This window comes from Miniopterus natalensis, chromosome 1, assembly GCF_054644295.1.
Source record: "Miniopterus natalensis isolate mMinNat1 chromosome 1, mMinNat1.hap1, whole genome shotgun sequence".
Classification (NCBI taxonomy): Eukaryota; Metazoa; Chordata; class Mammalia; order Chiroptera; family Miniopteridae; genus Miniopterus; species Miniopterus natalensis.
In genome coordinates, this window is record NC_142081.1 from 59497143 (window position 1) to 59783086 (window position 285944).

The following is a 285944-nucleotide window of genomic DNA, read 5'->3' on the forward strand; positions in this document are numbered from 1 at the left end:
TCACCTACTCAAATCCCCAAGTGCCCATCAATGTGGTCTCCACCCACCAACCTCCCAGCTTTCCTTCTCAGTGCTTGAGCCAAACTAAGCAGCCTGCTGGTCCCCAAACAAAACAAGATCCGTAATCTCCACTGCCCAGCTTTTGCTTACTATGATTTTGTTATGCCTGGAAAATCCATACCCATCTGCTTAACTTATTTTTATTTTATTGATTTTTTTTTTTTTTTTTAGAGAGAGGAACATCTGTGTGAGAAACATTGATCGGTTGCCTGCTGCATGTGCCCCAACTGGGGACTGAACCTGAAACCTGGGTATGTCCCCTGACCAGGAATCGAACCCATCTTTTGGTGCACAGGGTGATGCTCCAACCAACTGAGCCACGCTAGCCAGGGCCTGCTCATCTTATTTTATACCTCCTCTGTGAAGCCTCAACCTCCTTCTTTTTATTTATTAATTTATTGGGGTGACATTGGTTAATAAACTTCTATAGGTTTCAGGTGTACAATAATACAATACATCCTCTGTATGTTGTATTGTGTGTTTACCATCCCAAGTCAAGTCAACCCCCTTCTTAATCTCCATGGCTTCACCAGCCTCTGCTTCCTTCAACAGCCATTTGCCAAATACCTCATATCCACAAGCATGGGGGATGCTGAGATAAATAAGACCCCATCCCTGCCTTGAGGAGCCTCGCCCACGTAAGGGCAGAATATACTAATCTGCCATGTCTGCTCGGCAGAGCTGTGTGAGCATGGCAGGATGGAGGGCAGCGATGAATTCTACCTGGGGAAACAGGGAAGCCTTTTTGAGGGGGATGACAGGGTAAGTAGGAGCTTTCCACGGACAAAAAGGCATTTGAGGCAGAGGCAACTGCCTGTGCAAAGGAAGGGAGGCATGAGATTCTGAGAAAGGAGTCATTTGGGTGGGGATGGACAGAGGACAGCTGGGAAGCCACAGGGATAAGGAACAATTTGGGAACCAAATTGTGTTGCAGTATTTGCATCTGTTCTGCTTGTGCTACAGAGTGTAACTCCAGGAGAGCAAGGGCGGCATCTCAGTTTTCATTGCTTCACGCCCGACACCTGCTTGGGACTGTGTCCTCTGCTCAAACCCTTGCAGCTAAGAGAACAGCCAGCATCCAGTAGCGGTGAGAGCGCCCCCTAGTGGCCCCTGCGCGCTCCCTACCGCCAGCAGCCTTGGCTGACCCAGGAGTGCCCTCCCTCCACCCCAGCGGTTCTTCACTAGGATGGAGCTTTGCCTGGCAGGGTCTCACTTCGTCTCTATCCTTCCCTAAGAGGAGGATGTTCCCTTTGGTCCAACAAACACTTACTAAGCACTTACTTTGTGTCGATCATCATTCATCACCTCAGCCCTGGAAATGCTTTTAGAGAACCAAGGGATGATGGGAGTTGACGAATGCTGTTGGGACCAGAACAGGGAGCAAGACTGGAGCACTGAAGCATGGATGAGTAGCTGACAAATTAGGAAGCAAATACGCAGGCCCCACGAAATGGGAAGAGCCAAAACAAGGTAACAAGCTCAACCCCCTGCCATCTACTCAACATTTAGCAAACCACTACATTTACTAAGGGCATGGAGCATGCCGAGACCCAGAGATGACTAAGACACCATCTGTGTCTCCAGCTCAACCCAATGGAAAGGAAAAGGGGGTGCTCTGTGCTCAGGGTCCTGTTAGCAGACACAGGGGTATGAAGCAGGGAGTGTCATCCAGTTGGGTAGAACTTAAGTTTAGGCTTAAAGATGAGAAACGGGGAGGTGTCTAGGATGAGTACAATAGGCACAAAAACATAGAGGCATGAAAGTTACCCATCAAAAGGCCCATCCTGGGGTGTTGGGACCCTCTGTTTCTTGATCTGGGTGTTTGTCTTCTGGGTGTGTGCAGTTATGGAAATTAGCCCCCAAGCTCTCACGTTGCCATTTTATTTTTCTGTAGAGCACTTAGCACAATCTAAGTCTTTTGTAAGACTAGACTGGAGCCATAGTTAGGGCTTACATCCAGTCTCCCTGTACTAGCTCGAAGACTTTGAGAACTTTGTCATCAGTTTCCTCATCTGTAAAATGGAGATTATAGTACCTTCATCACAGGGTTGTGTCCCGAGACATGTCAAGCATTTACACAGTGCTTTGTATGTGCTTATCTTGACAAGACCAAATTTCTAATGATTGGCAGTACTTAGTACATAGGAGCTCAATAATTTGTTGAATAAATGAAGAAATGAATTAAAACATGATTTTTATTTTATTTTTTGGCACCAAGATGTGGCTCAAACAAAGGGAGGGATGTGGGTGGGAATGGAGTACCTCAACCAAAGGCTCCTGGGTAAGAGTTCAGAGTCTGGGAAGCAGCAACACTCCTGTAAAGCCAAGGGTTCTGTAGGTGGGGAGACAGTGGTGACCTAGGCCAGATGGGACCTGTGTCCCTAGCCCCAACACCAAAGGGAATGAAGATAAGCAACAGGGCTCGAGTTAGTGTGCCCGCCTCCCTCTCTTCAACTACACAGGCTTGTTGCCTGGATCAAAGCACAAGAAATACTTCACAGAAGCATGGTAGCTTCTGTTGGGCCCCCTACTCCCATGGCCCTCTCACCCTCCCCTCTGGTGGTCAAACTTGGCACTTCTCTCCACCCTCAGGGGCTGGGGCAGTTTCGGGAAGGGTGGGAAAACCTGCTAAACAGGGTGGCCAAAGCCTGAACCGGTTGGACTAGGCGGTCACATCTCCCCCCAGCAGCCCTTGTCCCTCTCCTGGCCCACAGAGCAGAGAGAAGCCCCATAGAACAAACCATTTTATTACACTGTGGGTGGACTGGAGCCTGTGGGAAGTGGGGGAGTTCTGGGGGTGTGGTGCCGGAGAGCCCAGGGGAGTGCAGGGAGCTTGGGGCAGCTCTGGTTCCATGTGCTAGGTCAGGCCAAATTGGGGCTCATTCTTGAGGGAAGGGGAGAGGCAGCAGAGGCCAGATAACCACTTTCCACTCCTCTCATCCACTCCCATGACATTAAATAAACAAAAAGCAACTCTGTACAGCATAAAATACATAGGGAGGTCCTTAACCCCGCTCTGAACTGTGCAGAGTGGGAAGGGTAGCTCTGCAGGACAGGGTTGGGGCCTCCAGCTTCTGTCGCTGCCCAGGCCCCTTCCCAATGCCACGGTGTGGGGCAGGCAGCTTTGAACAGGAAACAGACCTCCACCTTCCTCTGAAATCCAAGGTAAGCAGGTCCATCATATTCCTGACTCAAAGGCTGTCTCTCCTTTCAGGCACTGGAGCTTTCTCAGGAACAAGTGTCCTGAGCTTAGCTGAAAGGGGCTAGAGACCTGGCCTCTGAGGCAGAGAGGCCTGAGAAACGGGAGGAAGGGTCTGGTCCCAAAGTCTTTCCCGGCCCAGGCCTCCTTCTTGGCAAGGAGGAAGAGGGGCCAGGTGAAAGCTGGTGAGAGCTCGTGAGAGCCCGTGAGAGCCCGTGAGTGCCCATGAAAGCCCATGAGAGCCCATGAGAGCCTGTGAGAGTCCCAGGCTGAAGAGCCAAGGCAGCCCCAGGCTCAGAGGGGTCGGGTGGTATGGTTATAGACCAGGTGCTCCGTGTCCTCGGTGGTGGAGACTGTGGAGCTGGCGGGGGTAGGGGGTGGGGGGTGGCCGTGGCGGTATCCGTGGAAGCCCTTTCTCTGGTTCTTGAAGAAGCAGTACCCCAGGATGGATACCACCACCACGATGCAGATGGTCAGGAGCACTGCAACAGCCACCTCCGCGGAGCCTGGGGGAAGAAAGGGCAGAATGAGGAGCTCCTGGGGCCTGCTCAGTTCTGATGCCCACAGTCCATTCTGTATGGAAAGGACCAAGTCAAATGGATGCCAGATGTGGAAGGACCTCCAGCACATGAACAGCTAAACGGCTCCATTGGGAGCTCAGTGGGACAGATTCTGATGGGCTTCGGTCCTCAGCTCTAGGTTGCTCTACTTACAGGTAGCTCGGAGAAAGGCCCGCGACTGACGGCCTTTACTGTGCATCCATGCACTTTACTGTGCTTCCCTCCCCTGCCATGGTAGGTATCACTAGCTTGTGACACTCTGTCCCTCTAGCCAACCTCAGGATCCTTCTCCACACAGGTTTAGGCAGTCACAACCAACTATGGAGTTGATTCTTGAGTTGATACTATTCATTGGTAACAGGGCAGACCAGGGCTTACCTATGTTGGGAATGGGGCTTTCCCGTCGCAGACCAAACACATCTTTCTCTACAAAATGATGGGGGAGAGACAAGTCAATATTAAGGGCTGACACTCAATTGCTCCCCAGTGCCTCAGACTCCCCATTGTCATCTTCTCTCACCCCCATTTCAGGGGCTCTGAGGACTCAGTGTAACCAGCCCAGGCTTTGGGACAGAGCAGAATGCTCCAGCTAAGCCTTTCCCCTCCCCATCTTCCAACCCCCACTGCCCTGCTCACTGGAGATGCCACGACAGGACTCAAGACACTGCTGCTCCTCCTCAAAGTTGTTCTTGTTGCCATAACAACCGCCATAGGTAAAGCGGGCGCAGTGTTCCCTGAAGGGGTTGTAGTACCAGCGTGGGATGCTCTCCTTACAGAGGCCCGTGTCTGGTAGGTCCACACAGTGTCCTGGGGGTGAGGAGAAGGCAGAGGGATAAGCAAGGCCACTAGCTACCAAGCTCCGCAAGGTTGCTGCCTGCCACCTCCCAACCTTTGTCACATTGTGGTTCAGTGAGGGCCTCAGGGGCCCCAGAAACATCTGGCCCATTTGCAGTGCTGCCAGAAGCAAGAAAGACAAGTCCTGGAGAGTAATCTTAGGCACAGAAGTGACTACCCTGCCTCACATAACAATTTCTTTTTCAATCTTCTTTCAGCTGTTGTGATTGTGTCAAGGTCTCGGTTTTCGCTCTAGCACTGGTGGTCTACCTTTTACCAGAAACGGCTCAGGGTCTAAGACTTGGCAGGCACCCATGTCCAGCTAAAATTCATTAACGTTGTATTATTCTACTGTACTTATTTTAATAGTCAATCTCAAGTTGTGGCATGTAATAGTGACTTTCCATTTACGGTAGTGATGTGAAATTTCCTTTTAATACATTAAGTTAAAAGAGTAATTGATTAATAAAAAACATTAATTAAATTCCATCTCAGTGATTTGTGGGCACGGCTACATTTCTGAAGGTGTTAAGAGGCTGACTATGCTTGGGATACACAGTCAAAGAAGAGAACTGGGAGCCTACCCTGGCTCTTTCTGCCCACAGCCTGGTAGACACAGCAAGCCCTTTCAGCACAGTGACAGGATGAGTGAGGATGACAGTGCCAGCGCCTGCCCTCACCCAGAGGACCTGGGGGCATCTCACCTTTGTCACTGGGGAAATGGAAGTTCTGCAGCTCCTCGAAGCCACTGGCATCTGCAAAGATGAAAGATTAGAGGCCCAACAGCAGTCTCCCAGGGGTGCAGGTGAATGGTCAGGACGTCCCCCTCTGCTGCCCACCACCCCTCCATGTCCCAGGCCTCACATTTTTCACAGGTGGCCTCGTCGGAGGCGTCGGGGCAGTCGGGAGTGCCATCACACTCCAAAAAGCTGTCGATGCAGCAGCCATCGCTGCAGTGGAACTCGGTGGGGTGACAGGTGCCAGAGCACACTGGGTGGGGGGAAATGGGGTAGAGGGTGAGGTCATACTCCAGCAGAGGCCAGCAAGTACCATGGTTCCATCATCTACCTGGCCCTCTCTACCCCAACAGAGCATCATGACATATCCCCTATTTCCCCACCTGTCCCCCATGAACTCGTCTACACATGAACTGGGCAGATCCTGATAGGAGGATGCTAGGCTGCAAGGGATGGGGTGCTTGTGGACCGTCCACATACTATGAAGGCAGGAATGGTATGGGGAAAAGCAGCTTGGTAAAGGGCATGCACATAACATAGGCTGAAGATCTCGCAGGGGTGAGAGGAATAGGGAAAGGAGCAAAGCCTACCTGGATGGTGCCTTTCCTTGGAGGGACCTGGGAAAGAGAAAAGAAAAAAGTGAGAGGAGACAGGGCCAGGCCCCAGCATGGATGAGCTGATGGGGGACCTGGGAATGTGGGGCTCTCATGCCCACCACCCTGACTGCTGAAGAGAGACCACCCACCTTGAGGGAAAGTCGTCTGAGCCCCAAGGATGCCGTGCAAAGGCCCACCTTGTACACCGCGGCAGGCTAGCTTGCACTCTTCCTCCCGAAGGTAATTGTTCTTGTTGCCCAAGCAACCGCCATAAACGAAACTCTTGCAGATCTGTTCTGTGGGGTCATAGTACCAGCGGGGGAAAGAACCACGGCAGCGGCCCACCTTTTTGGTTACAAGGCAATATTCTGTGGGGAAGAAAGCTTGTGAGGGGCATCTACGGGGCCAATCAACAGAGGGGGGTGACTCCAGATGCCGCCTCCCCCCCTTCACCTTCTGTCTGCTTGGCGGAGAGAACGGTGACTGTGATGTTGGCCGTGCTCTCTGGCTCGTCTGAGCTGGCCAAAGTCAGCTGGAATAGGTAGGTGCCTTCCTTGAGTCCCCATAGTTCCACCTGGTCCAGATCTTTCCTCTACACACAGGAGTGGCCATTAGGCTGGGACCCCCTGATGCCCTTGGGCTACTCCAGGTCCTCCCAGCCATGCAACCCCCCAGGGAGAACAAAGGGACTTGCTATTAAATGTATCCTCAGCTTCTATCCACCTTGGCCTATAGGCCCAGAAAGAAAGGAGGTACAGGAGAGCTGAGGTGGAATCAGGGAGCCAGACCAGTGTCTCACCTCTACCCTGATGTCCGGGTCACCCTGCAGCAGATGCCAATCTGTGTTCTCCATATCCTTCAGTACCACAGGTTCCTGGGGCTGTACCTTCAAGTCTATGCCTGCCCAGATCTTGGGGAGCCGAGACCCTAGGGGAAGGTGAGGTAAGGTCAACTCTCACTGAATGGACCATCTAGATCTCTCCTGGGGTGGGGAGCTATATGGGCCACACCTAGACCAACCTAGGACTCAGCAGCCAGCATGGGGCACAGGTGGGAACCCACAGCTAAACGATTTTCTTGCTCTATTTACATAATGTCTTTAGTGTATTAATGACATTTTTATGTTGTAAGACTCACTTTCTGAAACCAATTACTGTATAGCATGTGCCATCTGATTCCACTTAGGGAAAAAAAATGTTTTTAGGGGAGGCTTATTCCTATCTTCTATAGTAAGTAGGTCTTGTGCTAACTGCTTAAAAAAGTTAAGGCAACAATAATGTCCTGGCCAGTTTGGCTCTATGGTTAGAGCGTTGGCCTGTGGACTGAAGGGTCCCAGGTTCGGTTCCGGCCAAGGGCACGTATCTCAGTTACTGGCTCAATCCCCGGTGGGGGCACTTGCGGGAGGCAACCAATTGATGTGTCTCTCTCACATCGATGTTTCTCTCCCTCCCTTCCACTCTCTTTGAAAAGCAATAGAAAAAATATCCTCAGGTGAGAATTAAAAAAAAAAAAAAGTTAAAGTAACAATATTTTTGAAAAGCAAATAAGTAAATGTGGAATTAACACCTATCACTGCCTGTTCTCTGCTGCTGACAGAGACCAAAGCACAGAGTCCCCAGGCAGCAACATGGCAAGTCTTGGTGTTCCAGGGTGAGTGGCCACAGGAAGAGGGTGCCTTTGCCACCTCAGATAGACCCTGCCTCCAGTTATGAGAGGGTCTAAGGGAACCACACTCTCCCTCAACCTGACAGTGCCTGTGTCTGAGGCTTCTCTCAGTTTCTGGCTAGGGGTTGGAGAGAGAAACAAAGCATAAAGCAGGATTCCCACCTGTAGTGGGTTGAATGGTGGCCCCCCCAAATACATGTCCATGTCTAACCTCCAGAATTCATGAATGTGAATTTATTTGGAAAAAGGATCTTTGCAGAAGTAATCAAGTTAAGCATTCCCACATGAGATCATCCTGGATTAGCTGGGTAGATGCTAAAGCCAGTGACAAATGTCTTTACAGGAGATTTTTAAAAAAATTATTTTTACTGATTTCAGAGAGAGGAAAGGAGAGGGAGAGAAAGAGAGAAACATCAATGATGAGAGAGTCATTGATCGGCTGCCTCCTACACGCCCCCTACTGGGGATCGAGACGCAACCCGGGTATGTGCCCTGACCAGGAATCGAACCATGACCTCCTGGTTCATGGGTTGATGCTCAGCCACTGAGCATCACACCAGCTGGGCATGACAAGTGTCTTTATAAAAGACAGGATAGAAGAACATAGAGTGAAGGAAGAAAAGGCTTTGTGAAGACAGAGGCAGAGATTGGAGTTATGCAGCCACAAGCTGAAGAAGCCCTGGAGCCACCAGAAACTGGATGAGGCAAAGATGGATCCCTTTTCTAGGGTTGTCAAAGGCAGCGGAGCCCTGCCAACACCTTGGTTTTGGACTTCCGGCCTCCAGAACTGTGAGACAATAAATAAATTTCTGTGGTTTTAAGTCACTCAGTTTGTAATACTTGATTACAGCAGCTACAGGAAATAAGTACTGTCTTTGAGGGGATTAGAGTCCAGTTAGGCAGATGAGACCCAACAACATGAAGCAACATGGGAGAAAAGACCCCAAGAAGATGAAGCAATATGCATGTATGTGTACGGGGTAAGGAAGTGGATGGCATCAGAGAAGGGAGAGGCTCTGAAAGACTAGAAGAATAAGGGAAGATTTTTTTTAGAGGAGAAAGGATTTTTTGATTCTTTTATTTTTGTTTTTATTTGTTTGGTTATGGGGAAGAATGTGCTGTGTTGTTGATGACAACAGAAAACATGAGGTGCCAAAGCAGAGAGTTGAGGATTTGCAAGGCTGGCATGGTAACATTAAAGAGACAAGCTGGCCTGGACAGACCTCAAAGGGCCCTGAATGCTAGGCCAGGGCACGTGGACACAGGAGGAGTGACATTCAAATGTTTAACAACTGGTGGTACAGGTAGGGGACACCAGCTGTGAGAAGCGGTACAGAGTCCTAGAAGCCCTGGCTGCAGCAGATATTGACCTCCTAGATGCAGGATAGAGGTCCAGGAGTGCTAAGGCAGGGCGGAGGGCCTGGGGAGCAGGAGCTCTCTGGTTTACCATCTGTTTGGAATTATTCCTATGAAACAAGGAGGCTGGTGAGTGGACTGGTACAGTGGGTCAAGGCAGATGCAACAAGAGTGATCTGAATTAAGGGGCAGCTACGGGAATGGAATGGAGGATGTCAGCAACAATGCTGGGCAGACACTTCAGGCTTCTGTGTCTGACAGGTTGGGAACTGAGGAGGAAGAGGCAGGGCACAGGCAGAAGTAAAACCAGATCCAGAGTAACTGTGCAGGTTCAGTGACAGAGAATTTAAATTTGAGGGAAGTAAGACCATCCAGAGGGGAGGTACACAGTGGGAGCTCCAGAGAGGCCACGGTTGGAAACAGATCTGGAGTCATAATTAACAAAGCTGCCACTTGCTGGATCTATACTCAGCACCACGCTGGGTACTTGACCTGCATTATTCACAACAGGGGTAGGCAAATGAGGCCCACAGACCAAATCCAGCCTACCGCCTAGTATATTTTCAAATGGTTGAAAAAAATCAGAATAATAATCTTTTGTGACATGTGATAGTACATCAAATTCAAATGTGTCCGAACCAGCCTTGCCTATTGGGTTACATATTGCAGACGGCTGCTTTCACCTCACAACAGCAGAACTGAGTAGTTGCGACAGAGATGGTATGGTCCACAAAGCCTAAAGTATTTACTGTTTGAAACTTTATAGAAAGTTTGCTCACCCTGATCTGTATCACCTACTTTCCTAAACACCCTGCCACAACTGCATTCTTATCCCTCCTTCCAGAGGAGAAAACTGGCACCAGAGAGGTTAAATGACTTGCCCAGGGTCACTCAGTTTCTATAGGGCAGAGCTGGGATTTGAACTCTGCTCTGTCTGACTCCATAGCTCATTCTCTCTCCAAAATACCATGCTGCCGGCCACCTACTTGCTTAGAAGTGTAATTTGATTGCTTTTATAATCTTGGGGGTTTTGTTTTTAGTTTAGGTAATACATGCACAGGACGTGAATTCAAAGAGTACAAAAGTGAGAAGTTCCCTCTTCTCCTTAACCCCCAGGCATCTCTTTCCAGGGGCACCTACTCTTCCTAGTTTATGTATGTGCATGTGTGTATGACTATCAATAGTATTGAGTTCATAAGCATGCAACATAGCGTTTCTTTTCTTTTTCATTGCACAGTACTTGTTGCATAAACACTCCATAATTTACAACTTATTTAACCATTCCACCAGTCTCCTCTTGATTTAGTTTTCCCTCCCTCCCTCCTTCCTTCTCTAACAACAACTAAACCATGCTGCCTTGGAGTTTATTATTATTATGAAAATATCACCACAGTATCCAATGATAGGGTGTGTTGGCAGACATCGTGATCTTCCCCATTCTTTGCTATTATAAGCAATGCTACAGCGAACAACTTGCTGGGAAGCTGTGTTACACATGCATAAGCATAGCCACAAAATGAATTCCTACAAGTGGAATTGTGATGAAGGTAATATGCAGGCTACCCAGTTGCTTAGAAGTGTAATTTGATTGCTTTTATATTCTTGGGGGTTTTGTTTTTAGTTTAGGTAATATATGTACATGACGTAAATTCAAAAAGTACAAAAGGGTAGTGAGAAATTCCCTCTTCTCCTTAACACCCAGGGTCCTCTTTCCAGAGGCATCTACTCTTACTAGTCTCCACCCATGTTTTGATAGATATTGCCAAACTGCCCTTCACAGAGGCTCTACAGAGGGCATGTCCAATGTAAGAGGGAGTTCAAAGGAAGAAGAGAAGGTAAAGAAATAAGAGCAGCTGGCTGGGGGCTGAGTCACGAGGATTCCTCTTTGATGAGGCAGAGAAAGCAGATACAATGGAGGACTCACAGAGGGTGGTCACAGACAGATGAGAAAACCAGGACACACAGTGACAGCAAAGGGATAGGAGGGGAGAGCTTCCACAGAGAAACATGTCACATGATGCAGAGCCTACAAGAGTGTGAAAAGGAAATCTGGGTTCCAGGGGTTGAGGGGAAATAAAACCAGGAGAGCAGGAAAGTGTTTGTTTGGAACTGCCCCCCAGCCCGGGAGCTTGGCTGGAGATCAGAAGACCAACAGGGGCTAGCCCCAAGGCGACCTCTGAGAGACAAAGCAAAGGGGGCAGTGACTGGGAGGACCCTGTTCCTCCCTCCTTGCATTTTTCAGAAAGTAATCAGCTATCTGAAAGAGGAAAGAAGACAGACTACTTGGCAGTCTACCTAGCAGACAGACAGGCTAGCCCCACCAGCACCCAAGGTGGAAAAGGCAGGCAGAGTGATGTGTCAGACTTCGGGCCCAGTCAGCAATGTCCACCCCCACACAGCTGGTTGTCTCTAAGCCTCAGTGCCCAGGAGCAAGGGGCAGATGACCTGTCCTACCACGCCCTCCTTCCCACCCCCAAGAGAGCAAAGGGCCAGAGTGGTAATAACGCCAGCCTCTCCTCCAGCTGCCAGCCTCAGGACATCTCTAGGCAAACACAGACTCCACGTCCTAAGCCACTCCAACAGAAAGGGGGAGAAAGCAGAAGAGGAAGGAGCAGGGTTCTCAGGAGGCCACAGGAATCTGGACTGGACTGGCCTGGCCACAGGCAGGGAAAGGGGAACAAACAAACACACTCTGAGGAGCATTTCTCTACCTAATAAAGGAATCAAAGGCTTAGAAGCACCTACCCACCTTGCCTGACATAATGACTTTATCTTGCTCTTACCTACCTCCAACCTCTCTAGCTGGACTCAGCTGAGAATGGGTTCCTTGACACCACACAACTTCCCCCATTCCCCAAAGCACTGCAACACCCTGAAAATGGCCTGGACCTCACACCCAGCCCAAGCCCTACCCTGCTCCCTAAGTGCCCAGGAAATCCCTACTCCATCCTGTCTTGTGCTAAACAGACTAATCTGGGGGTGGGACGAGTCCAGATAAGGAAGACTGGTTTCAAGACCATGTGCCCCTGTCCAGCTCAGCTCCCTGACCAAACCCCAGAGTTTCAGGCCCTGACTGGCCTGGGAATAGGACTCCCAAGGGGCCACTGTCAGCGCATGATGGGCACAGGAGGCTCAGGTCAATTAGAGTCATCACCACCTACACTCTCTGCCACTTCCTTGTGGAACAGGCTCAGGTCCTGGCCCAGTGGGACTTGGTGGCCCAGCCTGGCCAGAGATGGTTCCCCGTCCTGGAGACCCGGGAGAACTCTTTGAAGGAGAGGAAGAAAAGTGGGCCCTTAACCTGGGAGAGACTAGTCCAGAAAAGGGCTGGAGAGGACAGTCCCTTGTCCACTTTCCAGAACTGAAACCACCCCCAGACTCAGCCCCAGCCCAGTCCTGGCCCTTGGGCTCTGGCTCTGCTACCTGTTGGGCTGTCTTGGATCAGAGACAGGTTCCTTCCAGAAAGGTGGTCCTGTGTGAAAAACAGCACAGGACTTTTTTTTTTTTTAATATATCTTTATTGATTTCAGAGAGAGGAAGGAAGAGGGGGAGAGAGAGAGACATAGAAACATCAATGACGAGAGTCATTGATCGGCTGCCTCCTGCACACCCCCTACTGGGGATTGAGCCTGCAAACCCCGCATGTGCCCTGACCGGGAATAGAACCGAGATCTCTTGGATCATAGGCCGATGCTCAACCACTGAGCCATGCGGGCCAGGCAATAGCACAGGGCTTTTTGAGGTCCTACCTAGGGTTGAGTCCCAGGTCTACCATTTACGGACAAATTATTTAATATGGGAGTCAGTTTCCTAATCTGAAAAATGGGATGATGACTAATAGCACCCTTTTCAGAGGTGGTTGTCATGAGGCCTCAGTGAGAGGGTGAATGAAATAGTACAGCAATCACAAAGCTGTAAAGTGCTAACAGAGGTTATCAGTGGTGACCCATCCCTGCCCTGGAGCCCCACCTGGCCAGGACAGCAGGTGGAGAGAATGGGGAACGAAGGTCTCTGGAATGGCCCTGATCCCAACTAATTGCTCAGTCCCAGGAGGAAAGAGGAGGAGCCCCGTCCCCCACTTTGCCCTTATCCCCGGAAGTAAACAAGATGAGCAGACAGCTTGGCTACTAGATCCTAAGGCAGGGAGAGAGAGTCCTGCCTGGCTCACGCAAAACACACCTGCCTGGACAGCTGACATCCCTCCCCTACAAGGTATACATAGTGGTGAACTGACTCACCCACAACCCTTCTTACCCCCAGCCCAGAGCCTATGGCTACTGTGCCCACACATGCCCCCCTCCCCTTTTGGGTCAACCCCAGACTGGACTTGTTCTTTAGTGTCTGGGGTCTGGAAGTTTCCCCCAGACCACCAAAGGCCAATAGGCTGGGGAAGGGGTGCAGAGATGCTAACCAGTCCCATGTCCATCAGTGGAGGAGGAGACTCTCCTTCACCAGGCTCGCTTGACAGGGCCTCAAAGTGCCTCAGACCGGGCTAGGCCTGGGGGTGCCTGGCCCAGGGGGTGCCTGCTAGTTACCAGGAGGCCTCCAGACAGCTCATTCCCTGACTCAGAAGCATATCAGGGCCAGAAATCGAGAATCCCAGGAACTGTCTCCTCCACTCCACACACACATCCCAGAGCACCAGCCCACTCAACACCACCCTGAATTCAGGATGTCACCCCTCCTCACTCACCAAGCCCGTCCTTTGTTTACTGTTTATACTGCCTCCTTCTAAGGAGGAGGTGGTAGAGAATGGGACTCTTCTCATGAACCCCTTTCCGAAGCTCTCCTCTTCCAGGACTCCAGAACCAGCCCCTTTTCTGAGTCTCCCCAAACCCATCCATCGCCGCACCCCCGTCTTACCTCCAAAGCCCTGAGTCCGCAGCTTGCGGTAGGAGCTGTAAACCTCCCTGGTGAGGTAGTTGACGAAGCCCTCCTTGGGCGCGAACTTGCACACGAAGTTCTGCTCGTAGAGGCAGTTGATGAGAAAGCAGGCGGCGACGGCGTCCTCCCCGCCGGCCGGCTGCAGCTCCACCAGCGCCAGGTTGCAGCTCTGGGTGGTGCAGCAGGCGCGCACGCAGTCCCGGCCCCGGCGCACGGGGGGAGAGCCCAGGAAGGTGGCCCCGTTGCTGACCGAGGCGTCGGTGTCGAGCACGAAAGCGGGCACCCCGGGGGTAAAGCGGTCCAGGCAGGCGGCTCCAGCGGGCAGCGCGGGGGGCGTGGGCGGCGGCCCGGCGTCGGCGCCCGACAGGCCGAGCGCACACAGGAGCCACCAGGCGACCGCCGGGACGCGGGCCTGGGGGAGGGGGCCGCCAGCCATCGTCTTCCCGGGGGCCGTCGCCCTCCTGCGGACCAGGGTCACCTTCACAGTGCTGGCCTCTGGGCTCTGCGTGCGACCTGAAAGAGGGGAGGAGACAGAGGTGGAGGCACCCGGGATCAGCCGGGGAGCCGGATCCGCCCCGGAGACATCGAGGAGAGGCGGTCCGGCCCGGAGGAAGTGAGGGGGAGGGCTGGGGAGCACGGAGCACCCCGGGAGACCCGGCCGCCAGGCCCACGGCCCAAAGGACGGCTAAGGAGGTCACGTACCCGGACACACGCGCGAGCGCGGAACAAAGGGCCAAACATGCTCCGAGCCCGCTCCGCCTCCCGGGCCCAGGTTACCTGCGCAGGTGATTGGGGTGGGGCCCGGCCCGAGGTTCCGGTCCCGGCTTCCTGCGCGGTTCCGGCCGCCGCTTCCGCCCAGGTGCGGGGTGCCCTGGAGACCCGCCTTCTCCTCCCCCTAGTTTCTGGTGAAACTGAGTCAGCGCGCCCGGGCGGGGCGGGCATTAACCCTGGCGCCGCCGCCCCAGCCCACGCCCAAGCGCCTCGCCCCGCGCTTCCCAGCCCAGCTTCCCGGGCACCCCTTCCGCGGCCCCAGGATCCCGACTCCTCCCCCGCAGCCTGCTCCCCGGAGGGGGTGAGGCCCCCGGCGCCCGACGCCCGAGTGCGCCCCTGGAGGCTGCTCTACGCCGGCTGCACCGAGTCCAGCTCGCGGGGGGTGGGGCCGCGCCCCAGAACAGCACCCTGACCCCCGAAGATCCAGACACGCCAGGGCGCTCCAGTGAAGTCCGGCACCTGAGGGGCGGGCGTTCCGCGTGGGGCGGCTGCCTGGGCTTCCCTTTGGGGTCCGGAGCTGCATTCCCAGCCGCTGGCCTGAGGCGCCCGGGAAGGGGCTTGGGGTGGAGAAAAGGGGGAAAGCCCCACGCAAAAGACTTCGCCGTGGTCGTCAGCCCTCGGGAAATCATTTCCATCTCGTGGCGGTAAGAGGTCCCAGAAGCTGTGTGGCTGCACCTATATGATGAGTGGAATCCGGGTGACTGCACCCGAGTCACCGTCCTTGCCGGTCCCGAGAAGCCCTTCATTCTGCCTGACTGAGAAACAGGCGATTTCCCGCTACCAGGAAAATGCGCTCCAGGGGAGGGAGCAGGAGACCCGTGAGCGCTGACACGGACTCCAAAGTAAACCGACGGGTAAACGACCGCGAGAAAGGGCCTCGAAGAAAAGGCGACCACCAGACCACCCAAGGCCAATAGGCGGGGGAAGGGAAAAGAGATGCCAGACCTGGTGAGGGCGAGTCTCCTCCACTGGTGTGCTCGGGGCTGGTTAGCATCTCTGCACCCCTCCCCCCCGCCTATTGGCCTTGGGTGGTCTGGTGGTCGCCTGTGGTTTGAGGCCCTTTCTCGCGGTCGTTTACCCGTCGGTTTACTTTGGAGTCCGTGTCAGCGCTCACGGGTCTCCTGCTCCCTCCCCTGGAGCGCAGATTCCTTCCCCTCTACCACTAAGGGGATGCTCCTAGTGGAGAGTCCGCCACTCTCTTGAAGTGAAATGCTATCCTTGGAAGCTAGAGGTTCCAGCTCACCAAAGTAGTTGAGTTAATGACCTTCACAGAACCGCAGATTCCTTGAAGCCATGCTCATTGCTTTTCCTGAATGAAGGACTCCCCTTAAAGACCATTCCTTACAGAGCAAGGTTGGTCCTATTAATGCTTTTCCAAAAAAGAGATTCCACACCTTTTCATGATGACTTAACCTTCCCCCCTCCATGAGAAAATTCTTCCTAATTTATTATCTAAACAGCTTTACCTATTAAGTCTTGTAGCCAACCCTTTGGTCATTTTCTGGCTGAACTGCAACATCTCCCAGCTGCCCACATTATGAGTGGGAATCTGGGGTCTGTCTCCCTTTCTCTGGATGTTCTGAGTTTTTTCACAGCCTCTGGCACAGTAGTGGACAGAGGGCAGTCAATGATGGTATGCTGGGAATGAAATAGATGATTGTGCAGTTACTGGGAATAAAGGGTTTTGTGGTTTCATTCCTACCTCCCCCAGTACCTTATACATACCAAAATCCTAACAAGAGACTATTACCTTATGTACTATTATATTACCACAGATTTATCATTACATTCGTCATACACACCATTATAAAAACCTACTTTTATCAAGCACCAATAGTGCCCAAACCCTGCTCCTCAATACTTCCCTCATATTGCCTCATATACTCAAACCAAGAAAGTAGGTACTATTTTTATCCCCATTTTACAGATGAGCAAACAGGCTCAGATGGTTATCTAACTGGTAGAGTCATGTGGCAGGTGGCAGAATGGGGATTGGAGTCCCATTCCATTGCTTCAGTGGGCTTTTCCACACTTGCAGTTCTGAGTTCAGATGGAAGTTCCACTCTCACCTCAGATTCAGCTTGACTGAAACAAAAACTCATTTTCAAGCGGTGAGCAGCCATTAGGTAAGAGCCTGCCAGGCACTTGACATATATAATTGCTAATGCTCAGACAACTCAGAATAGTTTCCACTTTGCAGAGAAGTTTACTAACTCTGTCAAGGTCACATGAAGAGTGGGAGGCAGGCCTGTATAGGGGTTGAGCTTGCGGACTACTGGGTTTAATTCTCTCCTCTGCCGCTTCCTCTTGGTGTGCCTTAGGCAAGTTATTCAGTCTCTCTGTGCCTTAGTCTCCTTGTTTACAAAATAGGGCTTCATGGGGTTATTATGAGGATTAAATGAATTAATACAGAAAAAACATGTGACACCATGAGTGCTCAATAAGTGTTACCTGAAAAAAGTGACAGAGCCAGAATTTTATCCTGTCTCTCTGACATTAAAAACTACACTTTTCTGCCCTGGCCAGTGTAGCTCAGTCTGTTGGGCGTCATCCCATCCTCTGATACACCAAAAGGTTGCCGGATCAACTCCAGGTCAGGGCTCTTGGCTGGGTTTTGGGCTCTCTTCTTTCCTCTCTCTCTAAAAATCAATAAAAAACAAACAAAACTACACTTTCCCCACTACCTTAAGCTGCTTCTGACACACTAAAAAGAAAAACTACATGTGAGAGGGAAAAAGATAGTCCAACAAAATGGTGAAAGTGATGGCATTTGAAGTGGAAATATGGAGTAAGATTTTCTTTTTAGTTTTTAAATTATTTTCTAAGTTCCTTTAGTGAATGTGGCCTGCTTCCATAACGAAGAGAGAAATACATCATGATTACCTCCACATTCCTCATATTTAACTCCAAATTGCTCTTCTCTCCACATTTTCTCCTGGCCTCATTGCCCCAGTCACTTCGGAGTTATGTGTACCCCCTGTCTTTCCTTGGACTTTCCCTGCGAACATCCAGACAGCCCCTGGGTCCTGACAGTCTTCCCTGGTAATTGCTCATATCTATCCCTTCTTGTTTATTGACACCGCTGTCCTTGCTCTGGGCTTTGTGCCAGCTTCCAGATGGACTTCCAGCACCCTGCACACTGCATAAGATTCCCTCCTCCAGCCCTGCCTTCATCTGCCCTTCACCTGTTCAGACCCTCAGTGACCCCCAAGAGCCTCTCTGACAGTGTGTACAGAGCCAGCTGTTACCTGGATGGATTCATGAAATTCTGTCTGTGGAGAGGCAGAGAGTGTCAGAGCTGTTGGGGGCCTTAGTTAAAGGCCTTCCCCTTACAGAGAGGAAACTGAGGTCCAGAGATTTGTCCTTGATTTGTTCAGAGACATACAGCTAGTATGTGGCAAAGGCCGGACCATACTTAAAGTCTCTTGACTGCCAATCTTGGGCCCTTTCTGTGATTATGACCTGCCTTTCTACAAAGCATTTCCAGATGATATTTTCAAATTCTATATTGCAGGCCCAGGGGCAGGTGTCTGGATGAATTAGCTCTTTTGTTAGACCATTTGGCTCCCTCTCCCTTTGTTAACTTGGAGAAGAAAAGGCCAGGATTTATGCTATAGTCTTCATTTCCTTTGAGATCAAACAAGTATGCCCTGGCAGGTGTGGCTCAGTTGGTTGGAGTATCATCTGGTACACCAAAAGGTTGTGGGTTCGATTCCCAGTCAGGGCACATACCTAGGTTGTGTATTAGATCCCTCACCCACCCCCTGTCAGGGTGAGTACTTGATGTTTTTTTCTCTCTCTCCCCTTTCCTCTCTCTCTAAAGTCAATAAGAACGTATCCTTGAGTGAGGATTAACAACAAAAAAAGGTGGTAGACCAGACCTCACCTTTCTATATGTGCAGGCTGCTCCTCCCACCAAGAGGGGGCGTCTATCTTTTCCCTCCCTTTGAATCTGTAACTTGCTTGGACCAATAGGACATAGCAGAAGTGGTATCAGATGATTTTTAGGCTTCAGCCTTGTGGCTTCCATTTGTCCTCTTTAGAACCATTTGTAATGTATAGACGTTTACCCTGTAGGAGAGAGGCCACCCGAAGAGAGCAGAAGAGACTGTCAGGGAGAGAGAGGGGTCCAGCTATCTCACAGCCAACCCCAGCTGAGGAGCTGCATTAAGCATTCTTAGCCCCAAACTAGTTGCCCCAGCAAAGATTAGCCGGACCTGCCAAGCCCTGCCCAAGTTGCTGATTCATAAACAAATAAATGGATGTGTTTGTTTTTAACCTTTAAATTTTGGGATGGTTTGTTATATGGCAATAATAACTGAAACAGAAGGATAATATATTTACAGAATAAATTTTAGTTTTAATAGTCTAAGCAAAAGCCCACTAATTTCCTTGATTATGCAGAATCAAGGATTTTTTTTTTATAAGGAATTTGGGGAAAGTATGCAATATTTTTTAAGGTAAGTTCATTGTCATTGGTTTAATCTTTATTTAAAGGAGACTGGTCCTTTCAGATACTGCTGCAGCCCTAAAAGGGGCATTTTTGAAGAATTTTTAAAATTTGATTTTTAGAGAGAGAAGAAGGGAGAGGGAGAGAGAGAAACATTGATGTGAGAGCAAAACACCGATTGGCTGTCTCCTGCATGCCCCCTACCCGAGATCCAGTCTGAAACCTGAACATGTGCCCTGACCAGGAATCAAATGGGCAACCTTTCAGCGCATAGGATGATGCCCAACCAACTGAGCCACACTAGCCAGGGAGAGAATTCTTTTTTTTAATCATGGAAGATGATGAATTTAGCAGAAATTGTACTTGCAAACTCCTCAAAGATAATTACAGACACAAGGTATCCTTTTAAAAGTGTCCCAAATTAAATCAAAGGCACATCATCAGGTTAAATACGACATTAAGAATTCATTTAAATTTTTTTTTTAATCCTCACTGGAGGATATTTCTTCCATTGCTTTTCAGAGAGAATGGAAGGCGGGGGGTGGGGGACATCAATGTGAGAGAAACATATCAATTGGTTGCCTCCTGCACTCACCCCAACTGGGCCAAGATTGAGCCTGCAACCGAGGTCCGTGTCCTTGACCGGAATCGAACTGAGACCCTTTAGTTCACCAGCTGATGCTCTAACCACTGAGACAAACCAGCTAGGGCAAGAATTCATTTAATTTGTAAGATTTTTACATTACTTTGTTTTTAATCTTTTGCAATGTTCTGTAAGTCACATTTTTGAAGACATGAAATAATGTACTGTTTTTTTAAAAGTACAACTACAGCCCAGCTAGTGTGGTTCAGCTGTTGAGCATCCACCTATGATCCAGGAGATCGCAGTTCGATTCCGGGTCAGGGCACATGCCCAGGTTGCCAGCTCAATCCCCAGTAGAGGACATACAGGAGGCAGAGAATTAATGACTCTCTTATCACTGATGTTTCTCTCTCTCTCTCTCTCCCTCTCTTTAAAATCAGTAAAGACATATTTAAGAAAATGTACAACCACAACTATAAAGTAAAGGAACTTAAAAACACAAAGATCAAAATCAGCTTCATACAAAGAATGGGGCAATCTAATATAGAACACAACATTAGACTTTCTAAACAAGTTTGCTAAGAAACAGCTCCCATGTTTAGTGTTAAAAATAAAACTCTTGCCCTAGCTGGTTTTGCTCAATGGTGAGAGCATCAGCCCGCTGACTGAAGGGACCCCACTTCGATTCCAGCCAAGGGCACATACCTTGGTTGCAGGCTCGATCCCCAGCCCTAGTCAAATAAAATCAAAGGCACATCATCAAATTAAATATGACATTAAGAGTTCATTTAATTTTTTTTTTAATTCAATGCTTGCCTGCTAGTGAGTAAGGGGCATTCCTGTTACATACCAAGGAGTGGAGAAAGTGCAAATCTATTCTAGGTTGCATTGTGGATGCCAATCTCCGTATTCTCAACTTGGTCATTGTGAAAAATGGGGAGAAAGATATTCCTAGTGCATTGTTGCCTGGGGCCCCAAAGACTATGTGTCTCTCTCACATCAGTGTTTCTCTCTTCCCTCCCCCTTCCACTCTCTCTGAAAAGCAATGGGAAAACATATCCTCCAAGGATTAAAAATAAATAAGTAAAATAAAACTTTTGTCATTTAGAAAAATCAAGACATCATTTTACTGAACTCAAGGGGTTTGTCACTTGGGGTGCTCTATTCAAAAGTGAGAGGTGGTAGCCAGGCCAGCATGGCTCAGCATTTGAGCATCGACCTAGGATCCAGGTGATCTTGGTTCGATTCCCAGTCAGGGCACATGCCTGGGTTGTGGGCTCGATCCCCAGTGTGGAGCATGTAGAAGGCAGCTGATCAATGACTCTCTCATCATTGATGTTTCTATACCTCTCTCTCCCTCTCCCTTCCTCTCCCTAAAGTCAATAAAGACATATTTAAAAATTAAAAAGTGAGAGGTAGTTGTTGCAAGGTAGTTTTATTTACTTGCAGCAAGTAAAGGAGACAGGGAATTCAATCCAAAGCTCTGTCTTCCTAAAGGGAGCCTTAGCCATTGCTTATATACACTATTTGGTGAATTACATGCTGATTTCTTAGTGACATTTATCTGGTTGAATTCCTGTCAGCTCATTCTTTTTACAGCTGCATCTGCAAAATATTGTGCTACATTTTTACATTAGGAAGAAATAACATTTAAGAACTGTCCAGACCCTGAGACCCTTGTCCTATCTAACAATTTGGTTAATAAAGCCTGTTTCCCCCCCAATTTTACACTGGCTTATTTTCATTTAGATATTGTAAATTCATAAGAAAAGAACAAATTTTGTTATGGTGTAAAAAAATCTTAAGAACAACAAATTATAAATATTCCATTTTTGATAAACAAAAATATTTTCCTTCCCAAAATGTAAACATCCAATAAATAAAACATACATAGTATTCCAGGTGTAGACACTAGTAATTCACTTATGAAAGAGGTGCATTTTAAGATATTTGGTGGTAAGGTTTTTTATTTTTTTGATGTCTTATTTATTTATTACTCTTAGAAAATCTCATTTTGACTGGACTCAGAATTAGAGGAAGAAGCTCTCAGAGTGCTGGCAATCTGTTCCTGGCATTTCCTTTGGCCTCCTTCATCTCTTGGCCAGAAGTTAAGCATATTCTGTGGCCTCTTAGTACACTGTTTCTTCAGAGCAAGACGCCTGACATTTTTGTTGCCGGCCGTGTGAAGTAACAAGATACTAAATCTTGGGTGCTTTGGTCCTAGGATTTTTATCTTCTTTGTTCAGGGGCTTTCTCACAACATATTGGCAGACATCTTCTTTAGAGAAACTGAAAAGTTTGCAGATTCTGCTAGCTTTTGGGGGCCCCAGGCAATGAGGCACAGTGGTATCAGTGAGGCCAGGAATATCTTTCTCCCCTTTTTTTACAATGACCAAGTTGAGAACACCGAGACAGGCATCCACAATGCAACCCCAAACAGATTTGCACTTTCTCTATCCATTCCTTGGCCTGTAATAGGAATGCCCCTTACTCAGTGGCAGGCAAACATGGCCATGGGTCAAGACCCCCTGCTTAATGGGGAAACCTTGTTTGTCTTTCCCACTACTGGTTCGAACAACATAACCCTTCCATTCTTCACCCAGAGCATCAGCAGCAACTTCTGTGGTCATACACTTCTCATAAAAGGCATGAAGTTTGCATTCATTGTCTCCTTCAATGAGTTTCTGAGAGCCAGTGGCAGGGAAAGAGAACTTCAACTTCATTCTGAAGCGTCCAAAGGCCTCCAAAGCCCCACGAAAAGAGTGGTGATAAAGTTTTTGTTTAAGTGTAAATCACTTTGCCAAACAAACCAGGCCATTATTATTTAAAAGTCTACTCCTTGCCCACTGGTGTGGCTCAGTTGGTTGAGCACTATCTCATGCACGGAGAGGTCCCCGGTTCAATTCCCAGTCAGGGCATATGCCAGGGTTGCAAGCTCAATCCCCAGTAGGGGGCATGCAGGAGGCAGCCAAATAATGTTCCTCTCGCTCTCCCTCTCCCTTCCTCTCTCTAAAATCAATTTTTAAAAATATTAGGAAAAAAGTCTACTCCTTTTCCCCACATTCCTTATTTGAGTAGAAACTCATCAATTTCTATAGAATTCTGGCTATAGGGCCAGGCCGCAGGAAGCCACAGGAAAGGTCTGAAATATCTAAAAGTCGTCTGACTAGAGAAAAATGTTTTCTTTTTTTGTTAATCCTCACCTGAGGATATTCTTTCCAATGCTTTTCAGAGAGAGAATGGAATGGAGGGAGGTGGGGGGAGGTTACGGGGGAGCGAACCTGCCACCCATGTACATACACTTGACCAGGAATCAAACCTGGGACCCTTCGGTGAGCAGGCCTGATGCTCCAACCATTGACACACACTGGCCAGGGCAGAGAAAAATATTTTCTTGAGCCTTGGAGGTAGTCATTCGTCACTTCGCACCTGAAGGCATTCCTCAGTAAACTTTTTTCCTACAGTCTTCAGAGTAAAGTGCAGGATCTGGGCTCCCAGAGAGGATTGCTTCCAGCTGGAACACCGACCAGCAGAGCATCCTTGCAGGCATTCTGCATGCAGTATACTGTTGATCCCTTCCACACTGGCCTACAGCTTGAGCTGCTCCACCAGGTGCTGCGCAGCGTTTATACAGCCTGAGAATATATAGCCACCACACTGTGTTCCGAGGGCGGGAGGCTTGAAGAATTCTAATGTAAAAAATGCTCCCAATATTCCACTGTGGTAGGTAGCCTATAAGTGGCCACCAGTAATCCCCCACCTGTTGGTATTCATGCTGTTGTGTAATCTCTTCCCCTTGAGTGTGGCTGGACTTAGTGTCTGGCTTCTGCTGAGTAGAATAGAGCAAAAGTCATAGGATGTCACTTCCTAGATTAGTTTACAAAAAGACTGCGATTTCCATCTTGCTTGATCCCTTCTCCCTCTTTTGATAGCCCTGGCTCTAGTGGAAGCCAGCTGCCATGTGGTGAGCATCCTTCTAGAGAGACCCACAAGGCAAGGAACCAATGTCTCTGACCATTAGCCTTGGCTGGCACCTGGTTTGCAGCTTTCTGAAAATCCCTATGCCAGAGGAGCCAGCTAAGCCTCCTACTAAGTGAGATAAAAAATGCTTATTGTTTTAAGCTGCTAAATTTGGGGATAATTTGTTATGCAGCAATATGTATATAACATATTCATTAACTGAAAATATTAGAACATCAAACTATAAACAGTTTATTTGGTACAACCCTTCACAGAGCTAATATGACCATAAATATCAGATTCTCCTTCAATTTTACACATCCTTTGTCCTTGTAGTTCTACCTCTAGAACTTCTCTTAAGGGAAAAAAGTCATCAAGAAATGCTAACAAAGGAATAGTTACAGGGATGTTCAGAGCAGCGCTTTTTTTTTTTTTTTTTTAAAGAATTGTTGATTTTTTTTTTAATATATCTTTATTGATTTCGGAGAGAGGAAGGAAGAAGGAGAGAGAGAGATAGAAACATCAATGATGAGAGAGTCATTGATCAGCTGCCTCCTGCACAACCCAACTGGGGATCAAGCCCGCAACCCGGGTATGTGCCCTGACTGGGAATCGAACTGCAGTCTCCTGGATCCTAGGTCGATGCTCAACCACTGAGCTGTGCCAGCCGGGCAGAGCAGCACTATTTTTAATAGCAAAAATTGGTAGCAATCCATATTTCTAGTAATAGGACATCGAGTAACTAGATCATGGAATTGCCTCTAACAGAACAGGTTGGACTCCATTAGTGAGTCTTGAAAAACGAAGTGACTTGCTTTCAGCATTTACAAAAAAAAATGGAATAGTTAAAAATATTAGAGTAAAGGTAAGTTTTGCTTCATAAGAAATTTGTGTTTCATGCTTGTGTATGTATGTGTTGTGATGTTAAATGAATTCCTTACTCTGAGTTATGGTCCAAATTTTGAAAACTCTGCAGTGTATAAAAAAATATGGCCCAGTTGGGAGTGGCTCAGGGGTTGAGTGTCGACCTAGGATCCAGGCCATCGGGGTTAGATTCCTGGTCAGAGCACATGCCCGGGTTGCGGGCTTGATCCCCAGTCAGAGGCATGCAGGAGGCAGCCGATCAATGACTCTCTCATCATTGATGTTTCTCTCTCTCTCCCACGCCTTTCCTCTCTCTGAAATCAATAAAGATATATTAAAAAATATATGTACAAAACTACTTAATGACAAAAAGCATTCAAGATATATTAACTTACAAAATAGCATGCATATGTTACAAAATGATCTAATTTCATGAAAATCCAAAAAAACCAAATCTATATGAAAAATGGAAAATAAACACACCAAAGAGATCATTTATACTTTTCTTCTTTTATCTATACTTTATTATTATTATTTTTAATCCTCCCCCGAGGATATTTTTCCATTGCTTTTCAGAGAGAGTGGAAGGGGGGGGAGAGAGAGAGAAAGAGAGAGAAACATCGGTGTGAGAGAGACCCATTGATTGGTTGCCTCCCACATGCGCCCCGACCAGGGCTGGGGATGGATCCTGCAACTGAGGTACATGCCCTTGGCCAAAATTAAACCTGGGACCCTTCAGTCCCTGGGCTGATGCTCTACCACTGAGCCAAACTAGCAAGGGCTTTTATCTATACTTTAAAATTTTCTACAATGAATATGTCTTTTTAAAACATTTCTTTAAAAAAATTTTTTAATTATTGATTTGAAAGACAGAGAGAGAAACATTGATTAATTGTTCCACTTATTATTGCATTCATTGGTTGCTGCTTATATGTGTGCCCTCACTGGGGATCAAACCTGAAACCTTGGCATATCAGGAGGACTTTCTAACCAACCCAGCTACCTGGCCAGGGCCAAAAAGTTATTTCTTGAATAATAGCAATAGTTTTTTAAGTTTTCCAAATAATTATATCTTACATATAGCATTTTTTCAACCATGTTAAATATATATGCATAGAAAAAAGACTAGAAAGAAAATTGTCAGAATGTTAGCAGTGGTGATTTTTGTGTAGTGGGATTATGGGCAACTTTTAATGTTTTAGAAATGTTTCTAAAATAAATATGTTTTTCTTTTTTAATAAAAATTTTAATTTATTTACTGATTTTAGAGAGAGAAACATCGATTTTTTGTTCCTCTTATTTATGCGTTGATCAGTTGATTCTTGTATGTGCCCTGACCGAGGATGGAACCCACAACCTTGGCGTACCTGGATGATGCTCTAAATAACATAGTTACCTGGCCAGAGCATTAATAAAAATATATAAAAAGAGAAAGAAGAGCCTAGTTCTGATGGGGTCTGCCTGCTGGGCCCTGTGCCTAGTTAACTCCTACTCACCCTTCAGAATTCAGTTCAAATGTTATTACTCACTAGGTCACACCCTTATTAGACATTCTTATAGCACCTCTTACTTTTTCTTTAGATCACTAAATACAGTTGCAGTTTTACGTTTATTTGATTAGCTGATCAATGTTTGTTTATTTTTATACTAGATGGTTAGTTCTGTGAAGGCAGGGACTGTGTCTCTTTTGGATCACCAATCCTTAGTGCTGAGCATAATATTTGGCTTACTAGAGGAGCTCATAAAATCTTTGTTAAATGACTGTGTTAATGAATAACAAAACCCATTGACTCTTCTGATCTGGTTCCTTTTCCCGAAAGGGCTCTCAAATCCTTCAGAAGACAGGAAACAGAAGAGGGAGGGGCTATCATAATAATGTCTGCCCATCACAGAGTGTCAATGTAACAGGAGAGTCTACAGGATGCATTTTATTTTATATATTTATTTTTGTAACCATAGTTTTGTGGGGTTTTTAAAAAAAATTAAATTTTTTCTTTTTTTTATTTCAGAGAGAGGAAAGGAGAGGGAGGGAGAGATAGAAACATCAATGATGAGAGTCATTGATTGGCTGCCTCCTGCACGCCCCCTACTGGAGGTTGAGCCTGCAACCCAGGCATGTGCCCTGACAGGGAATGAACCACGATCTCCTGGATCATAGGTCGATGCTCAACTGCTGAGCCATGCTGGCCTGGCTACAGGATGCATTTTAGAGGCCTTCCTATCCGTAATAATTTCCACCCTGTTCCAAAGAGGGCCAGGAAGGAAGTCACTGCAAAGTCCCAGGGCCAGCCTTTCGGGGACAGAGCCTCAGCAGGAAGGCAGGGACAGGGGAAGGGGAAGAAAGGAAGGGAAAGGATGTCTCCTAAGAAAGGACTCTGTTTTGGACACCATGCTAAATGTTTACATCCATCATCTCATTTAATCCTTCCCAGAACCCCATTTTGCAGATGAGAAAACAGACTTAAAGTTTGTGAAACCAATGCAGGGTAAAGCTGTGTTTGAACTAGATCTGCCAGCCTTCCTCCAAAGCTTGGGCTTTTCCAGGCTACCAACCTGGCTTCCAGCTCTCAAACACCCCCCACCCTGTTAACTTAGGGCCTGAAATTGGCCCTAAGGACTCATCTGTTGGCCTTTGTCTAAAGTTGTCTTTTAGGAGTCAGTGTATGACGGCTGAAGTCCATACATTGGAAACACAAACTCAACATAGAGGCAACTGCTACCAGACCGAAAAAGAAATATATAAACAAAAATTGGAATGTGGAAAGTAAAGGAGATGGGGTTAGTGTAAGGAAGTTAATTTCTCATCTCTCATATTAAGTAATTAAGAGACACTATCTAAAACGGACAAATGTGTGATATATAAAAGGGTAATGGTGATCACAGAACTGAAAACAAGCTGTTGAGGAGGTTGCCTCTAGGAAGTGGAGCTGGGGAAAGAAGAGAAACTTTCATTTTCATTTGTTTGTCCTTCTGAGCTGTTCATTTAAAAATATATATATGGCCCTGGCCAGGTAGCTTAGTTGGTTAGAGCATTGTCCTGATACACCAAGGTTGCAGGTTCAATCCCTGGTCAAGGCACATACAAGAATCAACCAGTGAATGCGTAACTAAGTGGAACAACAAATTGATGTTTCTCCCTTCCTGTCTGTAAAAATCTTCTTTAAAAAAAATTAGTGGTCTTTAGCTTTTCTAAAAAGTTTAGAAATTTTTGTTACAAAGGACTATACAAAAATATCATTCCTTTAGAATGCAAGCATGTCTAGAAGTAGTCGCCTGGGTAAAAGTCTGCAGGTTTCCTCTGTCTCAGGAAGGACATGTGTCGGGGGAGGGTCCTGTGATGATAAACATGGCTTCCTAAGCAGTTGCCTCTGGGGAAAGGGAATTGGAGACAAGGTTGATACATTTGCCTTTACAAGCACACAGCGCAAGGCTAACGCAGGAGAGCGCCCCTTCCCTTACATATTCCTAAAGGCAGTTCACATTCAGACACCCAGACACAAGAGGGCACTGACTCTGTGAGGACCACAGATACCACCCTCTAACTATGCCTGAGGAGAAGCTCCCAGCAGTACCACACTCTGAGCAAGAGCTCCTGCCTTCCAGGCACACTGATCCTGGGGGATCCATCTGACTGCAGGCAGTTCTAGTCCCAAGAGGTGGAACACAGAGGGTTCTCAGATGAGTGTGACTCTGGTCCTGCTCCAGAGCTAGTCATAGAGCACAGATCTCACCCCTTAGCACCTAAGGGCCCCTGCCTCCTCCTGAGGTATGGCACCCTCTTGACCTTTGCTCGTTTGCAGTTTATGTCACTTTGGGCCTCAACAGCTGCAGAAAGGGAGGCTGGGACACGGCTCAGGGGTGCCACTCACTGGCAGCCAGGAGCCAGTAGTCTGGCATTTCCAGTAACAACAAAGGCCTGTTGTTGATCTTTGACCCCTGCCCCTCCCAGAGCCTTGGCCCTTTCTCCCTCCCACCTTTTTTCCCTGCTGGTCTCTCCTGTTTTCTGTCTCTTCACTTCCCCAGCACTCTTGCTCTGACTGGCAGTTTATTCCAGCTCCTTGCCCAGGCCAATTCTTCCATGCGGTCTTCAAGCCCTGCTTCCTGTACCTCTCCCAACCCTGACAGGGAGAACCCAAGTAAGAAGGTCCAGTGGGCTTCTGGGAGGAGGAGGACGTCATCCACAGACTCAGAGTCAAAATCCCACCCCGACCCATCCAAAGTGTCCAGATCCCGGAGACCAAGCCGGCTCACGGTGAAGTATGACCGGGGGCAGCTTCAGCGCTGGCTGGAGATGGAGCAGTGGGTGGATGCGAAGGTTCAGGAGCTCTTCCAGGTGCGTAGCATGGGGGAGGGTGGGGGGACATGGGGGGCCTGAGGCCTGGCCAGGGGGCTGAGAAAGAGCCTGCTCTGAACCCTCAGGAGGAGCTGGAGGGACAATGCGAGATACTTCCACGGAAAGAAAGCTTTTCCCAACCGGTGAAGCATGGGATTGCAGCTCAGAAATCTGGCCCCTTTGGTCTAGGCTTTGCCTCTAACTTTCTTCAGAATCTGGGGAATATCTTTTACTGTCTCTGAGACTTGGTTTCCTAATCTATAAAACAGGGCTATAAATGCCTGTCAATATCTCCTTATGGGACTTTTTGATGCTCAAATGAGATAATAGAAGGCTATTTTTCTTTCTTTTATGTCTTTTTTTACTCTTATCCTCAACACACATACACATCTAGAGCTACATTGTCCATACTGTAGATATCAGCCATGTGTAGCTATTTAAATTAATGGAAGTTAAACAATTTTAAAAATTCAGTTTCTCAGTCACACTAGCCACATTTCAACTCCCCAATAGGCCCATGTGGCTAGTGGCTACCCTATTGTCAGCAGATATAGAATGTTTTCATCATTTCAGAATGGACAGAACTGGACCAGAACATCAGAGTAACCAACACTAACACCAGCAGCTGATCTAGCTTGGCCCTTGCTCTGACTGACTGACTGCCCTCAATTCCACCCTGGGAAAAGGACAGGTCTTGGCCCCTTGTCACAGGAAGTACTTTGATATCTTAGATATCTCCAAATTGGGATCCCACGGTAGTAGTAACTACTTCTTTAACAAGAATAATATTTTGAGCACTTAGGCACGTACCAGGCACAGTGCCAGCCTTTGACATGCATTATTTCATTCAGCCTCCCCAGGACTCCATTAGGTAGGTACTGTTTCACCATGGAGGAAATAGAGGCTTAGATATGTTGAGTAACTAGCCCAAAGTCACACAACTAGGAAGCTACGGTACCCAGACTTGCAGCCAGAGCTCTGCCCGAAGAGCCTGAGCACTTACTTGAACATCTAGTGGTTCTCCATACACCTGAAGTACTTCAGATATAAACCAATGCTCGAGCTGCACCTCAACTGAATTTAATTTAAATCTACTAGGGTGGGGCCCAGGCAGTGGTCTTTTTCGTAAGCTCCACAGTTGATTCTAGCATGTGGCCTGCAGAGAACCACTAAGTCAGAAACTAGAAGGCCTCCTTGTCCACATACCATGGTCTTTGTTTCTCCTCTTTCTTGACTCAGGTCCTTTTTTTTTCTCTTGGGGACAGCAAGGGCCTATGATTCTTCCGGGGAAGGGCTGTGCCAGTGGCCCTATGGTTGGGGCGGGAAGAATCATCCATGTGGCCCAGACTGTTTTGTGAGGCTCACTGGGTCATGTATCCGTTTGGTCCAGTTGTTGAACATGTCCCCTGCTGCGTCCTGGGGTAGGTGGGAGGTGTCCTGAAGCTGGAAGCCGGGAGAAGCAAACTCTTGACCTGTGTCTGCTCTGACCTTGCAGGACACCTCCATTGCTGGTCACTACTGCCAGCACTGTCCCTCTCTGGATCAGTTTCAATTTCAGATTATTGTGCACTTGCACGAAAAGTCTCATATTTCAGACACCTCAGGGCAAGTCCTTCCAGGCATCAAAGAAAGACACTAGCCAAATCTTGTTTTGCAACATTAAGGGGGTGGGGGGGAAGCTGTACAATAACCAGCTCATAACTTTTCAAACAGGACATGTGGGAGGACTGCTCCCAGGCAATGACTGAAATAAAATACCTGGCCTACAGTTGCCATGGCAATTGTCCAAAGGTGCCAGGTAGCAATTCCTCTACCAATCCCTGCTCTTTTCAGCAGGAAGCAGCCAAGTGACTGGGAAACCCCAAGTGGCTGAACACCTTGGGCAACCCATTGATATGTCTCTATCACATCGATGTTTCTCCCTCTCCCTTCCTCCCTCTCCCTCCCTCTCTCTCCCTCTCTTACACTCTCTCTGAAAAAGCAATAGGAAAAATATCCTCGGGTGAGGATTAAAAAAGAAAAGAAAAAAAAATTGTCAATGAATTTGTGAAACAAACATTGTTAGCTCATCTCTGAGCCTCACTCCATTGCTCATCCCATGGCAGAGAGATCAAGAGTAAGGGGACTGAGGAGATAGTGAGAAAGGGGTCAAATCTGGCAGCATCTGGAAGGGTACTACCACATGTAATATAGAGTCACAAGTGTACCACACTTGTTCATCCCAGCAGGATTTGTTTGATATAGTTGCTCATTTTCTGAGAATTCAAAAAAACTTGAGGGAAAGAATATTTGGATTATGACATAAGCCCATTTCTCAATTTCATACCGCAGTGGCAACCTGACTCTACGTAATATATGTACCTTATATTCAATACACATATAGCTAACATCATAAGTGATATAAAAATGTTTTGGGGGGGCCCTGGCTGGGTGGCTCAGTTGGTTGGAGCAACATCCTGTACACCAAAAAGTTGCAGGTTTCATTCCTGGTTGGGGCACATGTGGGAGGCAACCAATTAATGTTTCTCTCTCACATCTCCATATCTCTCTCACATCTCATCTCTCTCTCACATTTCCATCTCTCTCTCTCTCAAATCAATAAACAGATCCTTGGGTGAGGATCAAAAATGTTTTGGGGGGGCTGCACTAATACTTTTTAGAGGCAGAATCTAATCATTAGAATTAGAATGTATCTTTATTATATTCTATATAATAATTTCACCCTCCAATTTCTGGGATTTCAATTACATGTATGTTAGGCCGCTTGATATCATCCCACAGGTCACCAAAACTCTGTTCTGTTCCCTTCCCCGCAGCCCCAGGTTGTTTTCTTTCTCGGCTTTGTTTTGACTACTTTCTTTTGCTATATCTTCCAGTTCAACTGATACTTTTTTCTGCAAGTATGCTGTTAGTTCCATCCAATACATTTTTCATTTAAAATATTGTACTTTTCATCTCTAGATGTTTGGTTCTTTCTCATATCTTCCATTTTCATCATTACTGTGTTCATGTTTTCCTTGTCTGCAAATTCCATCATCTCTGTCATTTCTGGGTCTGATTCTATTAATTGATTTTTCTCCAGGTTTATAGGTCACATTTTCTGCTTCTTGCCATGACTAGTGATTTTTGACTGGATACTGAATTGTACTGTATATTTTATGCTGTTGAGAAACTGGATTTTTTTTTCTTCCTTTAAAGAGTTTTGGGCTTTGTCCTAGTAGGTAGTTTAGTTACCTGTGGTTCAGTTTGATCCTTATCCTTCTGAGGCTTGTTTTTAAGCTCTGTTAGCATTAGTCCAGAGTAGCCTTTAATCTAGAAAATAATTTACCCCTATAGTGAAGTATGGCCCTTCCAAGGTCTCTGCTGAATCCCTGCATGATCAGTGACGACTGTCCACTCTGGCTGGGTAGAACTGGATTTGTCTCCAGTCCTCTGTGAGGTCTGAAACTTCATCTCTGTGCTTTCGGTATCTCATAGTTCCTGGCTTTGTGAAGTTTTACCCTATGAATGTGCATTTTGTGTTCAGCAAAGGCTCAAAAAGACCCCTTATGCAGATTTCTGGAGGTCTCTTTCTTTATAACTCCCTCCTCTCCAGAACTTTGTCCAGCAAATTCCAGTCACCTCAACCCTGAATTCTGATCTCTGTCATATCAACTTAGCAAGACCACTGTGCTCTGCTTGGGATCTCTCTCTAAGCTCTGGAGCTTACCTCTTTTTTTTAATGTCTTTATTGATTTCAGAGAGAGGAAAGGAGAGGGAGAGAGAGAGATAGAAACATCAATGATGAGAGAGTCATTGATCGGCTGCCTTCTGCACGCTGGTACTGGGGATCGAACCTGCAACCGAGGCTTGTGCCCTGACCAGGAATCAATCAAACTGTGATCTCCTGGATCACAGGTTGATGCTCAACAGCTGAACCACACCGGCCGGGCTAAAGTTTACCTCTTTTATTTTATTAATTAATTAATTAATTTATTTATTTATTTTAAAAAATATATCTTTGTTGATTTCAGAGAGAGGAAGGGAGAGGGATAGAGAGAGATAGAAACATCAATGATAAGAGAATCATTGATCGGCTGCCTCCTGCACTTCCCCGACTGGGGATGGAGCCTGCAACCTGGGCATGTGCCCTGACTGGGAATCAAACCCTGATCTCCTGGATTCTAGGCCAACCACTGAGCCATGCCCAGCTGGGCTACCTCTTTTATTTCCCTTCTTTCTTAGGTATTTCTGAGCTACTTCTTGTCTAATATCTAAAAACATTACTCATGTATTTTTGCCTAGTTTTCTAGTTACTTATGTTGGGAGAATAAATCTGGTCCCTGTTACTCCATCATGACTAGAAGATAAATATCTGGCTAACTTACTCAGCCTTTGGTCTCAGATTAGAGGTAACTTCCTTCCAGAAAGCCTTCCTAAACCCTAGGTTTGGTTAGGTTCCCCTTCCATATTCTCTCAAAGTATCTCATCAGAGTGCTTATCACCCTGTATTGCAACTGCCTTTTCACTTGTCTATATCTCTCAGGAGACTATAAGCTTTTCAAGGATAGGATCACATCTGTCTGTCTGTCTTGCTGTTATGACCCCAATACTCATTACAATGCTTGGTGCTTAGCATTCTCTCAGTAAGCATGCATTAAATAAATGAATGTTGAATCAGATGAGCTAGACACCAAGGAAACAAAGGGACAAGTCTAGAGCTTAGGGTGAAAGAGCTTAGACTCCTAGCACTGTTTATTTTGAAAAAGGCATGGAAGAACCAAACTTGTTAATAGTGGTTACCTGTTGGTAGTGGGAAGAGTGAGAGGTGTCTTTATTTTTCTTTCCTTTTTAAAAAATCAATTTATAGAAGCATAACTGACAGAGAATAAAGTTTGCGCATTTGAAGTCTACATTGGAATGCACTTTGCTATATGTATCCACTACCCCAATCAAGATATGGGACATTTCCATCATCCAAAAATTTCCCCCAATAGCCCTTACCTTTAATCAAATTACACAACTTCATTACTTAGTACATCTATTTTTATTATGTCTACTCAGCTGCCTATAACATGTAAGTTCTTTGAGAGCAGGTTCTTTGTCTTGTTCACTGAAGTTCCCAGGTTCACAGTGCCAGCTTATAGGAGCCATTTGACACACATTTGTTGAATAAATAGATTCCAAAACATTAAATAATCAAATGGAAAAGGTAAAGTTATTAGACCTCTAGAAAAATGTATAAGTGAATATAAAATATCCAAATCAGTATGGAAAGAACTTGTTAAGCATAAAAAAAAAAGAGAAGCAAACCCTAAACTGGAAAATACCATTAGATTTAACTATATAAACACATACACCTATTTTCCCAAACCCTTCCAAATAAATGATATTTATATCATACGTGGAATGCTAGGGCTAATATGATTTTTTTTTAATCAGTAAGAAAAAACTGAACAAACCAATAGAAAAATGGATAAGGCAGCACTTCTTGAAGTGTGTTCTGGTGACTCCAGGGGTTCCCGAGCCCATTTTAGGGGGCCATGATTATTTTCACAATAATACTAAGATGTTGTTTGCCTTTTTCACTATATTGACACTTGTACTGATGATGCAAAAGCAATAATGGCTCTTAGCATGAATCAAAAAAGTGGCACCATGCACCCCTATGTTCATTGCAGCATTATTTACAATAGCCGAGATCTGGAAGCAGCCCAAGTGTCCATTAGTAAGTGAGATGATGAAAAAGCTATGGTACATTTACACAATGGAATACTACTTGGCCATAGAAAAGAAGAAAATCTTACCTTTTGCAACAGCATGGGTGGACCTGGAGAGTATCACGCTAAGTGAAATAAGCTAGTCAGAGAAAGACAAGTGCCACATGATTTCACTCCTATGTGGAATTTAATGAACAAAATAAACTGACAAACAAAATAGAAATAGACTCATGGATACGAAGTACAGACTGATAGCTGTCAGAGGGGAGGGGCTTGGGGGACTGGGTGAAAAAGGTGAAGGGATTAAGCAAAAAAACCCCAGACCTCATAGACACAGACACCAGTGTGGTGATTACCAGAGGGGAAAGGGAGTGGGAGGAGGTAGAAGAGGGTAAAGGCGGGATAAATGGTGATGGAAGGAGACTTGACTTGGGTGGTGAACACAATACAATGTACGGATGATGTATTATAGAATTGTATACCTGAAATTTATATAATTTTATTAACCCATGTCACCTCAATAAACTTTTTTAAAAATGACACCAACCTGCATAGTAATTATGTTCTTCACTACCATGCCACTCTCACTTAATTGATGAGGCAGTAAAAAATTATTAAGTTCATTAAATCTTGGCCCTTGGGTATATTTTTTAAAAATAAACTTTAATTTTTAGAGCAGTTTTAGGTTCACAGCAAAAGTGAGCAGAATGTACAGAGAGTTCTATTATTCCCCTGTCCCCACACATGCAGTCTCCCTTACTATCAATGTCCCTCATTACAGCAGTGCATTTGTTATAGTTGATGAGTTTATATCAACACATCATAATCACCCAAAGTCCATATTTTATATTGGGATTCACTCTTGGTGTTATACATTCTATGGGTTTTGACAAATGTATATATGACATGCATCCACCATTATAATATCATATAGTTTCATGGCCCTAAAAATTCTCTGTGCACCACCTATGTATCCCAGTCTCCCCGCAACCCCTGGCAACCACTGATCTTTTCACTGTCTCTATAGTTTTGCCTTTTCCAGAATGTCGTATAGTTAGAATTATACAATATGTAGACTTTTTGGATTAGCTTCTTTCACTTAGTAATATGCATTTAAGGTTCCTCTATATCTTTTCATGGCTTTACAGCTCATTTTGTTTTAGTGCTAAATAACATTCCATTGTCTGGAGGTACCACAGTTTGTAATCTATTTACCTAATGAAGGACATCTTTGTTGCATCCAAGTTTTGGCAATTATGAATAAAGGTTCTGTAAATATTCGTGTGTAGGTTTTTGTGTTGAAATGTTTTCAAGTCATTTGGGTAAATACCAAAGAACACAATTGTTGGATTGTATGGTAAGACTGTGTTTAGTTTTATAAGAAAGTGTTAGGCTGCCTTCCAAAGTGACTGTACCACTTTGCATTTCCACCAGCAATGAATGAAAGTTCCCGTTGCTCTGCATCCTCACCAGCATTTGGTGTCGTCAGTGTTTTAGATTTCTTGCTATTTTAATAGGTGTGTAGTGGTGTCAAATTGTTGGTTTAATTTGCAATCCCCTAATGACATATGATATTGAGTATCTTCTCAGATGCTATTTGCCATCTGTGTATCTTCTTCGGTGAAGCATCTGTCCAGATTTTTTGTCCACTTTTTAATTATATTTTTCTTATTCATGAGTTTCAAGAGTTCTTAGTATATTTTGGATAATTCTTTATCAGATATATCTCTTGCAAACATTTTCTCCCAGTCTGTGGCTTATCTTCTTATTCTCCTGAGCTTCTTTCATCTTTAATTTTATAACCTCTATAATTTAGATTTTTTTCAATGACTGTAATAACTTTGAAAGATAGCTTTATTTCACATACCCTATAAAAGTGGGAAATTCCACAATTTTAAATATCTTCACATGGTTGTACAACCATCACAATCTAATTTTAGGCCTTTTTACCACCCCTAAAAGAAACCCTGTACCCATTAGCAGGCATACCTCATTTCTTACCACCACCACTCCCAGCCCTAAGAAACCACTAATCTACTTTGTGTCTCCATAGATTTACCTATTCTGGACATTTCATTCAAATCGAATCATATAATACGTAGCCTTTTATAACTGGTTTCTTTCACTAACAATGTTTTCGCCCTAGCTGGTTTGGCTTAGTGGTGACAGCATTGGCCCTCAGACTGAAGGGTCCCGGGTTCGATTCCGGCCAAGGGCATGTACTTTGGTTGCAGGCTTGACCCGGTGTGCATGCACAAGGCAACCAATCAATGTGTCTCTCACATTGATGATTCTCTCCTTCTCTCTTCCTTCCTTCCACTCTCTCTGTAAAACAATGGGAAAAATATCCTCAGGTGAGGATTAAAAAACAAAAACAATGTTTTCAAGATTCATCCATGTTATAGCATGAATCAGTGCTTTGTTCCTTTTATTGATGAATAACATTGTATGGCTACATCATATTTTATCTACTCACAAGTTGATGGCCATTTGGGTTGTTTTAAAATTGTTGGTTAGTATGAATGATGCTGCTATGAACATTCATGTGCAAATTTTTGTGTGGACATATGTTTTCATTTCTCTTAGAAATAGACCTAGGAGTGGAATTGCTGGGTCGGATGATATTTAACATTTTAAGGAATGGCCAAACTGTTTTCCAAAGCAGCTGCACCATTTTACATCCCTACCAACAATGTATATAACTTTTGAAATTAAACTGATACTCTTTTTAAAGAATTCTGTGGTGGTTATAGTAGGTGAACGTAGTAGGTGTTCAGTAACTGTTATGGAAGAATGTATGGGTGGTTTGAGTAAGATGAGGAGAGGGACTGAACATGGAAAATAGAGTGGGGGATGATGGGGGAGCCCCCAACAATAACTTTCACTCCAGCACTAGCTGGCCAGGCATCTCTGAGTCCCATGTGATTCCCAAACAGGATCAACCAACCCCTTCTGAGCTTGAGATTGACCTGGAGGCTCTCATGGAACTATCCACAGAGGAGCAGAAAACTCAGTTGGAGGTAGAATGGGGGCTGGGCCTTAGGCTCAGGGGTTGGGGTTGGAAGCTGGGCTTGGACTAAGGGGAACCCAGGAACCCAGGCTCTGTCTCCTTGGGTGGAGTGGGGAGAACCAAATCAGAGAGACTTCCTGGAAGACTGAGTGGGAGCTTGTGGAAAAGTGCTGTGGCTCAGGGACTCACTGTCTGCTCTCTTCTACCCAGGCTCTTCTCCAAGACTGTCCCCATCCCACAGAGGTAAGGATACTTCGCTGTTCTGGGGTAAGAGGAGGCCCAGTGGGGAGGCAGCTAGTGAAAGGAAAGCTTAGCCCTGCATCTTTTCCCCCTCCCCTTGTTCTAGGGAGATGGGATCAGGGAGAGATTAGGGACAGTGTGGTGGGTGGGTGTGACTCCATGCCTTAATCTCACCTGTTTCTTCCTCAGCATTTTATCTCTGAACTACTCAGTCAACTCAAGAAACTCCGGAGACTCAGTCGGCCTCAGAAATAAGACTTGTGAGACTACATGCAACAGCCTCAGCACTGTCAGGCCTGCCCTGAGCCTCTGGATCCTGGGCTGAGAGGGAAGTGGTTCCTTGGGACACAGACAAGGAACATTGGAAGATGCGGAGGGACATTTGCACACCCCCATTGTATGTACAGTCACAACTAGTTCTTGTCGGCTGGGCCTTCTGAGAGCCAGTCATGGCTGTTGCCTAGTGCTTTCCTTGCCAGCCAAGTGGATAAAACCTTTAGGAGTCCCAGCTGAATGGAGTGTGGAGCATCTCTGTGCTGAGAGGTGGGGGAGGGAGGTGAAGTGATACACCAGAAGGCCAGCATCCTGAGTCACTATACTCTATCCATACACTTCATCCATCCCTCCATCCAGTCTTTGAGAATTTAAAGATGAAGGTCACAGTTCTACTTCAGAGATCACAATCTAGCAAGGCCTAGAGGCTAAGACACAAAGCATCCTGTCATCAACTACAGGAGCCCAAGTGGCAAGGACTAGTTTTGAGTCCCAGAGGAAAGGTAACGGGAAAAAGCTGGTTGGGTCTGGGGCATCAGGCAAGGCTGAACCCACCTTCCCCACTAAATGATACAGGCCTCAGGCAGAGAACTCTTTCTTGAGCTGGCTCCAGCCACAGGAAGAGAAAAAGCAGGAGCTAAGCAGAAGGGTGTAAAGGGTACAGGCTGAGAGGTCAGGGGTCAGGTCAGGAAGGAGTTGCTAGAGGCAGACACTGAGTCAGAATGGCAGGCAGGTTGGGACAGGAGCCCTGGGAGCTGGTGTCCTTTGGGAGTAAGGCAGGAAGCGGGGTATGCATCCATTGTTTGCGCATGTAGTGTCTGAGTACTAGAGAGGCTGAGAATCCAAGAGGGTGGGGCCTGGGGGACAGGCTGGGCTACCCAGAGCAGGACGCACAGTTCAGTTCAGTTGAACAAATATTAATGCCTACTGCCTACGAGGCCTCCAAGATGGGTGGTACTTTTCCTGAATGGAAAATCTTACATGAGGGCTCAATCCTTTCCCTCACTCTACAGGACTGGACTTACAGCCTACTCTGCTTTTACCACCTCTCCAAGGACCCAGGTTCAGGGCCCACAGAGATCTAGAGATAAAAGATGCTGGGCCCAAGGAATCAACATACTTTATTTGATACACTAAGTGCTAGGGCCCTTGAGCAGGTTTCAAGGCTCATCTTTAGATTCAGTCTGGTCTTTCCAGTCCAGGCTTTGCTGGTGGAGGGCTCCCGACTTCTGCCTTCCCTCTGGCTCCTCTGTTCATCATCTCCAATCTTTCCCCCTTCCAGGGACATCGAGGCTCAGGAAAGAGTGCACCCATGAGCAGTCTAGCCTGACATGCTCTCCCATCAGATGCCCCAAGGCTGGGCCCAGTGGTGGGTTCCCCAGCCTGTGTGACTGCCTGTAGGACTGCTTTCCCGGGAGGACCAGGGTTTTTCAGTGCTTTCGTCCTGCATGTGGAGGGTGGTAAGCAGATGTCCGGTGCTCTTTAAGTTCAAAGGCATCATGGCCTTCCCTGTGGAACAAAGAGATACAGGTCAGGAATCACAGGTAGCCCTTGGACACTCCCAGTCCCATAGAACATTCTACCTGCACCCACCGGAAGCAGCGGACACAGTAGAGGTCTCCGTCACAGTCATCGCAGCGCAGGGCAGCGTCCTCATTGCAGATGCAGCACCAGGGGAACTCCTCTACCTCAGTCTCAGGCCTGGTGGCCATAGCCTGGGCCTTCAGGGAGCAGAGAGGAATGGGGGGAGTAATGTACTTGATGGAGTACGGAAGGGAGGGCTGCTGCTGGAGCAGTTGGCCAGTCAGGAGGGAGGCTGATGTGAAGACGACCTAGGGGTCTGTGTCTGGGGCTTTTCTCACCTTAGGCTCTGCCCTGCAGGATTTGGCCTGGGGTTGGCGAGTTGGCTCTGCAGGGATGTTAAAGCCACTTGCCTCATCCAGGGCAGCTTCTTCAGTGAGCTGTAGACAGGGCAAAGAAGTGCAGCTCCCTGCTCATGGCCCAGGTCCTCCCCCACACCCCTGAAGGTTCTGTGGCCTTAGCTTCTCAACCCATCTTCCTTTATCTGTTGCCTGTGGCTGCTAACACCCCATGTCAAGGGGTCAGGGGGTAGGTCTGGGTCATAGGGAAAGTGGGGCCCCAGCCAGAACAGCAGAGTGACTGGCCATCCAGTCCCAGAGTGGAGGCAGGGTGAATGGAGCCAGGTGGGTGGTGGGCAATGAGGTAGAGACAGGACAAAGGGTGGTCAGGTGGGTAAGGCAGGCCCACCTGTTGCAGGACTCTCTGGATGGCTGTCTCCTCATCCTCGTCGTCATCACTATCTGGGAGGTGATAGTCTTGGAGGGTCACTTGAAGAGGAAGAGAGGTAGAAGCAGGGGAGGAGTGAGGCAGAGAGAGTTCACCTAAGTGGCTGTACTCTTGACCTGAGGAGCTGGTTTGGTTTCCAGTGGCACTTGGTCCAGAGCTGAGCAGTCTCTGCAGTCATTCTGATGAGGCCCTCCCCCTCCCTGCTCCACCCTACAGGGCTGGGGACAGGAACAGAAGACTCTGCACCTAAAGGGACTGAGGGTCCCCTGCACCCTGACGGCTGCCACTTATTCCGCATCCAGTGCTTTGCTCCAGTACTTTCCTATGGCTCTGAGGAGAGCTTGATATACCCCTCGGCATAGAGACCCCCAGCACCTGATTGAGCCTGGCAGCCATTCTGCAGAGCTTGGACTGGGGGTGAGGGTTGGGGGCTGCTCCCCAGCTTCTACCTCTGTCAGGGTCCTGTCCCCGAAGCACAGCCAGGCGCTTGGCAAGGTCCAGGATCCGCTCCTGCCTTGTGTTCTCCTCCCGCAGCTCAACTGCTGCTTCAGCCAGCAGCCTGCTCTTCTCCCCATCCAGGGACCAGGTGGCCTGTCCCTTGGAATTAGCACTCTGGCCCCCTGGTCCACCCTGGTTGAGGTCATTCTGGACAGAGGCAGCTGGAAGGAGCGATGCTGTCAGGGAGACAGAGACATTCCAAGATCTCTCATCAGAAGCTACTGAGAGCATTTCTCAACTTTTTATAAAAACCCACTGATTATCAGCTATTTGTTCAATACTAGCTCCTGTGGTTTACATTACAAATGAGTATTTCCTCCACTTTTCCCAATGTAAAACACCAGTCATCTTAGAGGTTTTTTCAGCCACATCCATCCCCACCCATCTGATATTTTAACATGCTGTCCTTAGGGCAGGCATCTCAGAGTATGAGAATCACTGCCCCAAAGGATCAGGATATGGGGAGGCCAAGGTTCAGCAGTGTCTCTGCCTTACAGGCTGAATTAGCATTTTCAGGGAGCAGCACAGAGAGGACACGACAGAATCTGAGGTCTTACGTGTTTCTAGGCTAGAAGAATTTTGCCAGCGTGGGTGTGGCTTTAACATGTTCCCTTTAACTCAGCTTCAGACCAAGAGGTTTGAAAGCATACAGCTTTGGGTTCAAGTCCTAGCTGTTACTTAATAGCTGTGTGATCTTGATCAAGTTCCTTAAGCCCACCAGGCCTCAGTTTCCTCATTTATAAAATACAGATAATAATAGTATGTACCTCATAGGATTACTGAGGATGTTCAATGAGATTGTGTATCTAAAGCAGGGTTTCTCAATGTCGGTTTTACTGACATTTTGGGCAGGATAATTCTTTGCTGTGGGGCTGTCCTGTGCATTATATGATGTTTTAGCAGCATCCCTATCTTCTGCTCACTAGATTCCAGTGGTACATTCTGAGTTATGACAACTGAAAAGTCTCCAGACACTGTCAAATGGGCCCTGGAGGGGAAATTGTCCTTGGTTGAGAACCACTACTCTGAAGCCTTTGAGTAGCACAGTCCAATAGAATTTTTTATGATGATGAAAACATTCCATATCATGGTTTATATTTGTGCTGTCCAAGATGGTAGCCATGAGCCACAAGTGGCTATTGAGTACTTGAAATGTGGCTAGTACCACTGAGGGAACTGAGTTTTAAATTTTACTTAATTTTAATTAAATTTAAATTAATTTCCTCCTCCTTATCATCATCATTGCAAAGAACATTCACTAAGCACTTACTATGAGCCGGACAGGGTCCTAAGAGCTTCTTGGATTATCTCATTTACCCCTTGAAACTTCCCCACAAGGTAGGTTTTAACACACACACCTCCATTTTACAGGTGAGGAAAGTGAGACTTTCCCAGGGTCACAGAGCTAGTAAGTGGTAGGAGAAAGAATCATTGACTGGTTCGGAAGTCCACACATTATCCACTAGGCTTACACTGGCTGCCACAGAAGTAAACACTTAATAACTGGTAGCTCTTATAATGTTGACTATTCTCTGATTTATGTATATTCACCCCCCAGAAGGTAGCAGAGCCTCTCCCACCTGGGGAAAAAGGAGGGGCTCAGGTGAAGTTACCTGGGCTTTCTCGGTCCCAGCTCTCATCAATAGCCACTTCTGCTGTGAGCTGTGTCAGCAGATCCTGCGCCTGCTGGGCCTGGGTTCTGGTGTCTGATGGCTGATGCACCTGCTCAGAGGAGGGAACTTCAGTGGGGATCAGGATAGGGAAGAAGCCACACCATAAGGTCCAAAGCATTCTATGTCAGGGGTGAATGCTGAGGACTTTCCAAAGCTTAGGGAATGAGGAACTAATCCAGGGCCCATATAATTGAGTAGTCTGACAGTCCCCAACAAGACCGAGGGGCCACTCTTCCCTGCCCCATCCAATCCTGCTTGTCCCTGGTTCCTTGGCCTGGCAGCAGACCTGAGGATCAGGGGGTAGGAGTGAGAGGCTTGACAACTCCTACAGAGTACATAAGCATACATGTACTAAGCCATAGCACTCACCAACTTAGGAGTCTGAGAAGGTGGAACTCTGCCCTGCAGTGCAGCAAGCCGTGCCTCCATCTCCTGGGTAGAAGGGATGGAACCCTGGGGTTCACCCCTCAGTGCAGCTAGCCTGGCTTCTATCTCTGCCTGTGAGGGTACTGACTCTGCAATTGGCATGGGGAAACCTTGTAAGATTCAGAGGAATCCCAGCCCCAGGAGCCCCAGATAATGTCCTTTGGGCCACCCTGCCTGCCCCTACCCCCTACTCACTGGGCTTGTCCTCCTGGCGGAGCCGAGCTAGGCGCTCAGCAATGATTTGGTCTTGTTGGGTCAGTCCCTGGCTCTGGGGAGTGCTGGACTTCTGCTTGGCTTCCAAGGCTGCCACACGCCTGGCAGGATAAAGGCTCTTGAAGAAGGCAGAAAGGAGGGGTGAAGGCACCCACTCACTTTTACCCATTCAAATAATTTCTAGGCATCTAGGTAGGCCTCCAATGGACAATCTCCTGTGGCCCTCATGCATGTTGTCCTGCAGCTCAACCCAGCTGCCCAGCTGGAGGGTCCAACTGAAAGGAGAATGTCTATCAAGAACTTTTTCTAGGAAGAGGGCTAATGAGCTGCTTTCTGATCCCAAGAGGACAGTCAGGAGCTTGAGAGGAAGGTATTCTCCTGACTCTGTGTTCCTTTTTTCTAGAGGCTGGGAAGAGAGTCCTACCCTAGGGTTCCCTTGTCCTTTTCCCCATCCACATTTGTCTCTGTCCCTTCAGCACTTACTTCTTTTTTTTTTTTTATTGATTTCAGAGAGAGGAAAGGAGAGAGAGAGAGAGACAGAAACATCAATGAGTCATTGATTGGCTGCCTCCTGCACACCCCCGTTGGGATTGAGCCCACAGCCTGGGCATGTGCCCTAACTGGGAATCGAACCTTGATCTCCTGGATCATAAATTGATGTTCAACCACACGCTGGCCGAGCTCTTTTTTTTTTTTTTTTTTTTTAAAATCCTCACCTAAGGATATTTTTTCCATTGCTTTTCGGACAGAGTAGAAAAGGGGGGAGGAGAGAAAGAGAGAGAAACAGCGATGTGAGAGAGATACATCAATTGGTTGTTTCCTGCACGTGCCCCGACTGGGCTGGGGATTGAACCTGCAACTGAGGTACGTGCCAGGGACCATTCAGTTCACAGGTGAACACTCCAACCACTGAGCAAACAGGCTAGGTCAGCACTTACTTCTTATAGTTCTGAGGTGGTGACCACTTGGAGGCATTGGCAGGAGAAGATCCTCTATAGAAAAGAAATCTGGTTTCAGAAGTCCTGCCATCTCCCAGTCACTGCCCCCCCCCCACCCCAAACACTTCCTGGGCTGACCCCTGGCCACAGAGCACAGACTGCAAGGACTGGCCAGCTGTCTGCTGCTATGGTTGGCTGAATCCTTGCCCATGTAGGCTTCTTACCTGGTCAGGACCTCATGGCATGGCTTGCAGACTTTCTGTTGGGTGTTCCCAGCCCGGGGCACTGCTGCACTAAAGCTAAGACAGCTGGAACAGAAAGCCCGGCCACAGTTCTTACAGCCGTTCTACAAGAAACGTGAAGCAGGGTTATCCACCTCTCAACCACCCTTGCAGGCTCCTCCCTGGGACTTTCTGAGCACCCACACACAGAAGACACTGAAATTGTGATCAGCTGCTGGGAAGAGGATAAGGAGTGGGGCGCCTAAGGCCGGGGGAGACACAGGGTGGAGTAAAGTGATTCCTCAGTCTCCAGTCTTTTATTCAAATCAAGTAAAGCCTCATGCAAAATTTTCCGCTTTCTTTCTAACCAGTCTTCAATTCCCTGACAGTGGGGTGTAGAAGACAAATAGGCAAAGCGCCTAGGTCACTGACTGGTCAATAAAGGAGAATCAAGAGTGCAGAGCTCATTCGTTCTCTGCTCCAGCAGAGATGGAGGGGAGGCTTGGCTCAGGATGGGATAACAATAGACTCCACTTATTAAGCACTTACTGTGTGTCAGGCACTAAGCTCAGTATTTAACATTCATCGACTGATTTAATCCTCACAATTTCTACGCACTATTTTACTTACTCTTGATGTCCACCATTATTGTTCTTATTGTAGGTGGGGTCAGAGAGGTTACATGACTTGCCTCAACAAAGGTCACCACCCAGTGAATAGGACAACAGAGCTCAAATTTGAACCCTGACTCCCAAACCCAGGTTTCTAAGTGTTACACGGATCTGCCTCCCTACATGCTCTTCATTCATCCTATGTGGTTCCTGTCTCCCGGTTACGGCTGAAGACAAGAGAGACTTTGCCATGGTGCCCTGAGGGCAGGAGAAAGGTCGGTAACCTAACTCAAGAAACCCGGGCGGCAAGGGCGGGCTTCGCGATGGTGAAGGTTTCAGAGCAGAGAGAGTAACGGGACATGGTGTCATGGCGAGCAGTCGCACGGCTGCGGCTGCGGAGAAGCAGGGTTGAGGGGAGGAAACAGCCGGATCCTACACTCGGCTGATAGAAAAGTCTAGATTTCCAAAAACAACAGGAGCGCGCTTTACAGTTTATAGAGAACTTTTTCCTCCAGCACTTCACTGGACTCACAACACCAACCCTGCGGGCGAGCGAGTGCTAGCCCCATTTTACAGAAATGAAAACTAAGGCTTAGTGTCTTAATCAAAACCATACTGCTGGAAAGAGGCCATAAAACCAGTCTATGGGCTGCTAGTCCAGTGTTTTCCCCCCGACTCTGTGTCCTCCCTGGCCCTCTAGCCCAGGTGGGGAGAAGACTCACCTCCTTCTTGAAAAGGGTGAACTTGACAGCGCAGCCGTAGCACCTACTCTCCATCCCGGTTCCCGGTGTGGTGCGGCAGGGTCCGCAGAACTGAGATCCCGCCGGCCCAGTCCCGGGCCCCCAGGACCTTCACCCAGCTCCGCCCCTCTCCCCCACGCCCACTCTCGCGGGCCAGCTACAGCCTCCCGCAGGGAAATCGCGACCGGCCACCATAGTAGAGAGCGCAGCGGCCGGCGCGGGGGCTGCCGGGAGTCATAGTTCATTTACGACGGCCCGCTTCCCCCAGAGGCAGTCAAGCTGGACCCAGAACACGACACTTCCCAGAGTGCTAAGCGCCAAATGGCAGGCACGAGGCCTGCAGTCCCCGGGAATCCGCACGCACGCTTAGATTCTTGGGAGTTGTAGTACGAATCCAGTCAGGGTTAGAACCATGTCGGTGACCAAGGAGCTCTTACAGATGGACTTGTACGCGCTGCTAGGTATTGAGGAGAAGGCGGCGGACAAAGAGGTGAGAATGGTGGCGAGGAGTACAGGTCCCGAGAGGTCTGGCGCCCTTCCTGTCTTGGCGCCTAGGCTGGCTGGCACTCGCTTTCCAGGCTCGATTGGGCCCTGGGCCAGTAGTGACGGCCTCAGAAGGTGGGATCCCTCAACCATTTTAGGGTGGTCTGAGAGCCTCACGAGGAAGAAGGGATCACAGAAGAAAGGCTCCTTGTGCGGGGTACTCTGTTCTCCCTCTAGCCCTTGTCTAGTGGAGGCGGCGGCGAGAGCCTGAGAGAGAACGCTAGCCTCCACCCTGCGCCTGCGCAGGGTCAGCCTCTAATTCCGTTTGTGTTCTGACTGTGGCTGGAGATACTTCAGTCTCTCCTGAAGGCTGATTTAACTCCACTTAGAGCTTAGGACGAAAGAAAAGCCAGGCCTCAAGGCTCCTCCACTCCCTTTGCACCCCCTCCTTGACATTGAGACCTATGACTGCCGTGTTTTCTTTTCTACCCCAACCCATTGACTCTTTTCAAATAGCAGATGCTTAGGTCGTGTCCTTTCAACATGTGCTAGTGGGCCCAAAGCAGGAGGCTCAGAAGGGTAAGGCAGATGGCCTGATGTTCCAAATGAAGGTGTTGATAAAGGTGCCAGGGAGTAGGACACTGCTGTAGATAAGATTTCTGTTATCTAACCCTGGATCATGGTTGGTAGTTGTAGCAATGCAGGAAGGGGAAGCAGATAATAAGTCAGATGAAAATTAATGCCTGCCCTGGCCGGGTACCTCAGTTGGTTAGAGCGTCATCCGGATATGCCAAAGCTGCCGGCTGATCAGGGCACATACAGGAATCAACCAATGAATGCATAAATAAGTGGAACAACAAATTTATGTCCCTCCCCCCTTTCTCCTTCCCTCCCCTTCCCTCTCTGTTTCTTTCTCTAAAAATCAATAAATTAAAATAAAATTAATGGCTATGAATAACTCTATATTTCCAGGCTGCCCTGCTCATTAAATGATTGAACTTATAAGAGGAAGCTCTAGAGCAGAAAAGCAGGGAGACCCATAGGGCCATTGAGGAGAGATGCTGTCAACCTGCACAGAACTGTCCCCTGCAGCCACAGCTGAAATGAGAAGTGGGCCATGTGGATGTGCAACATGTGTTGCACCTGTTTGATAAGTCTTAAAATTTCAGTATTAGTAATGCCTAGCACCTATATAATAACACAGTGTGCTGAGCACTATTCTAAGTGCTCTACATTTATAAATTGTTTAACTTGTACTTCATTAATAGTGAGAAACTACCTTAGACATTTCAAACCAGATCTAGCTAATGTGTTGGAACCCTGAAGTTGAGAACGTTTGAGGAAAGTAATTGGGAGCTGTTGATGTATATATTACTCAGAGAAGTGACATAATCAGAATTTAAAATATTAAACATCAGTGTGTAGAATGGACACAAGTGTGTGTGGGGGTTGGGCTGTTGTCTAGCCAAAAACCAAGGTCTAAGCAGACCAGTGTGGTTGGGATCCAGTTTTCACTCAGATGAGATAAGGGATATGTGAGAAGGCTCTTTTATGCATCAATGTCTCTGGATCTATTTAGTTCATCAGATTCTTTTGTTCATTAGCTTCTTCCTAAAGAAGACCCTTCAATTTTTCCTGTAGTGCTGGTCTGGTGGTGATGAACTCAGCTTTTTCTTATCTGTGAAGCTCTTTATTTGACCTTCAATTCTAAGTGATAGCTTTGCTGGGTAGAGCAGTCTTGGTTGTAGTTCCATGTTTTTCATCACTTTGAATATTTCTTGCCATTCCCTTCTGGCCTGCAAAGTTTCTGTTGAGAAATCAGCTGACAGTTGTATGGATGCTCCCTTATAGGTAACTAACTGCTTTTCTCTTGCTGCTTTTAGGATTCTCTCTTTGTCTTTAACCTTTGGCATTTTAATTATGATGTGTCTTGCTGTGGGCCTCTTTGGGTTCCTCTTGTTTGGGACCCTCTGTGCTTCCTGGACTTGTAAGTTTTTTTCTTTCCCCAGGTAGGGGAAGTTTTCTGTAATTATTTTTTCAAATAGGTTTTCAATTTCTTGGTCTCTTTCTTCCCCTTCTGGCACCCCAATAAGACAAAAGTTGGGCTCTTGAAGTTGTCCCAGAGGCTCCTTATACTATTTTCATATTTCTGGATTCTTTTTTCTTTTTGCTCTTCTGGTTGGGTGTTTTTTGTTTCCTCATGTTCCAAATTGCTGATTTGATTCTCAGCATCCTCTACTCTACTATTGATTCCATGTAAATTATTCTTCATTTCTGTTCCTGTAGCCTTCATTTCAAATTGGTACTTTATTATGTTATCGATTTTCTCAGTTATTTCCCTAATAGTCTGCTTAAATATCCTTATAAACAAAATTCGGAACTCTGTATCTGTTAGCTTGCTTGGATTTATTTCATTTAGTTCCTCTTCTAGAGATTTCTTCTGTTCTTTCCTTTGTGACATGTTTCTTTGCCTCCACATTTTGGCTGCTTCCAGGTGTTTGTTTTTATGTATTAGGTAGAGCTGCTATGTCTCCTGGAATTTGTAGAGTGGCTTTGTGGAGTAGGTGTCCTGTAGGGTCCAGTGGCTCAGCCTCCCCAGTCACCTGAGCTGGGCCTTCTAGGTGCTCCCCTGTGTGGGCTGTGTGCTCTCTCCTGTTTTAGTTGTGCCTTGGTTACTGTTGGCATCCCTGGGAGGAACTGACTCCCAGGCCAATCAGCTGTGAGGACCAGCTGCAACTACAGCCAAAGAATTGCTGTGCTGGAGAACCCCTATGAAGCAGGATTTACTTCAGTGGAGCTTTGGTGTTCACCAAGTGCCTCCCTTGAGTGTCACTCGTGGATGTGGTAGGGTTGTAATCCAGCGTGGTCGAGTCTGACCACCAGGTGCACTGTCTCTTGGGCCTCCGGGGCGGTGCAAAGTCAGCCTCTGCCAGTGCCTTGCCCAGGGCCACCCAGCATGAGCTACACAGCAAACTGTAGTTGGCTGCTACTTGTGCTGGGCTTGGCGTTGTCCAGGAGAGGCCAAGCTATGATCCAATGCAGGCTGCCGCTAGTGCCAGGCCTTGGGCCACCTATCAAGCCGTATGGGGCATGCTGCTGCTTATTTGAGAGATTTTAGGAAAGTCCTAAGCATGGGGCTGGAGAGGCCACTTGCACAGAAAAGCCCCTGGAAATGGCCTGGGATGAGCTGCAGGTGGGGAGGGGCAGGGCCTCTGGAAATCACGGGGCGGGGCCAAAGGTGTGAGTCAGGTGCTGGCGATTCAAATATGGCACCTGCTGGCTGTTTTCGGGGAGGATTCACCAAAGGAGCAGTGGCCTCTGCCAGCTCTTCTGCCTGGGAGAAAGCTGCCCCTCCAGCTCTTGCCCCAACTTCAGGCAGGTTAGTTGCTTCCCAAGTGTCCCAGGTTCCTTTCAAGCTGCTGCCCGGCGCTGGGCTCAGAGGGAGCACGTCTGAGTGAGTCCGTACCCCGGCCCTTTAAGAGGAAAGCCTGGGCTCCTGCAGCCTCCGTGACCCTCAGAGACAGTTCCCTCTGGTTTCACAGCCCAGAGTTGTGGGGACATCTCTTCCTGGCCCTGGAGCCCTGGGCTGAGGGACCTGCTGTGGGGCTGGGACCCCTCACTCCTCCGGGAAACCCCCCTGCCGAGATTCCCTCTCGGGTTTACCCCGCAGCACTGGGTGTGGGCCAGCGGCGAGTCTCCAATTCAGCCCCTATCCTCCGGCGTCTCCCCCCTCCTACCGGTCTCGGTGCTTCTTCAGTTCCCTGGTTGTAGGGTTTCTGTTCACCCAGATTTCAGGAGGTTCTGAGTGATGGTGGTTCTGTATTTTAGTTGTAATTTTGATGTGGTTGTGGGAGGCGGCGGGTGCAGCTGTTACCTACACTGCCATCTTGTTTCTCCAAACGAGAAGGCTCTTTTAAAGGGTAACAGGAGCTTTTAGTAGGGGAGGCACAACAGTAATAATGAGGGGGAACTCAGTAAGTTCCTTAAGAGGAACACAGACAAAGTGCTGTGGATGTTTAGAATAGGCTGAGGTTACTTCTAGTTCAGGAGAAGGGGTGGGGCAGCGTTGGGATGTTTGGAGTTATGGAGGAAGGATATTCCAAGAAAGGGGATAATGTGTGTAGTCCAATTTGTCTGGATCATAGGCCAAGAAGAAAGAAAGGGTAAAAGAAGATAAGCCTTGAAAAGTAGATTGGGGCCTTTGGATGTACTGACTAGCTTCATTTCATGGTAATAGATACTTTTTGGCAGAGAACAAGGCAGACCTAGGCCCTATGTCCCCTCTCCTTGGTTCAAGGCCTGTCATATTCTCTAGGGGTACCTGGAGGACCAACAGATATTTAATGTATGTACAAGAAAGACCTCCTAAACTTTGGTTGTCTTGTCAGATAGTCTAGTAGGAGTTGCTAATTCGGGGTCCACAGAAAGGTGCCAAGAACTGAATAAACCCCAGAAATCATGTGTAATGTTTTTGTGTATTCATTTTTGAGGAGAAGAGGTAATTCTTATCCAAAAAAGGTTAAAGAAACCTTGACCTAGGACAACCTCCTGTGTTTCTGAAATTCAGAGACAGTAGTTAATGACAGAATTGGGACTAAAACCCAAGTCCCCTAGATACCAAGTCTAGGTCAGCGCTCCTTCCACTGTGTCACTCTGACCCTGTCCAGGACCGTATAGTTCAGTGGTAGTGATGAGCACCAACATCAAATTTAGTTTTTATTCATACTACTTCTCTGAATCCCAATTCTATATATCCATCTTCATATTCGATCTCTCCATTTGGATGCTTTACAGGGGTCTCAATCTTACTACATCCAAAATTGAACTTTTAAAAAAATATATGTCTTGCCCGGCTGGGCGTGGCTCAGCGGTTGAGCGTCAACCTGGGATCCAGGCAATCAGGGTTCGATTCCCGGTCAGGGCACATGCCCAGGTTGCGGGCTTGATCAATGACTCTCTCATCATTGATGTTTCTATCTCTCTCCCTCTCCTTTCCTCTCTCTGAAATCAGTAAAGATATATTTAAAAAAAGAATAATAATTAAAAAAATAATAATAAAAAAAAATATGTCTTTATTGATTTCAGAGAGAGGAAGGGAGAGGGAGAGAGAGAGATAGAAACATCAGTGATGCGAGTCATTGATTTGCTGCCTCCTGCACGCCCCCAACTGGGGACTGAGCCAGCAACCGGGGCATGTGCCCTCACTAGGAATTGAACGGCAATCTGGATCATAGGCTGATGCTCAACTGCCGAGCACGCCGGCCGGGCCAAAATTGAACTCTTGAACATCTCTTTCTAAACCTGTTCCTTCCTTGTACTTATCTGTCTCAGTACATGGCACCACTATCCATCCACTCAAGCTAGGAACCTGGAATCATTCTTGATACCTCCCTATCCTCTTAGTCCTGCCATCTAGTCCATCACTATGTCTTAATGAGTCAACCTCCCAAATAATTCTCAAACCTGTTCACTTATCTCCATCTCCACCCCTACTCTGTACAAACCCCCATCAACTTCCACTGAACTGTTAGAGTAGCCTGTCAACTTGTCTCCCTGCTTCCAATCTATTCTGATCTGTGGCACTCCTCCAATCCATTCTCCTCACAGGAAATGGAATGATTTTGGTACTCCCTTAAAACCCTATTGCACTTTTAATAAAATACTCAATAGAATTTCTTACCTTCCATACATGCTGTTCCCTCTGCCAGAAATGTTCTCTCTCCCCTTCTTTTAGCCTGGATTACTTTTTCTTTTCCTTCAGAACTCAGCTTCAATGGCACTTCCTCAGAGAGTCCTTGCCCATTATTCTTTCATAGCAACTCATCCTCTGCTTTTCTAGCACTTGTTTCATTTTACAGCTATTAATTCATTTGTGTGTTTATTTGTGTCATGCCTTATTCCCCTCTATACTCAGCTGTAAGGAGCATATCTGGCCCATTTATTTCTGTAGCAGCCCCTTACCTGATGATTGGCACAGAGTAGGCTCTGTAAATTTTCTTGATCTCATTGTAACCCATTCCTTGTTTAGTAACATGTTTTTTAGCCTTTGTGACTTTGTGTGTTTTTCAGGTTTTTTCTTGTGATTGATTTCTAGTTTCATACCATTATGGTCAGAGAAGATGCTTAATATGATTTCAATCTTCTTAAATTTATTGAGACTTGTTTTGTGTCCTAACATGTGGTCTGTGCGAAAAAGTTTTTCATGTGCACTTGAAAAGAATGTATATTCTGCTGCTTTTGGGTGAAATGCTCTGAAGATATCAATTAAATTCATCTGATCTAGTGTGTCATTTAAGGCCACTCTTTCCTTGTTGATTATCAGCCTTGAAAATCTATCCATTGATATCAATGTGGTGTTAAAATCCCCAACAATGACTCTATTACTGTCAATCTCTCCCTTTATGTCCATCAAGATTTGCTTTACATATTTAGGTGCTCCTATGTTGGGTGCATAAATGTTTACAAGGGTTATATCCTCTGGTTAAGTTACTCCCTTTATCATTATGTAGTGTCCTTCTTTGTCTTTCACTATAGCTTTTGTTTTAAAGTCTATTTTTTCATATATAAGCATTGCTACCCCAGTTTTTTTCTCTTTCCATTGCATGAAGTGTCTTTTTCCATGCCTTTTCCTTTAGTTTGTATGTATTTTTGGTTCTGAGGTGGGTTTCTTATAGATAGTATATCTATATCTATATCTATCTATCTATCTATCTATCTATCTATCTATCTATCTATCTATCTATCTATCTATCTATGGGTCTTCTTTTCTTATCCATTCAGTTACCCTATGTCTTTTGATTGGAGGATTTAAACCATTTACATTTAAAGTGATTATTGATAGGTACATATTTATTGCCATTTTAATCTTTTAGCTATGTTCCTCTGTTTTTGTTTGTTTTTCTTCTTAAAGTTGGCCTTTTAAGATTTCTTATAATACTGGTTTGATGGTAACAAACTCCTTTAGATTTTTCTTGTCTTGGAAACTCTTTATTTCTCCTTCAATTTTAAATGATAGCCGTGCTGGATAAAGTAGTCTTGGTTGTAGGTTTTTGCTTTTCATCACTTTGAATATTTCATACCAATCCCTTCTGGCCTGAAATGTTTCATTTAGAAATCAGCTGTCAGTCTTATGGGAGCTCCCTTGTAGGTAACTAACTGTCTTTTGCTTGCTGCTTTTAAGATTCTCTCTTTGTCCTTTTTTTTTTTTTTTTAATTTTATTATTGTTTAAAATATTACAGATGTCCCTTTTTCTCCCCAATGACCCATTCCACCCCATTCCTTCCCCCTCCCCAGTCCCTCTCCCCACCATTGTCCATGTCCTTGGGTTGTATATATATATACACATAAATTCTTTGGTTACTCTCTCCCCTTCCACCCACCCGCCCTCCTCCCTCCCTCTGTCATTCATGAATCTCATCTATGCTTCCATGTCATTGAATCTATTCTCTTCATCAGTTTATTAAGTTCTTTAGATTCCTCGTATAAGCGAGATCATGTGATATTTGTCTTTCGCTGCCTGGCTTATTTCACTTAGCATAATATTCTCCAGGCCCATCCATGCTGTCCCAAAGGGTATGAGATTCTTCTTCTTTACAGCTGTGTAGTATTCCATGGTGTAAATGTCCCACATTTTTATCCACTCATCTGCTGATGGGCACTTGGGCTGTTTCCAGATCTTAGCTATTATAAACTGTGCTGCTATGAACATCAGGGTACATATATCCTTTCTGATGAATGTTTCAGGATTCTTAGGATACATTCCTAGGAGTGGAATCACTGGGTCAAACGGCAGCTTCATTTTTAATTTTTTGAGGAAACTCCATACTGTTTTCCATAGTGGTTGCACCAGTCTGCATTCCCACCAGCAGTGTACTAGGTTTCCCCTTTCTCCACACCCTCGCCAGCACATGTCGTTTGTTGATTTGTGATGGCAGCCATTCTGACAGGTGTGAAGTGATACCTCGTTGTGGTTTTAACCTTTGCCATTTTAATTTTGATGCATGTGGGTGTGGGCCTCTTTGGGTTCATCTTGTTTGGGACTCTTTGTGCTTTCTGGACTTGTGTGTCTTTTTCCTTCGCCAGGTTAGGGAAGTTTTCAGTTATGATTACTTAATCATATTAAGTATTTCAGTTAATAACCTTCAAATAGGTTCTTAATCCCTTGCTCTCTCTCTCTCTCCTCCTTCTGTTACCCCTGTGATGCAAATGTTGTTATGCTTCATGTTGTCACAAAGGTCCCTTAAACTATGCTCATTTTTAAAATTCTTCTTTTCTTTGGCCTCCCTGATTGGGTGTTTTGTGTTACCTTGTCTTCCAAATAGCTGATTCATTCCTCTGCTTTGTCCAACCCACTGTTTATTCCTTCCAGTATATTCTTAATTTCAGATATTGTATTCTTCATTTCTTACTGTTCCTTTTTTATGCTGTTGTAGTTCTAAGTTTCTTGTAGTTCTCACTAAGTTTCTTGAGCATCCTTGTAACCTTTTTTTTGGAACTCTATATTTGATAATTTGCTTGCCTCCATTTCATTTAGCTCTTTTTTTCTGGAGATTTCTCCTGTTCTTCCATTTGGGGCATGTTTCTTTGTCTCCCCATTTTGGCTGCCTGTTTCTGTTTGTTTCTATGTATTAGGAAGATCTGCTATCACTCCCAGTCTTGGTAGAGGTGTCCTGTGGGACCCAGTGGCACTGTCTTCTTGATCACCTGATCTGGATGCTCTGTGAATGTCCCTTGTGTGGGTTATGTGGGCCCTCCTGTTATAATTGAAACTTGGTTGCTATTAGCCCATTTATGCGTGGGCTCAACCCTCAGACTGGCTGGCTGACTGACTGTGAGGATCAACCCCGACCTCTACAGGTGCCAGCCATGTGAAGTAGAATTTGCCTCGGCAAGGTCTGGTGCCTGCCAAGATCTCCCTTTGTAAATGCCACTTGTGAAGCTAATTGGATCCTGCTCTGATGTTGTCTGAAGCTGGCCTCTGGGTGTGTTGGTTTGGGGGCCTCTTGGGAGGAACTGTGGTAGATAGGCAGGTATCTTTGACAATGAACACTCATGGTGGAGGTGAATATGATTTTGATATCTTTGCAGAGGAGATGTAACAGAGAAGGCTCTAAGAGGAGGCTATTTTGAAGACTATATTGCTAGGTATTCAACATAAATTTTCAGGTATAATAAATCTTGGTCCCTTGTTGTATAAATATAATCAAGAATTCTGCAGTTAGCCCAGCTGGTGTGGCTCAGTGATTGAGCATTGACCCATGCACCAAGAAGTCTCCAGTTTGATTCCTGGTCAAGGCACATGCCCAGGTTGTGGGCTGGATCCCCAGTGGGGGACATGTAGGAGGCAGCCGATCGATATTTAGGTTTCTCTCTCATCAGTGTTTCTATTTCTCTCTCCCTCTCCCGTCCTCTGAAATCAATAAAAACATATTTTAAAAAAAGAATTTTGCAGATAGATTTTCTTCTAAAGTCAAATAATTAAAATCCTTGTTACTGACAATCTCTCTGCTGGAAGTCCCCACCCTAATTTTTTTTTAAAAAATATATCTTTATTGATTTCAGAGAGAGGAAAGGAGAGGGAGAGAGAGATAGAAACATCAATGATGAGAGAGTTATTGATTGAGCCCGCAACCCGGGCATGTGCCCTGACTGGGAATCAAACCCCGATCACCTGGATCCCAGGTCAACGCTCAACTGCTGAGCCATGCCCGGCCGGGTCCCACCCTGATTCTTGAAATCAGCATGCTGTGTGCCCAGTCCCAGGGCAGGCACACACACACACTTTATTAAATCACACTTTGTAGTGTTCCCCCTGCTACCTTTTGTTTTGTTTTTTCCTTTCTCCATGAGTATTTTAGAGGAGGGTAGAAACATTTCCCACAAACACCATTTGATTCCAAAAACTTTTAAGTGACTACCATGTGCCCATCCCACAGCCTGGTGCTAGGGATACAAATGTGAAGAGAGCAGTCCCTGTAGGGTTACCCCAGCTTGTGTGTTTCCAGTTTCCCTGTCTCTTGCTCCTGTGGCTCATCATTTTGAAATGCAGAGGTTAAAGTTGATAATTCTAGAAGATGATATTTTTTAACCAGATGATGATTTCCTAGAGAAGGTCACTGGCATAGAAAATAACAGTGCTTATAACTAATCCTAACAAGTAAGATCAAGAATTGTTGCTTTTTACATCAACTGTATGTTGAGAATGGATAGAAATCATAAGCAATGTTGGCAATTGTAAATGTGTCTTTATAATAGCCATTGTACTTACCACCAGTGATAGTTAAGAAAGTAGACTTTGGCCCTAGCCAGTTTGGCTCAATGGTTAGAGCATCGGCCCATGGATTGATGGGTCCTGGGTTTGATTCTGGCCAAGGGCACGTACCTCTGTTGCAGGCTCAATCCCCAGCCCCAGTCAGTGCATGAGCGGGAGGCAACCAATTGATGTATCTCTCTCACACTGATGCTTCTCTCTCTCTCTCTCTCTCTCTCTCTCCCTCTCCCCCCCCCCCTTCTACTCTCTCTGGAAAGCAATGGAAAAAAATATCCTCAGGTGAGGATTAAAATAAATAAATAAATAAGTAATAAGAAGAAAGTAGACTTTGGAGTCAGACTGCTTGGATATTGGTCCCATAAATTACCTAGTTTGTGACCTTGAGGAAATATATATATATATATTTTTTCCACAGAATAAGCAGCTTTTATTGCAGTATTACAAAACACTTTCTATTTTGTCAATATTTTACAACACACTTAGCTTCAGGGGTTGGGAAGGAGAAAGTTGGAAACTAAAGGGGGAAATTTCAATGGACATTACTAAGAGAAAAACTGTCCCAGCCCTTCCACCCAAATAAAATTCCAAATGTCACTTAATTTCACTACCCAAGAAGAGTCCACGAAGAATGAAGCAGGCAAAACTCTAGCAGTTTCAGTGCGGGTCATGTCAGCGACAAAGGAATATTCAGAACAGTCATCAGTGTGGTCAGTTCTGCTGGTCATTTCTGTAGTAATTTCTTCCTTCCATTTTGCCTCCATAGCAATCTTGGTCTTTTCCATAGCTGCCACCACTCCTGTCTCCTCCATAGCCACTTCAGTCTCCACCATAGCCTCCTCAGTTCCCTCCATAGCCTCGTCAGTCTCCTCTATAGCCACATCCTCTGTCCCCACCATAATCACTTCTGTCTCCACCATAGCCACCCCCACTTCTCTCTCTACCATAGCTGTGTCCATCTCCACCTCTCTAGCCCTTCCCTCCACCATAGCCTCTTCCCCAGAAATCTGAGGGATGAGAGTCCTGGACTGAGCTCATTGCACTGATTGTAGGAATTCCTTCAAGCAGAGTTCATGTTTCCATGTGACGGATTAGGGCAAACCCATTCCCCTTGAAAGCTTCTATAGCCTCTATATCCTCCACGACCTTGCCACCCACCTCCACTCCTACCTTCTCTCATAAATTCTGGTCTTCTGGTGGCAAAGGACATTTTAATGATGTTGCCATGGAATTCCTTCCCATCAAACCAGTCAGTGGCTGCTTTAGCTGAAGGAGCATTATCAAATAACCCTGTTGCCTCCACTTTTGGCTTCCCTGTGCCCTTGTCTGTACAGATTTATCATCCATTCAGGTCTTCTTGTTTGTCTTTTTTTGTTTATTTGTCTTGATAATTCCTATTCATTTAAACAACTCTCCTACTTGATCTGTAGACACACGCTCCCCACAATTGTGTCTGAAGTATCAGATTCTGAATCAGCATCTCGTTTGGGCCTATAATCCCTGTGGTTGAACATCCAGGAGATAGAGGTTCAATTCCTGGTCAGGGCTCATGTCCGGGTTGCAGGCTCGATCCCCAGTAGGGGGGGTGCAGGAGGCAGCCAGTCAATGACTCTTTCATCATTGATATTTCTATCTCTTTCCCTCTCCCTTCCTCTCTCTCTGGAATCAATAAAGACTTTTTTTTTAAGCCACTTGATCCTGTCATAGGACCTCTTTCATCCCTGTCATATCTCCCATGCCCTCTGCCTCCTCCCTGTGACCCACCATATCCTCTGTTATCTTCTCCATACCTACTCACATCACAACAGCCATCTTGTGTGGTGGCTGTAATTTTTCCTTTGTGCATGGTAAGACTGCTTGTTTTGATTATAGGAATCATGCTACTGATCATAATTAGACTGTTGAGCAAATATTTAACCTCTGTGTGCCTTGGCTTTCCCACCTGCAAAATGGGAATGTTGGCAGTTTCTCCTTGTCAACGTTGTTGTGAAGCTCGGTCCAGATAAAGAGTACAGGGCCTGGTACAGAATATGTGCCTACTACAAGTTAGCTCTTGCTGTTATCATTGTTCTACCTTCCTTACACTGTGAGTGCTAAAGTCAAATACAGGCTGCCCACATCTCATATCTGAGGTTGCCTTTTACCTCTCACCCCTCTCACTCATTCCAGTCCTGATAGACCAGTGCTGACTCACCCAACACTACACCAGTGATTCTCAACTGAGGCAGATGTCAGGGTAGAGAGGAGGTGGGGAATCAGATAGAATAACATTGAGGACCAGCAGAGTTCACTGTTCAGTTCAAATCTATAAATGAATGGAGTATATCACTGTGGACAAGTACCATGTGGGACTTGTAGAGTTGAATAAGGCATCACGTCTGCTTTCAGACAGTTCACACAGTATAGTAAGCAGTGAATTCTGAGGTAGAGTGCAGGAGGTTCAATGGAAGTGCATAAGGAAAATGTAGGAATAAAGAGGAAGACATGATTCATATGATTGGCAGGATCAGGGAAGATAGCCTTCAGGTGTTTTTGTGCAAGGCCCTTGAGGGGAGAAAAGAATATATCACAGCGGGGTTAAAAGGGATCTTCATGGTCCTCTACTCTCTTCATTTTATGGACATGAGGATGGAGGTCCAGAGAGGTTATGGAACTTGCCAGAGGTCACCCAGTGAGTGAGCATCAAGCTAGACTGGAGCCCCAGTTTAATATTCTCTCCACTCCTCTGCAGCTGACACATGAATTTCTCTCCTGTCTATAGCCACCTTGCCTTTCATTTGAAGCCCTTCAAAGGCTTCAAATTCATTGTATTTTGGCAGGTATTACTTGGTGAAGCTAGGTGCATGAGTGCATTTTGGTTAACTTTTTGAAGATTCAAATTTTAAGTGTATTTAGCAGGAAAACTACCAGGAAAAGTTAATATTGACATTTGGGTGTGTGTGTGTGTATTATATTTTATTACTGCTTTAAGGAAAAGGCTATTTACCTGTATGCTAGCTAATACCTTTCTTTAAGCCAGGTATTTCTGTTATACTTTAGAATGTAATCCACTGACATTGCTTTTTACAGATTTAAGAAGAGTTTAGTTTTTGAGGATAGACACAGGTTTGAAGGAGCAGCTTGAGCATGAAGATGTAGAAGTAAAAGCTCTTGGCATAACAAGGAATGGGGCATTGCTTAGGATTCATTAAGGATGTTGCAGGAGATGAATCTGAAAAATGTGGTGTCTTTGGACTTCTAGGCCCTAGGGTGGTTGGACTTGATTCTATGGACATCTAGGGGCCATTTCTGCATTTGAGGTATAACTGACTTGGTTCACTGTCAACGGGAGCCTCTTACCAGGCCAGGCACTAAGCCCTTGAAGCTGGGCACCGAGCCTGGTTTCACTTGATGATGGTCATTTGTTCACCAAGGGCCTGACCAGCACTGGGCAGGACCAGGGGCCAGGCCTCTAAGTCTTCTCAATATCTCTCTCATGGTTACCTCACTCCTAGATTTGGTTGTCTGGCTGAAGCTCTGGGTTTTTTGGTGTGTTTTTAAAAAATATATCTTTACTGATTTCAGAGAAAGGAAGGGAGAGGGAAAGAGAGTTGAAGCATCAATAATGAGAGTTATTGATTGGCTGCCTCCTGCAGGCCCCCGACTGGGGATCAAGCTGCAACCCAGGGATGTGCCCTGACTGGGAATTGAACTGTGATCTCCTGAATCCTAGGTCGATGCTCAACCGCTGAGCCCCGCCCGGCCAGACAGCTCTGGGTTTTTGAAGTTATTTGGTTGCCTGTTAAATCAAATGTAATGATTCATTTGTGTTTATAAGCTCTTCAAGATAATACTTCACATTTATAAGACACCAAATTGCTTTCACATAAATTATTTCATTTGATGTGATCTTCAAAACTAGCATGTGAGGTAGGCAAGGACATTAGCTCCTATTTATAGATGAGAAGATGAAGAATTAAATTGATTTGCAGAGCATAGGGTGGCTAGTAAATGCAGAGCACCTGTCCAAACCTGAATTTTCTACTCTCTCAGGGCTTTTTACATGACCCATACTTCAGGAGCAGTTAAAGCAATAAGAGACAGGTCTTTGGGCCCCAGAGAATCTCGGGACTCCAACTGTGACACAAATAGAGCTTTGACTGAGTAAAGCTGCCCAACCTGGCTGAACCCAACAGGTATTGAGCTGGTGTGGAAAGTTTGAAGCAGTGTGTGAAAATTTGTGTTAAAACTACTGCAGCAGAGTTTCCACTTCAACTGAGGCAGTATTCAAAATATTCTCCATTTGCATAGCCGCTTCCCTATTTTTGCTGTTTCTGAGTACTGTTATTTAGTTAATATTGTTTTTCTTTAAGTCGGCTCACTTCTTTTTACTAATATAAATTTGTTTATAAAGGAAACCAGTGCATGAAGGGAAAAAAGAAATGAATGAGATGTAGGAAGTACCAGGGCCCAGAGAGAAGGAGTTGTACACCCTGGGAGAGGGCAGAGAATGGGCAGAAAGTGGCTTTGGGGCTGGGGACCCAGGTTTCCAGGAGTTGAGGGTGACAGCAGGCAGTGGGGAGAGGTGAGGGACAGCCAGACCCAAGGTATCTGACAGACCCTGGGGAGTGAGAATCTCCAACCTGAGATAAGAAGATGGGCAAGGATTTTGGAGTCTGAGCCTGATATAGAGATTCTCTTAGAGTGAGGGTGGCAGGGTGGAGGCAGGACCTGAGAGAAGGGGGCATCTGAGGAGGAGGGAGAAGAGGGAGAAGAGGGGAGGAGAAAGAGGATGGCGGTAGACTGGCCTCCAGGTGAATTGCTGAGTTGGGAAAGTGAGCTGAGAAGGAGGGCAGGGCAGGGGTTGAAGCCCAGGAGGGAGTGCTGAGAGGGCTAAAGGAAGGGGAAACCCAGAGATAAGAGCCCGGGAGAATGGGAGGAGCTGAAGAGTGACCTCAGAGATGGGCTGAGGATCTAGTTCCCAAAGGATACATAGGTGCCACATTTGGGGAGAAGTGAGCCAGGCCTTGTACGTTGTCCCAGTTGGTCCAGGCTGCACAGGTCACTACCCTGAGTCTGGACCATGGGCATGGTTAGCAGCCTGAGAGAGATGTTGGTGTGAGGTCCAGGTTCCCCCAGAATCATCATGGTACCACCAGCAGGCCCACATTTTGGGAGTGTTGAGCTGAGGGTGCTCATCTGGGGGTTGGCTGGCACCCTGCTTGCACTGAGGTTTAGGAGCAGTCCATAGTTTCTGTAGTGACCAGGCATTTAGAAATTTCTCTGTAGTGCTGTCGCAGTGTGGGCCACAAGCTGTAAGGAATGAAAGTAATCAATCTTTTAGGAGAGTGGACTTCTAGATAAGTGTCCAGAGCTCTGTGGTTTACTTCCTGCCTGTGACATCAGGCAGTCACATAACCTCTAGTGTTCCTGGGGAAATGTCTGCCTCCCCCAGGCTTCAGGAGAAATTACTGCTGGGCAGTGATTACTGATTGTTCCCATTCCTGGAACCTAGCTTTTCTAGCTGACTCACTGAGGTGGTTTGTTCATTCAATACCTGTGGTCACAATGAGCGGCCTCCCTGTGTGTCCTCCACATCTGCGTCCTATTTATGAGCCTCTATATCTGAGTCCCATTTATGAGTCTGGCCTTTGAAAACTGGGCCTACTTGTACCACTTATTTACCTGGCTCCAAGTTTCATTATAAGAAAGGACTGTAGCCTTTTAAAAAATAGTGATCTCTTCTCTGTAGGACACCTTTCTTTTAAGTTAATTATGACTGTTTTTATGTTTATTGGACCCCTTAGTGCCTTGCCTTTTTGAGTAAATCAGGAGTTCATTCCCCTCAAGAGGTGAAACTGGAGGCTGGTGGATTGTCACAGGCCTTGCTCTGTGCCTTGTGCAAAGCCCATTGGCGATGACAGGAGACCCAGCTCCCCATCCCCTCTCCTGCTCTGGGCTCAGGTTGCTGCAAGTGGTGGAACCAGTTATGAAGACTCCAGGAAGGGCTGGGTGGCTGTTAATTTTTGACTCATTCTTTATGATGTGAGCTCTGGGGAGATGACATTTAGTTCCTACTGTGGTTCTCCTGGCGGTCTGCTATAGTGATTTCTTCCCTTTTCCAGACTTGATTTCTCAAGAGGAGGTGTTAGGTAGAAGGGGAAATTGTGAAATAGTGGTAAGGTCTCCTAGGGTCGGGACAGCACCTACTTCCTTCTACTCCTCAGTGGGCCTGAACTAATTGACATAGTTGAGGCTTTCTGATTGTGTTTTGGTTGAGAACTAATGAATGTTTGCCCCTTTCATTCAATAGGTATTTATTGTGTGCCAGCTAAGTGCCAGGTGCTGTTCAGTGCACAATTCTGGGCCCTGGGGATAAGCAAAACTCCTTGCCCCCTAAAGTGTATTCCCTTTATTTATAAGGGGAACCCCCATAATTTCTTATACCTTTATGCTCTCATTTGAGGTACAATTATAACCAAGTTATATGTTTTTCCCGACCATACCAGAAAAGAAACTGCAGATTCCTGGGAAGTGCTGGCATCTTGGCACAGTCTAGTAGAGGCTGACTAGGGAAGAGATAGAAAAACTACAAAAAGAGTAGAATTTAAGATCATCACCACCTAAGCATAGGAAAAGCCTGACTTTGTCCTCAGTAGCATCTGAATTTGCTGTACAGTTCAGTAGTTTATGTTCTGGATGATGATCCTGCTACATGGAAGAGAGATTAAACTCAATTATGTTCTAGGACGGAGAAGGGGAGAGGAGTAGGCAGTAACATTTTAGAAAGACAGCAGGAGAAAGACCACACTTCTGCAAACTGGAGTTTAAGTCCTCATAGAGCTTATATTCATCTGAGATCTTTGTCGTTCTGGGACTGGGCCTTGGAGACAGCCTGGTCCTCTGAAAAACCTTGGACTGGGCAGGAGGCGTTGGGTGGGAAGTCTCAGCTGTCACGGAGCTCCTCTCTGTGAAGTCTCAGGAAATGCAAATAAATGTTTCCATGTGTTAAGAAGACTCGAGGATTTAGGGGAAACCTAGAGGTAAAGAAGGAAACGGCAAGTGTTAAGACAATGCAATAGCCTTCTTTTGGCAACTTCCTGTGGCTGCTTCTACCCTGCCTAAGCGATCCCAGCACCTGCAAACTCAGTTTCATAGACAAGCCGCTAAATCTCAATGCCTGGAATAAGCAGCCCTATCTTTATCCTACATCATTCCACATCGGCTCCCTCTATTTCTTTGTTCTTCTGAAAGTTCCTCTTCCCAACTTTATCAGAATTAAGAAAAATATTGTTGCATCCTTTTGCCCTGAATCTAGCTTCTTGAGCTGCTCATAAGGTAGGCTTATTTCATAATAAACAATATTGACACTGGAAGCTTTTTCAAAGACCTGCTGTAGGAGAGTTGTGTTTACATGATGAGAAATTCTTCAGGCAGCAGTCACTCCAGGAGGGCTGGGCAAAGCTGGGAATCCAGTTTGTAACACAAAACACCAAACTCCAAGCCAAACTGGTTCAAAGTCAAAACTGGCCTTCCCGGCTAAAACCCAGGAATGGGCCCCACCTAGAGCAGGCTTAGCAGCTAAAGATAGTAATAACTAGTTAATCAGGACAGACACACTTGACCAGCATACTTAGGCCAGCTGAGTTTTGGGTCACTGTCTCTCTGAAAGATCTCAGGCTACCTACCCATTCCTTCTACCCTTTGAATGAGAGTATTTCAGAGCCCGTGGAGGCTAACCAAGGATTGAATTTATTTTATTTTATTTTATTTTTAAAAAAATATATCTTTATTGATTTCAGAGAGAGGAAGGGAGAGGGAGAGAGAGAGAAACATCAATGATGAGAGAGCCGTTGATCGGCTGTCTCTTACACGCCCCCAACTGGGGATGGAGCCCACAACCTTGGCATGTGCCCTGACCAGGAATCGAACCTCGATCTCCTGGATCATAGGTTGATGCTCAACAGCTGAGCCATGCCGGCTGGGCAAGGATTGAATTTTAGAACTGCCCTCCAGCAGACTTGAAAACAGCCTTGTCTGCCTCAGGAATTAAAATTGGGCTGACCTGGGCCCACTGTGGACCCACAATCCATCCTTGGAATTACTGTCAGGTTGGCAACATTCTGGGCTGGGGTTTCAATTTACTCCCTCCCAGGAGTGGATAAGCAAGAGTTTTGGAACTTATATTGAGTGCCTAGTTTTTTGTCAGGTACTTCACATGGATTATTTAACCCTCACAACAGTCCTATGGGTAGAGGATACTTTCCTCACTTTGTAGTTGAAGAACCTAAGGCTGAGTGAGATTCAGTAGTTTGCCCTAGGTCATGCTAGTTGTATATGGAAGATTCAAAATTTGAATATACATCTATCTGTTAGACTCCAGAACCTTCTTTCTTTCAGTGAACCATGTTGCCTCCTAGCTTGGAACAGTAGAAAGAGCTAAACATTCTTATGGTGTTTTTTCATTGAGACGTAATTGACATATACTATTATATTAGTTTCAGGTGTACAACATGATTTGATATATGTATATACCACAAAATGATCACCACCACAAGTCATTAACATCCATCACTAACATAGTTACAAGTTTTTCTTCTTGTGATGAGAACTTTTAAGATCTACTTTCTTAGCAACTTTCAAATGTACAGTATAGTATTTTTAACTCTAGTCACTGTGCTGTACATTATACCCCTGGGACTTATTTATTTTATAACTAAAGGTTTGTACCTTTTGATCCCCTTCACCTATTTTGCCCACCCCCAATCCACCGCCTCTGACAGCCACCAGTCTGCTTGTGTATCTATGAATTCCAGTTGTTTTTGTTTTATTCTGTTTTGTTTTTTTTTTAGATTCCACATATATGTGAGATCATATGTATCTGTCCTTTTCTGTCTGACTTATTTCACTTAGCATAATGCCCTCACTCTCCATTTATGTTGTCTCATATGGCAAGACTTTAATCCTTTTTATGACTGAATAATATTCCATTGTATGTATATAGCACATTTTCTTTATCCTTTCATCCTCCTATGTTTTGGCTATTGTAAATAATGCTGCAGTGAACATGGGGGTGCAGATATCTTTTTGAGTTAGCATTTTCATTTTTTTCAGATATACACCCAGAGGTAGAATTGCTGGATCGTATGGTAGTTCTATTTCTAACTTTTTGAGGGAGCTCCATATTGTTTTCCATAGTGGATGCACCAATTTATATTCCCACCAGCAGTGTACAAGGGTTCCATATCCTTGCCAACACTTGTTATTATTTCTTGTCTTTTTGATAGCAGCCATTCTAAGAGGTGTTAAGCGATATCTCATTTTGGTGGTTTTGATTGACATTTCCCTGTTATTTAGTGATGTTGAGCACCTTTTCTTGTATCTATTAGCCATCTATATGTCTTCTTTGGAAAAATATCTCTTCAGATTCTCTGCCCATTTTCTAATTAGGTTGTTTGGTTTATTTTGTTATTGAATTGTATGCGTTCTTTATGTATTTTTAATATTAACCTTTATCAGATATATGATTTGCAAATATTTTCTTTCATACTGTAGGCTGATTTCATTTTGTTAGTGGTTTCCTTTGCTGTGCAGAAGCTTTTTAGTTTGCTGTAGTCCCACTTGTTTATTTTTGCTTTTGTCCTTTGCTTTTAGTGTCAAATCCAATAAATTATCACCAAGACTAATGTCAAGGAGCTTACCACCTGTTTTCTTCTAGGAATTTATGGTTTCTGGTCCTATGTTCAAGTCTTTAACCCATTTTGAGTTCATTTGTGTGTTTGGTGTAAGAGTTCATTCTTTTGTATATGGCTGTCCAGTTTTCCCAACACTATCAAAGATACTGTCCTTTCCCTATGTATATTTTTGGCTCTTTTGTCATAAATTAATAGACCATGAATTTGTGGGTCTATTTCTGGACTCTCTTTTCTGTTCCATTGATCTGTGTGCCTGTAAACTTTTACTGTTTTGATTATTTCAGCTCTGTAATATAGTTTGAATCAGGAAGTGTGATGCCTCCAGTTTTGCTGTTTCTCAAGATTGCTTTGGCTGTTGGAGCCTTTTGTGGTTTCATACAAATTTTAGGACTGCTGCCCTAGCCAGTTTTTCTCAGAGGTTAGAGTTTCAACCGGAGGACTGAAGAGTCCCAGGTTCCATTCTAGCCAAGGGCACCTACCTCGGTTGCAGGCTTGACCCATGGCACTAGTCAGGGCGCTTGCGGGAGGCAACCAATCAATGGCTCTCTCTCACATCTATGTCTCTGTCTCTGTCTCTGTCTCTGTCTCTGTCTCTCTCTCCCCCTCTCCCTCTCCCCCTCCCCCTCTCCCTCTCCCTCCCCCCTTCCTCCCTCCTTCCACTCTTTCTGAAAACCAGTGGAAAAAGTATCCTTAGTTGAGGATTGGAAAAAAAAATTTAGGATTGCATGTTGTGTTTCTGTGAAAAATGCCATTGACATTTTGACGGGTTGCATTGAATCTGTAGATTGCTTCTGGTGTATAGACATTTTAACAATATTAATTCTTCCAATCCATGAGAATGTAATATCTTTCCATTTATCTGTGTTTTATTCAATTTCTTTTATCAGTGTCTTATAGTTTTTAGTATACAGGTCTTTTACCTTCTTGCTTAAATTTATTTTATTTTTAAAAATTTTATCCTCACCTGAGGATATTTTTCCCATTGCTCTTTTAGAGAGATTGGAAGAGGGAGGGGGGGAGAGAGAGAGAGAGAGGGAAAGAAACATTGATGTGAGAGAGACACATCAATTGGTTGCTTCCTGCACGTGCCCTGACCTGGGCCAGGGATCAAGCCCACAGCCATGCTACCTGCCCTTGACTGGAATTGAACCTGGGACCCTTCAGTCCTCGGGCCGATGCTCTAACCACTGAGCAAAACCAGCTAGGGCTATTCTTTTTTTTAAAAAAAATTATCTTTATTGTTTAAATTTATTCTTGAGTATTTTATTCTTTTTTTTTTAAAAATAAATTTTTATTGATTCAGAGAGAGGAAGAGAGAGGGAGAGATAGTAACATCAGTGATGAGAGAGAGTCATTGATGGGCTGCCTTCTGCACGCCCCTCACTGGGGATGGAGCTCGCACCCGGGCATGTGCCCTGACCAGAATCGAACCTCGACCTCCTGGGTTATAGTTTGACAACCACATGCTGGCTGGGCAAGTATTTTATTTTTGTTGATGTAGTTGTGAATGGGATTGTTTTCTTAATTTCTCTTTCTGATAGTTTATTATTAGTGTATAGAAATGCAACTGTTTTTTGATAGTGATTTTGTACCTTCAACTTTAGAGTTCATCTATTAGTTCTGATAGTGTTTTGGTGGAGTTGTTAGGGTTTTATATATATATATATATATATATATATATATATATATATATATGTCATCTGCAAGTAGTGACAGATTTATTTCTTTCTGATTTGTATGCCTTCTATTTCTTTTCTTTTTTTGCCTAATTGCTCTGGCTGGAACTTCCAATACTATGTTGAATAAAACTGAGAGGGAGGGAGGCAGGAGAGGGTAAAGGGGGGATAAATGGTGATGGAGAGAAGAGAAATGACTTGGAGTGGTGAACACACAATACAGTATACAGATAATGTATTATAGAATTGTACACCTGAAACCTACATAATTTTATTAACCAATGTAACCCCAATAAATTCGGTAAAAAAAGTAACAAAGCCTAAAAAAAAAAGTGGTGAGAGTGAGCATCCTTTTCTTGTTCATGATCTTAGAGGAAAAGCTTTCACTTTTCAGCATTACATGTGTTAGCTGTGGGCTTGTCGTATATGGCCTTTATTATGTTGAGGTACATTCTGCCTATATCCACTTTGTTGAGAGTTTTTATCATAAATGGATGTTGAATTTTGTCAAATGCTTTTCTGCATCTATTGAGATGATCATATGATTTTTATTCTTTATTTTCTTAATGTGGTGTATCACATTGATTTGCAGATGTTGAACCACCCTTGCATCCCTGGAATAAATCCCATTTGATCATGGTGTTTGAGCCTTTTAATGTATTGTTGAAGTCAACAGACATCAGTTGTAGCATCTCTTCTTTTATTTCTGATTTTATTTATTTGACTCCTCTCTCTTTTTTTCTTGGTGAATCTAGCAAAAGATTTGTCTATTTTGTTTACCTTTTCCGAAAACCAGCTTTTAGTTTCATTGATTTTTTTCTATTGCCTTTTTGTCTTTACTTCATTTATTTTTGCTTTAATCTGTATTCTTTCCTTACTTCTACTAACTTTGGGCTTCATTTGTTTTTTCTAGTTCCTTGAGGTGTAAAGTTAAATTGTTTATTTGAGATCATTCTTTTTTTTCCTCTCCATTATTTTTGTTTAAAATATTACAGATGTCCCTTTTTCTCGCCAATGACCCATTCCACCCTGTCCCACCCGCCTCCCCAGTCCCTCTCCACACTATTGTCCGTGTCCTTGGGCTGTGCATATATGCATATAAATTCTTTGGTTACTCTCTCCCCCTCCACCCACCTGCCCTCCTCCATCCCTCTGAGATTCATCAGTCTGATCCATGCTTCTATGTCATTGAACATTCTTGTTTCTTAATATAGGAATTTATTGCTGTAAACCTCCCTCTTATAACTGCTTTAGCTGTATCCCATAAGTTTTGGTATGTTGTGTTTCTACTATTTTCATTTTCCTCAAGGTATTTTTTTAATTCTCTCTGATTTCTGCTTTGACCCATTGGTTGTTCAGCAGTATGTTGTTTAATCTTCACATATTTGTGAATTTTCATGTTCTTCTTGTAATTGATACCTAGTTTCATACCATTGTGGTTGGAAAAGATGCTTGATATGATTTCAGTTTTCTTAAATTTATTAAGGATTCTTTTGTGGTCTAACATATGATTTATCCTGTGCTTTAGAAGAACGTGTATTTTGTTGCTTTGGGTAAAATGTTGTATATATGTCTGTTAAGTCCATCTGATCTAACATGTTGTTTAAAGCCAATGTTTCCTTACTGATTTTCTGTCTGGATGATCCATCCATTGATGAAAGTAGGGTATTAAAGTCCTCTACTATTATTGTATTGCTGTCTATTTTTTCCTTTAGGTCTGTTAATAGTGACTTTATATATTTAGGTGCTCCCATGTCAGGTACATAAATATTTACAAATGTTATATCCTCTTGATGGAGTTATTCCTTTTTCATTGTATTACAATCTTTTTTGTCTCATAGTCTTCATCTTAAAGTCTGTTTTGTCTGATATTAGTATAGCTACCCCAGATTTCTTTTGGTTTCCATTTGCTTGGAATATCTTTTTTCATCCTTTCACTTTCAGTCTGTGTGTCCTTACATCTGAAATAAGTCTCTTGTAGGCAGCATATAGATGGGTCTTGTTTTTTTAATCCATTCAACCACTCTATGTCTTTTGATTGGAGAATTTAGTTCTGTTTTTATTTGTTTTTGTTTTTTTAAATATGTCTTTATTGATTTCAGAGAGAGGAAGGGAGAGGGAGAGAGATAGAAACGTCAATGATGAGAGAGTCATTGATCGGCTGTCTCCTGCATGACCACTACTGGAGATCAAACCCGCAACCTGGGCATGTACCCTGACCAGGAATTGAACCTTGATCTCCTGGATCAAAGGTCAGTGTTCAACTGCTGAGTCATGCGGGCCAGGCCTCATGGCTCTTTTATCTTGCTTTCTTACTGGTCCTTATTGTCCCTCTCTCCTTTCTACTGTCCCTCTTAGATTTACAAAAAAGAACATATAACACTTTAAAAGAGCCCCATGATACAAAGGAAGCCATCTTCCACAAAATTCCCCAACATTAGTAGCGCAGACCAGCTAAACCTGGTTCTAAGGAAGTTCATTCTGAGGGCAGTGTTGCAAGTAAGGCAATAGACACCTCCTTCTCCCTGCCTTTTCCTCTCACGCAGCTCAGGGAGAGGGTGGGAATGGGATCAGAGAGAGAGGTGGGGGGAGATAGGCAGAACAAAACTCAAAGGCTCCTATATGTGCATTATGCTTGTATTAGTTGGAATGATCAAGGAAGAAGGTTTAGAAGGATACCCACGATCCAGTTAACATTGGAGTCTTAAAGAGAGGGCTGGGGAAATGGGGAAAGAACATCAGCTTTTTAGCTTTCTCTTTATACATTTTTGGTATTGTGTCACTTACTGAAAAAAACAAATGAAGTACCCTAAAATCTAAAGAATATATAATAAAGCTCAATTTAAAATAAAAAGGAAATGAAGCCGGGGGCACAATGGAGGAGGCAAAAGAGAGAGAAAGGGAACCATGGCCCATGTGGCTCGGTTGGTTGGGCATCGGCCCAGGCACCAACGGTTGCTAGTTTAGTTCCCAGTCAGGCCATAGGCCTGGGTTGCAGACTCAGTCCCCGCTAGGGGACGTGCAGGAAGCAGCCAATGGATGTTTTACTCTCTCACTGATGTTTCTTTCTCTCCCTCTCTTTTCCTCTTCCTAAAAATAAATTTTAAAAAAATTTTTTTAAAAGAGAGAAAGGGAGAAAAGACAAGGGGGCTAAAGAATAAAGATGACATTTCAAATGTAAGACTATATATAAAACTAGCACCTCCCATTCCTTTATCATTTGGTGTATGGTATGATTCTCAACCAACTGAGCCACAGTGGCCAGAGCCATTATCTTCTTTTTTTTTAAAATTGATTTTAGAGAGAGGGAGAGGAAGGGAGAGAGAGAAAGAGAAATATCGATTTGTTGTTCCACTTATTTATGCATTCATTGATTGATTCTGGGGTATTGAACATGAAACCTTTGCATATCGGATGACACTCTAACCAACTGAGCTACCTGGCCTGGGCCCATTCCCTTAGAATTACTTTTTTTTTTTGGTAGCGAAAACAGAGCAAGATGCTGTTGTTGTTGAATGGTGAAGACCTCTTTTGGGGTAGCGAGTTGAACGAGTGGGCCAAGTAAGCATAGGTGGACGATTGGGAAGGTGGGAGCGCAAGGAGGCATGTCTACACCTTTGCTGCTCAAGACCTGTCCTGGGAGTGGTTTCTGAGAGCCAGATGGGTCTGGTTACACTGGCAGGTGAAGGTGTGGTGCTGGTGGTGGCCCAGCAGGTGGCAGCACAGCCCACAGGTCTAGGCAGCCGCTGCCCTTTCTTGGCTACAGATGTGGGAGTGGAATGAAGCACCTGCCTACAGGCTCTCCCCTGGGGCCTCTGGCAACTTGCCTCTGAAGGTACATAATCAGCACACTTTGGATAGAAGTATTTATTGGTTCTCTCTGAGATGTGGAATTTCTAGGTCGAGAGGCTCCTTCTCTGGTTTGAGCAGCTGGTAGGGTATGCAGGCAGAAGTGAGGGCAGATTCTGGAATTTTGTGCTCTGCCTTCCCTTAAAACAGCCGAGTAGGTATTACTAATATAAGAAATATTACTTTTTTCTTTTTAAATCAGAGATATGCAAAGATAAAAACTAAAAATGAACAATAACCTCCCCACCAAGATAATCTATGTTGACAATAAAAAAATGATAGTAAGATAAGACTTGTGTAAGGTTTGAAAATTTGAACTACAGAATGGCATAAAATGAGATGTAAATGTTTCCTACCCCTCCATCTTTGTCACTCTTATGGTTCTTCTGATTGCTTTGAGGAAAAAAGAAAACAGAAGCTATGCCCATGCCAGAGTATCTCTATTTTTATTTCATTTTTTTGTTTATTTTACACCCCAAAGTGATCATATTATATAACTGTTCTAAGCCTTCCCCCCTAAATACACTATATCTTGAAGATCCTTCTTTCTTTTTTTTAAATTGAGGAACAATTGACATATAACATTGTATTAGTTTCAGGCATACAACACAATGATTAGATATTTGTATATATCATGAAATGATCACCACAGTAAGTCTAGTTAACATTCGGCACCACATATAGTTACAGAATCTTTTTTAAAAAAATCCTCACCCAAGGATATGTTCTCATTGATTTTCAGAGAGAGAGAGGAAGGGAGAGAGAGAGGGAGAAACATCGATGTGAGAGAGAAACATTGATCGGTTGCCTCCTGTATGCACGCTGACCGGATATCAAACTCGCAGCCTCTGTATGTGCCCTGACTGGGAATCAAACCTGCACTGGATGACGCTCCAAGTAACTGAGCCACCCGGCCAGGGCTGTTTTTTGCCCCCTTGGGATGAGGACTTGAAGATCTTTCTAGTCAGCACATACAGGCTTCCATCTATCATAATGTTTTAAATGGATCTCTCTGTTGATGGAGATTTTGGTTAGTTCCCGTTGGGGCCTAATATAAATAGTGGTGCAGTGGGCATCCTTGTGCATTTCTGTTGGCATACTTCTACAATTCTGAATTCCTAGGAATGTGAGTCAAAGGGAAGGTATATGTTAAATTTTGATAGCAAAAGTTTCCTTCAGAAAGGTTGCCTCAGTTCACATGCCCATCAAGGGTGTGTGAGAGTGCCTGTTTCCAGGTGCCTATAGAGAACCTACCCCTGCCAGGAGCCCTTTGACATGGTGGTGAGATCAGGTGCTGGGCAGAAAGTAGGCCCAGCCCCTCTGCTCCAGGTGATCGTGGGCTCCCTCCACAGCCTTTACGTCCTGCACTGCAAGTCTCCTTGGTGGCTGTGAGGTGACTTTCAGTGTGGGAGCCAGCGGCCTCTCTTTTAGGGATGGGGAGCACTTTCTGGATTTCCCTTATCACTTTAGCAAAGTTTTCCTGTTTTTCCTGGGTGAGAGAGTGAATGATCATGTCTTCTGACTCTTCCAGGTGAAGAAGGCATATAGGCAGAAGGCCCTCTCCTGCCACCCAGACAAAAATCCAGATAATCCCAGAGCAGGTGAGACTCTTCTAGGTGTGGGGGGAAGGAGGCCAGGCCACCTGGGCACAGTGTGTTCCCACCTGTGCTCCCATGGGAGTGCTGTGGAATGCTGGTGCACACAGCCCGGCTTCTCGTGTTGGGGGTGTCAGGTCAGTCGCTGATATACTCACCTTTCCTTGCTGGTCTATCATCTGCTGATGTCAGCTTTTCTGCCAGCCCATGGCTTCTTTGAGGTGCTCTTTTGAGGGAGCACACCATCACCAAGGCTAATTTGATTTTTCTCTTCTCTGTTTTTTGATCTTTGTGTTCAGCTGAACTCTTCCACCAGCTTTCTCAGGCCTTGGAGGTACTGACAGACGCTGCAGCCAGGGTAAGCACATGCTTCTCTATCTGAATTGTCCCCATGGTTAAAGACCATTGTGGCACGTTAGCCTCGGTCTTCTGTACTCTGTTGGGTAGCACAGTCCTTGCTGTCCCTGCCTAGAGACCCTCCCAATGGCTCTGGGGCTAGGCAGCAGGACGAGGAAGCTGGCTGGGCCCTATCCTTGTTCTCTGGCTGACTGCTTCCTGTTGTTCCTTTCTCCTGCCAGGCCGCGTATGACAAGGTCAGGAAAGCCAAGAAGCAGGCAGCAGAGCGGACCCAGAAACTAGATGAGAGAAGGAAGAAAGTGAAGCTTGGTAGGTGGCATCATGGTGCTGTGTGGCGTGCCGTTTCCCTGGGCCGTTTTCATGCAGCAACCTTACCTTTCTTCCTGGAGCTTCATTCAGTTCCAGCAACTCAAAGCCTCTTGGCGCAGCTCTGGGAAGAACCCTGTTCTTAGGGGTGGATCCTAAAGGACACTCTCAGAAAAAATAACAATGACTAGATTTACTATTAGCTAAGCACTGTAACAAATGCTTTATTGTCTCTTTTAATTATCACAGTGCTTAAAGGAGGTGGGTATTACTAAGTCCATTTTTTGTAGACAAAGAAGCTAACGCACCACAAGGATGAGAATTTCTGGAGCCGTGATTTAAATTCACCCGGTGCGAGTAGACCCATGTTCTTGTTCACCATTCCATCCGGGGCCTTGTTACTCATCCTTTCAGTCATCATTTCTGCACAGAGCTTTCGCTCTGCAAAGTCTCCTCAGAAGGATCCATTGAAGTCCAGGCGTTCTTTTTTTTTTTTTAACAGCTTTATTGAGCTATATTTTTTTGTATTATAATAGCCACCCATTTCAAGTGTACAGTCCAGTGATTTTTAGTAAATTTATCACATGGTGTAACTATGACTATAAATCAGTTTCATCAATAAGATTGGCCCAGATGTTCTTCACTCGATGTTCTCCCCACCTTCTTGTCTGTTTGATACCCATATATTTAGTATGTACATATGCCATCCCAGTGCATCCATCTCTATCAAAAACAAACAAAAAACCCTGGAGATTGTAGGTAAATAAAGTGCACAGAAAAGAAAGCATTGAGTTCTAAGCCTGAGAGAGGGGTTTGTCACAGCAACTGGCCTGGAACAGGGCCACAAGCAAGTTTCCCTTGGAAGGTGGGAAAGGCTCCATGACCTGGGGTGATGTCCTCACACAGAATCTGCCATACCCATAGGATCCACGATAGTCAGGTTCGCAGTGAAGCTTGGTTAATGTGAGTTGAGAGGAGGTGAAGGAGACAGTGACAACCTGAGCTCAGTGGTGGGAAACTCATCAAAGCCAGGGCCAGATCACAGGTCAGGCTGTGGTGCGAAACCACAGGAACAGAGGCCAACAGCTCCACCCACTGGCATCCCTGACACATGGCCCTGGGTTGCTGACATAAGCACCCAGCCACACCCTGTTCACTGATCAGACAGCCAGCTTGGTCAATTTGAGCTGATTTAACTTTTCCAGACCCTGGCCACTCAGCTGGACCCTGTACTGTGCTGTGACTTTTTCTCAATGAAAATTAATTTGGGAGCACATGGGCATGGAGGAAGAGGCAGAGTCACCATACAGTTTCATTCTGTGTGAGGCTGGGGAAGCAGCCAGAGCTGGGGGTGCTGAGGCCATGTAGAAACTGCTTAGACCAGCCATTGGGTCATTCAACCCTTGTGCCTAGACCTAGAGGCCCGGGAGCGGCAGGCTCAGGCCCAGGGCAGTGAGGAGGAGGAGGAGAGCCGGAGCACCAGGACACTAGAGCAGGAGGTGAGTATCTGGGCATGAGGGCCTGAGGCCACCTCCAGGAGGTGGGGGAGGGTGCACTGTGGTGGCTATGGTGGCTGGAGAGGTCATGCCTTTCCCACCTTCTTCTGTGGGATCTGGGTAATCTGTCCCACCCGCAGGTTGCTGAGCCCTAGCTTACAGGTGGAACCTCCCAGGGACCTTTACAAAGGGAGCCAACCTGGAATTGGATCTGCACAGAATTGTCACCTCCCAACCCCCCGCTCTGCAGATCGAACGCCTTCGAGAAGAGGGTTCCCGGCAGCTGGAGAAACAGCAGAGGCTGATCCAGGAGCAGATACGCCAGGAACGAGAACAGAGGTTGAGAGGTGAGAGTTCATCACCTCCACCCGCCTCCCACTCTGAGGCAGCTCTCTGTGGAGTCGCTGTGGAGATTTCTACCTGCTGGAATCCAGGGGGCACCCCACTCAGACACATGCCACCTGTCCCTTCCTACCAGCTCTCTGGGGCCTATTTGCTTTTCTCTCTGTCCTCGGTCTCCTAGCCTGATATGTCTTAGTCCTAAGTAGGGCTGGCTCTATTTTGGAGCAGGTCACCAGGAGAAAGGCTCTGGGATACTTTGTTTTAGTAGAACTGTGTGGTCTGTACCTCTTCACTCTGCCCCCAGAAGGTGTTCACAGCCCTGTGTTGGCAGAGTGCTCACCATGGCCTTCAGCAGGCAGCTGGGCAGATGGCCCCTGGGGTAGCAGCTTCTGGGGGTGGGGTGGAATTGCCTCTACCCTCCTCACTAGGCTCCTGAGCAGGGGCAGCTGTTGCCCTTGGTCAGAAGTGACATTTTCTAGGTCCTTCTGGGCCTGGGCTGTATCTCCTTTGGGAGAACTTCTCTCTCTGTCATACTCTATCTTGCTAATTTCCCCAAATTTTCTAGGAAAGGCAGAAAATCCCGAAGGCAAAGGAACTCCCAAGCTAAAGGTGAGCCCTGTGGGGATCCATGGGTCACCTCACACCACCTCCTCTCAGCAAGATCAGATACTTTCTGTGGCTAAAGGGGCTATGGTGGGGACACTGGATCTCTGGGATCCAGCACCACTGCCCAGTCCCTCCATCCTCCCACTGCCCGGGAACCGGGTAGCCTCTCAGAGCTTGCCATGGAAGGCTGCTCTTAGCCCCGACTGACAGGCAGCACTCCCGAGAGGCCCTCAAAAAGAGCATCTCACAGGGCTGAGAGCATGGCTGCGGTGAGCAGGCCTCCCTTCTTGTCCATCTTCAAGGGGGACACATTTTGGGGGGTTCTCTCTAGATTACTAGTAGAGGGTGTCTGTTCAGACTGTAAAGCTCAGGTGTAGGGTCTGGTGCCGTTCAGGCGAAGGTTGGTCTTCAGTGGTGATGCCTGCTGCTGTCTTTTCAGCTAAGATGGAAGTGCAAGGAGGATGGGTCAAAAGGCGGCTACTCCAGAGATGTCCTCCTACAGCTTTTTCAAAAGGTCTGCCCTGCTGACTTCCCTCTTTCCCATCGACTCAGTCCAACCCCCGGATCTCTGTGCCTAAACCTCCCTCACCACTGCTCCCTGCCTTTTTCTCTGTTCATGGATCGTAGGACAGCTTAGCTTCTTCCCAGGCCACAGTCCTCCTCTCTCTTGTGTTGCCCTGTGTCCCTTCCAGTCTGTCTCACCCTCACTGCCCAGGTATGCCCTCGCCATCCTTAGAAGCAGAGGGGTTGGCTGAGTGTGTGGGGGGAGAGGAGGTGGGCATCTGGCATGAAGACCTTATCCCCTTTACCATCTTTAGTCATTGCAGCAGCTTTGCGACTCTGCCAGTCCAAGTCCCAGTCCTTTGCCCAACTCTCCTTTCTCTCCTGCATTCCTGGAAAAAATCCTTTCCTTCCTACCTCTGTTCTCCCCTCTCTGGGAACCCAGCAACAAGAAGTTATCCCCCAACTGAACATGCCCCAGTGGGCCTTGGGGCAGCCCAGGCTTGTCTCTGGCATGAGCTGGGCCTTCCTTGTCTTCACAGTATGGAGAGGTGCTCAACCTGGTGCTTTCCAGTAAGAAGGCAGGCACTGCCGTGGTGGAGTTTGCAACTGTCAAGGCTGCGGTGAGTGCTGCGTGAGCCTTTGGGGGAGCTACTGCCACCCCTGCCATTCCAGGGTAGGAACTCAATTCTGTGGATACCCTGAGGTTAGGTATCCACACTCTTGGGATATCTGGGCCAGCTCAGAGCCAAGGTTCCCCATAGGTCCCTGACTCCGGGAGTACAGGCTCAGTGAATGAAGAGATGGGCTAGAGAATGCTCTGGGATAAAGGAGAGCACAGACCAACTGCATTTCCTGCTGCCTGGCTCCACAACCTCCACTCTTCTGTGGGAGCTGGCATGTCTCTAGGTTGGGGCCCCACCCTGCCTTTCCCCTTCTCCAACCACCCAGTCAGAGGCTTATACCCCCACTTGCCCATGAGGAGGATCAAAGCTTCAGCACTCCGTCATGGAAGGTTGCTCAGCTTTGCTTGGAGGGTGAGCTTGCTGGTTCTGGTATTTTCAGGGGGTAGAGAGAGCCACTCCTAGCTGATTCTCAGAGTGATGGGACTAACTGGAGGCTGTGTTTGGTAGGAACTGGCTGTCCAAAATGAAGTGGGCCTGGTCGATAACCCTCTGAAGATTTCCTGGTTGGAGGGATGTCCCCAGGGGAAGGATGGCCCTGACCGCCCAGGACTGTCACAGGTAAGGAGCCAGCCCTCTCACAGGTGGGCATGCTCAGGGTTTGAGGAACCTTTTCTTGTTCGGGCTCTTCTCAGGGCTCTTTCCTCGGAAATCCAGGTCATCCCGATGGAGTGAAATTGGCAGGTCCGCAAACCAGAGCAAGGGGACTGTGGTTTTGTGCTGACCCCTTTTCCTCTCTAAGTGCCAGCGGGCCCCACCCTACACAGAATTCTTAGACCTTATATTCCCTCCACATCCTGGTCTCCTGTTGGAGACCTTCATCATTATCTAAAGGGGTTTTCCTGGCCCGCAGGCTGCCTGGTTGGTGTGAAGCATTTGGCACTAAGACAACCCAGTGCTGCAGGGAAGGGGGAGAGAACGAGGGCAGCTTCTTCCACTTCATCCCCAACTTATTTTTCAGGTGTGTCTGGCTGCCCCAGACAGGACCTACTGTCAAGAGGCAATATCTCCTCCTTAGAAATAACACTAGCTACTGGCTGACACCGGGCACCTGCTGCCTGGGTGCCCAACTCATGATGAAGCACAGACCTCAGCTGGTGCCTTCTCCACACTAGCTGTTCATCCTGACAGCTCCATGAAGGCGTTCGTGCACGCTGTGGCCCTAGTCACAGCTGCCCTCACTTTGGTGGGACAGCTTTTAGGCCAAGAGCTCCCCCTTCTCTGGAATGGCCTGCAGTTCTGTATGGGAGCCTCAGACTGATGTTTCACCAGCCCCTCTGGGGGAAAATACCCCTTGGTGGGTCAGCAAGGTCTTTGCCCTCAGCCGCTCCACCCCTGCTTTCCTATTTGCCCCTCACCGGGCTGTGAGAACAGGAAGCTCTCTGGGAGTGTCCCAGACCCTGGACAGAGGAAGAAAAGGGACTCGTCTGAGCCCAACTCAAGACCCTTCTTTAGAGAGCTCATTCCCTCACCATTAAGTCCCAGCATTTCATAGCCCCAGATGACATTCCATAGGCTGTTATATAGAACTTTATTATCTCCTGCATCCAGTTGGGAGCCTCTCCTCTGGGCATATCCACACAGAAGCGGGGACAGAGGCCACAGGTTCAGGTTGTGGAAGCAGTGTGTGCCACAGCTTCCCTCTCTCACTCTTCATGCCTGGAATCTCAGAACCACGTGGCCCAGCCAACCTGAGCTCTGGTTTCAAGTCTTCTGGCCAAACCACAGTGTGGGGCAGTAAGCAGCACAGTGTGTGGCCATGACCCAGTGAGCTCGGCCCGGGCGGCAGGCACCCCTGGGTGGGGGTTTGGCAGGGCAGAGCTCCCAGTCCTGGTGGAGGATTCTGGACACCAGCTGTGCCTCTTCATGACAACAGCCATGAGTCTCGTGTCCATCCCTGGTCCCTTCCTCCTATGCTCTCATCAGGGGCAGGATGGAGGGAAATCTGCCACTGTTCTGGCTGCATTTCCCAAGGGCTCTCATCAGTAGTAATTCTGGAAACTCCTCAAGCAGCCCTTTACAAGCTGTGTCTGTGCCTTCAGCTGGCAGTCCCTGGACCCACCTTCCTCAGGCACCAGGGACTGCTCCAGGCAGCTGCATTGGCAGCTTGAGTCTCATGCCCCCTCTTCTGCTAATGATTTGTGTGGCCTTTTTCCTAAATTACGCTTTTTATCTCTGCGTGCCTCACTCCTCCTACTCTGCCAGCCCCTCCCTTCCTTTGCAGGCCACTGTGCTTCTCCCTTCCCCCACTGTGCCACTGGTAGGTCCAGGCACTACCCAGTAGGACTTTTTCCAGTGATGTTGATGTTCACCCTCCACTGTCCAGTGTGGTAGCCGCTAGTCATGTTGGCTGTTGCGCATTTGAAATGCAGCTAGTGCAGCTGAGGAACTAAATTTTTAATTTTACTTAGTTTCAATTATTTAAATGTAAACAGTCACATGTAGCTAGTGGCTGCTATATTAGACAGAGTCAAGCCTGTCTCATCCTTCTCCCTCAGGTGTCCCCACTGTTCCTTTAAGTCTTATTTGGCCCACTTTTGCCTAGACTTGTCCTGTAACCTCTGTCTGTTGACGGTAGCTTCAGAGGGGGCTGGGCAGGGTACTACCCATCTGATATGTCCAGTCTGTGTGTCCTTCACTCCCTGACTCACCCCTTGTGCCATCTACCCCCTCTGCTGGCCTCTGCCTGGTCCCTGGAGTTGCAGGCATGGCCTCCCTTTCCCAGCCTAGACGCTGCCTTCAGGGTATTTGTCAGCTAGTGCCCCTCACAACATTTCCATCTTGCCTCTACGCATGTCCCTCCCGCTCTGGGGTGGCCTGGAGGACTGTTGAGGACCCAGAGGGCCGGCAGGGCCCTGGATTCCTACCCACACCTTTTTCTTAATCCATGACTCTACCTTCTGGGTTCCCAGGCCTTCGGCTCTTCCAGTCACCACACCTCTGCCCACCCTCGCCCCATTCAGAAGCTGGGATCACTGGGAAACTGCTCCCTCAGCATCTGTAGGACTTCCTCAAGGAGCGACATCCCCAAGTCCACTTTGAAGGAAGAGAAGGGATCGTTAGGGTCCAGAGTAGGTGTCTTCTGGAAGGGGGAAGTGTCCACAAGGTCCTCCTCGGAGTATTCGTGGAGGGCGCCTGCCAGGGAGAGCGACGAGGGCAGCACGGCTGAGTAGGCAGCGGCGTAGGCAGGCGAGGGCTCCAGGATGTTGGGGCAGCTGGAGCTCTCTCGGTAGAGGCGCGGGGGCTTGGGTGGGGCCAGGAGGGTGGCCCGGGGCTGCTCGTCCCCCCACAGTGGCAGGCGCCGACCATCCGGCCTCCCTCGAAGCTCCCGGACGACCTCTCTGTTGCTGTACTCCTCATGGTCCCCACCAGCCATGCTGGCCTGGCTCAGCACACTGCCCTTTCGCCGGAGTCCCCGCGGCCGCCCCAGGCTCAGCCGCTTGAAGAAGGAGGCATTGCGGAAGGAGCCTTTCCGCCAGGTCTCCATGGCCCAGGGAGCCAGTAGACCTTAGAAGTCCAGTTCAAGAGTGGCTAGAGATCATTTGGTCCTTGCCAGAGCAGTGAATGACAAGAACTGGGAGACAGACCATGTGGGCTTCCAGCAGAGGCCTCCAGCTTTCTGCTCAGCACAGTCCTCGGGCCAGCACCTGGATGGTGAGACGAAGTCACAGGAAGGGGAGAGCACAGTGCTGTGAGTTCCTGCTGCTGGGAGTTTCCCAGAGGGACAGGAGTGGCCTGGTTACTTGATAGGGCAGTGGAAAAAACCCCAAGAGGAAGAAGCAGCACTTACTGGAGCCGGAGGAGAGCAGCTCCAGGGGGGTCAGAGATGGATCTTCTCAGGCAGGCAGGAGGGGCCTCTGCTCCTTCCCCTGCCCCAGCTCCTCAGGGCCCCAGCTTACCCTCTGTCGTGGCCCCTGCCTCTGTCTTTAGTGGCTCCTGACTCTGATCGGTGCCCTGCTGGTTGTGCTGGTGTGTGGCATGGAGGTGTGTTGTTGTTCTCAGCTGACTCAGTCAGGTGGGAAGCCCGGTTTCATGCTCTGAGGTAATTGCAGCATCCGCATGCAGGAGTTGGGGCAGCCATGGCCAACACCCCACAGCCACTGGGGAGCTGAAGATTCCTCTCAGGACTGGTCTGGGGGCAGCCCTGCTTTGTGGACGCAGCCCTCACCACACTGTCTCCTTTTTCCCCACCACCAGGCCCTAGCAGCAGGCGTGGCTCCCCAGTTCCCAGTGTCTGGGAGAGAGGAGCCCAGGGAGGTGGCAGGTAACTGAAAGGCAGGCGTGTGGAACGATTGTTGGGGAAGGAAGAGACCTGTTGCTAGTGTGTGTGACTCATCCCTGGGGCCTGGTGACAGGCCCTCATTAGCAGAGCCCACAGGTATGGGGGGAAGGAGGCAGAGGGTGTGTTAACAGGGAGCAGCCCCATGCCAATAAAGGGCTGGCTCCTTCCAGGGCCAGGCTCAGGGCATGCGAGGGTGACTCGAGTTTTCTAAACAGAGCAGTATTACCTCGGGGAGGGGAGAATTGCCCTCCCCTTGGCTTGACACCCAGTCTAGCTGCTGTTTCCTCATCCTTCATTGATTTACCAGATGGCCTCAGGGCAGGAGAGAGCAGCTGAGGGGCAGGGTCCCACTGCCTCCTACCCTTTGCTCCACTCCTTCCCCATGAGCTGCCTGGGCCTCACTTGAGGTCCCTCCACTGTGGAGGGGGCTGGACCACTGAATTGTCAGCAGCGCTCTGGGCCAAGCTGAAATAGGTGGGCCTGACTGGGAGGGCAACTCTCCTCAGAGCTTCTGCAGCCCAGCAGAGAGGAAGAGAGGGGTGGGGCTGTTGGGAGGAGCAGGGGGATCTGGGTCGGATAACACTTCCTGGTTCTGTACACCCCTCACTACAAACCAGTTGGCCAGGGCCTGGCATCTTAACCACAGCCACTCCCTCCTTATTCTCTGGGTCACTAACCACCAAACTTTCCTCCTGACTTATTCCATGGGAGTGTAGCAGGTTGGCAGGGCTCTGCACCTTTGCCTGCTATGTAGCCCCCTGGCCTTGCTTGTTTCTGTGCCAACTCAGGTGGGCTTCACAGGTCACACAACTTCAGCAGCCCCGAGGGAGGAAGTGATTTAATTCCCACTGCAGACCTTATCAGGGCGTGGGGTTGGCAGCTCCGCTTGTGGCACTGTAGAGCCGCCTCTCCACCCCACAGCCTTGGCCGATGGAGGTAGTTGTTTATTATTCTTTTGGTTATTAAAATATAGCAGTCTTTAATCCCTGTACTCGGCTGACAACATCGTAAAAGAAAAAGCTACAGGCCCTACCCTCCAGGAGCCTGGTGTGTATTTTCAGGAGGCAAGCCAGCCTCATGCTTATTTCTCTTTTTTAGGGTGGGGCTGATGGAGGCTGTGTCTAGGGTAGGGCTTCCTTCTCCTGTGACCTCCGCAGGAGTTTGTCCACAGGGAAGATGGACAGTTGGGCGGGAGCAGTGCACTTGCCTCCGCCTGGCAGAGCAGAGTGGGTTTCTAAACCTCTGACAACTTCCCTTGGCTAGAGACCTGTGAGCAGCAGAAGCTGTGGGGTAGAGTGCTGAGGAAATGAAGGGAGATGAAGGCCTAGCTAGAGCAGAGGAAGTGAATCACCTGGGAAAGATGAACCAGAGCTGACTATAGAGGTGAAGGAAGGAGCTGAGAGGGGAGGTGGAGGTGATAAGTGGTTGAGATGGGTTGAGAAGCTGGAGGCCCAAGACCTGCTTCCTCCGAAGAACATCAACGAATTGGGGTTGCAGGCTGCTCCTGCTCCAGGGTCCTTTCCTTCCTGGGCATTGTTCTTCTTTGACTCTTGACTGTAACTCTACCCAGGCCCTGTCCTCCGAGTCTGGAGTCTGTGGGGCTGTGTCCTGATGCCTGGACCCCTCTCTGTCCCTCCTCTGTCCCCCAGGGCTCGGTGGTGTCAGAGAGGGACTATGAAAGCCTCGTCATGATGCGCATGCGCCAAGCAGCTGAGCGGCAGCAGCTGATCGCCCAGATGCAGCAGGAGGACAAGGTGGGGCAGCCCACGTAGTGTCTAGTCCTACCACCCCAACAGACCTTTTCTTAAACCTCACCAATAAACTTTTTTTTTTTAAGTCTAACTCTGTTGCATACATAGGTGTAAGGTGTTGCCTCAGAGGTTCCGCCCAGGCTGGCTCTCCCTCCCAGGCAGTGGACGCCCAGGCTGGCTCTCCCTCCCAGGCAGTGGACAGACCCCCAGGGAGGTGCTCCACTTGGTGAGAGTCCTTGCACGCACAGACCTTAGGATCAACCAATCATCACAGCCCTTTATTGGTTTGGACTAGCTATACAGGACCCACCCGCCCAGTCCCAGAACCATGCTTCTGGCCAAAGGCAGCCTGGCTCTTGCCAGCCCCTCAGCCTGCCCATGAACATGGACTCCTCCAGAACACTCAGCCAGGTCCGAAGGTGGAGGGGCAACTGGGGAGCACCAGGGCAAGAGGCCTGCCCTCCCTGCCCCCTGCTGAGACAGGTTTCAGAGAAGGCCTTTCACTGCCTAGTGGTGCTGGACTGAGGGGAAATGACAATCTGGGAAGGGGGCAGGGCAGTGAGTGAGGCAGGGGCTTGGGATCAGGGCCCATTGGCAACCACTGGAAGAAGGGGTGCCCTGTCTGCTCCTCAGTGTGAGGGTCACTCCTTGTGCAGGCACCACACCAGTGTCTGGCCCACCCCTGTCATGCTCAGCACACGGAAGCCCCTGCGTTCCAGCTTGTCCAGGACTATTCGAGGAGGGTCGTTGACGTAGTACTCGTAACTGTGAACAGAAGGAGAGAGGGCAGTGTGAGAGGGCACACAGTGCAAGCTCCCCCTACAAAATTAGTATCTGCTAAAGATACCGGAATGCTCACAACAGTGACTGATGTTTGCTGGTATCTTCCAGGTGCCAGGCTAAGTGCACATTACCTGCCCCTTTCTCCTGCACTTCTGCATTATCTCATGTATTCTTCCCAACAACCTGAGGAAGGTACCATTATTGTTCTCATTTTGTTTTGTTTTTTTAAATATGTTTTTATTGATTTCAGAGAGAGGAAGGGAGAGGGAGAGAGAGATAGAAACATCAGTGATAAGAGAGAGTCATTGATCGGCTGCCTCCTGCATGCCCCCTACTGGGGATCGAGCCCACAATCCAGGCATGGGCCCTGACCTGGAACTGAACCCTGATCTCCTGGTTCATAGGTTGACACTCAACAACTGAGCCACAAAACTTGGCTTAAGTCGCTTTCCCAATGTCATAAGGCAGTGAAACCTGTGTTAGTTTGATAACAGCCCCACATGCCCTAGACTGCTGGGCTGTTCAGGAAGAAGGGCTGCTCTCCCCAGGGTGCTCACCGGGCCTCTGGCCCCTCCTTAGCTTGACCTCTAATAGTTCCTGACCCTGGGTGCCTCTCCCTAGCACAGAGAATGCTTGCTTTTCCTTCTTTCAGGGTGAAATGATTCTAAAGGCCATCAAGTAGATAAAGGGCTCGAGCCCCAAGATGGGCATCTCCAGACAAATGCCTCAGGGCAAAAGAATGGGGTTGGCTTCAGCCCTCCAACCCTGACCCAAGGGGCTGGCACCAGCTCATCTCCCCTTTGCTGTCCCCTATGAACTAGGGCTCATTCTGGGGACCCTTCTAAGGAGCTCCAGCCTGTGGAGCAGGGTTCTCCTGCCTACCGGGTGTGAAAGGGGAGGGGCAGAAAAGGAAGCAGCACTCACTGTTTAGACTCAACAACTGATGAGAAGAATGCCAAGGGAAGTGGCCAAGGACCCAGGCAGCTGGTTAAGGTGGAAGTAGAACCCAGGCTGCCTGCTCCCTGTTTCTAGGGCTTAGCTTTGTTAAAAGTCAGCTCTTCGACAGAAACCTTTTCCTCTATGCCTGTCTTTGCCTCAATAAGGTCCAGCTTGGAGATAGAGGACAGAGCAAGGAACAGTCCACTTACATAGTCCTATATCCGGGGAACTGAACTCTGTCTGGGGACTTTGTCCTGGGACTTGACTTTGTCCTTGAGCTCTCTTGTGAAGGGAGGGCCAGTGGGAAAGCCTTCAGAGCAAGCCTGGGGGGCTGTGAGGCTGCAGACGGGACTGACCCTACAAGAGGACAGAACCCCAGGAGGCAGGCAGAGGGGCTCTGAGGTTGGGCCATGGCATCATCCCTCTTCTCAGTGGTGTGTGAAGGGAACAAGGACAGGTCTAGGAGCCAGTGAGAAGATATTTAAGAATGCCACTACTTACAAGTTGTTTCCCAGAACGCCTCTTTTTGAGGCCCCCAAATGCTGCATCAGCTCTGGATCTGAGTACTCATCGCCCACTATGGTGGGGCCCACCTCCTGCAAGGTAAGCCACAGTGGATGCTTGGCTGGCTGCCAGGTAGAGGTAGAAGGTCTTGCCTCTCCTTCCTCCCCTGCCTGCTGGCCTTGAGCCAGCTTCAGGTAACGGTTCAAGGGGTTAGTGAGGGACCTTGAGGGCTGAGAACAAGCTGGAAAAGGGTGAGGCTGGTCAATGACCCAACCAAACAATGTGAGGCTTCTCTAACCCCTCCAAGCTGAGCCGGGCAGTGCCTAAACCGGCACCTACATACCAGGTACCACCCACCACCCATGTTTAGTGTGTATCAGAATCAGCTGGAGAGGAGAGACATGAAAGCCTGTGCACACAAAATCTTGTACAGTAATATTTGTAGCAGCATTATCCATAATAGCCAAAAAGTGGAAACAACCTAAAAGTTTTCAGCTGCTGAATGGATAAATAAAATGTGGTGTAGCCATATGATGGAATTATTTGCAATAAAAAGGAATGAGTACTAATACATACTGTGCTACAAATGAACCTTGAAAACCTTATATAAGTCAAAGACGCCAGATACAAGACCACTTATTATAACAGAAAGTAGATTAATGGTTACCTTGGGCTAGGGGACTGGGGGTGGTGGTGGTGATGAGAAGTGACTGCTAAGGTGATGGAAATGTTCTAAAATTGATTAGGATGATGGCTGCACAGCTCTGAGTATGCTAAAAAAAAAAAATTGTACACTTTAAATTGGTGAATTCTACGGTTTGTGTATTATATAGCAACAAAGCTGAAAAGAATCACCTGAGGAGCACCGAATTCCCATGCCCACAGGCTTAGAGTGTTTGGGGAGGTCTGGGAAGGGGCCAGGAGTCCAGATCTGAACGACTGCTCAAATGACTGGTTCTCAAACCACTGCCCTAGGGCACTGCCAAGACCTCTCCTGTCTTGTGGGGAGCAGTCCGTTTCCTTCACACCCAGGGAGTTGCTTACCCTCTGATGGATCACTCATGCCCTGGGGAGTGAGCATTCTGCTGCCCAGCTGGGGGACCAAGTCATATTCTGAAGCTAAAGAGGGACCCCTGGGGCAACTAGCACCTTCTTAGTGGAGCAAACTGCACCCAGAGAACGGGGAGTGACTTTTAACACCTGAATGGTGTTCTCCCCACCTGGGTCGAGGCAGAGTCAGATCCCCAGTAACCCTCCCTGCGGCCCGAGGGGGCGCGTCCAGAAGGCTTCCGGGCCCTGAAATGACGCTGCCCAAGAGGGAGGCGCCAAGGTGCGGCCGCAGCCCCCGAGGCCCGGGCTGGCCCCCAGTCCACTGGCCAGGCGGAGCTACTCACCATGCGGATCTGGGTGCTGATGAGGAGGTAGGGCATGGTGCGCGCGTCCGGGCGAGACTGCCAACGTGGGCTTAGGACTTAGTCCCCTCGGGCGTGGGGACTGCTGCGGGCCACCCTAGTCCCGTTTCTCCTGCTCTGGCCTCTAGCCGTGCCAATCCCGGTGCCTCCGGTCCCTGACTGTATTGATGGCCAATCAGGAGCTGGCGCCCGTGACGCGCCCCAGCACCCGGAGAGTCAGGGCCCGCCCCAGCCCGGGAGCAGCGCACTGGTTGCGTACATGTAATGGGGGGCTGCTCTGGCACCCGCTCTGTGGAGGGGGCTAAGTGCGCCTGTTGACCTTGCACCCTCTTAGTGCAACACCTCCAGTAACAGGTTACAAAGTCCTGCTGTCGTCCTCCCCCCCCCCCCCCCCCCCCCCCCGGTCCCAATGAAACAGCAGGGAGCAAACGGCCACCCCGCTGAAGCCTCCCAAGCTCCAGCCCACTGCACCCAGGGACGCCTCAAGCTTTTAGCGGGTCTCACTTCCCAACTCCAAAACACGTTCCCCAGAGACTCCTTCAGCGGAGAAAAGACGGGTAGGAGGCTTGTGGCTACAGCTAAAACACCACGTTGGGTGCGTTGCGCATTTCTGCCTTCCTGTAATTCCTAGCACGGCGGCTGGACCCTGCATTTCTGGGAAGCTATAGGTAAATCTGTAAAGAAACTGAGCGCTTGGCTACGTGCCTAGCCTGGAGGGGCTTCAACCAACAGAATTTGTCCTTCAGTTCGGTGAGCTTTCCGCGCTGCTGGGGAGACGTGGCGCAAGTGGAGATCACAAAGTAACAGCTGGGGCAAAAGAAACAACTTCCCCCGCACCAGTCGCCAAGGAGAGGGCAGCGAGTTCACCGCTGCGCATCCGCGCCCTCATCTGGATGTAGCAAAATCTGACAACTCAACATTCTTTGTCTTGTGATCGGCTCTTAAAAAAAAAATAGAGCAAAACAGCCCTGGCTGGTGTGGGTCAGTGGTTAGAGCCTCCGCCGGCGCACCAAAGCGTCGGGGGTTCTATTACAGGTCAGGGGCAGTACCTGGGTTGCAGGTTTGATCGATCCGGGCAACAGACGATCGATGTCTCTCTCACTTCGATGTCCCTCCCTCTCCCTCCCTCCCTCAATGGAAAAAATATCCTCGGGTGACGATTAACAACAACCGAACGCAGCTTGTAACCGTCCAGGTCAGCAACAGAAAAATCTTGACTTCATTGTAGGACTTAGATGTGAAGAGAGCTGTAAACGAAATAGGAAGTTGTAATTCTACAGAATTCTTATTGGTCTAATTTATTTTCTGGACTCTCTACCACCCCTCAGAGTTAACAATTAGCTAGAGAGATAAGGCATAGACATATTCATGCTTAACAAAGGACTGGTTAAACTGACAAAGGATGAATGCCCAGGACATATCAAGAACTACAAATGATAAAAGGTACATCAATAGAAGAAACATTGGACAAATGACTGGAATAGACACTTCAAAAGAGGGAATGGAAATGGCCAATAAACATATAGCATGATGTTCAGTATCATTAGACACTCCAGAAATGCAATTAAGCTACATTTTAAAGCACAATGAGGCTTTAAAGTGATTTGCAAACAAAACAAAACAAAAAGTAAACATCAAGTATTGGTGAAGATATCTAACAATTGAAACACTACAGTTGGGATTGCAAATTGTGGTTGATGGCAATTACCTTGCACCTTGGAAGGAAAACAATTTGGCATTATCTGGTAAAGTTGAAGATGTGCATTCCCTGACACAGCCAAACCGCGCTTACATAAACCTCAGGAGAACTCACTGACACACATCAGATACATGCACAAGAATATTCATAACAGCACTGCGTGTAATTAGCAAAAAACTGGAAACAGTTCTATGTCCATCAAAAGTAGAATGCATTTTGGTTGATTCTGTTAAAAGTTCCAGAAGAAATTAAGAGAGTTTGATTCATATGCGATTTGCAAATCAGACAACATAGCCCTCGGTAGGAACTGAAGACATGCTATGAGGTGGGAGGGAGAGAACAGTTTTGTTGGGAGAGGTGTAATATATCTTTATTGATTTCAGAGAGAGGAAGGGAGAGGGAGAGCGAGAGAGAAATAGAAACATCAATAATGAGAGAGTCATCAATCAGCTACCTCCTGCACAGGGGATTGAGCCCGCAACCCGGGCATGTGCCCGGACCAGGAATCGAACCTCGTTTCCTGGATCCTAGGCCGATGCTCAACCGCCGAGCCACGTGGGCTAGGCAGAACAGAGATTTTTGAAGATACAAGTTGCTAGCAGCTGATCATCAAAGAGATGTGTTGTTAGGAGAAACAAGACCATAAACTTACATCATTCATCAATTGGTGAGGGCAACTAGACTTTCAACAGTGGCTGACTCAGTGGTCAGCAAGTGGGGCTGTGATACAAGAACAATGGGTAACCAAAGTTTAGGCATTTGTTAATGTTGTAGTTCAAGCTGGTAGAACAAAGGCTTTTGAGTTACTTATCAACAGAGATCAAACAGCACAGAGAGACTGTTCATTCTGCAGGCAGTTTTCAAGTCCAAAGACTACAGTCTACAGAGCAGACTACAGTCATGCTCTGGAAGCAGCCTCAGTGTTCAAACTGCAAAAGTCCAAATGTTGGGCCACCAGTTATATTAAAGTTCTTATAAGGCCTCAGTTTGTAAGATGGAAACTATAGCAATGAAAATGCTCAGTGAAAAAGCAAAGTTTGGAAAAATATAGAACAATTTACATAAAGCTCACAAGCTTGCAAAACTAAGCAATATATTGTTTGGAGATAAAAACGGGCGGTCAGCCCTAGCTAGTTTGGCTCAGTGGTTAGAGCGTTGACCCACAGACTGAAGGGTCCCAGGTTCAGTTCCAAGCAAGGGCACCTAACTTGTTGCAGGCTCAATCCCTGGCCCTGGTTGGCGCGAGAGTGGGGAGGCAGCCAATCGATGTGTCTCTCTCACATCGAAGTTTTTCTCTCTCTTCCCCTTCCACTCTTTCTGAAAAGCAATGGAGGAAAAAAAATATCCTCGGGTGAGGATTAAACCCCCCCAAAATAGGTCAGGGCACATGCCCAGGTTGTGGGCTCAATCCCCAGTAGGGGCCGTGCAGGAGGCAGCCAATCAATGACTCTCTCTCTCTCATCATTGATGTTTCTATCGCTCCCTTCCTCTCTCTGAAAAAAACAAACAAACAAAAAACCCCCACAGAGGTGGTGAAATTATAAAGAAAAGTAAGAGAATGATAAATGTAAATTCATTTATCATTTAGGAGTTATCTTGGAGAGCAGGGAAAGGAATGGGATGGGGTAAGATGCAGGCATTTTAAAAGGCAAAAGTGAAGAGCCCAGCCACGCTGCAGAGCAATAGGACCCCCAAGACCTCTCGCTGCTCCGGGCTGTGGCACCCGAGCAGCACACACCATGAGCCAGGCCAGCTGGACCTGGAAGAGAACAAACTTGCTCCCAGAGATCGCCCTGCCCGTAGCCTCCCTAATTCAGCCTCCTGAGGATCTGGGCTGTGTGAGTGAGTGGAGACTGAAGGTGTTCAGCGGGGCTCTCCAGGAGGCACTGACAGAGCGCTGCAAACATCACTGGTTTTCCAAGAAGCGTCCAAGCGCCCTGGCTACCGCTACATCAGAATCAACCACAAGATGGACCCCCGTCATCAGCAAGGTGGCCCAGCCAGATGGGACTCAGCCAGCCCCAGCTGCCCTCTTGCTGCCTGGAGAGCTCACCCTGTGGGTAGACCCCTACAAGGTATCCTACGGAACAGGGAAGGATGGCTCATCTGCATCCTGTATGGGAGGCCCCGCTGGTCGCCTCCCATGGGCCCCTCACCTGCAAGAACCAAATGATGCTGGGCAGGAGCAGCCCCTTCAAGAATAGCTATGACACGGTGTCTCCAGTTAGCTTGCTTGCCAATCCACCTGGCACTCTACTGTACTCATCCTGCTGTGGCAACCTGGGGAACCGTATTTTAAATAAAGAGCTATCCATATGAAAAGGGGAGGAAGCAAACCTAAAGATTTTTAAAAGAAAAAAATCCTTAAAAGGTGCTGCTTGGAAGGGATCTCCCCATGTGCCTTTGGAGAGAACTGTTGTATATATACTTCAATCTGGGAGCCAGTGTCTGCCAATGAGAGGGGGCATTGGTCAGGGGTGGGCCAGACCAAGGTGAGGTGGGAGAAGTTTGGCCAGCGCCTCAAGAAAATGTGAGAGGGAGCAAGCATGGTTAGCAGCTGTGGATGAGAGAGATCAGGATCTGTCCTGGGAAGGGGGGTGAGGGCTGATTCAAACCTCTCACTCTCCCCACCTCAACATCGTCATCCCTGACCTCAGGGACATTCAAGCCTGGACTTAACTCTTGTTGCCTAATCTTCACTTTTATTTTTTCTGATGAGATCCTGGGCACAGAGTGATTCCTTCTGTCCTAAGCAGCTTTTCTTCAAATCATCACTTGTTTCTAATTCTATCCTCGGGGCTTGTAGATGTTGCTTTCCAGCCAGGAATCTAAAGCTTTTTGTTTTGTGGCTGTCAGGGGAGTAAGGCAGGGGTTGGAGGTTACTGGTGCTGGGATAAGCCTACTCTGCACAAAACCGTTGCTTTGCAATGTGCTGCTGTGTGTGCAAGTGTGGTGAATAACCTGGGGGTGATTTGCAATGGAATTTTAGGACCTAAAGAATATCCAGTGGGTATTTCTTCTTTTTGGAATCACATGAAAGTCCTAATGCTGCTGCTATTATCTCTTTGAGAAGTGGTGGCTCAAAAGCTACAGGAAACTACACACACACACACACACACACAGACACACACACACACACACGCGGTTTATATCGATTTCAGAGAGAGGAAAGGAAAGGGAGAGGGAGAGGGAGAGATAGAAACATCAGGAAACTACACACACACACACACACACACACACACACACACACACATGGTTTATATCGATTTCAGAGAGAGGAAAGGAGAGGGAGAGGGAGAGGGAGAGATAGAAACATCAGGAAACTACACACACACACACACACACACACACACACACACACACACACACACACACACACACATGGTTTATATCGATTTCAGAGAGAGGAAAGGAGAGGGAGAGGGAGAGATAGAAACATCAATGATGAGAGTCATTGATTGGCTGCCTCCTGCACGCCCCTTACTGGGGATCAAGCCCGCAACCCAGGCATGTGCCCGGACTGGAAATCGAACCTCAATCTCCTGAATTATAGGTTGATGCTCAACTGCTGAGCCATGCCAGCCGGGCTACTGCCTTCTTTTTAAAAGCACAACATTCCCCTCTAACTCTCCCTGCTCCTCTCCGCTCTGGTTGGGTCATGGAGCTGCCCTCTTTTCCAGAATGAGAGCTCTCTGTCACTCCCAGGAGAGTGTGGAGAACTGGCCCTCAGAACTTCCTGGCGCTCTGGTGGGCTGGTCTCTCCCTCTGTCCTCTGACCTGTGGCTGGCTGCTCAGCCTTGCAGGTATCCCTTGGCTGACTGGGACAAACCCCCAAGTTCTGTAGGATTACTTGTTGTTTTTGTACGGCTGACACTAAAAGTCAAACATTGGACATTGTTTTTTCTCCCTGGTGCTTAGAGCATGTGTGGGAGAGGTTGCTATCTGTCAGTGCAATCCAAATTTATCTGTAGACTTGTGCAATATTTACTGTTCCTTTGGTGTTTCAGTGACATTAGTGAGGGGTCCTCAGAAGTCCTTGAGATTCCTGAACCTGAATCACCTTAAAAAGGACATAGCCAGAATATCTGGTCAACCTGGCTACCTTCCGGCTATTGCCCTTTAGTGAGGAACCTTCCTCCCCCACCCCTAAAGTCCCTTCCCCACCGCATCCCCCTTTCCTGGGTTTCTTAACCACTCAATTCTGGCTCAGAAGTGCTATTTACCAAACACTCTCCCAAACCATTCCTGCCTCCTTGCCAACTCTGGAGGTCCCAGCTGTTTTCCCAGACCCTGCTTCTAATCTTTATTGCTTTAAAGGTAACTTCCTGTCCACAGACCCAAGAGCTTATTTACGGGCCTGTGGGTTGAAACAAAGCTGTGAATCACTGACCACTACATTGTTGCATTTTGTCTGCAAACAGGTCCCTGCCTTTTTAGAAGCAACATCATCTTCTCATGATTAATCTTTCCTCTCTTCTTTTTGATACTCAACTTTAAAAACAAAATGCCCAGAGCAGGCCTCTCCTACTAAGTAAAAATAAATAGTAGGGCATTTGTAAGCTATTCTGAAAAAAAAGACAAAGGTACTAATTGTATAATAGGTTTTTTGTTTTTTGTGTGTTTTTTTAAGATTTTTAAATTGATTTTTAGAGAGAGAGGAAGGGAGAGGGAGAGACAGAGAGAAACATTAATGTGAGAACAGAAACATCAATCTACTGCTTCCTGCATGCCCCCTACTGGGGATCAAGCTCGAAACCCGGGTGTGTGCCCGGGCCGGGAATGGAACTGGCACCATTTGGTGCACAGGATGACGCCCAACCAACTGAGTCACACTGGCCAGGGCTATAATAGTGTTTTTATATGGAAGAATATACAGCTTTATGAATAAATATACACTTTTTTGTTACTTCAACAAAACTGTAGTAGATGAAAAAATATATAAAAGGCAAAAGTGATGTTCTCTTTCTTATAGTAGGACTCTGGTGCAAAGGGCTATAAATGTACTCAATCTTTTTTTTTTTTTAATATATATATATTGATTTCAGAGAGAGGAAGAGAGAGGGAGAGAGAGTTGAAACATCAATGATGAGAAAGTCATTGATCGGCTGCCTCATGTGTGCCCCGGACTGGGGATCAAGCCCGCAACCCAGGCATGTGCCCTGACCGGGAATCGAACTGAGATCTCCTGGATCCTAGGTCAATGCTCAACCAATGAGCCACGCTGGCTGGGCTGTACTCAATCTTTATACATGCATTATTAATATTCTTTTATAGGCATTAAATAATTTATAAGAACAATTTTAAAAAATAAGAAAAAAATTAGAGTGTCAAGTACCTTGGAGCAGCAATTTTCAACCGGTGTGCCACAAGAATTTTTAAAACATGCAATACTGCCTTGGCAGGGTGGCTCAGATGGTTGGAGCATCATTCTGTGCCCTGAAAGATGTCAGGTTTGATTCCCAGTCAGGACACATACCCAGGTTAGGGGTTTAATCCCTGGTCAGGGCGTGTGCGGTAGGCAGCAGATGTCTCTCTCTCTCTCTCTCTGTCCCCCCCTTCCTCTCTCTAAGATCAATTAAAAAAACAAAATGAAACATGCAATATCTGACTATTTAGTCAGAGGCATTGACCTCTTTTCCCTTAGACTGTCAAATTAAAAAATGACAACAGCCAACACAATGATAGCCGTCTGGTGTGAATGTCCTGTCTTGAACCATAAATATATGTCATATATAGAGCTGTATCTTACTGGTCATGCCACATAATAAGGTTGCATCTGTTCGTTAATTCTTGGTACTAGAAATCCTTATATACAACTATAGGCACCTGACTTTTTAAAAAGTCACTTTGGAGCAAAAAGGGTTAGACACAGGTCACCATACCAAGGCAACGATTCTCAACCTTTTTCATCTAATGACACACATAAACTAATTACTAAAATTCTGCAGCACATCAAAAAAAAAATATTATAATCTTTGATTTGACAAAAAATAGGTATATTTTGATTCATTCACATCAGATAGTTATTGTTGTGTTGGCTGTTGTCATTTTTTAATTTGACAATCTAAGGGAAAAGAGCTCAGTGCCCCTGACTAGTCAGGTATTGCATGTTTTAAAAATTCTTGCGGCACAGCAGTTGAAAATTGCTGTCCCAAGGCATTTGACTACGTCTCCTCTCTTGGATGAGCCAGGTGGATGAGGGTGTCATGTTCTGAGCAGAGAGCAGAACAGGAGTTTGGGGCCTGTCTGCTCTCCTCCCCCCTCTCAGGCTGGGCTATGGAGAGGTGGGGAGGAGACGGAAAGCCAGTGCATATCTCAGGCTGCTGGGGCTTTATTACATTTGCAGAACTGGTCTGCAGATGCAGCATAAGATAGAGAGCTTCATCCAGAATCACCCACCCCACTGCTGATTACTCTGGCAGCCTCACGCCCGCCAGATAACATCTTTAATATCCAGAGGGAAATGAATTCCCTCGCTTGGTCTGCCCATGTGGCCTTGCTTCTTGCCATAGTGAGTTTATCTGGCAGATCTCCCTCCCCTGTAAACAGGGCAGAAATTGTTCTTCCACAACTCAGCTTTTCATCATGAAAGCATCATCGAAGAGTCAGGGTCTGGATACTGGTCATTCCTTCTTTCCTTCCTTCCGCTAGTCAGCTTTTGTGGATGGCTTCTGCATTAAGAGTTGTGCTAGGCACAGGTTACATGGAGATGAATCAGGCATGAACCCCATCCTAGAACAGTGAGCAGTCCAGTGAGGTCAACATAAGAAACATGCAAATCTGTAGAGAAGTTCTGTGGGTTTATTTGAGCCAAACTGTCGACAATTGCCAGGAATCAAAATCTCAACCGATTGAGATAATGCTCCGGAGAAAGGCAGTTTTGCATCTTATTTTATACATTACAACGAAAAGAGGAGACATATGTAGGTTACACGAAACCCACTAGTGATAGATTAGGGAGGCAGGAGAAGGCGAAGCAGAGAAACCTCTGAGATTGGATAAAGTAAAATGATAGATACATACTTCTTTTACAAAGGTGGGTGTAGGATAGTTAACAGTCAACAATTAATTAACTCGGTAACAAAGGGGATTTGTGGTCTCAGCAGAACAGTGCCTGTGCTTTGAGGGGTCCGGAAAAGGAAAATTACTATGACATTTCAAAGACATGTTATTGTGGATGCAAAAAGACAATAGACAGGCTCATTAAGGTAAAGGTTGACCTTTGTCAGGGAGGATGCTGGCCTAGGACATGACTACCCACCATAAACTGCTTTTAGTTAAAACGTTTTAATTTCAGACCATCCTTTGTAGTTACTTTAGGTCTCTGAGTTTGTAAGGCCGCCACACAGACCCTCCCTGAGCTTTCAGGTTAGCATGTGGCCCCTTTTCATCCACGAGGTAGACAGAGTAGAAAGCAAGTCATCATGGAAGCAGATGTAATGGAGGTAACTAAGCTTCAGAAACAAAGGAAGGTGAAAAGATTGATACCACCAGAGGAAATGAATTACATTTCCTCCAAAATTAATTTAAAAAATATATATATCTTTATTGATTTCAGAGAGAGGAAAGGAGAGGGCGAGATAGAAACATCAATGATGAGAGAGTCATTGATCGGCCGCCTCCTGCAGGCCCCCAACTGGGGATGGAGCCTGCAACCTGGGCATGTGCCCTGACCAAGAATCGACCCCGATCACCTGGATCCTAGGTCGATGCTCAACCGCTGAGCCACGCCTGGCCGGGCCAAAATTAATATTTTTTCTTATTACAAAAGAAACACATGCTCAGTTCAGAAAAATGAGAAAAAATTGGGGGAAAGGGTATTAAAAAAACTTTTAATAATGAAAACACAACCTAAAAATAAAAGGCCAAAGTGAAGAGGCAATAAGTGTTTATTGAGATAAAAAAAAGAATTGCTATTGGGAAGCATTGATTCAGGCAGAAGCCCAGATATTATTATTATTATTATTATTCCTCCTCCTCCTCCTTCTTTAAATAATGTTCTGATTAGAACACAAAGTGACAAAGGCAAGGGGTATTTATGAGAAAGGGAAGGGGAAAATTATATCAATAGAAGGAAGACATCTCTATTGGAAGACATCTCTATTTGGTTAGATAAACTAACATGGTGAGGCTAATTCTAAACAGTGCTGTTAATTTTCAGTCCATAGTCAACAGTCCAGCAAACAGAATACCTCCTTTCTTGTTATCTTTGCAAAAAGTTCTTTAGGACTGCAATGTTGCTTTAGGCCCAGTCCAAAGGTTAATTTGCCCTGTTTAACATTCCAAAGGCTTGAGGCGTAAGATGTACCTCTGGAATGGCAGTTCAGGCTCAACTTATATTATTTTGAAGTGGCTCCATTTATATTATTTTTTTGCACATTGCAGCATTATTTTCAGTAGCCAAGACATGGAAAACACTCTAAGTGTCCACTGAGGGATGAATCAATAAAAAAGATGTGGGACATATATACAATGGGATACTACTCAAACATAAAAAAGATGAAATATTGCCATTTGTGATAACATATGGATTTTGACAGTATTATGTTAAGTGAAATAAGGCAGAGGGAAAGGACGAAAACTTATTATTTCGCTTATACCTAGAATACAAAACAAAAAGGAACAGACTAACAAAACCAAGCCAAACTCATAGATACAGACAACAGAATGGTGATTACCAGGGTAGAAAGAGCATGGGGGAGGGCGAAGTGGGTTGAGGGGGTCAAATATATGGTAATGGAACGAAATTAGACTTTGGGTGGGGAGCACAAAATAGAGTACAGATGTCAAATTAGAATCTTGTACACCTGAAAATTATATAATGTTATTAACCAACGTTACCCCAATAAGTTTAATAAAAAACTAAAAATTAAAAAACCCATTTTCTCATCACCAAGACAATTATAATTAGCCCCCTACTGTATTTCAAGAGGTATTAATTGAAATAAATCCTTAAGAATCAATAGGAAGCCCAGCTGGCATGGCTCAGTGGTTGAGCACTGACCTGTGGGTCACTTAGATTCCTGGTCAGGGCACATGCCTGGGTTTTGGCCCGATCCCCAGTAGGGGATGTGTAGGAGCCAATCAATGACTCATCATTGATGTTTCTCTCTCTCTCCCTCTCCTTTCCTGAACTCTCTAAAATCAATAGAAACATATAAAAATATATATATTTTAAAAAGAATGAATAGGAAGTATTGGTGAAGTGGATACCTCGCTGCTTTTTAAAAATTTATTCTTTAAAAATTGTTGACAATATTAGATGTCTCCCATTTTCTCTCTTTTTGCCCCTCTCCACCCAACCCCCACCCCTCCCCAGGCGCCTTCCCCATACTATTGTCTGTGTCCACCAGTTATGCATATATGTTCTTTGGTTAAGCATTTCCTGTCGTTCCTCCCCCCCCCCCCCCCAGGGCTCTGTTATTCTGTTCCATGCATCTATATCTCTGGACCTGCTTTGCTCTTCAGTTTATTGTTGATTAGATTCTACATATAAGTGAGATCATGTGATATTTCTCTTTCTATAACTGGCTTATTTTGCTTAGCATAATAGTCTCCAGGTCTATCCATGCTGTTACCTCATTGCTTTTAAATTATTCTTTACAATGTACATATATATTAAATGTACTCATATGTACATAATATCTCATAATTAAAAGGTAAATTAATATAATACTAATAAAAAATTTTGGGGAGGACTGATCTAGATATTTCAGCTGTCACTAAACTAAATTTTAATTTTTAAGAAGTGCTGCCCTGGCCGGTGTGGATCAGTTGGTTGGAGTGTTGTCCTGTGCACTGAAGGGCCTCAGGTTTGGTTCCTGGTCTGGGCACACGCCTGGGTTGCCAGGCTGGGGTGAGAGGCAACCAATGGATGTTTCTTTCTCACATCGATGTTTCTCTCTCTCTCACCCTTATTCTTTCTCTAAAAATCAGTAAGCATGTCCTTGGTGAGGATTAAAAAAAAAATCTATGGGCCATCGGCGGGCCCAGAAAAACCAATTAACACAGATTAAAAAAACCAAAAACCACAATAGCCCTGGCTAGTTTTGCTCAGTGGTTAGAGAATCGGCCCTTGGACTGAGGGGTCCCAGGTTCTACTCCAGCCAAGGGCACATATCTCAGTTGCAGGCTCAATCCCTGGCCATGGTCGGGGCGTGAGCCGGAGGCAACCAATCTATGTGTCTTTCTCAAATCCCTTTCTCTCTCTCTCTCTCTCTCTCTCTCTCTCTCTGTCTCTCTCTCTTTCACTCTCTCTGAAAAGCATGGGAAAAATATCCTCAGGTGAGGATTAAAACAACAAACCCCAAATGATATCTGAACCAATTTAAGCAATCAGAGGTCAAGTTTCAGCCTCACACAAATGTTAGAGTAATGAATTTCATTTACATTCTGGAAATGGAAAAACAGTTTATAACCCTTTCCCTGGTTAATGCAATAGTGACAATGTAAGGTTTAAGGTTTTTTTTTTTTTTGGCCCTGACCGGTTTCTCAATGGTTAGAGTGTGGGCCCAGGACTGAAGTGTCCTGGGTTCGATTCTGGTTAAGGGCACATACCTCGGTTGTGGGTGTGGGCAACCAATCAGTGTGTGTGTGTGTGTGTGTGTGTGTCTCTCCCCCTTCCATTCTCTCTGAAAAGCAAAGGAAAAAATATCATCTGGTGAGGATTAAAAAAAAACACAGATTTTTTTTTTTTTTTAGTCCTGGGGTGTGCATCTACGATATGAACTTTTAAATGCAGGGTAACAGTTTCTAAGAAGCTGGCCCTGGGGATTCAGGGACCTCTTGCGGCCAACCAACAATTTACAGCGGTACCTCAGTTTTCGAACGTCTCCCTTGATGAACATTTCGGTTTAGGAACGCCATAAACCAGGACGGAGATGCTTCGGTTTTCGAACACGCCTTGGAAGTCGAACATGCCACACGGCTTCTGCTGAGGGCAAGATCCTGAGGCCCAGCTGTCGGCTGTTGACCCCTCGGTTTTTGAATGTTTCAGAACTCGGTCTTCGGGAACGGATTGCATTCGAAAACCGAGGTACCACTGTATTTGTTCTGATTTGAACTGCGAAAAGCGCTATTGTCTAGTGTTTAGTAAACAGCTTGAATAAAAATGCATCAACAAATTAAGCCTAAATAAATGAAGTCGGAGTTACCAGAGATTGTTGAGGATAGGTGGGAAGGGGGTCGCGTTTTCTAGGTAGAGAATGGGTTGTTCTAGGCGGAAGCAACAGTAGACGCAAGGTAGAAAGATATTCCGGGAACAGCAGGTAACCTGGTGCGACTAGAGAGAAATGGTAACTCAGCTGGGCCGGCGGCGGGGCTTCCCGCTCCCGCACGGCCCCACTGAGTCAGCTTCTCGCCTTTCCCTCCGACTCTGTTCCCGCTTCTGCCCGTTTGCTGGCTCCGCCCCTCCTGCGCCCGTGGCCCCGCCCCTGGAAAAAAAGCTTGAGCGGGAGGCGCAGCCTAGAGCGGTCATCTCGCCGCGCCTTCCTAACTGCGCGGCGTGCTGGGCTGATGGCGCCGTTTAGTGACGTCACTACCATTGACAGCGTGAGGCGGCGGCGGCGGCTGCTGCCATGGTGTTGAGCGGCTGGGTGAGGGTCTGAGTTTATTTCCTGCAAGACCAGGGCGCCTTCAGAGGGCGTGGGGGGAGGCCAGGAGTTTGCGGCCGAGGGCGGCGGGTTTGTGAAGTGCAGTGTTGTGAGGCCGTAGGGGAGGGTTTGGAGGCCCAGAAACCTGCCTCCTAGATCAGGGCTAGGGGGCGTGTTGGAGGAGAGGCTGCTTCCAGGCTGGGTGAGAGGCGCGGTAGTTCGGTTCTGGGGGCTGGCGGAAGTCTTAGGATCCAGATTGGGATGAGGGAAGTTGGGAGCTCAGGGTCTGGACAAAGAGGTATCTCCAGGAGTTCGGCGTGCAGGTGGGTGGGCCACGCTCACGAATCTCTCTCCCCCCGCCCGCCTGCTCCCGGTTGCTCACGCGGGCTGCAGGTGCATCATGTCTAGACTGGGGGTCTTGGGCGGCGCCCGCTCCGGGCTGGGACTGTTGCTGGGCACCGCCGCGGGCCTTGGATTCCTGTGTGCCCTTTACAGCCAGCGGTGGAAACGGACCCAGCGCCATGGCCACAGCCAGCTCCTGCCCAAGTCGCTGGACGTCACGCAGACTTCAGAGCCCGGACGCCAGGGTAGGAGCTGGTCCCCTGAGGCCGCAGTCACGGCTGATGGATGGGCCTGTGATACAGGCTGCCTTTAGCAGAGCCTGTGGGACAGGACAACGGAGGCGGGTGCCTGAGAATTTCTTTCACCTTCTTGGAAAGCTTATTGAAAAGGAAAGCATTCTCCCTCTTCTGTTCTCTTTCCCCAAGGAAAGTATATTGTGAAAAGGCTGTTTAGCTTTCACTTTTGGTTCTGGCCACAGTAGTGCTATATAAATGTTAAAGATACTTGCTTAGTGTTGGGTGAGGTGTTTAATAAGTAGAGGAAGAGTTCAAAAGTAGGCAAAAGGAAAAACTGATCTTGTAGGAATTAAAAGTCCTGAGGCTTATGTGTTAAATTACTTATAAGAATGAAGGGACCTGGAAACTATTTAGTCCAAGTGTTTTTACTTTTCTTATGATGAAATCAAGATTAAGATAGATTGTGTAACTTTCCCAAAGTTGTCACAGAGCAAGTAAGAGACAGGATTGAGCCTGGTCCCCTGGTCCCCTAGACTTAACATAGCATGGGACTGCAAGTGCACTTTCTTGCAGCTGAAGCTGAATATGGGTGGAAGCCAGCCACAGCTGAAATATGGGTAGTGCTTTCAGTTTTGCAAAACTTTCATATTAAATTAACTCATTTGAGCAAAGCATCTACGGCTGGTTTAGACCTCACGTTCAAGGAATAGAGGAGCTTTCAGAGTATCTCACCCCATGTTAATTGGGAATGAGTGTTTTTTCTGATTACCAGATGCCAGGTGGTTTAGAAAAGTTAGTTTTAGAAGAGTCTTCAGAGTTATTTTAAATTGTAACTGTCAGCATTTCATAACCTGGTAGTAACCTAGTGTTAACAAGTGTGTTTTCTTTCCTTCGTTTTCTGTATGTTTTGTTTGTTTGTAATTTCTTAGCAGTAGTCGTTCTGCCAAGGTTGGGAGAAAATGGCCATGTTCCTAGGGATCTTTCATGCTCTACATTCTTGAGCACTGTTGGGTGTGTATTATAATATGGCCTAGGTTGTTTCTAGATTTAACAGATTTGTGCTTGCTGGAGTGTGGGTTCTACCTCCCTTGTTTCTTTCCTGTATTTACACTTTCCAGTAAAATTGCCTTAGGTAGCTCTGAGTTTACTAGCATTTACTGTTGGAGTTTACCTAGAGCTCAATTCAGGTCTTGGTAATGGTGTTTTTCCTATGGGTTTTGATGGGCTTTTTCCAGTGTACCTTTTCTCTCAGTAACTACCCTTTTTCTCTTTGCCCCTCTCTAATGATAGTATAAGAAGTTCTTGAGAGGAGCTCAGAGTTTTCTTTGCTATTCTTTGTGACATGAAAGATCAGAATTTGAGGGAGCTCAACTTTAGTTTTGCTGTGGGGTTGGTACTGACTGGCATTTGTGCATTATATACAGGCATGCCTCGCTTTATTGTGATTTGCTTTATAGTACTTCACAGATACTGCATTTTTTTAAAAACACACACATGTTTTTATTGATTTCAGAGAGAGGAAGGGAGAGGAAGATAGAGAAACATCAGTGATGAGAGAGAATCATTAATTGGCTGCCTCCTGCACGGCCCCTACTGGAGATCAAGCTGGAAACCCAGGCATGTGCCCCGACAGGGAATCAAATCGTGATCTCCTGTTTCACGGGTTGACACTCAGCCACTGAGGCACACCAGCTGGGCTGCATTTTTTTTTAATTGAAGGCAAGACCCTTCACCAACAAAAGATTACAACTCACTTTATTGCGGCACTTGATTTATTTCAGTGGTCTGGAACCAAAACCGCAGAATCTCCGAGGTATGCCTGTAGTCAGGTATAGGTTTTTCTTTTATTCTGGCAGGGCAGCTGTCTTGACTTTGAGGAACCTCACTCTTGCAAGCATTTTATATCATCTGCCATGGTGTGGAAGATTCAACGAACAGAAGGCTCTTGTTTGTAGATTGGGTTCTTGATGTTACAGTTACTTGGGACTTGTTAACAAGACTTAGCTGTGAACATATGCTTTCTGAGTCTTTGAAAATTGAACTCCAGTGAGAAGCAAGTGTTCTTGAATTCTAGGTGCAAGATCTTTGCCTCACTATGTCCCATGGACATCACTGTCTCCTGTCCTCCTTCCTTTAGTGAAGCCATTTCAGGCAGTCCCAGGTGAGGCTGGAGATGCTGTGGTGCTGCCAAGCCTTCCACGAGAAGGGCAGGAGATGGTGCTGGACCGCCTGGACTTTGTGCTGACCAGTCTGGTGGCACTGCGGCAGGAGGTAGAGGAGCTGAGAAGCAGCCTTCAGGGGCTTGCTGGGCAGATTGTTGGGGAGTTCCGGTGAGTACTGCAGCCTCCTCTCCTGTCCTGCCCCTTGCCCCTACAGCTTTTTCAGCTGAGCTGTGTTCTGGCCTTTGCTGTTTGTTTCTAAGGAGAAAGCCAGCTTTATAGCTTCTCACCTATTTGGCAGGGAAGCTGGCCTTGCACAAGTTCCTTTCTTCTTGTGGGCCTTTGTGATCTGTTGTAGAGGCTGAAATGCTTTGTTCAAACTCACCTGATCTGCCCTGGTCTGTCCAGGGAGCTGCCCTTGATCTCGTGAGTGTAGAGACCCAAGATTTTCTTTATTTCTTTAAAAAAATTTTTTTTTTAATTTATTAATTTTATAGAGAGAGGAAGGGGGGAGAGAAACAATGATTTGTTGTTCCACTTATTCATGCATTCATTGGGTGATTCTTGTATGTGCCCTGACCACCCACAACCTTAGCATATTGGACCACATTCTAACTACATTGTAACTGAGCTACCTGACCAGGGCCAAGACCCAGGATTTTCTTTGCTCTTGGCCCTTTAATGAGGAGTGGTAGTAGGAGGCTCCCTCATGGTGAGGGGAAAGACAGGCAGATGGTGCCTAGTGCCACCTTTTCAGATCCCACGTGGAAGAGAACCAGAGAGTGGCTCGGCGACGAAGGTTCCCGTTTGCCCGTGAGAGGAGTGACTCCACTGGCTCCAGCTCTGTCTACTTCACGGCCACCTCGGGAGCCACATTCACAGATGCTGAGAGTGAAGGCGGGTGAGTCATGTCTCCTGGAGGCAGTTGTGGCTCTAGCCAGGTTACATTTTGTGAAAGCAATGTTTATCAATGGAAAATTCACACCAAGCTGCTATAAGTAATTTTTCGAACAAGGTAAGGGTATAAATAAATTCAGAACAGTTGAAATAAGAAAAACCATCCACCTGTGTCATCAAGCCAAACAGAAATGTTAACAGTGGTTACTGCTTTCACCTGTTATTTTCCTCTGAGTAGGTTTGTTTTTTATATAGTTATTATATATTTTTTATTTCCCTATAACATTAATTGGGCATTTTCCTGTGTTATCACAAAAACTTTATTTCCTTCACTGAGTATGTTCCCCTTCCCCTGGAAGTTCTCTTCCCACAGGGGAGGCTTGCTCCCTTGTCAACTTTACAGATGGGAGGTGACTGTCCTGAGTAATTGGTGGCCCAGCAGGTCTGACCATAGGCCTTGCTGTGAGACGGGGCAGCAGGCAGGAGTCTTGTGGACAGCCTCCAAACTTGGTCAGGCTAAAGCTTTTGATTTTAAACTACTAGTGGCATGAAGTCTGAACACCTTTGTTGCAATGCCTGATGTTGACATGGCAGGACTGGCCCTTGTTTGCTGCTAGCTCAGTGATCCAGGTGGTCTGCATGAGGTCTAGAGGCTAATCTCTGGTGGCCTCTGCTGACCTCCCTTCCTCAAGAAAAAGATTGGTGCAGAAAATCCCCAAGCCTTCTGTTGGGTCAGAATGTCTGACTTAGCTATAAATGGCCAGTTAGGATGACCTTTGCAGCACTGTCCCTCTTTAGCTAAAACACCTCATCATATTAACTACTGATTATTCTTTCTCTGACAGACACTGTACTAAGCACTTTAGAGGTATTTTCTCACTCCTCACAAGGATCCTGTGGAGTAGGTGCTGCTCTTCGGTTTCTCAGAGCAGACTTGAGGCTTAGCAAGATTTGATGCCTTGCCCAGGGTTGTACAGATGCCAAGTTCAGGCTTAGCCAGGCTCATCTGCAGGGGTGTGAGGATCTGTGATCTGAGGAATGGCTTGGTCGTCAGGGCACTGAAGAGCCTTCACAGGAAGAAATGTCCCATGCAGACCTTGGGAGTTCTTCCCATTGACTAAGAGCTGCCACAGCTCACTGCCCATAGTAGTATAGTATGTTCAGTACATCTTACTCAAGAGATTTCAGCCTCGGCCATTCTCTTGCCTCTCATTTGGCTTTCTAAGAAAATTAAGAATAATATTACTCTTTTTCTATGTCACTGCCATTGGGCACTTGTGCTGGATTTGATTATTGCTTAGATGCCTCTTGAAACAAACGAAGTCTTGCCCTGGCGGGGTGGCTCAGTCGGTTGGAGCATCATCCTGTACACCAAAGGGTGGTGGGTTTGATTCCTGGTCAGGGCACATACCCAGGTTGTGGGTTCAATCCCAGGTTGGGGCACTTGTGGGAGGCAGCCAATCAGTTTTTCTCTCTCCCATCAGTGTTTCCCTCTTTCTGCCCCTTCCTTTTTCTAAAAATTAAAAAAAAAAGTGAAGTCTTGGTAGAGCTTTAGTCCTCCATTCATGGCTACTGATGCCTGGGTTGTCTGATCCCTATTGTCTGTATTCTCAAGGGTTAACGAAAGTGGTCCTTTTCTGTTCAATTTACCTAATAACTCTGGGCTGAGAGATGCTTCCAGTGGGCTGTTTTAGAGGAGGGGCAGAAAGGAAATATTTGACACATCTGGATTGCAAGGACAGAGTTGTTGATAATGGGCCCTGAGACTTGAGGAGCGTCTTTATGCAGCCAAGGAAGCAGGTCACTTGGGCGGGGAATTGATGTTTGAACTTTGTAAGAGGGTAGAACAGGAGAGGTCACAGCTCTGCCCAAGATCAGCATGTAGAACTCAAGGCCCTTGATGATTTTTAAGAAGTTACACAAACTTCTGTGGGCAGTGAGAGCCAGAGTGTTTAACCAGAGAAGCTTGTGGGTGCTCACTGGGGCTCCCATAAGGGGCAGGACAGGCCTCCCTGCCACCTGTGATGGGATGAGAGGAAGGGTGGCTTTCTTAATTATAGCTCCAGTAGGCTCAGCCCCATGACTGATCGTGTGGCATGTGGAAGCCAATGGAGGCATATGATGTAAGACTGGTTTAGCTGGCTGCCATCTGGGGCAGTGACCATAGTGAATAATTCTTTTTGCCATGATCAGTGCCATATAGGTCAAGGGGAAATTAAGAGAGGAGACCTCAAACTCTGCAGTGACTTTGAAAATGTGGGCCCCAGGGAAGGAGTGCTTGTTTGAGGGATGAAAGGATAAGAATATTTGATGGGCCATTCAACTTCACTGAAAGCTGTAGTCCCTTTTTTGCCCCAAATAAAATAGCAACTTTGAGTTCCCAGAGGACCGACTGAATGTGGCAGAAGCAGAGTCACTGTGTGGGGTCTGTGAGCTCATTCCCTGAGCATTGTAGCAACACAGCGTTAGTTCCTTCCTGTAAAAACCAAATTTGCCCTAAAACACCAGCCCCTCCAACAAGCCTTCCCGGGCATCCCAGCCAAGAGGGATTGCCTGCGACTTCATCTCCTTGAGCATTTATCACCTCATTTAGTTTGGTGTTATCTTCCACACCACTGAGAGTATCTCAGGGTCAAGGTCCATACCTGCTTGTATCTGAATACTTCAGCTCAGCCCCTCTAATGGGGCGTAGAAGTTAAAGGAAAGAAACTTAATTGCCAGGAGGGAAGATATGTGTGAGTCTTGATCCCTCAAGGAGTAGAGTAGGGTAGCTCTGGGCTCCTTGCTCTGAGGGAGCCTTGGGTCCTTAACCCACTGTGGGAACATTGTGTTCTACCTGAGTGTAAAGATCCAAATGGCCTTTTCAAAGGTCCCAGCCAGTCCCTTGCTGATCTCAAAAGCTGCAGGACTTGTTAAACAAAAGGGCCACCGGTTGCCTGGCTGGGTGTGGCTCAGAGGTTGAGCATTGACCTATGATCCAGGAGATCGAGGTTCTATTCCCAGTCAGGGCACACGCCCGGGTTGCAGGCTTGATCCCCAGTTGGGGGTGTACAGGAGGCAGCTGATCAATGACTTGCTCATAATTAATGTTTCTGTATCTCTCCTTCTCCCTTCCTCTCTCTGAAATCAATAAAGATATATTAAAAAAAAAGGCCACCCCCCCCCCCCCCCTCTCTCTCTGGTGGATTTCTCGAAGGACTGGGTTGGTCCAAGAGGTATGAGAACATGATTTGAATATAGGGATGGCAGCCAATGTAGCTCTGGCAGCTCTGGCACTTGATCAATTTCTTCTCAAGCCCTGGAAGCCCATGGGGCTGATGTCAGTGCTCACTCAGCAAGTGTCAGCTGCCCACTGCATGCCAGGCAGCAGGCCTGCAAATTAGTGAGGCAGAGCGCCTCAAAGTGGGGCTGAGGTGCAATAAAAAGCCTCCTCAGTGTGCCAGCCTTTCTGGAGCCTCCCTGTCTTGCAAGGCTCTACCACTTCTCACTGTGGGTGGCAATAAAGCTCCTCCTGACCTTTGTCCTTGGCCTTTAGGACCCAGAGGGATTGAAAATTGTAGGACTTTTCTACTGCCTTAGTAACCTGGAGAGACTGCTGATGACCATGCTCTAGCGTAAGAGAGGCGTCCCTCCTGGGAGACTCCTGATTTGAACTCCTTAATTGGCCAAGACAGCCTTCAGTCCAGCAGGAAATGGGGTTTCTCCTTTCTACCAACTGGAGGTGATGAGACTCAAGTTTTCCACCCCAGATGACCCATTCACCCATTTGCCTTCGGGCCTGGCTGGGCTGTGTAGGGGCAGGTTGTTGTCCAGGCCGTAGGAATCGGGTTGGGAGTTTCTCTAGGATGCCCCTGTGTGGTCTCACTCATCACCACCCAGGTTGATTATGAAATCTGATGCCACTTTTCCTTGTCCTTTTAATTTCTAAAGTTTTTACTGAAAATTGCTAGAGGGGAAAGATACTTGGATAACCTCTTAAAAAGCAGGGTGAAATTAAGAAGGTTTTAAATACCTTATAAGTTCCTAGAGTAAATGTTTCTAGGGCCCCTTCATTAGAGGATTCTGGAAGCTCCTCTATAAAGCAGCAGTCAGCATGGATTACTCACCTGGTACCTTCTAGATGGAGTCTTCTTCCTTGCCCTTCTGGCTTTCTGGCCTACAGCATTCAGCTCCTCTCTCTCCTTCAGTTCTGTTTTGCTCCAGCAGTAGGGATCCTTCTCCTATCTTTCATTCCGGGATGGAGGCAGGCTTATCTCTAAAGGCCTTCCGTGTTCTTCAGAACCTTCTGGCTTACAGAGCCTGCTTTTCCTTCACTCAGTCCGGAGGACTCTCTGGTGTCTGATTCTGGCCCCTGGAAATCCTATCTTCTCCCCTGATGTTTTTGTCTGATTCAGTTGGCAGTTAGGAAAAAATACCCTAATCAGCTACTGGTAGAGGCCATGATCTGAGAGAAACTTAGCTTTCTCTTCATTGGGTGCACCAAGGTTGGGGCTCCCCAGGAGACCACTCGCTTATGGTGCCCCAGAGATACCTTCCCAGGGGCCTCTGTTTGCATCTTTCTCCTCTCCTGCTTCTAGCTGCAAATGGCCCTCACCCCACCCCCAGCAATTCCAAAGCTTTCCAAGGGCTACTCCTATTGTAGTTTAGGTTTGGTGGCTGACTTGGGATAGAGAGACATGTTGACTTGAGAAAGAAAAAATGTGGATATCTGTCGCTGCCCATGGCCTCAGAGGCTGGCACCCACTCATGTTGGTTCTGACAGGTGTCTTTGGCTGATAAAGCAAAAATAATTGACAAACCCTGAGCCTGGTGAGCCATCTAGCTCAGGAGATCAGCTCCACCTACATTAAAGTTTTTCTCTTTTTAAAAAAATTATTTGATTTGAGAGAGAGAAAAATCGATTTGTTGTTTCACTTTAAAAAAAAAATCCTCACCCGAGGATATTTTTTCCATTGCTTTTCTGAGCGAGTGGAATGGAGGGAGGGAGAGAGAGAAGGAGAGGGAGACACAGAAAGAGAGAGAGAGAGAGAAACATCGGTGTGAGAGAGATACCTTGACTGGTTGCCTCCTGCATGCACCGCTACCGGGGCCAGGGACTGAGCCTGCAACTAAGGCACGTTCCCTTTGCCGGAATCAAAGCTGGGATCCTTCAGTCAGCAGGCCGACACTATAACCACTGAGCCAAATCAGCTAGGGCAGTTGTTCCACTTACTTATGCATTCATTGGTTGATTCTTGTATATGCCCTTACCGGGGATCCATCCTGCAACCTTGGTATACTGGGATGGCACTCTAACCAACTGAGCTACCCAGACAAGGCTGAAGTTTTATATTAAACATTCATTTCTTTTTTACTTATAAGACTATATGCTCACTAAAGCATTCATATTAAAAGATAGAAAAAAAAAAATAGAAAAATAATTTCCTTAAAAATTTTCTTTAATCCTCACCTGAGGATGTTTTTTATTTTTTATTTATTTTTTTTTTAAGACAAAGAGGAAGGAGAGAAAAGCATTGATGTGAGATAGAAACATCAGTTGGTTGCCTCCTGTACGCACCCCAACCAGGGATCAGACCTGCAACCTGGGTATGTGCCCTGACTGGGAATTGAGCCCGCAACCTTCTGGTGTTCGGGATGACGCTCCAACTGAGCCACCGGCCAGAGCAACGATTTTCTTTTAATTCTTCTACCCTGAGTGGTAGACTGGCAACATTTTGGTACATACCTTTCTAGGCTTTTCTTTCTTTCTATTTTCTGGCAGACTTGGTAGTAGCTAAGCAGGGGGTTCTCATAATGGCCCCTGACTGTCAGAGCACCCCGAGTTGGCCACTCTTCTCCTAAATCATTTTCCCAGCCCCTAGTCCCCATAGGAGGTTTTCTCTAGAGGATTAATTTTTGCCCACAAGTGGGGGAATGGTTCTTACTTGGTGCTCTGGACAAGTGTGATGGAGTCCCTCTTTGTGGGTAGGGGACAGACCCTAGGGCTCTAAGGCTGAATTATCCCCTACTTTGACCCTGTAACTTACATTTCTCTGCCACAGTTACACAACAGCTAATGCTGAATCTGACTATGACCGGGACTCTGACAGGGAGAGTGAAGACGGGGAAGATGAAGTGAGCTGTGAGACCGTGAAGATTGGGAGAAGGGATTCTCTGGACCTGGAGGCAGAGGTGGCTTCAGGCCCGGTTCCCAGAGCCCTGGAGGCTGAAGGCTTACCTGGCCTGGAGGATGTGCTGCCCCTCCTGCAGCAGGCTGACGAGCTGCACCAGGGCAGTGAGCAGAGCAAGCGGGAAGGCTTCCAGCTGCTGCTCAACAACAAGCTAGCGGTGAGGCTCCAGCTGCCTGCCTGTCCACCCTCTCCCTCCCTCCCTCCTGACTCCTAGGGAACAAGAACAGGCCACTGTGGTTATTGACCTGCAAAGTGACATGGGAAGGTAAATGAGGGTGAGATGGCTGGTTCTGCACCTTTCCTCTAGGGTTGAGCATCCTCTTCCAAGGGGCTAAATGCTGCCCCTAGGCCCAGACGGTGTGGTTCAGTGGTTGAGCGTCAATCCATGAACCAAGAGGTCATGGTTCAGTTCTGGGTCAGAGCACATGCCCGGGTTGTGGGCTTAATCTCCAGTAGGGGGCATCCAGGAGGCAGCTGATCAATGATTCTCTCATCACTGATGTTTCTCTCTCTCTCCCCCTCTCCCTTCCTCTCTCTGAAATCAATAAAAAATAAAAATTAATGCTGCCACCAGGGCCCTAGGTTTATGCCTGCTCTAGAGCTTCCTCCTGCAGGCAGTCCTCTGCCTCTTATACATAGTACAAGAGCTCCACCTCTCAGTAGAGGGAAATGTGGAGAGAACTGGAATGTCCTTTTATTTCCTTTGAGGCAGAACCCAAGCTGCCTGTCTCACTTGGTTTCCAACTCTAGGGTTTTTTTGTGTTTTTTTTAATATATCTATTGATTTCAGAAGAGAGGGAGAGAAAGAGATAGAAACATCAATGATGAGAGAGCCATTGGTCAGTTGATCAATGCCCCCTGTATGCCTCCAACTGGGGATTGAGCCCACAACCTGGGCATGTGCCCTGACTGGGAATCGAACCCCGATCTCCTGGATTCTAGGTCAGTGCTCAACCACTGAGCCACTCCTGGCTGGGCACCACCTCTACGGTTAAGTGTGTAGCTCATTTAATCAAAATTCCCTTTTCTTCAAGTTCACTGCCAGAATTTATGCTCACCCAAGTATAAATGCCCCCAAAGTTAGAATTTTCCCTTTTTTGTGGGCACTACTGCAGAGGGAGGGCATTGTGGCTAGCAGATACTGTAAAGAGGAAAGGTCAACTCCAAGATGTAACAAGGCACAACAAAAGAAGTCGTGCTGACACAATGAAATAAAATGTGAAAATGCCCAAGAAAAGGGAGGTGGTATGGGGCTGGAGGTCTATGCATAAAACTGGTATAATGTCAGCATCTGTAACACTAGCTTGGAAACTCAAATGTAGGGTGTGGAAAGGCCAGAGTCCCACTTCTCTGAGTAAGAGGGGCCTCCATCCCTTTCTCTGTTTGGTCTGTAGTATGGAAGTCGGCAGGACTTTCTCTGGCGCCTGGCCCGGGCCTACAGTGACATGTGTGAGCTCACTGAGGAGGTGAGCAAGAAGAAGTCATATGCTTTAAATGGTAAGTGTTGACAGGTTGCTGATGGGAAGGTGACTGACTGATTGTGGGGGTGGAGCTAGTCCATCTGCTTGGGGTCCAGAGAAACCACCAAGATGCAGACTGTCAGGGCAGCTGTGGCTCAGTTACTCACTAGGGACAAACTTGAACTCCCAGGGACCCCTGCTTCCTTGATACAGAGAACAGTCTCTGCTTTTCTGCACATCCTTGTGGTTTGAGCATCACTAGTGCACACTTTTAGGAGTACTTGTATCATATAAGCCCTAATTCTTTGTTCTCACTCCCCAAACACAAAAGAGGGCAAAACCTCCGTTCTTAATCTGCACTTGATCTTAGCCAAAAGGCCGAGAAGCGATCCGTTCTTAATCTGAAGAGGTTTTTTGCTGTGGTTTAGGACTCTGGTTTCAGTTATGGAGGTTGTGAGGCAGGTGTGGTAAGAATATGAGTGGAGTATATTTGTTGAGCTCCTGTAAGTAGTTTGGGAGAATACTGCTAGGTTAGAAGTCTCTGGGATCTACTTAGCAGCTCTGCTGCCAAATCTGTGCCCTGGGGGATAGGGTGCATCTGACTTACACCAGGCTCAGGGCTCATCCCTCTCTACCATGAAGTCACTGAGAATCCTGGGACTTTAAAAAGTGACTGGCCCAGCTCTGGCTGGTGTGGGTCAGTGGTTAGAGCATTGGCCCGTGCACTGAAGGGTTGTGGGTTTGATTACCGGTTAAGGGCACATACCTGGGTTGCAGATTCGATGCCCAGCCCCAGTGGGGGTGTGTGCAGGAGGCAACCAACCAGTGTCTCTCTCTCATGTTTCTCTCCCTCTCTCCCCCTCCCTCCCTTCCACTTTCTCTAAAAATCAGTGGGAAAAAATATCCTCAGGTGAGGATTAACAACAAAAAAAGCTACTGGCCCGGCCTGAGTGACTCAGCTGGTTGGAGCGTTGTCCTGTGCACTGAGGGGTTGCTGGTTTGATTCCCGTTCAGGGCACATGCCTGGGTTGTGGGTTCGATCCCTGGTCAGGCGTAAGTGGAAGGCAGCCAATTGATGTTTCACATCAATGTTTCTCTTTCCCTTCCTATCTCTGAGCATGTCTGAATAAAAAATGACTGGTTTTGTGGGGACAGTGATGTGTCCTGCCTATCTACAAACCAGAGTCATGCACCCTCAGTGGGCTTCCAGATCTTGTGGTTCAGTTACCTAAAGTGGATTTGTCTACTTTCCCACTTTTAAACGTATAGCCTTGCAAATGTTACTGAATCTTTGATAATGTAGAATCTGACGATTCCTCAAGGTCATTGTTCTAAACTTTTGTAGAATTAGCAAGCTGATATAAAAAGAACAGGCCAATTGAGTCAAATGTTTATTGTTATAGATCTTCAGAAAAATCCCTGGAAATTTTAACAAAAGGTACTATTGTTTGCTTCTCTCTTTTTAAGTTTCTGCTTTCCCATCTAAATTTCAAGTGAGGATTCTGATCAGCTTTTGGGGTTTCTGGTATCAACAAGAACCTTTCCTTTCCCTTTGGTCATTGACCAGCTCTTACTAAGAACAGCCACAGCTAGCACTGGCCTGGTTTCCTGAGTTTAGCATCTTGCACAAGTCTGTTCCTGCTCTGGGACTCCAGCTTTTCACAACCATCCTTGCCAGGTCTAAAGTTCTTCATTTTGTTCCAGCTCTAGAGGCTGGACAACTAGGAGGCAACCATTCTTTGGGATCTCAGGCAATATCTGTTCACCCCTATGTCTAACTTGGCAGGAGCTATTTCTTATTCTTCACTATTATTTTCCTAGCAAGACAGTACTTTAAAGGGGCAGAGAAAAATCCCTTAAGAGAAAATGTCCCTCATTGGTGGGAGCATCGTCCTTCTGTTTGGAATGGGAGATAGAGGATTCTCACCAGCCGTCTTAAAATGAATTTGCTGCATATACAGCATGCCGTCATTACTATCACTCAAGGATGAAGAAACATTTCAGATTGGCCAGTGTGCCACCTCAACACATTACTTTTGTTCCACTTTCTCAATGTTCCCTTCCAGGCCTTCTCCATTTTAATCAAAGAAGTCCCATTTTTCAGGGTGCTATTATCTCCATTGTGTAGGCATAATGGTCATCTGGAGGGCTCCAGGCTCCTTGTCACTCAAGGGGACTTGGCAAGACCTTTCACGTATTTAGGCCTCAATTTCTTTGTTAGTTTTGGTGTCTAGAAAACTTGACTAAGTGAAAGGTCACCTCTGGTCATACTTCAGTTCATTTGGCTCTGATGAGTTTTGGCCTAGAGCTGTGATTAATGTTTTTGGAACAAGGATCCTTTTGAGAATTTTATCAAAGCTGTGGACCCTCTGCCCAATAAAATGCACATGTACCTAAAATTTTATACAACTTTAGAGGGATTCATGGATACCCTGAAGTCTATCACAGACCCTAAATCAAAAACTCTCCAGGGTCAGGTCTGTGCAGCAACTTCAGATTGGCTTTGAGTCCTTTTCTATTTGAAGTGCTGTGAGCACATCAGTGGGTATTGTAAAAACAAGGTAGCTGGGACAGCTGACGACAGAGATTGGGAAGGTGAGGTGAAGCGGAAGTCATCCCTGAGAAGCTCCTTGCAGCTTTTCATTCTGTTCAAGTTCACAACTATTTCCAAACAAGTCCAGGCTGGGTAGGCATTGGTAAGAATTGGAACAGTCCTTCCTGAAGCCCCTTTAGGAAGTGTGCATGGGAGCCCTTGTCAACTCTGGATCACTTTCGTCCTACAGGAAAAGAAGAAGCGGAGGCCGCTCTGGAGAAGGGGGATGAGAATGCTTACTGTCACCAATGGTAATAACACCTTGCAGGGTCCTGTGAAGAGCCAGCATGGGTTATGTGGAGGGGGTGGAGCTCTGTTGTTTCTGCCCTGGCCACGAAAGCATTTGCCATAAGAACCAGGAGGGGGAGCTCTCGCCTTTAATTCCACATGCCCTGCCCTACCCCCAGCTGGGGGCCCAGGGAAGTGTTCTTTGTGATGTGCCTTCAGGATGAAGCAAGGGAGAGTATACAGGCTTTTTTTCTTTCTGTTGGGGCTTGGAGAAATGAGCAGCTTTGTAAGTCCATCCCATCTACAAAACTTGTGGGTTCTTGGATCCCCAGGGAGGCTGGTATAATTTGCAGCTCCCCTCTCCTGCACAACCGCTTTCCCCTAGCTGCTATCCCTCGCTGGTGGTGGGCTTTGGCTTCTTTGCTTGGCATGCATGAGAATAAGGGGATGTGTGTTCACCCCCAGGAAGTTCAATAGTCAATTTATTAGCTCACAGAAACAACAGCCCTGTTTGTGGTCTCATGTGGGGCAGAGTTCCACCAATTTGCATGGGTCAGGGCCAACTTGTGTCCTGGGGCCTGGCTCTAGCACCTCAGAGTGTTAGTGAAAATGTTCCTTTCCTTACCTCCCCTCTTGCTTCCCATATCTGTCCTCAGACTGTGAGCTGAGAGAGGCAGCTTCTCTATCTGTTGCTGAAATTTTATCTCTGCAAGGCGTCTTCTCAGAGGCCAGGTCATCAGAGTTTCTAGGGTGTCAGGGGTGCTGCTTCTCTGTAGCTCCTGGACTCCTAAGAATGGAAATTGGCTTCATGCTTTCTTAGGTATTCTTGGGAAACAGCTGTTTGGGCTAAACATGGAAATGAGCCTCTGGAAGTACCTGATACAAATACCTCCAGATAGTTAATGAATATATGAAAAAGCACCTTGGGCCTTTCGACACTCATTTAATGTCAACTGTACTTCTGGAAATAAGGCTGGATAAATGGGGTAATGAGACCTTTGTTTTTGAAGACAGAAGATGGGAAGGTGGCTAGCTTTGTTCCCCTGGGAAGAAGGATGTGGAAGGAGAGGGTTGAAATCAGAGGCCTTTCTTCCTCTGCTCCTATTGGTTCCCAAGTTAACATCAGAAATTCCTAGAGTATCTCACCCCAATTTGTCTTAGAGTAGTTTACTAATGGTATACCTGTATACGTCTAAGGCTAATGAAACCTTTTATTGTCTGCTCTGGAGACAAAAAGCAATGTACTCAGGTCTCTTACCCTTTGATGCTGATTATTAGAGAACTGCTTTTCAAGTTTTTATGATACCTATGGCTGTACTTACTATGAGGGGAAATTTGTTACAAATTTGGACCAAGACTTTGCCTAAATATTAAGATTTACTATGGAAGACCCAGCCTTTTGGTACTTAGTATGTATACTTTGGAGCGCCTACCAGTTTGCAAAATAATATGCATTGGGGCTACAGGTCTATGAAAAGACGAATTATATACAGATGGAAATGATAGTTTCAGCTCTAGTTGAGGGTGCAGGGGCAAGAGGCAGTGCCATTAGTCCATGGGTGGAAAGCCCCTCCCTTGTCCCTGAGCTTGCTGCTGCTTTCCCCCTTAGGTATGCAGTGCTTTGTGGCCAGCTGGCTGAGCATGAGGGCATCCAGAAGCGCATCCAGAGTGGCTTTAGCTTCAAGGTGAGAAGCGTCTCTTCTTTCCCTTGTGCTGTCCATGTTCCCTGCTCTTTCTAGCTCCTTGCAAAGTGTGTTCCTACCCCCTCTATGACTCACTCCTCTTCCCCTTATCAACTCTGGTGTCTAATGTTAGTTTATATTTACATTTTCCCACTCAGGAGCATGTGGATAAAGCTCTTGCTCTCCAGCCAGAAAACCCCATGGCACACTTTCTCCTTGGCAGGTGGTGCTACCAGGTGAGCTAAATTCCAGGCCTTAATATAAGGGCCTCAGTTTCCTGTGACACTGATCTCCTTGCAGTGAAAATTTGGGAGCAGGGGCCTCAGCCTGGCTAAAGGACCATGTCCTCTTGGTCATGTTACTGTGATAGGACCCAGCCCTGTTTAACCGAGTTTGTTTTCAGTACAGAATATGCAATATTCCTAAAAATTCTTGCTAAAGAATTTTTATTCACACCTTGATTTTTTGGTGGCAGGTTGCGCACCTGAGCTGGCTAGAAAAGAAAACTGCCACAGCCTTGTTTGAAAGCCCTCTCAGTGCTACTGTTGAGGATGCCCTCCAGAGCTTCCTAAAGGTATCAGGGGAGGAAGGAAGGGAGGGGGCGGACAGCAGCCAAAAATGCCTGGGTGATCTTGTTTTTCCTAAGGACATTATTGGGTTTCTGGTAGGGGGCAATTTTGTTTGCCTTTTCTATGGGAAAATCAGAACCACTTGGAGAGCTTATAAAAAAATTAAATCCCCAGACCCACTGTAAATCAGTCTCCAGGTAGGGGACTAGAAATCTCTAATATACTTCAGAGCTTGACTTGAATTTGGGGAACACCTTACTGAAATGCCCTCCTCCTTCCTCCAGGCTGAAGAACTACAGCCAGGATTTTCCAAAGCAGGAAGGGTGTATATTTCCAAGGTAAACTCACCTATTTCAACACAAATGAAAAGTGTGTATGTTGATAATACTCTGTTAACTCCTAAAAGCATACCTACTTATCCCCTTCTAGTATCCTGGAGGTATTTCTCGCAGGTTTTCACTGTTGTCTCTTCTCAGTGCTACAGAGAACTAGGAAAAAACTCTGAAGCTAGACAGTGGGTGAAGCTGGCCATGGAGCTGCCAGACGTCACTAATGAGGTAATGCTTTTAAGAGCTTTTGTAACACTGGGTTCTATCATTGAGTCATCCCTGGACCTTTTCAAGAAAGAAAATCTTCCCACAAAATCTTATTTTCCTAGAAAAGAGTCTATACTTTTGCATGTAGGTGCTATGATAACAGCTCAGAAAGGAAGCAAAGGACCCTTCTTGGGTATCAGTGGTTTGGGAAATGTTGGCATAGATTTTGGGTCCTAGTCTTGTTCTCTTGTCTCCCTAGGATTCAGCTTTCCAGAAGGACCTGGAAGAATTGGAAGTAATTTTAGGACACTAAACACATTTCAATGGCCTTCATGACTTAAGAAATACCACTACTTAAGGGGGATGAAAATCAGGTCTGTCTTCCCTTAGGCCTTGCTTAGATCAGGAAATTGAGCAAGACTGGGTAAGGGAGTATCCTGACTCCTGATCTAATCAGTACCTGCTACCATTCCACTGGTTAATTTATTCTAATCCCTTAATTAATCTGAAATTGGGGAGGTACTTGAGACCTGGGTTTCTGTTGTATTCTCCCTTAAGTGAATTCTTGAAAAATCAAGACTTGTCCTAGGGTTGAGTGTGGGTAGAGAACTGAAGGCTGCCTTCAACTGCTGGTAAGGTGAATGAACTTCAAAGAGCTATAGGAACAAAACACAGAACTTGTACTCTCTAATCTTTTTCACTGAATAATATTCAACACCAGATTATATAGTCCTAAGATCACATCCTACCTACAAGGGTAAAAGGAAGGCTTGGTAGTCCATGGATATTGCCCTCTTCTCACCTATCATGTGGATTCTAACTGTGATCCTGGGCTGAGGGGCTGGACCACTTGACTTCCAGTCTTGGCTGCTTTTGGAACAGTAGCAGTGCACAAAGTTTATGAGACTGTGAAATGATGATCTGAGGAGTTGCCTGGAATATATTTTGGTACCAACTTAAAATAAACCAAATTTGACTAGAAGTGATTATATCCCCCTATCTTTGTTATCAGCTCCTTACTCTTGACACTTCCTTAACTGTTTCCTACTATAGAGGCTGTTGCAGACAAGTAGAAAAATAGCACCAGCGAGTTTAGAATAAGCTCTGGTTAATGCTATTTCAGTGAAAATTTTAGTTACTTGTAAAACACAGGCAGAGAGCTGATTTTTGGCCTAGTCCAACTAAGCAGGCGTTCCCTGACCCACTCATGTTCACTCAGAGCCAGCAGCACAAAGCCTAATCCCACCTACAAGAAAAATTGAGACAAATTTCTAGGTCAAAGGTATTTAAATATTTTATAGGTCCTAAAAGACCGAGATGCTTTTATACAAAAATCAAGCTTTCATTCCAGAATCTGTCACTGTGGCTTTATTATACCACCCCAGGTTTGTTTTTTGGTAAGAGAAGACCTCCAGAACTGCTTTTAAAACAAAGCTGCATTAAATTATATCTCCCTATCTTCCTACATATAGTAAAATCTACACAGGCACCAGCAGAGATTTTCACTGCCTTTCCTCCCAATACTAGCTGAGAGGTCCTCTGAAATTGGTTAAAATCCATCCTGAGTGGAAGTGTGAAGGGGAAGAATAATATTGTGAACCCTGGAAGTAGAATAATCCAGGGAAGCATCAGACCTCTACAACATGAGACTTACAGAATAAAAACAATGGCCACAGGAAAGCCATGACATATACATCTTGTATTAATCTATTAGGTTGAAGGACAATAAGCTCAATCACCTGAATGTAGGACTTCCCTTTTAAATTTTCAAGCAATAGAAACTGATCACCCCTACCCAGTGCCAAAAAGATATAAAGGCCCTATCTTGAAATACTTAGTTTGTACCAGAATAACTCCTATAAACAGCCTATAAACCACAAATAATTACTTTATTAGCAGCCGCACAGTGAATCTACTTAAGCCTCTGAAATGCCTAAGATTCCAAAATTATCTTGAGTTACTCTTAGCAATAAAAAAAAACACCCAAGCAAGTAGATGGTAAAAGGCTAGTGGCCCAGCAGGTCTGCTTAATACTCCTTAACTAAAACCAAATTCTTACACAAGATATCAGGCACACAAACTTAAGAACCTCCATCTGACAGTTTTACTGACAGAGAAAAAGAACGTATGAGGAGACCCATTCCTTTTGCCACGTTGCTCAGACATTTTTTCAACATTATTCAGACAGAAGAGTCAGGTCTCCCCAACGTTAGTTTTCTTAGAGACACAAGGTTGTCTAGCTGTTAGTTCTGAGTCAACCTCAGGGCACTATGTCAGAGGTATTTCATAACTGCCCCCCACCAAAACCAAAGAACTCACATAGAGATTAATATATTCTCTAGGGAAGGAATAAACATTTCAGATCAGTTTGTGACTACGGACCTGTTGCCTGTTTACTCCACCAGAAAAGCTAATACAATAGCTGTTTTTCCGGAAGCCTTTTTTTGGCAGTCACAACAGGAAGAGGCCTGCAAAGAACCCTAGGGAGCAGTCTTCTCCATTAGGCTGCAGCACTTAGGTTCATCACAGGAAAAAACCCAATGATTCAGTCTTTGGCATCTCCTACTCCATCCGCATTGATGGCAAACATAGCTTCAGCTTCAGGAAGACAGGGAGAGTCGTAGATTTTGCAGATTCTGGTTTCCCCTCTTCCTTTTCTCAGGTACAGTCTGAGCCAAAGACATAGACCAAAACACCAAAGTTGTTATAATTAAAAAATTCTATTCCGACTTATGGTAGAACTAAAAAAAATTTGAATATGTTTGTTTCCTAGAACGACTTTTGGAACCTTCCTGTACTTCTTGGGGCACTTCCAACCTGGAGGAAACCATTTCTGCCCTGTCATTTCCGCCCCCTCTCCCCAGTGGATTTTCCATATTAAAACAATTCTTTTAATAATGAAGAGACATATCAATTCTTCATATTCAGTCCTCCACATTTGAGGGCTTTTAGGTTTTTGTTTTTTAAATCTTTATTGGTTTCAGAGAGAGGAAGGGAAAGGGAGAGATATAGAAACATCAATGATGAGAGCCACTGATTGGCTGCCTCTTGCACGCCCCCAACCAGGGATCATGCCCGTAACCTGAGCATGTGCCCTGATCAGAAATTGAACTGCAATCTCCTGGATCCTAGGTCGGTGCTCAACCACTGAGCCACACCAGCCAGGCTTAATTCTTTTATAAACTAAAAGCAAACACCTATACTAACCAAAGCATGGTAATTAGATCTAGCAAGGGCTGCTCTAATTACACAATAGTAGCTTTAACAGGGAAATGTTATATCTTCATGTCTACTTCATAGTTAACATGACATTCCAAGATGAAGTCATCTATCCCGTCACTTTACCTGGTGGTTGAGGCATGAGCAATGATATTTCCTCCAATAGGTTTTTTAGGATCTGCAGCAAACATGGCCGCTCCATCCACTTGGGCTACCACCTGGTTGGTGATTACCACTGCTACACCAAACTGATGGAGAAAGGATAAATGTCATTTTTGTGGCCATAGACTTTCCAAGGACTATACTGCTCCCCCCCTTTTCCCCACAAACCAGTGAACAACTCAAGTCTCTCTTCATATCTAACTTATCTTGATGATACCAGGCCCTGATTTCTTGGCTTCCCAGGAAGGCTCCTGGAATCCGTGACCCCTAAAAGTGGTTCTTTTCTGTCCCTATGCGACAACTTACCTCATCAGCAAGTCGCAGAAGCATCCGCAGAAACCTGGCCAAGTGCATCTGCCTGGCTGAAAGTTCACCTCGACCGGAATAGTCTGTTCTGTAGAGGGCAGTGGCACTGTCTACAATCAGCAGTGCATACCTACAGGGAACAAGGACTCTCTGAAGCCCATTTCTAGCTTATGTCAGATTCTGCTTCCTTCCTCTCATATGCTAAAATATCATATTCATAGTTACATGTGTATATAGATGTTTCATTAACACATTTGTATAGCATTCGTGTCTGAGGTACCATATAACAAAGGGAAATTTCCAATAAGTACAGGTGGATTATGTTTTTATTTAATTGTATTTATTGATTTTTAGAAGGAAGGGGAGGGAGAAACATTGATTTGTTGTTCCACTTATTTATGCATTCATTGGTTGCTTCTTGTATGTGCCCTCACCGGAGACGGAACCTGCAACTTTGGCGTATCTGGATGATGCTCTAACCAATTGAGCTACCAAGCCAGGCCTATGGCTTCATTTTTTAACATTGAGTTTAATCACAAAGTAAGAGTGTCAAAATAGGAACCAAAACTTAAATCTTCTCATTTCTAATTCAAGCTACTATCAATATGGCCAAATAGCCTATATAAGGTTCAGGGTAAGGGTCCTGGGAGCATATACAGTGTTTTCTACTAAACACATACCTGGACTCTACCATCATAGCTGATGCTTGATAAAGCAGCTGGGTCTGGTGGTCTGTGTTGAACCCACGAGCATATGCTACATTATCTAGGACATCACTGCCAGAGAGGCCATATCTAGAAAAGACGAGAGAACATTTTCAGGTGGCACATATAACTCAGGCAGATGAGAAATTAATCTCTAATAAAGAAATTACCTGGATGGGTAGGTAAGTGGTGTTGGGGCTAAAGAATATTCACTTCCTTCCTATTAGGAAGTCTAGATAAATTATAGAAAGATGACAGCAGTTACTGCTTTGGAGCAGATCTACCTGGCAGGACTTCAGGATAAATAAAATTTATTCTTTGAGGACTCTGAACTAGAATGAAAAACTTCCAAATATAAGGAAACAGTGTTCTCCTGGAAAAACCAAGGGTACCATGACAGAATTGAGAAAAAAAAAAAAAAAAAAAAAATCACTGAAAGATCTATTAAATTCATATAAACTTATTACATAGGAATAAAACCTTCTAATCAAGAACTCAAAACTAAGAAGTTCAAGAGGAACAAATATATTTCTTTTTTCTTGCTAGTAAATATACCTCAATAATGATTTTTCCCCTCTGCATTTAAGAAATGCAAAATATCTCTTATTTTCTCACCTTTGTAATTGCTACCTAAGACAAGAATGACTTGAGTAAGACAGTTTTCATTCTCATTAAATGTACCATATTGGAGCCCCATTTCTTCAAAGATAATTTGATTTATGCATCTATCAAGACTCAACTAAATGCCTGCACTTTCATAAAAACTTCCCTATACCTCTCAAATACATGTGATTCTCCCTCTTCTACACTTCCAAAAAAACTGATTTAGGTCTTTTTGTGGCACTTGTGAGGAGCTACCCTGCCATTCTTTGACAAGACTACAAATTCTGTGAGGGCAAAGATAAGCTTGTCTACCTAGTACATTCTTTATGCCTAGTAAATTCTGAATGTTGCTAAGTAAAGCTTTTACTCACAATCCATACAAAAAGAGAATCATAACCTGGCTGGGCATGGCTCAGAGGTTGAGCATCGACCTATGATCCAGGAGATTGTGGTTCGATTCCCGGTCAAGGCACATGCCCAGGTTGCAGGCTTAATCCCCAGTCGGTGGCGTGCAGGAGGCAGCCAATAAATTATTCTCTCATCACTGATGTTTCTGTCTCTCTCCCTTCCTCTCTCTGAAATCAATAAAGATATATTGAAAAAAAGAGAATCATATATATCACTTTCACCCAAGTCATATTTTCATATTAATGTCACCTAAAATCATTATAGTCCAAAAATAAAACACTGACTCCCGTAAGGTAATAGTTCAAAAGAGAATGTTTAAAAAAATCAATGAGCTATAATTCTTTGAGAACCAAACGTTTCTATGTTTATGATTCTACCAGGTTTTTTTAAAAGAATATATATATATATATTTTTAACATATCCTTATTGATTTCAGAGAGAGGAAGGGAGAGGGAGACAGAAACATCAATGATGAGAATCACTGGTCGGCTGCCTCCTGCACACCCCCTGCTGGGGATCGAGCCCGAAACCTGGGCATGTGCCCTGACCGGATATGAAACCTCGATCTCCTGGATCATAAGTCGATGCTCAACTGCTGAGCCACACAGGTCGGGCGATTTCATCAGTTATTAAAGAAGCAGTCTATTCTATGTGGAGACTGATCATTACAAAAACAAACCGTCAAAACTTTTTTCTGAAACTTAGCTTTATTAATTAGTTTTCCTCCCAAAAAGAATAGAAAAACAAAACAATGTCCTAGCACTTGAAATAACACTGCAATAAGCTAAATCTCCATATCAGGAGATTCCACTCTACCCAACTACCTTTTCCATAGCATACAATGGATTCTTCATATTAGGAACACATAGTTCTGGCACTTTCCAGGACATTTCATCTGCCATTTTTCACCACCATCAACATAAATGAAAGGTTAGCCCTGGCATTAACTGGACTGATGATGATGAATCAGTAATTACGTCTGGGCATGAAAATAAGGAGATGGAGTGAGAACAGAATTTTACTTTGGGACCCTGACCAAATAAAATGGGAATAGGAGACAAAATTTTCCATATTTAAATTACGGCTGTAAGATTTTTAAAAAGATTCAAGAGGCCTAAGTATTATACTATATAAGTCTTCTAGTCTTGTCTCAATAAACATTGATGTAATCTACTTTCAGGAAGAGAATATCTTTTGCTATGAGAGCATGGATGGTTTACCAGAAAAACAAAGAGCTACCATGGCTTTTCTCTTAGCAGCATTCCCAAAGACGACTATGAGGATCTCTGTGCTTAAGTTCCTAAAGCAACATGGAATTTCCAATTCCCACAATTTGGAAAAAGTTGGTTGGAAATAAGCATCCCTCTTATAGTGTTTCCAGAACTTCCTCAAAGATGAGAATAATCTAGAACACCTGTTAAAAAAAAAAAAAATTCTAGCCCAGATGGTGTGGCTCAGTGGTTGAGCATCAACCTAGGAACCAGGACATCGAGGTTCGATTCCCAGTCAGGGTACGTGCCGGGGTTTTGGGCTTGATCCCCAGCAGGGGGCGTGCAGGAGGCAGCTGATCAATGACTCTCTCAACATTGATGTTTCAACTTTTTCTCCCTTCCTCTCTCTGAAATAAAGGAAAATATATTTAAATAAAATAATAATTCTTGGGCTAAACAAGACTTAATAAATCACAATTTTCAAGAAAGACACATACTAATTTATATATTTAACAAACACCTCAGGTGATTCTTAACATATACATTTGAAAAACTCAGCTGTATCACCTCAAGGGGATTCTGTCATTCTCTCTCTCATAGTGCTGGAAAAAACTTGCAAAAAACATGGTGACACTGTAGCTAGCAATTGTGGCCGTGGTTCTCAAGCACCTTGATTACTTGGAGAATTTGTTAAAACAGATTGCTGAACCCTATCCTCAGAGTCTCTGTTTCTGATTCAGTGTATCTGGTGCATTTGAAACTTCCCAGGTGATGCTAATGTAGCTGTACTGAAGACCACATTCTGAGAACCCTCAGCTACAATCACTTGAATGTGGATAATCTTCAACAGGGCACGGCAAAAATTAATCAGCAAGGGCTGTTCTGTTATGAAGGGAAATTAGGTATTAGCTTAAGGAGGCCCTCCTGTAAGTTTCTCAGAAATATAAATTTAAGTGCAATACACATAAATAGAAATTCAATTATAGGTAGAAATTATTAAAATTAATTAATGAAATTTAAAGTTTTCTTTTAGTTGACATAATAGTCATAAACATGGCTCTACTTAATAAATATTAATTCATTCTGAATGCCCTGTTCTAGGGCTTAGGGATAATGTGAGTGATCAAAACAAAGTCCCTGTCCTCAAAGCCAACATTCAACTATCTCATCTATCCTATATGAATACTCACGTTACTGGACAAAATCTTAACGACTATCCAAAAGAGAACTTTTCAACTACTAAAATAGTGTACTTAAAAATTTTAAGTGTGATTTCTGTACAAGACCACCAAAAACAACTTCGGGAGGGAAGATACAGTTTAGTATACACATCTTTAGAAAACTAAGATCAGGTTGCAAGAGAGTAATTCTTTTTTCGTGACAGGGGTTTTATAAGCCAGAGGCAGAGCTACAACTATTATTCCAACCTAATTTTATGCCCAATGGTGTACCTAACCCATGGCTTGGACTCCTCAAATTGTTAACGGGGAAAGAGAATTTGGTTAATTATAAAACTAGAAAAGAAAATTCTTAATTTAGCCAGGCAGGTTCCAACTTGAGCCTGGCATCTCAACATGTAATTAAATTCTATTTAATCACTAAGTTTCAGTAAAATGTGTGGTAGGGACCAAATGATCACATTTGGCCCTATACAAGGGAAAATAAGTAAAATACTTTTTGTTGTCGTTTGTTTAAAATATTACAGATATCCCTTTTTCTCCCAAGTAAAATACTTTTGAGAGCTTATTTGAAAGTTGTATTAGGATGCAGAAACTTAAAATTCTTTACCAGCCTTAGCTGGTTTGGCTCAGTGGTTAGAGCATCAGCCCATGGACTGAAGGGTCCCAAATTTGATTCCAGCCAAGGGCATGTACCTCGGTTGTAGGCTCGATCTCCGGCCCCAGTTGGCATGAGAGTGGAGAGGCTGCCAATCGATGTGTCTCTTTCACATCAATGCCCCCCCTCAACTCTCTCTGAAAAGCAATGGGAAAAATATCCTCTGGTGAAAATTAAAAAAAAATAATAATAAATTTTTTTTTAAACCACATTTACTGAGGTGTAATTTAATACTATAATATTGACTTGTTTTAAATGTAAAATTCAATGACTTTCTAGTAAATGTGCAGAATTGTACAACTATCATCACAATCCAATTTTAGGACATTTCCATCACCCCCAAAAGATCTTAAGTCTATTTGCAGTTAGTTTTGTTCCTACTCCCAACCCCAGGCACCTACTTGATCTTCTATCCTTATAGATTTTCCCCTTCTGGAAATTTCATATAAATGGAATCATATACAATATGTCTAGCTTCTACCTTTAGTATGTTTTTGAGGTTCCTCCATGTTGTAATATGTATTGGTACTTCACTCCTTTTTATGGTTTAATAGTATTTCATATATCCTGGAAATACTATATAATGGATAAACCAAATCTTGTATATTCATTCCCCAAGTGATAGACAATGGGTTGTTACCAGTTTTTGGAAATTATAACAATACTATAAAAATCCACACACAGGTCTCTATGTGGACATCTCTTGGGTACATAACCAGAATTAAATTGCTGGGCCATAAGGTAAATTTGTTTAACTGACATACTCTTTTCCAAATTGACTGCACCAGCAATTACATTCTCACCAGCAATGTATTAGGGTTCCAGTTTCTCCACATCCTCCCCAACACTTGTTACTTTTTTTTTTTTTTAATCCTCACCAGAGGATATGTTTAGAGAGAAGAGAGAGAGAGGAGGAGGGGAGGAGGGAGAGAGTGGGAGAGAGAGAGAAACATTGATTGGTTGCTTCCTGTACATGCCCCAACCTCCGCAACCTAGGTATGTGCCTTGACCTGGAATCAAGCCTGAAACCTTTTGGTGTACTTGTATGACGCTCCAAGCAACTGAGCCACCTGCCCAGGGTGTGTTACTATCTTTACTTATTACAGCCATCCCAATGGTGGTATTTCACCATGGTTTCAATTTGCATTTCCTTTGACTAATGATGGTAAATATCTTACCATGTGCTTATTGGCCATTTGTGTATCTTCTCTGGAGAAATGTCTTTACAAATCTTTGCCCATTTTTATTTACTTATTTATTTTTAGAGTTTAGAGGTAACTAGTTTTTGGTTTTTTAAAATATATCTTTATTGGTTTCAGAGAGAGGAAGAGAGGGGGAGAGAGAGATAGGAACATCAGTGATGAGAAAGTCATCGAATGGCTGCCTCCTGCACATCCCCCACTGGAGATCGAACCCACAACCAGGGCATGTGCCTTGACCAGGAATTGAACATCGATCACCTGGATCCTAGGTCAATGCTCAACCGTTGAGCCACGCCTGGCTGGGCTCTTTGCCCATTTTTAAATTGGGTTATCATTTTATTGTCTGGTTGTAAGAATTATTTATATATTCTGGATACTAGAACCTTATCAGATTTTTCTTCTGTTTCTTTTTCCCCTGTAAGTGTTATAGCTTTAGCTCTTACATTTAAGATTATCATCTTTTAAAAAAGTTATTGTAAATATACATAACAGAAAATTTACTATTTTAACCTTTAAAAAATATATAGTCCAGTGGCAATACGTACATTCCCATTGTTGTGCAATCATCATTATCAAATAACTTTTTCATTATTCCAAATTGAAACTCTATACCCATTAAATAGTAAGTCCCCATTCTCCTCACTCTAGTCCCTGGAAACCACCATTCTAATTTGTCTTTATGAATTTGACTAATCTAAGTACCTCATATAAAAGGAATCATATAATATTTGTCCTTGATGCAACTAGTTTATTTCACTTAGCATATTTTCAAGGTTCATCTATGCTGTAGCATGTGTGAGAATTTCCTTCCTTTTTGAGATTGAATAATATTCCATTGTATGTACATACAACATTTTGTTTATGCATTCATCTGTTGATGGACACTTGGATTGTTTCCACCGTTTGGCTATTGTGAATAGTGTGCTATGAACACTGGTATACAAGTATCTGTTGGAGTCCCTGCTTTCAATTTTTTTGAGTATATAACCAGAATTGGAATTGCTGGATCGTACTGTAATTCTACGTTTAATTTTTTGAGGATTCACCAGACTATTATCCATTCTTAGTTAATTTTTACATATGGTGTAAGATAAGGGTCTAAATACATCTTTTTGGATGTGAATATCCAACTACGTTAGCCCTTTATTGAAAATACTATTTCCCCCATTAAATTGCCTTAGTACCTTTGTCAAAAATCATGTGACTATAAATGAGAGGGTTTATTTCTGTACTCTCAATTTTGTTCCATTGATCCATATGTCTATGCCAGCACCACACTGTTTTAATTATTGTTGCTTTATAGTAAGTTTTCAAATTGGAAAGACTAAGACCTCCAGTTTCCCCCCCAAAAAATGTTTTGGCTATTCTGAGTCCTTGACATTTCAATATAAATTTTATAATCAGCTTCTCAGTTTCTGCAAAAAAGTTTGCTGTAATTTCAATAGGGATTGTGCTGAATCCATAGATCAATGTGGAATGTTTCTCTCTTTATGCAAATTTCAATTTCTCAGTAATGTTTTGTAGTTTCCAGTGGACCAGTCTTGCACTTCTGTTCAATTACTAAATATTATATTTGATGCTACTGTGAATGGGACTGTTCTTAAGTTTTGAATTGCTCATTGCTAATACATAGAAACACAGATCTTGAGGCCTACCATCTTACTGAACTGAGTTCTAGTAGGTTTTTTTTTGTATGTACAGATTCTTTAGGATATTGTACATACAGGACCATGTCATTGGCGAATAAAGAGTTTTATGTCTTCCATTCCAATATGGATGTCTTTTATTTTCTTGCCTGACTGCACTGGCTAGCACCTTTAGTACCATGTGGAATATACGTGGTGAAAATGGACACCCTTACCTTGTTTCTGATCTTAAGAAGAAAGCATTCAAACTTTCACCATTAAGTATGATGCAAGCTATAGGTTTTTTGCAGTTGTTCTTTATCAGGGCATCTGATAAATGTTCCATCCATTATTGAGAGTGAGATATTGGTCCCCAACTATTATGGTTGAATTGTCTATTTCACCCTTCAGTTATGATAGTTTTTGTTTCACGTATTTTTGGGCTCAGTTATTAGATGTGTATATGTTTGTAATAGTTGTACCTTCCCAATGAACTGACCTTTTAGTTATAAAATGTTCTTCTTTGTCCTTAGTAATATTTTGTGTGTGTCTTAAAGTCTATTTTGTCTGATAATAGTGTAGCAACTAGAATTCGCTAATGGTTACTGTTTGCATGCAAATCTTTTTTCATCCTTTTACTTTCACCCTATTTGAGTCTTTGAACCTAAAATGTTTCTTTGGATGACAGCATATAGTTGGATCTTGTTTCTTCATCCCGTCTGGGAGCAACTCATAGGTTTCTGACTACATAATGCTTTTCTCTACTACATACATACAACTTTGGAATATGGAGTAGTAAGAGAAAAAGACACTATTCAGCCATACTAACCCTGGTAATCACGACAGTTACAGGTACAGCCATACTTTTCTCATTTAATGCAGAAACCTACCTCTCAGCCACAGCTAGCAGACGTTCCGGCCTAAAGGTACCCTCGGTATCAATGTACATAGCCTTTCCTTCACCTCCACCTCGGTCAATGGGAAGCTAGAGAGAACAAAAAGAACAGTAGAAATGAACACTATAACTGACCCACTTACCAATGATTCTATAAATTCCCCCCCACCTCCAGTAAGGCAAAGGGAAAAAAACCCCAAAACTTCAAAGTGACAATCAGAGGTAGGAAGGAGAGCATTTCCTTCTGAGAGAAATACAGCTAATAAAAGATATGAAGCTCACTGTGTCCCATACCATGTAAAGCTAGAAGTCTTGCCAGAGTTGGCTGCTTGGAAATATAGTCCAAAGTACGTGATAAAATTCTATGACTGCATATCAACATAAGATTGATCAGTCCTTTCAAGAGTACACACATTTAGCCCAGCCGGTGTGGCTTAGCGGTTGAGCATCAACCTAGGATCCAGGAGATCGTGGTTCGGTTCCCAGTCAGGGCACATGCCCGGGTTGCGGGCTCAATCCCTAGTGCAGGGCGTGCAGGAGGCAGCCAATCAATGACTCTCTCATCATTGATGTTTCTATCTCTCCCACTCCCATCCTCTCTCTGAAATCAATAAAGACATATTTAAAAAAAAAAAAAAAGTACAAACATTTGGAAGATCATTTGCCTTAACTTTAATAAGTAAGAGAGCCTGATCCAATACCCAATTAAGTATAGCATGTCTGTCCAAACCACACTTACACTTCACTTGATTGAACAGAGTTCATTCTGTGAGTTACTAAGGGAGCTTGGCAATGCCCTAAATGCATTCCTAGCAAGTTTAGTGTATGAGCAAGAAAGAAGAAAAAGGTGTTTGTTCCAATAGTACATATAGATGTTAAAAAGGAGAAAAAGGAAAAATAAATAATAGAAAAAGTTAAAAAAAGAAAAGGAAGAAATGCCATGAAAACTGTCTCATGAGCTACTCTGCTCATGAAATCTCTGCTTTAAGCTACCCAACCCATGCCAGACACCTTTGAGTTCTAAAGATTATAGGTGAATGATGCTAAAGGTAGTTTCTACCCTAGACATCTACTGTGGAGCCATAATTCACCTATAAATTCTGAGGAAAATCCCTTAGGATATTTTACATTAAGGACTAGGTAGCATCAAGTTTTTTTTCCTTTTCCTATTTCTGAGAAAAAACTTTATTTTCAAAATTACAAAAGTACTATATGCTTATATTAAATATTCAAATACAGAAAAAGTAGAGTAAAAATTGAAAGCTCTCTTCATCATTCCCATCTCCCAGAAGTAATCTTCCAGGTCATTTTCTATGCATTGTCACACAAGCACTTTTTATTACATGTGGTTCTGACACTTACTATGTGTCCCTAAGAATATTCTGTTTCCTTTTCTGTAAAATGTAGATAAAACCCACCTTCTGGGATTGTTCTGAAGAGGAAATAATTTATGTTAAGTGTTTAGCACAGTGCCTGATGGACAGAAAGCACTTTGAAGACTTAGGATATTTTCTACCTCTAGGGCACTGACTTTAGCATATGCTCAGTCATGGCAGGCTTTGTTAATTTGCAAAGGGAAAAATGATTGCTATCATTTGGCAGCTTAGCAGATAAAACCTTTCAAATCACAGGAATCCATGGAAGGAGGAAAGGATATGTATACAACAAAAGAGGGTTTTGACAAAGAAAAGGATTGGAACTACTGACCAAGGGGAAAGAAAGCAGAAGCTGCCTCAGTTTTTGAGGGAGGAGAAAATCTTGACATTCAGGCTCGTCCCCAGGAATTAAGATAAATGAGGCTGCCTTTTCTTTCACTTTCTAGTATCTTTAGTTCTAGCATGAGAAGGGTTTCTTTTCCAGCTAGGTAGAAGGGAGGAAGGGATGCCACAGGTAGCTGGACACAGGTAGGCAGACTGACAGCAGAGGCATGGACAAGATCCCAGTGTATTGTTGGGCCAGTCTCAAGGGGATGGACTACGTGCTCTGCACTCCAGCGCATTGTGTCTCCTCCACCTTGCTCTCCCAATGCCACTGTTACTGGACTGGCACACCAGCAAGTTAGCTTTTTAAATAACTGCTTAGTACCATAATCTAATTTTTCTTCCTATTTTATAGTGATGCGTGTTGTTTTAAACTTTCACCATTTCATAATGCTGTTGTGTAAATTCTTTGTACATTTATACTTGACCATATGTGAAAAGTTCTGAAAGTCACATTTTCTGTCAAAGGGCATGTGCATTTCAAACTGGTACTTATGTTAAATTGTATTCTCAGAATTTTAAAATTACTCTAGTACTTTGAACAAGCAGGAGTTGCTCATGTCTTTGTAACCTAACTGGTTCTCAACTTTTTATAACTTCACTATAGGACAGAGATCTCACACATAATGGGGCTTCACTTCATTAAGTTAAGAAAATCTGAACAAATGAGAGCAGATGTTTAGATTTTAGTAGTAATCTAATGTTCTCCATATACCTCTGGTTCTAGCTGTTGGGCTGGTGAAATGTAATCCCTTCAATTATTAATGAATTAACATTGTTTTTCTCTGAAAAAAGATATTCAGCCACCTGTGAATGTTATTTTTACAGAGAGGATATGTTTGAGAATTTTGCTTCAGTTTATTGTTGACAGGCAATACTGACTACTTAATAAACATTCCCAGGATAGAATTGTTTATACAATTTAAGAGCATCAGTGTGACATGCTGAGTTCCCTGGTAACTGTAAGTATTGTGTACTATACTCTAAATATTTATTCCACATGAATCCCTGGCAGAACAACATGGGGAAAACATTTCTATTTCAATGGGTCACACATCATGTCAAATGACTCGTGTGAGGGCAATAATTTAAACAGTACTATTTCCCTTTAGCTAACAATTTTCTAATGGTGCTCAGGCAATAAGCTATAGCTTCCACAGCTTACTACCATTCTTTTTCTCATAAAAAAGTTCTCCTATCCCCCTAACTCTTTCCTCTGCAGAATTATTTATGAGGAGAGCCAACGACTTAGGTCTGTCTACTTGATAATTTGGCTGTCTCATAAGACATATGGTGACACTTTGGTCTACAATGAAAAGATCAGTAGAGCAACCGAAGGAAGAAACCATTAAAATGATGAATGAAAAAGGAAGAGAAAAACAGATGATCAAGTTGGGCCTCTTGCTGTTAGATAAACTTTTATTCATATAGACCCAGAATATTTTCCTATCCTTCTAAAATTTTTTTATTGATTTTAGAGGGAGAGAGGAAGGGAGAGCAATATCAATTTGTTGTTCCACTTATGTATTCATTGGTTGATTTTTGTATGTGCCCTGACCTGGGATTGAACCTGCAACCTTGTTATATCGGGACGATGCTCTAACCAACTGAGCTACCTAGCCAGGGTTGAGGGGTATTTTTATTGTCAACCATTAAGTGCTGCCCTTTATATCTTCTGACTAGATCCCTTCAGTGTCACTTTTTTAATTTAGGCCTGATCAGCTAATGCTTATAGTAATCATACATCAATATCCTCAGCTCTTGCGTCTCCTTTCAAGTCATACAGTAGGTTGTTACCAGAATATTTCTGAAAATTTTGCTCATGTTATGCGTTAGATGAAAACACTGAATAATCGCCACTCTTTACAGAATCAAGTGTAAGCTTCTTATACTGGATTCAAGACCTTCTAAAATATGGTCTTGATGTGGCCTTTTAAGTTTTATCCCCTACAACTTCTCCAAATAAAACCTCTGAACTAGGTAATTGGGTTTATTGTCTTCTCAGTACATTATGCCTCCCTCCCCCTGCACTTTTGTTCATACCGTTCCCTACAGTTAAATGTTTAATTTCTTTACCTTTTCAAATTTAGCATTCTTCAGGAATCTGGTCTCATCTCTTTTCTCTGTATTCCATAATTACTCTAGGGTGAAGTAATCCTTCTCTCTTCCTTAAACAGTTATGCAACTTCCTCTATGCCATTTATTTTATATCAGGTATACCTTAGGATATCTATTCTATCATTTCCATCCAGCCAAGTATTTACTGAGTGCCAAGCACTGATTTAGGCACTAGCAATACAGCAAAGAACAAGCCAGTTACTTTCTACTCGTATGAAGGTTAAGAGCATTGGCTCTGAGGCTGGGTTTGACTCCTGTATCTACTAGTACTTAAATGTAGTATGATTTTAGGCAATTATTTAACTTACTGTGTCTGTTTTCAAATGTGCCTGTAAATGGGAGATAAGGAACAAAAAACTGAAAGGGTCCAGGGGAGGTTTTTTTCTAATGGAGATACTAGGCAAGTTTGTATCCTGATAAGGATCATCTTATACAGAGGTAGAGCAGAAAACAGAAGTCCTTGAGGTGGCAGGAGACAGTAACCAGAGCACACTGGTAAGGATGGGCCTTTGAGAGGAAAGGACTTTCTCCACTGTAACCCAAGATAAGAAAAGGTGGGTATAAATGTAGGTGGATTCATGGATTTGATATGAAGAACACGTTAAGCCACTGGCTAAGAGTGAGTGTTACAGAAGAGCATGAAGGCTCAAGAAGAAATGATAAAGCTGTCTTACTGAGTGGGAAAAAGTATGCCCAAATGGAGAACCTCGGTGGATCTGCTAAGCAGTACTGAATGTTAACCAAAAGTTTGTCATCTTAAAGTGAAGTCAATCAGCTTTATGGTATGATTTTTCTCCAGTATGATAAGCTATTTGAGAATAGACATTGAGAAGACAGGATTCATTGAGATTAGCATCTCTTCAGATATAGGATGTAAATCTGAGGGTACTGGTAAAGGAATGACTTTAATGATGAATCATAAAATCTAGAATAGTGAAGAGGGAAGATAAAGCCAGGGGAGGCCTAGTGGATGGTAAGAAAGTATTTGAAATCAATGCTCTGTATGATGTGGAAGAATTTTACAGTAGGAATCTATCTTTTAACTAGCACATAGGATTCTTGAGGACAGAGAACATGCCTTCATGCCCATCCCAACATATGCTTGAAAACAGTGAAAATCAACCCGTTCTTGCTGATATGATTAGTTAGAGGCCCAATAGCTCACCTGGCATGTCACAGCCAATGTATGACAGATCTGGGTCTTCCCAGTTCGGAATTCTCCAAACATCTCTGTTATGGATCCAGTCTCAATTCCTCCTAATGGGGCAATAAGAAAGAACCTCTTAGCACAATACAAATGTTTAGAAACAATAATCATAGAAATGTTCTTGGAGCTCATCAGAAAGACATTTACAGGAGGACGCAGAGGTACAGGAGGGAGGGCTAACACTCAAATTTAAGTGTGATTCCTGAACTTATGCTATTTTGCACTCTAAAAAAAAACGAGAGAAAACTTGAATGATTAAATATTCGGGGAAGCAACAAGAATCAAACCTAACTTAGGACACCAATGCTTTCAAAATTTGAAAAATGACAGCTTTCTGCCCTGGCAGGGTAGTTCAATTGGTTAGTTTCCTCCCGATATGCCAAGGTTGCAGGTTAGATCCCAGGTCAGGGAACATACAAGAACCAACCAATGAATACATAAATAAGTGGAGCAACAAATCAATGTTTCTCTCCCTCTCTCTCTCCCTTCCTCGCTCTCTAAAATTAAAAAATAAAAGCTTAAAAACAACCACCAACAAAAAACTACAGCTTTCCATAAAGTCCTAAAGATTAGTATATACTATAATGTAGTATTCAAACATGGAGTATCTTAATCAGAAACCAGATTCTCAAACTTGCGTTAAAGTAGAAGGTTAAAATTATTTCTTTAGGCAGAGAGAACTTACTATCTGAATGCAATATCAGAGTTTAAATTATTTAGTTGGCAGATAACTTTAGTATTTTATAAGTCACGTCCCACCCTGCAGCCGTCTTACTTCATCAATGTGAATACTTCTCTTATCTCTTAATCACACTTAACACATAAATCCTACCCATATACTTTAGTTTTATGACCCAGATGCTTTGCTAACTGCAGTTCATAACATTGGATAAGGGATTACTACACCTTGAAGTAGTTTGTCCAGCTCTTTGGAGCCAGTTGTAATCTGTATGATCTCTGATCGCCTTTGGTGGAACTCAGTTGCAGTGGTAAAACCCATTGGAACTAATTTAGCTGCCTCAGTCTGCGAAAGACAAGAAAACAAATCAACAAAATAAGCTTACCAAAACAAGAACCAGGAATATATTAGAGACAACATCTAACAAATTGCCATCATGATTTCTCTTTAAGAAGTCGTCAAAATACTAGTAGTTGTAGTTCTAGGATTATTTTCTCTCTCTGGCAACTAAAGGTTAAGCTAATTTAGAGACCCCATGAAGATTAATGTTTAAATTGCCAATTCAAGTAATACATTCATGTATTTAAAACACATATGTACTTCACCTGATTTATGACAAATGTGACAATACAGTACAAAGTCCAAAACATACTTAAACCTTCATTTCCTGTTCCATCAACCACAGACTGTATCTCTTAACTTTCTACTTTGTTAAATGAGGACATGTGTCCTTTTATATCTTCTCCCTCCATGTCTACTTCCCCACCTCTGTCAGCTATTCCTTTTCTTTTACCTTTTACTTTTTGTGAGACATTTATACTCTATTTTGTAGTTACTGATACATCTTCAATGATCAGTCTATCAGTTGTTTCCAAAATTTAAAAATAAATGCATTCACAAATATGTGAGAATTAAACACTACACTCCTAAATAACCAGTAAGTCAAAGAAATCACAAGGGAAATCAGAAAATACTTTGAGATGAATAAAAATAAAGACACAAACACCAAAACTTACGGATGCAGCAAAAGCAATGTGTAAAGGGAAATTTATGGCTTAAATACCCACATTAGAAAAATTTTAAATATCCTAATCTTCCACCTTAAGATACTGGGAAAAGAGTAAACTAAGCAAGCAGAAGGAAGGAAACAGGATTAGAGTATAAAGTAGTAAGATAGAGAACAGAATTATAATAGAGAAAATCAACAAAACCAAAAGTTGATTCTTCGAAAAGATCAATAAAATTAATAAACCTTCAGCCAGACCCCCTCCCCACCAAAAAAAACCCTAAAATCAGGAATGAAAGAAGGGAAATCATGACCAACTTCACAAAAATAAAACTGCCAACAAATAAGATAACTTAGAGGAAATAGGCAAATTTCTAGAAAGACTCAAATTATCAAACTCACTCAAGTAGAAAAAGAATCCAAGTCAAGGCACTGAAAGATCAGTAGAAATTGAGTCCAAATTCAGGAAAAAAAATTGTCTAAGTCTGACTACAAAAAAAAAAAAAGAAAAAAAAAGAAAAAGTAAAAAGAAAATCTGAATAGATCAATAGCAAGTAAAGAGATTAAACTTAAAATTTAAAAAACTTTAAACCTCTACTTCTTTAAAAAAAGATTTTCAATTGATTTTTAGAAATGGGGAGAGAGAGAGAGAGAGAGAGAGAGAGAGAGAGAAACTGATGTGAAAGCGAAACATGGAATGGCTGCCTCCCCCACAGCCCCTAGGGGACCAACCCCACAACCCAGGCATGTGCCCTGACTGGGAATCAAACCCTTTGGTGCACAGGAGGACGCCCAACCAACTGAGCCACACTGGCCAGGGCTCTTTAAACTTCACCTGAAAATTCATTATAGCCCTAGCTGGTTTGGCTTAGTGGTTATAGCAACAGCCCATGGACTGAAGCTTTCCAGGTTCAGTTCCGGCCAAGGGCACGTACCTTGGTTGCAAGCTAGATCCCCGGCCCAGGTCAGGGCTCCTTCGGGAGGCAACCAATCTATGTGTCTCTCTCACATTGATGTTTCTTGTTTCTTCTTCCCCGCCCCCCTTCCACTCTCTAAAAAGCAATGGAAAAAATATCCTTGGGCAAGGATTATAAAAAAAATTTCATTATAATGCTTATATTATAACTTTGTAAATACAATTCATTGCAGAACCAAATACTGTGATAGAAATACAGTTCTTTCACAAAGATTCCAATGTTAACACCATGTCTCTCAAAGGTTTCTACTGTCAAGTTCAAATGAATTCTTTTTTATACTCCACCAGTTTCAAAATCATGCTCCATTTTACCTTGCTTTTATATCTAAGCATGTCTTTCTCTAGTATTCTCTGACTTTGTCATTTCTCAAAATTTCCAACCTTTCAATCTTACTATGTATTCTACTGAATCCTTCTCGCCCCCTCTGAAGATCTCCTTTCCTTCTCCAAACTGGACTTTCTGCTCTCTAGGCTAACTCCTGTCCTGGGCTTTCCTTCACTGAGTACTTGAGTTAGAGGCACTCTAACCTAGATCTTATGTTTTTCCACCTTCAATTTGGTAAAGTATATCCTTAAGTAACTTCCTAAGAAAAGGGAGAGAGAAAAATGTTCTGAATTCTTATATTTCTGAAAATGTTTTATTCTGCCCTAATATTTGATTGATAATACTGCTATAAATAGAAAGCTAGGTTTAAGATTATTTTCCCTCAGAGCTTTAAAAGCATGCATTGCTCTACCTGCTTCTACCATCTGGATTTCTCATAGAAAATATGCTTTCTGATTGTTGTTCCTTTAGAGGTCACTTACTTTTTTCTCTCTGAAATCTTTCAGAATCCTCTTTTTATGATTGGTATACTGAAATTTCACACTGATCTGTCTAGGTGTTGGTCTTTGATACTCTACAGGGTCTTACCAGGTAAGACTTCCGTTTCCCTTTAACTCCATCAAATTTTCTTGTATTATTTCTTAGAGAATTTCTTCCCTTCTTTTTTCTGTAATCTCTCTTCCTGACTTTTACTAATCTTCCGGATGAAGATTTATAAAATAAAAATACCAAAGGGGTGGAAGAAGCCATATACCAATACTGAAGTCTAGTTAATTATGCTCAAATATTGAGAAGGAAATGTACTAATACCTGCAACTTTCTTTGAAAAGCATTTAAAAAATCCAAGATGGACTGACTGCTGGATGGAGAGATAAACAGATAGGTGATAAAGCAAGTATATAAAAATGTTAATGTCTAGGTGGTGGGTATATGATTATTCACTGAATAATTCAGCTTTGCAGTAAGTTCAAAAATTTTAATAACAAAATGTTGAGAAAACTCAGGAGGTGCTTTACCTTCTTTTCATTTTAATCCTTATGTTTTCTAATCTGTGAGCTCTTAAAGGAATAGAGTATTATAACTAAAGTGAATTTTGAAGTAAAAAGCCACCCAATTGCCTAATCTGGCAGAACTTTACTTCTATTCTTACACTTAACATAATAAGCTTGCTTTCATCTGTGCTAGGTAGAAGTCTTTAGAAGTTTTCTTTTTTCTTTTTTCAATATATCTTTATTGATTTCAGAGAGAGGAAGGAGAGGGAGAGAGATGGAAACATCAATGATGAGAGAGTCATTGATTGGCTGCCTCCTGCACGACCCCTGCTGGGGATCGAGCCTGCAACCCGGGCATGTGCCCTGACCACGTGCCCTGACCAGGAATCGAACCCGGGCCTCCTGGATTCTAGGTTGATGCTCAACCACTGAGCCACACCCAGCCAGTTTAGAAGTTTTCAATGGCCAAGAACTATCAAATTCTCGAACACAAGACATAAAATGGCAAGTAAAACGAAGATATTACAAAAAACATCTGTACTGAATCTGTCAGTGCTAATGACAGTGTACCAAGCAAGAAAGAATAGCTCAACAAAGCCAATAGCAATTTCTTTTAACTTTGAAAATGTGGAGAAATCCACAGGATAATCTGGCACCTTCTGAATGAATGAATTCACAATATCTTTCCCTCTCAACTATTTTGATTTATATTCTGAAAATGGATTTCTTTAGTTTCCTTTATCTTCTATCACCATTTATTTCGCCCCCTTTACCCTTTACTACCCCCAACCCCTTCATTTGGTAACCACCATTCATTCTGTTGTCTGTGTCTATGAGTTTCAGTTTTATATCCCACAGGAATGAAATCATATCGTTCTTAGCTTTTACTGACTGACTTATTTCGCTAAGCATAATATTCTAAAGGTCCCAGATCATGTATCATAGAAATGTACACTTGAAACCTATATAATCTATCTTATTAACCAATGTCACTCCAATAAATTTAATAAGAAAAATAAAAAATAATAATTCTGGAGATAGTTTCCTTTCTCCATTGTGACAATGGATATTCTTGCTGAAAGTCTCAATTCCAAAGATGTTGGGGGAATGGGAGAGAACAGCCACAGTGCTGAAAAACCTCTTCTTTAGCTTTTAAAAGTAAATAGCACATAAACCTTAGGTGAGAAACAAGATGGCGGCGTAGGTAACAGCTGCACCTGCTGCCTCCTGCAACCACATCAAAATTACAACTAAAATACAGAACCACCATCACTCAGAACCTCCTGAAATCTGGCTGAACAGAAGTCCCACAACCAGGGAACTGAAGAAGCACCAAGGCCGGTAGGACAGGTGCAGACGCGGGCAGATCGGGGCTGAATTGTGCAGACGTGGCCGCGGGCCCACAGCCGGTGCCACAGTTGAAACCTGGGAGGGAATCTCGGTGGTGGAGGTTTCCCCGAGGACGGAGGGGTCCCAGCCCCACAGCAAGCCCCCAGCCCAGGGCTTCAGGCCGGGAAGAGACGTCCCCACAACTCCGGGCTGTGAAACCAGCGGGGACTGTTGCTGAGAGCCGTGGAGGCTGCGGGAGCCCCAGGCTTTCCTCTTAAAGGGCCCATGCATGGACTCACTCAGACGCGCTCCCTCTGAGCCCAGCGCTGGGCAGCAGCTTGAAAGGAACCGGGGACACTTGCGGAGGAACTAACCTGCCTGAAATCCGGGAGGTGGAGGGGAAGCTTCCTCCCAGGCAGAAGAGCTGACAGAGGCCATTGCTCCTTTGGCGAGTCCTCCCCACACAGAGCCGCAGGCAGGGGCCATATTTGAATCACCAGCACCTGACTCACACCTTTGGCCCCGCCCCTCCCCACCTGCAGCTCATCCAGGCCATTTCCAGAGGCTTTTCTGTGTAAGTGGCCTCTTGGGCCTCATGCTTAGGACTTTCCTAAAATCTCTCAAATAAGCAGCAGCAGGCCCCATAGGGCTTAATAAGTGGCCCCAGGCCTGGCACTGGCGGCAGCCTGCATTGGCTCATTGCTTGGCCTCTCCTGGACAACGCAAAGCCCAGCACAAGTAGCAGCCAACTATGGTTTGCAGTGTAGCTCATGCTGGGTGGCCCTGGGCAAGGCACTGGCAGAGGCTGACTTTGCACCTACCCCCAGGCCCCAGAGACAGTGCACCTGGTGGTCAGACTCGACCACGCTGGATTACAACCCTACCACATCCACGAGTGACACTCAAGGGGCGTACCTGGTAAACACCAAAGCTCCACTGAAGTAAATCCTGATCTATAGGGGTGTCTCCAGCAGAGCAGCTTTTTGGCTGTAGTTGCAGCTGGTCCTCACAGCTGATTGGCCTGGGGGTCAGTTCCTCCCAGGGATGCCAACAGCAAACAAGGCTCAACTACAACAGGACAGTGCACACAGCCCACACAGGGGAGCACCTAGAAGGCCCAGCTCAGGTGACTGGGGAAGCTGAGCCACTAGACCCTACAGGACACCTACTATACAAAGCCACTCTACAAATTCCAGAAGACACAGCAGCTCTACTTAATACATAGAAACAAACACCTGGAAGCAGCCAAAATGTGGAGGCAAAGAAACATGTCACAAAGGAAAGAACAGAAGAAATCTCTAGAAGAGGAACTAAATGAAATAGATCCAAGCAAGCTAACAGATACAGAGTTCAGAATTTTGGTTATAAGGATGTTTAAGCAGACTGTTAGGGAAATAACTGAGAAAATCGATAACATAATAAAGTACCAATTTGAAATGAAGGCTACAGGAACAGAAATGAAGAATAATTTACATGGAATCAACAGTAGAGTAAAGGACGCTGAGAATCAAATCAGCAATTTGGAACAAGAGGAAACAAAAAACACCCAACAGAAGAGCAAAAAGAAAAAAGAATCCAGAAATATGAAAATAGTATAAGGAGCCTCTGGGACAACTTCAAGAGCCCAACATTCGTACTATTGGGATGCCAGAGGGGAAGAAAGAGACCAAGAAATTGAAAACCTATTTGAAAAAATAATTACAGAAAACTTCCCCTACCTGAGGAAAGAAATAGACTTACAAGTCCAGGAAGCACAGAGGGTCCCAAACAAGAGGAACCCAAAGAGGCCCACACCAAGACACATCACAATTAAAATGCCAAAGGTTAAAGACAAAGAGAGAATCCTAAAAGCAGCAAGAGAAAAGCAATTAGTTACCTACAAGGGAGCACCCATATGACTGTCAGCTGATTTCTCAACAGAAACTTTGCAGGCCAGTAGGGAGTGGCAAGAAATATTCAAAGTGATGAAAAACATGGAACTACAACCAAGATTGCTCTGACCAGCAAAGCTACCATTTAGAATTGAAGGACAAATAAAGAGCTTCACAGACAAGAAAAAGCTGAAGGAGTTCATCACCACCAGAGCAGGACTACAGGAAAAGGTGAAGGGTCTTCTTTAAGAAGAAGCTAATGAACAAAAGAATCTGACGAACTAAATAGATCCAGAGACACTGATGCATGCAACAGGCGATCATAGTTCGGAGGAAGGAGGGAAGGGGTGAGGAGGGTGGGAAGAGATTAACCAAAGAAGTTATATGCATAACCCATGGACACAGTTAATAACGGGGTGAAGGCCTGTGAAGGGGGTGGGAGGGAAGTGGAGGGGATCAATTGGGGAGGAAAATGGGATACCTGTAATACTCTCAACAATAAAGATAAATTTAAAAAGTAAAAAAAAAAGAAAAAGAAAAAGAATATTTCTAAGGCATGAAATCATAATATCTAGAAAGATAAGGTATAGATACCACTCACTCACTGTTGGTAGTCTATTTGGCAGTGTTTATGCCATAACCCATAATACTACAATTCCTTAGAGAAAATCCCAATTTATGCAAGAAGTCACATATAGAAATAATTAACTAGTAATGCAGTCACGCCTTGAAAGGGGAACAAAATGACACAACAAGGGATGGAAGCAGGAAGACTACCACCTTTTACTGTATATCCTTTTGTACTACTGCTCTAATGCCTCCCTGGGTCATGTAAGCAGTACTTACCAGAATTTTATCAGCTTTGGCTTCACTGATCCCCTTAATATTTATTAGCTCCTTCTTTGGTGCATAGGCAACAGCCTCCACAGTATGGAATCCAGCTTCTTCCAATTTTTTCACATCATTGGCATTTATGCCACATTGCTGCAATTGAGGGAAACCATGGATAAATGTAAACTTCAGTTTTCTCATCTGTCTAATGTGGATATTTGACCTACCTACTTCATAGAGCTATTTGGAAGAACTGTGATATTATATGCAAAAGCTTTGAAAAGTGTGCCCTACATATAAGGTATTTAATAAAAAATGATCAAAACCAGGAGTTCTAAACTAGCACTATCCCATGTTCATTAAAGTGGACTCATCATAAATTGGGATTATTAAACCAGTAACTTCCAACTACTGGAAATAAACCTGTAATTCTCAACCTTTTATTAATGGGATATTAAATGAACTTTGCGACCCTATGTCCTAAAAGACCAATTTAAGCCAGTATTTCCCAATGTTTTCCACATCAAGCACACATAAAAAATTCTATTTTTTACACTCAACTGGAGTTAACAGATGAGGTTACCCCAGAACTGAGGAGAGCACTATCTTAGCATATCAATATCTTTTTGAAAAATAATAATTAAAAAAACTTTTTGTATCACAATGACTAGAAGTCTCTGCTCTAACAACCAACATTGAGAATGGCGAAAACTGTTTTTGGTCAGACTTGTATACCACTTCTCAAAACAAACCACTTCTTTCTCCCTATATACAAAGTCAGCTTTGGTTTTATTAACTACTGAAAGCATGACTTCTGGGAAAGTATGAGTTAGTAGGGGAATGTGTATGTATTAGGGAGTCAGGGAAGGTTTGGGAGATGAGAGAATGATATCTGCCCATAGAAACCATGTCTGCTATTAATATTTAGGCAATAAGCAATACATGTGTGCATATAAGGATGTTCACGATACCGAAAGTTATGACTCTGAACTCTCTAATGTTTATCACAAACCTGTCGTAACTTCTGGTGTCTTGAAGCTTAGCCAGGGATGGAAAGAATATGCGTAGAGACAGAAGAATGAAGGCTTTCTCTGCTTTCCCTCCTACTTCTTTTAGCCCATGTACCTGCACTAACACTGGGGTCTCCATACAATAAACAGAAACAGTACAAGGCCCTGGCCCTGGTGCTTGATGTTCTTGTGCAAAGTCCTGAATCAGACCCTGGCTCTTATACCTTAACAACTACAAGCCTTTCTCCCTGACCATGACAGCTGTCTTGCTATTAACTTTAGCACATATCTGGATCTTTCCTCCCTGCATCACTGGCCAGACCACTGTAATACCCAGGACAGTAATTTAATACTTAGTACAAACAGTACAGACTCTACCATGGGATCCAAGGTCGGCTTAGTTTCTGACAAACAAGCTCTGAGAAAGAAAAGTGATAAAGTAGAATTCCTGGCAAAAGAAGAGATCTGCCCTGGCATGTTTAGCAACTATCTTAAGCCTTTCCACAGGATCCTTCCCAACCCTTCTGAAAACTAATTTGGGTCTTGACCATAGGTAGTAAAGGTTGTGATTTCTCCCAATAGGTAGAAGAATCTAGTCCAGCTTTAAAATTCCCAAATTAGAAAGATAAGAATCACATGATCTTACTCATATGTGGAATCTAATGAACAAAATAAACCAATGAACAAAACAGATCCAGAGACATAGAAGCATGGAACAGACTAACAAATCTCAGAGAGAAGGCGGGGGGGGGGGGGGGGGTGAGGAGAGAATAACCTAAAAATTTATATGCATATATGCATAACCCATGGACACAGACAATAGTGTGGTAAAGGCCTGGAAGGGGGGGGTGCAGGGGGGAGGGGATCAATGGGGGGGAGGGGACATTTGTGATACTTTCAACAATAAAGAAAAAATAATTCCCAAGTTAGCAACTAAGTACATACCTCTAATCGTGAAATAGGTTGCGGGCCAAAGCTCTCTTCTTCCACTGAAGTATCTGCATTTGCTTCAAGCTGCATCTGCATAGCCATTACTGTGCTCAATACTGAAAAATACAGATGGCCATCAGGAAGAACACTAGAAGTACAGAGCTGCAAACTTAATTTTGCAATAAATCTCTCAAGAATTGCTAGGCTTTTGGTGTAGTCAATGATCTACCCAGAGGCAAGAAAAAGAACAAATCTCTCAACAGCTTTCCCTTCTGCCTAGCTAGTTGTACCAGAAAAACTTTAGGAAGAGTCAGGACTATTCTGTTTCTTAAAGATGCACAGGTTAACTAGATCAACTACATCCCCGTTCTCCTGCTTCATATTCCTTGAGTAAGGGCCAAGTCTTGTTTGTATATACTCCATGATACATTATAAATGTTAGGTGTTTCATAAATATTTGGTAAATGAATGCAGACTTTCCAGGACCCTTCTTAAAAAACACACACAAAAAAACGTTGATGAGAGATTAAACTGCTTCAGTTCCATTGTTCCCTTCTAGCAAGTGGGAGTTGGAGGTGGTGGGACAGGCATGAAATAAATGTACAGAATGACTGCCCATAAGCCTCCATGCCTGGTGGAGAAACAGTGGACTGAGATGAGAAAAGTACTTCCCATCTTAGGCAAGGATCATAGCTTATTAGTTACACATTATGCTTCTAACAGGAGTGCATGAAATTTAAAGATCACCATTTTAATCAATTCCAGACCTCACGGAATGCGCAAATGAATAAATAACATGCAAGTAGCCTGCTCACTCTGAAATCATCCATTTAAGCATAAGGGCTATACCTAAAGTGTGATTATTATAAGAGTTAAGACTGCTCAGGTTGAAAAGAAGAACTGAGAACAAAATTTTTTAAAATTATTTTCAAGAGGTTTTATTAGTAAAAGTGAACAAATCTTAATATCCACAAGAATAAAAGGTCTTAAATCAAACCAAAACAATCTGGATAATTTAACAGTCAGGATAAATCTAATTCAAAAGATAATAGATATGAAATCTCCATTCTTAGAGACTTGACAGATGACCATTTGTTCTCCCTTGTTTCAGGTACAGATCTCTTAGATGGCAGTTTTAGCATAATGTGAGTCTTTGACAATTCCAAATATTGAAATCACCTGATTGCAATTTAAATCTCTTCCTTCATAGTTTTATGAAAAAATGGCACTGCAGAGTAACAAGGAAAGAATGGTGTTTTTAATAAATAGTGCTGAGTTGATTGGATAGCCTTATAAAACAAGACAGAAAAACCTATTTCCAATTTAGATTATAGATCTAAATGTAAGAAGTAAAACAAAGCTTTTAGAATATAGGTGAATATCTTCATGACTTTGGGATAGAGAAGATTTCTTGAACTGGATATATAAAGCAATAACCTAAAAGGAAAAGGTTGAAAAACTGGACTACACTTGAAGAATGAAAACTATAGCTCAGCTGGCATGGCTCAGTGGTTGAGCAGGGACCTATGAACCAGGAGGTTATGGTTCAATTCCCAGTCAGGGCACATGCCCAGCTTGTGGGCTGGATCCCCAGTAGGGGCCTGCAGGAGGCAGCTGTTAGATTACTCTCACCATTGATGTTTCTTTCTCTCCCTCTGAAATCAATAAAAACATATTAAAAAAAAAAAAAAAGTAAAAGTATAGTGAAGGGAGAAAATATTTACCACATGTACAGTCAAGGGTTGATTAACTAGACTATATACTAAAACACTCCACCAAATCAGTGAGAAAGGCAACCCAGAAAAAAAACAGGCAAGAAATTTGAATAAGCACTTCACATCACACTAGAAGATAGCAAAATAGCCAATAAACATATAAACAAATGCTCAACCTCATTAATAATCAGGAAAATTAAAACGAGATATTACTATATACTCACGAGAATACCTAAAATTAAAAAATATTGACGATATCAAGTGTTGGCAAGCATGTGGAAAAACTAAACATACACTGCCATGCTGATTTTAGTGTAAATTGGTACAACTTTGGAAAACTGGCATTAAATGTGAAAGTTGAAACAGACAAATGCTATGATCGAGGAATTTCACTACTCTATATTATTAACCAACTGAAAAGCATACACATGTATACCAAGGTGTGTCCAGGAATGTTCTCAGCAGCCTTCCTCATACAAGCTAAAAAATATAAGCAATCCAAATGTTCACCATAAGTAGAATAAGGAATACCATATGGCAACAATAAAGTACTGCTATGTGCAAAGACATGCATGAATTTAAAGACAGAATATTGAGTGAAACCAGATATAAAAATACAGGTGCCCCCTAAAATGTATACACACTTTAATAGCTGATAGCTCAATTTTGAAAATGAAATGTATTTTAATAAACACTGCCTTTATAATTATTCAAAGTGAGCGTATACATTTTTGGGGGACACCCTATATATAGCATTACTTAAAGGAGCATTTGAAATCTTGCTTCCCCGCATGTCATTAGTTTGGCACAAATAAACTCATAAATATAAATATATATATATAAATATATATATATATATATATATATATATAATTACTTATATAAAATTCAGAAACAGGCAAAGTTAGTCAACGGTCCTAGAAGTCAACAATGGTTACCTTTGGAGAGAAGAGAGGAGAGTATTAGACAAGAGGGCACAGGAAGACTTCTGGGGTGCTGACAGCATTCTTTTTCACTTGACTGGTTATTATTTTGATTGTACAGGAATATTCGTTTTGTAATAATTCATGGAGCTGCATACACTTTTGATTTGAGTTTTTCTATATGTATATTACACTTCACTTTTATTTTTAAAATTTTTATTTAACGATTTCAGAGAGAGAAAGGGAGAGAGGGGGAGGGGGGGAGGGGGGAGAGAGAGGGGGGAGGGGAGAGAGAGAGAATTGATTTGTTGTTCCACTTATCTATGCATTCGTTGGTTGCTTCTAGTATGTGCCCTGGCCGGGGATGACCTAGGTGTATGGATGCGGAGGACGCTCTAACCAACTGGACTACCCGGCCAGGGCTACCCTTCGCTTAGAGGTTTAAAAAACAGCAGCTCACTACAGATCATTCCCTCCCCAGACATCAAGTGAACGGTCCTCCGATTAGATAATAAAAAGATATTTTTAGCAACTAGAGTAAGCAAAGCATGGTGTAATGGAAAGAGGGCTGACCAGAAATCCGGAAACCCTGGCTCTAACATAAAACAGCTGTGATTTTTAAGTCATTACGCCTCCGGATCTCGGCTTCCTAGCCCACGGCCACAAGATGGGTGTTGGAAATGACCTCAAAAAGGCTCCTCCCAGCTCTAAAGACGGGTCCGCTTCCGTTTTCGCCACAACGAATTCCGAGGGCCGGTTGGACGCGGGCACGCCCTGCCTCATTCGCCGCGGAGGGCCGCATAAGCCGGCTCGCGGAGCACGGACCCTGGTCCGGGTCTGGCTAACGCGGGTGGGGGCACTGGCGGTGGAAAGGCGCCCCGCCTGCGCCGGACACACTCACCTGGGCCTGCAGCGCTGCTCGCTCCAGCGGGCTGCGCGCTCCGACCTCCGTCCGCTGGCCCGGCACGCGCCCGACCCCGGCCGGCCTCCAGACGCCCTCGCTTGCGCCCCACTTCTCTCCTCCCTCACTCCGACCTTCTGCTCACAACCCCAGCGAGTTTCGGGTCCCAACTACGAGCCTCGGGGAACGTCTCAACTCCCCTCAGGCCTCTGCCTCCGGCTGCAGCGCGCGCTCGACCGGCCGACTTTTGTAAATCCCGCCAAACCCTCTGGGGCAGGGTCACGCCCGCGTCAACGTAACGTCTCCCCGCCCTTCTCGGGTCCGCCTTCTAGCCGCCCCGGCGCTGCTGGCGGGCCCCAGAGGTAAGCCCAAGGAACCTGACCTTGCATGACACTATGTATTGCCCTGTTCTTTTACCCCTTAGGACTAACTCAAAATTTGTGAGTTGCCGCCTTCTCTTTACCAAAGACTACAAATCTCAAGTAGTGGAGTCGCTCGAGACTACATCTCCCAGTATGCACCGCCGGCGGACGGGGTGGACGCGGGGCCTCCGCCTCTCTCGGAAGTAGTCTGGTTCCTGAGCGCTACCCTTGGTTAACTTCGTAAGTATCTAACTGAGCGTGAGCTTTTGGTGCTTTAGGTAGCTCTGAGCCTCAGACTCAATCAAATTTCCGGAGCCAGGCGCTTTCCAGGTCCCTGGAGGTGGTGGAGCTGAGGGAGCTAGAGTAGATGGATGAAACTGGGAAATCTAGCTGGTGGAGGGGGTGGAAAAATGGTATGAAAATATTTTGCTGGAGATTGCAGGACTCCAGAGGAAGGAGGCATTGATTTTGAGAAGGTAAACCTTATCATGGTTTATTGGAAAGTTTGTTATTCTTGTTTTAAAGTGTGAATAGGGTTCCCCCGGCAAAGAAGTAGTGCTGGAAGCCAAGCAAATAGGAGCATTATTATGGACATAGAAATTTAACAGCATGGTCAAGGAATAGTATTGTCTGATGAGGAAGGAAACGTAGCGTAACCGGTTTTGAGACTGGAGAGTTACGTTTTAGTTTAAGCTAAGAAAAGGCTTAAGACCATGTATGGAGCTTTGGTCTTCAGTCTTTAGGTAATGGAGAAATCATTGAAGTGTTGAAGCAGACAAGTCATGGTTAGATGTATTTCCCCCACCACCATTATTTTATATTTGTGGAGTGCTTTCAAGTTTATAAAGTTTTCACTTAATCCTCACACCAATATCTTGTGTCAGTCAAGTATAAATTTCAGGAGAAAGAGAAAAGACAGCAAAAGCTGTTAGGAAGTTCTTGCAGTATTTCTGGCAGGAGATGAAAGGCTTGAGTTAGAGCAACGACAACAGATTCAGGAAGCATTCTGGAAGTACAATCAACCTAACTTAATGATTATAGATAGTACCTAGTGCTAATGAGCTGCCTTCCATACCAAAGATACCCACATTTACCTCCCATTCTTCACATATACTCCTCCTTAAAGCATCTGCAAATCCATAGCCCCTCTTGGCCGAGTGAAGTTACATGACTTTGACCTTTACTAAAATTCAATTCCTGTGACTGTGTGGATGTTAAATCAGAGAAACCCCATCCACAGAAAGATTAAGAAATTGAGAGATTGCCCTGGCCTGGTAGCTCAGTTGGTTAGAGCATTGCCTGATACCTCCAGGTTGAGGGTTCCATCCGAGGTCAGGGAACATACAAGTCAACCAATGAATGCATGAATGAGTGGAGCAACAAATAGATGTTTCTCTTTTAAAAAATCAATTAAAAAAAAATTTTGAGAGACTAAGAAAGTGGGAGAGAGGCTGAGACAGAAACGGTTTTGAATTCTGACTGCTTTCTAGTTGTCTTTTCCAGTTTCTCAGGAACCCAACAGCACTTACTGCTCTTAAGGTCTATGAGATACACCTACATTCCAAAAAATCTCCGTTTTCTACTTAAACCAATTTGAGTAGTTTTCTGTTCTTTTCCTCCAAGACAACCCACTGAGAACTTGGATATAAGACAAACTAGATTTCTCACTAACAGTTAAATGAGCAATTCATAAGTATATTTATATAAATGTTTAATTGAAAAGTTTTGGATATATACTTAATTATAACCTAAGTGACCTATCTGAAATCTCAGAGAAGCAACCTCTGATAAGACCAAAACTCAGTTGGCAGAAACCCAATCTTTTGTCTGAAGAAAAATAATCTCATCAGCATAGACAGCCTGGAATATATAAAGGAAATTGGAAAAGGGAAGTCCAGTGTCCAAGTGATCCTTCTGAACAGTGCAAGGATGACTCAATATTAGGAAGTCTTTTATTAACAGGTCGTCCTGGCTGGTGTGTCTCAGCCATAGGTTGAGCATCAACCTATGATCCAGGAGATTGAGGTTTGATTCCTGGTCAGGGCACATGCCCAGGTTTTGGGCTTGATCCCCAGTAGGGGGTGTGCAGGAAGCAGCTGATCAATGACTGTCATCATTGATGTTTCTGTCTCCCTCTCCTTCCCTCTCTCTGAAATCAATATAGATATATTAAAAATATATATATTAACAGGTCAAAGAGAAAAACAAAAGTTAATTTCATCATTTGAAAACTCATTCAATAAAATTCAACATAAATTCCTGATTAAGGGGAAAAATGGTAATTACATGTCTCCTTAACATGATCAAGAAAAAATTCAGGCACTCCAAGTAAGCTGCCATCATGTTTACTGGTGAAACGTTAGAAACACTTTCATTAAAACCAAGAACAGCCTTGGCAGGTGTGGCTCAGGTGGTTGAGTGTCATCCCACGCACCAAGAGGTTCCCAGCTCAATTCCAGGTAAGGGCCCATGCCGGGGCATGCAGGGGGTACCCAAATGATGTTTCTCTTTCACATGGATGTTTCCCTCCCTCCCTCCCTCCCTCCCTTCCACTCTCTCTGAAAAAGCAATGGAAAAAATATCCTCAGGTGAAGATTAAACAAAACAAGGATAAAACTGTCTGTGGTCACTATTGTTTACTATTGTTCATGAAGTGCCACTAAGTACAATAATAAAAAATAATAAAAACAAATAATAAAATATGTAAATGTTGGAAAAGATTTACAGATATGATTATATACCTGGGTAGTTTAAGGGACAAATAAGAGATTACATTATGTAACTAATTATGAATATAAAAAGATGAAAGCTTTACTAAGTGTTAACAATAACTAATTAGACAATGTAATAGAAAAAAATCCCATTCGCAGTAGCAACAAAAACCATAAATATCTAGGAATAAACTTTAAAAAATGCTCAGGACCTACATGGAAAAATATCTAAAACTATGTTCCCAGAGGAGAAAGCTCAATATTATAAGCTTGAAAATTCTTCAAAATTAGTGAATTCTCAATAGAAATCCCAATGGGATTTTTGGCAATCACTGTTGGTTGTCTACCCAACAGTCATCACCCTTCTTTATAGTTAAGAGAACCTAGTGTGTAGAAAGATGCCCAGCAGTAAGCTTTTGGATGACTTTGCCTTCATCTGTATTCTTTTTTGTATTGTTTGAATTTTTGGTATAAATTTGTTTTGACTTTGTGATAATTTTAATATTGTAACAAAAATATAAAATCCCTTGAAATAAACTTAACAAGAAAAGTGCACATCCTATAAGAAGGAAACTCTAAGATATTAAAAGATACAAAACAAAACATACTGTACTTGTATTGGAAGACTCAACATTTTAAAGGTATCAGTTCTCCCTGAGTTGATCTTTAAATTTAATGTAATGTACTCTGTAAAAATGCCAAAAAATTTTTTTTGGAAACTGAACAAGCTAGTTCTCACCTTTATGTGTTAAAATAAAGAGTAAGAAGAGTCAGACCCTGAAATAAAAGGGTCTGAACTGACCAGATATTAAAAGATACTGGAAAACTACAACAATTAGAAGGTATTTGTACAAAAAAGTTAGGTCAATCGAACAGAAGAGTTATCCCAGTGTCTTAGTTTCCTATTGCTGCTGAAATAAATTATCAAAAATTTAGTAGCTTAAAACAAAAATGTATTATAGTTCCGAAGGTCAGAATTCCTAAATGGGTTTCACTAGACTAAATCAAGGTTTTGACAGAATTGTGTTCCTTCTGGAGGTCTTAGGAAAAACTCTGTTTCCTTGCCATTTCCAGTTTCTAGAGGTGTCTGTGTTCTTTGGCTCAAGGCCCCTTTGTCTTCAAAGCCAACAATCACTGACCTCTGCTTCCATATTCACATCTTCTCTGATTCTGACATCCTCCTAAGGACCCTTGTTATTACATTGGGCCCACCCAGCCAATCCAGGATAGTCTCCCCATGTCAAGATCCTTTAAAACATCTGCAAAGTCCCTACTGCCATGAAAGGTAATATTCACAGGTTTCAGGAATTAGGATATCTTTTGACATCTTTGGGGGTAGGGGGCTGTTATTCTGCCTGCCATTCCCAGATATGTATATCTGAGATACATACATATATATGAATACATAGAGAAATTTAGTATATGATAAAAGAGGCATTTCAAATCAGTGGGAAAAATAAGACTGTTTATTAAATGGTGCTGGGATAATCACATTGCCATCTGGAAAAAATTAATTTGAATCCTTATCTCACAATTTATGTTAGGGTAAATTTCCAAATGTAAAGTATTAAACCATAAAAGTTCAAAGAGAAACTGGATCTTACAATGGGGAAAATCTAAGTATGGCACAAACCCCCAAAGCCATAAGAGAAAATATTAATATGTTTGACTATATATCTTTAAAATTCTTAATGGCAAAACCCATCATAAGTCAAACAACAAATGGGGGAAATTTGGCAACCTTTATCACAAAGAGTTATTTTTTCTGTATAAAGATGTCCTACAAGTCTACCAGAAAGATAAATACCTCAACAGAAACAGACAGAGGAGATAAAAATTGCTCTGGTAAGGCCCTGGCTGGGTAGCTCAGTTGTTTAGAGCATCGTCCTGATATGTCATGGTTGTGGGTTCTATCCCCAGTCAGGGCACGTACAAGAAGCAACCAATGAATGCATAAATAAGTGAATAACAAATTGATGTTTCTCTCAATCAATTAAAGCCCTGGCTGGTTTTCTCAGTGGTTAGAGCGTCAGCCCACGGACTGGGTCATGGGTTCGATTCCTGGTCAAGGGCACATTACCTCGGTTGCAGGCTGGATCCCTAACCCCGGTCAGGGCACATGCAGGAGGCAACCAATTGATGTGTCTCTCTCACATTGATGTTTCTCTCTCTCCACCTCACCCTCACTCCTCCCTCCCCTCCACTCTCTCTCAAAAAAAAAAAAAAAAAAAAAATCAATGGAAAAATATCCTTGGGTGAGGATTAAAAAATAATAATATATAAATAAAATCAATTTAAAAATTGCTCTGATATATATGTTAAGATTCTCAACCTCACACATAAGAGAAATGCAAATTATACTGAGATAGCATCAAAAAGTTTGGGATCCTGGCTGCGTAGCTCAGTTGGTTAGAGCATTGTCCTGATATGCCAAGGTTGGGGGTTCAGTCTCCTCCGATCAGGGCACATATAAGAAACAACCAATGCATGCATAACTAAGTGGAATAATAAACTGATATCTGTCTCTCTCTCCCTTCCTTTCTCTCTCTCCTCAAATCAAAAAAATTTTTTTAAAGTTTGAAATGTATTATATTAGTAAGTTTGGGGAAGGAACCAGGCACTCATTGCTAGTAGGATTGATATGACTATTTTAGAGGGCAATTTGGTGTTATCTATTAAAATTACAAATGTGGGGGCTGAGGGAGGTAGAAGAGGGTAAAGGGCATGAATGGTGATGGAAAGAGACTTGGTTTTGGGTGCTGAACACACAATATACATATGATGTATTATAGAATTGTACACCTGAAATTTATATTTTATCAACCAATGTGACCCCAATAAATTCAATAAAAATTTTAAAAAATTAAAATGAAATTACAAATGCAACTAGCCTTTGACTCAACAGCTCCATTTCTAGGAAGTAATTCTGCAGATAAACATATGCAAAATTTTGGCATTGTTTACAATATTAAAAGGTGATAGACAACATACATGTCTATCTATAGATGTATGGTACATCCATTCAGTGAACTACTACTTAATTAAAAGGAAAAAATATGTGTTGGAAGTTTTGTATGTACTGAGCTGAACCTATCAAGATATGTAGTTAAGTGAAAAAGGCAAAATGAAAGTGTACTGATGTGCTATTATTTGTGTAAAAAAGAGAATATTTATACACTCATACCTACTTGCACATGTTTGCTTTTGTATTATAGGATAGCTTCGGATGGATGGACAATAAACTGGTAACACTGGTTGTCTCCAAGAAGGGAAGCTTGGGTGTCTGGGGACAGAGGGAAGGCGAAACTTTTACTTGGTACTTCCTGAATTCTGGCTCATGCAAGCAAATGTATTACCCACTCAAAAACTAAAAATAATACAGATTTAGGTCTGCTGTTTAAAAAAGAACACAATAAAAACTTTTCATTTGGGGAAATTTTCAAAGGACGGGTAACATTAAGAGCAAGAATTTGGTATGGTCTAGAGCAGAAAGAAATTAAATTTGGCATCAAAAACAGTTGTAGTAGTGGTTCATCAGGCTTCCCTAAAGCCTAGATGAAATCTCAGAATTATATTACCTCTAGTTACTTGGCCACCAAGCAAATCTCATCACTTCCAATTTTTTATTTTGAAAACAATCGAGCCTACAGAAATGTTGAAAGAACAGCGCAATTAAACACCCATGTACCCATTACCTAGATTCATCAATTGTTAACATTTTGCTATATTTGCTTTCTCCCATTTTCTCTCTCTCACACACACATATTAAGTTGCAGACATGTATATCCTCATAATGACATTCTCCTATAGAACCATAAAACTATTATCACACCCAAGGAATTTAACACTAATACAAGAATATAATCTAATATATAGTTTATGTTCAAATTTCCGAGTGTCCCCAAAATATCCTTTATAGGTGTTTTTTAAAATAAAGAATTTAATCATTGTTTTTTTTGTTTCTAGTCTCCTGTAACCTAGGAGAGATCCCCTTTTTGTTTTGCTTTGATTTCATGACATTGACATCGTTGAAGAGTCCAAGCCAGTTTTCTAGAAAATGTCCCACAATCTGGATTTGGTTACTTCCTTCCTCATGATTAGATTGAAGTTAAACATTTCTAAAAATAAGAATACTAGCCCTGCCTGGGTAGGCTCAGTTGGTTAGAGCATCGTCCTGATATACCTACAGGGGGCTTTCATTGACATATCTTCAGAGGTCTTTTGGATACACAGCAAAAAAACTCTTCAGTTCATAAAGAGACACTGCTTAAAAAATATTTCATATAATAAACTTATTTTAATAGTGCAAAAAATAATCTGCTTCCAATCAGTAAAGAAAAAACTTCCAAAAACTTTAATAAAAATAGGCAATACTTTGAAAAAAAATCAAATAAGTAAATACTACAAATTATGTATTCTAAACACAAGAAAGCAGAAACCATCATTACAAGCCAAATCATTTTGGAACTGATAATTCCAGGTTACCAAAATGTATAAAACAAAACTTCTACTATTTAGGCTTATAGAAAAGAAATAAAACAATTCCAGTAAGAAAAGTAATTTAAATTTCATGGTAAACAGATCATATTGGTGACTTTAAAAGTTTTTTAAGGAGTACATGGAAATAGGGAACATCTGCATCTTGATTTTTATGGCAAATGATTTCTATTGACTTTATTTTTTTTAAATGACTTTTTTATTGAATTTAAAAATTATTTTTATATGCCTTTACTGATTTCAGAAAGAGGAAGGGAAAGGGGAAGAGAGACAGAAGCATAAATCATGAGACAGTCATTGATCAGTTGCCTCCTGTACCCCGCCCCCCCACACTGGGATCAAGCCCACAACCCCGGCATGTGCCCTGACGGGGAATCGAACCTCAATCTCCTGGATCCTAGGTGGATGCTCAACTGCTGAGCCACACCTGGCCAGGCTGTGTTGACTTTTAAAGCTTAAACGACCATGTGATATTTTGAATAATAACTCAGAAGTCAAACCAAACCAAAAAGGATCCACAGGACTTTAACCTGATCTTAAAGTAAAATTTTAAGATGAATTAAGTTTAAAATTGCAAATATATTTTAGTTTAGAATTAAATATAAACAAAAATGATCATGATTAGGATTTGACTAAAGTTTGGGTAAAAGTCTTTTCTGTTTGTCTATACCACAGACAATGATCATTCAATATAAATGGATATTTTTATTTTTGTATATGAAAAAGGTATAGCTTCAGAAACCAATACTTAAGTTCATTACTACTGCCAGAATTTGACAAAACTGGTGTTATAGTTGTGATATTGCTTGAAGTGTAATTATTTAAAAAAAGGAGTTGAGAATATTGCTGTAAAGCATCCTTCAGAAAGAAAGTGCACAATGGTATCTCTCTAAACATCTCCGTATATTTCTATATATCTCCTTACTACATCACAAACACAAAATCAATATATTATACATATGTACTGGACCAAAATCAATGACCTTTCCCTACAAAATTATTCTTACAAAGAAAACATTAATAGACATGTAAAAATAAAAGGAAGTAAGATCCTCAAGAAAAAAATGGCAAACAAACTAATAGTTGAGTGCTACTGCTTTCTTTTAATAACATTTCTGGAGTGGAGAAAAAGGAGGATGAGTAGTTTGCAGCCAGATATGTCACTATTCCAGAAATATCTGCTAGACAGAAGCCAGGAAACCTAAAAATCATAGCTCTATATACGGGGAAATAGCTTATGTTTTTGTCAGTGGTTACACCTCCTCTTATGCTTAAAAGTTATTCCTTAGGCTTGTACTAAAGCAGAGAGCCCCACTTTAGTTAGGAGAAACTGTCTCTAAGTGTTCTACCACTTAAACCTTTAGCAGAAAGATGAGCAAGTTGATAGCAGGCTATTTGAGGCCTTTCATTATTCCTGACTGTAGAGCTTTAAAAACTAACCCTACAATTTAACTAGAAAATCATCAGAAATTTTACTAGGCTTCTTTCTAGGACCTGAAGATGAAGATTAAACAGCGATGGAGGCTCTAACATAATACTATTGTTAAGTGTACTGTGCTTGGTTGTTATAGCTGTGGTCCAAGGGTCTACTGGTAGAAATCACAGCCCTGAAGCAGATCTTGGTAAATTCGTTTGACAACATTCTTTAGGTAGTTGTCCTCCAGTGGCACTTTAGATAGAAGGGCAGAAATTTCATCTTGGCTGGAAAGAACAAAAGGTTAATTAGTTTTTCTGAAAACTTACACTTATCTCCATTTCAGTGAAACTCATGTTTTTGGGTACAATCTCTGAGTCTCAAATAGGCATTTCTGGAAAATTAGATTATTCGGTTTTAACTGAGATTCTAAAAACAAAGCCTAAGAACCAATTCTGTATGTAATTGTGAGGTATCTTGACTTAGCTGCTTTCTCTGGCTATAAAAAATCTAAACTGTTGGACTGTTGGTGTTTGCTGATGGATCTGAGGTAGGCCATTCTAAATTCTGCCATTTACAATCTGTCAGCCATATATCTAAAAAGTCACACAATATATAGTAGGAATTAAATATTTTTAGGTCTGGTTCCATAGGCTAATTGAAAAAAGCATTATAGCTGCACAGCTTTTTAAATGATTATTCTGTTTTTAAGACCATAAAAGGGTGTTCATATATGACCTGGGCTAAGCTTACGCAGGATTTTTTTCCTTCTTGATTCCTAATTTAGGTAAGAGTGTTAAAAAGTGGAGCAAGTATAAAAGAATAGACCAATGGTCTCCAGCAACCTCTGGAGATAACAATGAAGGTCAATGACTTTAAAAGAACAAATTCTTCAAAATGAAGTCAGAGAGAAGTAACATTTGACTCTCACTATGGTCTATCATTTGCTGACCACTTTGAAGGATCTTTTAAATAATATTAATAAAGGTAAAAAAGTAGTTGGAAGCCCTATCCTGCTGGCCCTTCACTCACCTGATGTCTCCAAGGTGATTTTTAATGGAGAAAGGTAATAGGACAGATGGGTAATGCGCTGAGAGATACAAAGTTATCTCAAACTTTGCAAATGCTGCAGAGCTGGAGAATAAAAGCCTCAATCTGTAAAAAACAAAATCCTCAATTAAAAATACAAAACAAAAATAGAATAAAACACAAATATATTTTCATTTTACAATGGCATGTGAAAAAGGATTACATTATTTGTTTTTTCTTTTTTTTTTTAATTGATTTTTTAGAGAGAGGAAGGGAGAGGGAGAAAGAGAAACACTGATGTGCAGGAAGCCTCCTTCTGGGAATAGAGCCTGGAACCCAGGCATGTGCCCTGAATGGGAATTGAACCAGCAACCATGCTCAACCAAATGAGCCACAATGGCCAGGGCAGATGTACATTATTTCTTGTCCTTATCAGATAGACAGAAGATAAAACGTCTGGAACAATGTATTATTATGGTTGGTTTTTCATAACTAGTCATGAAACTCATTAATAAAATATTTTAAAAAGCTTTCTACTACTTACTTTTATGATTGAACTTGGCCTCCCCCCAATTCATATGTTGAAGCCCCAACCCCAGTGCACCTCAGCATGTGGCCTTATTTGGAAATAGGGTCATTGGAATTAAGATGAGGTCCTACTGAAGTATGGTGGGTCCCTAATCCAAAATGACTGGTGTCCTTATAAAAAGGGGACATTTGATCACAAACATACACACAGGAAAAACATCATGTGAAGATGAAAGCAGATAGTGGGATTACATATTTAAAAGCCGAGAAATGCCACATATTGCCAACAAATCACCAGAAATTAGAAGGGAAGCATAAAACAGGTTCTCTTTTATAGCCCTTGGAAGGAACCAACCATGCTGACACCTTGCTCTCAGATTTCCAGCCTCCTGAACTGTGAGATAATAAATTTCTGTTGTTTAAGCCACCCGGTTTGTAGTACAATTTGTATGGCAGCCCTAGGGAATTAATACACTTACTCAGTATTATTCACATCTGTGTTCATTAGGTTATAATTTGGTCCCCATCTCTTTAAAAACTCAATCTCCTCTCCAAGGAGTCTGCAATGGCTTACTACCAGTGAGATTTCTTGAAGCATCTGGGGAAAAAACAGGACAAAAAGAAATTATAAAAACATTTCAGTGTTTACAGGCTCTTTTATAAAGAACCCCCTAAAGTTAAATGATTTAATATATTTATCATTTCAAGATCCACTATTACACACATAAAATTTTAGTTCTGCTTTTTGGGACAGATAACATAGTTTGCCTTTATATACTTTAATTAGAATTTACCTTGGATACCTGATGCTGTGTTATACATTTCTTCTTCCAAGATTCCTGTTCCTCAATGTACTGAAAAATAAGCTTATGAACTAAAATGGAGGAAGGAGGGGCTTTATCCTCTGAGGAAGGAGAAAAAAAAATCAAAAGCAGGATATTAATTATTCAAATATTTTATATACATATATAAGCTAGAAGAAAAAAGAAAAGAAAAAAAACAAAAATATATAAGCTAGAAATATTATACAAACTAGAAATATCTTCAAACTATGAGGTGTCTAAGTATCCTCTCCATTTTATTTTCAAATACATAAATCAGAATATACGGTTCACAGAAAATATTCCTATAAAAACTCAAGTCTTTATCACATACAGAGTAAAACTTGATTAAGAGCATAGGCTTAAATGTAACATAAACCTGAGTTTAAATCCTGTCTCCTACTACCTGAATGATCCTAAGCACAACACTTATTTCTTTTGAGCTGCAGGTCCCTAATTTGTAAAATGGAGAATAATACCTACCTCATAGTGTTGATGTAAGTAATACACATGCCTAATACAGAATAAGTACTCCCAATGGTAATTTTTAGATTATGGAAATAGCTATTAATCATTGCTCAAGATCTAGTCATAATAATAAAAAATCATTTCTTTTAAAACATACCCAATATTTTGAACACTATTCTAGCAGTTTTATGTCTAATACACATTTCTAAGGACAAATTATTATTATTATTCATATTTAAGTTAGTATGTGACAGTTTGTAAGGAGCGATTTACACTTATAAATTTCCAACACATTTTTAGAGGCTTAAATGTTTTAAACTTACCATCTAACAGAGATTGAAAATTCAGGTCAACAATCCTCCTATAAGCCTTGTTCAGGAAAGGGAGACCAACTAGGAAGAACCAGAATAAGGACAATATTTCTTTTTATTATCTGATTTTAAGCTACATACAACTCAAGTATTTTAGAGTCCTCAAGTACTCTTTCTGGGTAGCAGGACTTTTTCATAGGCAGTTGAAGGTTTATACTTGAATCATTTTATTCTCTCTATATGGTAAAGGCTCTCCTGAGACTGCTGAACTATACTGATTGGCAGGCCTTTGAAAGAAACTTAAAGTATAATAGATTTATAGTATATTTACCAAGGCCTCCTCCTTTGACCCTTAACTGCTGTGCAAAGATATTATTTTTTTCAGGAATCATATAAAGAGGCTATGACCTCCCACACCTACTATCTTTGTAAAAATACAGTGAAAATAATTTATGTTTTTAGCATTACAGTAATGAGTTTTAGGTAGCCAGAATAGCTGCTTGCTTCTCCAGATTCTACAGTTATCTCCCATCTCTCAAATTCTGATTCTTTTTACTGTGGATACAATTGTGAGACAGACATGACACGATCAATCTATACTCACAAGAAGCTTACAGCTCAGGGGAACACACAGATAACTGCAATAATAAACACACCAAGCACTACAAACTGTAATAAACATCATTAAGGAAAACTGCAGGAAGCAAAGAGAACATATAACAGAAGGGCAAATAGCAGAGAGACTAGGTATAATGAGAGTCCAATAAAACTTTCCTGAGAAAGTAATAATTAAATTGAGCTCCTAAGGATTATTAGTAGAAATTTATTTAGTGAAGAGGGGGTGTTATGGTCTAAACATTTGTTTCCTCCAAATTTGTATGTTGAAATCCTAATGGGCCATGTGATGGTATAAGGAAGTGGGACCTTTGGGAGGTGCTTAGGTCATGAGGATACAGACCTCTTATAAAAGAGACCCCAGAGAGCTAGCTTGGCCTTTTGTCATGTGAGGAGACAATTAGAAACATGCAACCTGGAAGAGGGCCCTCACCTGACCATGCTGGCTTCCTGATCTCAGACTTCCAGCTTCCAGAGCTATGACAAACTTCTGTTGCTTATAAGCTATCCAGTTTATGGTATTTTTTGTTATAGCAGCCCAAATGGACTAAGATGGAGAAAGAGCTCCCAGGTATAAGAAACATCAGTATGTAGGTGCTGAGGTAGAATGGAATATGACTGAGAATGAAAAACCGTGACCTATTAAAGAAATAAAAGAAATTCACTGTGCCTGACATACAGAGAACAAGGTAAGATGAGGCAGGAAAAGGAGGAAAAAACCTTTACAGGCTATATTAAATATTTTGATCATTAGTCTAAGAGTAGTAGGTACATGGTCAGATTTCCAACAATGATTTTAGCTACAGGAAGGAGAATGAATTGGAGGAAAAAGATCCAGAAAGACCAACTGGAATGTTATTGTAGCCATCTAGGTTAGAGATGACTATGGACAGAAGAGGCGAAAAAAAGTGGACAAATATTACATTAAAATCAGTAAGTCTTACTGATGATTTAAATATGCCTGGTAAGGGAGAAAGATATAGAGTGATTCCTAAGTTTTCATTTTGAACCTGGATGGAAGTTAATGGTATTCAATGAGAAAAGGAACTTTTAAAGAGAATCATGTTTGGAGGCTTGAAGAGTGTAAAGATCCTAAATTCCAATTTGGCCATGTTTACCCACGGTTGGCTAAGATGAAATTAATGGTTTCAAGGGAAAAGACCTAAAGATACTGACAGGCAAATCCAACAAAACAGCTAGTACTCTCTTCAGTCACCATAAAGCGATCTCTACCTACTTTGATAAGCTCACCAATACACAAAGGATTTCCAATTAATGTTTAGATTAACTGCAGTACAAAAATAGTCAAGAGTCACCAGCTATTAGAGTAAATTCTCTATCACAAAAGACATAGAAGAAAGGAGCTCAGAGTAAACAGATTTGAATAGCATGTTGATCCAGTATTTGGATAGGCAAAATTTCTGTCTAATGTAATTCAACAAAGGGCAACTTTCACTAGCTGAATTTTTATTTTACTCTTTAATAAAATAAAAATAAAATTCTCACTAATTGAGGTGATCACCTCTTCTAAGATTTTCATCTGTGCTTTATGTCAATAGTTGTTATTGTATTAAAACAAAGATTTGAGTTTAGCCACATATTTTTATGCAGAGGAACTCTCTTACTTTTGCTACTCACCTATTGGCTCTCCAAAAGTGATGGTGAGTTCTATTGTATCATAAAGAAAGGTGAACACAGCTTGATCATCACTCCACTCGATGACATCCCATTCAGACAGGCTAGAGAGATAACAAGACAAAGAAATTTGTTTTTGAGATAAAGGAAGAGAGTTAACTTCAGATACCACCCAAACAGTACCAGCAGCAGCTGCTAGTTTTTCTACTGGAGTGGGAGACATTTTATTTATTTTAAATATGTTTTTGTTAATTTCAGAGAGGAAGGAAGAGAAATATCCTGATGCGAGAGAAAAACATTAATCGGCTGCCTCCTGCACGCCCCCAACTAGGGATTGAGCTGGTAACCAGCGCATGTACCCTGACTGGGAATCTGACCAGAAACATTATGGTGCATGGAATGATGGCCACGGTGGGAGACAACACTTTAATTCAAATATTGTGAATGTACAAACATGCTTTTGAAAGAAATAAGAATTCACTCAATCTTGATTTGTATATCAGGAAAAAAATGAGTCTAAGGTAATACAAAGTGTTAAATATTTTTAAATGATACTTCCATAGCTCTCTCTCACCTTGTATACTTTCAACTTAGTGTTGAGTACATTGATTCTTTTTGAGGCTACGTTGGTTAAAAACAGTGATACACGCTACCAACATGTCAACTGCTCTAGTAGGTTTAGACAACCACAAAGGCATAGGATAAAATGTAAACTAATGACCCCTGCATTTCCTTACCTCAACTGATCCAGTAGCTCTTCAGTTGTATTTGTTTGTTTTTGAACAAAGTCTATTTGAGCAAGGGTCTGCTTTTTCTGTACCTCTAGTTCTAAGAGATTTCTGCAAACAGAAGTATTCACAGAAAGATAAGTCCATTGTTAGAGAATTCAGACTCTATTAAAATAAAAGGTTTATAACAAGAAGTCACATGCTAGATGGCTCCCCAATGAAGCGAATGGCATCCATTTCCGCATTCTCAAGTGGGTTTTTTTTTTGGAATGATCATTAATCTAGAAGCATAGGTCTAATTAGGAAAGGCCTAAATCAATGGCTCTCAAGTTAGAATCAGTAAAAATATCCCTGGGGGTTCTCATGTTCTTTGAGATTATTATTAAAATTCAGATTTTTTTTTTTTTTCTAATCCTCACCCGAGGACATTTTTTCCATTGATATTTAGAGAGAGTGGAAGGGAGGGAGAAAGAGAGAAACATCGATGTGAGAGACACCCTCACTATGCCAGGGATCGAACTCGCAACCCTTTGGTACTCGGGCCGACACTCTAACTACCAAGCCACACTGGCCAGGGTGAGTTTAATATATTTCCAAACACTCAAATTGAAGGCTGACCTCTGAAGCTTTTCTTCTTCAGTTTTCAGCTGTTCCAGTTCTTTGAAAAGAAAAATAAAAACAAATCTATCAGAATAGACACGTTGGAATGTTGCTACAAAAGTCATCTATTTATTGAAAATTCTAGCTCAATTTTTTTTCTTTTTTTTTTCTAGCTCAATTAATATCACCTAAATAAACATACTCAGAACCATAGGGTTTTTCCCCCCATTTATCTCCTTGATTAATTCAGTTACCTTTTTCTGCAGTTCTCATTCCAGAACCCCATTCTTCCATATGATAATCCTTCTTTTCATCCTCCAAACTCTTAGTTTCTAAAGCAGACAATGTATATTAGAATAACCCAGTCAAAAGTAATTTAAAAACCGGACATGAAAAGAACAGATGGTCCTAAAATGAACTGTTAAGAATATGTGATAAACACTCATATTTTCCCCACTTTTCCCTGCCAATTAAGCACTCAGACATAATTATAATTTCACACAAAAACTTGCTTCTAGTAGCAGACAACTGAATTTTGAGCAATATAGCAATGATCTCCAATAGCACCTTTTCAAGGGCCATTCTTAGCTGGAAATTGTTTATATAAATTTTCATCACAGTTATTGTTAGGCAGGTGGACTAAAGCCTGAACAGATACTGCATGCATACACATTTAAAACATTTTACTTAATTTGTTTCTAAAACCTTGGAGTCACCCAGTAATAGTGTCAACAATAAAAAATAAATAAATAAAAAAACACAAAAAACCTTGGAGTCCTTCTTAAAATCCCATTCTCTCCCCACAACCCAAACCAAGTTTAGATTCTTACCTCAAAAATGTTTTTGAATCTTTCTTTTCTTCACCATCACCAGCCCCCCTTAATATAAGCTACTGTCCTTTCTTTTTAAAAATTTTTTAAAAAATTCATTGATTAGAGAGAGAAAAACATTTAATTGTTGTTCCACTTATTTATGCATTCATTGGTTGATTCTTGTATGTGCCCTGATTAGGGACCACATCTATAACCTGGGTGTACTAGGATGAAGCTCTAACCAACTGAGCTGCCTTGCCAGGGCCTACTATCCTTTCTTAACCATACCAGTCTAATAACTACTGAACTTCTTACATTTACAGCTCATCTATTCAAAACCCATCTCTATACTGCAACTAGTGCTTAACACCCTTCAAATGCCCCTTCACTACTCTTAAAAAAAGTGAAAACTCCTCAAGAGGTCCTTTTTGGCCTGGTCCTTAGTGACATCTACAGGTTTATCTCAGACAATGTTCCATTTTGCTCTCTCTAGTCTAGCCACATTGGCCGTATTTCAGACCCTTGTACTTGGTACATTCTTTCCCATAGAAGGGCTTCTGCATGTGTTATTCTATTGAATAGTCTGTTATCCCCTCCATTCTTACTTTAACTGCTCATTCTTCATATCTTAATTTAAATGTCACTTCCTCAGAAGGAAGCCTCTCCTGACTCAACTAAGTCAGAATTCAGTTTCAGGACCCCCCAGCACATGTAACCTCTCTTCCATAGCGCTTATTATAACATTATTTGCTTAATTCTTAGATTCTCATCTAGACTAAAAACTCCATAGGGCACAAAGTTTTTGTTTTTAATTGCTACAGTATTCTTAGCACCAAGCACTATATATGACACTTACTAGGTATTCACTACATTTGCTCAAGGAATAATGAATGAACAAGAAAGAAATAGGATCCTGGCTGGAGTAGCTCAGTTAGTTGAGCGTTGCACCAAAAGGTTGCCTGTTCGATTCCTGTTCAGGGCACATACCTGGGTTGTGGGTTCGAACCCAGTTGAGGCACATACAGAAGGCAACCTATCAATGTTTCTATCTCTCAAAAAAATAAAATTAATAATTTTATTATTTTTTTTTAAAAAGGAAGAAGTTCAGGCCTAATGGCTTCAATTTTTTTTCTGTGAAGAAAGTAAAAGAATCCAAGATGGTGGCAGATTAAGTGGAAGCTACACTGAAACCAGGACTACTCTATCCAGCAAAGCTATCATTCAAAATCATAGATGGTGAAACAAAGAGCTTCTCAGACAAAAAAAGCCTAAAGAAGTTTATCAGCACCAAACCAGCACTGCAAGAAATGTTAAAGGGACTGCTATAATAAGTAGAAACACAGAGAGAGAGAAACATAGGCATAAATAATTAAAATGGAAATAGAGAAGTACCTATCAATAATAACCTTCAATATAAATGGATTAAATGATCCAATCAAAAGACAGGGTAGCTGAATGGATAAGAAAACATGACCCAAATATATGCTGTCTACAGGAGAACCACCTCAGAACAAAAGACTCACATAGGCTGAGAGTGAAGGGATAGAAAACTTTTTCCATACAAAGGGAAATGAAAGAAAAAAAAAAGCTGGGGGAGCAATACTCATATCTGATGAAATAGACTTTAAAATGAAGGCCATAACAAGAAAGGTCACTACATAATACTAAAGAGGATATAACCCTGGTAAACATATATGCACCCAATATAGAAGCACCAAAATATATAAAAAAACTTCTGGAGGACTTTAGGGGACTTTAACACCCCACTGACTTCACTGGATTGATCTTCCAGACAAAAAAATCTAACAAGGAAACTGACTCTAAATGACACACTATTTCAGATAGATTTAATTGATATTTACAGAACATTTCACCCCAAAGCTGTAGAATATACATTCTTCTCAAGTGCACATGGGACATTCTCAAAGACAGATCATATGTTAGGACACAAAACAAGTGTCTACAAGCTCAAGAAGACTGAAATTAAATGAAGCATCTCCTCGGATACACTGCTCGTGGGAATGGAGACTGATGCTGCCACTATGGAAAACAGTATGGAGTGTCCTTAAAAAGTCAAATTTGGAACTGCCATTTGACCCAGTGATCCCACTTCTAGGAATATATCCTAAGAAACCCAAAACACAAATTAGAAAGAATTTATGCACCCCTATGTTCATAGCAGTGCAATTTACAATAGCTAAGATCTGGAAACAGCCCAAGTGCCTATCAGTAGATGAGTGGATTAAAAAGCCGTGGTATATTTACACTATGGAATACTATGCAGCTGTAAAAAAGAATGATCTCTTATCCTTTGAGGCAGCATGGAGGGACTTTGAGAGTATTATGCTAAGTGAAATAAGCCAGTCAGAGAAAAACAAGTATCACATGATCTCACTCATATGTGGCATCTAATGAACAAAATAAACCAATGAACAAAATAGATCCAGAGACATAGAAGCATGGAACAGACTGATGAATCTCAGTGGTAAGGCAGGAGTGGGTGGTGGATGGAGAGAGATTAACCTAAGAACTTATATACATGTATGTATAACCCATGAGCACAAACAATAATGTGGTAAAGGCAGGGTGGAGGGGATCAATGGGGGGAAAAAGGGGACATCTGTAATACTTTCAACAATGATAACTTCAAAAAAAAAAGAAAGTAAGGTAATGAACAAAGGGGTAGGGTAGTCTAAGACTATAAAATTCATATATTTATCAATTCAATTCTGTGGAAAGCATAGTTCTAAGAATTTTGAAGCATGTGGAGAAAAATAAAAGCTGATCGTTGCTCCCACGAAATTCACAATTTATTTAGAAAGATAAATTATACAAAAGTAACTATGATTTGGTTGGAATTTAAAATGTGTAAGGGAGTAATTCTGTAAATCACATAAGAAAAATCTAAAAATGATTTTAGAAAATGTATGTGAAGCTTAGGAGCTTGGACTTTATTTCATAATAAATGCAAAGAGAAAAGTCTTTCAAGGGTATAATATAATGAAAACTGTCCTTCATAACTATTATTATTATTTTTTAATTTAATTTTTAAAAATTTTATCTTTATTGTTGAAAGTTCTCCTTCATAATTATTAATCTGGCAGCAATATGCAGGTTGGACTGGAAGGAGATAGAAGGAAGAGTATAAACAAATTCAAGTTAGCCTGGCCAGCGTGGCTGTTGTTGAGTGATAACCTATGAACCAGGAGGTCATGGTTCGATTCCCAGTCAGGGCAAATGCCCAAGTTGGGGGCTTGATCCACAGTAAGGGGGCCCACAGGAGGCAGCCGATCAATGACTCTCTCTCATCATTGATGTGTCTATCTTTCTCTCCCTCTCCCTTTCTCTAAAATCAATAAAAACATATTAAAATTTTTTTCAAGTTGGAAGACGTCAAATAGCATATTTCAAAGAATTAAATGATAGCCTTGATGGGAATAGGAAAGAATAAAAGAAATGTTGTAGAAGCAAATAAGAACAGAACTTTATAAGAGAGGCCAAAGACAAAAGTTTTGAGCTTTTTACAATATATCAGAATGGTGATGCCATCAACAGAGACAAGAAACATTAAAGGGAAAACAAGTTTTCAGATTTTATTTTGGAAATGGGAAAAGACAATAAATTCTGTTTATTCACACAGAGCTTAAGATGCTTAAGGGCACATTTGCCGAGAGGTTCAGCAAGATGCTAGAAAAGTTATGTCTGGAATTCAAGATACATAGGCTAAAAATGCCTTCACCCAAAATGATTATAAGCTACTATAGGCAAAATCTGTGTCTTACATGTATTTTTTCTGATGCAAAGCACAGCATGCAGAAGGTGCTCAACAAACGCTTGATTAATTTAACTGAACTTGGGAATCATTCATATAAACAGAATTGTTAAGGCAGATGAAAGCATTAGGGGAGGCATACAGAAATGAGTAGATGATAAAAATCTAAATCCCTACACAAGGGGTCAGTTAGGGAGAGGCTAACAGAGGAGCTAAAAGAAACAACCAGGAGAAAAGAATAGGGTCAGGGTAGTACAGTATCACAGAGTCAGGGAGATGCATGTTTCAGGAAGAAAATAATCATCACATTTTCAAATGCTTAAAGTGGTCAAGATAGCTAAGGACTGAGAGTTACCAAATTTGATGATTATGTGGAATTTAGTAATCTTTGAGAAAGCAGTCTCAGGGCAATACTAAACAAGTTGGGGTTATGAGAGGTCAAACGGAAAGGCTCATTTTTATTTATTTAAAACATTTTTTTATTATTTTTAGAGAGAGGAAGCCAGTGGGAAACACACTGATGTGTGAGAGCAAAACATCAATTGGCTACCTCAGTGGGGATTGAGCCCAAAACTCGGGCATATGCCCCGACCAGGAATCAACCGACAATCCTCTGGTGCATGGGACAACGCCCAACCAACGGAGCCACATCAGCCAGGGCAAAAGTCTCATTTTTAAATAGAGATAAGTTCATCTATTAAAAAAACAGATTATGGCCCGGCTGGACGTGGCTCAGTGGCTGAGCATAGAACTAGGATCCAGGAGATCACGGTTCGATTCCCAGTCAGGGCACATGCAGGGTTGCAGGCTTGATCCGCAGTTGGGGACATGCAGGAGGCATCTGATCAATGACTCTCTCACCAATGACGTTTCAACTCTCTCTCCCTCTCCCTTCCTCTCTCTGAAATCAATAAAGATATATTTAAAAAACAAAACAAAACAGATTATCGTCTAGTTTATGGAGAGTTTTCCAAAGAGCTCTTAGGCATCTCTTGTTGATAGTGTGGAAAACCACAGAGTAAAGGAGCTTTAAATTGATCTAATTTAATGTTTCAAGCTACTAATATAAGGCTTTAGTATTGTGTGACCAGTAATCTGTATGAAACGAAGCATTTAGATAAAATTAAATTTTCTTTTGAAAATATATTCAAGATACTTTACCTATTTTCAACTCAGTGAGGCACTTAGCAATCTTCTTAAGTAGGTTGTCCATCTCATCTATTCTTATCTGAAGTTTCTCCCTCTCATTCTAAACACACAATATTATAGACTGTCAAGTTAAAGTTTCAAACAAAACATTACAACATTATCATGTTTCAAATAGCTGGCATAACTGCTATGTCCAAACCATAAATGGGCAGATCTTAAAATGAAGGTCAAAATTGCCAGTCTAGACTTAAATTTCACTTGAAAAAAAGAATTCATTAAAAATGTCCTATGGTCAAATGAATATGGGAAACAATGGTCCAATAGAATTAAAGCATTTTTTTTTCATTTTAGACCTTTTAAAAAAGACTGTAGACATTAGTATCCTAACTATTATATTTCTCTGAAAGGGTAATATTGCATGTAAAATTTCCCAGACTTATTTGCTAATACAAAGTTTTAAAATACAAAACCTTTCTAAAAGGACAATCACTTTAGGAAATGCTACTTTAAACACACACAAATGTACAGAGCTAGGTATGAACTATGTGAAAGATAATACTATAGTCCTTAGCAATGAAAGATCGGAATCCTATATTGTTTTATTTCAATATGGATAATGGATAAAAAAATTGAGATAAGGAATGGGCCCATATTATTAGTAAAATTACCATAAAGTAATTTTAATAGACCTTTCTTTCTATGCTATTAACTGTGTCAAATTACCTGCGCTGACTGCACCAGCTTGCTGTAGAGAGCCACTTTTCCTTGGTGAGTGAAGACTTTAGTCATCTTGGTAAAATGTGATTTAATTTTATTCAGGTAAATTCCAAAGGTCTTCAGCTGTAAGGAAAAGTCAAAGGCTACAATGCACTAAAACAAATGAGTTGAAAAGTCAAATGATCTGAGAATACTGGTTCAGATAATAAGTGCTAAGCTTTGCCCGTTCTAGGCTCTAATTTTTAAGGTAGGGCACTTCTCATTCACAAATTTAATTCCACTTAATAGTTTAAAAGCACAACCAAAGATTTTAATTTTGATTCCTGCTTTTAATTCACTTACTCATATTACAAATTAAACAATGACAGGCTCTTACTTAATAAAACTCATATAGTGCACATATGAAATGAGTTACTTATTTAATCAATTAAATCTTTTCCTCATCTAAATCTAAGTGAAAGGCAAACAAGAAGAGAACTCTAAATAAACTTCAACTATATTTCAGTTTCAATATTCATAAGTTTCAATATTAAATTGGTAATTTCAGGTTTGAAAAAATTATATATTAATAATTACTCATGTATAAAGAAATAAAACCTTGGTAACATATGAAAAAATTATATATTAATAATTACTCATGTATAAAGAAATAAAACCTTGGTAACATATGACACCTGATAAGTAAGTTAAAGAACTCATCACTAATTACCAAGTAATAGCTACCTATTTCATAATAAGAATTGTTCAAAATGTCTATACTGATTCCCATTCAGAAAATGACACAAAAGTAAGTACCTCCTCATCAGAGCAGTGTCTCATTTTTTCCCATAAGTTTCTGTTTACATCAGTTAACAGTTTATCTTGGTTCAACGCAGAAAGCTTTAATCTAAAATATAGAAAAGTTAATTAGTATAGGGTTCAGAAATCAGCTTCAATGAATTAATTCAGATCTACAGTCCTAGTTAATTTAATTCTCCTAGTTCTTTTTCTACATGAAAAGAGGGGAATTCACTCAAGAACAGTGCAGCCTTATTATTTTTCAACACTTATAGAACAGTTCAAGAATGTTATGAATCAAAAAGACTTCTCACAAACAGAACTCTCATCTTAATGTTATCAGCTTGTTCCAACCAGAAAACATGATGCTAATAAAGAATCTTTAAGGCCTGTCAATGCATAATTGTGAAGTTGTAACTTTTTGGGTTCTTTGTTTGTTTGTTTTTAAATATATCTTTATTGATTTCAGAGAGAGGAAAGGAGAGGGGGAGAGAGAGAGAGAAACATCAATGATGAGTGATTCATTGATTGGCTGCCTCCTGCACGCCCCTGACTGGGGATGGAGCCCACAACCCATACATGTGCCCTGACTGGGAATCCGAACCCCGATCGCCTGGATCCTAGGTTGATGCTCAACCACTGAGCCATGCCCGACCGGGCTGTTTTGTTTTGTTAATCCTCATCTAAGCTTTTCGGAGAGAGGGGGAAGAATCGGGGGGAGAGAGGGAGAGAGAGAGAGACAGAGAAACATTGATGCAAGAGAGACATGTCAACTGGCTGCCTCCCACACAAGCTCCAACAGGGGGAATGGAGCAAACCGGCAACCCAGAGACATGTCCTTGACTGGGAATCTAACCCAAGACCTTTCGGTGCACAGGCTGAAGCTCTACCACCGAGTCACATCAGCCAAGGCTGTAACTATTATTTTATATTATTATTATTATTATTGTTTTTTAATCCTCACCTGAGGATACTTTTTCCATTGCTTTTCAGAGAGAGTGGAAAGGAGAGAGAGGTAGAAACATCAATGTGAGAGAGATACATCTATTGGTTGCCTCCCTCACCTGCCCCAACCAGGGCCAGGGACAAGCCTGCAACTGAGATATGTGCCCTTGGCCAGAATCGAACCCAAGACCCTTCAGTCCACACGCCGACGCTCTAACCACTGAGCAACCGGCTAGGGCTGTAACTATTATTTTAAATAAAAGTTCCCAATTCAGTTCAAAGTCCTATTTCACCTTTACAGAAAAGCATTTATAAAAGTAGCAAAGATATATATTAGCCTCTTGTTAATAAGCAGAAGAGCCCTAGCTGGTTTGGCTCAGTGGTTAGAGTGTTGGCCCGGGGACTGAAGGGTCGTTCGTGGGTTTGATTCCGATCAAGGGCAAGTAGCTCAGTTGCAGACTCAATCCCTGGCCCCGACCAGGGGCATGGGCAGGAGGCAACCAATCAATATGAGAGAGACACATTGTCTCTCTCACATTGATGTTTCTCTCTCTCTTTCTCCCTCCCTCCCTTCCACTCTCTCTAAAAAAAAAATCAATGGAAAAAATATCCTCAGGTGAGGATTAACAACAACAAAAATAAGCAGAAGATATAAACTTCTACCAGAGAGTTCAAAGATATTATATAAGGGCATAGAAGTGCAAAATCAAATAGAAGAGCACATCTAAACACACTACCCATTGTTAATCGTTCAAAATAAAATATTCTCAAACAAATCACTTAAACAACTTGAATAAACTTGTCTGTCTTGTTCAGTGAAGAACCTCAGTACTTAAAGCAGTAGCTAGCACATAGTATGTGCTCAAATATGTATTTGTTGAATAAATAAGCCAGAATCAGGCAAATCTGCAGTATGATAATTTAACAGCATCTTAAGTCTCTATTTTTAAAACCATGTACTTTTTTGTTTGTTAGATTGGTTCAAATTTAATTGAATAGTTCTAGATAAGTATGATATAAACATTATTTTGGGTTATAAGTCCTGATCTACCTGTGGGAATCTAGGTATGCTATGCCAAATTTGTAAATTAGTCTGCAGCATCTATATATACCAAAGCCCTAAGCTACAGGTTGAGCAAAACCATGTTCTTTTATACATGCAAATCAAGGGCAAATGTGATAAAATTATAAACCCTAAGGCATTCCTGTTTTTAGGCACTATATATAAATCTATAAAGGGACATCTCTCTCTTGAAGATGTTCCTTTGCAATCAATTTATGATATCATAATCTAATAATTATTGTTAACTGGGGACACACTTTTTGCTAAAAATGGCATAAAAACTTTTTATATACACTATTTTCTACTGCTCATATTTACGATAATAATACCTATTATTATGTATTATTATTATCCCCAATTTATGGATGTGCAAATAAAGGTTAAATGATTTACATAATGCTAAATAGTTAGCATCGTAGCCATGATTGAGCTTCAGTCTTAAAGCCAAAACTCTTTCTAAAAACATACTGTACCACACCACCAATTAATGCCATCAAGTTTTTTCTAAGCTAGTGTTATTCCAATCAAAATCTTACCACACGGATTGTTCACCCATCCAACAAACACAAAAAAATGAAAACTTTCATACTCTTCAATCTTTTGGCGAAGAGCCTCACAATCTTCTCTATATATCTGTATCTTGGGTCGGTAAACATATTGACTTAACATCAGATCTTCTGGAGTAGGTTGTGTGTTTATAGTAAACTGAAAAAAAAAAAAAATCAGTCCCTCAAAACCAGTATTTTGAGAACAAACCACACTTAACAACTGTTTCAGAAGTACCTATTTTTAAAAGTTCTACAGAGAAAAATTTGAATACTCTATGAAAATTCTTACACTCAGTAAAGCTATAAGTTGGAATTCGAATTCAAGTCTCTGACCTCAAAGTCCATTTTTCACAGATGTTTAGGGAAACTATAGAAGTTCCATTCACATGGGATTGTGATTTTAAAATGTCTTTGTGTGCCTGGTTGGCATGGCTGAGCGATTGAGCATCGACCTAGACATCTGTAATACTTTCGACAATGAAATAAATTTTAAAAACAATAAATAAAACAAAATAAAATGTCTATGCATTATTTGTCAATTAAAGCTCAAAAAAGGTGGAAAAAATAAAAATGGCTATACATTAAGTAAATCAATACCTAAAAATTCATTAGCTTTACCATTTATCTGCACTTATTATCTTCCTGCCTTTTTATGGGTATTATTTTATTGTTCTAATTTCTTAAAGTGAGTATTAATAATTCCTTTATTTTTAGATTCTCTTCTATAACAATGATATGTGAGGCTTTTAATTTCCTGTTAAGCATAACTTTTGCTGTATGTCCCATAGATTTGGTATTAAATGTTCTCCTCTGCTTTCCAAATAGTTTTGGTTTCCTCTTTGATATAAGATTTAGAAATGTGTTTCTTAATTTCTAAGAACCTAAAGAATGTTTAATCCTTTTATTAGTTCTAATTTTATTGGATTAAGGTCAGATGATGTGGTCCATAAAATCTCCATTTTTTTTCAGTTTGCTAATGTTTTCTTTGTCGCCAAGGGCATAACTAATTTTTATAAATGTTCGACAGGCTTAAGAGAAAAAATATTCCTATGAAAGTGTTATAAATTTTTCTATTAATCTTTTACATTAAGTTTGTTGATTGTATTATTCAAATATTCTATGATTTTACATATTTATTTTGAAAACGGTTTATTAAAACCTGATATTCTTAGATTTTTTTAACGGTGGGAAAGAGCATATGTTCAGGAAAAAGTATCAAAAACAAAATAGATGACAAGGAATAAAAAAAATAAAATTTCACCCTATGAAAATCCATGATATAAAAAAATACTGATCTTTATGCTAACCACAAATGTACCTATTAAAGGAAAATTTGCTTCTTTAGATTCTTTTTTTGTTTCTGAATGAATGCTTACTTTGATGCAGTTTAGTAAATAAGTATAATATATTCTAATGGAGGCAGCTATTTGCCAAGAAATTGCACTCACTTTGGCTGGGAGAGTGCTCTGTCGGGGTTTCTGTATCAAAATGTGGACTTGAAGAAGTATAAAGAACTCCTTTACTGTTATTCTCCCATCTTTGAGTTTCTGAGGAAAGAAAAAAAAGCTTGTATGATGATCAAGGTGAGCTCATTTTGATTATAACCATCTCATTTATTTCAAAATAGCTTAAAGTACTTTTCACATGTTTGTGGAAATACTATTTAGATATTTGTAGGCTGTACATGAAAAGATTTTATCTAAAATTTATTTCTTAAGGTTATTCAGTAACAGTAGAATTGGGGAACAATAAAACTTAGGTCTTCTGATCATTATTTGTACTCCATATAATTAATTAACTGCTATGTTGAGTCCTTAACAGAGAAAAGAAAATTTGTCTTCTGTATATTTAAAACATTTCATAAATTTTTTAAAATTAAAAAAAGAGAAAACAAAACTAGGAAATTAGTTACATTACAAATGATAAGTACTTTAACATACCTCCTTTAAGCTCTCTTCACAAACAGTGTCTGTGAGTAACTGAGATTCCATCTGACTATTGCGGTATGCTAGAAGTAAGGCAAATTTGGATGATGAACAAGTCAAAATTAAATTGTAAACTTAATTTTAGCTATCATTCAGGTTTATGTGTGGTTCATGCTCCTGAAGCTATCCATTAGGATCTTGTTGGAAAGAGTCATTTGTAGGACAAAGTATATTACAGTGTTAGGGCTCCATTCAATGTCTCTCTACTGAGTATAAGCCTCTTAAGGAAATCACTCTAACCTGTTTAGTATTTCACTTCTCCATTTATTAAAATAATTAAGAATTAAATATAAAGTAAATATTATTTTATTTACCAACTACATATACCCCCCAAAAGTTTACACAAATTTCAAACATCTTCTGAACTGAAATACATTTATTATTAGTCAAGTAAGTAGACAACTTCTATTAACCAGCTTTCATGAACATCATCTTACTGCTAAAGTCCAGAGAGGTCCCATCAGCCTTGATCGAATCCAGAGAACTGCTGCAACTAGATGGGGTCCTGCCCAGGCTTTTCATCAATACACTGTTAGCATTTTTATCTATATCCCCTTCAGCATGATGATCAAAAATCTGAAATTATCAATTAAGGAACATTGTCAGGATAAAGTTATAACACTGAATATTTATAATGACTACATGTTTGTTGAACACTAACAGAAATACTTCTAACATAAAATTTATGTATAACTCTTATGAGATCCCTTAGCAAAGAATTAGAATAAGTAACAGGCAACTGAAGCCTTTAGAGTTAAAAGTAACTTTATTTTAAAATACATAGAAATAACTTTTTGCATTACACTGTAAAAGCTAATTATTTCACAGATATATCTAAGTTATAGCCAGATCCTATGAGCTATAATGTTGACCTACTCAATTATTCAACTACTAGCCACCAGGGTCAGGGCTACCACACTGCAGAAAACAAGAACAGAATATTGGTGGTCCTGGCTAGAATACAGAAAAGAAACTTATTTCCACGGTTTAGTGCTTTCTTCACTTGGTGACCAAGACTCCCTTAATTGAAGTCAAATACATTTTAAGTCACGTGATGCTGTTTTTATCATTTTAACCATTTGACTTTACAGACTTAAATATTTGTCATTTTCATCTACCTACTTACATATCTTTTTGAGGACATTATATTTTTTGTCTAAATGCTAGGATATAAGTTCCATGAGAGCAGATTTTTATCTATAAGTTCCCACTGAGGCATTCCTAACAACCTAAACCGTACCTAGGACATGGCAGATACACAGTGAATATTTATGGAAAAAAGTAATACTAATTTTCATAGAATCTATTCAGTTATACATTTTATATTACTGTTACTACTTTTTCAAAGCTTCATAGACAAACCATTTCCTCAACACCGCATCTTACAGAACCACTGAAATCATCTTCTAAGCTTACATATTTTTTAAGAGTTTAAACTTTGTTTTCTATGAACCTCTTATACTTTTAATCTTCATTTCTCCACCTATAAAACTCAGTTTGAGTAACAGGTTTTATTCTCCTGAATTATCCAGTGTTCCTCAATTTTAATATTTATATCCTCTTTCATGGATACCATGACAAATCACCAGAGGTGACAGAATATTTAGAATTACATAATTTCAACATTAACTTTTGTACTACTTTCCACTTCATTTTTTGTGACCATTTATCACTTCAAATTGTTTTTAAGTCTAGGTGCTAGTCAGTTAATTTCTTAAGATGCTACAAAGAAATATTTCGTCAGCTCTATATCTGAAAATAATCAATTCCTGCTTATCCAAGACTAAATTAAAATTCAAGAATACTCATTTTTAAAAAATCAAGAACATTCCTTACTTCAAGGCAGAGCTCACCTGCTGATCTTGTGCAGTATCACTAAACTTAATCTCGCTTTTTCTGATTTTTTTCTCATTCTGAGTATCATCATCTTCTTCTTGTACCCAGGTTCTTTTTTGGCTATTGCAGGTTTCTTTCATTTTATTTTCAGATGGTGAAATCTCTTTCTGGTATGTCTCAATCAAAGCCTTCTCCTCAGTTTCTATGCTAATTGAGTCTGAGGAATTAATCTCACCAGGATATATAGGAAGATCTTCCTCATTTATATATTGAGATGGACTTAAGTTCAGTTTAGCTCCAATAAATCCAATGCCTGAATCCTTACTGGAGACCGGCTGAGTTTCTAAGTGATTTAAATCAGTTGTATCTGATGGAATTTGCTCCAGGTCATCAATACCAGTGACACTACAATTTCTCTTTGGCAATCTGGGTAAAAATATTCCCAAAGAACATCTTCTCACTTTATCATTTACAACTGTCATTAATGGTACAGAGTTGGTTTCAGCTCGATTATGAAAAAATGTATTTTCTTCATCCCTATCATCTTTAACACTGTTGGACACTGTGTTATTATTTATTTCTGTGGCTTGCACTACACTCATATCACTGTCTGCCTTATTTACTAATTCAAGTAATTGTTCTGGAAAAGGTGGTATATGAGCAGTTAGGAAATCTGAAAATTCTTCAGTTTTCCCATTCAAATTATTCAGATTTGGTTTGCCACTACTAAAACTTGAAGCATTAGATGCAATTACAGGATCTGATGCTTCTTTAGGATTGGCATGAGTTTGAATAACTTGCTTAGCCAACTCTGAGTTACTGTGGAAATCTATGGCTATATTACATTTAGCTGTTTGGATATTTTTCTTCAGTTCTTTTTCACAGGCTACAGTAAATTTTTTCTCATTATTAAGCATCTTAGACTCGTTTTCATATGTGGGTACAGAGGAATTTCTTATAACAGTATTTAAATTCTTATTTCCAGCTTTAGACAATATTGCTTCATCTTTATTAACAATACTCTGTCCTTGTTGAGATAATGGAGGTAGGTGGGTTGAGAAATGAGGCTGAGAACCAATATAAACATCATCAACAAAGGTCTGCTTTAAACTATGTTCTGCATTATGAACAAAGTCCTCCATATGATCCTCTGGAAGAGTAAAAGATACTTCCTTTGAATCAAGTTTAGTTATGTTCCCCAAATCCTGACCATGTATTAAAGTTTGATTAGCTAATAGACTTTGGGGCTCCTTAATCAGATCTTGATCTTTGAGCACTGTTATGACATAGTCATCTAAATGTCCTTTGGTATTGGTTTGAGTAACTTTCTCCTTCTCTAACAAAGAACAAGGAGTAGTGAGAAGCAATCCCTCAGATTTCAAACAATACTCACTGGCTAAATCATTTGCATAAGCAAGATCATTCTGCACTGGGCAATTACTGGCTTTCTCATTTTTATCACATAAGGACATGACATTCCCCTCCAAATTATCAAAAGAGGATATAGCATTTGGTAAACAGGAATAATTATTGCTTGATCCACAAATAGCAGGTGCATGACTGTTTGTAAAATCTACATTTCTTCTCTCTGTGCTATTTAAGTGGCAGCTTTCAAGTTTGGCTTTTTCCAATGTATAGGCCTGGTCTACAACTTTTGCCATGACCTTTTCATCCACAGCAGTGTTATGGAATTTGATGATTCCTATCTCACCTTGATCCCCAGACAATGTATTAGAATAGGGTATCACATGATGCTTTTGCTCAGTATGAAGAACAATTTTGTTTTCTACAGCCTGTGCTTGTTTTTTAGTGATTTCTTGAACAGAGCTACCATCCTTAGGAAAAGAAACACCCAAGGTTTTTCTTTTTGCTGTTCCAAATTTAGGGCACTCTTGAAGTATTTTTTCTGTGGCTTGACATTCAGTGACAGCAGTATGGGACTTGGTGACTTCCTGATCACTGTGATTATCTATAAACATTACAGTATTGTCCATAGGCCCAGTGGTTATTTTAACTGGTGAGACAGCTTTACATTCTAAGGCAGTTGTGTGACTTCTAGTGATCTCCATGTCATCCTGCCCACCTGTATACAAAACAGTTTTAGAAGTTCCTGCCAAAGACATCAAACAGGTGTCTTCTCTATCTTCCAGGGCACTTTTGTTATTCATTTCCACTGTACAACTCTGGATAGTATCATTTTTCTCATTACTTGAAAATGCAATGGGCTTGCCATTTTTGAGTCTAAGGCTTTTCCTTCTTTGACTTTTGCCTGACAGAGGTTCATTCAGAAATGCAGGCTTTTGTATATCTTTGTCGCTTTTCCAAATGGTTGATGTAGACACTTCCATGTTCTCATCAGCTATAAATGCTACAGCTTTCTCCTTAGGACCACTATTAGACTGTTCCCCAAGTACTATTAGCTGGCTGACTTTTGCTGCTGAATGGTAACTTTCACCATTCTCTGGAAAGAAAACACTCTCCTCAGCAGAAGTCACTTTTGGTTTTCCTAGGCTTTTCCTTTTGGATAGTTCAAAGTCAGGTCTGTCTGGAAGCATAGTTCTTTCCTTTGCTTGGTAGTCAATGAAAACAGTGTGAGACTTTGTCATTTCCAGTTCATCATGATTATCTATAAACATTACAGTTTTGTCCACAGGCCTGGTAATTATTTCATCTGGTGACACAGTTTCACATTCTATGGCAGTTGTGTGACTTCTAGTGACCTCCATGTCATCCTGCCCACATGTATACAAAACAGTTTTAGAAGTTCCTGCCAAAGACATCAAACAGGTGTCTTCTCTATCTTCCAGGGCACTTTTGTTATTCATTTCCACTGTACAACTCTGGATAGTATCATTTTTCTCATTACTTGAAAATGCAATGGGCTTGCCATTTTTGAGTCTAAGGCTTTTCCTTCTTTGACTTTTGCCTGACAGAGGCTCATTCAGAAATGCAGGCTTTTGTATATCTTTGTCGCTTTTCCAAATGGTTGATGCAGACACTTCCATGTTCTCATCAGCTATAAATGCTACAGCTTTCTCCTTAGGACCACTATTAGACTGTTCCTCAAGTACTGTTAGCCGGCTGACTTTTGCTGCTGAATGGTCATTTTCACCATTCTCTGGAAAGAAAACATTCTTCTCAGCAGAAGTCACTTTTGGTTTTCCTAGGCTTTTCCTTTTAGATAGTTCAAAGTCAGGTCTGTCTAGAAGCACAGTTCTTTCCTTTGCTTGGTAGTCAATGAAAACCGTGTGAGACTTTGTCATTTCTAGTTCGTCATGATTATCTATAAATATTACAGTTTTGTCCACAGGCCTGGTAATTATTTCATCTGGTGACACAGTTTCACATTCTATGGCAGTTGTGTGACTTTTAGTGACCTCCATGTCATCCTGCCCACATGTATACAAAACAGTTTTAGAAGTTCCTGCCAAAGGCACCAAATGGGAATCACGTTCATCTAATAAAGGTTTATGATTTATTTCCAATGTATAACCTTTGGTGATATCCATATCATTCTCATTACCCTCTGAAAATATAACAGTCTTATCAATTTTTAGTCCATCAATACTCTTCCTTCCACAAATTTTGACATCTTGCTTTTCATTCAGGAATCCAGGTTTCTGTATACTTCTGTCCTCCAATACATCCATACCATTAAAAATAAACACTCCAGTTTTTTCTATAGGAGTTTTATTACATTTTTCAACTTTAACAGCTACCTGTCTGTTTATTAGTTGGCTGTTAGTATGTTCTAAATTAGTCTTACCAAGTTCTTGTACTTCAGAAGGACCACATCCAATGACAACAGTGTGACTCTTGGTAAGATCCATATTTTGTTCCTCTTCTGAACAAATAATTGTCTTGTCACGAGAACAGTCAAAGGTGGGATTGCCTAAACTTTCCCTCAGTGACTCAGGCAGTTTAGAATTCTGGCTTGGTATAGATTTTACTATATGACTGTTAACAGCAATATTATGATTTTCCATGGCAGATTGTCCTTCTGATGAAAATAGTCGCGTGGTAGGAAACAAAGATTGCTCACATGAAACTGTATTTCTATTCTTTCCCAGTGCTACTTGTTTATTAAGATCTCCACCAGAGTATACTATATTATAGCTTGTTGCTTTGTCCTGGTTTACATCAACTGACTGATAAGAAACTTTATCAAGATAGGGTGAAATCTTCAAAACTTGATTTATTTCTTTGCCCCAGGTGTCAGTTAGGATGTTTTTAGATTTAATTTTTGGTTGTTGGGATAGTTCATTATGACTTTTGGTCATTTTTTCCCATTCATTTAAAAGGCTCTTGCTGTCACAGTGAGATTTACTGGCATCCTCAGATGCTAGATTATAAGATGCAAGAGGAGCTTGACTTCCTAAGTTAGTTGTGTGACTTTTAGTCAAATCATTTTCTTCACCTGTGAAGATTACAGTCTTTTTGCCAGTCAATGAAATAGACAATGGATTTGCCTGATCCTGCTGTAATCCTTCCTTAGATACATAAGGAACTGAGCTACAATTCACATTCATTTCCTCATCCTTTGATACAGTTAAGTGATTTTGGAACATCACTTCTTTTTCAAATATTGGTATGGCTGTTATCTGTACATTTGTCTGATCTTCTTTAAAATTTTGATTATCTATTGCAACTGTGTGACTCTTAGTAAAGTCCATGCTATCCTCTCCTGAATAAATAGTTTTCCCTATGAGAAGAGAGTTGGCATCTGAATTATGATACATTTTGGCATAATTACAGTCATGCTCCAGCAAATTTTTTTCCTCTTTCATACTTGAGAGACATTTGGTCAGTTCCATGGCATCATTACAACTAGAGTGCAAAAATGTCTTATAACCTTGAATTTCTGGACTGGAACATATAGGTTCTGGGATCATGGCCAATGTTCTAACATCTTGGTTAGAAGTCTGTGTGACTGTGTGAGTTTCTGTCCCAGTAATATGACCTCTGGTAATATGTATTTCACCTTTAGGATTTAAGGAATGGTCAGGAAAAGCAGCATTTGGTTTATTCTCAAAGACTGTCTTCTTTCCTGGAGTTTTAGTTCTACAACCTGTTGTAACATCGATCATCACAGTCTGAGTTTGATTTTCTATTTCAGATAAATTATCGGCTGAGGGTAAAATTTGTATAGTGCGGTTTATTGTCAAGTCCATCAAGTCATTGCCATAAACTGTAGTATCATCACTTTTAAATTCCCTTAAGTTGGCCTCACTGGATGTGGGAACCAAACTCTGAATATTGGCTGTATGACACTGGGTGAAATTCATCCCATCATCTTGTTCTCTAAAGATTTTAGTCACATTACTGCTATTTTCATCTACATTAAGGGATGCATGCATTTGATGTATGGAAGAGGCCCTATTTGATTCTTTGGAATGAATAGATATCTCAGAATTTTCTTTATCAGGTCCTGTAGAAGAAGCATTAGATTTCCCTGTTTTTAATCTTTTTATGAAGTCACTGAAATTTATTTTCTTTTCTGAATTAGTATTTTGATCCATGGAAAAATTTAATTCTTTTTTCATTCTTGAATCCTCAGAGTGAAGCTTTAAGTTAGCCAGAAACAAAGTGGTATCTATCTTGGTGGACTTCTCACTTTTTGTAGAATCTAAAAGGCCTTTGGTAATCATCACGGTGTGACTTGCTGTCAAGTCCATCTGGTTTTCATCTGAAAAGATGACTGTCTGGTCATGTGAATGTTTCTTTTCATGGTCATGTTCTATAACTGAAATCTATAATGAAAGCAAAATATTTAAAAAATCAAATAAAATGAAAACTTTAAAAAAGATATTTTACAACATGTACTATATAAATAATCGTCAATGATGGTTTCATGATACATTAGTTTGAATCAATGGTGTGGTGGGTAGTATGTAATTTGCTACTAAAAAATTTTTCTATAGTCTTTGAATACTTCTAGTGCTTTTGGACAAATTATAAGTTCAAGGTTATTTATACATCCATTAGAATGACTGACAATATCAAATGCAAATATAATGGAAATTCTAATTACTGTATTAGATAGGTCATTCTCATTTTAAATAAAAAAGACTCAGAAAGGGATAAGTGCATGATGGCTAATTTGTAGAACACTCTGTACTCTTGGGAATTGGATTCTCTTTGAACCTTAATGCAGTGATTTTATTTTTAAGGATATAGTCAAACTCCTTACTACTCAAAGTATGGTCTATAGACCAGTGCACTAGTAACATCCAGGAGATTGTTAGAAGTATAGTATCTCAGGGCCCAAGCTAGATCTACTGGATAAGAATCTATATTTTAACAAAATCCTGAGATAATACACATGCCCATTAAAGTGTGAGAAGTCCTGATATAATTAATATATTTCCATATGATTTAAACTGGCAGTGCCCGGCCGGGCGTGGCTCAGTGGTTGAGCGTCAACCTAGGATCCAGGCAATCGGGGTTCGATTCTCGGTCAGGGCACATGCCAAGGTTACAGGCTAGGCAGCTGATCAATGACTCTCTCATCATTGATGTTTCTATCTCTCTCTCTCTCCCTCTCCTTTCCTCTCTCTGAAATCAATAAAGATATATTTAAAAAATAAAAAATAAACTGGCAGTGATTTAACTTTCCTTAGTTAACTCGAAGGACAGGAAGTTTTTCCAGTCTACGGGTCCATTTTGGTAGGTAAGCCCTAAATCACGCCATTACCATTAAATTTTGAGTGTTTAAAAAGTTTAAACTGTTGCCTGGCCAGTGTTGCTCAGTGGTTGAGCATTGACCCATGCAGCAAGAGGTCATCCGTTGATTCCCAGTCAGGGCAGATGCCCAGGTTGTGGGCTCAATCCCCAGTAGGAGGCCTGCAGAAGGCAGCTGATCGAAGACGTTTCTCTACCATTGATGTTTCTCTCTCTCTATCCCTCTCCCTTCTCTCTCTAAAAATCAATGAAAACATTTAAAAATAAATAAAGGATAGTATAAAAATAAATAAAATAAAATACACAGCAGATTTTTTTTTTTATTATTAATTTTTAAAATTTTTTTTTTTTTCTTTTATATCTTTATTGATTTCAGAGAGAGGAAAGGAGAGGGAGAGAGAGAGATAGAAACATCAATGATGAGAGAGTCATTGATCGGCTGCAGCCTGCAACCCGGGCATGTGCCCTGACCGGGAATCGAACCCTGATTGCCTGGATCCTAGGTCGACGCTTAACCACTCAGCCACACCCGGCCGGGCTACACAGCAGATTTTAAAGGCTTAGTTCCAAAAAAAAAAAGTTTTAACTGTTGAGGAAAATTAAAATATGAAGGCGCTTGCATGAACTCATACCTCTCTCTGTTGCATCTTGGTCTGAATGGGAGCGCAAAGCAATGTGTTCATTCCTGTTGAGAAAAAAGAAAAGAAAAAACAATAGTCAATGATAAAAACATACTTCACCAAGAGCCTGATTTTCCTTTTGTTAGGTTCTTCATCAGTTACAAATACAGTAGCCCCTTATCAGCAGCTTTGCTTTTTGCGATCTCACTTATTCATAGTCAACCATGGTCTAAAAATATTAAATGGAAAATTCCTAAAACATACTCCCCACTAATAAGGGGTGACTACTGTATTTACTAAAGTTTTATTAGTTACTAAGCCCCTGTAAGAAGTTAGTTATTACATTTTATTGACTTTTTAAAAATATATATGTCTTTATTGATTTCAGAGAGAGGAAGGGAGAGGCGGAGAGAGAGACAGAAACATCAGTAAGAGCCCGGCCGGGCATGGCTCAGCGGTTGAGCATCGACCTAGGATCCAGGAGATTGGGGTTCAATTCCCAGTCAGGGCACATGCCCGGGTTGTGGGCTCAATTCCCAGTCGGGGACATGCAGGAGACAGCCAATCAATGACTCTCTCATTGATGTTTCTATCTCTCGCTTTCCCTCTCCTTTCTTCTCTCTGAAATCAATGAAGATATAAAAAAAAAGAAAGAAACATCAGTAAGAGTCGTTGATCAGCTACCTCCTGCATGCCCCCTGCTGAGGACTGAGCCCACAACTTGGGCATGTGACCTGATTGGGAATCAAACCGGTGACCTCATGGTGCTTGGAATAACACTCAAACAACTGAGCCACATGGGCTGGGTTGAGGTGCAAATTTTAAAGGTGGAAAGTCTGGACTGAACTACTTCATCCCCCCCCTTTAATTCTCCATTTTTATGTCCTGGATAGTAGAGGTTACATGGTAAAGACTACCAACTGATCAGACTGAATGTTAGGGTAAGATTTTTTTTTTTAATGGTGGTCAGAGAAGGCTACATAAGGAAGGTTTATTTATTTTTTTAATCCTCACCCAAGGATATTTTTTCCATTGCTTTTCAGAGAGAGAGGAAGAGGAGAGAGAAACTCTGACTAGTTGCCTCCCACACACGCCTTGACCCACACCAGGGATCGAACCTGCAACCGAGGTACGTGCCCTTGGCCGGAATCAAACCAGGGACCCTTTCAGTCCTCAGGCAGATGCTCAAACCACTGAGCCAAATCAGCCAGGGCTAAGGTAAGATTTTGAAGTATCTTTTATTCTATAAGGAATCTAGACATTCCAATAATGAAATATGCATTTTATAAAAATAATTCTAGAGGAGAAGAATGTAGATTCAAGAGAAGATGAACCAATAAGGAAACTACTGTAATAGTTCAGATACAACATGATGAGAGTTTATGCTAGGGCAAGACACAATGAGAATGGAAATAAGGAATTAGAGTCAAGACATTTTAGAATTAAAATATAAAGGTTTAAGTAACAAACTAGACTTTAAAAATACGGGATTGAAGATGCTATAATAAAAAAGGAAATATATTTAAAAATACTTAAATATAAAAGCAAATCTTTAACCCTGGCTGGTATGGCTCAGTTGGTTGGAGCTTCGTTCAGTGCACCTGCATACAAGAGGCAACCAACTGATCTTTCTCTATCTCTATCTCCCCCTCCCTCCCTATCTTATCCTCTCTCTAAAAATCAATGAACATGTCTTCAGGAGAAGGTTATACAAAATAAAAATAGGCCCTGGCTGGTGTGGCTCCATTGATTGGAACGTCATCCGGTGCACCGAAGGGTATTGGGTTTCATTCCCCATCAGGGCATGTACAGGAGGCAGCTGATCTATGTGTGTGTATGTGTCTCTCTCTCTCCCTCTCTGTGTCCCTCTCTCCCTTCTTCTCTCTCTAAAATCAATAAAATTAAACTAAATTAAAAAAATAAAAGCAAATCTTTAGAACATTTTAAAGAGCTTACAGCAACCTTGATTAAACATGATGAAATACCGGTTTTTTTGGGAAGCCTTATTTGTTAAGTTTCCAGTCATTTATCAAAAGAATCTATTGTGTGCCCCAATACAACTATATACTAAAGTACAAAGGAAAGATAAAATTTCTGGACTCAAAAGTTCCCAGTTTAACAAGACAAAAAATACCAAAACTACAACATGATAAATCATACAATACATGAGAAATAAGAGTGTTGTGAAAGCACAGGACAGAGTGACTTCTAAAAAAAAAAAAAGACTCCATTTAAGCCAGTATTATTTAATGTATGGTGCCAGTCCATGAACTGCTTGTTACCAATTCACAATGGAATAAGAAGCTTGCAGCTAATGTAAATCATATAATATTTCCTTAATCAAAAAAGCCTTGCTAAGAAAAAAATGTCAGCTAAACCAAACAATAGCTTAGTAAATTAACTGCCATAGTTAATTTACATTCCAGTGTAAGTTCCTCTTCTGTCATGGACTGTAAAAATTTGTGGACTGGTTACTTTGAATAGCACTGAAGTTAAGCTAAGTGAAAAATGAGAAGACTGCTAGGCAAATTGTAGTAGGAAGCGCACGTTAGGTAAAGAAAATAGCATTTACAATGGGTAAAGGCAGGAAAAAAGTCCACATGGGAAATTACAAATAGTTCTTCATGGGCCAGAGGAAAGGATGCCTATAAAGAAAAGAAAATAAAGTTGGAGGAGAAGACAAGCCAAATGAAAAGGGGCTTTCTAAGTCTATGCTGAGGAGTGTGGGTTTTATCCCGCAAGCAAAAAAAGGGTCACTGAACAATTTTTAGCCCAAATGTAATATGATCAGATTTAGAAATACCTAGAGCCGGGCCGGGGTGGCTCAGTGATTGTTGACCCATGAACCAAGAGGTCACCAGTTCGATTCCTGGTCAGGGCACATGCCTGGGTTTCAGGCTTGATCCCCAGTAGAGAGCATGAAGGAGGTAGCTGATCAATGTTCCTCTCTCATCGATGTTTCTATCTCTCTATTCCTCTCCCTTCCCCTTTCTCTAAAATCAATAAAAGCATATTTAAAAGAAAAAAAAAAAAAGAAATACATAGAATAGTCTTCCACTTCCCGAAAACAACCTCTGATAATGGTTCACTATTCATTTGACCCAGAAAACCCTACAAAATCATGCAAATCAAGAGGCTCAAATCTCCATGTTCACTTTAAGAACACTTGTGAAATTGCCCAGACCATCAAGGGTAGGCATATTTGAAAAGCCACCAAGTATCTGAAGGATATCACTTTACAGAAGCAATGTGTGCCATTCTGTCATTATAACTTGTAGAGTTGGTAGGTGTGCCCAAGCAAAACATAGGGCTGGACACAGGGTCAGTAGCCCAAAAAGAGTGCTGAATTTTTGCTGCACAAGCTTAAAAATGCAGAGAGCAATGCTGAACTTCAGGGTTTAGATGTAGATTTTATGGTCATTGAGCATATCCAGGTGAACATCCAGCTCAGAACTTACAGAGCCAATGGGTGGATTAACACACACATGAGTTGTCCCTGCCACACTGAGATGATCCTTCCTGAAAAAGAGCAGGTTGTTCCTAAACCAGAAGAGGAGGCTGCACAAAAGAAAAAGATATCCCAGAAGAAACTGAAGAAACAAAAACTTATGGCCTGGAGTAACTTCAACATAAAATAAATACTGGTAAAAGTAAAAACAGAATTTAAAAAAAACAAATACATAGAATAGATTAGGAGGATCAGAAACTATACACAATAGCCCAAGAAAGAATAATAGGAACTTGAATTCGAACAGTGGCAGAAGGAACAGAGAAAAAGTGACAGTTTTGTAAGATATTTAAGAGACAGGATGGAGAGTAGGGCTAAATAGACACAGTATATGAAATGAAGCAAATGTTAAAAAAAATGACTCAATTCCTAACTTGAGTGAATAAATGAGAGAGTGTCTAAGATAGAGGAAATGAGGAACAGCAGGTTTGGAAGAAATAAAGTAAATTTGTGAAATTTTAAATTGAAAATTTTGTGTAACGAACAGAGCTCTCTTCACACTCTCTTTTTCATGGTTCTTTTAGATATTACTTATCAAGGAATCTGGATAAAGAGAAAGGTATATGATACGAAAAGTATTCTGATCATACTCACCAGTAATCTCACAATAATTATCTTCTGAATTCTTATTCCTAAAATTTAAAAAGTGTTTAAAAAATCTGTACCCCAAACAATTACCAAGAATCACAACAGTTGAATAATAATGCCAATTGCCTTCTACAATTTATACCCACTAGCAATGAGTAACATATTACCTATATTCTTAACTGATTGGATGAAAAATTATATCTCAATATAGTCTTGTTTGTATTTCTCTTTTGAAGATAGGCATCTTTCCATTTGTTCAAGAGCTACTGGTATTTACTTTTTTATGTATTAATATTATAAGAATAAATTTAATGAAAAAAATCTGAAGATTGGTATTTATTGTTTTATACCAGCTGATGTATTTAAGGATTTATATTTGAACGAGTTATTTCATCGCTTTATTAAAGAATAAGTTGTACAATGCACATACTTATCAAATATAACAGTACATTAAATTCTGCCAAAAATTTGTTTTTTAAATTAATCCTACGTATTACACAAAAGGGACACAAAAATAAAGAACAAAAAGGATATTAATTTAAAAGGCACTTTATTTAATAGAAATAAATAACATTTAAAATGTAATTTGAATAACATTTTCCTTACTTACTGTATAAATAGAACATTTTCTCTTGCTTCTGTTTCTAAAAATTTAAAAAAAATTAAAATTTTTCAAGGACACACTGATGAAGCATTAGAAAAACTGCATAAGGACATTAACAATAATAAAAAAACCTGCCCCGCAAGGCTCAAGTTATACTTTTAAAGCAATAAAATAAGCAATAAGCTATATCAATTAGATACCCACAGTAAAATTTTATACAAAACAGACTTAGCTGGAATTACATTAATATATTACCTGCAATTTCTGACTTCCTCACTATTTTCATATGAGATTCTGTCTGGAATACCCTAGAAAAGAGAATAAAGATTAATCAAAATCTGTAATTTTGAATTAGAACACTATGGTATTAGTTTATACTGTTTGTATCTCAACATAATAAAGTCCATATATGACAAACCCACAGCTAACATTATACTCAATGGCGAAAAACTAAAAGCATTTTCCTTAAGATCAGGAACAAGACAGGGATGTCCACTTTCATGGCTCTTATTGACCACAGTACTAGAAGTCCTAGCCACAGTAATCAGACAGGAAGAAGAAATAAAAGGCATCCAAATGGAAAGGAAGAAGTAAAACTGTCATTGTTTGCAGATGACATGACGCTGTATATAGAAAACCCTAAAAAGTCCACCAAAAAAACTACTAGAACTGTTAAAATAAGTATCTAGAAATTGATTTCATTTTTATACACCAATAATAAACTATCAGAAACTAAGAAAACAATACCATTTACAATTGCATCAAAAAAATAAAATGCCTAAAAATAAATTTAACTAAGGAGGTAAAAGACATGTACATGGAAAATTTTGAGATACTGAAGAAAGAAATTAAAGAAGATACAAATAAGTGGAAGCATATACTGTGTTCATGGATAGGAAGAATTAAAATCATTAAAATGTCCATACTACCCAAAGCAATAGAGTCAATGCAATTCCTATCAATATATCAATGGCATACTTCACAAACTATACTACAAGGCCACAGTAATCAAAACAGCATGGTACTGGCAAAAAAACAGACATATAGATCAATGGACCAGAACAGACAGCCCAAAAATAAACCCATGCCTGTATAGTCGGTTAATATTGGACATAGGAGGCAAGAACATATAATAGGGTAAAGACAGTCTATTCAACAAACTGTGCTGGGAAAATTGGACAGATACATGCAAAAAAAATGAAACCAGACCACTTTCTTACACCATATCTAAGAATAAACTCAAAATGGATTAAAGATTTATATGTAAGACTCAAAACCATAAAACTCCTAGGAGAAAACATAAGCAATAAAATATCAGACATTTCACTTAGTAATATTTTTTCTGATATATCTCCTTGGGCAAGGGAAATGACAACAACAAAATAAACAAATGGGACAACATCAAACTAAAAAGTTTTGGCACAGCTAAGGGTACCACCAACAAAATGAAAAGATAACCCAATGAAGAGAAGAACATATTTGCCAATGATACATCCAAAAGGACTTAATGTCCAAAATTTATTTTAAAAATCCATACAATACCAAAAACACAAACAATCCAATTAAAAAATGGCAAAGGGCCTGAATAGACACTTCCCCAAAGAGGACATACAGACGGCCAACAGACATATGAAAAGATGCTCAAAATTAATAATCATCAGAGAAAGGCAAATTGAAACCATAGTGAGATACCACCTCACACTTGTCAGAATGGCTATCATCAATAAATCCACAAACAAGTGTTGGCAAAGATGTGGAGAAAAGGGAACCCTCATGCACTGTTGGGGGGAATGCAGACTGGCGCAGCCACTATGGAAAACAGTATGGAGGTTCCTCAAAAAATTAAAAATGGAACTAACTGCCTTATGACTCAGCAATTCCACTTCTGGGTATATAGACAGAGAAACTCAAAACATTAATTTGAAAAATATATGCAGCCTTATGTTCATTGCAGCGTTATTTACAATAGCCAAGATAAGGAAGCAACCCAAGAGCCCATCAATAGATGAGTGGATATAAAAAAAAAATATCTGTGGTAAGAGTATTACTTGGTCATAAAAAAGAATTTTACCACTTGAGTCAAAATGAATGTACCTCCAGGGTTTTATGCTAAGTGAAATAAGTCAGTCAGAGAAAGACAGATACCATATGATTTTACTTTATATGTGGAATCTAAAGAGCAATATAAACAAATAAAACAGAAATAGACTCATAGAACAGAATGACGACTGCCAGAGGAGATGGGGGTCGGGGGACTGGGTGAAAATGGTGAAGGAATTGAAAAGTACAGATTAATAGTTACAAAATAGTCATAGGGATGTAGAGAACATAGGAAATACAGTCAATACTAGTGTAATAACCATGGTGCCTGCTGCGTACTGGAAATATCAGGGGGAATCCTTTGTAAAGTATACTTTGAGTTCAACTTCCCCTTTGGTACATCAAGTACTATTAATATTTCAAATGCCAAAATTAGTTTACCACATTAAAATCTATTACAGTTTTTTAATGAACTCTGACAGGATCATTATTCTTTTACTCTCAATAACCTAGAAAATTTCATTCAACGAACATTTATTAAGCGCTCACTATATGCCTGGTGCTGTATACTAGTCTGACACATAATCCTTGACCTCAAGGTGCTTTCACTAGAGCGTTAGAACAGTGATTATAAACATTACTTTACTGACCTTTGTTATTAACAGTTCAGATAAGGTGGCAGGGACCCCAGAGGAAGGGATCTCTTTTCATTGTGATGATTAAAGTTTTATGCAGAAGTAGCATTTGATATCTGCCTTGATGAATTTGAGCTTGATGAACTCGATCCAATCTTTGGCTTTTTTTAAAAACATGTTTTTACTGATTTCAGAGAAAGGAAAGGAGAAGGAGAAAGAGAAAGAAACATCAACGATGAGAGAGTCATTGATCAGCTGCCTCCTGTACGCCCCTTACTGGGGATCGAACCTGCAACCTGGGGAATGTGCCCTGAGAAGGAATCAAACTGTGTGACCTTCTGGTTCACAGGCTGACGCTCAACCACTGAGCCATGCCGGCCGGGCTGATCAGTTCATTTTCATTCTGCTAATATTATCATTCACTTTGCAAGCATATTATATGCCAAGCATACTGTGTGCCAAGCACTGTGCTATGTTCTTTATGTGTATTTTTAATGATTTTAACAATTACCATGTTGTTTTACAGATGTAGATATTGAGGGTCATAAAGGTTAAGTAACTACCAAGGTCACATAACTGGTAAGTGGCAGAGCCAAAATGCAAACTCAAATCTGTCTGACTTCAAAACCTGCGCTTATAACTACAAAACTGTACTTGAAACAACTTCAAATGATTTACAACAGAACAATCGAAGCCTTTTTATGCAATATGAGCAGCATCAATAGTTGGTCAATTAATCAAAAAATATCTTTAAAAAAAGAAGTCATAACTGATCTACATATACCTTAACCATTTTAAAAACTTGGATTTTAATTTGTAAATCTCTTTATACCAATCTGAGGTCTTTACTCCGAGTGTGGATCTACTGGTATAATTTTAGTGTATTTGTAAAGTTTTTAAACACACTTTAAAGCAATATTAACACAGAAACCTTCCAAATTTTTATGACTGATTTCCCTCCTTGTCTTTTGTCTTGTCTCACCCATACCAAATTTGAAAGTAATTTTAAAAAATTAATTCACCTTTATCAACCTTTTCCCAGCCATTCAATATAATTTTCACAGAAATAACTATCTTTGTCTTTGAGCTCATTGTCATTGGTTTATGTAATATTAGATTAAGTTATGCAATTGCAACTTCAACTACATAAACAAGACAGACAGTCCTTGGTAAGCCAGCCAATCAACTCTTGGAATCTAAAGTTTATGGTCATGACAGTGTTCAGTGCACTGTAGGTATCAAGCAGTATGCTTTACAAAGGGAATAAAGAATATAGGTTAATTCCAAAAATTCAGTTAGGTGAGAGTTTTAAGAGAGCCAAGTAAGCATTAATAACAGAGCAAATGTGAAAAACACAGAAAGCAGAAAGAAGTAATGTAATACCAATCGGATAGGCCTAGAAAATACATCTAATTTCATAAGTACTAGAGGAAAAAGAAAATACCAACAACGTGAAAAACATAAGAGAAGCCATCATAATGTAATAATTAAGAATATTTGATGTGAAATAGTACAAAGTCTGAGCCCTACCTCTTAATAAGTATGGGAACCTGAGCAAGTTACTTAAGCTAAGCCTCAGTTTCCTTATCCATAAAATGAGATATGGTTGTTAGAATTCAATGAGTAATAAATGCAAATAGTAGCATAGTGCCAGTCGCATTGTAAATATTCAATATTAGTTATTAATAATAAATCAAAATTTAACAATGAGATGTCACCTCACTCCTGTCAGAATGGCTACCATCAACAAATCAACAAATGACATGTGCTGGTGAGGATGTGGAGAAGGGGAACCCTAGTACACTGCTGGTGGGAATGCAGACTGGTGCAGCCACTATAGAAAACAGTATGGAGTTTCCTCAAAAAATTAAATATGGAACTGCCATTTTACCCAGTGATTCCACGTCTAGGAATATATCCTAAGAAAACCAAAACACCAATTAGAAAGAATCTATGCACCCCTATGTTCATAGCAATGCAATTTACAATAGCTAAGTAATAGCCCAAGTGCCCATCAGTAAATGAATGGATAAAAAAGCTGTGGTACATTTATATCATGGAATACTATGCACCTGTGAAAAAGAGCAGCACGGATAGAACTGGAGAGTATTATGCTAAGTGAAATAAGTCAGTCAGAGAAAGTCAAGCATTACATGATCTCACTCATGTGGAATCTAATGAACAAAATAAACTGATGAACAAAATAGATACAGAGACATAGAACCATGGAACAGTCTGACGAATTTCAAAGGGAAGGCAGGGGGTGGGGGAGTGTGTGGGGGAGAGATTAATCAAAGAACTTATATGCATAACCTATAGACACAAAAAATAGTGTGGAGAAGGCCTGGGGGGACAGGTGGGGGCAGATGCCGGGTAGAGGGGATCAATGGGGGGAGATGGGGGGACATATGTAATGCTTTCAACAATAAAGATTTAAAAAAAAGTATTTCAAAAGGGAAAAAAAACTTAGACATATATAAATCCACTTTCAATTATTTGAGATAGGTAATCTTCCTATATTAAAATGATCATTTCAACATGATTATTGAGAGGACAGAGCTTTTTCTTTTTGAGAAATAATACAAAAGAAAGGTATCTTCGAGCACCTATTGTCAGGTTTTTAAAACCTAAGCAGGAGCCCAAGCGACGTGGCTCAGTGGTTGAGCATCGACCTATGATCCAGGAGATCGAGGTTCGATTCCCCGGTAAGGGCACATGCCCCAGTTGTGGGCCTGATCCCCAGTAAAGGGACATGCAGAAGGCAACCAATCAGTGACTCTCTCATCACTGATGTTTCTCTCTCTCTCTCTCCCCCTTGCTCTCTCTAAAATCAATACTTATTTTTAAAAAAATCTAAGAGGGAAAAAAAGGCTCTTAGAAGTTGCTTCTAGGAAGGAGAAAGAATATTTTTAAAATTTAAAAAAAAAAAAGAATGATATCTGATCTGTTCCTTCCAACTTTATGAAAAATGTGGACTTGGATTTAAAAATAAAAACAATTTCAAAAATCAGCTTTATTGTTCCATCTTACTCATTAACACCAAAATAAATTCTAGATGGGTTAAATAAAATGAACCTATAAAGAGACCAGAAGAAAATACAGGTGAATTAAAGAAAATAATTTGGCATCTGATATTTTAAACAAATCTGGAAACTCAAAGCAAAAACACGGGCAGATTTGACGAAATAAAAATTTAAAACTTTTATACAGGAAAATACCAAATAAGGAAAATTAAAACAGGTAAAAAAAAAAAAAAATTGCAATGCAGATGAAAAAGGGCTGATAGCCCTAACAATTAAGAAACTTTAACAAGTCAGAAGAAAAAGACAACTATACACATTAAGAAAAATGACCTAGAAACAATGACTAATTCAAAAGTGAGGAGAACCTATAACATCCATATTGTGGTTTCTAAATGCCATTTCCTATTAAAAGAACTGAGCCACTCCTTGGAGAAATGGGTGATTCCAGGTCTGGGGCAGATAATACATAAGATGAACATGAAAATCTTGATATACTGTAAAGAAACTATTAAATATTATTGGTGTTATGTTAAAAGGCCAGGAACCAATCTGAAGAGATTCTATTGTTCAAAGATAGAATAACCTGAGTACTAATAAAAATAATAATTACAACTACTGAAACATATTAAATATACTTAAGTTCATGACATAGATACTTAGATATCTAGATAATGATACTAGGGAAAAATACCTCATTAGTCAACTTTGAAGATACTAGAAAATCACTGAAAACTAGTAAGTAAAGGGGGAAAAACACCCCCCAAGCATTCATTCAACCTGTCTTTCCTATATGAACCATAATTCAAAGCAAACAAATAGTTTTATGGGAAAACCCTCTCAATAGAAGTGCTATAAATGCAGAAGGAATGACAGAATGAGAATATTGTCAATTAGCAAAAACTCTAAAAACATAATGGATCTAGGCAATGATCATCAATGGCTATTAACATTACAAAAAGATAGGTAACTGAACAATAAGCACAGGACACTACCTATGAAATATTCTTGTCCAAAATATCAAATTTAAGTCAAATCAAGCCTTCTACCTCTAACAACCAATTTACAGGAAATCAGTTGTAGAGGGACACACTTCACAATGTTATCCCCATGAGGATACAATCAGCAAAATCCAGAATGTGAGACACTCAATGGGACAAAAGGAAGGAGAACCTACAGACTAAGAGACTTAAGAGAGATAGCAGCCAAATAGAATGTGTTAACCTTGTTAGGATTCTGAGTCATGCCAATCATGGGGGTAAAAATTGAGACAATCAGAGAAATGTGAACATTGATCAGATATTTGATAAAAAGTGTCATGGAATTACTGTTGGCTTTGTTTGTTTTTTGTTAATCCTCACTTGAGGATATTTTTTTTTCCATTGACTTCTAGAGTGGAAGGAAGAGAGGGGAGAGAAACACTGATGCATCTGTCTCTTGGTTGCCTCCCACATGCACCCGAAGGGCTGCAACCCATGTGCTCGCCCTTGACTGGGAATCAAACCCTAGACCTTCGGTTCTCAGGCCAACGCTCTAACCACTGAGCCAAACTGGCCAGGGCTTCCGTTGGCTTTTAAAAGACATATTAATAGCATTATTAATATGTTCTTTAAAAATAGTTTTTTAAAAATATAACTAATGAAATCCATCTGGGATTCATATGAAAACAATTCAGTAGGAGGGGAAAGGGAACTAAGTGGGAGTATAGTTAAACAAGGGTAGCCATAGTTGACAACTGTTGCTGGAAAATGAACACTTGAGTTTTCATGATACTATTTTCTCTACTTTTGTGTTATAATTTTTCATCATGAAATAGAAAAAAAAGGAAGAGCAAATTGGAAATCTTTTTTTCAAACTTCCCAATAACCTTTCTTTATACCTCTACTTCCCTCAGACTTGTCTGTGTAACCCAGACCTTTGCATCATCTTAGTAGTAAAATTTGAAGACTTAGTAGTTTTGTTCCTGACTTTAGAGGGAACATTTTCAGTGTTTTTCTTTTAAGCATAATGCTAAATAACAACCTTTTAAATAATAATTCTCTAATGCTTATCTAACAGAAACATAGACTATTTGAGTCAGCACTAACATATTTAGTTTGACACACAACAAAGCATTACCTGTCATTTAAAATTATTTCTCCTTTCAACTTACTTTATAGTATCTGCAAAGCTGACTCGACGAGAGCTTTTCTTATTTCTCGAAGCATTGGGTTCCTAAGGGCAGAGAATATATGGTATGATTCTTAATGAAACCACTGTGAATTAGGTCTCCAGAGTACTATAGACAGCCCAAGTCTTATTCTGAAATAATTTGAAATTATTAGTAATTTTCATTATTATTAATTTGAGTCTCCAAAATATCCCAATGTAGAAACACTTAACAAACATGAATATAATTTTCAATGTGAATGATAATAAGCATACTGACACAAACAACATATATTTAAGGAGGTTACTGTCCCCTTACCTTCTCTCTAAGTCAATGGCTATTTTGCTACCGAGAAGAAGAGTGAGGATAAAGCAAATGATATGTTGCCCATTATGATAAACTTACTATTTTTAAGATTTAAAAAAAATTTAATTGTAGTAAAATACACATAAATAAAATTTACCATATTAACCATTTTGAAAATTTTATTTCATTTTATTGTGGTAAGAGCAATTTACAAGAAATCTACCCTCTTAACAGATTTTTAAAGGTACAATACAATGTTAACTATAGGCACAGTGTTGCACAGATCTCTAAAACATATTCATCTTGCATAACTTAAATTTTATACCTGTTTATTAGCCACTCCCTTTTTCCCCTCCTCTCTGCCCCTGGCAACCACTACTCTTCTGCTCTCTGCTTTTATGAGTTTGACTATTTTAGATACCTCATGTAAGTGGAATCATACAGTATTTGTCCTTCTGTGTCTGGCTTATTTCACTTAGCACAATGTACTCAAGCATCTTAACCATTTTTTAAAAATATATCTTTATTGATTTCAGAGAGAGGAAGGGAGCGGGAGAGAAAGAGAGAAACATCAATGATGAGAGAATCATCATTGATCGGCTGCCTACTGCACACCCCCAAGTGGGGATCAAGCCCGCAACCCAGGCACGTGCCCTGACTGGGAATCGAATCACGATCTCCTGGATCCTAGGCTGACGCTCAACTGCTAAGCCACACCTGGTCGGCTGTAACCATTTTTAAGTGTACAGTTCAGTAAAGTATGTCTATGTTGTTATGCAACCAATCTCCAGAACTCTTCTCATCTTGCAAAGCTGAAAGTCTATATCCATCAAACAACTTCCCTTTCACCCCAACCTTTCCGTAACAACCATTCTATTTTCTGTCTCTATGAATTTCACTACTCTAGGTACTTCATAAGTGGAATCATAATTTTTTTTTTCTTTTGTGCCTGGTTTATTTCACTTAGCATAATTGTTTCAAGGTTCATCCATACTAAAGATTTTTTATTTTTTAAATATATCTTTATTGATTTCAGAGAGAGGAAAGGCGAGGGAGAGAGACAGAAACATCAATGATGAGAGTCATTGATCGAGCCCACAACCGGGGCATGTGCCCTGACCGGGAATCGAACCCTGATCGCTTGGATCCTAGGTCGATGCTCAACCGCTGAGCCACACCCGGCCGGGCCATACTAAAGATTTTTTAATTGATTTTTTTTTTTTTTGAGAGAGAGACAGAAACATTGATGTGATCAGCTACCTCCTGCATGCCCCCTACCGGAGACCAAACCTGAAACCTAGACATATGACCTGATGGGGAATTGAACCGGCAACCCTTCAGTGCACAGGACAATGCCCAACCAAGTGAGTCACACCAGCCAGGACCAGAACGCCCTTATTTTTTAAGGCTGAATAATATTCCATTGATACCACATTGTTTACCCATTCATCAGTCAATGGACACTGGGTTGCTCCCTCCCTCTGACTACTGTGAAATGTGATGCCATGAACAGGGGTGTACATCTCTTCAAGATCCTTCTTTCAATTCTTTTGAGTATATACCCAGAAGTGGAATTGCTGGATCATATGGTAATTCTATTTTAATTTTTTGAGGAAGTGCCATATTGTTTTCCACAGCAGCTCTACCATTTCACATTCCCACAAGGTACAAAGGTTCCAATTACTCCACATCCAAGCCAACACTTCTTATTTTCTGTTTTTTTGATGGTAGTCATTTTTACAGGTATGAGATGACATCTCATTGTGGTTATAATTTGCATTTCACTAATGATTAGTGATGTTGAGCATCTTTCATTATAATACACAGTTTTTATTTTTCCTCATACTCCTTACCAAGAGCTAACATTTTTACTCACATAGATACTAAACACAAAAAGCAAGACAAAGAAACAAACAAAATCCACAGAGAATTTTACTGTGTTAATTCTGAATACCTGAACATAAGTCTTATTATAACAAAGAATCAGGAATGTTCATCCTGACAGATACTACAGGTGACCTCGAGCTTAACACCTTGCTGACCAGCTATTTTGAGCCAGAACTCGCCCATGTGGCCAGCTACTTTTCTATCCTGACCGGTCAGCAAGGTGTTTACAATTATTTAAATTAATGTAAGTGCAGACACAAGTTATCTCGTGACCAGTAAGCAATGTTTGGACATGGAAATGCATGTATACTCGTGATCAGTCAGCAAGGTGTATGACAATAATACTAACACAGGAAATAATGGTACTAAAAGAGACTAATACATTGTTTTCTTTTTTCTACAACTTTAATATGTTTTTTATGCTAGAAAGGCTTTCTTTACAGATAAAGTGAAATATTCAGCATGAAAAAAAGGGTATGTAAGACAAGCAACTTATCACCTAAGTCAGTTCCCTCAGAAATGATCTTCAAAATGCAAGCTCCACTTTCTTCAGTATTCTTAGAAGGCATGGTGGGTCTGGGCAGCATGGCTTACACAGACTAGGTATAGTCCTCTAAAGGTACTTATATCTACTTTTTTCTTGATCTGCTGTAGTCTCTGTAAACTAACTTTGACTAGTTCTATCAGGAGAGACAGGAAGGGAAACTGCTAGACTATTTCAAGTCTTCAGTGGCTGGGGCTTTCTACTACTCTTCAACAGTATTTTCAGATCCAAATACTAGCATATTTCTTACTAAAAAAGAAAAACAAATTTGTGTGGTATATTAGAAATTAGTAGATTAGAGCTCTAATTTGAAGTCTGCCACAAACTAGGTGTGTGGGCTTAGACAAAACATTTAACCTCTCTGGACATCATATTTCTCATCTATAAAATGTAAAAACTAGATTCAAGATTACTGGTGATAATACTCTAGTTTCTCTTTAGATTGCATAAATCTTTCACCTTTCACTGAGGATTTCTGTGGAGAGGAACAACAACCACCACCAAAAGATTACTGGTGAGGTCCTGTTGATTCTAAAGCTCTATAAGTCTATAAATGTCACTTAATCATTCAAAGTTCATTAAAAAGATTTTTTTTGCCCTGGTTGGTGTGGTTCAGTGGTTGGAGCGTTGGCCCGAACACCCAAGGATTGTTCCAAGGGGTTTCCAAGGGTTGTGGGTTCAATTCTCAGTCAAGGGTTCATACCTGGGTTATAGGTTCAATCCCCGGCCCTGGTCAGGGAGGGTGCAGGAGGCAACCAATCAATGTCTCTTTCTCACATCAATATTTCTCTCTCCCTCCCTCTCCTCCCTTCCACTCTCTCTTAAAAAAAAAAAAAAAAAATCATTGGAGAAAATATCCTTGGGTGAGCCTTAACCAAAATAACAAAACACAAAAAAACCAAAACATTTTTTTAACGAGGGGTCAGGGGGAGGTAGGAGAGGGTAAAAGGGGGATAAATGGTGATGGAAGGAAACCTAACTTGGGGTGGTGAACACACAATACGATACACAAATGATGTATTATAGAATTGTACCCCTTGGAAACCTATATAATTTTATTTTTGTCACCACAATAAATTCAATAAAAAATAAAATGAATAAATAAAAACACATTTTTTAAAAATACACACATTCTAGATCCTGTGCTGATAGAAAAACAGTGGTAAAGAAAATACAGCCCTACTGTACTAGGAATTAATGGTGAAACACATTCAAACAAAAAATTCATACAAATGTAAAACTCAAAATGAGTGGTATGAAAGAAAACTACATAAAAAAACTAATTTAGCCTGAGAATCAGGAAAGATTTCTTTGAGACAGTACATTTAAGTAGAAACCTGAAGTATTAGTAGTCAGATGAAGAGTTGGGTAGAGTAGAAGCACTGTAGACACAATGCAGAAAAAGTTTGATGTATTTGAGAAACAGAAAGATTAGACATCAACAAAATGAAAAGACAACCTACCGAATGGAAGGAACATATTTGCCAATGATACTAAGAGGTTACTATCCAAAATTTGTAAAGAACTCATACAACTCAACACCAAAAAATCAAATAATCCAATTTAAAAATGGGCAAAGGACCTGAGTAGACACTTCTCCAAAGAGGGCATACAGATGACCAATAGATATATGAAAAGATGCTCAAAATCACTAATCATCAGAGAAAGGCAAATTAAAACCACAATGAAACATCACCTCGCACACCTGTTGGAATGGCTATCATCAATAAATCCACAAACAAGCGTTGGCAAGGGTGTAGAGAAAAGGGAACCCTAATGTACTATTGGTGGGAATACACATTGGTGCAGCCACTATGGAAAGAAGTATGGAGGTTCCTCAAAAAATTAAAAATGGAATTGCCTTATGATCCAGCAATTCTACTTCTGGGTATATATCCAAAGAAATCCAAAACACTAATTTGAAAGAATATATGCACCACTATGTTCACTGTAGCATTATTTACAATAGCCAAGATATGGGAGCAACCCAAAAGCCCATCAGTAGATGAGTGTATAAAAAAGCTGTGACACATATATACAACGGAATATTACCCAGCCATAAAAAAGAATAAAATCTTAACATTTGCAACAGTAGGGATGAACCTAGAGGCTATTATGCTAAGTGAAATAAGTCAGACTGAGAAAGACAAATATCATATAATTTCGCTTATATGTGGAATCTAAAGAACAAAATAAACAAAACAAAAACAGACTCACAGATACAGAGAATAGAGTGATGGTTGCCAGGGGATGGGGGCTGAGGAACTGGGTGAAATAGATGAAGGGATTAAGAAGTACTAATTGACAGTTACAAAACAGTCACAGGGATGTAAAGTACAGCATAAGGAATACAGTTAATAACACTGTAATAGCTATGTATGGTGCCAGGTGGGCACTGAAAATATCAGGGGGAACACCCTGTGAACTTTATGATTGTCAAACCACTGTGCTGTACATATAAAACTAAATAAAAAATAATACTGAATGTAAACTGTAATAAATTTTAAAAAAAGAAAAAATGGGAAAGTAAAAAAAAAAAAAAGAAAGATTAAGGAGACCAAAGTAGAATGAGCACTCAGAGTTATATGTTCTCCAAAACTATTTGCATTGCATCAATCAACAAAATGTACTAAAAGCCATTATGTATCAGGCACAATAAATTTAAAAAACACATGATGAAGTTCCTGCCTTTAGGGAGCTCTCAATTTAGAAAGGACATTAATAAACAATTACAATAGAAGGTGTAGAGGATGATTTTTCTGAGACAAGTGATTCCAAAGCTGAGTCTTGAAAGACAAATAGGAATTACCAAATAAAGAGGGCTACAGATGTATGACAAAGTATGATAAAATATTAATTGTAGAATCTAGGTGATGATTATATGAGCATTCACTATAAAATTCTACTTTCAGTATGTTTAAATAAAATGTTGGGATAAAAAAGAAGAATGAAGAACTAGCCATCCAGGCAGAGGAAACATCATATGTAAATACTTGCAGGTTTCAGAGTTCATGTCTTAGTTGGGGAATAGTAAGCAATTCCAAATGGTAAGATATATGTGTGAGAGTGGCAAAAAAGAAGGCTGCAAAGTAAATAGGGGTTAAAAAATCATGAGTGCCAGCTTACTCAAGTGTTTGGATTTTAACCTGAAGGCCATGGGATGCTTACTTATTCCTATTCAATTGAGAATCATTTATGATGTTCTCTCTTCATATCGCTAACAAAGTTCCTAACTATTAACAATATTACTGAAAATAGTCATCTATAAAGCATTTGCACTAGAAACTTACCTGAATTATTTCATTCCCATCTCTGAGGTCCCGCAGAGGACTCCTTGGGGGTTTCAAAATCTAGAAGAGAATTATTGAAGAAAATCCAGCATATCTATTAATAATCAGTTCATTTCAAGTTATACCATGAATAGAAAGGTAGAGATGCTAAAATTCCTATAAAAACCTCTCAAATTCCTCAAATTCATACTGTTCCATACTATGCTTTGTGGTTCGTTTAAATATTTGGTATCTATTCCCCTCTCCCTCCCTGCCCACCTTCCCCAATTATTTTCCCAAATCTGATCTCATGTGGTCTGGGTGAAGTTCCATCTGAATCTAGGGTACAGCATGTAGCCCTGGTTTAGAACAATCTGCACATGATATTCTCTCAGCAATAGTGATTGGTTCAGGAATGAGGACTTGACCTTTATTGAGATAATCAAGCCAAACGATTCAATTCTGAGTTGATTGTTTTTTTATCTTGAGGATACAGACACTGTTTTTCCATGTAGGACTTGAATCTGGAAGTAGTAAGCATGGAGAGCCTGTCTAATAATGGAGATTGCCCAAAGAAAGCAGCCAGAGTAGAAAAAGTGAAAGGAAATTCTAGTATTGATGATATTGTTGGAATCCCTGGTCAGTACGTCATGTTTACAGTCATTCTATCTTTGGATTTTTCAATTTCATAACCAAATAAATTCTGAGCTCAGATCAGTTGAAGTTGGATATTTTTGTGTCTTGCTACAGCTTTGTACACCAGTTTAAATACACACACACATACACATATATGTTGTTTTTTTAAAGTGCAATTTACTGATATTTAGAGAGAGAGGGAGAGAAAGATAGAAACACCGATATGAGAGCACAACATCGATGGGTTGCTTCCTGCATGCTCCCTACCAGGGATAGAGCCCAAAACCTGGGCATGTGCCCTTGACTGGCAATTGAACCAGCAACCTCCTAGTGCATGGAACAATGCTCAACCAACTGAGCCACACCGGCTGGGCAGTTTAAATACAGTGGTACCTCGGTTTTCGAACGTCTCTGTTGTCTAACATTTCGGTTTATGAATGCCGTAAACCCGGAAGTAAATGCTTCGGTTTTGGAACATACCTCAGAAGTTGAATATGCCACACGGCTTCTGCTGAGTGCAAGATCCTGAGGCCTATCTGTAGGCTGCTGAGTCTCTGTTTTCCGTTTCAGAACTCCAATGGTCTTCTGGAACGGATAACATTCGAAAACCGAGGTACCACTGTATATTTTTAAACAGCTATATTAAAGTATCATTTACATAGCATTCAATTTCTAAAATTACCATGAAATAAAATAAAAATTTTAACATATTTATAGAATTGTGTAATCAGATTAAATATGAATCTTTATCCAGAGAGCAACAGAAGACAGTAGGGGTGGGATGATGATGCCATAGTCAAAACTACTGTTGTATATAGTCATCATTCAAAAAACGTAAACAATTAACTTAAATAAGCGTTTCTTACTGAGGAATGTCGTCTTCTAACAGGTTTCTCTATATTGTCGCTGAAAAAGAAAAAAAATTTACTTATACACTGAAAAAAGACTGAATTTTCAAAAGCCCACAGTATCCTTTACATGCTTTTAAACTGGCCATCACTTTCACTTAGCAAAATTTATAACACTTTAAATTCAATATTTACCAAATCAGTGTTTTAAAATACATATTGTATACTACAATACTCTCTCTTAAAACACAGTACAACATAATTTAAAATATTTACAGAGATACAATTATAAGATAAATGGACTCTAAATCAAGAGACTCTAACTCTGGTTTTTATTAGTACAGGTTTTGAAAATTCAAATGCCTGTAGAGGCTAAACACATACTTTAGTAAGTGCAAGAAAAATAGGTGGGGTGGGGACCATAATGGAGAGTTCCTAACTGGTCTAAAGGTCATAGACATTGCTGCGCTCAGGTTAATTGTTGCCAAGCATAAATATAAGCCGTCTAGCCACAGCTGATTTTTCAAGAGAAGCTGAAAATCTAATTGTTATATGAAATCTTGAAATTTTGGAATTTCGCAACTAATTCAAAAATTTAAAAACACTGCTTAGGAAAAAAAATTCTATCTCTGATTGCAAACAGGCCACCAGTTTGTGATGCCAACTTTAGACAAATCATTTCATTTCCTTGTTCCTCAATTTTCTCAACCTTAAATTGAAGAGACGAGACATGGTCTCTCAAGCCTCTCTGTTTTGACTCTGGATGAATTTATATAAAAATATGGCAAGGAAAACCTACTGATAACTTCTGAAATCTTTTTCCATTCTCTTCCAGGGAAAAGAAGTAAATGTTATAAAGTCAATAGGTCTTACTAGTTGAAGACATATCTTTTCTCTGATAAAGTTCAACATTTTTAGAGGCATTGCATGAACTTACTTTTCTTCATTAGTTTCTGAAGACATCCCATCCATTTTTGAAGAAAACCTTTTCTGTAATAAACACACAATATTAGAAAAGGTGAGAATGAAAGAAGAGAAAGTACAATCCATAGAACTTAAGAGCAGAATTTTTACTTCACTATTACTTTCTGGGGAAAGACAAAAAAAAAAAAAGGAAGGAAGGAAAGCTGCATTACAGGGCCATAAGATAAGAAATTTTGAGGAGTTTAAACTACGTACTGCTCTATTATAATCAATACTCCTGGAAAATTCTTATATTTAAGATAAAATCAGTGACTAACTCTGAATGGGATAATATAGACTTTAGCGCTTCAAATAAGTTTGCCCTAGTTTATGGATACATGCCCGTGACTGGGAATTGAACCTGAGACCCTTTGGTTCGAGGGCAAAGCTCTAACCACTGAGTCACACTGGCCAGGGCAAAAGTCTGTTTGTTTGTTTATTTATTTATTTATTTTTAATCCTCACCTGAGAATATTTTTTCCATTGCTTTTCAGAGAGAGTGGAGGGGGAGGAGAGAGAGAAAGAGAAAAACATTGATGTGAGAGAGATGAGAGAGAAAGAGAAAAACATCAATTGGTTGCCTCCCACATACACCCCAACCAGGGCCAGGGTTTGAGCCTGCAACTGAGATACATGTCCTTGGCTGGAATCCAAAAGTCTGCAGGCCGACCCTCAAACCACAAGCCAAATCAGCCAGGGCTGTTTATTTTTAAAATCAATTTATTCAATCAGCTATCCATAAAGATAAGATGATGGGCACCTTCTAGGATTTTATCTCTGACCCTCTCCCTTTTGTTCTCTATTACTTTCTGTTTGCTCATCCATTCTTCTAGTTTCACTTACTTCCTGTTCACAGGTAAAACCCAAATCTACTTAAAGTAATATTTTTAAATTTTAGCTTTTTGTACATAATATAAGAAGTTGATTTTACAAAATTAGTTTTTTTAAAGCATCTTCAATTTCCTCATTCCCAAAAGCAACCACTTTCACTATTTTAAGCTAATTATTTTGTATTTTAAAAAAGCTCTTTCCTTGCAACCACCTCCATCTAACACATAAAAACACCAACCCTACCCCACCACGCCCAGATAAATACAGTACAAGAAAGAAAAGATTACATGCCAATTTCACTACCATAAATATAAAAATCCTAAATAAATAGCAAAAAGGAGCCAGCTATTTGTAAAAAGGATATATCGTGGTCATGTTGGTTTTATTCCAAAAATGCAAAATTGGTTAAACATTAGAAAATTAATTTTATAATTAATCACACTAACAGATTAAAATGAAAAAATCATAAAGTCACCTTAACCAATAAAAAAAAAAGTTTGATGAACTTTAACATCCTTTTGTGTTTAAAACAAAAGAAAAGAAAAACTTAGCAAACTATGAATAGAAAGTAAATCCCTTAATCTAATAAACAATGTCTATTTTAAAAAACAATAGCAAACATCAACTTAATGGTGAAACTCTGAAAATGTTCCGTTTGAGATCAAACAAGTATGCCCTGGCAGGTGTGACTCAGTTGGTTAGAGCATCATCCAGTACACCAAATGGTGGCAGGTTCGAATCCCGATCAGGGCACATACCTAGACTGCAGGATCGATGTTTCTCCCTCCCTCTCTCCTTCCCTCCCTGTCTCCCTCCCTCCCATCCTCTCTCTAAGATCAATAAAAGAAAAGAGAGATCAAAGAAGTATGACAACCATTTCCACTTCTTATCCACCATCAAGTCTTAATAGTTCTATTTCCAATATATATCCCAAATCCATTCACTTCTCTTTAGTATTACCACCATAGTTCAAGCTACCATTATCTCTCATGTACAATATTGCAATATCTACCTCACTGGTATCCGTGCTTTCACTCTTATCCCCCTCTAATCCTTTTTCCTCACCGGAGTATATATTTTTTTCCATTGCTTTTCTTTTTTTTTCTTTCTTTTTTTTTAAAGTTTGTGGGGTTTTTTTGTATATATCTTTATTGATTTCAGAGAGAGGAAAGGAGAGGAAGAGAGAGAGACAGAAACATCAATGATGAGAGAGTCATTGTTTGGCTGCAGCCCGCAACCCAGGCATGTGCCCTGACCAGGAATCGAACCCTAATCGCCTGGATCCTAGGTCAATGCTCAACCGCTGAGCCACGCCCGGCTGGGCTCCATTGTTTTTCAGAGAGTGTCAGGGAGAGAAAGAAAAAACATCAATGTGAGAGACACACATCGATTGGCTGACTGCCGAACCTGGGCCAGGGATAGAGCCTGCAACGGATGTTGCCCTTAACTAGAATCAAACTCGAAACCCTTCAGTCTGAGGGCCAACATTCTAACCACTGAGCAAAACCAGCTACGGCAGTAACAACTTTTTAAGTTGTCTGGACCTAACTATTTAACAAATTGAACCCACAAGCATTTCTTTTGGCCTAAGGGCACCATGAGCCAAGAAAGTTTGGGAACTACTAGTCTGAATAATCTATAGGTCTGCAAACTATGGCTACTGGGCCAAATGGGCCCTTAAGAGTATTTTTTTACATTTTGAACGGGTTGTAGAAAACAAAACACAACAAATGAAGAATATGTGACAGAGACCATGTAGTCTGCAAAGCCTGAAATATTTACTTTCTGGCTCTTTGTCCACTCCTGCATTTACACTACCAATAACTAGAGTTAATATGTTCCATAGTGTCCACTGATATTGGCTCTAGACCGGTGCTGTCCAATACAGTAGCTATATAAGCTTAAGTTAATTAAAATAAAATTTAAAATTCTGTTCTTCAGTCACAATAGCCACATTTCAGGTTCTCAATAGTCACATGTGACTAATGGGCACGGAGTTGAACAGTGTAGATATAAAACATTACCATTATCACTGAAAGTCCTATCAATATCTAGAGTATCTAATACAGTCTCTTATGTATCATCAAACATATCATTAATACTACCATTCCAAACATTTTTACTCAGTTTTCATCTCATTGACATCTTATAAATATTTCCAGCCATCACATAGTCAAGAAGAATTATAGTGCTTTGTACTCAACCTTCAATTAGCAAAATCTTAGGTATTTACCTCCAAAAATCATTCTTCCCTTCAAGGTACACCTCATATGCCACTTTCTCCATGAAGAGGTATCAAATAAGGTCTTCCTTCTCTGTGCTCCCATACAATTTTAATATGTCCTACAATCCTTTGCATTGTCTTGTATTATAGTTATTTGTGTATATTATCTCCCTTTCTGGACTGTAACAAACTCTTATAGATTAGAGACTCTGAATCATCTGCTCCCAGCCCTAGCATAAGACAACAAGGAACCCAATAAATAATCTGAAGAATTCGATTGATCCAATTCAATTGAAATGAAAACTTCAATCTTAATATCTAGAGTAAGCTCTGCTTAGTCTTCTCTGACAGCTCTATGAATTTATCTTTAAAATTCCAATTGGCAATTTTTAAATTTTTTTTTTCTTAAACTCTAGTATGGAGATTAACAGCAAGAAAAGGGGCTTTAACTATGAGCTAATAATGGAGAGAGAAAGACTTACAAAAACCCATTTGTGGCGTACTAATACCAGCTTGCTTGCTAATGTTAATTTTATTCGCAGGAAACCGCAAGTTCGTTCAGTGCTGCTAGCACTCCATACACTGTAAACAAACTACGACAAGCCGAGCGTTTAAAATCACTTATTGCTGTCACTTCATTTCTAGTTAAGACAAGACTGAGTCGGAAACACAAACAACCGAGAGTTCCCTAAGGAGGGGAAGAGTCCAGGGAGCACCGACAGAAGGCCGCGGGGCGCCGCGGCCGAGCCAGCCGAGCCGGCCCAGGGGGGCCAGGCGCGGATGGGAAGTGCTGGGGAGGAGGGAGGCGGCACAAGGTGCAGGCCCAGGCGAGGAAAGAAAGAGCCCCACTTTGGGCCCAGCGCTGTCGTGGGCCGCCTGGCTGAGGGAGCGTCCCCGACCTTCCACGGGTGGACTTTCAAAGCGCTCATCCAAAACCTGAAGCCCTTCCACCCCGCGCCAGGAGCCCAGGACGAAAGGGTAATTCTCTACCTGCTGTAGCCTCTTGTTTGACAAATTCTCCTCAGACTTGTTTGGGGACTGCAGCCCTTAGAGGACCAGCTCACCAACGCCTCTCGACGTCTCCTCACAGCGCCCAGGCTGCCTCCGGGCAGTATTCAAATCTAACCGCCTAGACGATGCGCAAGCGCAAAGCAGCTCTATGCGTCAGCCCCGCCCCTTAGACGCCGGAGCAACCCCATTCCGGGCTTCTTTAACCCGGCTTCCTTTCCGGCCTGTATGCCAATTTTATATCCTTCAAGGTTTCTCATTTTCTACCGAATTTTCTTTTGTTTCTCTCGCAGCAGAACCCCCATATCGTGGGAGCAGCCATCTTCTTCTGATTAGTTGCTGTAAAAAAGATCGGCTCTTTGCTTCCGTACAAAATGGCGGCCGTGATAATATTGCGTCACATCCCCCCTAATATTACTCCCTATAGCTACCAGGAAGAGGTAGGCTTCTGGGACGAGGTGGCCGAGTGGTTAAGGCGATGGACTGCTAATCCATTGTGCTCTGCACGCGTGGGTTCGAATCCCATCCTCGTCGGAGGTGGCATTTTTGCTTCAGATTTAAATAGATAAATTTATTTGCGGAAGTGAAACAGTTAAATAGACTCCCTTTGTGGTGTACTAATCTATTTACTCTAGCACCGCTAATCTCACATTTGAGGTGTTTTTTTAAAAGACAGCTTTTGGAGCATTCTGAGCTCACAATAAAGAAAAGGGAAGTAATGTTGACAATGCAGCTAAAAATGCAGAGCCACTGATCAATTTGTATGTAACTAATCCTGATTTTAAGGCTGGTTTGTAACGGCTTTAGCTAACCTTCAGTTTCAGAGTCGTGGTGATTACGCGGTTAAGGCAATTCCTATTTTGGCTCAGGAGCGCCTGATACAGGATGCAGTTGCTAAAGCAAATCAAACAAAAGAGCGATTGCCTGTTGCTTTAGACAAGCATACTCTTAGTTTCGACCCAGGAGATGAAGTTTTAACAAAGCTGCTCAAATTCTTAGCTGCTTCCCTGTCCGGGTGTATCAATGGTTAGAGCGTCCTCCTCAAATGCCAAGCGGGCAGGTTCGATCCCTGAGTTTCCCCCAGCTCTTGCCAGACAGTATTTAAATTGCCCATTAGTGCTGTAGCCTCTCTAAAAACTAGTAAGCTGGCATCATTTTTCTGAGTTTTGTCTGCTTCTTGTAATGATGACTTCCAATAGAAAATAGATGTCTATCAATGTGTTCAGTCTCTACAAATAAAAAGTGAGTGGATTCTCTTCTCAAAGGAAAACCTTCAGCTGTAGAAGTTCTGAAAATACAAAGCACTGGAAGTGTCTGGAGAAAAAAATTTTTTTTGGGTAAAACTCAATTTTCTATTCCTCATTTTCTGTACCTATTTTCATGCTTAGTTCATTTGTGGTTTCTTTCATATGAAATTGCAATAAGACTTTCTCTGCCAGTCATTTTTTTTTTTGCATTTATAATCTCTTTATCTTTAAGAACTGTTTTTACCCTTTTCTAAGAGAATCAAAAGAATCAGCAACATGTCAGATTATTTAAAAGCCCAGGAGGGGGAAAAATACTTGAATTAGTAATAGAAAAAGCAATTTATAAACTAAGGCAATATGAGAGAGGCGCCATCTACTGGAGAAGCAGCAACTGCAAGACTTGCACAAGATAGTTCCACAGGAATGGCTGCTAGGTTTGGAAAGATCTCCATTACTCCCCCAAATTTCTCAACAAACCATAGCTCAAGGAAACCATTCTCCATCAACACCAGGGTTCTTCTCCCCAAGTCCTATCCTGAACAATGGCAGGAGCCCTCAACCTCTGGAAGGCCATGCAAGAAAGAACCATTGCACAGTCAAATGCATTACCAAGATATTCCAGCTCTCTCAACACTTCAGTGCCAGGAAATAGTTCTTCATTTTCCGAGTCCAACTTCAAAAAGAAGACCCATTCTATCTGAAGAACGAGGTGCTCTGGGAAGAACTGTTCAGTATTTAGTTGTTGGTGGTCTGCAGCCAGGCAGGCCCTTATGTGTCAGCAGCCCTATATGATGTAGCTCTGAAGGAAGATATTAAATCAATGAAATTTTTTTTTGTTTGCCTGCAGTTTTACTTAACTCTTGCAAGAAAAGCCCGGACTCCAGGCTGCAAGGCTTGCAAAGATTGATTTTGAGAGGCAGGCAATGACAGAAGTGAGTTCAGTCTGTTTCTTACCATTATGAAGTGTGGTCCCACTGGAGAACCATCTCTGGGAAAACAGTCATGACAAGGCCTGGAGAGATTCAAGAATGAATCTAGGCTTTCTTCTCTGAGTCTGCAAGACCAACCCAAAACATTTTTCTTTGCTCAAATAATTCCCTGAGCAGCATGCTATCATGTAAAAACATCCACCTTGCTATAACAGCTTCTGGGAATGTCTACTGAGTTGAAAATGAAATGATTTTTTTTCATATTGAAGATAGAGCAAAAACTGAAATCTAGTTTATAGTAACCTTGCTTAGGAAAGACAAAGTGAATAAATGTCAACAGACTCGCAGAAATGGGGAATAACACTTGTGATATCCATGCTTTGTATCACCTGCTGAGATACCTATGGATAGTTAACAAGCAACAACCGGTCACACATTTCCTTCTCGTCATTTTGAGGGGGAGCAATGCCCTCCATTTTAAATTTCAAAATAATTTTTGTTTGAAATCTCAAGAATGAAATAAAACTGGGTTAAACCCAACCTCAATAGGGTGAAGTTAATGGATGAAGTCAAGACCTGGGGAGATCATGTGGTACTTGTCTTTCTCTGACTGGCTTATTTCACTTAGCATAATACTCTCCAGTTCCATCCATGCTGACCCAAAGGGTAAGGAATCCTTCTTTTTTACAGCTGCATAGTATTTCATGGTGTAAATGTCCCACAGCTTTTTTATCCACTCACCCACTGATAGGCACCTGGGCTATTTCCAGATCTTAACTATTGTAAATTGAGCTGCTATGAACATAGGGGTGCACAAGTTCTTTCTGATTGGTGTTTTGGGTTTCTTAGGATATATTCCTAGAATTGGGATCCCTGGGTCAAATGGCAGTTCCATATTGAATTTTTTGAGGAAACTCCATACTGTTTTCCATAGTGGCTGCACCAGTCTTCGTTCCCACCAGCAGTGTACTAGGGTTCCCCTTTTCTCCACATCCTCGCCAGCACTTGTCATTTGTTGATTTGTTGACAGCAGCCATTCTGGCAGCTGTGAGGTGATATCTCATTGTCATTTCAATTTGCATCTCTCTGGTGATTAGTGATGTTGAGCATTTTTTCATGTCTCTTGGCCATCTGTATGTCCTCTTTGGAGAAGTGTCTGTTTAGGTCCTTTGCCCATTTTTTAATTGGATTGTTTGTCTTTCTTTTGTTAAGTTGTAAGAGTTCTTTATATATTTTGGATATTAACCCTTTATCTGATGTGTCATTGGCAAATATGTTCTCCCATACAGTGGGCTCCCTTTTTGTTTTGTTGGTGGTTTCTTTTGCTGTGCAGAAGCTTTTTATTTTGATGCAGTCCCATTTGTTTATTTTCTCCTTTGTTTCTCTTGCCCTCAGAGATGTATCAGCAAACACATTGCTACAAGAGATGTCTGAGATTTTGCTGCCTATGGTTTCTTCTAGGATTTTTATGGTATCACATCTTACATTTAAGTATTTTATCCATTTTGAGTTTATTCTTGTGTATGGTGTAAGTTGGTGGTCTAGTTTCATTTTTTTGCATGTACCTGTCCAATTTTCCCAACACCATTTATTGAAGAGACTGTTTTTACTCCATTGTATGTTCTTGCCTCCTTTGTCAAATATTAGTTGAAAGTGTCTTGTAAAATTCTTAATCTTTACATATTTGCCTCAATTCTCATTCTGTATGATTTACTGGGTGAGGTATAAAGCTGTTCTTTAAAAATTCTTAATCTATCTTAACTTCAACATTAATTAATTAATTAATTAATTAATTTATTTATTTATTTATTTTTTAAATATGTCTTTATAGATTTCAGAGAGAGGAAAGGAGAGGGAGAGAGAGAGATAGAAACATCAATGATGAGAGAGTCATTGATCGAGCCCACAACCCAGGCATGTGCCCTGGCCGGGAATCGAACCCCTATTGCCTGGATCCTAGGTCTATGCTCAACCGCTGAGCCACGCCCGGCCGGGCAACTTTGACATTTAGAATGTTGGAAAGTTTATAAGAAAAAAGAAACAGAAAAATTGCATCACTTGAATTACTGAAGTAGAATCTTGTGTATAGATGCCATGGTAATGTTAGAAAATGCAAGGCACAAGGCTCTCTTTGTATCTGAGAGCATGACAGATCTGCAATACCAAAGCCATAAGTTGCTTTTAAATCCCTCTTTAAAACAAAAACAAAACTCACCTGAGGATATGTTTATAGATTTTTAGAGAGAGAGGAAGGGAGAGAGAAACACTGATATGAGAAACATAGATTGGTTGCCTCCTGTATGCCCCCGACTGGGGATCGAACCTGCAAACTAGGTATGTGCCCTGACCGGAATCGAACCGGCAACCTTTTGGTGTATGGGACTATGTTCCAACCAACTGAGACACCTGGCCAGGGCTAAATCCTGTGGTTCTTATATGATAAAGAAGCAGTATTAGAATCTGCTAAGACATATTAAAGTGGTTGGTCACTTTTGTAAATTATTTTATATTGCTCATCATTATAGTCTCCAAAACACCAAACATATGGTATTCTCTTTCCAACCCTGATGAAAGTGACCCATTATCTAGGCACCTGGGAGTGGTACCCAACCTAGCTGCATGGAGGTCAAATAGACCTTAAGAGGAGAATCACTATTTCAGAAATAACCAAAGGTTAAAAAAGATCTTTTAAATTTTTATTTTAAAATTCTATCATAAGAGACATTATACATACAATGACACAATACATATGTAATATATTGTTTATGTACAGTTTAAATGAACAATAAAACCAATGCCATATATACACAGCCCAGCTTAAGAACAGAACATTACTAGCATCTTTGAAGCTTCCTATGTGTCCCTCCTGCTGACATCCTTCTACCAGAGAAAAGTACTTTATTGAGTTTTGTGTTAATCATCCTTTTGCTTTTACCAAATATTCATGTATATACCCCTAAAAATATTGTCTGTGTTTCTCAATTTTATATAAATGGAATATTATTCACCCATGACTTCTTTCACTTAACAGTTTTGTCCATGTAATTCATTCATTTTCACTGCTCCTTAGTATACAATTACATGAATTTACAACTAGGTACCCAGTCTCTTATTTTGGATATTTTTATTGTTTTCAGTTTTTTGCTATTACAAGAATGCTGCTGTAAATGTTTTTATACATGTACAAGTGTTTCTCCAGGTATATAGCTAGAAGTGAAGTCATTGGTGATGTGCATGTTCAACTTTACTAGGCAATTTTTTTTCAAAATTACAAAAGAAAATTTATTTCAAAAGCATAAGGGAACATTTACTTCTGAACAAGGTGATAAACAGATGTCTTGCAAAAAAAAAAAAAATCATGGGATCAAGTTTTTCATTCAAACTTTTGAAGCAAAAATAACCTACGTTGTACACTATTGCCTTAGGAAAGGGAAGAATAATGAGGTGGTAGAGGAAGAAACACAGTAAACTCAGTATCAAACTTGAGAAAGTAGTCAGTTCTACTCAGCTTTGAGTTTACAGATATTCTTTAAAAAAAAAAAAGAGGAAAAGTTACATTTAGTGTTTAAATTTATACAACTGTAGTTGTATAAATATAGTAAATATGTAGTTGTATAAATATATAGTAAATATGTAGTTGTATAAATATGTAGTCCCAATATAGTTTCTGTACTTGAAATGGCTTTAGGCCAGTGGCTGACCTGCCTCTGAGGTCCAGACTACCTGGTCATATTTTCAAATGGCAATTCTGTGTTCCTGTATCTGTTCAGATTCCAAGGGAGCTTAGGCTCAGCTCATAGTCTTTCAGGATGTTTAGATTGTTGTCACCACTCCATAGTCAAGCTGACCAATTTCTTTTGCTCACTTGTATAATTCTAGTCTTTAAAAGACATTTTCCTGCCTGGCCAGAGTGGCTCAGTTGGTTGAGTGTTGTCCTATGCACCAAAAGGTTGCTGGTTCAATTCAGGTCACATACCTGGGTTGCAGGTTTGATCCCGTCAGGGCACGTACGGAGGGTAGCCAATCAATGTTTCCTTCTCTCTCCCACTTCCTCTCTCTAAGTATGTCCTCAGGTGAGGATTAAAAACTGTTTCCCATAAACATGCACATAAACATGTGCAGTAATTCTAACAAAGGGGTTTTACTTTTTCCCCAGTGTAAAGGTAACAGTAATGAAGAAACCTGCATTGTAATAACAAACTATGCCTCAAAAAATATGTCAAACTACTAGAAAATGTCATTCAGGCATTGCATTTAAACAGCAAACTTGGAGAGGAGAGCTTAACTGTGGAATAAAAATATATGAAACATTCAAGTGCAGAGCAAAGAACCTATGCTACTAAAAATGCCAATGACATTAAACACTCCACAAAGCCCCCATCTGTTGTTTTAACTTAAAGATTCTATTGGCTAACTTATACAATAATTTTTATTAATAACCCAAGAAGTTAAAATCTTAAAAGTGGCAAAAGCAAACTGAGAGAGCATCCCTTATTATTGGTACACTATGTTATCAAGTCACTTTCCTGGGTTGCCCTGGTTATTAAATCCCCAAATTTTAAATTATTCTATGTCATTCTGTAGAAAACTATATGTACATCAAATTCAATATTTCAGCTGCATTTCTCCAACAGGGATTTACAAATTTATCATTGAAAATTTATCTTTGAAAAATAAACAGATTTACCTTTGTTTATTTTTAGTTTTTTATTTTATTGTATTATTTTATTTTTTAATTTTTGTTAATCTTCACCCAAGGATATTTTTTCTATTGCTTTTCAGAGAGAGTGGGAGAGAGGGAGAGAGAGAGAAACATCTATGTGAGAGAGAAACACATAGATTGGTTGTCTCCCACACTCATCCAGACTAGGGTGGGAAGAACCTGCAACCCAGGGACATGCCCTTGACTGGGAATCGAACCCGCAACCCTTCGGTATGTGGGTCAATGCTCTAACCACTGAGCAACACTGGCTAAGGCATGGTCAATGAATTTTCTACAGGAGTGCCAAGATCATTCAATGGGGAAATACCAGTCTCGAGAAAGTGGATATCCACATGTAACAGAAAGAAGTTGGACCCCTATCTCACACCACATTAGAAATCAACTCAAAATGAATCAAAGACACAATGTAAGAGATAAAACTCTTAAAATATAGGGGTAAATCTTCATGACCTTGGATTTGCCAATGGATTTTCAGATATAACACCAAAAGCACAATCAACAAAAGAAAAAGTTGGACTGCATCAAAATTAAAACTTGTCACAGGCAACAAAAACAAAAATAGTAAAAAACTTCTGCACAGCAAAGGAAGCAATTAACAGAGTGAAAAGGAAATGGAAGAAAATATCTTCAAGCCATATTTCTAATAAGGGGTTAATATTTAAAAATATAAGGAACTCCTTCAACTCTATAGCAAAAAAAAAAACCAAATAAGCCATTCTGAAAATTGGCAAAGGGCTTGAGTACATCTTTCTCCAAAGAGGACATACAAATGACTAGGTTCAGAGAACTTCCAGATTGGTGAACAAGAAGGCATCCACATGCCCAGGGGGTGGCATACCCTGAGCTCTATGGGGTCAGAAGCACCTGAGCTCAAGACCCTTCCAAACCTTATCTCTTCATCTGGCCATTCATTCGTATCCTTTAATATCCTTTGTAATACCTCAGTAATTTAGCAAGTAAACTATTTTCCTGAGTTCTGTGAGCCATTGTAGTAAATGATTGAATCAGAGAGGGTTGTGGGAACCTCTGTTTTACCATATGTCAGAAGCACAGGTAACAACCTGAACTTGAGACTGGCAATGTAGGACTGAGCCCTTAAATTGTAAAATCTGAACCTCTCTCCAGGTAGACAGTATCAGAATTGAGTTAAAACTGTAGGACACCTAGCTTAGTGTGGGGAAAACGACACACATTTGAAATATAGAGTATTCTGTAAGTAGTGAGTAAAGGAAAATGAGATTTTCTTTTCAGGTATCTTAACACAGTCACACACATAGAAGCGGAGAGTAGAATGGTGGTATCAGCTGTTGGGAGCAGGGGGAAATAGGGAATTGCTATTCAACAGTATCAACTTCCAGAAGTCCTAGAGGTTTGCTGTACAACATTGTATTTATAGTTAATAATACTGTACTGCATTACTTAACATAAAAATGTGTTAAGGGGTATAGCTCATGTTAAGTGTTCTTATGACACAAAAAAAGAAAATTAAAATTTTTGTGAATGAAAGGACATTATCAATAAAATGTACAGACAACCTACAAAATGGGAGAAAATATTTGCAAATCATATATCTGATAATGGTCTCATATCCAAAATATATAAAGAACTCTTGTAACTCAACAATAAAAAGGCGAACAACCCAATTCAAAAATGGGCAAAAGACCTGAACAGACATTTCTCCAAAGAAGATATATAAATGGCCAAAAAGATGCTAAACATTACTAATCAATAGGGAAATGCAAAGATGCTAAACATTACTAATCAATAGGGAAATGCAAATCAAGACCACAAGAGTGCCCTAGCTGGTTTGCTCAGTGGTTAGAGCATCGCCCTGCAGACTGAAGAGTCCTGGATTCTATTCCTGCTAAAGACATGTACCTCGGTTCAGGCTTGATCCCCAGCCCCTGGTTGGGGTGCATGCAGGAGGCAACCAACTGATGTATCTCTCTCACATCAATGTCTCTCTCTATCCTCCTCCCACTCTCACTGAGAAGCAATGGAAAAAGTATCCTGGGGTGAGGATTTTAAAAAAAGACCACAAGATTAACACTTCACTCCCACTAGGCTGACTATAATCAGAATAACAGAAAATGAGTATTGGTGAGGATGTGGAGAAATTGGAAACCTGGTGTGTTGCTGGTGGGAATGTAAAATGGCTCAGCCACTGTGGAAAAGTTTCATGACTCCTCAGACAGTTACACATAGATTTACCATATACTCAGCAATTCTACTCCTTGGTACATACTGAAGAATTGAAAATACAAATTTGAACAAAAATTTATACACAGCCTGGCCAGTGTTGCTCAGTGGCTGAGCGTCAATCCATGCACCAGGTTACCGGTTCAATTCCTGATCAGGGCACATGCCCGGATTGCAGGCTGGATCCCCCCCAGTGGGGGATGTGCCAGGAGGCAGCTGATTCATGTTTCTTTCTCTCTCCCTTCTTCTCTCTGAAAGCAATAAAAACATATAAAAAAAATTTGTACACAAATGTTCATAGCAGCACTATTCACAAAAGCCAAAAGGTGGAAATAACCCAAATGTCTATCAACTGATGAATGGATATAAAAATGTAGTATACCCATACAATAGAATATTATTCAGCTGTAAAAAGGACTGAGGTACTGATGCATGCTATAAATTGGATAAACCTTGAAAACATTATGCTAAGCAAAAGAAGACAGACACAACAGGTCTCTTATGATTCCATTTATATGAAATGTCCAGAATAGGCAAATCCATAGAGACAAAAATTAGATTAATGGTTACCAGTGGCTGGGAGGAAGGGGAAATGGGGAATGACTACTTATTGAGTATGAATTTCCTTTTAGGTGATGAAAATGTTTTGGAACTAGAAAAGAGGTAATGTTTGCACAACACTGTGAATGTGCTAAATGCCAGTAAATAGTATATGTTAATACAGTTAATTGTATGTTATGTGAATTTACGTCAATTAAAAAAAAAAGTACCCTAGCTGGGTAGTTCAGTTGGTTAGAGTGTTGTCCTGATACACAAGATTGTGGGTTTGATCCCTAATTAGGACACATAAAAGAATCAACCAATGAATGCATAAATAAGTGGTACAACAAATCAATGGTTCTCTCTCTCCTCCTTTCTAAATAAATTAATTAAATAAAAAGCAGTAGAAAAAAGAGACACAGAAAGTATAAGAAAAAAGTATATATTTACAACCCCAAAAGTCCCCAAACTCTAGCTGAAGGAGGTAGCAAATATAAGCAGTTCCTTTAAGGGCCCAACTTCACTCCTTATAGAACACTGAGTACCAGCCCATGAGGTCAGTTCCTACTCCATGGTCTCTTCCAACCCAAGAAGTAATCCCTCCATGGGCCACAGCTCTCAGTCCTCTTGCCAGTCATCCTGTGCCCAGGTAGGCATGGGTGAAAAGTACTCAAAACCTGGCCCTTTATAGCGCAGGGCATGTAGAAACATCACAAGGTCCTGGGGCAAGGGGTCCTGTCGCACCAGTCGGCATTCTGCACAGAGGGGGTCTATCTCTTGATTCACAACATCAGTTTCGGCTGCATTCCCTGGTGCCAGAGCCATTGTGTCCAGATCCTGAGGGGCTGCCTCAAGTATTCCATCCATCGTTTGGGCAGATGCAGCCAAGTCTTCTAGGTGGTCCTTGCCCAGCTCTGAAGAGGGAGCTGTAGAGTCTGTGAGTCCTGGGGTCAGGTCAACTTCACAGAGATCTAGCACATCCAGGCTCTGTTTGGCCTGGTGCTCTGCCACAAGGTCCCGCAGTAATTCCTCATCTGTTTTGGGAATGTGGCCACCCCGGCCCCGGGAGGGGCCCCAAGCCACTGAGTTGTAGATGGGGTCATTGAGGATGGGGTGGCCCAGGAACTGGAGGTGGACTCGGATCTGGTGGGTGCGACCTGTGAGTGGCCGACACTGCACCACACTAGAGTGGCCGTTGTAGCTCAGTCTCCGGAACACTGTCTCACAGGGCTTGCCCCGAGTGTCTACACGGCACACCCCAACCTTGTAAGACACTACCAAGATGGGTTCCTTGCAGGTCACTTCCTCGGTGGGGAACTCCCCCTCCACCCGGCACACGTACTCCTTTTCCAGCTACACAGGAAGGAAAATGGAAAAAATCAGCACGAAGGCTAAATTCATGAAGTCCAGGCCCTGTGCAAGTGGTGAGGAATGCACAGTGCCAGGTAGAAGAGGATGCTAACCCTGGCTCCACCACTTGCCAGGTTCATGATTCTGAGTACATTACTTAACCTCTTTAAATCCCATTAACTTGTCTAGAAAAAGTGAGGTTAGAAAAGCATTTACCTCAAAGGGCTGTTATAAGGATTCAGTAAATTAGGCTCTAATGTACTTGGTACTTAGCCTGGTATACAGTAAGTACTCAAATGTGTCACAATCAGATCCAGAATTACAAGTCTCAAGACTACCATCAGTACCATTTAACTCTTCTACCCAAGCCCCTTCCAATTTCATCCACAATCTTTCCACCAAGTAGGCTCTCCTCACAATCCTAAAAACCTCACTCAGGCCTGGTGGGCGTAGCTTAGTAGTTGAACTTCAACCCATGAATAAGGAGGTCATGGTTTGATTCCCAGTCAGGGCATATCCCCAGTGGGGGGCGTGCAGGAGACAGCCGATCAATGACTGTCTCTCATCATTGATGTTTCTCTCTCTCCCTCTCCCTTCCTCTCTCTGAAATCGATAAAAACATATTAAAAACAAAACAAAACAAAACAAAACAAAACCTCGCTCAACCTGTAGGCACTTTAAAACTTCAAAAGAGTAAGCTACCAAGATAGGCCGTTTATGCCACCTCTAAAAATCTCTTGAAACTTAAGAGATAATAACCTGTCTTTGGCCTTTTAGTGCTGACTTCCCTGAACTTAGAAACCTTGGCCAGATAAATACAAAGACCCACTTCAGATAGAAATCAGTGATTGCCTTTTGACACACAGCATTTGTGAGTCCAGAAAGTGACCGGCATGAAACAAAACCCAGGCTCACCTGCCGGTCCCGAACCTGCTCATGTATTCTCTCCGAAACAGCTGCTGTCTTGGCAAACATGAGGACTCCTGAGGTAAGGCGGTCAAGCCGATGCAGTGGGTGTAACTCCTTAAGCTGGTGCTCCTTGCCTAGGATGAAGATGACCGTGTTGTGTCGGAAGCGGCCACAGGGGTGGACAGGAATGGAAGAAGGCTTGTCTACAACCACCATGTCTTCATTCTCAGCCAGCAGGCGGACAGGCTCTGCTGTGACTGGTGGCTCATGCCTGTGCACTGTGTTCCGCAAGAAGTCATTGTCCTGCCAATGACATAGGCAATCTGTCAGACAGGACCAGCAAACTGTAATCAGTCAACTTCACACACTTCTTGTTATTTATTGACATGGAAGAATGGTCACAGTATATCCTTACAAAGAAAAAGCAGTATGCATAGTGCATATTCTCTGTGCAAAAATGCAAACAGATACACAGGCAGATAGCAGGTACTGAAAAAGAACTAGAAGGATATACACCAAAATGTTAATGGTACTATCTCTGGGTGGTGGGGTTATGGTTTTTTATTTTGCTTGCTTGTATTTTCTCTACAGTGTTATACTTAAAAGGTAAATTTTCCTAAAATGGAGGGGGGAAACCCTCCACAAGTCATCACTTTTTGTAATCTTAAAGAAATAACACCAAGCTTTAAGTCCAGAGATCTGAGCTCTGGACCTGGATTTCCCTCAGGCTCATTGCAAGTCACTGAACTTCTTAAGCCTCAGTTTCCTTATCTGTAAAATGTGAGGCTTAGACCTGACCTGTGCATTTCAAAAATGGGATGGGAGAGGGGATTCAAGCCACTCATTCCCTAAATACTGAAATCACCTTGTCTCCCCTCACAACCTGGTGAGCCAGGGGTGTCTGGTACCCCTTAGCTGTGAAGGAATTTTCAAGAAGGGTCAAAGCACTAGGTTAGATAGCTCTAGTCTTTATGCCTGATAGTTCACAATTCTATCATGTCAGGCTCTATAATAAATAACTTAAGTAGTTATAAGAACACAGGCTTTGGAGGTGATACTGTTGCCCTACCTCTCTGAGGTTTACCTTAGTTTCCTCACAGGTAAAATGAGGTGGCAATACCCACCCCACAAGGCTGTTGATAAACTTAAACGTTAAAGTACTTAAAATTCTTAACACTGTGCCCAATACACAGTAAGGAGACATAAATGATAGCCTCTACTATTTGTATAGAGATCCACAATGCAAAATAGAAAGTGCTCAATGTCCGCGCCAGTGGCACAAGACTGCATAAAAGGAGCCACAAGAATTCTAACTTCTATCCCTTAGAAACACGAAAGCACTGAGGCTACTTGCAGAGAGGGGGTGAAAGGAGGGGGCTAAACGACTGTTCCAAATGAAAGCGAGAAAGCTTCGGAATTACCCCGATTTTACTCCAGTACCTATGACCTACTAGCTCAGGAAAAAACACCCCCTTTCCTCACGCCGTTCCGGCCGGCCCCATAAGGACTCCTCCACCTTGAGCACAATGCTGAGGTCCCGTACTGGCTCCTCGTTGAGGTGCAGGCGCCCGGCTCTGACAGCGGCCTCGTAGTAGGCCAGGGGCTGGGCTCGGAACTCAGTGCTGAAGACGTGCAGCAAGCTGTGGCCCACCCAGCGGCCTTTGCAGTAGGTTCGGAAATCAAAGTAATAGGGTCGAACTTTGCGCAGGCCGCCCTCGAAGTAGTAGCTGGTCTCTGCAAAGTGCTCATCGCCGAAGCTCACCCCTGCCCTCCGCTTCTTCGGGGGCGGCACTATGCGCTCCCCCGCTGCACCCCGCCGCTTCTTCCGCTTGCCTGGGCCCGGAGCTGCAAGAAGGGCCGGCTCCTCGCTCCCCGCGGTCTGCTTCCCGACTTCCGGGGCCAACTTCACTCCCTGGGCCGCCGGCTCCGGGCGCTCTGGAGGTCGCTCGACCCTCGAGTCGCCATCCGCGTCTCCGTTTTGCTGAGCCAGAGCCCTCAGCCCGCTCGCTGCCTCCGCCCCGGTAGACAGCATTTCCGCCATCGGGGCTCTACGGCCACTCCAAGTCCTCGCAAAGCTGAGGAATAGGAGGTTAAATCGCTCCCGCACGAAAATCGGGAGCCACCCGCGGCAGCCCAGCCACATAACCACGCGGGCGCCACTCCTGGGTCGCGATCTGAATACGTCACTCAGCACCAGCCAATCAGTGAGGCCCTGGGCCGAGGCGGGGACAGCGAAAGGAGGGAGCGAGGGAGTTGACAGACTCGAGCAGGAAGTTCGACTGTGAAGACTCACCAAGAGCACTGATTTCATGTAGTTATACTCAAGTATAGAAAAACTCCTGAAAGGAACTTTATTTAAAACAAAACAGACATTAAATTTAAAACAAACAACACAAAACAAAACAGAGTGCTAAATTCTGAATATGCTAAGAATATTTAAGCACTGTGTTGTGTACTTTAAAAGAGTGAAACCCTTCCCAGCTTCCCTTGTTGGACGTTGGTGTAGCCCCACAGTCTGTGGTAGAGACACACAGCAGAGGAAGCAAGCGTTATGTCTGACAAGATAGTATTGGAGGCATCTGGTTTGGGGGGCTAACAGTGGGGGCGGGGGGCTCTTATGTCCAGTTTCAGGGTCTACATTTAGTGCCAGCGCGGTGTTCCCTGAGCACTTCCTCAGTGAAGCTAGGACACTGTTCCTGGCCCCATAGCCCCCAAGCCTGGCCATCTCGAGGTTTTCTGAACTACTTACTATCTTTCAAACCTGTGCTGTGCAATAGAGTAGCCATTAGCTATTTAAATTAATTAAAATGACATAAAACTTAAGATTAGTTCTTCAATTGCACAAGTTGCATTTCAAGAGCTCAGTAGCCACATAAAGCCAGTGGCTACTATATTGGACAGCTCAGATACAGAATATTTTTATCACCACAGAAAGTTCTATTGGACAGAGCAGCTTTAATCAATTCCTTTTACTGTTTAAACTGGCAAGAATGAGTTCTATTATTTGAAGTAAGAACTCCAACTCACTTACTGTGATAAGGATTTAAGTAATTTAAGAGTAACGGGAGCCCAGCCGGCGTGGTTCTGCAGGTGATCATGGTCCTATGATCCAGGAGATTGTGGTTAGATTCCCAGTCAGGCAACATGCCCCAGTTGCGGGCTTCGCGTGCCTCTGCACGCTGATCAATGATGTTTCTCATCATTGATGTTTTTATCTCTCTCTCCCTCTCATAAATAGCCTCTTTCTGAAATCAATATGTGTATATATATATTTTAAAAAGAGTAATGGGAAATCATCAGAGTTTTTGGTGTGACATGATCTGATCTCCATTCCAAAAGGATCACCCTGGTTACAACATAAAGAAGGGAGTAAAGAGGGAATCACAACTTCTAGCTCCAGTTCATTGTGGTTCCTTACCATTAGGGTTCTAATTCAAACATTCACACACCAAACAAATTTTGAACATTTGCGAGGCATCACTTGGCTTTGGATGTACAGAGGTAAGAAAGACATGGTTCCTGATCTCAACGAAGGCATAGGCTGGTCGAGGACACACATAAAAACATATTTGTGCCTACTGCACTGCTGTTAAGTTAGAGTCCAATATATTTTTGTTTTTTTAAAAAATAATTTTTTAATTTTTCAATAATAGTTGACATACAATATTGTATTAGTTTCAGGTGTAAGGCATAGTGATTAGACATTTATTTATATAACTTACAAAGTGATCACCTTAGTAAGTCTAGTACCCATCTGATACCATACATAGTTATTACTATTAATATTAATATTATTGACTATATCCTCCCCCCCCCATTCTATACTTTACAACTCTATGACTGGTTCTATAACTGGCAATTTGTACATCTATTAAATATTTATTTTTTTAGAGAGAGAAAAGAGGGGAGAGGGAGAGAGAGAGAAACATCAATGTGAGAATGAAACATGGATTGGCTGCTTCCTGCAGGCTCCCTCTGGGGATCAAGCCCACAACCCAATCATGTGTCCTGCCCAGGAATTGAACCAGCAACCTTTCAGAGCATGGGACCAACCAACTGAACCATACTGGCCAGGGCACTTTGCACATCTTAATTGTTTTGGTTTTCACCCATTCCCCTATTCCCCCTTCCATCTGAAAATCATTGAGATGTTTTTTGTCTCTATGAGTTTGTTTTGTTTGCTTGTTTATTTTGATTTTTAGATTCCACATATAAGTAAAATCAATGGTATTTGCCTTTCTCTGACTTATTTCATATGGATCCTACCCTCTAGGTCCATCCATGTTTTTGCAAATGGCAAGATTTAATCCTTTTTTTATGGCTGAATAATATTTTATTGTATTTATATACCACATCTTCTTTATCCATTCATCTATCGATAAGCACTTAGGTTGCTTCCATATGATGGCTATTGTAAATAATGCTGCACTGAACATAGGGATGCATATGTCTTTTCAAATTAGTGTTTTGTGTTTCTTTGAACAAATACCCAGAAGTGCAATTGCTGGGTCATACGGTTGCTCTATTTTTATTTTTTTGAGGAATCTCCATGTTGTTTTTCAATTTACAATCCCAGCAACAGTGCACGAGAATTTCCTTCTCTCTAAATCCTCAGCAACACTTATTTGATTTACTGATTATAGCCATTCTTAAAGATGTGAAGTGATATCTTGTGGTTTTAATATGCATTTTCCTGATGATTAGCAATGCTGTGCATCTTTTCATGTGTCTATTGGCCATCTGTATGCACTCTTTGGAGAAATGTCTATTCAGGTCCAAAGCAGAGTCCCAAATGGAGGGATGCTGACTGCCCTCATGTGGCTTCCCTGTGTGAGAATTCATTGGAGAGGAGGAAATCACCATGGTTTCGCTGTGCAAGTCCAAGATCTGGTTTGGGCTTATTCAGCACACACACTAATTACTCAGAGGACATGGGTGAATCACTAAGGGTGCCAGTTTGTCAATTTATCTATTACAACTGTAACTTTAAGTTATAAAATGTATTCCATTTGTGCCTACTATTAAAGGCATCCTTGTCAAGAAATTTAAGAGGCCAAATTTGAAATCAAGAGCCTGTTTAGTGAGCAGGAAACCAGAGGAAAGGGCATAAGTGAGTTGAGAGGCCATGGAGTAGTTTGATGAAGCACCACCATATAAGCCTATGAGATTTCCCCGTTCTATGAATCAGATGCTGCCAGACTCACCATACATAGGGTGGTAGTTGGGGGACTCAGGATCCTTCGGTGGGAGGTTCCACTCCCCCCATTCATTCCCTGTGAATAAGCACTGTCAAAATCTTGCCTATTGTTTGCTCCTTTGTTTTGTAACCTCCTGGCTTTCCACTTCCTTTTGTTTGCATGTTCTAAGAACGGTTGATAACTGTGAGCAACAGAGTACCTTGTAGTTTCCTTTCACATGTTCGTAGTTATTAACACCATAGCCATGTTACTTGGCTTCGAACACATCTACAGGCTATATCATAAGCCAAGTTACTTCTACTGATGGTTGGCTGATGTCTTTCTGCACGTTTTTTTAGGAGACACCAGCCCTGGAAACGAGGGTTGTAGGGGTGAGGAAGAGTTACATCTCAGGGTACTGATAACCCCTAAAAGATATCAAAGTTCATCTCCTTTTAAAGTGTTTCTGACACACACCTCCCAAGACCACTCTCTCCTTTATGTACTCTGGCCCACTTCTGTCATATCCTTTATAACTATTTGCTGTTACCTGTAAAGTTGTCTGCCCCACGGCGCACCCTCTCACACTTGGCTGTGAGGAGCTCTTGGGCCCCTACCAAATCTGCCTTGAAATCCCGCTTAACACAATGCCTAGAATACAGCAGGAGTTTAGCGTCTGTAGACTAAATGAATGAGGGAAGGCTTCAGAGCTTGAATGGGACCTGGTTCTCCGGGAAGGGAAATCGTCTCTTCCTTCCCCATCGGAGCAGCAGAAGTGCAGTAACTTGGGTAGCGAAGGGCTGAAATTTCCGGAGACAAACCCCAGCCCAGAGAATTGCAAAGGAGGTGACCTGCTCGGGGAACCGAGCGAAGTCAAAGGCCTTGAAAACCGGGCTTCCTCTTCCGAGAAGGCGATGGGTGGCGGGCACCGTCCGCGCCGCCGGAACGCACGGAACACGTGGAACCAATGTAGCTCCAGGGAAAAGGTGGGGAGCGGGGCACCTGGCTCCACTGTTTTTCCGCAACAACAGGCCCGCCCACCGCTTCCTTGCGCTCAGCCCTCACTTCCTCATCCACTCGACCTATCGACGCGCAGAACGTCGCCAGGTCGGGCGGTGGTTGGAAGACTTTCAGGATCCGTCACTCAGAGGCTCCGCCCACCCATTTCTTCCCCGGCTGCCGGAGACCGAGCTGAGCTGAGGGTTTGCGGGCTGCTGGGCAAGCTGTTGCGGTAGGTGAGGAGGCGCGGGGGGACCCAGCATTTTGTACTCGCGGCTCCCGCCCCATCCTGGAATGCCGCAGGGAGGCCTCGGAGGTGGACTCATCCCGCCCAGCCAGTCGCTGAGGCCAGAGTGACTGAGGCCCGGGGTTTGGACATCAAAGTTCCCTGCGCCCTTCGGTTCTGAACTGCCTAGGAGGGAAGCGGGGCCGGGGCTCCGGGTGTGAGCAAATTTTTGGCTAGGGTGCGTTTAAACGATTTGGGGATGGGGGTGGAGGTTCATTGTGGCCCCCGGCATCAGTTCATTCAGGGCTGCTGTGACATATCTGTCCCTTTTACTTCCGAACCCTTGCGCTGCTGGTTGGGCTCTCCTGGAATTATTCAAACCTTTCCGCCCGCAGCCTTCCTAATCTCAAAGGCCCGTCCTGTAAGACTAGATGGTTATGAAAGCCCTCAGGCGCTGTGCGTAGCCCTGACTACTTGGGCTACTTTCAGTATATTCCCAATCAGGCAGAATTACAGCCTTGGGTAAAAACATGGATTTTGGAGCCACACAGGTTTGGTTTCCAATCAAGGATTCACCATATATCAGTAATGTGCCATTGACAAGTTACCCTTCTGATCCTCAGATCCCACAGATTCTTCATGTACAAAATGATGAACATGTCTGTCTTTCAGTGTTTCTGACTATTAAAATAACACCAGGCATCCAGCCCAGCTTCTACACATAATGAGCACATGGGCCTTTGCGTATGACAGTGCTCCCTCAGAGACAGTTTTCACCAAGCAGCACTTTTATTATCCTTGTGTATATAAAAGTGTGCAAGACCTTTAGTCTGTGCCCTACTGAAAACAGAATTTAATTGGCTGAGGACAGAGTGGTTGAATTTGGGAGATTTGGGGAGAAAAGTGCAGGATGATTTTCTTCACTGGAAATGCCATAGAAATGTGCATGCATGTGTGTGTGTGTTTTAAAACATACAAACATAAAATTTACCATTTTAACCATTTTTAGATGTATAGTTCAGTGGCATTCACATTGTTATGCAACCATCACCACCATCCATCTGTAGAACGTCCCAAACTGAAACTCTGTACCCATTAAACAATAATTGCCATTCCCCCATCCCCCAAACCCCTGGCAACCACTGTCCAATTTTCTATCTCTATGAATTTGACTGCACTAGGCACCTCATATAAGTGGAGTCATTCAGTATTTATCCTTGTGTGTGTGTTTTAATCCTCTCTTGAGGATATTTTTTCCATTGCTTTTCAGAGAGCATGGAAGGGGGGGAGGGAGAGAGAGAGAGAGAGAGAGAGAGAAAAATATCCATGTGAGAGAGACACTGATTGGTTGCCTCCTGCACCTGCCCCAATCAAGGCTGGGGATCCAGCCTGCAACCAAGGTTAAGTGCCCTTGTCTGGAATTAAACTATGGGCCCTTCAGTCCTCGGGCCAATGCTCTAACCACTGAGCCACCAGAGCAGTATTTATCTTTTTGTATCTGGCTTGTAGAGATTCCTTTTCCCCCCCATTGCTTTTCAGAGAGTGGAAGGGAGAGAAACATTGATGTGAGAGAGACACATTGATTGGTTGCCTGCTGCAAACACCCCAACTGGGGCGGGGGATGAGCCTGCATTTGAGGTATGTGCCCTTGGCTGGAATCGAACCTGGGACCCTTCAGTCTGCAGGCCGACATTCTAGCCACTGAGCCAAACTGGCTAGGGCTAGAAATTACTTTTTAAAGACAAACTTCATTATGAAAACAACTTGAGTGCAGAACCAGAAGAGGAACCCAATTACCTTTTTGTCGTCTTTTTATCTGTAACACAGAAACCTAATAGAAGACATTTTAAGGTTTGTTAAGAGAAATTTCTAAAAAGCCTATTAGCTTCAATGGGTAAACATATATCTGAGTACTACATACTTATATTGCATCTTAAAGCCAGTCCTTGCTCACTTGAGCTTCTCTTTTCTCAGCTCGAATTCCAAATGAAAATGTTTGAGAGCATTGACTCTACAGCCACAAAATCTGGCCCAGATCTTTGGGCTGAAATCTGTTCCTGTCTGCCAAATCCTGACCAAGAGGATGGTGCCAAAAATGCCTTCTCAGACTCCTTTATGGATTCTTACCCTGCAGGCACAGGCCGGAGGGAGGTCCCAGACTTTGCTACTCAGCCAGCTGTAAAGCCTTGGGCTCCCTTGCAGGATTCAGAAGTATATTTAGCATCTCTAGGTAAGTTAGATTTTTTTTTTTTTAATCATAAACTGATGGCTTTAAAGATGCTTGTTGAAGTTCTTTTACATCAAACCTGGTTTTCTGTTCTTTTTTGTTGTTGTTGTTAATCTTCACCTGAGAATATTTTTTTCATTCACTTTTAGGGAGAGTGGAAGGGAGGAAGGGATGAGAGAGAGAGAGAGATGCGAGAGAGACCAGGCTGGGGATCAAACCTGCAACCCTTCAGTTCATGAACCACTGAGCCACACCAGCCAGAGTGGTTTTCTGTTCTTAAAAAAATTTTTTTGTCCTCACCACATATATCTGTATGTAAGTCTAGGGGGTGTTTCAGGTTGGTTGTGGGAAGGACTCCCTTTTCCTTGTACATCTCTTAAAATGGTCTTTGTAATCTCTTGCCTCTGTTTTATCTAAAGTCTGCTTTATTTCTTGGCATTCTGTAGACCCTCTTGCCTACGATTGATGGCTCATATATTCAAGTAACTCAAAAGTAACAAACCTTATGTCATCCTAAAAGAAAAGGTCATGGCCTGGAACTACATGTGGATTTCCAATGCTATGAAAAACTGTTATCTTAAATAGATTGTTGGAATGGAAGCCTGTTGGCATAAAATTCACTCTGCCGCTTGTTAGCTATTTTATTTTTATTTTTTTAATATTTCTCTTATCACTTGTCCCAAGCATTTGCTTTTTTTTTTTTTTTTTAAATATCTTTATTGATTTCAGAGAGAGGAAAGGAGAAGGAGAGATAGAAACATCAATGATGAGAGAGTCATTGATCAAGCCCGCAACCCGGGCATGTGCCCTGACCGGGAATCGAACCCTGATCGCCTGGATCCTAGGTCGACGCTCATCCGCTGAGCCATGCCCGGCTGGGCACTATTTTATTTTTTAAAATATTTCCTGAAAACATCTTCACTGTCCTGTTCTATGGCCTTAAGTATAAGTATTTAGAGAGACTCAAAACACAGGAAAGAGATTCAGGTTGTCCCATGCTAGGGGAAAGAGAAATATCAGTCTAGGGCAGTGATTGCCATGCTTTAAAATTGTGGTGTATTTTTATTATTAAACATTCATGAGATCCATCTATGTGTCACAAAACCAAACCTGGGGATAATTATTTGAGGAAGGGAAGACAATGCAGGAAGAAGAGTCAGAATAGAGTTTACATGATTGCTAAGAAATATCTTGGAAGAACCATAGGAATTTTGTCAGTGGGTTACTGGAGGAAAAGATATAAGAAAAACATAGGTGGAATGATGGCTAATGAGAAAGATGAGGGTGTAATGTGAGATATGTCAGGAAGCCACCAAAGACAGGACAGTATTATTTGCAGCCATGGCTGGGGAGGTTAGCAATTCTGTTTTGTGATAGTCAGAACATCTGTTTAATGATGATAAGGATAAGCAGTGGCTCTCTGAGAAAGCTGAAGCATCAGATCCATTGGCTTGTTGGTGCTCTGTGCCCAAGGGCTGTAAGAAACTTTCATGGGTCACAGACATGGCGGCTGTTAAGATAGGAAAGCTGACAACTGTGCCTGCAGGTCTGATGTTTGCATCTATAAGTGTGCATGCAGCCAAAGAAGAGGAATCCAAAAAGCAGCTAGTGAAACCAGAGCAGCTCCCCATATGTACTGCACCACCTCTCCAATCTAACATGTTGAAGAGCAGCCTGGTAATTTACAAATGGGCTTTGCCTCCATCCACACTACAGATGGTTCTTCTATTGGCTGGTGCAAGGGTAGTTATGTCTTTGTGGAAAACGGGATAATGGATACAGTACAGTTTGGAAAAGATGCATATTTTTATCTGAAGAATCCACCACAAGATTTTCTTCTGAAAATTGGAGCAGTTAGGTTCAGGATTGGCAGGCTTGGTTTCATCAAGAAAAGGTTCTAGATTTAAGAAAATTGGTTCTCCACTGGGACTGGCCACTTTAGTAGCAACTCTTTGTTCTCCAGTTCAGTCTGTAGTAATTGCAGAGGTAACTTGGAAAAAGGCATTATGCTACAAGCCAGCAAATTTATGAAGCAGTTAAGTGGTTGTGGAAAAAACAACAACAAAAAAGAATCACTTCCTGAACCTAAAGGAAAAACAGTTAGGAAGCTCTGCCGAAATAGAAAAACCTGCAAAAACAACTCATGACCTGAAACACTCAGTGGCTTTGCCAACAGAACTCAGCTCTGAAGTGAAGATCAAATCAGAATCCACCTCAGTACTACACAATTTATGCCTGACCCCAAGCTCATGGATCACAGGCAGTCTCATCCAGAAGATGTAGATATGTACAGCACTAGAAGCTGAAATAGCCTACATAGAGAACTACAAGATATGTGAAGTTCCAAATAATGATGAAAAAAATCATGTAATGGGTAACTGACGTATAGAGTATAACTTAAGGCACGTTTATCCCTTACATCTTCTAATCCGTAGTTTGACCAATCACATAAGTGATTAAAACACACACAGTGAATATAATCTAAACGTATTAAATGACTGGTGAAGATGCAGAGGTAGTTGTATTAGGATACATTTGATGACTTTTTTTTTAAATCCTTACCTGAGGATATATATATATTTTTTCCATTGCTTTTCAGAGAGTGGAAGGGTGAGAGAGAGAGAGAGAGAGAGAGAGAGAAACATCGATGTGAGAGAGATACACCGATTGGTTGCCTCCCATACGCGCCCCGACTGAGGCCGGGATCAAGCCTGCAACCCAGGTACATGCCCTTGGCCGGAATTGAACCTTGGACCCTTCAGCCTGAGGACTGACATTCTAACCATTGAGTCAAACTGGCTAGGGCCATTTGATGACTTTTTTTTTTTTTTTAAATACATCTTTATTGATTTCAGAGAGAGGAAAGGAGAGGGGGAGAGAGAGAGAGAAACATCAATGATGAGAGAGTCACTGATCGAGCCCGCAACCGGGTATGTGCCCTGACTGAGAATCGAACCCCCATCGCCTGGATCCTAGATCCACGCTCAACTGCTGAGCCATGCCCAGCCGGGCCATTTGATGACTTTCGAGGGTGTTTATAAAAAAAACAAAAAATAAATATGTGAACACTTATGAGACTAAAATCTAAAAAAATGTATGTATATATATAAATACTTATACACATATATTTTAGCTTTTTGTAATTAATGTCAGCTTAATTAGAGTGGTGTATGGAAGGATGTGTTCCCTGTCCCCCCCTTCCTTTTTTTATTTCCCAGAGCTGGAATAAAATATCCATATTTTATGACACACACACACAAAGAAAAGAAACTTTCATAGATTCGGTGATAGTTTTGATTGGTTCAGAAAGTTAAAACTCCCTTGATATTTTCTAAAATCATTTAAGAAGATGATTAAAATTTCCTTCTCTGAAGAAAATGAGAACCATTTCTGGCTCCTATGGCAGAGTCTGGGAGACAATAGCAGGCAGGTTTGGAGTATGTAATGGCACCTGTCTCTGCCTCCCTAACTTAGATCACACCTGATCGGGGACTCAGCACACTCAGAGAGGGGAAGAACTTTTCCAGTCCAAAAGAGTACCTTCCACCTTGACAGCCAAGGCCAGGCAATATATTGTTTTTGTCCTGGCCCATGTGGCTCAGTGGTTAGAGCATTGGCCCATGCCCAGAAAGGTCATGGGTTCCATTCCCAGTCAAGGGCACATACCTGGGTTGCAAGTTCAATCCCCAGCCACAGCAGGAGGCAACCAATCGACCACATTGATGTTTCTCCCTCCCTCCCTCCTTCCCTCCCTCTCTAAAAATCCATGGAAAAATATCCTCAGATGAGAATTAACAACAACAAAACGATTGTTTTTATTGCCAAATAAACTATATCAAAGAGAATTCACTAACATCAACAATTAAAAACTTAGCTAGTTCAACATGAGATATACATAATCCTTTTCATATTCTCAAGGAAAAAAATTCCTCAAATATTTAACATTTATCAACCGCAGGTATTTTACATGGGTGAGCTCTTGCTGGTAATTTGCATCAACAAAAGGTATGTATTTTGATCAGTGGGTGCTAGCTGATGTGGCTTGTTTAAAAATGAAAACAGGATTGCAAATCATAAAGTTTCTAGTGGTTCTGGGCTTGATGGTTACCATCCCCCAAAGCCATCATTTACCCATTTTATTATAGATGAAGGCAAGACTAAACTAAGGCAGAAGGTACATGGTGATACCCTTTCTTGTGTTTTTCAAAAGGGGATGCCTGTTCAACAGTTATACTTAAAATGCAAATAACAGTAATTAAATATCTATCATCAGGAAGCCATATGGACCACTCCCAAAGGGATTACAAGATGTTTGTTTTTATTAGACTCCAACATCCAGGCCACAAGTTGAGCAGCTTTAAAAAATGTTGGGAGATTCCTTCTCTTTAATCAAGAATTTAATCACACATAGAAATCTTAAAAGTCTCTTATTATTGAGTTCTTATCAAGTCAATTTTAGTGTCTAATAAACCATTGGCTCTCTCATCATTTTCTCTAATTCTTTCTCATGAGGTTTGGCAACCACTTCATGTCACTGTAACAAAAAGAAAAACCATTTACTCCTCAGAGAGATTATTTCCAAGGAGTTGAAAAAAGATGATAGTATATACATGTCAAGCCAGGGAAAACAAGCATTCCTTAGAGAGATACCTGCTGGGCTTCTGTGATTTCAAAGAAAACATGCCATAAATTTATTTATGAGAACTTATGGCTTTTCCCTTTTTCTGGTGTTTATTTGCTACAATGTAGAGTGAAAACATTGTTCAGGAAAAAGAAAAATGTACATTTCCCTTTATCTGTCCTCCTTAAAAAATTAGCTCTTTGTAGAGTATGTGGATGTACTTATCAGCAAGAGAATTTTTTAAGTTAGCATTTGCATTTTAAATTTAGTTTCATTTCATACTCACTTTCCTTGTTAAGCTCCATTTCTTATCTCATTAGAGAATAAACTGAGAAGAATCAAAGGTTTAAATCAGGAAGTGACTTCTAAGGACATGCTTCGAACCTTGGCCCAAGCCAAGAAGGAATGCTGGGATCGGTTCCTCCAGGAAAAGTTAGCATCAGAATTCTTCGTGGATGGACTTGATTCTGATGAAAGGTAATTGATTCCCAGTCCAGTTCTAGGTGACAGTCTGTTTTCCTGTGGGCATTTCTTTTTTTCTAAAGAATTCAAGGAGAGTGACATGAGTCGAGATATTAGTTAATATTAACATCAGCTTTTCTGAGCTAAAATCAATCTTTGTCAATTTGCTCTATTTGCTTAGTGCAGCAGCAGATTTTTGAGAAAGGGTATCCAGCTACCTCTTGATCACAGATTGGATATAGTTGAGGATAAACTATTGTCTTCACTTTTTCCCCCCCCATTTTTTTTTTTAATTCTCACCCGAGGATATGTTTTTATTGATTATCAGAGAGATAGAGAAACACTCGATCGGTTGCCTCCCATATGCGTCCTAGCCGGGGATTGAACCCACAACCTTTTTGGTGTACAGGATGATGCGCTGACCAACTGAGCCTCCCAGGCCAGGGCCATTGTCTTCATTTTTTTTTAATTTTTAATTTTTATTCTTTCCATCGTTTTTTCAGATAGAATGGAAGGGGGAGAGAGACAGGGAAAAAACAACAACACATCCATGTGAGAGGGACACATCTACTGGTTGCCTCCTGCACACGCCCTGACCAGGGTGGGGATCTAGCCTGCAATCAAGGTACATACCGTTGGCCGGAATCAAACCCGAAACCCTTCAGTCCACAGGCTAACACTAACCACTGAACCAGCCAGGGCTAAAGAAGTTTATTTTAACACCCTCTTTTTTTGTCCTTGGAACTAATGGGGAGAGACGACAAATCTATAGAGACATACCTAACAACATGAGGAAGCATAAGAGGAGAGCCAGGTGAGAAGAAGTGATGGAACATGCTTTGGGAGTTGAGAGACCATTGAGCTCCCTATGGGCTCTGGTGTTTGTGCCAGGGAAGGAGGTAGGACTTGAACAGTACCTGCAGGTGGGCCCGATGCTGAAAGGAGAGGGGCCATTCTGCCACAAAGCAGGGTAGTACTCGACACTGGGAAAACGGCTCTGCCTCTTACAGGTTGTATGTAAGTAAGCTGGTTCTTGGGTAAGTAAACTGTGTGTGCCTCAGTTTCCTCTTCTGTAAAGTGGAGGAAACCTTATAAGGTTATTATGAGGGTTTAATGAGCTACTATGTATAAAGTACTTAGAACAGTGCCTGGTACATGATAAGTACTATGTAAGTGTTAGCTATTATTAATATTATTCTTCCTAACAGAATTTTAAACTTCAGTAACAGATCATTCAAAATAAAGATCAGTGAGGGGAGTAAAAACCTGAATTTTAACAAAAGGTCTTCGGTGAATATGACTTAACCTAAATTTACAACATATCATTAGCATTGATTTTGAGAGTCCCATGGTGTCAGATGAAGATACTGCTGCTGAAATTGTGAACAATGTGCGAATAAAACTTCATACATCTTACTTTTAATTTGCAAAGTACTTTCACTTATGTTATCTTAAATACTGAATCAACATTCCCTTAGGTCCTTCAGAAATCAGTGTGGCATCTACGGTCAGGCCAGCTACACTCTCAGGGTTCAGAAAATAATACCAATTTTGTTCTTTTCTATATCAAAGGCTCAACCCAGTTGAGCTTTAAACTGCCCCAAACACAAAAGATTTGAAGATACACAGATTCTTGACTCACTAATAATTTTGTGTTCTCTCCCCCCTTGAATACTTCCCTCTTTTCCAGTTCTAAGAAGAAAAGATAAAACTTTCTGCTGCCTAATTCTCAACTAGTAATTCTTTTTCTCTGAAATCAGATCAGCACCAAGGCTTGTTAACATTTCTGTGTATTTATCAATACCTAAAATAATGTGGTTTTTTCTTCTCTCTAGAAATAATTGAAATAATTCTGTGAAAAGTGTGATAGATGAAGATTAAATGCCTGTGTAGCTTCTGAGTCCCCTGAGCTGGGCTGTTGTTCCCCTGAGCCTGCATCTGTGGGAACACGTCTCTCATTGTTTAGAGCAAGCACCAGCAAACAGTAGATGTGCATTTGTTTTTAAATTTCAAAGTTTAAGTTTTAAACAGAGGCTATTTTGTAGGGGAATTGTGTGATTCTTCACCTTTGTGAAGGCCAAGTTGACGACCCTCTTCATAGTCTGCTTTTGGCAAGGGAATAATGGCTGAAAAATCCAACTGTGCACAACACGAATCCCACATACACTGACAGGTGTCTTAAATCTGCTGGTTACGGCTTTATTTCTTGGCTTAGGACTTTGTGCTATTGAAGAGCATAGAGTGAGGTTAACATTATTCCTGGTCATTTATATTTTACTGTGACTGTCTAATGGCTTTAGAGTGAGGATCCTGTGTACTTAAGGTGGGAGGGGAACAGTTCTCCCTTCCCCACAGATCCAAACAAAAAGGCCTTCTGACATAGTGGCCATTCCTTTGTGGGGGACATTGCTGCTCAGATGTTTCCATCTTAGGGACTTGCTATAGGATGAACTAAACAAACAAAAAGCCCACAAACAAACAAACAAACTTGTGCTCAGTGCAGCTAAGCATAATTGAGTCTCAGACTGCCTCAAGTACGAGATTTCAATATGTGCAGGTTTCTGCCTCACTAATAATTTGGTATTTATTTGAATGTTTCCTCCCTTTGACAATTTCCTCTCCAGTTTTGAGGGGGGAAAAGACAGGGCTAAGGCATAAGCTCTTCAGCTTTTCTCATCAAGACTTCAGAGGCTCTGTATTTGAAGAGGGCCTGATGCTGCTTATTGCCAAAGTGCCCACCAGGGGGTAAATTATGCCTGGGAGCTGCAGGATGCACAGTTGTCAGAGGAGTAACAATTGTAGGAAGAAATTGGTTGTGGGTGGGAAGTCAGTATTTGAGTAACTGAGATAATCATTAAGTAATTAGTGATGCAGTCACTCTTTTCTCTTGGTCTTTCCTAGCACCTTGGAGCATTTCAAGAGGTGGCTCCAGCCAGATAAAGTAGCCATCAGTACAGAGGAGGTCCAGTATCTAATTCCTCCAGAGTCACAGGTGGAAAAGCCAGTGGCTGGGGACGAGCCACCAGCAACGGAACAATAAATCTCTCTCTCTCTCTCTCTCTCTCACACACACATGCACAAAACTTGCGTGGAACAGCTGTCTTGAGTCCAGAGGGAACAGTGGAGAGCTCAGCAGCCTCAGCAAGGAGAAAACTCAGGAGGGAAAAAGCTCAACCTTTCACTCCATGAAGCAAACAGCTGTAGGCCCCTGAGGACTTGCTTGGGGCTGGCATGTGTGACTGTCTTGGATGAAGTGCATGGTGGATCAAAACACCGCTTTCCTGCATGTCTCACAGCTTGCTTGAGTTCTGGTGCTGCAGCTGAGATGTATGCTGAGACTCCAGTGAAGGATTCAGGTGTAAATGTATGTGGAAAAGCTGATGCCCTTATATATAATGTATAAGTTAAGTGAGCCATATTTTTCCTTGCCTCTTCTGGATTTTCCTGCCTGTGTCCCAAGCATTCCCTTGGTAACTTGTCATGGGTGAGTGGGGCTAAGGAAAGTGAAGTCTGCCTCCTTAAATCCAAGCCCCATTTGGGGGGGCTTCTCTAAGTCCATAATAAATATGAGGACTTTAAGGAAAAGAGCCTGGGTTTTTCCCTTGTCTGATTTGTTCCTTGTGGGGAAAATGGATAAAAGAAGTATGAAAAGGTGGGTGTTTCTGTGTGTGTGTATTTTTTTTTTTTAATTTCATGAGTGGTTTTCCCCATAACTTCCTCCTGCATTTATAAAGGGCTAAGTTCCAAATTAGACTTGTAAGTATGGTTTCGGCATTTGACACCACTGCTTGAATAGTTCCCTACTTGCTACTTGTAGCAGCTTTTTTGGCTGAGCCTGTGCTTCCCTCCTTGTTTATGGTATTCTTGTTCAGTTTGCATTATCCATATAAAACTTTTCTCATCAGAACAGCTGTATGTGTGGTACAATTCACCTGATTTCTCCCAGAGATATTCTCCCAGGCAGTGGGGAAGTAAAAACAAATGCATGCCAATGCAGGTGAGCTGGTAACTTTTGCCAGCTTATTTTTATTTTTTGTTAATCCTCAACTGAGGATATTTTCTCCATTGATTTTTTTTTTGAGAGAGTGGGAGGGCGAGAGAGACACACATCGATTGGTTGCCTCCCACACACACCCTGACCAGGGTTAGGGAGCAAACCTGCAACCCAGGTACATGCGTACCCTTGACCAAGGATAGAACCCTAGACCCTCCAGTGTGTGGGCCAACATTCTAACCACTGAGCAACACAGGCCAGGGCTATTGTTCCTATTTTTTATCTTTTTTTCTTCTTAAGACCCTTTAGCCTGGCCAGGCGTGGCTTTGCAGTTGAGTGTCGACCTAGGAGCCAGGCTATCTGGATTCGGTCAGGGCACATGCCTGGGTTGCGGGCTCGACCAGTGACTCTCATCATTGATGTTTCTATCTCTCTCTCTCCTTTCCTCTCTCTGAAATCAATAAAGATATATTTTAAAAGAAAAAAAGAAGACCCTTTCACATTTCATAAAATACAGGTTTGATGGTGATGAATTCCTTTAGCTTTTTCTTGTCTGGGAAGCTCTTTATCTATCCTTTGATTCTAAATGATAGCTTTGCTAGGTAGCATAATCTTGGTTGTAGGTCTTTGCTTTTTATCACTTTGAATATTTCTTCCCAATCTCATCTGGCCTGAAAAGTTTCTGTTGAGAAATCAGTTGACTGTCTTATGGGAGCTCCCTTATAGATAACTAACTGCTTTTCTGATTTTCTCTTTGTCTTTAACCTTTGATGTTTTAATTTTGACGTGTCTTGGTGTGGGCCTCTTTGGATTCATCTTGTCTAGAACTCTCTGTGCTTCTTCAACTTGTATGTCTATTTCCTTCACCAAGTTCGGAAGTTTTCTGTCATTATTTTTTCAAATAGTTTTCAATTTCTTGCTCTCTCTCTCCTCCTTGCACCCCCATGATGTGAATGTTGAAGTTTGTCCCAGAGGCTCGTTACAGTATCCTCATTTTTTTTGGATTCTTTTTTCTTTTTGCTGTTCTGATTGGGTCTTTTTTGCTTCCTTATATTCCAAATTGCTGATTTGATTCCCAGCTTCACCTACTGTGCTATTGATTCCCTGTACATTATTCGTCATTTCAGTTGGTCCTTTTTTATGTTGTTGAGGTTCCCACTAAGTCACTGAGCATCCTTATAACCAATGTTTTGTACTTTGCATCTAGTAGATTACTTGTCTCCATTTTGTTTATTTTAATTTTTTTTTTCTGGCATTTTGTTCTGTTCTTTGGGACATGTTTGTCTCCTCATTTTGGCAGCCTCCCTGTGTTTGTTTCTCTGTATTAGGTAGAGCTGCTACATCTCCCAGGCTTGGTAGAGTGGCCTAATGTAGTAGGTGTTTTGTAGGATAGTGTGGCACAGCCTCCTCAATCACCCAAGCTGTGCACTCGAGGTGTACCCCGTGTAGACTGTGTACACCCTCCTCTTGTAGTTGAGCCTTGATTGCTGTTGCTACATGGGAGGGATTTACCCCCAGGCTCATCATCTGTAAGGACTGGCTGTGACCACTAACCACCGGCCTCCAACCACCGTGGAGGATCAGCTCTGCAGGGGCTCCCCCTATAGAGAAAAACTTACTTCAGCAGGGCTCTCTGGTGCCCACAGAGTCTGCCCCTTGAGTGTGTCGCTTGTGGAGGTGGTTGGGTGGTGCTTCGACGTGGTCTGAAACTGTCCACTGGGTGCTAACTCTGGGGCCTCCTGGGAGGTGCAGGCCAAGGTCAGCAGCCATCTGTGTTCTGCCCAGGGCCACCTGGCATGAGCAACAAAGCAATCTGCAGATGGCTGCTACTTGTTCTGAGCTTGGTAGTGCCAAGGCAAGGCCAAGCTGTGAACCAAGGCTGGCTGCTGCTAGTGCCTAACCACTTAGAGAGAGGTACTAGGCACACTAAGGTCAGATGCTGCTTGTTTGAGATATTTTAGGAAAATCTGAAGCATGAGCCAAGACAGGTTATTTGTATGGAAAAGCCACTGGGAACCACTTAGGTGGGCCTGAAAGTTGGGTGGGGCGGGGCCTCAGGGAATCACCAGGATGGGCCAAACAGTGGGAGCCATGTTGATGGAGTCTCAAATATGGCCCACCTGCTTTGTGGTGGGGCTCATAAAAGGAACAATGGCCTTTGCCAGCACTTCTGTCTGTGAGAAAGCTGCTCCCAGCTCTCCCTTGATGCCAGACAATTCAGTTCCTCCCCATATGTCTCTGGTGCCCTTTGAACCACTGCCCCAGCATTGGAGCTCAGAGCTAGTGAGCCCAAGTAAGTCCATGTGTGGGCCCTTTAAGAGGAACTGCCTGGGACTCCAGCAGTCCTCCATCTCCCTCGGCCTCAGTCCCACTGGTTTTTACAGCCAGAAGTTATGGGAACTTCTTTTCCCGGCCCTGAACCCTAGGCTGGGGGCCTGGTGTAGAGCTGGGGCTCCTTGCTCCTCAGGGGCGACCTTGGCAGCCAAAATATCCCTCCCAATTTTTATATGTCACAAGTGGTCGTGGGACCAGCCCGTTCCCCGTCTCTGCTCCTCCTACAGTCCCAGTGCAGCTTCTTCTTTAATTCCCTAGTTGTAGGACTTCTGTTCAGCCAGATTTCAGGTGGTTCTAAATGATGGTTGTTCTGTAGTTTAGCTGTGGTTTTGATATGGTTGTGGGAGGAGATGAGTAGCACATTTCCTTACACCACCATCTTGACTAGAAGTCCAAAAGACTAAGATTTTTTTCTCCCAGTATGATGAGCAACAATTTAAGGAAAAAACCAATAAGGTCTCAAAGCACTCTCCCAAAGAGTAGATGACCATAACGGGGTTAGGGAATATTTCTGTACCAGAAAGTAGTGTTTCTGTAATTCACGCAAGATTCTAGCTTTGCCTTTTCGCTACCTCCCTCCCATTTTCTCTTTAAGAAATAGAAATTTTAGTATGAGAAGGTAGGGAGTTAATTTAGAGGAACCAAAAAGGGAACTGTAGGACTGAAAGGCTTTTAGCCCTACATGAAAACCTGGATTAGGTATGAGGAGAAGGTCCCAGATCTATTTACCTTCTTGCTTAACTCTTCAATAAAGATAGGTTTCCACAGAAAGGAGTCCAATAAGCTGTAACTATGGTTTCTTAATTGGTTTAGAGGTGACAATTTAAGTGATGGCTCTAAAAAAAAGGTGAAACTATTTACCAAAAACAAATTTGATGTTAGTTCCCAAAGCTAACTTATTAATATAGATTTACTTTAGGCTATTTAAGTGGCACTAAATTTGAAACCAAGAGTCTTGGGTGCTATCTTTATCTGTCTTGTGGCTCACTGTGTGGTCATAAATAAGTCAAATGACCTCTTTGTGTTCCAGTTCCCTTTCAGAAATTGGACCAACCGTAGGAAAAATAGTATTGGCCAAAAATACTGATCTATTTCCTTTGACCCTGGAAACTCCCAAGGAACTCTAGTTAGGACTTCCTCAAATCAGTAAAATTTATGAGTTGAGAGAGCCTTTTGTATCACCCCAAACTTTTTTCCTTTCTCATGTCCTTAGTGAAACAGAAAGTTAGAGCAAAAAGAGCAATAAATATTGCTAAACTTTAGAGCCAGGGAAGGACAATTACCAACAAGGGCAAAGCGGTAATAACTTGGTATATCCAGAGAAGGCTGGGTTAGAGCCAGGGAGATAAGCTAAGTGACCGCCACAGTTCTCTTCCGGTGCACGCACTCATCACCCAGGGCTTGGCAAGATCAGGGCTGAAGGCACAGGCTTGCATCCAGTACCTGCTCCAGAAATAGGCTCTAGATATAGGCACAGCAAGTAAACAGATACCCTACCAGTTGTTGTGGAGGTGTGTCCCTCCCAGGCAGGCCTGTCCACAAGGACTATTGCTGGAAGAGGGAAGACAGCCTGGAGCCACTCCCTGGCACTGCCTTGGAGTGAGTCCCCAAGGCTGAGAATAGCCTCAGTCACATGGGACAGTATTTTCCTGAAAATTCCAAACTATTCTAACCAGCTTTGGCCCTCCTTCAGTTATAAGATTCAAGACAGGACACTTCCATAGCAATCTTAGGTTTGTGGGGCGGCTGTTTACTTGAACTCAGAATGGGGTTATTGAAGGTACAGATTCATACATCTAACCAGTATTCGTTGAGCCCCCGCCAGGCTTAGGCACTGTCATGGGAGTGGAAATGGGAGCGGAGCCCCAGCCTTGGCCTTAAAGCCCAAGGTGGCAGCTGCATTGGTGCCGGAGTCTTGGAGAGCGCTGAAGAATCTGCTGGAATTGGAACTTGAACTTCTCTGTCTCTGTCCTCCCTTGTGTTCCCTTGTTACATGCCCGGCTCGGAGCCCCCCAGCAGAGCTGCTAGGAAGAAAGTGTTGCTGAAGGTTATCATCCTGGGAGATTCTGGAGTTGGTAAGACATCACTTGTGAACCAGTATGTGAACAAGAAATTCAGTAATCAGTATAAGGCCACAATAGGAGCAGACTTTCTGACAAGAAGGTGATGGTGGATGACAGACTAGTTACAGTGCAGATCTGGGACACAGCAGGACTGGAACGATTCCAGTCTCTCGGTGTGGCCTTCTACAGAGGTGCAGACTGCTGCGTTCTGGTATTTGACGTGACTGCCCCCAACATGTTCAAAACCCTTGATAGTTGGAGAGATGAGGTTCTCATCCAGGCCAGTCCTCGGGATCCTGAAAACTTTCCTTTCATGGTGTTGGGAAGTAAGATTGACCTTGAAAACAGACAAGTGGCCACAAAATAAGCACGGGGATGGTGCTACAGCAAAAACAACATTCCCTACTTTGAGACCAGTGCCAAGGAGGCCATCAGCGTGGAGCAGGCATTCCAGAATATTGCACGGAATGCACTTAAACAGGAAACGGAGGTGGAGCTATACAATGAATTTCCTGAACTCATCAGACGACAAGAATGACCAGGCCGAAGCCTTGGCGGAAAGCTGCAGTTGCTGAATGGGCAGTGAGAGCAGAGCACAGAGCCCTTCACAAACCAAGAACACACTTAGGCCTTCCAACACAACCCCCCCTCTTTCAAACAAAACATAAAGTGATCTCTCATATCCAGCTGTCAAAAGAAATCCCACCAAACACACTCACCCCTCCATACAACACACACGCACTCACAGATCTGACATAAGCAGACAGGCTCTAGCAGCCCAGGCCTGTGATGACTCCATCACGGTCTGTCCACCCACTGCTTCAGCCTTCATGTGGCAACAGGATGGGCCAACTGTAGAAATTGTTCTGGTGTGGAGTCAGCGTCAGAAGCTTATTCTCTTTCTCCACCAGGGAGAGAGAACTGTTTATAGTTAATATGTGTCTAATTAGTTATCTGATTTTTTTTTATGATCTTGTGATCTTTTTACCCCATCCCCACCCCCTTGTTGTGAAGGCTAGACTTGGGAAGGCTGGTGCCCATGCTTCATTACAGGCTGACCCCCAGTCCAATCAGGCTGAGTTTTGTATGTATCTGTTAATTCTTGTTACTTTTAACTAATCAGATATTTTTTACAGTATCCATTTACTATGTAATGCTTCTTAGAAAAGACTCTTATAGTACATGTTAATATATGCAACCAATTAAAAATGTATAAATTAGTGTAAACACACAAACAAACAAAACACAAAACCACATCCTCCCACATGGAATGATGAGGGGGAAGCTACGGCCTAGCTAATTAGTGCCGTAATCACTGCTGTTGCAGAGCCGAGGTGTGAGCCAGGGTGCTTTGAGAGCATATGGGAAGGAGATGAGAGCTCTAGGAAGGTCAGAGTGGTAGGTAGGAGAGAGGCCATGTTAGGAAGCTGAGTTCAGAAAAATGAATAGCAGGGAGAATAAAGGGATAGAGCACGGAGGCAGAGAAAAGTCCCAGAAGAGGAAAACAGCGTATACAAAGGCCCAAAGGCAAACAATTGTTTGCAGACTGGAAATTAGTGCAGCGTAGCTGGAGCATGAAGGACCAAGGAGGAAGCATCAAAAGGTGAGGCTGAAAATTAATAAGCAGGTGTGAAGGGCTGTGTGAGCCGTGTTAAGGAGTTTGGAATTTATTACGGGGCCAACAGGGAGCTAAAGGGGTGACTTTAAGAGGGGCAGTGACAGGATCAGATTTGCATCTAGGAAGATGGTTATGGCTGCCATGGGCTTGACAAGATTAAATTGATTAGAGGAACACAAATTCTTACTTGGCAATAATATGTCTACATGAAATAATGCATTTAGAGGGCTCGTAGTTTTCCTTTTTAACTTTTTAGCTCGGTTTCTTTGAAGTTAACGTTTTCACTCTTACAGAACAAACAGAATCATGTATAGTAGACTGTATTTACCAAAGAGGCCATATCACATCCCACACTTTGATCTTACCAGGTGATGAGGTAAGATAAGATGATTGACCCAACATCTCCTCCATTGAGATGTTGGGTCAATGCTCCCTTCCCTGGAATCTGGGTAGAGCTATGCAACTGCCTTGCAAACAGAGTGTAGCATAAATAATGTGACTTCTGATTCTAGATCATGCAAACATCCCACCTGGGTTCTTTCTTTCTCAACATGCTCCTTGGTATACTGAACCAACAGGTAAGAAGTCTGACCACCTTAAAGCCATCATAGTAGAGAGGCCACACAGAGATAGAGGGGCTCCCAGCAGGTTAGTCCCTAGCTGTTTGAGCCTTCCCACCCAGGCATCAGACATATTTCAGGCCCTAGTCTTAAAGCTGCCCCAGCTGTCTCTGCAAAGCCCTGGAGATATATGAACAATAAATTTCATGCTTTAAGCCACTAGGTCTTGGGTTGGTTTGATACTCAGCAATAGATGACTGGTGCACCATGACCTAGGTTCAGATTTTATGTAGCTAATTTCAAGTATTTGCATTCCTTCCAGTTTCTGCTGGTGACAGAATTTTTACACTTTACTGGATGCAGTATGGAGAGGAGCAAAATTAGAGGCGACCAGCTATGAGGTGGTTGCAGGTGTCTGAGAAAGAGATGATAGTTACTTGAGGACTTCTATTTCTCCTTAGGATGTGGAATGGTACAAGAAAATATCACTCCCATCCTAGCAATGAGAAATAGCTAAATCATCTACAAAATCATAGCTTTTTCTCGAGTCCTTAGAAAGCTGAGGTCACAAGGCAACCAAGTAAAGCTCTTCAAGGAGAGAGGTTCACATGACCTGTTTCAACTTTAGCAGACCACGTGAGAAAGAGGTGACTGGCAGACAAGCAGGTAAGAAGAACCTAACAAAAATGGAACACAATTATAAAGGCTGCACATGGGCTAGCGTGCACAGGGGAGTTTGTACTCACAGGCAAGCCTTCTTCCACAGGCCTCCCCCGAGGTTCATGAGAAAAAGCAGGAGCAGGGCAGGAACTGGCAAAGAGCCTTCCTCCTTGGTGGTGCAAGCATGTAGGAATTGATTAAGGCAGCTGCTGGGGGAACGAAGACAGCCTCAGCTGCTTCCACAATCCTCCTCTCTTATAAGCAAAAACCTTAAACTACTGGGGGAGGAGGAAATTCTTGCTTACAGGGAGGGATAAAAGCAAAACTCAGCTGCTTCTGGGTGAGGGGTAAAAAGCTTCTTGTCCCTCTTGAACACAGGCAAAGATCCATTGCTTCTGGGGGGAAGAAGCAATTACCCCGCAGGGAGAAGCAGGAAACTGTCTTGGGCTGAAGATTCAAGCAAAGGTCCACTCTGTTGGGGAAGGGGGCAGGAAACTCTGGCCACCCAAAACCAGCCATAGAGATAAGGCCAAGTTTGGCTGTCACAGGGAATAGGAGCAGAAATACTGAGAAAGCCCCTCTCCTGAATCTCAGGGGCATAGGACTAACAAGACTGAAGCTGAACCATGATAACAGGGACACCCCCTCCACCCCACGCCCTGCCCCTCCATGAGCCTAGCACCAAACAGCAAGCAACAGCAGTCTACCCCGGTGGAGGGCAGGCATGCAGGGACGGCTGAAAAGCTGAGGATGGAGCAGGGACACAGAAAAGCCCTCTGATACCCCAGGCCCTACTCTAAGCAGCCCAGCACTAGAGAAACTCAAAGCCTGTGTTGCACTGAGGTAATGACAGCAACAACAAACCCCAAACCCTGCCTGACTCCTGACCAGGCTGACTCAGCCCCCGGACCAACAGGCTGACAGAAGAGGCAGGCCCACTTCCAGGCATAAATACTTCTTACCTCAGTCTCTGCTGTTCTACCGACGGGCATTTAATAAAAAATTTACAAAACATAAAAAGGCAAGAAAGAGCCCTAGCCTGTTTGGCTCAGTGATTAGAGAGTCAGCCCGGGGACTGAAGGGTAGATTCGATTCTGGTCAAGGGCATGTACTTTGGTTGCAGGCTCGATCCCCAGGGTGGGGGCGCATGCAGGACGCAACCCATCGACACGTCTCTCTCACATAGATGTTTCTCTCTCTCTGTTTCTCCCCTTCCCTTCCAGCCGCTCTAAAAAGATCAATGGGAAAAAATATCCTTGGGTAAGGATTAACAAAACAAAATAAAACAAAGGCAAGAGAGAAAAAAGCCCAATAATTGTCAGAAGATAAAGAAATCCATAGAATCAGAGTCACAGATAACACAGATGTTGGAACTACCAGACAGGGACTTTAAAATGATAGTGACTAATGTGTTAAAGGGTCTAGTAGGAAAAGGTGGCCAACTTGCATGAACAGATGGGGACTTTCTGTACACATGTGGAAACTATAATAAAGTAGAATGGAAATGCTAGAAATAAACCATGGTATCAGAGATGAGCTCCTTCAACAGGCTTTTCAATAAGTAAGCACAGCTGAGGAAAGAACCAATGAACTTGAGAAAGATCAATAGAAATCATCCAAACTGAAACAGAAAAAGGAGGGAGGGAGAGGAGAGAACAAAATCAAGCTTCCAAAGGCTGTGGGACATCAAACAACCTAATAAATGAGTAATTTGAGTCCAGAAGGCAGAGACTGGGATTGGGGCAGAAGAAATATTTGAAGAGATTACGGTTACATGAATGTGGCAGTGAAGTTAGAAGTGGATATGAGAAGCGTTTAGGGGGAAGGACCACTGGAACTTGGTAACTGAGTGGAATGAAGTGTGAGAGAGTGGGAAGAATGAAGCATGGCGTCTGGGTTTGGCACGAGGTAGTGGTGGGTGTTAGCAAGTGACAGTGCCAAGATTGAGCCAGGCTCTCTCTCTTCAGAGCCTGTGCTCTTTGTTGCTGCACAATACTGCCGCCTACAGGCCAGACTGGAACGACAGTAGACCTCTGCTCCTTGACTCCCCTCCCTTCAGCACCAGGCTTTATGAAGGCCATCAAAGTGGAGGGTGGGGACTCAAGGAGCAGAGGTACAGCTGTCCCTTCCAACTATATTATGAGTCAATGTGTGGCATAGAGATAGTCATCTCCTTCCATTCTCCGCATCTCTCTTTCGCAAGTGCCACATGTCACAGATTGTTCTGATGTAAAGGTTTTCTCTTCCCCAAAGTTCTGACTCTCTTCACCCTTTCTGCTGACCTAATATGCTTTTTAAAGATTGGTTCTTTTGTGGATGAGGTAAGTAGGGAGAAAAGAGTCAGAGGTGGAGATGGGTGAGGGGTTGTGTCTATGTGTGTGCATGCATATGTGCACAGGTAAGGAGACGAGGAGGAGAGTTTATGAGCATCTTAAATAATAGAAACAGTTTGTTTTTTCAGTCTTACGTCCTTTCTGGATGAGATTACCAAGAAGTGGAGCTGGATTATCAAGTTCAGCTGGATCCAAGAACTCAAAATGTATCTCTAGTCTCCTCTGTCTTTCACTCTTCACTTTTCTTTGTGTGTTGGTATGGAAGAGAGAATTCTGGGAGTTCTGCACATTATCCCAGTTTAGCAATTCCAGAGGTACAGCTGTCCCTTCCAACTTTCTGTAATAAATCCCAGGGAAGGACTGTGATTGGCCTGGCCTGGGTCACGTGCTCATCATTGAACCATTTACTAGAGCTAGGGAAAGGAAATTTTTATTGGTTGGGTCCAAACCTATAACTAGAGGTACAGGATACTATGGTTGGCAATCCCACCAGAACCATTTAAGAGTAGGAAGTAAAGGAGAGTTGCTGTTACCTGAAGAAAAGCAAAAAGGATGCTGCAAAGCCAAAACAACACATTTTCAGTGTCTTCACAGTTCGAAGGAGTTAGCAGTTGCCAAAGGAGTTGAAATTCTAGGAATCAATAGTGGAAATGTACGCAGGGCCATAGAAGTGTAAAAATATATCCTGTACTAGCCATACTATTTTGAAGCATCATTTGGGCACCACATTGAAAGAGGAACATTGACAAACTCACAGTGTTCCCTGGGGGAGGGGTCCAGGGGGAGGAGGCTCAGAAGACTGAATCATTTGAAGAAAGGTCAAAGCAATAAAATCTTTTGGTCTGGAAAATAGAAGATGTAATAGACATGGTTGGCCTTAAAATACTTGAAGGAGTCTGAGTAGAAAAATGAGACACTGAAGTACAAAGGACAAACTAGGACCAGTAGGGGGAAGTTTCAGAGGGACCAATCACCATTCATTATAAGTAGAACTTTCTAATAGCTGTCCAAGAGTAGACAGGGCCACCTTGTAAAAGATAGTGAGTTCCCTGTCACTGGAGGTGTTTAAGCAGGTGTCAGAGAGGTTGTGAAAAGGATTCCTGCATTGTTTAGAAAGCTAAATCAGGTGACCCCTAAGGTCCTTTCCAGTTATGGAAGTCTGTGGTTGTCACTGGAGACTTACAGGGGCTTGCTTCTAATAGGACAACCCTGGTCTCCTAGAAGATAATGACCCCTTCCAATAAACACTTAATCACCTACCAATAAGCAGTCAGAGGCAGAGCCCTCTGATGCTTCTTATCTTAGCCCAAGCTTGTGAGGCAGACTCTGGCTGGGAAGAGCACAGGAAGATAGTCCTTGTGCTATTTTATGTCTTCTGAACACATTCAGTGCGACAAGGGCTTGGATGTAGGCAGTTTATTTTGGGGGGGTGAGCAGGAATGAGGGAACAAGGAAAATGAGACAGGGAAGGGTACATGGAATAGAGCTCAGTACCCCTGGGATCACTCTGAGGAACCACAAAGAACCCAGCTCAGAATTTTCCCATCGAGTGATGGGAAATCTGGAGTATAATTCCACCAGTGCCCATCTCTCATTGGTTGAAGTTTGCCTTTTGAGAGTGTTAAGCTCCTACTACTTCCAGGCTGCCTTCCAGGGGCTGAGAAAAGCCTCCAGCAGAGGAGAGAGGTGGGCAGAAGGGGCCATTGCCACTGCAGTTGGACACGTAAGTGGGCTAAAGGGATATGGGTTTCAACATCTGGCATAGTCCCTTTCCTGCCCTGTCCAGGACCCATCTTCCAGGGATATGGGACCTTTGACTTTCACATTCCAGCCTCTGTGGCCCAGCGTGGTCACCGGTTCAGCTAGTTCAGCAGAGCCTGGTCTGAATGTCCACCCATAACTCTCTTGCGCTCAAGTCTCCCTTCTGGGCCCAGTGCCCTCACTGAGCCCCGCGGGGAGAGGGCACCGGGGCAGTGGGCTCTCTAGGCCGCCACCTGTTCTACTCTACACCCACACATAAGTTTGGAACATGGTTACATCAGGGACACTGGCTCCATCATCCCCTCCACACTGTGGTCAAGGTCAGGATACGTCAAAAAGGCTAGATGGGCTCCAGAGTTTCCTCTGCGGACAGTCTCATTATTTCTTAAGAAGGAAAAGCTAAGAATGACCAAGAACTCAGTAGACCCTGAGAGGCCTCACTCAGAGCCTCAGAGACACTTCGAAGATGGGAAATCATTGCACTAGTGTTGGAGGCAGGGCTTCTGGCCAGCCCCGGAGGACCAACCTTGCCAGCCCGCCGCTCCCGTGATTTCTCCTCTGCCCTGCCTTGGCCAGAGCTCTGAGCCTGCCCCTTCCTCCCGCTGCTCCTCTCACCCTCTCACCCTCTCACCTCCACACTCCTGTCTGGGCCTCACCGACTTTCCAGCTGGGCTCTTCTCTTTGCTTTCACTTTAATTACCTCCAGGGGCAGGTAATCTCTGATGTTCACACTCATTACTCCCTAATTTCGTCTCATTTCTTACCATCCCTGTTCAGTGTTCTGATGCCTGTTTCACCTCCTGGGAGAGGTGAGGCTGAGAATAGATATTTATGAGTTTGAGGTAAAATGGAACCAAACGCCTCCCAAAGGCAAGGAGGGGGTTTGTGCATGTTGGGGTGGGGTTCAATTTTACCTTCGTTAGCTTAGCGTGAGGTCCGTCCTAAGGTGGCCAACGTTATTCAGCCAGAGGAAGAACCTGGCCGAGACCCCCGAAAGGCTGAGACCGAGAGGAAGATACTGGATCCAAGCCCTGCCCAGGCGGGGAATTTACTGGATGGAACCGAGCACATGCGAAAGCTGACTTCTCCCACCTCTCCCTCTCCCTCCCCTGAGGCCCTCTCCTTTACTCTTAGTTTGGGGCTCTCTCCCTATGTCCTCACGGGCCCCCTGTGCCCATCGATGTCTCTTTTTCTTATTTCCATCTCAGACCCTGTTTTCACTGCATTCATCCCTCAGTTCTGCATCACTGAGGTCCTGCCACCACCTTTTTTGCATCCTCATGTTTTCTGTACCCCTCAGCATGCTTCTTCCTCTGTCTCAGTCAGTGTGTGTGCCTCTGACTTGATCTGTCTTTCTGTGCCTCTGTCTGCCTGTCCGTGTTCCCAGAAGCCCTGTAACTCTGGAATGCCTGGCGGGAGTGGCTTTTCTGAGAATGGAGCCTGGGACAGCCACCAAGGAGTAGAGGTGGCTAAGGACATTTCCAGCCCAGCAGTCGTCATGGTAACAGCCAGGGCGGGCCAGGAAGGGGACGAGAGGAACCACGTGGGCTTGACCTTTCTGTGGGTGTCAGGTTTGAGCGGGGAGCTGGGGAAAAAACGGCAGCAACTGCTTCCCTCTGGCCCAGCCTTCAGGCTTCTGGGCTGCGCTGAAAGGGGAGAGGGACAGACTTAGAACTGGGACAGCTGGCGGCAGAGTGAGAGAAAGGACAGAGGATTAGCCGTAGCCATCTAGAGAAACCTCAAGAGAGAGGGACAGAAGCACAGGCATGCACACGCACGTGCACACATGGCCCCAGGGTCGGCACCGAGGCTCCCATTGTGAACTGACCTGTGGAGGGCACTAGACTTCATTCCCGGAGGCTCAGCTCGCACTTCAGCAGCCGGCAGCTCTGGGTGGGTGGTTACTAAAGGTCAGTTCCGCACACTCAGAGCTCCCTCCCCTCCAGACTCCTTCAGATCAAATGTCACTTTTTCCATATTGTGAAAGCCTTTATTGCTCTAAGGAAAATATGCAAAAATAGAAAGAGCCAAATGATTCTTTCAAAAACAGAAATATTATAAATGCAAAAGCCCAAAGAAAGATACTGAAAATAAAAGGCATTCTAATCCTCCCTCCGCTTCCCCCAGCTCTAACCCCCCCCCCCCCCCAGTCCCTGCAGTTGTTTCCCATACTCCCAGGTCAGGGGGCAGAGACAAGGATGGACCCCAGTGTCAATTTCTCTGACAAGGGCACAAGAAGGGAAGCCAGGTTGGTTACTGCTTGTGTGTGAAGGGGGCTTGGATTCACACCCCCCTCCCAGCCCACACACACCCTCTCCTTTTCTTTTTCCTATTGGAACGGACATATAGGCATCAGGAAGAAGTTCCCACAGGTACCCTGTTAACCCTGTGACCCCTTGAAGGATAGGCAAAGGGTACAGGGCAGCCTCAGGTCAGCTCCACAGAGAACATAGCTCACCTGTGGACCTTATTTCCAGACTTTCAAGTCATGGCCACACGAGATCTCAAGCCTCTTGGAAACACTGCTATGGAAAACAAGACCACAGACTCAGGGTGAAAAATAAGGTCTTGTCAGGTATTGAAAATCCACATTCAGGAAAGACATGAAGGGGCACTCACCAGACAAGAGGTGGGCTACTTACCACACCAACATTCCAGGCTTTCTTTTACACAGCAGCACAACCCCAACCCCACCTGGAGAACTGCTGTTGTGGCAGTCAGAGAGGGGAAGGGGAGGTCTTATGATACTCAACAGGAGAGCCTGTGGTCATAAGTTAACACACTTCTAAAAGGCTATTTGAAATGAGTTCTGATTCATGTATTTGAAAGTGGTCACAGTGTTACCAAAGATCCAACATTTTTGACACTAACCTTTCTTTTTCTGACTCACAGGTTTATGTACTGTGGGAGTTGATTGACATCACCTCCTAGTTCTGCTCCTACAGAACTATCACTGAATCCTTCTGCCCCTTCCCGGGGGACAGAGTAGGCTCTAGAGTCCCTCAGGTACTTGTCTGTCCAGAGCAGTGGACAGAAGACAGGTGGGCAGAGGACAGGAGGGCCACTGGTGCTCTGACACCCATGCATGAGGCCCAGGCTCCACCCTAGGACATATGCACTCCTGTGCATAATTGTTTCCCTGTATGGGACCCAGCCCAGGGCCAAGTCCCTCAATTTGCCTTAGAGCAATAAAGGCTTTCACAATATAGAAAAAGTGACATTTGATCTGTAGGAGTCTGGAGGGGAGGGAGCTCTGAGTGTGGGGAACTGACCTTCCCTCCAGTTCAGCCTTTTCTGTGTCAACCCCTCAACTCACCCCTGACCCCCCTTAGCTCAGCACCTGAGGTTGGGACAGTTCCCCAGGGATGCTGATAAAGTCTCAGAGCATTTGCCCAGCACCTGGAGTGGTGTAAGCTGGTGAATGTGGGCAGCTTGGCAATTGCTCCTGCCAGACCTGTGACCCCTGATGGCTTCCTTAGAATCCATCTCTTCTGTCTCCACTCATGCGCTGGGCCAGGCCTGCCACAACTCCTGGATGGATGCTCACCGGCCTAGGATAGGCCACCGGCTATTTCATGCCCAATGCCTTTGCTCAGTCTATTACCTTTGCCAAAAACATCTTTTCTGGAAAATCCATGTTCTATTTAAAGGTTCAACTCTATACCACTGTACAGGCCAATCTCTCCTCAATCTGCCCTAGCTAGCCTACTCTGTTGCCCACAGAATTTTTTATCACTATCATAGGGGCCATGTCTCTGTTTTCACATAGACTTCCCCACTAGAGGGCGCGCTTTCTGGAACAGACTGTGTTGTATTGATCGGTGGATCTCCAGAACTCCAGAATTTGGCTCAGTGTCCCTCGCGGAGTATTTGTTATTGCTGTTGCCCCTCCCCCCATCTTGGTCTGAGGTGTGAGCTAGAGAAGGCCCCAGACTCTCCGGAGAGAACAGCATACCTTCATGCCAGTGAGTAGTGGACGGTATGTGCCACGCCTCTGATTCCTTGTCAGACCAGGCCCCACGCTGCTGCAGGTCCTGTAGTGCCAGGCTGGTGGCAACACTGGGACTCCTCACCTCTGATAAAAACCACGGCTTGGCCCATTGGCACCCCACGGAGGGGTGGAGCAGTAACACCTCGCTGGCATCTGGATGCTTTTCTCCAGCCCTGGGCAGCTGTTTCCTATAGCTGTCCCCTCATTCTATGGCTTTACTGACTCCTCTTGCTGCATTAAAGTGAGCCCTGGAGAGCAGCCTCAGAGTGGGAAGAGAGGGCTGGGGGCATCCTTCCTGTCTTCCTCTCTCCCTCCTCCTGGCTGGCTGCAGCTGTGCTTCGTGATGTGGAACTGAGCACAGTCTTAATTACCGCTCAGCCCTGATTATTAGTGCTCTAGAATCCAGAAGCCCGGAGTTGCAGTGGGGCCAGGGACTCAGAGTTCCTGGGTGATCACTAGTTTCACTGCTCGTGAATTGGGTCTGTGTGACTTGGGATCCCCTTTTGGGCCTCCAGAGGTGCCCCTCCCTGGGATGGGGGAAGGGCTGGAGCTGAAGGGAGGAGAGGAACTCTAGGCCCCTGGTGGGCTCTCACTTATGTGCACAGAGCATCTTGGGAAAAGCGTATGGTGGGACATGTGAAACTTCACTGCAATCAGAGAAAGATGAATAAATGATTAAATTAAATAAATGTGCTCAAATCCAGCACTCTGATGACTTATCTGCCTTCAAAGGGATTTAAGCAAGGAGCCTGGTGCATTGTTCAGCCACTCTTCCTTTCTTTTTTTTAAATGAAGAACCATGAAGTGCATGAACACTGAACAAAAAGGAAGCTGAGTGAAGGAGGAGAGGAGAGGTGGACCCTGGAAATTATAAACCCCTAGGCCTGGCTCCAATATCTGGGAAAACTTCACAAATATCAACTTAAAAACATCCTATATCCCGGCTGGCGTGGCTCAGCTGTTGAGTATCGACCTATGATCCAGGGGATCAGGGTTCAATTCCTGGTCAGGACACATGCCCGGGTTGCAGGCTCGATCCCCAGTAGGGGGCGTGCAGGAGGGAGCCGATCAATGACTCTCATCATTGATGTGTCTCTCTTCCTCTCCCTTTCTCTCTCTGAAATCAATAAAAATATATTTTACAAAAAAAACATCCTATAGGATCAAATGAGATAATATATATGGGAGTACTTTTTGAACTGCAAAGGGCTTTAGAAATATAAGATGTTAGTTATTATGTAATATTTCTGTTCAGTGCAAACTATAAAACAGGGAAGCTAGAGATTTATGATAATGGCTCCTCCTCCACAAAGTACTCACACAATTTGGGGTATTTCATTGAATTAGTCATTGCCTCTCATATAGACTACTGCAGGAGTGGAGCTCTGATCAAACACTTGCAATGTTCCTCTTGCTGAATGCATAGAACCTGAAGACCTTGGCTTAGCAGTCAAGATCCTCCATAATCTGGTCCCACATGACTTTCCCAACCTGATTTCCCTCCTTCCATCCTGGCAGACGTAGGCTCAGGAAGATCAAGTTACTTATCCAAGAACATACAGATACCAAGTGGCAAATCCTGAAATCAAACTCTCAAACCCTGGACAAGTGACCCCCGAACCAAAGTTCTTTCTAGCCTATCACTTTTTCACTATGATGGATATAGCTTCAGGGAAGATCTTACCACAGAGCTTTTTTCTTCTTCAGAAAAATTTCCTCAGGACAAATTCCCATAGTGGGATTACCAGGTTAAAGGACATTAATATTTTTAATGTGAATTAACATACTCTTTGCAAAAGGGCTGAGCTGATTTATATTTTAGCCAGTGATACATACAAGTTTCACCATACCCTCCTTTCCACTGGAAATAACCTTTAAATAAGTTTCTAATTGAATAAGGTATTTCTTTGTTTTAGTTTGAATTTGACTATTAAAGTGGAATGTTTCCCATGCATCGGCTCACTATTTGTATTTTGTTTTGTGTGAATTATGTATTCATATCTGTGGCTCATATTATTACTAAAGTCTTCATGTTTTGGAAGCTGCAATGTAAAAAAAAAATAAAAGAAAAGGCAATCTTGAAGGGCAGACGTGGTAGGCTGTGAAATCAGAGCAAAGGTCTCTGTCTGATAAAGGCATGCAAATAAGCTGTATCTTGAGTAAATCTTTAAAACAAAATTGAGGTCAACTAACCTAAAATACTAGTCTACACTTAAAGGGAAAACTTAGGAGATGGTATTTCCTGAACTCAGACTATACTTTTCCTGACCCTGTCAATGTGTCATAACACTAGCATTCATTATTTAATTTCATTTTGGGTACTATATAATTGTAGTAAAAGAGGAATGCTTTATTTTTTTATGTTATGTTAAAAATTATTTTATTTTTGACCAAATTAAGCATATACATGGAACAAAGGTCAAAAGATATAAAAGGATATGCAGAGCCCTGGCTGGTGTGGCTCAGTTGGGTGGGCGTCATCCTGTCATGACCAAAAGGTTGCAGGTTCAATTCCCCATCAGCCAGGTTGCAGGCTCTATCCCCAGTAGGGGGTGTGCAGGAGGCAGCCAATCAATGTTTTTCTCTTCCTCTTTCTCTAAAAATCAATAAAAATATAAAAATAAAAGGACACACAGTGGAAATATTTCCCACTTTCCCCTGTCTTCTAATCACCCTGTTTTCCTCCCGAAAAACAGACACTATTACCAATTCCTTGTGCATACTCCCAGGGATATTCTAGGCATATATGAGTCTCTACATCTATATTTTTAATAAAAATGATAGCATGTAATACGTGCTGACCTGTACTTTGCTGTTTTGGAGAACATTCCATATCAGTATATAGAAAGCTTAAATACATTTTTAAAATTATAGTGTCCAATGTGCTTTTAGAGTGTGCTCTACTCTAAGAAAACTCAATAAACAAAAATCTACATAAATTAAACAAATTTTCAGGAGGTATTTACTTCACAAACTAAGCTTTTATTTGTATAGAAATTCTCTAACTATTAAGCCAACTTCACATATTTCAGCTATGATTCATTTCACTGAATTTATGTTTATGTATTATGACAGAAACATTCTATGGAAAGCAAATACCATTTAAGTTGGAAATCATTTATTAAGCAAATCAGTTGTTTAAAGAGTATATACTTCGGTCAAAATGTGATATCCTAAACCTGATCAGGAAGCACAGTTGTATGTTTGAAAAGTTGATCTTCTGTAATTCATGTTTTTTAAAAGCCACAAATGTAATAATTATGCCTGTCCAATTTGCAATTTGTTTAACAAATATCAGTGGAGTGAAGTATAAAGGAAAAGACTTTCAATGTTAGTTGACATAAAATACACAGTACAGGGTCATCTGAATTACTTGGTAGGGCCCAGCCTACCAAGGTCCTGTGCCCTAACCATGCAAGAGACTAGACTTTTACCCTGGATCACACCAAAGGGTTGGGCATACCCTACAAATATCCCCAACTTTCAGTCACTGACCCCAGGGCCTGCATCTGTGGGTTTATTGGGAACTGTCCTGTTGCTTTAGCCTATGCCATCTGTAGGGGCGTAAGTCTCACTCGTTTACTGCCTGCTGTGTGTAAAGCAGCTTTCTTTGTTTGCTCCAAAATGACTTTGAGGCAGCAGAGTGGCATTCGTTCTGGAATGAGTCATTGTTCACCCTGTTTGTACTTGGTAGAGTCTTTTAAACTTTGATCTTATCTCTCTTTGGAATTTATCTTTCCAAATTTAGGGCCTCTGCCCTTCTAAATGCCTGCTTTCTAATTGCACAGTTAGAATGAATCATAAAAGGCATTTTATTCGTTCATGTGTGCATTCACGTGGTATTCACATGCTCTTATCTTCTCCAGGCCTGCTCAGATGTTACCTGCTCGGTGTGGCCTGCCCTGATTACTTAAAATTTAAACGTCCCCTCCTTATCCTGCTTGTGCGCCTTACCCTCCTCCATTTTTCTGTCACTTGGCACCTCCTAACATAATATATACTTTTCTTATTATGTATGTTCTTTATTGTATATCACCTTCCTCCAGAATGCAAGCTCCATTTTGTCTATTGAATTGCTGATGTGTCCCAAGAATTTGGAACAGTGCCTGGGGCACAGCAGGCGCTCCATAAATGCAGCATTTGTTGAAAGAAAGTGATGGGAGCTCTGCTGTGTATAAGACACTGCACCAAGCGTGCTGAGGCCTCCAAAGATGAGTCTCCTGAGTTCTAGCCTCAAAGGGCCAAGAGTCCAGCCTTAGAGTTGAGACACAGATTTAATAACTACAATTCAAGACAGAAGCAGCAATACAGAAAAAGAGCCGTGCAATTAGAGGGGCAGAAAGATTTCAGTCATGAAGAAGCCAAGGGAAGACGTGAGCAGGGGCAGGAGAAGGGCTGATGAATCACAGAGACTGGAATTGAATCCTCAGTCTGTCCTAATTGAATGAGGTTGGCTTGTTATAAGCAACTCATCCACAAGTGGGGGGTAAAAACATTTATCATGGTAGAATTGTGAGGGTCAAATAAGATAATGCCTGTTCATAGCCTATAGTGAATAGAGCCTGGTACCAAGTTCATGATGAGCTAATATATCAATCCCCTTCTTCCTCTTGGGTGTCTATCAACAGGAAAGCATAAATTATGACATATAATGGAATATTATAAGTTATTAAAACAATAGCTACCAGGGATGTGTAGTAGCATGGAAAACAGCTTATAACTGACATTAAGTAAAAAAAGGCAGACTACAAAATTGTCCATGAAAACTGGCTGAAAATAATTCAAAATCTACACAAAATCCACACATTCTTGGGCTAGTCTGGTGGGAATGAGAATTAATTTACCTAAATATGCTCCTTGATTTTTGTAATCCTGATTTTTTAAAAAATATATATATCTTTATTGATTTCAGAGAGAGGAAGGGAGAGGGAGAGACAGAGATAGAAACATCAATGATGAGAGAGTCACCATTGACCGGCTGCCTCCAGCACGCCCCGCACTGGGGATCGAGCCCGCAACCCGGGCATGTGCCCTGACTGGGAACTGAACCAAGATCTGGATCCTAGGTCAATGCTCAACCGCTGAGCCACCCCCAGCTGGGTTGTAATTCTGATTTTATTTCACCATTTAATTTTTTTTCTTTATTGAGAAAGGGAGGAGGCGTGAGAAAGAAACATCGATTGGTTGCCTCCTTTATGCACATGGACCGGGATCGAACCTGCAACCTAGGTATATGCCCCGACCAGGAATCAAATCCACAGCCTTTTGGTGTACAGGACAATGCTCTAACCAACTGAGTCACACCAGCCAGGGCTTTTTTTTTTTTTTAACCCTCTCTAGAGGGTTAAAAAAAAAAAAGATTTTAGAGAGAGAGGAAGGAAGAGATAGAGAGAGAGAGATGCGAAAGAGAAACATTGATTGGTTGCCTCCTGTAGGCACCTCAATCAGGGACCAAACTTGAAACCTAGGTATGTGTCCTGACCAGGAATTGAACCCAAAACCTTTTGGTGTATGGGATGACATTCCAACCAACTGACCACCTGGCCAGGGCAGCATTTAATTTTGATATATTTCAAATTTACAGAAAAGTTGCACAGTACATACAAGGAATTTCCAAACACATTTTACTGAGAATCACCAATTATTTGCATGTTTTCTCCCTCTCTCTTTCTCTCTGCATATATGTATGTTTCCTAAAAATAAAGACATTCTCTCATATAATCACTGGATACATTTCCTACTATTTTTACAAATAAAAAGGCGGAGAGAGTGTATCTTCTTTTCTTAAGATCCAGGACCACGGTCTCACTCAATTCAGAAAGCAAGGCTCTTCTCTGCAGTCTTTGGGCATCTCACATTTCAAAAGACCAGTAAACCACCAGGTCAGGCATGCTGCTATTGGGCAGGGCCCCCTTAAAACGCCTGGATGAGGGAATGGTATAGTGTGTTCCCCCTCCCCTGCTGCCCCCCTTGTATGGAGGAGGGGCTGAGATGGAGCCGCCCCTGTGGAGGCTCCTTTTTCAGGATTGGAATTCTGCAGGTACAGGGCCACAGAGGTTTCTGTGGCCCAGGAAGCTTGTCCTCTTGGAAGGAGCTTCCCCGGGGAATGGAATTTCAAGGGGAAGTCACTTAGCTCCCTACTGGCTCCCCACCCCCACCAGAGCCAGCTGAAAATGTTTCTTTAAACCACTGAGCTCTGATGACCAAACTACAAATGCTGGAGCCAAAAGTGGTTAAATAAGAGGCTCTAAGCTTGGAACTCCTAAGCTTAGAGCCACTGTTACATAGGAGGATTGTTGAAGGGGGTGCTTTTTGTTGGAGGAATGAAGGCTGTGCTGAGGGCCCTGGGCCGCGAATGGAGTAGCAGCCAGGTGGAAGGATGGGAGAGGTTTCTCATTAGCTTGTGGACAAGGCCTGCACACATACAGTCAACTAATCACACCTCCACCATCACCAGGGAAACGGTCCACGCCACTCTTCCCTCGGTCCTTCTGAGTTACCATATGCAGGGCGTTCCTCTCTCCATACTTGCAGCCTCTGCCTCATGCCCAACCAGGACAAGCTCAAGCAGAACAGATAGATCCCATACCCTGCAGCCTATGGGAAGGAATTTAGCATCGTTCCCGGCTCCCACCTCTATCCCCACCCCACTGGCCTGGCTCCGGCCTTGAGACCCAGGCCTGGTCCCACCCAAGCCTCAGGGTTAATACTGGCCTTGCCCTGGCTACTCCCCCCTCCTCCCTGGAATGCCCTTCTTCTCTGGCTCTTAACTTGTTAACTCTGTGATTTGGAGGAGTCAGTCTCTCTGGACCTGTCTCCTTATCTATAAAAAATAAACAAAGACACTTACCTCAGAGGATGGTGGCCAGGGAGAAAAGAGACCTTGCATGTGAAAGCACATGACTACCTGGAGCAAGTGTTACTCAAATCTAAAGCTTATCCATGGGACCTGCCAGAGTTTGACCTCTCTTAATTTATACTCTTCAAGTGCCCTGTGCTGAAGGTCATTAGCTGCTCAGTCAATAGCAATGGCTGAGGCTGATTTTTATTGAAAAGGTTATGGCCCATTTTCACCTATCAGATTGGCAAAATTACTTATAGACCAAGGGAGCAGAATCTTCTCACACACTAGTACTAGGAGAATAAATGGACACAATCTTGATATCTGGGTACAACATTTAAGAATATTTAGCACATTCCTTTTAATTAAGCAATTCCCCTCATAGGAGCAAATATTCACAAATTTGCACAAGGTCAAATGACAAAGGCATTCATTACAGCAATATTTGTAATAGAAAAATATATGGAGACAATCTGAATGTCTAAAATTAAGGAACTAAAGAAACTGTGGAGTTATGCTTCCATGCTTTAGGGTACATTCAACTGTCAAAATAATGACAAATTCTGCCCGGCTGGTGTGGCTCAGCGGTTGAGCAACAAACTATGATCCAGGAGATTGTGGTTCAATTCCCAGTCAGGGCACATGCCCAGGTTGCGGGCTCAATCCCCAGCAGGAGGCAACTGATCAATGACTCTCATCATTGATGTTTCTGTCTCTCCCTCTCTTTTTCTCTCTGAAATCAATAAAATATATGTATAGTTTTTAAAAATGACAAATTCCAAAGAAATCTACAGATTCAGTGCGATTCCATAAAAAATTGAATGGCATTTTTCACAGAAATAGAACAAATAATTCTAAAATTTGTATGGAACCAAAAAAGACCCCAAATAGCCAAAGCAATCTTGAGAAAAAAGGAACAAAGCTAGCAACATCAAGCTTCCTGATTTCAAACTATATCACAAAGCTACAGTACTGAAAACAGTATGGAACTGGCATAAAAACAAACACATAGATCAATGGAGCAGAACAGAGAGCCCAGAAGTAAACCCATGCATATATGGTCAATTGACTTATGACAAAAGAGTCAAGAACAATGGGAAAAGGACAGTCTCTTCAATAAATAGTATTGAGAAAACTGGACAGCCAAATGCAAAAGAATGAAACTGTCTTATACCATATAAAAGTCAACTCAAAATGAATTAAAGACTTGAATATAAGACCTGAAACCATAAAACTTCTGGAAAAAAAAACATATGCACTAAGCTCCTTGACATCAGTCTTGGTAATGATTTTTTGGATTTGACACCAAAAGCAAAGCAACAAAAGCAAAAACAAGTGGTACTACATCCAACTGAAAAGCTTCTGCACAGCAAAGGAAACAATTAATAGAATAAAAAGGCAACCTATGGAATGGTAGAAAATATTTGTAAATCATATTCTGATAAGGGGTTATAAAATATATAAGGATAAAATATATAAGGAACTCCTACAACTCAATACCAAAACAAAACAAAACAAAAAAAAACAAACAAAAATCCCAAACAATTAAATTAAAAAGTGGGCAGAGGAACTGAATAGGTATTTTTCTGAAGAAGACATGCAAATGGCCAACAGGTACATAAAAAATGTACTCAACATCACTAATCATCAGGGAAATGCAAATAAAAAATAAAATGAGATACCACTTCACACCTGTTAGATAGCTATCATCAAAAGGATAAGAAATAGCAAGCGTTGGAGAAATAGCAAGTGCTGGTGGGAATGTAAATTGGTGCAGCCACTATGGAAAACAATACAGTTTCCTAAAACTAAAAAAAAATAAAACTACCATATGGTCCAGCAATTCCACTTCTGGGTATATATCCAAAGGAAATGAAAGAAATTCCTGCACCACCTTGTTCATTGCATCATTATTTACGATAACCAATACATAAAACAACCAAAGTGTTCAAATCTCTTGTCTGTTTATTTTTTATTTTTTAAAATATATCTTTATTGATTTTAGAGACAAGAAAGGAGAGGGAGAGAGAGATATAGAAACATCAATGATGAGAGAGTCATTGACCGGCTGCCTCCTTCACGCCCCCTACTGGGGATCGAGCCCTCAACCCGGGCATGTGCCCTGACCGGGAATCGAACCTCGATCTCCTGTATTGTAGGTCAATGCTCAACTGCTGAACTGTGATGGTCAGGCTCTATTTATTTTTTATAATGTATTTTTAAAAGAAATTTTAGCCCTGGCAGGTTTGGTTCAGTGGTTAGAGTGTCGGCCTGCAGACTGAAGGGCTCCAAGGTTCAGTTCTAGCCAAGGGCACGGACCTCAGTTGCAGGCTCCATCACAGGCCCTGGTTGGGTGTGTGCAGGAGGCAACCAATCGGTGTGTCTCTCTCACATCAATGTTTTTCTCTCTCCCTTCCACTCTCTCTGAAAAGCAATGGAAAAAATATCCTCGGGTGAGGATTAAAAATAAATAAATAAATAAAAATAAAATTGTGGAGATAATTGCAGAAATGATTTTATAAATATAGCTACATTATTGTTTTATAGAAAAAGTACTTTTATTATAAGCCCACAGGACATAATACAAAATGATACCCATTATTCAATACGCTTCATATTGGTTGTTATTTGCTGAAATCATATCATTATAGCGCCTTGATCCTGCTTCAAGGGCAGGTATAGAAAGGATTTCCAAGATGGTGAACAACGCGTGGTAGGAAAAGCAGAAGAAAACATGCATAGAATTAGGTAAAAGTAAATGTGTTTTCTTCAACATTTTGTATCCACATTGTTGTTTTGTAATAAAAGAACAGGTTGTAAACATTAAAACAAACACACAAAAATGAGGAAAATGACACAATTAATAACATGAAGAATATATTCTTAAAAACACATTTCATACACATGCACACACACACATACACACACACACACACTCAAACTGGCAGCCACCGATTGTCACATCTAGAGACAACTAGACAAGTGTTGGTGGAGGAGGCTTCACGGTTTCCCCAAGGAAACATTTCCTGATTTGCCATCTCCACTGACCCACATCCTCTGCAACCCTAACCTAGGTGCAGAGAGCAGAGGAGCCACAAGTATGCACCAGGTTGTCTTTTCTTTCAGGGGATGCCCCTGTGCTTTCAGGATAAGAGTAGAGCAGGGGTCAGAGGACACTCTCAGGGAAGCAGCAGGAGATCAGTCGGAGGAGGGCGGCCTCAGCAAGCAGCACTGCCACCTTGTGGCTGGGGACGGTCCCACCTCTGGATAAGGCCCCAGGGACCTTCAGTGGGGCTTCCTTATTCTCAGAAGAAAACATTGGAAAGTTCAGTAACATTCCTTCAAACATAATTTTATTGTTCTTTCTTAATATAAAAGTAATTTGTGTTCACTTTATAAATTTTAGAAAGGAAAAAGAAAATAACAAAAATTACCTATAAATCTAACCTCCAGAGATAACCAAGGTTAGGCACTTGGGCATATATTTTTCCAATCTTTCCTCTAAGTATTTTTTTTTTTTACAAAATGGGATCACAGTACATACTTTCCCCTCCATAAATTAAATATATTGTACGAATATCTTTCCACTTGTTAAACATTGTTCTGCAATGCCTTATTTTTACTTAAAGAAAAAAACTTACATGTACAAAAGTGGAGAGTCTGGCATAATGGGCTCCTATATACAAATTACCCAGCTTCAATGATTATCAACACATTCCCAAAATATTTTTGATGGATACATGATATTCCTTTCTTTGGGTGACTGGGCATAGTTAATCTAACCAATCCTTTACTGTTGAACATTTGAATTCTACCCAGTTTTCCACTGACATAAACAATACCAGGATGAACATCTTTGTTGCTGAATCTTTACAGAAATTCATAGTTATTTTCTTGGTTAAATTCCCAAGTGAAAGTGGATATGAATTTTGTAGGGTGTTTCATATATTACCAAGATACTTTCCAGAATCACTGAATTAGCCTTTCTAAGTATAAAAAAAATTTGAGGAATCACTGAATTAGCCTTTCTAAGTATAAAAAAAATTTGAGGACTTTCTCCCCATATGATAGTGAGGAGAAACTGGTAGAGAAAACTTACAATGATTTTAAGAAAATACTATAAATTCAGCAACATTTCAAAAGAATGAGAAAAATCCCAAATAAACAATCTAAATCTACACCTAAAGGAACTTAAAAAAGAAGAACAAACAAAACTCAAAGTAAAGGGGAAGAAGGAAATAGTTAAGATCAGAGCAGAAATAAACAAAATATAAATTTTAAAAACAACAGAAAAGAGCAATAAAACCAAGAGCTAGTTCTTTGAAAAGATAAATAAAATAGACAAACCTTTAGCCAAGCTCATCAAGAAAAAAAGAGAGAGAACCCAAATAAATAAAATCATAAGTGAAAGAGAAGTTACAACAGATACCACAGAAATATAAAGAATGCTATGAACAATTATATGCCAACAAATCTGACAATCTAAAAGAAATGAATAAATTTTTATTTCTAAATAAAATTTCTATATCACATTCTAAGACTGAACCAGGAAGAAGTGCAAAATCTAAACAGACCAATTACCAGTAATGTAATTGAAGCAGTAATTTAAAAACATCCAACAAATAAAAGTCCAGGACCAGATGGCTTCACAGGTGAATTCTACCAAACATTCAAAGAAGAATAAATACCTAACCATTTTAAACTATTTCAAAACACTGAAGGGAAGGAACACTTCCAAATTCATTTTATGAGGCCAAAATTACTCTGATACCAAAACCAGATAAAGACGTTACAAAGAAAGAAAATTATAGGCCAATATTCTTGATGAACATAGATGCAAAAATTCTCAACAAAATTCTCTAGCAAACCAGATTCGGCAATGCATTAAAAGGACATATGCAATTACCAAGTGGGATTTATCTCAGGGATGCAAAATGGTTCTACATTCATAAATCAATTAATGTGATACATCACATTAGCAAAGTAAAGGATAGAAACCATATGGTTGTCTCAATAGATACAGAAAAAGCACTTGACAAAATTCAACATCATTTTATGATTAAAAAAAAACACCTCTCAATAAAGTGGGTAAAGAATGAACACATATCAACATAATAAACGCCATATATGACATAATGCTAATATCCTACTCAATGGTGAAAAGCTGAAAGTCTTTCTTCTAAGATCAGGAACAAGACAAGAATGCCCACTATCGCCCGGCCAGCATGGCTCAGTGGTTGAGCATCAACCTATGGTCCAGGAGATCTTGGTTCGATTTCCAGTCATGGCACATACCCAGGTTGCTGGCTCGATCCCCAGCAGGGAGCCGTGCAGGAGGCAGCCGATCAACGGCTCTCGTCATTGATGTTTCTATCTCTCTCTTCCTTTCCCTTCCTCTCTCTAAAATTAATTAAAAATAACTAAATAAATAAAAGAGAAATTTATTTAAAAAAAAAAAAAAAAAAAGAATGCCATAGTATTGGAAGTCCTAGCCACAGCAATCAGACAAGAGAAATGAAAGGCATCCAAATTGGAAAGGATCATTATTTGCAGATGGTACAATATTACATATAGAAAACCCTAAAGACTCTATCAAAAAACTATTAGAACTAATGAAGAGTTCAGTACAGTAGCAGGATCAATATACAGAAATCTGTTGCTTTCTATATGCCAGTAATGAATAATCAAAAGAAGAAATTAAGCAAACAACCCAATTTCCAATTGCATCAAAAAGTATAAAATACCTAAGAATAAATTTAACCAAAGAGGTGAAAGGCCTGTACTTTGAAAACTATAAGACATTGAAGAAAGAAATTAAACATTTTTTGATGAACCTTTTGAAAGTAAACTGCAAATGGCATTCCATTTCACTCCTAAATACATTAGCATGCATCTCCGAAAATAGTTATTCCCTTACATCACTTTATTATATCTAAGAAAATTATCACACCTAAGAAAATTAACATGAATTCCATAATATCATCTAATATTAATCTATATGAAAACGTCCCCATTGTTCCCAATTATAGCTTTTAAAAAATCAAATTCAGTCCAAGTCCATGAATTGTTGTATCATTTAATCTAGATTAGTCACTCTTTTCTTTTTCCGTGACATTGTCCTTTTGAAGACTGCAGGTCAGCTTTCTTTTTCTTCTTTTATTTTTTTAATCCTCACCTAAAGATATGTTTATTGATTTTAGACAGAGAGAAAGGGAGGGAGGGAGAAAGAAACATCGATTGGTTGCCCTAACTGGGGATAGAACTCGCAACCTTTTGGTGCACGGGATGATGCTCCAGCCAACCGAGCCACTGGCCGGGGCTGCAGGCCAGCTTTCTTGCAGAACGTTCCACATTCTGGACTTAGTGATTGTTTCCTCATAAGGTTGGTTAACTTGTTCTTCTGCCTCCTGTGTTTTCCTCAAATTGAAAGTTAGACCCTCGCCTGGCCGGGTGTGCTCAGCGGTTGAGCATCAACCTAGGATCCAGGTGATCAGGGTTCGATTCCCGGTCAGGGCACATGCCCGGCTGCGGGCTTGATCAATGACTCTCTCCTCATTGATGTTTCTATCTCTCTCTCTCCCCCTCTCCTTTCCTCTCTCTGAAATCAATAAAGATATATTAAAAAAAAAAAAAAGTTAGACCCTCTATAGAAGAGATGTGCAGTATTTGATTGTATCATTGATTGGTCCTGATTGTACTGTCCTTTCCTCTGAGGTGATCATATATCTCCTCCCTTTGCTCTGTGACTTGCAGCACTCCATTTTGTAAAAGGAATATAATGGTAGGATGGCCACATGACTTTCTTTGGCTAACCAAATGTGAGCGGAGATGACTATGCTCTTCTCTGCAGAAGCCTTAAGAACTATGGGAGGTCTTCACCTTTTCCCTCTGCCATAAGAATGGAATGGCACGTTCCAGATGGGGGCTTTGTTTTCTGCCCCAATCCCAGAATGGAGAAGATAACACAGGGCAGAACCACCGACAATCACAGCCAACATTAAATGTGCAGGAGAAATAAATTTTTGTTATTGCAAGCCAGTGAAATTTTAGGGTTGTTTGTTACTGTTGTATAACTTAGGGAGACCTAAATAATATATAAACTCATTCATAAGAGATGTTATTCATTTCATCACAGGACATCCTTGCTGAATCCATGGAGTTAAGGGCAGGACTCCTTATAACACTCTGTGTCTTTTAGGTTTTAGAAGCACTACTTAATGTGTGATGTATCAGCTCCTGCTCTCATGTAGCTCGAGAAATGGTCTTGGGAACCCAAGCCTAGTACTGGTCTGTCCAGGTTGACTAGAGAATGGTTTGGAGGGATCCAAGATGGCAGAGTAGGTGGAAGTTGCACTCACGTCCTCCCATGACCACATCAAAATTACAACTAAGTTACAGAATAATCAACCTGGATAACTATCTGCAGACTAGCTGAACAGAAGTCTGCCATGTTGAGACTGGCAGGAGGACAGAGACACAAAAAAGTCTGGCCCCACACCCACATGAGGCCATTGAAAATCTGGAGGTAAAGATCAGGTACAAAGGTTCCCCCTGAGGAAAGATGGGTCTCAACCCCCATCAGGGTCCCCAGCCCCAAACATCAGTGTTGGGAAGAGAAACCCATGGAACATCTGGCTGTGAAAATTAGCAGGGATACAGGCTGCTTTAGTGAGATGGGAGACTGCTGGAAACCCAGGCATTCTCTTAAAGGGAAAACATATAAAATATTGCTCACAGGCACTCACCCTGAGCTCCTGCAAAGGGATGACTGCCTGGAAGATGCTGGAATCATACAAGAAGAAACTGAGTTGTGTGGCTTCAGGGAAAGGGCTGGATAAACATCTGCCAATGTCCCTGTGTTGAGTCCCTCTCCCAAACTACCCACAGATGCCATCTTTCCTGGGTCGAGCACTCCCCTCATATGGCATTAGCCTGGGTAGCTACACTAGCTCCAACCTGATGACACCCTGAGGCTTTGCCCTGCCAAGTTCACACATGGCTGTGGGTTCTGCCAGCAGCGGCCAGTCTAGGCCCACGTTGTAGTCCTCTTTTTTTCTTTCTTTTTTCTCATCCTCACCTGAGGATATGTTTTTAATGACTTTTAGAGAGAGAGAGGAAGGGAAGAAAGAGAGAGAGAGAGAAACATTGATGTGAGAGAGGGCCATGGATCCGTTGCAACTGAGGATCAAACCTGCAATCAAGGTATGTGCCCTACGGGGAATTGAACCTGCAGCCTTTTGGTGTATGGGACAATGCTCTAACCAACTGAGCCATCCAGCCAGGGCTGCAGTCTTTCTTGAAAAACTCTCAAGCTTGGGGGTGCCAGAGACACACAGAGAGAAACTGAGTTGTATGGTTTTAGCGCAAGTGCCATTATCTCCTGCATGCCTTTACCAGAGCTACCTGTTCCTTGTTGGGCCTGCCTCCCTCAGTGTTAGCTTGGGGAGCTTCACTAGCTCCACCCTGAGACTCCCTGAGGCCCTGCCCTGACAAGCTTGCACAAGGCTATGGGCTCTGATGGTTTTGGCCAGCCTGGGCCCACATTACAGTCTTTTTTGAAAAACAGAGTTCTGCTCAGGCTTGTGGGAGGTGGGAGGGGGGGTCGGGGGGTCAGGCTTGAGGTTGCCAAAGACACACAGGGAAAGGTTGAGTTGTGTGGCTTAAGAGTGAGGACCATCTTCCCGCATGCCTGTTAGGTGCCACCATTCCTGTGCAGAGTCCTCCCTCCACAGTGCCAAATCTTAATCTGCTTTAGCCTGATGAGCTCTCCTGCTCACCCTGATGACCCCCTGAGACCCCGTACCACCACAAAGGTCCTCACACCCCAACAAATGGTGGCTGGCCTCGGTGTACTTTGAGACTTTTGCTGAGTAGCCTCAGACCCAGAACTAGTGCCAAGTTTGAATTAACCTAGTGAACACAACTCGCCCCTACCTGGTGACTCCCTGAGAACCTACCTCATGCAACCTGCATGTGGCCCAAGGTTCTTTCAGTGGCTGAGCCTGCCGGCAGCTGACAGGTGGCAGTGAGCCTCGGAGTACCTTGGGCCTTGTGCTGACCTGCTCTAGGGTCAGTACTGGTGTCAGCTGGCCTTGGTATGCCACTTGGCCCCATCCACATGTACCCAGCCCAGCCCAGACAGCTACCAACCATGGATTGCTTTATAGTTCCTAACTGGTAGCCCAGGGCTGGTCACAGGCAACATCTGACATTGACCTGTGCTGAAGTCCCTCCCAAGAGGACCCAGAACCAACATACCAGGTGGATGGATTCAGTCCACAACAGAGCATAACCTGATTAGCTCCATAAGCAGCACACCCAAAGGGAGGTCTCGACATAGACCAGATCCTGCTGGGGCTTTGTGGGGTCAGATGCGATACACCACACTGTGGTCAGGGTCAATCCTCACAGCCAGTCTAAGGGTCAGCCCCACCCATAGATGTGCCAAGAGCAATCTAGATTAACTACAACAGAAGGCTCACATAAGGGCCACACAAGGGACACTCCTGGAGCACTGGGCTCAGGTAATCAGGGATACTGCTTCATTGGGCCTCTTAAACACCTACTACATTAGGCCATGCTGCCAAGACTGGGGGATATAGCAGATCTACCTAGTACATAGAAACAAACACAGAGAGGCAGCCAAGGTAGGGAGACAAAGAAACATGCCCCAAATGAAAGAACAGGAGAAATATTCAGAAAAAGCACTAAATGAAATAGAGGCAAGCAATCTACAAATACAGAGTTCAAAACAATGGTTATAAGGATGCTTAAATAACTTAGGGAGGAATTGATGAACTCAGTGAGAACTTTCAACAAAGAAATAGTAAGCATAAAAAAGGACATAGAAATTACAAAAAAGAAACATTCAGAAAAGAAAACAATGACTGAAATGAACAATATGCTAGAGGGAATAACAGAAGATTAGATGAAGCAGAGATTGAGTCAGTGATTTGGAAAACAAGGTAGCAGAAAACACCTAATCAGAGCAGCAAAAAGAAAAAAGAATTTTTTAAAAATGAGGGTAGATTAAGGGACCTCTGGGACAACATCAAGCATAACATTATCTGCATCATAGGAGTACCAGAAGGAGAAGAGAGAGAACAAGGGATTGAGAACCTATTTGAAGAAACAATGACTACAAATTTCCCTAACCTAGTAAAGGAAAAAGATTCACAAGTTCAGCAAGTGCAGAAAGTTTCAACAAGATGAATCACAAGAAGCCCACACCAAGACACATCACAGTTAAAATGGCAAAGGTTAAAGACAAAGAGAGAATCTTAAAAGCAGAAAGAGAAAGACAGTTAGTTACCTACAAGGGAGATCCCATAAGACTGTCAGCTGATTTCCTAGTAGAAACTTTTTAGGCCAGAAGGGATTGGCATGAAATATTCAAACTGATGAAAAGCAAGGATGTACAACCAAGGCTATTCTACCCAGCAAGGTTATCATTTAAAATTTAAGGAGGCTGAGGGTCACATTGAACTGTGAGTAGCATCAAGGATGTGTTTAGGAGTCAGCCACATGGCAGAAGACATCAAGACCAAAATCAAGAACTATCAGACTTCCCCTTTTGGCAGCAGCTTCCCCAACCAGAACCAGCCCAGGAACTGATGACAGAGCAACCTGGACTTCCACTGTGAGAAGGCAATGACTGCTAAAGGGAGTGATGTGTCCGTGTGCTAATAGTACTGGCATGTGTACAAGTCCCTTTGCCCCATATTCTGGGTGTCAGCCTGGGATGACTGATGGGCAGAAAGCACATTTCCTGGGAAGATCTAAACTGGCTGCACCCTACTTGTCCTCTGTCCTTCATCCGTCTCCCAGGGAGCTGAAGGGGAACCTGGGTACATCCCACCCTAGGGTTCTAAATCATGGCCTAACTAATAATAAATACTAGTTGAAAAAGTGTAAGACTGTGTATATGTAAAAGACCTGGGTGATTGGGTAAGGAAATAGTACCTGGACCAGTAAGAGAGGCTTCAGAGTACGTAGTTTTGTTTTGTTTTTAATTTTTATTTTATCAAAATTTGAACAGCTCCTCTGTGCCAGACAATAGAGTGAATGATTATATGAAATGGCCTCAAGCCCCTGTATGTGTGAATATTTATCTGTATGTTCCCTTAATTATCTGTGTGTTTTTTTAACTTTTCTTAGGTAATTTTTGAGCCACATGAAAATAGTATAATAAAAACTTATATTTTCTTCACCTAGCTTCAACAATTTTTTAAAAATTGAAGGAGAAATTGTGAGCTTCCTAAAGAAGAAAAAACTAAGAGAGTTCATTATTACCAAACCAGTATTACAAAAAAATGTTAAAGGGAATTCTTTAAGAAGATGAAGGGGAAAAAATTAAAAATATGAATAATAAAATAGCAATAACTATGTACCTATCAATAATTACTTTAAAACTAAATTGATTAAATGCTTGAATAAAAAGACATCAGGTGGATGAATTGATTAAACACACACACACAAAATAAGACCTATACATATGTTGTCTACAAGTGACTCACTTCAGATCAAAAGATATATACAGAGTGAAAGGAAAGTGATGAAAAAGATATTTCATGCAAATGGAAACCAAAAAAAAGCTAGGGTGGCTGGGATAGCAATACTTATATCAGACAAAATAGACATTAAAACAAAGGCTATAAAAAGAGACAAAAAAGGACATTACATAATAATAACGGGATCAATCCAGCAAGAGGATATAATCCTCATAAACATAACCCAACACAGGAGCACCTACATATATAAAGAAATATTGATGGATATAAAGGGAGAGATTGACAGTAATATAGTCATGGTAGGGGACTTTAACACCCCATCAACATCACTGGATAGATCTTCCAGACAGAAAATCAACAAAGAAATAGTGGCCTTAATTGACACATTAGACCAGATGGATTTAATTGATATTTTTAGAGTATTTCATGCCAAAGCAGAATATACATTCTTTTCAAGTGCACATGGAACATTTTCCAGGATATACCATGTTAGACCACAAAACAAGTGTCAATACATTTAAGAAGACTGAAATCCTATTAAGCATCTTCTCTAACCACAGTCATATGAAACTAGAAACCAACTACAAGGAAAAAAAATAAACACCTGAAAAACACACAAACACATGGAGGCTAAATAACATGTTACTAAACAATGAATACGTTAACAATGAGATCAAGGGAGAAATCAAAAGATATCTTGAGACAAATGAAAATGAAAATACAACACAAAATCTGTGGACACAGCAAAAGCAGTCCTATAAGGGAAATTCATAGCAATACGGGCTTACTTTAAGAAACAAGAAAAATCTCAAATAAACAATCTAACCTTACACCTAAAGGAACTAGATAAATAATAACAAACAAAGCTCAACATAAGTAGAAGGAAGGAAATAATAATTATCAGAGCAACTTATACAACTCAACCAGGAAGACAAACAATCCAATTAAAAAATGGGCAAAGGACTTGAACAGACACTTCTCCAAAGAGGATATACAGATGGCCAAGAGACATATGAAAAAATGTTCAATGTCACTAATCATTAGATAAATGCACAATAAAACCACAAAAGATATCTCCTCACACCTGTCAGAATGGCTATCATCAATAAAGCAACAAACAACGAGTGTTGTTAAGGATGTGGAAAAAAGGGAACCCTTGTGCACCGTTGGCGGGAATGCAGATTGGTGCAGCTGCCATAAAAAACAGTATGGAAGAAACAGGATGGAGGCGTAGGTAACAGCTCTACCCACCACCTCCCACAACCACATCAAAATTACAACTAAAATACAGAACCACCATCACTCAGAACCTCCTGAAATTTGGCTGAACAGAAGCCCTACAACCAGGGAAATGAAGAAGCATCGAAACTGGTAGGAGGGGCGGAGACGCTGGGGGATGGGGATTGAATCTCGGAGACCTGGCCAAGGGCCCACACCTGGTGCTGCGGTTTAAACCCGGGAGGGACATCTTGGTGGGGGAGGTTTCCCAGAGGAGGTAGGCGTCCCAGCCTGGTATCAGGCCCCCAGCCCAGGGATCCAGGGCCAGGAAGAGAAGTCCCCAAAACTTTAGGCTGTGAAAACCAGCGGGGACTGTGGCTGAGGGTCGTGGAGGCTGCAGGAGCCCCAGGCTTTCCTCTCAAAGGGCCCGCACACGGACTCACTCGGACGCGCTCCCTCTGAGCCCAGCGCCGGGCAGCAGCCTGAAAGGAACCTGGGACACTCGGGGAGGAACTAACCTGCCTGAAATCCGGGCGAGAGGTGGAGGGGCAGCTTCCTCCCAGGCAGAAGAGCTGGCGGAGGCTGTTGCTCCTTTGGCGAGTCCTCCCCGCACACAGCCGGCAGGCAGGCGCCATATTTGAATCGCCAGCACCTGACTCTCACCTTTGGCCCCGCCCCGTGATTCCCGGAGGCCCCGCCCCTCCCCACCTGCAGGCTCATCCAGGCCATTTCCAGGGGCTTTTCTATGTAAGTGGCCTCTCGAGCCTCAGGCTTAGGACTTTCCTAAAATCTCTCAAACAAGCAGCAGCGGGCCCCATACAGCTTGACAAGCGGCCCCAGGCTGGCACTAGCCGCAGCCTGCATTGGCTCATAGCTTGGCCTCTCCTGGACACCTCCAAGCCCAGCACAAGTAGCAGCCAACTACGGTTTGCTGTGTAACTCATGCTGGGTGGCCCTGGGCAAGGCACTGGCACAGGCTGACTTTGCACCTCCCCGGAGGCCCCAGAGACAGTGCACCTGGTGGTCATACTCGACCATGCTGGATTACAACCCTACCACATCCAGGAGTGACACACTCAAGGGGCGCACTTGGTGAACACCAAAGCCCCACTGAAGCAAATCCTGCTCCATAGGGGTGTCTCCAGCACAGCAGCTCTTTGGCTATAGTTGCAGCTGGTCCTCACAGCTGATTGTCTGGGAGGTCAATTCCTCCCAGTGACGCCAACAGCAACCAAGGCTCAACTACAACAGGACAGTGTACACAGCCCACACAGGGGAGCACCTAGAAGGCCCAGCTCAGGTAACTGGGGAGGCTGAGCCACTGGGCCCTACAGGACACCTACTCCACAAAGCCACTCTACAAATTCCAGGAGAAATAGAAGCTCTACCTAATACATAGAAACAAACACCTGGAAGCAGCCAAAATGTGGAGGCAAAGAAGCATGTCACAAAGGAAAGAACAGAAGAAATCTCTAGAAGAGGAACTAAATGAAATAGATCCAAGCAAGCTAACAGATACAGAGTTCAGAATTTTGTTTATAAGGATGTTTAAGCAGACTGTTAGGGAAATAACTGAGAAAATCGATAACATAATAAAGTACCAATTTGAAATGAAGGCTACACAAACTGAAATGAGGAATAATTTACAGGGAATCAACAATAGAGTAGAGGACGCTGAGAATCAAATCAGCAATTTGGAACAAGATGAAACTAAAAACACCCAACAGAAGAGCAAAAAGAAAAAAGAATCCAGAAATCTGAAAATAGTATAAGGAGCCTCTGGGACAACTTCAAGAGGCCCAACTTTCGTATTATTGGGGTGCTAGAAGAGGGAGAAAGAGACCAAGGAATTGAAAACCTATTTGAAAAAATAATTACAGAAAACTTCCCCTACCTGAGGAAAGAAATAGACTTACAAGTCCAGGAAGCACAGAGGGTTCCAAACAAGAGGAACCCAAAGACACATCATAATTAAAATGCCAAAGGTTAAAGACAAAGAGAGAATCTTAAAAGCAGCAAGAGAGAAGCAATTAGTTGCCTACAAGGGAGCACCCATATGACTGTCAGCTGATTTCTCAACAGAAACCTTGCAGGCCAGAAGGGAATGGCAAGAAATATTCAAAGTGATGAAAAACATGGAACTACAACCAAGATTGCTCTATCCAGCAAAGCTGTCATTTAGAATTGAAGGTCAGATAAAGAGCTTCACAGATAAGAAAAAGCTAAAGGAGTTCATCACCACCAGAGCAGCACTACAGGAAAAGTTGAAGGGTCTTCTTTAAGAAGAAGCTAATGAACAAAAGAATCTGATGAACTAAATAGATCCAGAGACAATGATGCATGCAACAGAATCATATTTCAGAGGAAAGGGGGAAGGGGGGTGGAGGGTGGGAAGGGATTAACCAAAGAAGTTATATGCATATATGCATAACCCATGGACGCAGTCAATAATGGGGTGAAGACCTGGGGAGGGGGTGGGAGCAAAGTGGAGGGGGACAATTGGGGGGGGAAATGGGACACCTGTAATACTCTCAACAATAAAGATAAATTAAAAAAAAAAAAAGATACTAAGCAAAAATGAATAAATAAATAAACATAAAAAAACAACAACCTAGTATGGAGCCAAGCAGGGCATGGCTCAGCAGTTGAGCATCGACTTAGGATCCAGGAGATTGCAGTTCAATTCCCAGTCAGGGCACATGCCTGGGTTGCTGGCTCAATCCCCAATTGGGGGTGTGCAGGAGGCAGCTGATCAATGACTCTCTCTCATCATTGATGTTTCTGTCTCTCTCTCTCCCTCTCCCTTCCTCTCTCTGAGATCAACAAAGATATATTTTTTTAAAAACCAACAGTATGGAGATTCCTCAAAAAATTAAAAATAGTACTGCCTTATGACCCACTTCTGGGTATATATTGGAAGATACCCAAAACACTAATTCGAAAGGATATATGCACCCCTATGCTCATTTTAGTGTTATTTACAGTAGCCAAATTAAGTAAGCAACCCAAGTGCCCATTAATAGATGAGTGTATAAAAAAGCTGTGGGGTGTGTGTGTGTGTGTATATGTATATAAAATGGAATATTACTTGGGCATTAAAAAGAATGAAATCTTACCATTTGCATCAGCATGGATGGACATAGAGCGTATTATACTAACTGAAGTAAGTCAGATAGAGAAAGGCAAATATCACATGATTTCACTTATTATGTAAAATCTCAAGAACAAAATATAGGAACAAATAAAACAGAAACAGACTCATAGATACAGAGCAAGACTGATGCTTGCCAGAAGAGAGGAGGGTTTGGGGACTGGGTGAAAAAGGTGAAAGGATTAAGAAACACAAATTGGTAGTTACAAAATAGTTTTGGGAATGTAAAGTACAGCATAAGTAATATAGTCAATAATATTGTAATATATATATATATATATATATGGTGTCAGGTAAGTACTTAAAATATGAAGAGTACCACTTTGTAAAGCATATAATTGTCTAACCACTATGCTGTACCCCTGCATTTTATTATTACAAAATAACACTGAATGTAAACTGTTTTTAAAAAATAAAATTTTAAAAAAGAAGGGTTTAGATGGAGAAGGCAGGGTCTGGAACAGTACCTGATATATATAGTACCCAAGTATTTGTTAGATATATGAATGATTTGTTTGCATTTTTATGCAGTGATTTTCAAGCCAATCTATGGCTCACTGATAATCTTGAAGATATTTCTCCAGAAAAGAGCAAAATGAGGAAAATAAGGACTATGAAATGAGTTTTCCAAAAAGCCAATTTTATTTCATTTAAAAGACTTGTTAATTCACCTGACAAATCACTTACCAATTCCAAAGAAGAAATAATTTCACAGTGGAGAAACCTAGTTGCCTCCATTCCAACCAAGTGACCAAAGTTAAAGTCTCTCAAAATAGGACAAACAAATGTCATGTGCCTCTTGATGTGATATACTGAGAAAGGACACATCATTTCTGTGGTATTCTTGGCAAAAATGCATTAACTTCATATAATCACGAGAAAACATCTGACAAATTCCAATAGAGGGACATCCTACATATTAACTGGCCTGCATCTTTTTTTTTTAAGTCAATGTCATAAAAGCAAAGAAAGGTGGAGGAACTATTCCAGGCAGAAGGTGACTAAAGACTCATGACAACTAAATACAATATGTGATCCTGAAGTAGAGATAACAATAGCTTTTAGAAGGAGATGGTGGAGAAAGTGGGGGGGGGGGGAGGCAAAGGGGGAGGCTGAGGTGGTTGCATCAGCAGCAGGAGGAGGAGGAAGCTGCATCAGCGGGGGGGGGGGGCAATATTGGAACGATTGGCACAATTTGAATAAGTTGTGTATATTAGATACTAGTATTGTATCAGTGATGTTAAATTTCCTGATTTTGATAAGTGATGTAGTATTTCAGAGCTAAGAGGTGCCATATTCACAATTTACCTTCAAATGGTCGAGATAAGAAATTTACGTGTATACATAGAGACTATTTCCTCTCCATCCACCTGTTCCCCCTTTCTCTCTCTGTGTGTATGTTTGCCTGGAGAAAGAGAATGGGAGAATGATAAATCAAATACGGCAAAAATGCTAGTAACTGGCAAATCTGAGTGAAGTGTATATAGCAGTTCATTGTACTATTCTTGCAACTTTTCTGTAATTTTGGAATAATTTCAAAACAAAAAGTAAAAAAAGCAAAATCTGTTAGTAATCCTTAATGATGTCATTCCCATATTTTTAGAATTAAGAAGTTTGTTTATAAATGAAATGATGGTGACAGTAGATCGTACTTATTATCAATGAACTTCTTGGCAAAGTAAAAAGTTAGACATCCCCTGTTGGCCCCTCCTCCAATGTTTTTCCTGGCGCAAAAAAAAAAAAAAAGCAAGAAACACTATTTTTGTGTGTATCCCTGAAAGGATGGGCTCCTGACTTCATCCAGAAGCAGGACACAGTGTGTTCTCAATAATGGTCCAAGACTAGCTCTGTGGGCAAGAGGGACCTGCACACACATATCTTCTTTTTATTTTTTAAAAAATATGTTATTGATTTCGGAGAGAGGAAGGAGAGGAAGAGAGAGATAGAAACATCAGTGATGAGAAAGAGTCACTGATCAGTTGCCTCCTACATGACCCCTACTAGGGGTCAAGCCTGCAACGCAGACATCTGCCCTGACCAGGAATCAAACTGTGACCTCCTGGTTCATAGGTCGATGCTCAACAACTGAGCCACACCAGCCAGGCCACATATCTTCTTGAGTACCCATCCATAGCACACACCCTGAATGCCCCTGGAAAGGGGAGTCCAGCCTCCCTTGGCATGTGACTGGCTGTCCAGCCTAGATGTGGCGGGTGCTACAGAGGTAAAGTGGCTATGTTGCCATTATCAACCTCAGGAAACAGGGGCAGCTGAAACTGAGGATCAGACTAGCCCTTGCTTCCTTTACCAATTCTTCGTGGGAATATTTAGCTGACTGAACAGCATCTCTTAGTGTGCCAGAGGGAGGGTGAGGTAAACTCTCCTAATCCTCTGTCATCCCAGGAGGTCCTTGGAGGATGCAAGGACCCTCAATGGCAGGCGAGATTAAAAATCGGCTCCAATTCTTTGGGTAGAAAAAGCAGGAGCCTGAGTCTACTCTGTGGACCCTCAGCAGGCCTGATGGACAAGAGAGGATCCTGCCAGGCCCCGACTCAACCGATAGTTGTGTGAGTACAAGTGAGGGTACAGGCTGGGGTGGGGCCTGAGGACAGCGGCATGTTTTACACAAACTCCATCAGGCCAGGTGAGGAGAAGGTTCTGTGCTGGACTGAGACAGCGACTCTAGATTCAAAGGGGGGGGGGGGGGGGGGGCAGGGACCATGACCACGGCTGGAGGAGGGCAGTTGGGAACACATATTAAGGATGGAGACTAGTGAGGTGGGGGAATAGGGAGCCAGAAATAGCCACAGAATTGTAAAGACTGGGACACAGGGCTGAGAATGGGGCCGGGAGTTGAGTATTAGGGTTACTGCTGAAGCTGCTAAGTGAACCTGGGATGTGATGGTTAAACGTCAGGGGTAGAGCTGAGAAAGGGTCTGGGGGAGGCTGGGTCAGTGGGGAAGACAGGGTGATGGGGAGGAGGGGGGAGGAATGGGGGATGGGAAGGAAGAGGGGGGAGGGGGAGGGGTGACGGGGAGGAAGAGGGAGAGGGACACTCAGGAGGTAAGGCTGTCAGAGCCAGGAGAGTTCATGCCTATCCCCAAAATGGAGGTTTGGGGAGCAGAGGGGCAGGGTGAGGTGCGGCAGTGGTGAGAAGTCAGGAACTGCCGGCCTCTACGGTTGGGGGGCCGGCGGCCTCGCCTGCGGGAGGCGTGGCCGGTCCACGGCTGCCTGGCCACCCGGGCGCACTGAGCTGTGACCCTGCTGCACGCGCCTGCCCCATCCAGGCTGCGTCGGGAGCGTGCTCTCAAACTCTGGTCTAAAACATGCTGTTCGGATCAGGCGGGGCTCAGGCCCCAGGGGCGCCGGCGGGCCCGAGCGCAGCCCCGCGGAGTGACCTCGGGCGGCCACCCAGGGGCGGCGCCCGCCCTCCCCGCCCCCCCCCCGGGGCTCCAGGCCGGCGCCCAGTCCCCGCCCGGTCGGCCGCGGCGGAACTGGCTGTACGAGATCCGCGCGGGAGCAGCCGGCACGTTCCCGCGGGCTCGGCGCCAGGGGGTGGCGCTGCCAGCGGACGGACTGAGACCTTGACCCTGGCGCGGCCCCGGGGAGCGCGCTGGGCCGCCGGCGCCTGGTGAGCGCTCCGAGCGGCTGCCGGGCGTGAGGCCAGAGCCACGAGCCAGGGCTGCAGGGCGGAAAGCCGCCGCCCCCCCACATCCCCTGGGCCCGAGGGGAGCACAGGTCCTGTCACCGGCCCGATTAGGGGCCACTGTGGCCAGACCCCGAGAGGCAGGCCCTGGACCTGCGAGGGCTGGACGAGAACCCACGTGGGAAACTGACCCCAGGTCTCTGCGGGGCGCGACCGCGGAGCGGGCTCGCCTTTTACTGCCCAGCGCCTACGACCAGCGTGAAGTTAAATTGAGAGGAGGAAATAATTTGCGCCCTTGCGAGGGCGGTTTTGCCCGCCCGCAGGCAAAGGCAGAACTGGAAGCCACTCTAGCCCATCCTCGCCGCACCGGCGCCCACCCCAAGGCGCAGATCCGCCTTTGTTACCACAGAACCACTTGTGCTGGGCACTGACCCGAGTCCGCGGTGTGGAGTGAGGCGGGTGCTTCTGCCAGAACGCGACGTACCCTGACCCCGGGACTGTGCAAGGCAGATGCGTGGTCCAGATTTGGGTGTCTGCAGCCTACCGTTTCTCCCCATGCTGCCCTTGAAGCAGGACTTCGCAATTCCTCTCACTCCTCTACAAAAATTCCATTTACACAAAAACTTTAGTAAATCTTGTACATTTTTTTTTTGAAGGCTTATAGAAAACAAGGAAAGGGAATTTTATACATACAGCAGAGGGTGCAGCATTTCATTCCATTAATCATTTCTTTCCTTAATTACCTTTTTGGCTGTTCCGCATCCTCTCTGAGAAGCCTCTGAATCTTTCCCAGCCCCCAGGTACTCCCTCCAAGATGTTCCTCTGGGCCTCTCCATCTCTTCCCCCTACCTCATGCAGAAAAGAGCAAATGGGTCCGGCCTTTCCCAAACTTCTCATGGGAACACATACTTTGTTCCACACCGGACAGGCTGCTTAAAAAAGGCCCTCTCATCACCAGCACTCACCTCCTGCAGAGATCAGCAGTTTTTATTTCTGAAACACATAACTTCTCTCATGCAACCATCCCCCAAATCCACATAGGGTATTCCTATTTTACAGCTGAGGAAACTGAGGCTTAGTGAGATTAAGTACCTTTCCTAATAGCACATGTAATAAGGACTGACCATCATTAAAACTCAGGCAGTCACACTGTTGCTCCTGCCAAGCAGGCTCACAGAGGGGCAGTTTAAATAGCTACCTCTGAGGTGATATCTTCTAGCGCATCTGTGAGCAGTCATCATGGAATTGTTACATGTGCAGCGTTCTGGTCACAGGACGCATGCTGTTCCTTGCTTCATTCTGTGCTTCTGTGGTATTTGGACTTGAAGCAACATTTCACAGATATAGAAATTATGTCAGGAAGTTCAATTGGATAACTTAACTATCCACTATTAAAATATTATTAATCAAATACAAATGTGGCTGAGGTACATGGCCCATTTAATCCTCACAACCTCCTATGAGCTGGGGACAGTGGTATGATTTCTCCTTCCCCAGTGTGAGTTCCTTCGTTGAAAATTCTGTCACAGTGCTTTAAAATGTCTTTCCCACAGTGTCATGGATTTTGGATTAATTATAAATACTATATACAAATGCTGTATAAATACTACATGAATATACTATAAATGCTATATAAATACTTAAATGGTAATATCTTTGTGCCAAGCACTGCTCTAAACACTCCACATATTCAATCATTTAATAATTACAACAACCCTATAAAGTAGGTACTATTATTTTTCAAAGACAATTTTTTATAATCCTTACCCAAAGATATATTTTTATTGATTTTAGAGAGCAAAGAAGGGAGAGGGGGAGAGAGAAAGAAATATGATCAGTTACCCTCTGATGCACCCCGACCGGGGATCAAACCCGAAACCTGGGTATGTGCCCTGATGGGAATCGAACCTGCGACCTTTCGGTGCATGGGACGACGCCCAGCCAACTGAGCCACACCAGTCAGGGCCAAAGGTAATTTTAAATTGAAGTTCAATTTACATAAAACATAACATTTAAAGTACAAGTCTATGAGTTTTGGCAAATGTATGGACTCATGTAACCTTCACCTCAGGCAAGATAAAGAGCATTTCCATCACTCCAGAAAGTTTCCTTTGCCCCATCTCAGTCCATACCATCCCAAAACACCACTGTTCTGACTTTTTATCCCACAGATTAGCTTTGCTTTTTCTAGAACTTCATATAAATGGAACTACAGAGTCTGCCTTATTTAGTATAATGCTTTTGAGATTCGCTCATGCTGAAGCATGTACCAGTAGTTTGTTCCTTTTACTGCTGAGTAGTATTCTATTGTATGAATACATCACAATGTGTTTCCAGTTTACTCGTTGATGGACATTCTAGTTGTTTCTAGTCTTTGGCTATTTAAATTAAGCTGTGGCCGGCTGGGTGTGGCTCAGTGGTTGAGCGTAGACCTAGGATCCAGGCGACTGGGGTTCAATTCCGGGTCAGGGCACGCACCCAGGTTGTGGGCTTGATCCCCCAGTCAGGGGCCTGCAAGAGGCAGCCGATCAATGACTCTCTCATCATTGATGCTTCTCTCTCTCTCTCTCCCTCTCCTTTCCTCTCTCTGAAATCAATAAAAAAGACGTGTTTCTTTTTTTTTTTAAAAAAGAGTTATAAATTAAGCTGCGATGAACATTTGTAGGCAACTATTTCAGTGGACACAGATTTTAGTTTCTCTTGGGTAACTACTTAAGGGTCGAATTTTTAAAGTGTATATTTAACTTTATAGGAAATTACCAAATAGTTTTCTAAAGGTTGTAAAGTTTGATATTATAATATACAAGAGGAAACAAGGCCCAGCCAGGCTAATTCATTGCCCCCAAAGACCTTGTCTAAGCATAGTGTTCTGGAGTCCCTCTGGCTGGGAATGAATTAGAAAACGGGAAAGCTGGGGCTGGAAAAAGAGAAGGCTGTGAGGTGGAGGGAACAGACTGCTAAACACACGGGAGCCAGCCCTGATGGGCTCTCTCTGTCCTGGGGGAGGGACGGAGTGCAGTCAGGCACAGGACTGTCCATGCTGGGTCCTGGAGCTCTGGCCTGGGGGTTAGCAGCTGACATCCTTCCCCCCTATTTTTCTCAGGCCCGGGGCTCACCACTGCTGGCCCCGACTCCCCTACCAGGAAGCTGCAGGCTGGCAGGGAGGCAGGCTGCCCTTTACACCCGGGCTCCCAGGAAACACGAGGCTAGAATGCTTTGCCTAGAAACGATTCTCCGAAGATCCTGCAGGGCGGACCCACTCTCACCTCCAGAGGCTGGTGGAAGGCACGTTTCCACCTCTTGGAGGAGGTGGGGTGGGCGAGGGGAGGGCCTCGGGCCCCGAGAGGAGTCTGTCCGACTGCGCTGCCCCAGCGCCGCCAGCCCCAGCGGTCAGCACTGCCCGCGCTGGAGCCTTTCGTTTTTTTGTCTCTCCTCCACTAAGTGATTTTTCAGGAAGCAGCTCACATGGAGAAGTGAGGTCACATTTGTATCGTAAAATCAGACATCTCAGCTGAATTATCCTTTAGCTGGAAAGACGCCACCAACTCGCAGATTCTAACGGTAGAATTGTGGGCATCGAAACAGGAGTGGAGGAAACAGATTTTTCATAGCGAGGGGAAAAAATGTAAATGTTAGCATTTGATGCAGACAGTCATTTGAACCAGAAAATGCCATCCAACATACAACACGTAATTGACTGCATAGAAAGCAAGTACATTTTCATCAATGAAATGGAAACCGTTTTGTTTTTGGGGTTTTTTTTTAACCCGAAGATGCACTCTCAGGAGGCCCAATTTACCTGGCAACTTTCTACCTACTTGTCCTTTCGCTCTAATATTTTGAATTATTTGAAAGGAAGAAGTGGAAAACACATAAGAAGTGCTCATGATGAAAAGCTGAGAGGCCTAATCGACCAACAAGTTGTCCTCAGACCCCGAATGACAGGTTAGACACTGCGGAGGCTCCAGAAGAGGAGAGGGCTGGCAGTCTCATTGGGGAGAAAAGACTTGGGCCTAAGACAGGCCATACGAGAGGATCTGTACCATACTATTATGTCGCCGGGCATGAAACTTCACATTTTCCTAAGACCATCATCATTTTAAGCAAAGCTGAATTAAAAGTTCACTGAGATCTTGCTACATTTTTAAGTTTAACTTATTGAATAGCCAATATATTAACAAGGTTCAAACATCAGAAGACATTTGAAACCTTTTTTTTTTTTTAAATATATCTTTATTGATTTCAAAGAGAGGAAAGGAGAGGGAGAGAGAGAGACAGAAACATCAATGATGAGAGAGTCATTGATCGGCTGCAGCCCACAACCTGGGCATGTGCCCTGACCGGGAATCGAACCCTGACCACCTGGATCCTAGGTCGACGCTCAACCGCTGAGCCACGCCCGGCCGGGCTTGAAACCTTTTCACAAAAGTCTTCCTCCTCTGGCATCTTAGCCACCAGTTCCCTTCCACTCTCCTCCACTGGTATTAGTCTGATCCCAGAGTTTCTTTGTGTGCTAATAAGCACACGGGAATACTCTCCTCTCTTTTATACGAAATATGGCATACTGCTCACGCTGCTCTGCTCCTTGCTTTTCCCTGTAGTATATCTTGAAGGTCCTCCCGTATCAACTCACAGAAAGCTGAATGGACCATAAATTAATTATCCACTCCTCTTATCTATGGGCATGTAGGTTGTTTCCAGTATTTTTGCTATTATAAACAATAATACAAAGAATAACCTAGTATACATGTCACTTTGCACAGAGGTTATATCTTTGAGGTAAATTCCTAGAAGTAGAATTGCTGGGTGGAAAGGTAAGTGCATTTTTGGCTTTGAGAGATACGTCTCTGCTGAGGT

At 42.6% G+C, this 285944-nt stretch overlaps 11 protein-coding genes, 1 non-coding gene and 5 pseudogenes across 19 annotated transcripts; 9 read left to right on the forward strand and 8 right to left on the reverse strand.

Annotated features, from left to right (window-relative positions):
* Positions 1–2247: 2247 nt before the first annotated feature.
* Positions 2248–14401, reverse strand: SPINT1 (serine peptidase inhibitor, Kunitz type 1). 2 transcript variants are annotated; one of them, XM_016220382.2, is made up of 10 exons: positions 13871–14401; positions 6786–6913; positions 6440–6578; positions 6136–6354; positions 5981–6007; positions 5518–5643; positions 5358–5408; positions 4456–4626; positions 4198–4245; positions 2248–3765 (listed from the first exon to the last, which is right to left on the reverse strand). In XM_016220382.2, exons 1-10 carry the CDS (start codon positions 14325–14327, stop codon positions 3554–3556), a joined length of 1578 nt encoding a protein of 525 aa, XP_016075868.2. In that variant the 5' UTR covers positions 14328–14401; the 3' UTR covers positions 2248–3553. The 2 variants fall into 2 exon arrangements, with proteins under 2 accessions (XP_016075868.2, XP_087678360.1); XM_087822234.1 differs by having other exon boundaries at positions 6184–6354; positions 13871–14355.
* A 7492-nt stretch (positions 14402–21893) lies between these two features.
* On the reverse strand, positions 21894–22418 carry LOC107542972 (small ribosomal subunit protein eS6 pseudogene; annotated as a pseudogene).
* A 6179-nt stretch (positions 22419–28597) lies between these two features.
* Positions 28598–38143, forward strand: PPP1R14D (protein phosphatase 1 regulatory inhibitor subunit 14D). Its single transcript, XM_087822239.1, has 4 exons — positions 28598–28852; positions 37488–37571; positions 37772–37804; positions 37991–38143. The coding sequence occupies exons 1-4, from the start codon at positions 28598–28600 to the stop codon at positions 38054–38056; spliced, it is 438 nt and encodes a 145-aa protein (XP_087678365.1). The 3' UTR covers positions 38057–38143.
* Positions 38144–39177: 1034 nt separating this feature from the next.
* ZFYVE19 (zinc finger FYVE-type containing 19) lies at positions 39178–45839 on the reverse strand. The gene is made up of 11 exons (XM_016220421.2): positions 45684–45839; positions 44354–44475; positions 44130–44183; positions 43174–43292; positions 42922–43067; positions 42493–42601; positions 40831–41055; positions 40343–40422; positions 39937–40035; positions 39668–39795; positions 39178–39583 (listed from the first exon to the last, which is right to left on the reverse strand). The coding sequence occupies exons 1-11, from the start codon at positions 45735–45737 to the stop codon at positions 39505–39507; spliced, it is 1215 nt and encodes a 404-aa protein (XP_016075907.2). The 5' UTR covers positions 45738–45839; the 3' UTR covers positions 39178–39504.
* A 259-nt stretch (positions 45840–46098) lies between these two features.
* On the forward strand, positions 46099–83661 carry DNAJC17 (DnaJ heat shock protein family (Hsp40) member C17). Its single transcript, XM_016220423.2, has 11 exons — positions 46099–46191; positions 73183–73252; positions 73546–73604; positions 73825–73912; positions 75323–75408; positions 75656–75752; positions 76313–76356; positions 76793–76867; positions 77397–77477; positions 77988–78098; positions 83469–83661. Exons 1-11 carry the CDS (start codon positions 46114–46116, stop codon positions 83589–83591), a joined length of 912 nt encoding a protein of 303 aa, XP_016075909.1. The 5' UTR covers positions 46099–46113; the 3' UTR covers positions 83592–83661.
* On the reverse strand, positions 80497–81376 carry C1H15orf62 (chromosome 1 C15orf62 homolog). The gene has a single exon (XM_087822259.1). It carries the CDS (start codon positions 81022–81024, stop codon positions 80497–80499), a length of 528 nt encoding a protein of 175 aa, XP_087678385.1. The 5' UTR covers positions 81025–81376.
* Positions 83662–83845: 184 nt separating the features above from the next.
* Positions 83846–87280, reverse strand: GCHFR (GTP cyclohydrolase I feedback regulator). Its single transcript, XM_016220424.2, has 3 exons — positions 87191–87280; positions 85794–85888; positions 83846–84335 (listed from the first exon to the last, which is right to left on the reverse strand). The coding sequence occupies exons 1-3, from the start codon at positions 87224–87226 to the stop codon at positions 84212–84214; spliced, it is 255 nt and encodes an 84-aa protein (XP_016075910.1). The 5' UTR covers positions 87227–87280; the 3' UTR covers positions 83846–84211.
* Positions 87281–90610: 3330 nt separating this feature from the next.
* Positions 90611–91226, forward strand: LOC107542961 (protein BTG2 pseudogene; annotated as a pseudogene).
* A 9195-nt stretch (positions 91227–100421) lies between these two features.
* RMDN3 (regulator of microtubule dynamics 3) lies at positions 100422–117818 on the forward strand. Of its 3 annotated transcripts, XM_087822247.1 has the most exons (13): positions 100422–100488; positions 100891–101085; positions 103214–103406; positions 103993–104136; positions 110174–110459; positions 111697–111799; positions 114546–114606; positions 116193–116268; positions 116424–116501; positions 116741–116839; positions 117119–117172; positions 117311–117391; positions 117630–117818. In XM_087822247.1, the coding sequence occupies exons 1-13, from the start codon at positions 100422–100424 to the stop codon at positions 117681–117683; spliced, it is 1491 nt and encodes a 496-aa protein (XP_087678373.1). In that variant the 3' UTR covers positions 117684–117818. The 3 variants fall into 3 exon arrangements, with proteins under 3 accessions (XP_087678373.1, XP_016075899.2, XP_087678369.1); XM_016220413.2 differs by lacking the exon at positions 117630–117818 and having other exon boundaries at positions 100436–100501; positions 100892–101085; positions 117311–117623; XM_087822243.1 differs by lacking the exon at positions 100422–100488 and having other exon boundaries at positions 100892–101085.
* Positions 117819–119050: 1232 nt separating this feature from the next.
* On the reverse strand, positions 119051–148188 carry RAD51 (RAD51 recombinase). 2 transcript variants are annotated; one of them, XM_016220417.2, is made up of 10 exons: positions 148115–148188; positions 144591–144691; positions 142651–142788; positions 135533–135650; positions 134585–134676; positions 129537–129631; positions 121738–121851; positions 121058–121187; positions 120716–120837; positions 119051–120039 (listed from the first exon to the last, which is right to left on the reverse strand). In XM_016220417.2, exons 2-10 carry the CDS (start codon positions 144675–144677, stop codon positions 119916–119918), a joined length of 1020 nt encoding a protein of 339 aa, XP_016075903.1. In that variant the 5' UTR covers positions 144678–144691; positions 148115–148188; the 3' UTR covers positions 119051–119915. The 2 variants fall into 2 exon arrangements, with proteins under 2 accessions (XP_016075903.1, XP_016075904.1); XM_016220418.2 differs by lacking the exon at positions 148115–148188 and adding an exon at positions 147168–147447.
* Positions 148189–154793: 6605 nt separating this feature from the next.
* Positions 154794–209899, reverse strand: KNL1 (kinetochore scaffold 1). Of its 3 annotated transcripts, XM_016220405.2 has the most exons (26): positions 209781–209899; positions 205710–205762; positions 204791–204830; positions 203310–203369; positions 197286–197347; positions 189694–189746; positions 189445–189478; positions 188841–188878; positions 184751–184803; positions 177455–183187; positions 176039–176177; positions 175557–175624; positions 175065–175163; positions 173658–173773; positions 171079–171169; positions 170290–170436; positions 169579–169666; positions 164088–164165; positions 163852–163891; positions 163243–163344; positions 162509–162609; positions 160268–160336; positions 159450–159559; positions 159135–159253; positions 158131–158253; positions 154794–157385 (listed from the first exon to the last, which is right to left on the reverse strand). In XM_016220405.2, the coding sequence occupies exons 2-26, from the start codon at positions 205742–205744 to the stop codon at positions 157271–157273; spliced, it is 7713 nt and encodes a 2570-aa protein (XP_016075891.2). In that variant the 5' UTR covers positions 205745–205762; positions 209781–209899; the 3' UTR covers positions 154794–157270. The 3 variants fall into 3 exon arrangements, with proteins under 3 accessions (XP_016075891.2, XP_016075888.2, XP_016075889.2); XM_016220402.2 differs by lacking the exon at positions 209781–209899 and having other exon boundaries at positions 205710–205968; XM_016220403.2 differs by lacking the exon at positions 209781–209899 and having other exon boundaries at positions 170290–170406; positions 205710–205961.
* A 351-nt stretch (positions 209900–210250) lies between these two features.
* On the forward strand, positions 210251–210332 carry TRNAS-GCU (transfer RNA serine (anticodon GCU)). Its single transcript has one exon. It is a non-coding gene; the product is annotated as a tRNA-Ser (tRNA).
* A 4316-nt stretch (positions 210333–214648) lies between these two features.
* On the reverse strand, positions 214649–223838 carry RPUSD2 (RNA pseudouridine synthase domain containing 2). Its single transcript, XM_016220385.2, has 3 exons — positions 223212–223838; positions 221702–221998; positions 214649–220789 (listed from the first exon to the last, which is right to left on the reverse strand). The coding sequence occupies exons 1-3, from the start codon at positions 223836–223838 to the stop codon at positions 220055–220057; spliced, it is 1659 nt and encodes a 552-aa protein (XP_016075871.2). The 3' UTR covers positions 214649–220054.
* A 4192-nt stretch (positions 223839–228030) lies between these two features.
* CCDC32 (coiled-coil domain containing 32) lies at positions 228031–239314 on the forward strand. Of its 2 annotated transcripts, none has more exons than XM_016220443.2 (4): positions 228031–228103; positions 230072–230327; positions 235266–235422; positions 238309–239314. In XM_016220443.2, the coding sequence occupies exons 2-4, from the start codon at positions 230084–230086 to the stop codon at positions 238445–238447; spliced, it is 540 nt and encodes a 179-aa protein (XP_016075929.1). In that variant the 5' UTR covers positions 228031–228103; positions 230072–230083; the 3' UTR covers positions 238448–239314. The 2 variants fall into 2 exon arrangements, with proteins under 2 accessions (XP_016075929.1, XP_016075930.1); XM_016220444.2 differs by having other exon boundaries at positions 228037–228107.
* On the forward strand, positions 231650–232956 carry LOC107543024 (MICOS complex subunit MIC27 pseudogene; annotated as a pseudogene).
* Positions 239315–243453: 4139 nt separating the features above from the next.
* On the forward strand, positions 243454–244373 carry LOC107542977 (ras-related protein Rab-7a pseudogene; annotated as a pseudogene).
* A 27713-nt stretch (positions 244374–272086) lies between these two features.
* On the forward strand, positions 272087–272344 carry LOC107542981 (cytochrome c oxidase subunit 6B1 pseudogene; annotated as a pseudogene).
* Positions 272345–285944: the final 13600 nt, after the last annotated feature.

Excerpts from the sequence above, each read along its gene's own strand:
- ZFYVE19 (XM_016220421.2), bottom strand. The coding sequence starts at position 45,737 with ATGGAGAGTAGGTGCTACGGCTGCGCTGTCAAGTTCACCCTTTTCAAG. Across the intron at positions 39,796-39,936 it reads CCTGCAGGGCAGAGCCTAAG|GCCCAGGCTATGGCCACCAG; the intron begins GTGAGAAAAGCC and ends TGCTCCCTGAAG. Across the intron at positions 39,584-39,667 it reads TACTGTGTCCGCTGCTTCCG|GGAAGGCCATGATGCCTTTG; the intron begins GTGGGTGCAGGT and ends TTTGTTCCACAG.
- KNL1 (XM_016220402.2), bottom strand. The coding sequence starts at position 205,822 with ATGGATTGTACTTTCTCTTCTTTCATTCTCACCTTTTCTAATATTGTG. Across the intron at positions 164,166-169,578 it reads CCTCACTGAGTTGAAAATAG|AAACTAAGAGTTTGGAGGAT; the intron begins GTAAAGTATCTT and ends TGTCTGCTTTAG. Across the intron at positions 159,560-160,267 it reads TTTTCAATCTCTGTTAGATG|AGGATAAAGCCCCTCCTTCC; the intron begins GTAAGTTTAAAA and ends CTCCTTCCTCAG.
- SPINT1 (XM_016220382.2), bottom strand. The coding sequence starts at position 14,327 with ATGGCTGGCGGCCCCCTCCCCCAGGCCCGCGTCCCGGCGGTCGCCTGG. Across the intron at positions 6,914-13,870 it reads GCGGACTCAGGGCTTTGGAG|GGTCTCGGCTCCCCAAGATC; the intron begins GTAAGACGGGGG and ends ACCTTCCCCTAG. Across the intron at positions 6,579-6,785 it reads ACCCGGACATCAGGGTAGAG|AGGAAAGATCTGGACCAGGT; the intron begins GTGAGACACTGG and ends TCCTGTGTGTAG.
- RPUSD2 (XM_016220385.2), bottom strand. The coding sequence starts at position 223,838 with ATGTGGCTGGGCTGCCGCGGGTGGCTCCCGATTTTCGTGCGGGAGCGA. Across the intron at positions 221,999-223,211 it reads ACCTCAGCATTGTGCTCAAG|GACAATGACTTCTTGCGGAA; the intron begins GTGGAGGAGTCC and ends TGTCATTGGCAG. Across the intron at positions 220,790-221,701 it reads AGCAGGTTCGGGACCGGCAG|CTGGAAAAGGAGTACGTGTG; the intron begins GTGAGCCTGGGT and ends CTTCCTGTGTAG.
- RMDN3 (XM_016220413.2), top strand. The coding sequence starts at position 100,899 with ATGTCTAGACTGGGGGTCTTGGGCGGCGCCCGCTCCGGGCTGGGACTG. Across the intron at positions 104,137-110,173 it reads GATGCTGAGAGTGAAGGCGG|TTACACAACAGCTAATGCTG; the intron begins GTGAGTCATGTC and ends TCTCTGCCACAG. Across the intron at positions 111,800-114,545 it reads GAAGTCATATGCTTTAAATG|GAAAAGAAGAAGCGGAGGCC; the intron begins GTAAGTGTTGAC and ends TTCGTCCTACAG.
- C1H15orf62 (XM_087822259.1), bottom strand. The coding sequence starts at position 81,024 with ATGGAGACCTGGCGGAAAGGCTCCTTCCGCAATGCCTCCTTCTTCAAG.
- GCHFR (XM_016220424.2), bottom strand. The coding sequence starts at position 87,226 with ATGCCCTACCTCCTCATCAGCACCCAGATCCGCATG. Across the intron at positions 85,889-87,190 it reads TCAGCACCCAGATCCGCATG|GAGGTGGGCCCCACCATAGT; the intron begins GTGAGTAGCTCC and ends CTTACCTTGCAG. Across the intron at positions 84,336-85,793 it reads GGCGTTCTGGGAAACAACTT|TTACGAGTACTACGTCAACG; the intron begins GTAAGTAGTGGC and ends TTCTGTTCACAG.
- PPP1R14D (XM_087822239.1), top strand. The coding sequence starts at position 28,598 with ATGCGGTCTTCAAGCCCTGCTTCCTGTACCTCTCCCAACCCTGACAGG. Across the intron at positions 28,853-37,487 it reads AGGTTCAGGAGCTCTTCCAG|GATCAACCAACCCCTTCTGA; the intron begins GTGCGTAGCATG and ends ATTCCCAAACAG. Across the intron at positions 37,572-37,771 it reads AGCAGAAAACTCAGTTGGAG|GCTCTTCTCCAAGACTGTCC; the intron begins GTAGAATGGGGG and ends TCTTCTACCCAG.
- RAD51 (XM_016220417.2), bottom strand. The coding sequence starts at position 144,677 with ATGGCTATGCAGATGCAGCTTGAAGCAAATGCAGATACTTCAGTGGAA. Across the intron at positions 121,852-129,536 it reads CTGCTAGCTGTGGCTGAGAG|ATATGGCCTCTCTGGCAGTG; the intron begins GTAGGTTTCTGC and ends CGTCTTTTCTAG. Across the intron at positions 120,838-121,057 it reads TTCTGCGACTTGCTGATGAG|TTTGGTGTAGCAGTGGTAAT; the intron begins GTAAGTTGTCGC and ends TTTCTCCATCAG.
- CCDC32 (XM_016220443.2), top strand. The coding sequence starts at position 230,084 with ATGAAAATGTTTGAGAGCATTGACTCTACAGCCACAAAATCTGGCCCA. Across the intron at positions 230,328-235,265 it reads AGTATATTTAGCATCTCTAG|AGAATAAACTGAGAAGAATC; the intron begins GTAAGTTAGATT and ends TTATCTCATTAG. Across the intron at positions 235,423-238,308 it reads GGACTTGATTCTGATGAAAG|CACCTTGGAGCATTTCAAGA; the intron begins GTAATTGATTCC and ends GGTCTTTCCTAG.
- DNAJC17 (XM_016220423.2), top strand. The coding sequence starts at position 46,114 with ATGTCGGTGACCAAGGAGCTCTTACAGATGGACTTGTACGCGCTGCTA. Across the intron at positions 73,253-73,545 it reads TCCAGATAATCCCAGAGCAG|CTGAACTCTTCCACCAGCTT; the intron begins GTGAGACTCTTC and ends CTTTGTGTTCAG. Across the intron at positions 76,868-77,396 it reads TCCTACAGCTTTTTCAAAAG|TATGGAGAGGTGCTCAACCT; the intron begins GTCTGCCCTGCT and ends TTGTCTTCACAG.